Source organism: Aotus nancymaae, unplaced genomic scaffold, assembly GCF_030222135.1.
Source record: "Aotus nancymaae isolate 86718 unplaced genomic scaffold, 86718_ANA_hifiasm-v0.15.2.pri h1tg000003l, whole genome shotgun sequence".
NCBI classification, from domain to species: domain Eukaryota; kingdom Metazoa; phylum Chordata; class Mammalia; order Primates; family Aotidae; genus Aotus; species Aotus nancymaae.
The window spans coordinates 17,530,692-17,813,297 of record NW_026988414.1 but is presented as its reverse complement, the minus strand read 5'-3'; the positions used below and the strand labels follow the sequence as shown (position 1 = coordinate 17,813,297).

Here is a 282,606-nt window from a genome sequence, read left to right as displayed (position 1 = left end):
ACTTCTTCTCAATGTAACCCATTCTGTACCACCACAAATGACAGCCAGCTATCAAAGCCACCCTGCTGGAGAATGGGCTGTCTTGGATGGCAGTGAGCTTGAGCTCCCCAGGTGATGGAGATGTGTAAGAAAGAGCCACTTATAGGAGCCTCTGGCAGGGGCCACAGGAAAAGTTCTGTAGAACAAAGAACCACTGCCCCCAGCTCTGCCACTAAGTTGCCACAGAGCCTTGGCCTCTCTGAACTTGCCTCATTCCTGTAAAAAGGGATGAATGACCTCTCTCCTATTTGACATGGTTGTTCTGAGATTTCCATGAGAGTGTCATTGAAAGTGAAGGTTGTAAAGAATTGCCTAAAAACAAAAATAAAAATTCCCAGATGACCTCTAAGGTCCCTTTTAACTCTGAAGTTCCTTAACCTGTTATATTTTTTGAGTCCTTGAGGTGCATAAGACAAAAATTTCTGTCCCTGTTTTTCGGAGGAAAAAACAGAGCAAAACAGTGGTAGGCAGGAGAGGTTGTCTAAGGAGAAAGGCAACAAATGGCAGAACTGAGAGTTTAAACCCTGAACTATGAGCTGTACATCCTGTGCTGTTTGCTATGGCAAGTTGCTTTTGTCAGGTGTAAACCCAGTAAATGAACAAGGTGCTCCTTTAAAAGCCCCTGAAATTGTTAAAGACTATCAGTCACTTGCATCATCGTGTGCATTGGTTTAATCAGATTGCTGTCCCTCCTCAGACTAGACTGACATGAGCCACACTGAAGGGATTTTTTTTTTTTTTTTTTGAGATGGAGTTTCTCTCTCATCACCCAGGCTGGAATGCAGTGGCATGATCCCGACTCACTGTAACTTCTATCTTTGGGGTTCAAGTGATTCTCCTGCCTCAGCCTCCTGAGTAGCTAGGATTACAGGTGCTCACCACCATGCCCAGCTAATGTTTGTATTTTTCGTATAGATGGGGTTTCGCCATGTTGGCCAGGCTGGTCTCAAACTTGTGACCTCGGGTGATCCACCCACCTCAGCCTCCCAAAGTGCTGGGTTTACAGGTGTGAGCCACTGTGCTCAGCCTCGAAGGGATTTTGATTAAAGTGCAGAAGAGGATATGTTGCAAGCTGGTCAGTGGGGACTTGTGCACCAGGCTTCCCAACCTGGATCAGAATGTGTACATGATGTGATTTCCTCTGAATCACAAATGCAGGAGCAAAGTCCTGGTTCTGTTCTCTAACAGTGAGTGCAAATGTCTGCTACCCTTAAATTGAACAGTCATGAGCAAATTTTTATTTAGTCTTCTCTAGTTGTCAGGCAAGTTTCTAGGCACTCGAGATGCATACATTAGTGAACAAAACATAAAAATTCCTGCCCCTGTGGAGCTTACCCTCTAGTGAAGTGGAAAAGACAGATAATAAAAATAAACATATAAATAACTTAAAAGCTGAAAAGTGCTATGGAAATCATATCAGTTGGTGTTGGCGATGGGGAACAGGCTGTCGTTTACATAGTATAGTCCTGGAATACCTCATTGAGAAGGTGACTTTTGAGGAAAGACTTCAAGGAGGAACATGAGTTAGTCTTGCAGCTATTTGGGGGAAGATTATCCCAGGCAGAAGAAATGTCCAGTGCAAAGGTCCTGAGGTGGAGCATGACCAGTGTGTGTTCAAGGAATGGAAGAAGGCCAGGGTGCTTGGAACACAGTTAGCAAGGGAAGAATGGGAGACAAAAATTGTAAGGATAATAGGAGCTTGGTTATGTGCAACCTTGTAGGTCGCTTTAGGGATAAACATAAAGAAATATCTAGCACATCTTAAACTGCTGAAAACCAAAGACAAAGAAGAAACCATAAAAGCAGCCCTAGGGAAAAATACGTAACCTTCAAAGTAGCAATAAGAAGACTGACAATTACTTTTGAAGAGAAACTATGGATGCCAACAGACAATAGGCATCGCATCTTTAAAGTGCTGAGATTAGAAAACAAAAATCAACCTGGAATTATATGCCCAGCAAAAGTATCCTTCACAAATGTAGGTAAAAAAGATATTTTTGAACAAATAGAAACTGAGAAATTCAACTCCAGTGGATAATCACTACAAGAAATACTAAAGGAAACTTTTTAAATGTTCAATGAGATAGAACTAAAGGAAAAAATAAAGAGCACCAGAAAGAATAAATACTGGATGTATATAAAATCATTTTGACTGTTTAAAAGAAAGTAATGCTAATGTTTTGCTGCCATTATAATATATATAGAAGCAAACAGACATTAGTATAAAGGATAAGAGGAGTTAATGGAGTTAAACCATAGAATTGTAGCACTGGTTCTTCAATTGTTTGGGAAGTGATAAAAGTAGTAACTCAAGGTAGACTGTAGTAGGTCAGGGATGTATAGTGACATCTTTAAGGTAACTATTATCAAAATAAGAGTTAAAACCAAGAAGGTAATAGAGAAAAATGAATCAAAACTACTTGATTGATTCAAAAGAAGACAAAAAAAAAAATGAGATATAAAGTCACAAAGATGCTAGATGTGGTGGCTCACGCCTGTAATCCTAGCATTTTGGGAGGCTGAGGCAGCTAGATTGCTTGAGCCCAGGCGTTCAAACCAGCCTGGGAAACATGGCAAAATCTCATTTCTACAAAAAATACAAACATTAACTTAGCATGATGGCACATGCCTGTAGTCCCATCTACTTGGGAGGCTGAGGGAAGAGAATCGTCTGAGCCCAGGTCAAGGCTGCAGTGAGCCATGATCATCACACTGCACTCAAGCCTGAGTGACAGAGTAAGACTGCATCTCAAAAAAAAAAAAAAAAAAAAAAAAAAAAGTCACAAAGAACAAATGGAACAATAAGAAACAAATAACAAGATAGAATTAAACTCAATTGTATCAGCAAGTATATTAATTGTACATGGGCTAAACAGTTCAACTAAAAGACAGAGATTGTCAGACTGGATACAAAAAACAAAATGTTTCTATGTTGAAAAAATGAACGTGCACTCCAATTTTAAGAAAATAAATACATTGAAAATGAAAGAATAGAAAAAGTTATATCACACAAGCCCTAACCAAAAGAAAGCAATATAGCTGGCTGGGCGTGGTGGCTCACGCTTGTAATCCAAGCACTTTGGAGGCCAAGGCGGGCGGATCACCCGAGGTCGGGAGTTCAAGAAAGCAGTACAGCTGTATAAACGTCAGACAAAATGGACTCCAATGCAAGAAGTATCAATAGAGATCGTGAGAAGCATTTTATTATATTACGTGATTCAACAGGAAGATGCAGTAATCTTAAATTGTATTCATCTAATAACAGAACCACCAGAAGGAATAGACAAATTCACCACCATAGATGTGAATCTTAAGTCTCTCAGTAATTGAAGAACAACAGGTAAAAATTCAGTAAAAATATAAAAGATTTGAACAACACTGTTACCCAACTTGATGTAAATGACATATACAAAACACTATACCCAATAATTGCAGAATACACGTTATCTTCAAATGTACATGAAATATTTTCCAAAATAGATATTGGGCTGTAAAGTCAGCCTCAACAATTTCAAGTGATTGAAAATGTTAAGTATGTTCTCTGACCATAGAAGAATTAACCTAGAATTAGTAACGGAAAGATAAATAGAAAATCCACCCAACCCACTGCCAAATAATTGGAAACCCAACAAAAACACTTCTAAATGACCGCTGGATCAAATAATAAATCATGATGATGATTAGAAAATATTTTGAAATTAATAGAAAATATTTTGAAATTAACAATGAGGGAAGTAAACCACCTTGTAATCTTGTAGCGATTATCAACTGGAGGTGATTTACTTCCCTCATGTTAATTTCAAAATATTTTCTAATCATCATCATGATTTATTATTTGATCCAGAGGTGATTTATGGAGTTAAGTGACACTGAGAAGAAATGTATAAGCTCTGCTTATATTGAAAAAGAAAAAAAAATTGAAAACTCAGTCCTTGAAGTTCCATCTCAGGAAACCAGAAAAAGAATAGCACATTAAACCCAAACAAAAAGGGAAAGAAATTGTGCAGCTAATAGCAGAGACCAGTGAAACCCATAGCTGACATGCAATAGCCAAGACTTGTTTCCTTTTTTTTTTTTTTTTGAGACGGAGTTTCGCTCTTGTTACCCAGGCTGGAGTGCAATGGCGCGATCTCGGCTCACCGCAACCTCCGCCTCCTGGGTTCAGGCAATTCTCCTGCCTCAGCCTCCTGAGTAGCTGGGATTACAGGCACGCGCCACCATGCCCAGCTAATTTTTTGTATTTTTAGTAGAGACGGGGTTTCACCATGTTGACCAGGATGGTCTCAATCAATCTCTTGACCTCGTGATCCACCCGCCTCAGCCTCCCAAAGTGCTGGGGTTACAAGCGTGAGACACCGTGCCCGGCCCAAAACTTGTTTCTTTGATAAGATCAATAACTTGTATAAATGCTTAGCAAACTAATAAAGAAAATAAAAAGAGAAAATTCCAAGTACAAATATCAGAAATAAAAAGAGACTTTACTCCAGATCATATAGATATTTTAAAAAAAAATAAGAGGATATGATGAGTAACTTTATGTCAATAAATTTGAACTTGACCATGTTTGTGAATTCATGAACAAATCACTCAGAAATCTCAATTTCCTAAAATGGATAAGAGAAAAGGGTAGGATATCTGAATAGTTTTATATCTGTTAAACAAGTTGAATTTGTAATTAAAAACCTCCCCACAAAGGAAACTCTTAGCCTAGAAGATGGCTTCACTGGGGAATCTTCCAAACACTTCAGGAAGTAATGAAATGAATCTTAGACAAAATGTCAGCAAAAGAGCCAGAGGAAGAATTTCCAAATTCATTTTTCAAAAAATGAGGCCAGCCTAACCCTGATATCTGATCCTTACAATGACATAATAATAAGAAAAAAAAAAAAAAAACTGCAGGCCATTATCTCTCATGAGCACAATTGTTAAGATCCCAAATACTTATCGGCCAGTCAAACTCAGCAATGTAGAAAATGCATAATACATGTGGAGTTAGTCCAGTAACTCGAAAGTTGCTTGAACATTTGAAAGTCAATCAGTGTAATTCAACACATTGACAGAATAAAGGAGAAAATCAAATGATCATCTCAATAAATACAGAAAAGACATTTGGTGAAATTTAACACTTGCTCATGATAAAAATAAAAGCTTTCAACAAGCTAGAAATACAATGGAAATTTCTTAATTGAATAAAGGTTCTTTACCAAAAAAGAAGCCCACAGGTAACATCATATTTAATAATAAAAATAAATTCCTCTTCTCTTACCATCATCCTAGTATAGTAAGGCAGGAAAAAGAAACAATGGATATATGTAGCACTGGAAAAAAAGAATTAAGAAGACTGTCATTTTCACAGTATACATACATACACAAATATATGTGTGTATAGAAAATTCTTAAGAATCTCCAAAGTCTCTGATACAATGTCAGTATGCATATATTATATATTGCTTGTTAATTACATATATAATACACAACTGGAAACTACAATTTTAACATTTAGAGCAGCATCAAAAAACACAATGTCTTATATTTAATAAAAGGCATTTGAAATAAAATGTCAAAAATAGCAAAACATTGCTGATATTTAGGAAGACCTAAATAAAATGAGAGAATTACTATGTTTATGAATTAAAAGATACAGCATTGTGAAGATGTTACTCTTCTGCAAACTGACACATGTAGATTCAGTGCAATCCCAATCAATATCCGAGCAGGGATTTTTAAAAATGAAAATTGACAAGCTAATTCTAAAATTTATATGAACATGCAAAAGACTACAACAGCCAAGACAATAATGGCGAAGAGCAAAGTTGGAGGGCTTACTATCAGACCCCAAGACTTAATGTAAAACAATAATCAAGACAGCGTGGTGTTGGTGCCAAGACAGGCGAATGGAACCAAACGGCCTCCAGGAACACATCCACCCATATGCGTCACCTGATTTATGACAAAGGAAGCACCGCCCTCAGTTGGGAGAATGTTGTTCTTTTCAGTAAATTGAGCTGGATTAGTTGGATGTCCATGTAGGGAAAGAAAAAAAATCCTTGATCTCATACTTTACACCATTCACAATATTCATTTAAAATTAATAATGATAGATCTAAATTTAGAAGAAAATCTGGATAACATCTTCATGAGTTGGGAGCAGACAAAGATTTCCGAAACAAGTCACAAAAAAACACTAACCATAAAAATATTGATGTATTGGACCACATTGAAATGAAGAACTGTTCATCAGAAGATTGCACTTGAGGGAGTAAAAAAAGCAAACCACGGACCGGGAAGTTATTTGCAATACATATATCTGACAAAGGACTTCTATCCAGAATACATACAGAACTTCTACGAGCCAGTAAGAAAAAGACTAATAACTCAGTTTCAGACTGACCAAAAGATTTGAGCTGACATTTCACAAAAGATGATACCCAAGTGTCTAATAAACATAGGAAAATTGCTCAACGTAATTAGTCACCAGGGAAATGAAATTAAAACCATAATGAGATACAAGTACACACATACCAGAATAAATACAACTAAAAAGACAGGCAATACTGTTAGTGAACCATTTCCAGAAAACAATTTTGCAATATCTGCTAAAGCTAAACGTATCCCTATCCTTTGATCTAGCAATTGCACTTAGGTCTCTGCCTAAAAGAGTGCAGACATCCAACAAAAGACATATACGAGACTGGGTGGTACCTCTCACCTGTAATCCCGGCACTTTGGGAGGCTGAGGCAGGAGGATCCCTTAAGCCCAGGAGTTCAAGACTAGCCTGGGCAACATGGTGAAACGCCACCTCTACAAAAATTACAAAAGTTAGTTGGGCGAGGAGGCTGAGGTGGGAGGATCGCTTGAGCCCAGAAATCGAGGCTGCAGTGAGCCGAGATCGTGCCACTGCACTCCAGCCTAGGCAACAGAGTGAGACCCTGTCTAAAAAACAAACAAACAAAAGACGTATATGAGACTGTTCATAGTAGCTGTTTAGCCACCTCCATCACCGCCACCATTTCCACTTCCATCATTGTCATCATTACCAACACTATCACCATAACGCCATCACCACCATCACCAAAATTCAACCATCGCCACCAATACCTACTTAACCAGCAGGCACCATAGTCATTTAGTGACTGCAAACCCCGTCCGCGCCATCATTCATCAAATCTCTACCGTGACCACCACCATCCTCACTATTACCACGCTTCCATCCTTCGGAGTCTGGGCTTACTCACTCCTGGAAACTAAAGCTGCTAAGCTGGGCTCCCAGCAGCTGGTGGCACTCCCATTGACCGTGGTGCTCCGGGTTCCCACAGCTGGGGCTGAGTTCCTCTGTGTTCCCCCCTCCTCTTCACCCTGTTTTTTGTCTGCAGACTGCACCCCTTCCTCGGGAGCAGTGGGTCTCCGCTTCCCCTGCCGCGACTGAGGATAGGACAGATGGAAGGCCTCCGGGGACCTTCGGGGTGCCCTTAGCAGTCGGTTGAGCCCCGCAGGGCGTTTTCCCAGCCCTCGCTAGAGGGCGGCAGAGCACCACGACCCCGCGGCCCGGGGCTCCTCACAAAGGAAGCTTTGTGGAGTGCGGGCCTGCGCTTTGCAGCTCGCTCCTGAGCCAGTGCCCAGCTCTGGAGGGGCTGAGCAGCTGATGCGTGGTGAGAGACGAGCAGGCCCTCAAGATGCACTCTCCAAGGGAGTGAAGAAAGCAGCGCGAGCAATCAGGGGGCCGTCCCCGCAACCCCCTGCCCCCGGGTGCATCCCCTTCAATCCACTTTTCTCCAGTTAGCCCGGCCATCCTTTCCTGGGAAAACCCTGCCGTGGCTCCCTCGGGCCTCTGAAGCGTCTGAGCTCCCAGCCTGGGACTCGAGGCCATTCGGGCTCTGGCTCCTGCTGACGCCCCCGGCTGTCGCCTCCATCACCCTGCACCTCTGCCTCCCGCGCTCCCATCCCCAAAAGCTTTGCTTCCATCCTCTGCTTGTGCTGGTGGTTCCCTCTCTCTCAGGGCTGGTGTCCTCCGCGGTGGCCTCGCCCTGCAGGCTTTCCCTAGAACGCCTTCCCTGTCACCCGCTACCCGCCAGGTCAGGCCGGAGCCCGCCTCCGAGTCCCCACAGCCTGCCCGGCTCCTCCGTTGCAGCGCGGATGACACTGGGCTTCTCTTCCTGGCTGCTGGTTGGCAGGGACTGTGGCCGCTTCCTCCCTGAGGCCTGTGAGCCAGCACGGGACCCAGCACACACGCGGAGCTCAGCAAACACGGGTGGAAGGAAGGAAAGGAGCCCGGGAGGCTGGGAAGAGGCCTGCTGGGCGCATCCCTGTGTCCCTCCCAGGCCTCCCTCTCTCTTCCCTCCCTGCCTATGGGGGATAACAGAAAACACTCATCTCCATGATGTGAGGATTCATTTAGGGACTCCTTTATCATGGAGATCATCAGCTCCTGTCACAAAGCTGCTCTCAAATGTGCCCAGAAACGGTGACATTCTCCTCGCTTGGGCCAAGCTGGCCTCTCAGACCAAACCGTCCGATGCGAATCTAAAATCCCCAGAGGATGGAGGCCAGGCTCTCCCAGGCCCAGGTGAGTCCCCGGGTCACCGCCCTCTGCTCCTTCCAGCACTCCAGCAGCACGTTACACAGGAGGGCTTATAGCCATTTTTCAGCTACAGAGACTGAAGTCTTGGGGGAAGAGGCGGAGCCGGTCTGGGGCTCACCCTGCCAGGCAGCCAGGCACAGTGCTGGCGGAGCTGAGATGAGAAAGAAGGCTTTGAGGAAGGAGGTGCTCCTTGAATCGCATGACAATCGTCTGTCACTGCTCCACTTGTACCCCCTGCAGAGGAAAAGGCAGGGTCCAGGGCCTGTTATGAAATTTTTCCCAACAGAGCTTGCTGTCATCTTTAATTAAAACGCAAGTGGAGGCCATAGGACTCATTACATTTCCCCAAATTCTCGATGCAGAGATCGTTGAACTCACTTCTATCTGGCTTCCTACAGCACTTTACAGGTGGGAAAATGAAAGGAGGCCAGGACAGGCTGGAGTAGCAGTTGCACTGGCGGGAGAGCTGAGACTCTAGGGAGAGATGGAGAGAGCTGCAGTAGCCCACTGGTGCCCCTGGGCTGCCACTCGTTCCTCTAACTGCCTGGTCCCGCTCTACCCCAGAGGATACTAATATTAGGCTTTCCACTAGATGAGAAAGATTGTTTTTTTTTTTTTTTTTTTTTTTTTTTTTTTGAGACAGAGTCTCATTCTGTTGCCCAGGCTGGAGTGCAATGGCACAATCTTGGCTCACTGCTACCTCCCCCTCTCGGGTTCAAGCGATTCTCCTACCTTAGCCTCCCAAGTAGCTGGGATTACAGGCATGCACCATGAAGCCTGGCTAATTTTTGTATTTTTAGTAGAGACAGGTTTTCTCCATATTGGTAAGGCTAGTTTTGAACTCTTGACCTCAGGCGATCCACCTGCCTCAGCCTCTCAAAGTGCTAGGATTACAGGTGTGAGCCAATGAGGAGCTTTTTGAGCATGAGGATCACATCCCATTGCCCAGAACGGGGCCCGATGCAGAGGCCCGTCCTCTAAATGTCTGTTTGATGATGGGATGATGGTCCAACAAGAGGAAATGAAGTGTCCTAAAGCCAGGTTTTGTCTTATAGTAAAGACAAGCTTCTATGGGTGGTTGGGAAATCAAAGGCCTCCACAGCTGTTGAAACTCCCTGTCATTTCCAGGATCTAGCTCTTCTCCTAGGAGAACACATAGCTTTCTCCTGAGTCAATGCCTGCCTACCATTCACCCATGAATGACTTACCTATGAACTGGAAATTTTCCTCTAAAAATGAGAAGTCGCTATGTAAGAATGTTAAGAGGCATTAAAGTCCATCTCTTGCATAATGATGCCTCATGTATCTGGAACCTTCTGGGTCAGAGTGATGGGAATTAGTATTTATTGCACAGTGGGCACTTTTTTTTTACTTCATTTTAATGAACTGTCAAATTCTGGGACTGACACCATGATTGCCCTCATTTTACAGATAAGGAAATGGGCTCAGAGATGTTCAGTAATTTGTCCCAAGTCCTGCACCCACTTTGGGCAGATAGGCAAGTGGCAGAGTGGGGATCTTCTCTCACTGGTCCCTAGATTCCATCCTCTCCTTTCTGCACCCTGCTTCCTTGAGGAGTTTTGCAAAGCTGAACTTCTTAGATAACTGAAGTTGAACTTTTTTTTTTTTGAGATGGAGTTTCGCTCTTGTTGCCCAGGCTGGAGTGTAATGGTGAGATCTCTGCTCACCGCAACCTCCGCCTCCCGGGTTCAGGCAATTCTCCTACCTCAGCCTCCTGAGTGGCTGAGATTACAGGCATGCACCATCATGCCCAGTTAATTTTTTATTTTTAGTAGAGACAGGGTTTCATCATGTTGGCCAGGCTGGTCTCGAACTTCTGGCCTTAAGTGATCTACCTGTCTCGGCCTCCCGAAGTGCTGGGATTACAGGTGTGAGGCACTGAGCCCAGCCAAAGGCGAACTTTTAAACAGACAACTTGCCTTAGTTTAACTATCTCTGTTGAAACATGTGTCTATACCATCTTGCACACTGCCCTGCCTTCTTACCTGGGAGATCCTGAGTGATGCTTTAAGCCAGTGGGTCTCTACTCTGGCATCAGAATCACCTGGATACCCTAGACCCCAGCCACAGAGAGTCTCATTAATTGAGGTGGGGTCGGGGCATCTGTACTTTTTAAGCACCCCAGGTGATTCTAATTCACAGCCAGGGTTGACAACCTTGGCTTTTCGCTTTTCTTGATGTCCAAGTCATTAATCCAGCATATGTATCGGGATAGCTTCTGACAGAGTAATTTCCTGGGTCCTGTGGGTATTTTTCTTTTTTTTTGAGATAGGGTCTTGGTCTTTTGCCCAGGCTGAAGTGCAGTGGTGCAATCACGGCCTACTACAGCCTCAACCTCCTGGACTCAAGTGATTCTCCTACCTCAGCCTCCCCAAGTAGCTGGGACTATAGGTGTGTGCCACCATGCCCAGCTAATTTTTTTTTTTTTTTTTTAGAAACGGGGTTTTGCCATCTTGCCCAGGCTAGTCTGGAACTCCTGGGCTCAAGTGATCCGCCCACCTTAGCCTCCCAAAGTACTGAGATTACAGGCGCGAGCCACTGTGCCTGGCCCCTGTGGTTATTTTGAGGATTGTGTGTGTCTTTCTACTCTGTCCACCCTTCTCTTGGGACCAAACTTTCTGATGAGCCATTTCACTGAGGTTCCTGGAATCTCTCTATTCATTTCTAGCTTGGAATTCACTGAGAAATCATGAGCCAAATAGAGTAGAGCTGCCTACAAGCTCTGCCTGAGGGGCCCTTGGGATTCTTTTAGACCTTTTCTCCCTCCTAGGTTTTTCCACCCAGGTGCTGATGACCCACTGTGTTGTTTGATTGTGAACACAGATGTGTCCTCTTCCAAGAAGCCCTCCTGGATTGGGGCTAGGAACCTTCCTCTGAGGACCTGGAGCCTCCTGCACCAACCAGCCCCATTATCTTACCCATTTGGTGGTGGAGAGAAGGTATCAACATCTGTCTGCCTCATAGAACTCTAAGCTCTCTGAGGACAGGGGCAAGATAATCTGATAAACTGAATAGGTTTTCAGGTCATGTTCATTAAACTAAACAACAACAGCAGCAGCTGGAACTGAATGTCATGGGAGCCCAGGAGAGGACCAGAGAGCAAGGGATGGAGAGTCCAGGAGAGCTTCCTGGAAGAGGTGGCATTGAAAAGATATTGAAAAGATGGGCAGGAATGGGGGTGGGCAGAAAGAGAAGAAGGGAAGCATTTCAGGCAAAAGGGAACAGCAGAGGTGGGACAAGTAGAAGGGTGAAATGTTGTTTAGTGAGGTGGGAGGCTGGGAAGAATTGGGGGAGAGGTGGTCATATTCCAAGCCTTCAGAGGACAGAAGACTGGGGAACAGTCCTGGATAAAAACTGATTTCCTCTCCCTCTTCTGGATGAGCAGAATGTGGGGATGCTCCCTCCTTCAGGCTTTTCCTGGGAAGCCCCACCCGCTTTATCTGCAAGGAGGACACTGAGTTCCCAGGGCTGGATGGGTGCCAGCCCCGGCTGCTGACTTGCTCCCCTGGCAGCTGAGGAGCTGGAACGTGGAGCTGGGACTTCCACACAAGTCCGGCAGCCAAGTCCTCAAAGCTGGTCCCTCTGGAGCAGCGGAAAGCCCATCTCCAGAGCTGCAGTCACCATTCCCTGCTTTGTTTCCCAAGGGAACCCTGCAACATGCCCCCAGAGCCTCAGTGTCGCATGCATAGGTACATGGGGAGGAGTGTGGGCTAGAGGTGTCAAAGACCCTGCTTGCTCCACGGATCTGGGATTTCTGAGAGCAAATGCTGCCTCTGCCTCCCTGGGGGGAGACAGAGTCCCCCACAACCCCAGAGGAGACTCTCATCAATCCCAAGACAGAGTCCTAGCCTCTCATCTACCTAGACCCCTCTCTTTTCCAATTCTCATAAACTAGACCCTCTCTTTTCTCCCCAGAATTAAAGTGGGGCTGGATTCTCTTAGTCCTGCCTCCCTCCCTTGGCACATATGCCCACTTAGGTACTACTACCGTGACTTCTACTAGTATTGCTGCCACTGTCTCCCACTGGTCCTTCTAGTCCTTTGCTACGACTCTGCCAATGCTTCTACTATTACTGCTAGCACTTCTTGCTGTGACCACCACAGCCAGGACTTCTACGACTATTGCTTCTACTGCCTCTACTGTGTCCCCACCCACATCTCATCTTGAATTGTAATCCCCACGTGTCGCGGGAAGGACGTGGTGGGAGTTGATTGGATGATGGGGGCGGTTCCCTCATGCTGTTCTCGTGATAGTGAGCGAGTTCTCGTGAGATCTGATGGTTTTAAAGTGTGGCAGCTCCCCTTTGCTCGCTGTCTCTCTCTCCTGCTGTCTTGTGAAGATGGTACTTGCTTCCCTTTCGCCTTCCACATGATGGTAAGTTTCCCAAGTCCTCTCCAGCCACGCAGAACTGTGAGTCAATTAAACCTCTTTTGTTTATAAATTACCCAGTCGCAGGTAGTATCTTTGTAGCAGTATGAAAATGGACTAAAACATAGTACTTCTTTCTATGCTACCACCAGTATTCCTACTGTTGTACTGTTACTTCTCTTAGTATTTATACTACAACCACTTTACTACTACTCGAATGATGACTGCATACTATTTGTGGCTACTCCTAATAGCAGCAAACATTATGATACACGCAATGGATCAAAGACTGAGCTAAGCACCCTGTAGCAATTGATACAATTTAAATCATAGCAACAAACTTCTGTGGTATAATATTATTGACAAAAAGAATCAAACTCTGTAAAATATTTGAAGAGATTTATTCTGAGCCAAATAGGCGTGACCATGGCCCATGATACAGGCCCTCACTCAGGAGGCCCTGAGAACATGTGCCCAAGGTGGTTGGGTGCACCTTAGTTTGTTTTTGGTTTTGTTTTGAGATGGAGTCTCACTCTGTCCTGGCTGGAGTGCAGTGGCATGATCTCGGCTCACTGCAACCTCCGCCTCCCAGGTTCAAGCAATTCTACTGACTCAGCCTCCTGAGTAGGTGGGACTACAGGTGTCCACCACCACACCTGGCTAATTTTTGTATTTTCCAGTAGAGACAGGGTTTTACCATGTTGCCCAGCCTGGTCATGAACTGACTTCAGGTGATCCACCTGCCTCGGCCTCCCAAAGTGCCGGGATTACAAGCATGAGCCACTGTGCCCGGCCGTAGCTTAGTTTTATACATTTTAGGGAGACATGAGGCATCAATCAGATACATTTAAGACAGACTTTGTTCAGTCCAGAAAGGCGAGACAACTTTAAGCAGGGTGCAGGTGGGGGGCTCCCAGGTTATAGGTAGAGTAAAAAAATATCTGATTGGTAATTGGTTGAAAGAGTTATTAGCACTAGAAAGGAATGTCTGGGTTATGATAAAAGGTTGTGAAGACCAAAGTGTTATCATGCAGGTGAAGCCTCTGGGTAGCAGGCTTCAGAAAGAATAAATTGTAAGTGTTTCTGATCAGACTTTAGGTCTGTGTTGATGTTAAGTGGGAGTCGGCTTTTCCTGAAGCCCAAAAGGGAGGAGGGCATACTGAGGCATGTCTGACCTCTGTTTCCCATCGTGGCCTGAACCAGTCTTTCAAGTTAACTTTGGAGTGCCTTGACCAAGAGGAGGGAGTCCAGCTGGTTGGAGGGTGGGGGGCTTAGAATTGTATTTTTGGTTGACAATATAACCTCTCTCCTTTATTGATGGGGAAACTGAGGCTTGAAGAGGCTAAGTAACCTGCCCAAATTCATAGAGACAGCAAAAGACTGAACCAAGACCTCACCCATCAACCCAATGACAGGGACCAAGTCTGAAAACTAGAACCTTTCTGAACCTCCTTTGTCCTTTGTCTGCTTTCATGAGTATGTCCTTGTCTTATCTTCAGTCCTCTGGAAAGAATTCTTTGAAGTCAAAGAAGGAAAGGGGACCTGGCTGTACAGATGTCTAGAATACTGTGAACCATGTACGTAGTAGGTGTTCCATACGTGTTGTTTGAATAAATTGGATTCTAATGATAACCTTTTGAGGTAGGAACAACGATCTTGATATTGCAGTTGGGGACAATGAGATTTTCAGAAATGCTGTGATCTATCTAAGAGGTGAAGTTGGGACCAGATGCTAGAATTCAGTCTTTTCATGACCTCGAATGCAAGGTGAACTGTCCGACCCGACCACCAACTCTTCTGTGTGCATTGCATGTCACGGTTTGCAAAGCTCACATATCTGTCATTTAATTCTCACAACAGCCTCAGAGAGGGTGATCAGTTCTATTGTATTGATGAGGAAAACCAGATTCAGAATGCTAAGGCAGCTTTGGAAGGGCTCATGGAGAGGCAGCAGCAAATACAGGATTGAACCAATTCCTCCCTACTAACCCGAGGGTGGGAGCCTCCCAGTTAGAAGACTCCAAGAAGTCTCTCTTGGGACATCCCTCTTGCCATTCCCTGTCCAGCCACCTCAGCCCCCAGGGCGGGCGAGCCCAAGGCCCCAAGGGGCGGAGAGAACCGGTTATTTCCAGCCTGGTGCTTTACTTCAGGGCTGGCTAGGGAGGAGGGTTTGGGCTGGCTGGCAGGATCTGTGCTCCCAAGAGGGTCTGGCCTTTGGCTGCTGAGACCTGGGCAGGGGGTCAGGATCTCCTGTCCAAGCCACCCAGGGCAGCCAAAGCTGGGCAGGCATCCCAGGAGAGGGCAGGCTCCCTCCCCGAAAAGGCAGGAATACACAGCCAATATGCACACAGGCGGCTCATTCAGCCCCTGCAGCAACCTGGCCCTGCCCTGGGCCATGGCCCCCAGGCTGAGGCACTGCCCCTGCTGTTCTCGGGAGATGGAAACAGACAGCCGTTCTGATGAGGACCTGTGGGTCAGTGAAGAGCAAACACATCCTGCTCTGAGCACCTACTGGGTGCCATGCATCCTCTGCAGCTCTGTAAGGTGGAAATTCCTGCCTCCCATAGGTTCCTCTCCCACTTGTGTGAGGAATGTGATCACCACGCTGCCTCCCTTTCAAAGTGCCCGGTGTTTCCTAACTCAGGCCCTTCGCGCACGCTGTCCCTCTGCTGGGGATGCCTTTCCTTTGGCTTCTCACGTGATTGGCTCCTTTGCCTTCAGGTCTGAATGTAAAAGGTCACCTTTCAGTGACATCTTCCCTGGCTCCCCTTACTCATAGGTATTCCCCCACCTCCCATGCACACACCTTGTCTCTGTCACCCTCATCTACTTTCTCCCAAGCATTTATATTTATTTTTTATTGATTTTTGTTTGTCTCCCTCCCCCTAAAAATAAAGAGTCTAGTCCGAGTGTGGTGACTCACACCTGTAATCCCAGCACTTTGGGAGGCCGAGGATCACAAGGTCAGGAGATTGAGACCATCCTGGGCAACGTGGTGAAACCTCGTCTCTACTAAAAATACAAAAATTAGCTGGGCGTGGTGGCGCGTGCCTGTAATCCTAGATACTTGGGAGGCTGAGGTAGGAGAATAGCTTAAACTGGGAAGTTGGAGGTTGCAGCGAGCCGAGATCATGCCACTGCACTCCAGCCTGGCGACAGAGCAAGACTCCATCTCAAAAAATAAATAAATAAATAAAACGTTTATTTTATGAACTATCAGGCCCCCAATGTCCAGCAGAGGGCTTGACACGTAGACTCAACAGTTACGAATGAAGAGATGGAAGGGAAGTGAAAGCCCTTGCCCATGTCCTCATTGTTAAAGAAGGCATTGCCAACATTGAAACTTGGATCTGCCTGTTTCTAAAGGGGCCCCCATTTCACCCGTGGGTGTGGTCAGTAGGGACACCATATTCCCTGCAGTGATTTTTTTTCTCGGCTCCAAACGCACATTCTTTATACATGGGGCATGGTGTCTCCTCCAACTTCCCTTCACAGGTCCTCCCACTTCTGCTTACATAGCTCCAAAGGACAGGGAGCTCATCCCATCCATTGCAATATTAGAAAGTCCCTTCCAATGCTCCACCACCTTCAGAACAATGGAAAGGGCAGTTCGTCACAATGTTCTCAAATGCCGCAGAGGAAGAACTGCTGTCATTAGCACAAGGCTGCGGACTTGGACAATACACTTTTCTGTTTATTCATTGATATTCCAACCATGGGCGAGGACTGTGGTGTTGAACTAGAGAGCAAAACAGCCTTGGTGGCCTCCTTCTCGGTGAGGCGTCAGGTCCATTGTGGCCTTTGGACCCTACAACAGCCCTGGTGGTGGTGGCAGGGGGGTGATGGAGGAGGCACGTGGTGCGCATCAGATGCTTCTGAAAGTCGATGGTGCACACACGTCACCCAGGGATCTTACTAGGATGCAAATTCAGGAACAACACATCTGGGCAGAGGTTCTGTGTTTCTCCTAAGCTCTCAGGAGTTGCTGATACCACTGGTGCATGGACCAGACTTTGAGTAGCAAGGTAGAGACCCGACTGACATAAGAAGAAGTGAAGCCTAGAGCAAGTCAGGGACTTGCCTGGGGTCACTGGTCAGGCAGCAGGAGCTGAGAAGGGATGGTCTAGCTCCGCTGGCCAGGGCTCTGGAATTCACGGGGCAGGCTGGGCTGAGTGTGCCTTTGTGAGGCACGGATACCTGGACTCACCCGAGCTGCCCGCCCCTGCCCATGAATAGCGGGCCTCTTTCCTTCCTGCTTAAGGGCTGGCGGGCGTAAGCCCACGGCCGCCCCCTCCACTGCATACACACTTCCACACACTCACACACCCCTACCGGCTCGGCTGCACTCCCTGTTTGGGGAAAGTCAACAAGAGCATTTGAAAAGTCTTTCTGTGTGGAGAATCTGTTTGTATAGGGGGAGGAAACGGAGAGCTGGCCAATAGGTAGAAATATTAATGAAGCTTGTTATAAAGGGCCCATTCACGGCTCTCCAAGTAAATAGGGCTCTTGTCGGGCTGCCACGTTATCTGCCAAGTTCAAGAATGTGGTTTGAAAAAATAGAATTTAAAGGGGTGAGGTGGAGCCTTCAATGGCTGGCCTGCTGGAGCTGGAGCCAACTCCAGGAGGAGCCTCTGCTGTGGGGACTGTGGCTGGGGGCACTGGGGGTGCTGGGTCTTGGGGTGAAGGCTGCCTGGGAAGAGGGGCTGGGGAGGAGCTGGAGTTCCCACTCAGAGAGAATTCCCGTCCACCAGTGTGGAATGCCTCGTGCCATCCCTTCCACCCCTTGGTGCCTGGCACAGGGCTTACATCTCCCCTGTCAGCCCCTCAACCCAGAATATCTTAACTCTCCTGCCTGGGAATTTACCTCTTGGGGTGCTCTTGGAGGGAGTGTTTATATGGTAGGAGGAGGGCTTTGTAGTAATTTTTAGCCATAGTGCTGTGCTACTCCACCAACCTCAGCCATCTTCTTCCACCCCCTTACCAAGTCCTACTTTGTACATTTTTACCAGATGCTACATAAGAAAGAGCATAAAAGACTGAAGGAGAGTGACCAACTCAAGGTCACTCCGCAAATCTGCAGCAGAACTGGGACTTGTTTCAACCAGTTTCTTGTTGGGTCAACGTCCCGGGCACTGAGGGTAATGCCCGGCCCGAGGGACTGTCTTGTCATTTCACATGTACGGCATCTTCCTTTTAGCCTCGGACTTAGAGCAACTTATAGGCAAGGGCCGTGCCTTGTGCAGTTTGCCCCTGGCCAGCTGTGTGGTCTTAGAGAGGTGACTTTGCCTCTCTAAGCCTCAGCTTCTCCGTTTGTAAAATGGGGTCACTGAGACCAAGCTCTCCTTTCCAGAAGACTCAGTGAGAGGATGTTGGTGAAGTGCCCAGCGCCATGCCAGGGCCTCAGTGGGTGGTCCAGGAACAGTGGCTGAGGGCATTGCTTTTTCTGTCCCAGCCCACAGTGTAAGAGTAGAGACTCCAGGAAGACTGTCTCCTTGGCTTTGGGTTCTGGGGATTTCTGCTTGGGTCCTAGAAGGCTGGTTTGTGCTGAGGTTCATGAAAAGCTGGTAAATTGGGAGTCAGGGGTTTCTGCCATTCATGGCATTAGGCAGCAGAGACACATGTGTGTGAACTCTCACAAGGGTCTGTAAAACAGGCTGGGCAGGAAGCGCAGGCAAGCATGGGTGACCTTTCCTCCTCTCCCCCAGAGAGCTGCACAGAATCCGCCTCTGTCAGACAAGGGTTAACCTGGGTGCGAGGGAATATTTACATTGGTTTTTCTTTGTAAGTAAAGGTGGTGGTCGGTGGGGTGGAGGGGGGTGTTGTATGAAATAAAAAGGAAATAATCAGTGCAAAAACTAGATGGAAACACGTTTTCAAAGACTCTGCCAGGAGCTTGCCGCATGACCCTGAACGGTGGGGACATAGGGGAAAGTTGGCAGCATCTCCTTTGAGTGGTGTAGCCTAGGTAGGGTCATGAGCACAGGCTTTGGGGCTCGCAGACTGAGGCTCAGATGTGGGCTCTGCTCTTTTCTGGCTGTGTGACCTTGAGCAAATCGTCCACCTCTCTGGGCTTCCATTTCTTTGATTTGTACAAGAAAAGAGAAGAGAGGGTTAAAGTATGTGAAGGTCCCTGGCACATCATGGATGCTCATTAAATGTCAATTTCCTTTCCTTTCTGGGCCTCTTGGCAGGTCGAGGGGAAGTGTCTGACAGGTCTCACCAGCCAGACTGGGGAGAGACAGAGCTCTTCAGGTCTCAGTGCCTGCACACCAGCTCAGTAGCCTGATGCTGACGACGCCCATACGGCCCCTTGCAGTTTGTAAAGCATTAGCCTACTTGCCATTAAAGCCTCCCAAGAACCCCATGAGGTGGTCACGGCAGCATTTACTACCTTATAGCACTGTAACTGGGAAAGAGTAAGGGACAGAATCCAGGCTCTTGGATGGGGCCCAAGTCTGTCTTCATTCCTTCATTCCTTTAGTGAATATTGATTGAGGCACTATGCCAAGCATGGGAGATACATAGTGAATAAAAATAGACACAGATGGATGGATGATAGATGAGTGGAGGGATGGATGCTGGTCAGATGATGGCTGGCTAGATGGACAGATAGATGGATGATGGACGAATGGATGGGTAGATGGATAGATGAGTGGATGATAGGTAGATGGCTGGCTGGCTGGATAGATGATGGAGGGTGGGTTGATGGATGGATGGATGATGGATGGTAGATGGATACTGGATGGATGGATGAATAGGTGGGTGGATAGATAGATGGGTAGATGGTTAGATGATGGGTGGGCAAATGAATTAAAGGAATGGATGATGGACGGGTGGATGGATGGATAGATGGGTGAATGGATGGATGGATAGGTGGGTAAATGGATGGATGGATGGTGGATGGGTGGCTAGGTTGATGAATAAGTGAGTAAAGGAAGGATGACAAGTTCTTTGAGGACAGAGCTCTGGTCTATTCTTTCCACCAGTGGGTCCCCAGTACTGAGGATGGTGCCTGGAAGGATGAACACTTGCCACATGCGTGTCTTCTTTGGTTGAGTAGACTCAAGAACCAGGCTGCCTGGGGGTCTGAGACCCAACTCTGCAACTTCATAGCTGTGTGATCAAGAGGAAGTTACTTAATCTTAAGTTTCCTCATCTACAAAATGAGGTTGCCAATGCTTTCCAGGTTGTGAGGATTAAATGAGTGAATACATGGACATCCCACAGAACAGAGCTGTGCCTGGTGCACGCCAAGTACCATGTAAGCATTGGTTACAATGATCATTTTTATGGTTTCATGTCTATGCTCCCTCCTGGCTCCTGAAAAAGATAATAAATCCTCCTAAGGCAGGGCTCAGGGCTCTGGGCTCTGGGGGCCCTGCCTACTATGCCTCCTAGTAAAAAATATGTGTTGATTCTGTGGCTTCAGAGAAAGGAAGATCTTAAATCCAAATCGGGACAAAAAAACTCCAGGGTACACATTTCATTGGGGCCAAGGGCAGAGCTGGCCCTGACTAAGGGAGGCAGGATAGCAGGATGGTCAGAGCCTTGGGCTGGGAGGAGAAAGGTCGCGTTTCCATCGTGGACCTGGTATGGCCCTCCTCCTGGGGCCTGGGCTTCTCTGAGCTTGAGTCTCCACAGCTCCACATAGACAGAGATAGTCTGCCATAGACCATTCAAATTACAGACTGAGGAAACACGAATCAGGCTATCTTCGGCTTCTCATCCTCAATTTTCCCTTCTTTGAACGAATTTTTCCGTATCGGAAAAACTGAGCCTTTGCTAGCCTGGGAACACACATGCTCTCTCTCTCCAGGTCGAAATGCTGTGTCAGCGTCAGCTAGTGGTTGAGGATGGCACCAGATGGAGTGCTCATTAACGCCCCCGAGCAGCGGCCCAGGGTCCCCCCGGGTCACCTCCCCAGAGCACACAGGCTCAGCTTTCTCTCTGGGGCCGCCGACAGTCCCACCTTGTCCTACCCCTACGATTTCCAGGAGCCAGTGGTTGACACAAGTTCCCGCCCGGCGTGGGCTCGTGGGCCCGTGGGCTCAGCTGGATGCCAAGAGCCACAGAAACAGCTCTCACCCGCCTGCCCCTCACTCTGCAAGTGACTCACTGGGGTTTGGAGTGGGCCACCCTAGGGGTGGCTCCTTGTTGGAATAAGGCAGTCACCCTCTAACAGAGCAGGCAAAGATGGCATGCCAAACCCCTTGCTTGGCGAGGCTTCTGACCAGAAGGCACCAAGGCATCTCCTTCCAGCCCAGGAATGGCAGGCACTCGACTCGGCATGGCCCTCTCAGAGTCTGGAGCCCAGTTCCCCAAGTTCAGAGAGGGAGACAGAGACACAGCCAGAGAGGGGAGGTGATGAGGCCGCAGTCACACAGCAAGTCAATAGCCGAGCTAGAACCCAGGTTCATGGACATCACATGCTCCCCTAAGGCTCTGCTGCTGAAGAAACCCAGGCTGGTCTTCTAGGTGCCAGATGGGGTTCCTGGACATCCAGTCTTCAAGGCAGATTGCTGGGTCTTCCAGGCTTCCAGGCAAGCCAGTGAGGTTCCTGGTGTGTGACAGAAAGAGAAAGAGATGTGGGGTAGGAGAAAGGCTGGGCTTTATCGTTGGACACAACTGGGTCTGCCAGTTCCTAGCAGGATAAACACCGGTTTCTTTAATCTCCCCGAGCCTCAGCTTTCTCATCTGTACAATGGGGCAACTTATCACCTATATATGTGGGATTGTTGGGAGGATGTCATGATATCAAGTGTCCGAGGCAGAGTAGGCTCTTCATGATGGCAGCTGTGGTGATGGCAAGGACTTCTACTCTAACTGGCTGGGGCAGCCTGGGTGACGGGGGTGGCTGGGACAGGACGCAGGCCTTTTGGGAGCTGGAGCACCATCCTGTAGGCACAGGCAGAAGAGCCCTAGGGCTGGCAAATGGCTGGCCTGCGCAGGTCACCAACTTGCTGGGGAATAAGTGGGCAAGCCTTGCAGTTCTCCGGGACTCAGGTTCCCCATCTAGCCAATGGGGTGTCGGGACAGAGGAGTTTACCACTGCACATTTCAGGTTGGCCTAGCTGGCAGAACGAGGACAGCGCCCATGCTGGGGCTGCTCCCTGTCTAAATAGACATTGTTCGAGGAGGTGGAGACTCTAAGTGGGGCGTACAGGCAGGAGGAGGTGGGAGGAAAGGAGCTGGCCAGGCTGGGATGGGCCCCTGGGCTGACCATCCAGAAGTTAGTGAAGGCTCAGTACTTTCAGATAAGGCCCAGGTGCTCAGGACCAAGTGTCCTTTGTGGTAGCAAGGAGACCGCTTCGGTGTCTCCCTGTAACGCTGGGTGTACTGGGCTGCTGCCACCCTGGTTTGGGGCTCAGACTTGCTCCCTTGGGTTAGGGCCACGCAGCCCTGCCAGGTCTCCAGGAAGCAGGGAACACAGGGAGAGGCCCTGGCTCTGCAGGCCAGCCTGTCACAGTCTCTCTGCCCAACAATGAGGCCTGCATCTCTGCAGTCACCTTCCGAAATTGCAGCTCCGAGTCTGCCACCTCCTCGGCCCTGAAACCTCCAACGGCTCCCCAGGGCCTGGAACCGACTTCATATCCTGGGTGTCTGTGACTCATGGAGGAGTTTCAGAGGGTCCCAGAAGTCTTGACGTGGGTGCCAATCATTGGGCATATACTTTCGTCTGGGGTGAGTTCTGTAGTCTCATCAGATTCACGAGAAGAACCTCCACCCCATGGCCAAAGTCCATACTCCTGACTGGCATTCAAGGCCCTCCCCAAGCTGGCCCCAGCCTGGACTCCTGGTCCGCGCACCTGCCTCTCCTCACCCACCCCACTCACAGACGTGGGGTTCAGCCTAAATGATCCCCTTGTACCTGCTCACATTGATCCCCCTTCCCCTTCACCTTTCAGGAAGTTTTCCCCGACTGCTGCTCCTTCTTCCAAGCCCACAACATCAATGCCCTCCCACTTCGCAGTTTTTCTCCCAACCATCCTCTCTTCAGCACCCCACTGCTTTCACCAGCCACAGACCTTTCTACCTCTTGCCTGGATGTTTGCAGTAGCCTCATGTCCACTCACTCTGCTGCCTGCACCCCCACCCACCCCTACCCCGCCCCTGGCTACCTGGCCAACCTCCCAGTCCTGCTTGTGTCACTCTCTTACCTGGGGTCCCTTATCTCCTCCCAGGAAATGCAGTTGATAGGGCAGAGGGGAAAGAGGAGGAGGCAGAGGAGGGTGAGGAAGAAGAGGAAGGGAGAGGAAAAAAGACAAGAACCAGAAACGGAGGGAGAGACAGACCTCAGAAAGGAGAGAGAAAGAGTCAGAGCCACAGAGAAGCAGAAACAGAAAGAGGTGCATGGAAAGAGATGATGAGAGGAAGAGGGGAAACAGGGAGAAAGCATCTAGAGGCAAGGGGGGCTGGAGAGGGATGCAGGCAGAAAGAGACAGCGAGACACAGAGAAAGGCAGACAGGGAGAGGGCAGAGAAACACAGAGACCGCCAGAGGCCATCAGGATGCAAACATAGAGACCGACAGAGAGGGCCAGAGCAGGCTTCGGGCAGAGCGAGAAAAGGAGACTGAGGCTGGGATAGCCTCCACCTCCCCCAGGGAAATTTCTCTCCAGTGCCTCCCATCTTGGGAGTCCCAGGTCTCCTCTCCTCCTCTGAGCAATTGATCCTCCCCAGGGCCCAGATCGTGGGCAAGGAAGCAGGGCCTGGTACCTGATCCTGCTGCCTGGCGGCTCCCTGCCCTCCCCACTCTGGAGGCTCTGGCCTGGCTCCCTGTCCAAGACAAGGCTCCAGGAACCCCCATTACTGTCTCCCCATCCACTAAGATGTGATTTGGGCCAGATCAGTGGGGGGGAGTAGTCACAGAGGTTTAAAATTAAGGACCTCCAGGTTCAGAAAGTCCAAATTGCTGCCAGATAAGCTGTGTGATACTGGCCCGGGACCTTAACCTCTCTGAGTCTTCAGGAACGTGGAAGGGCAGATTCGGTGTTGTCTGGGAGGGACATTGAGAGAGCTTGTGTTACACCCTCAACCTGCCCGCTCCCACCTCCCAATACCTTCCCAATCCCAGCCATGCTTGAAACCGATCTCATTTCACCATATCAATGACCACTGCTCTGGAAAGCGGGAGAAGAAAGGGCCGGGGTGAAAGCTCTGGCCATTTAGCTAGGGCGCACACAGCCCAGGGCCTGTCTCGGGTTCCAGCTTCACCTCTGCATTGGCCTCCGCCTCTGCTTCTGGGAGATGGGAGTTGAGTTACCTGCCATCAGACGGAGCCTGGTTAACTGCTTTTTGCCTGGGAGGATGGCCTGGTCCTGCAAAGCCAGGGTCCTATTGAGAGCCTGGCTGGGGTACGGAAGGACAGCAGACATGACCATGTGATGGTAGCCGTGGCTGTGCCTGCCCCGCCGTACTCTCCCTAAGCACTCTTAGCATTGCACATCCTGATCTCAGTAACAGACTATGTGAGGTGGGACACGGAACCCCCTCCCCCCACCCACAGTTAGGGAAACTGAGGTTCAGGGCCAGTCAATGGTGGTGCCATTCAATTCCAGGCAGCCTGACTTCAGAGCACTCATATCCCACTAAAGGATATAACAAGAGTGACACTGGTGTTGGTGCCACACCCACCCAGCCCAGTCCTGGGCATGGGAGGCAGGAATCAGCAGCCCGACCCTAGAGGAGCTCACCACCCAATGTGGGAGAGAAGAGAGTCACCCAGTGGGCACAGGACCCACCCCTTAATGAGCTCCTTCTGCAGGCCAGGCTCTGGGGAGTGCATACCAGTGCAGGCTCAGGCACTGCACTGCCTGGGTTTGAATCCCAGTACGTGACTTTTCAACTGTGTAACCTTCAGCAAGTTACTTAACCTCTCTGGGCCTCCACTTCCTCATCTGTAAAATGCTTCCTAGTGATTCTTGGTGGTCTCAGAGCTCTGCCTGGCCCATGTCAAGGGCTTAGGCGAGTCACTCACAGCGTCTTTATCAGCACTTTTTGGAGATCTCTTGAATTGTCCTAGCAGTTCTCTAAGGATGGTATGATAATCCTCATTTCACAGATGAGGAAACTGAGGCTCAGAAAGGTAAAATGACTTGAGAGTCAGGTAAAAGGCAGAGCCAAGATTTGAACCCAATATCATAGAAACAAGATCCCGTATTCTTAATGATTTTTATTGTGCACAGGAGAAAAAACTTTTTCTTCCTTCCTTTTTTCTCTTCTCTTCTTTTCCTTCCTTCCTCCCTCCCTCCTTTCTTTCCTTTCTTTCTTTCCTTCCTTTTTCTTTTATTTCTCTCTCATTTCTTTCTCTCTCTTTCTATAAATATTTATTGAGCATCTTCTATACACCAGGCCCTGTGCTGGAATCCGTGACCTCCCTAGGAAGGACCTGACTTCTCTGTATTGACCCCGAGGACCAGAGCAAGGTTTTCTCCCACTCCATCCTGACTGGCTACACCTGGGGCTGTCTCCGCCCACTTCCCCAGCTGTAGCTGCAAAGGGAAGAGAGCTTTGATTGGGCCTCGAATGGTGAATGATGGGCAGCTGGACACGTCGCAGGTGTCCATTTCTGGAGACAGGAGCCCCTGTGAACACTGCCTCCCTGTTCCCCAGCTCCATTTATCTTAATGCGTAAGTGCACTGGTGGAGCCCTCAAGTAGTTAGGTAAGACTTCATCTAATGGAGCCGGTGAAAGGACATCTGTGAGGAAGCGCTGGTGATGGGGGTGCAGAAAGAGAGCCGACCCAATTCCCCGGAAGCAGAAGCCACTACCAAGGTCTGTGTGGGCCGTGGGCACCTGGCTGGGACACAGGCATTGGGGTCCAAGCCTGGGTGGGACCAGAGTGAGTAAAGCATCTGTGCACCAGTCCTCGGGTGGTGGGGTGGGGAGTGGAGAGGGGTCGCCAAGTCCTCTGGTGATCATCAGTCGCCAGCCCTCTACTCAGACCCGCTTCCTTCAGGAGCCCCCTCAGACTGTATTCTATGCCTTCAGCTGGGTTCCCATAGCCCCTAGAGCCTGAATCACTTGCCATATGGATTGGAAGAGCCTAGTATCTGCCTGCCTCCTCACCTCTGGGCTCTGCCCTTGCTGTTTTCTCTCCTTTGGACTCTCTGCTTGCTTTGGCCCCTCAGTTCCCCCAGGTGCTCTTCAAATGTTACTTCCTCAAAATCTTTCCTGACCGCCCTAGCTAGATTCGCCTCATGGTGACTTTTAAAACATGGCTCTGAATTCTCTGACCTTCCTCCTATCAAGACGTGGGGTCTCTGTCCCTTCCCTTTGGGTCTGGGTGGGCTGTGACTGTTCTGACGACTTCTGAGGCTGTGTCATAGAAGGCCATGGGGCATCTGCAGTTTTTGCTGGGACACTTGTTCTTGGAGCTCTGAACCACCATGGCAAGTCTGACCACTTGGAAGCTGCCATGTTGTGGGGAAGCCCAAGCCACACAGAGAGGTTGTGTGTAGGTGCTGTGATCACTGTGCTGGCTGGGCACATTTTTCAGTTATCCCAGCCAATAGACCAACATGCTGTATTAGCTTCCCAGGGCTACTATCAAAAATTCTCACAACCTTAGTGGCTTAAAACAACACAAACTTATTCTCAGACAGTTCTGAAGGCCAGAAGTCCAAAACGAGTCTCACTGGGCTAAAATCAAGGATCCAGCGGGGAGAATTTATTACCTTGCCTATTCTAGCTTCTGCAGGCCTTCTGCATTCCTTGGCTCACAGCCTCTTCCTCCAGCTTCAAAGCCAACAGAGTGGCGTCTCCTGATTTCTCTCTGTCTACGACCTCTGCTTCTGTCATCAACTCTTTCTCTGACTTCCATGACTGTTTCTTTCCCTTGTAAGGATTCTCATGATTATTTCAGCTCTACACAGAGGATCCAGGATCATCTCCCCACTTCAGAATCCTTAATTTAATCATATTGCAAATCCTTTTTGCCAAGTAAGGTAGCATATTTCATGGGTTCCAGGGATTCAATTGTGGACATCCGTAGGGTGGGAAGGGTTAGTTCTGCTTATTGCATGTGAATGAAGACACCTCCAGGTGATTCTAGCCCTAGCTGTCCCAGTCACGCACAGCCATTTGAATCTTTCCAGGTGAGGCCCCAGATATCATGGAGTTGAGACGAGCCCTTCCTCTGTGCCCTGCCCAAATTCCTGACCTATAGAATCCATGCTCATAGAACTGGCTGTTGTGTTGTGTTCCTAAATTTATAATTTTTTATATAGTAATTGACAATGTTAATAAGCCCCATCTTTCTCTTCATATTCAATACACTTAGCCTGCTTTGCTTTTCTTCATGGTACTTATAAAATTACATTATACATGTATGGGCTTCTTTTATTTTCTATCTCCAACTAGAATGTAAGGTCAGGGCAATCAATGCTTGTTGCTATATTCTAACTAGGTGTATTAGTCCATTCTTGCATTGCTATAAAGAACTACCTGAGACTGGGTAATTTATAAGGAAAAGCAGTTTCATTGGCTTCTGGTTCTACAGACTGTACAGGAAGCATGGCTGGGGAGGCCTCAGGAAACTTATAATCATGGCGGAAGGCAAAGAGGAAGGAGGCACATCTTACATGGCTGAAGCAAGAAAGAGAGCGAACAGGGAGGTACTACACACTTTTAAACAACAGATCCCATGAGAGCTCACTCACTATCACAAGAAACAGCAAGGGGGAATTCAGCCCCCATGATCCAATCACCTCCCTCCAGGACCCTTCTCCAACACTGGGATTACAATTTGCCATGAGATTTGAGCAGGGACACAAATCCAAACCCTATCATCCGGCCTGGGAGATATTTGTTCAATGAACAAATTCATGTTTCCTCTATCAGGTTGTAAGCTCCCCGAGGTTAAAAACAGGTCCGTCTTGACAATCCTGGGTCCCCAGAACACCGGCCAAGTCCCAACACTGAGCAGGGACTCAGTACATGTTAAGTGACTCTCTTATCTTCATCTAATCCTCACCTCCCTGAGAATCATGAAGTCAGGGGGAATTGGAAGGTACATCTGAGTTCATTTTTCCAGGAGTCACAGACTTAAATGCCTCGGGGCCAGCTAGGAGCGTATGTACAAACTAGGTCATAACCTTGTAAGGCATTTGAAGTGCTGAGGCCTGTGGCCAACTAGTGAACATGTTTGGATAATCAATTAAAACACATCTCTTCTGGTTATTCTTTTCTTCCTCTCCAGTCTCCCTGTATTAGTCAGAGTTCTCCAGAGAGACAGAGCCAAAAGGATATGTATATCCTCCATATATGTATCTCTCTCTCACACACACACACACAGACATTTATGCGGCATTGGCTCATGCAATTAGGAGACCCAGAGGAGCTGATAGTGTAAATCCCAGTTCAAAGGCAAGAAAAGATGAGCAGCTTAAGTAGTGAGGTAGGAAAAAGGTAGTGGGAGCACGGGTGGGGAATTCCTCCTCCCTACAACTTATGTTCTATTCAGATCCTCAACTGGTTGAATGATGCCTGCCTACATTGGGGAAGGTGATATACTTTACTGAATCCACTGATTCAATTGCTAATCTCATCCGGAAACACCCGACACACACACTCAGAAGCCAAGTTTAATCTGGGCACCCCATAGCCCAGTCAAGTGAACACATACATTGAAGCATCACACCCTCCATCCACTCACTGCCCTTCCTCCCCTTCTCTGTGCCCCAGAAGGCTGTCCTCTCCAGGTGGGACTGCCAGACTTGGCTTCTTTATCCCTGATTCCTGAACGGGTTTGGTTTATGGGAGACAATGGCCAATCAAAAGCTAGGGAAGCAGCGAGGTCAGGGTATTTGCTTCCTCTCTCTCTCCTGCCATGGCTTTGGTAATGGCTGCTCTCCTGAGGCCACAGCTCCTGTCGGGCACCCCCTTCCATGGCTCTTACTCTTGTCTGGCCCCAGCAGCACATTTCCTTCCCTTGTCCCTCCATGCTACAGTCGCTAGCTCCAGATGCTTTACCAGACCTGGTTGGTTCCCATAACCCCACTCATTGTAAATGCCTTGCTTTAAATATGTCTGCTGAAAAGTTCATTCCAATTCTTTTTTATTATTATCAATAGTAGTAGCATCTTTATTTATAAACTACTTGGTCATTTTTCCTGGAGCATTAAATGCTCTTTCAGCTGACCCCTTTGGAGTATGCTGTCTCCTGCCAGAATCCTGAGTGTGACAAACATTTGTAGACCTCATTTGGCCCTAGATTCTGGTCCAGTTCCCTAACCAGGCCAGAATTTTTCTGGTCTGTGCCAGGGACACTGATTTCTGCTTGCCCTCTTCCCTCTCCAGGACTGGTTGTTTACCACCTCCCATTTTCACTCTTTCGTTGTTTGGGCCTCTTTCTCAGCATGAGTGGAAATTTTCCTTGGGAGGTTCTTCTTAAGGCCCCCCCAGGCCCCATGGACTATCTTACACAGGGGTGATGGTTATCAGTCCCCCACTGAGAGGATGATTTCAGCTCAAATGCCCCTGGGACTTCACCTGGTCCTTAGACCTCCAGTCTGCCATCTCAACTTCCCATCTAGACTTAAAATAGTTTGTCCATATCCACTGATTTTTGTTCCTGGTCATTAGTATCCAAGGGTCCAGGCAGAGATCAAGAGGTGGATGATGGCCAGGTGCCATGGCTCACGCCTGTAATCCCAACGCTTTGGGAGGCTGAGGCGGGAGAATCGCTTGAGCCCTGGAGTTCCAGATAAGACTGACAACATTGACAGATCCTGTGTCTACAAAAAAAAAAAGAAAAAAAAATTTACTTAGCCAGGCACGCACGCCTGTAGTCCCAGCTACCCGTGTGGCTGAGCTGGGAGGATCATTTGAGCCCAGGAGGTAGAGGCTGCAGGTGCTGCGGTCCTCCCGCTGCACTCCAGCCTGGCTATAAGGTGAGACCCTGGCTTAAACAAACAACAACAACAAAAAAAAACAGTGGATGAGACAATTCTGCCTTGGTCTGGGCTGCAGCTTCTGGTACCAGTAACTGAGTCAGGTTTCCATTAGACAGGTTTCATGATCTTTGGCGACAACTTTCTCATGCACTTGACCTCAATCAGTGTAATCAATGAGTTCCCCATACTGGATCCTCCTCACATCTTCCCCCACTACCGGAATCCCATCACTGTCCGCATTGCTCTGCCACGGCGCAAAAGAAGTGGGTGCAGCTCTGGCTCTGGTCCCCTTTCTGGGTTCTGGAGAGTCACTGTCATACCTATGTTTCTTCTTTTGAAAACAATGAGACTTTTAGATTGGGTGGTTTTAAAAAAAAAAGGGCAATGACTTATATTCTCTACACCTGGGCCTTCTTTCCCATAGCACTTTATCAGCAGTTGTAAGTTTCTACTTATTTATTTCTTTATTTCAGATGGAGACTCACTCTGTCTCCAGGCTGGAGTGCAATGGCGCGATCTCAGCTCACTTCGTCCTCCACCTCTGGGTTCAAGCTATTCCCCTGCCTCAGTCTCCCAAGTAGCTGGGACTACAGGCATATGCCACTATACCCAGCTAATGTTTTGTATTTTAGTAGAGACGGGGTTTCACCACGTTGGCCAGGATGGTCTCGATCTCCTGACTTTGTGATCCGCCTGCCTCGGCCTCCCAAAGTGCTGGGATTACAGGTGTGAGCCACTGTGCCCGGCCCATAAGTTTCTACTTATCCGATAAAAGTCCCTCTCCCCACTAGGCCGTGAGGCTCCAGCAGGCCAGAAGCTTGGTATCCTCAGGTGTCGTACATCATCTGACGATGCTGGGTGCTCAGTAAGTTTTGGTTAAGTGAGTGACTGCCTGGAGGAATTAAACAACACCCTCCTCAGTCCAGCACCGAGTAGACAGCTCCCCAGATCGCCAGGGGACTCTGTTCTGGCCCCCTGCCCAAACTGAGACACTCGAGAGCTTCCTTTGGGGGGAAAAAAAGTGTTTTTTTCCTGGTGGCCTGCCTAGCTGCCAGGCCCCCTTAAATGCCCCAAGAATATTCCTTCGAGGCTGTGCTGGTAGAACAGCCCAGAATTCTTTGAGGAGCTACATTGGGTTGCCTTTTTTCCCCGGCTGCCTCCTAATATTAACCTGGCGCTGGGCCCCTGGCCCCCACGCAGTGATGGGAGGCCCTGGACGGAGCCAGCTAACGGATCCATCTGGAAATAGAAAAATAATCCCAACACTAGCGGTTTTGTCTGGCTCCCCAGTGGGGTGTGGAGCAGGCCCGTGAAAGGGGCTTTGAGGGCCGGCCGGGGAGGGCTGTGGATGCCTCTGCCCCCAGCACTGGCTGGGTACCTGTGCCCAGGCCCCCAGGACAAGGGGCAAGTCTGCGGGGAGAGGGGCCCTGTGTCAGCTGACTCTGTGAGAGGCCTGGACTCGCCAGTGTTCTAGCCCGGCCGTGAAGCTGCATGACCTTGAGTGAGTAGCTTAGCTTTTCTAGGCTACACTGCCCCTATGTTCACAATGGGGGTTATAAGGCCGGTGCCTTGGAATTGATGACAGTTAAATAACCTATCTAACTAATAGAGCACCTAACAATGGTGCCTGGGGCTAGAAAAAGGGCTAAACAAATATGCTCTGGCAGTGACTATTATTTCTGACTTTGGGAGGTGTGGTTGATAGGCCATAGGGTGACCTTGGGCAAGCCCACTGGGCCTCCATCTTCCCAGATGGGTGATGGGAAGTGGCCCAGGGCCCTCCAGTCCTGAAAGCCAGTGAGGCAGGGTCAGCAGCTGCTTGTCTGCCCCAAGGAGAGAAGGAGATGCCTTACCCTCTGGGGAGCGTGTGTGGGGCTAGTACCCAGACAGATCACTCACAAGTGTCTGGAAGCTAGCGGGGGCCTATTGCAAGCAGGCCTCAGAGGCAGAAGAGTCTATGAGCATCCTTGGGCCTCTCCTGGTGCTGCTCATTACTTCCATATTTCCGTATTTCCGGGGGGACTGAGTGGAGGAGGCGGGGCTGGGAGGAAGGAGTTCTTCCCAGAGACTCAAAGGGCCCAGGATGGAGGCAGACAGCCTCAGGCTGGCTCACCACAGCTCTGCTGCCTGCTCTATGCCCGGAAGCCTACGAGGGGAGGAGCCCTGGGTCTGAGGTCCGGGATCCACCATGCTTTGTGTGTCTTTAGGGAAGTGATGTCCTTCCTTGTTGACGTTTCCCATTCATCCATTCAGCAACTATGTCTTGAGTGTCACCTCTACTCCAGGCTCTGTCCTTGTCCTTACAAATGTAAACAAATGGCATAATGTTTATCCTCCTGGGGGGCAGGAAGATCACTGTGACTGGTAACTCTTCATGACAAAGGAGAACATCCAGGATAATTTCCTGATTTCTGTCTCATAAAGCGGTTACGCCAGGAGGTGGGAGGGGCACCCTGGAGAGGGAGCAAGTTTGGGCTATGAGGAGATGACAGTTTTAGTCTTGGACAGGTTGACTTTGATGTGTCCAGAAGACAGCTTTGGGGGACCAAGGGGAGTTGGATGAAGGGGCATGAAGCTCATGGGAGATGACTGTGCCAGAGATAGAGCATGGGACAGAAGAAGGGCCTGCCTGGGCTCAGCATCCCAACTTCCCTGAGCCCCTCTGTGGTGGTGATGATGATGATGGTAAGAATGATGATGAAGGCAATGGTGATGATGCTGGTGATGATAATAACAATGACGATGGTGATGATAGCTGACATGTATCGAGGGCTTTCTCGGTGCCAGACATGCCCTATATCAAGTGATTTGCATGCCGCTTTCCATGTAATGATCAAAACAGCCCTGAGGAGCCAGTTTTAGTACCCCTATTTCCAGAAAGAATTATAGCTGAACGGTGGTCATCTTTGGCTAGAAACAAAGCCTAAAAGAGAGAGAGAGAGAGATTCCGATGTGAGGGATTTAAGGTCTCACTCTGTCACCCAGGCTGGAGGGCAGTGTTGCAATCATGGCTTACTGCAGCCTCAACCTCCTGCCTTAGCCACCTGTGTCGCTGGGACTGCAAGTGTGCGCCACCACACCTGGCTATTTGTGTTTTTTGTAAAGATTGGTTTTCGCCATGTTGTCCAGGCTAATCTAGAGCTCCTGGGCTTAAACAATTCAAAGTGCTGGGATTACAGGTGTGACCCAGCATGTATGGGGTTTGTTGACAAAATCTGGGAGGGGTGAGGGCAGCAAAGGGAAGCAGGAGAGGGAAGGGGACAGGGGAGAGGTGAGTCTGCAGCACGAGCTGCACAGCAGGCACGGCCAGGCCTCTGATCCCCACCGCGGGCGCTGGCCTCTCGAGGCATCACTTGGAGACCAGCAGCTGCGCACGTGCTTTGGTGCAGGTGCACGCAGGTGTGGGGAGCAGCGTCCTAGTGAGAGAATCTGCCCAGGTTCCCAAAGCTGAACCTGGAGGGCTGAAGCCTAAAAGATAGAGCTTGGGGCAGCCTTGTTCAGGCTGATCCTAGCATGTGTTCAGGAGATGTTTGTTGAATGGAACCTGGAACTTTCTTTTTTTTCTTTTTTCTTTTTTTTTTTGAGACGGAGTTTCGCTCTTGTTACCCAGGCTGGAGTGCAATGGCGCGATCTCGGCTCACCGCAACCTCCACCTCCTGGGTTCAGGCAATTCTCCTGCCTCAGCCTCCTGAGTAGCTGGGACTACAGGCGTGTGCCACCGTGCCCAGCTAATTTTTGTATTTTTAGTAGAGACGGGGTTTCACCATGTTGACCAGGATGGTCTCGATCTCTTGACCTCGTGATCCACCCGCCTTGGCCTCCCAAAGTGCTGGGATTATAGGCGTGAGCCACTGTGCCCAGCCGAATGGAGCCTGGAACTTTCTAGGAGTCCTAACCTAAGGGGCCTCCTTGTCTTGCTCATCCCAGAGCTTGGGGCCTTCAAATCTCTGGCTGAGATGCACCCCAGATGAAACACTTCCAGCCTGCGGGGCCTCCAGCTGCTCTCCCTATGTTGCCTGTGCCACAGCGCAGTCCTCTGTCACGGGAGTCCTGAGTGGCTGCCTGAGGTGGGGCTGGGAGACTGTGCCTGAGGGGGAGGGGCTGTCAGGGCAAGAAGCCAGAGGCAGGGGCAGCAGGACAGCCTCTTCCAAGGCCTGGGACCACCCTCACCCCTAGCTGCTGAAGGGAAGGGGTCTCACCCACAGGTGTGATGTCCAGGTTCCTCTGGCTGGTGCGAGCGAACCCAGCTCTCAGCGTCTGAGGGCCTCAGGGGTGCTGGGGTCACTGCTGGTCTGGCTGAGTGTGAAGGGCACTCCAGGCTAGAGGAGGGTCTCCCACCTCCTCTCTGAGCCTGTGGTTGGAGTGTGTGCAAGTGTATGTGTGAGTGCATTAATGAGGGTGTGAATGTATGTGAGAATGTGTGTGAATGTGTGTGTATGTGGGTGAGAGTGTGTGTGAGTGTGGATGTGAGAGTGAGTGTAAGAATGCCTGTGTGAGAGTGCATATGTAGGTATGAGTGTGGGTGTGTGTAAGTATGTGTGTGTGTATAAGAATGTATGAGTGTGTTAGAATGTGAGTGTGAGAATGTGTATGCGAATGCATGTGTGCATGAGTATGTGTGTAAGAGTGTAACTGTGTGTGTGAGAATGTGTATGTATGAGAATGGGTGTGAGTGCATATGTGGGTGTGAGTGTGTGAATGAGTGTGTGTGAACGTGTGTGTGAATGTGTATGAGAATGCATGTGAGAATGTGTGTGAGTGTGTGAATATGTGTATGTGAGAATGGTGTATGTGAATGTATAAGTGAGTGTGTGTGAGAATGTGTGTGAATGAGTGTGTGAGAATGTGTGTATGCGAATGTAAGTGCATGCGTGTGTGTGTGTGAGAGAATGAGTGTGTATGAGAATGTGAGTATATGAGAATGTATGTGGGTGTGTGAGTGAATGTGTGAGTGTGTGAGAATGTGTGTATGAGAATGTATGTGTGTGAGTGCATATGTGGTGTGAGTGTGAGTGAATGAGTGTGTGTGAATGTGTGAGTGTGAGAGAATGTGTGTATGCAAAAGTTTGTGTGAGTGCATGCGTATGTGGGTGTAAGTGTAAGTGTGTGTGTGAGAATGTGTGTATGAGAATATGTGAGTGTGTATGAGAATGTATGAGAGTGAGTATGTGGATGTGAGTGTGTGTGAGTGAATGTGTGTGAATGTGTGTATGAGAATGTATGTGTGAGTGCGTATGTGGGTGTGTGTGAATGAATGTGTGTGAATGTGTGTGTGAGAGAATGTGTATGAGAATGTGTGTGTGAGAATGTGTGAGTGTGTGAGTGCGTGAATATGTGTGTATGTGAGAACGGTGTGAGTATGCGAAGGTATGTGAGAGTGTGTGTGAGTGTGTGTGAATGTGTGTGTGAGAGAATAGTGTATGAGAATGTATATGAGTGTGTGTGTGCACACATACGCATGTATTCTCTCTCTCCTTCGTCCATGCCTCTCTCCATTTCTCCTTCAGTCTCTTCTCCCTTTAAAAGCTGTCTTTCTCCCAGTGCCATTCCACATGACTCCTCTTTCTCTCTTTCTCCATCTTCCTCTTTTCTTCTCCATTATTCTATCTCCTTGCCTCTGTCTTCTCTCTCTCCTGGTTCCCTTTCTGCTTCCATCTCTGTCTCTTGAATTCTGTCTCTCTGTCTTTATCTCTCAGTCGCTCTGCCTTTTTCTCTCCTTTCTTTCCCACTACTGCCCATGGCGGGGCCTGATGCTGTGTGACTGGGCAAGGTGGGTTTCAGGCAGGGACTAGTGGCACTAGTCATAGGGCTATAAATATCTGATAGGGCTGGACCACAGGGGACTTCGTGGCTATGGGAGCACAGGAGGTCTTGAGAGCAGCCCTGGAGGCTCTGCGGCATTGGTTCCTTGCTGTCGCCTTGCCAGGCAATGCTGATTCGCCTCCAGAGGGCCAGGCTACGTTTGCATGTGTGTGTGCATGTCGGGGGTTTGTGTGTGTGAGGGGAGAGGCTGCCAAGCTGGCCCCTGCAGCTGGGAAAAAAAGAGCCAAGAGATGCAGCTGCTTCCAATGGATGTGTGCTCTGTCCACCCCCAGCCATCTTGGAGCTATGATTCTAGACCAAACGCCACTTAGACAAGAGCTCTTGGTCAACTCTATTAAAGATGGCAGGAGGGACTCAACAAAGACCAAAGTCAAGGATGGTGCCAGATGGCCAGCTGGAGATAGATATGCAGTTATGGCATCAGGCAATCAGGACCCAACCATACAGTAGGGGAAAGCCTGTGAACCATTCACACATGGAGAGCCAAGCCCAGAGAGGCAGCTTGTTCAAGGTCACATAGTGAGTTATGGCAAACCCAGGGCCAGAAGCCAGGCCTCCCGACTCTATTTTGCACAGCTGGCAGACCCTGTCTCCCACCCCTCCCCTCCCACTCCTTGGAAGGTCTGGCTTTCTCTCTACCTAGCAATTGTCAGGCCCCTTCCTAAGGCTGCAGGCAGAGCCCTGGGGATGGCTGAGCCAGTCAAGCCTCCCCAAATGCCATCTCCTTTCCAGACCCTGCCCTGCTAATATTGCTACATCCAGCTATTTATTTATTTTGGGGGGAGTCTCACTCTGTCACCCAGGTTGGAGTGTAGTGGTGCAATCATGGCTTACTGCAGCCTCGACTTCCCAGGATCAAGAAGTCTTCCTACCTCAGTCTCCCAAGCAGCTGGTACTATAGTTACATGCCCACCATGCATGACTAATTTCTATTTTATAGAGATGGGGGTCTCACTATGTTGCCCACGCTGGTCTCAAACTCCTGGGCTCAAGCAATCCACCCACCTCGGCCTCCCAAAGTTCTGGGAATACAGGCATGAGCCACTGCACCTGGCTTCACCCAGCTTTAATTTCCCCAAGGGCTCCAGTGCTCAGACCTTATTACCTCCTTGTTGACCCCACAACCTATCCCCCTGCTGATACAGTTTGGATGTCACCTCCAAATCTCATTATAAATCTCATGTAATCCCCAGCATTGGAGGTGGGGCCTTGTGGGAGGCGTTTGGGTCACAAGGGCAGATCTTTCATGGTTCAGTGTGCCCTCACGATAGTAAGTGAGTTCTCACAAGTTCTAGTTGTTTCTAAGTTTGTGGCACCTTGTCCCCCACTGTCTCTTTTGCTCTTGCTTTCACCGTGGGATGTGCCTGCTCCCACTTTGGCTTCTGCCAGAGTGAGAGCCTCCTGAGGTCTCCCCGAAAGCCGAGCAGATACCGACATCACACTTCCTGTACAGCCTGCAGAACCAGGAGCCAGTTAAACCTCTTTTCTTTATAGATGACCCAGTCTTTGGCATTTTTTCACAGCAACACAAGAACTGCATAACACAAATGCTATGTCCCATTCCTCCAGGGCCCAACTTGTGTCATTGCCAGCAGGGAGCCAGGCAGCTGTTCCAAGAACTCTCCCAGGATCATGTGCAAATCGCTGTGTATGGGGTGATGATTGTAGATGCTCATCTGTGTGGTTCTTTCTGCATCCCCAATGCCAGCAGGTAGTCAGCCCTTTAGATGTTCTGGTTGCTAGAGTTTGGAAAGAGCTGAAAGCCAGAGTTGTGTGATGTTAAGTCTCTTGTGAGCTCAGTGAGAAGATGAGGGTCCCAGAGGGGAAGAACAGAGGCAGAGCACCTCTGAAACAAGAAGAGGGAAGGTGACATGTCCTTAGACTCATGGGGAACAGGTAAAACCTCAGGGGAGGAGGGGATGCCCCATGGTGTTCCTAGGCAGGCTAGACCCAACATTTTAATGTTCCAGCTTTGGTAGAGCTTCCTATGTCCAAGGCGTGTCACTGGGTCACTGGACATAAAGGGACATCTGGCCCAGTGAGCACTTCAGGGGCCACAGATGGGAGTAGAAGGACAGAGAGACTTCTCAGAATGTGGTATTCTGCATAAGACCCCAGGACTTTGGATAACCAGGGTAGGGGGCTGTAAGGGCATCTCCATACTGACCAAGATGAATTTCCTGCCAGCATGGTGGTAAGGAAACTCAAAGTGGAATGTTTAGTTTATCCGAAGGAAGTAAAGGAAGGTCGTATTTCATGTACCCTGAGTTGTGGGCTGAGATTTAGCTCTTGTGCACACTGAATACGTGAATAAGACAATGAAAGAAGAATGGAGAGTCCCTGGCTCCCCTGTAGCACAGTAGAGTCTTTCCAGGGACCTTCACCTAAAGGAGCACCTCCTGCCGATGGGATTTCCAACAGAGGTAAACCATGGAATGACTATTTTGAGGCCAAAGATCACCCAGATATGGTTATTCTGGTGCTGCATTGGGTCGATCAGGATGAAAGTGGTTAGGACTGGGGCCAGGGACAAGCCCACCTTCTCTGCTTTCTTAGATTCTGAGTCCCCTCGGGGGACATACAGCCCAAGGAGACATGTTTACTGCCACCTTTCTCCTGGCCCATGGGAGTGGATGCTGATAGAGCGAGGCTGGGGCATTGGTGCCAGTTGCTGCAGCAACCTGGCCCACACCTGGTAATGCAGACTGGGTGGGGCTGCATGGGCTGGAGGAGGGCCAAGTGAGTATCTGGCCAAAAAAGGTCAGAGGCGAGCTGGGCTCTGGGAGCCTTGAGCCATGGAGTGCTGCCCATCATAGCTGGAGGAGCCGTCAGCTGGCCACATCGGGCTCCCCCACACGTAAATCCCTGCTGGGAATGAACGCCGGCTTGTGCAAGATCCTTGTCTGCCTTGAAATAGGTCACAGAGTTGAAGGATCACAGAAAGCCTAGCCTCAGAAGCGTGGAATCATAGAATCTGAAAATCAGCACCAGGCAGTATTCCAGGATTTCTGAGCTTCTGAGCTCTGGTATCAAAAGGCATTAGAAGTCTAGCACTTTTGGCATAAAATGTTGTGGCTCAAGTGATGACCTAGGAACCACAGACTCATAGAACCTTGTACTTGGATGACCCTTGGAGACTCTCAAGTCGGATCGACACCCCGATGCAACATTCCCTTTTAGAAATTTCCAGAAGGTAGAGCAAGGAGGTTACAGCAGGGAAGGAAGGACACAGGAGGTTTCGGTGTCTGACGATTTTAGGAGTTCTGGCTCGAGATTCCTGACCCCGAATGTCTTTGTCAGTGGCTATCACTGAAATTCCTCTGCTGGCTGTTCTTCCTTTGGACCTTGCAAATCCATTAATCTCCAAGGATCTGCTCTACCATAAACCACTCCCGGGTCAGCCGTGCTCTCAGGACCTCTTCTGCATGACCTTGATGAGCAAAGCAACTCAAGATCCAGACGGCAACCCCAGGCCTCTCCCAGCCCCCATCCCGGGGCCCTTTCCCTGCCCCCAGCACCATCTCCCACCTCCCGGGGCCATCTCGGAGTTCTCCCTTCCTTTGCCTTGACCACCCAGCTCTGGCAGGAAACCAGCCGCCTGGGAGAGGCTATTCCAACAGTCCTGAGGCCGGCCGTGGAGGTACAGTGTGGTCCCACCTCTAATCCCACCACCGCCTGGGGGCAGGCGGCATGGGCACCAGCCTATAATTTGGGGGTGAGAGATGGGACACCCAGGTCAGCTTTGACCACAGGGTCCCCAGAGGAAGGGAGGGGTCCAGGGTCTTGGAGAATCAAAGCCTTCCTCTCAGCTCCCTTGGTGACCATGAAGATGAAAATATTTATGGACAATTTTCCTCACTCTGGGGACAGGCTGAGCACAGAATGGGGCTTTTTTTTTTTTCTCCCTGGCTATGGCTGGCCTCTCAGGATGGCAGGAGCTGGGACAAACACAGGCTGTTTACCAGGTCTACAGAAGCCCCAGAGAGACACGGCCGCATACAGTTTCCCGTTTTTTTCAACAGAGACGTGAGTCTCTGGAAAGATTCCCAGAGGAACAAGGGCGAGTTTCTCTCCAATGTTAGCTTAATTCTTGATGGGATCGAAGGGATTTTTTTTTTTTTCTCCCTGAGAGATGGGGCGAGTGTGTTTTGGTGAATAACATGTTTCCCATAATTTGTCTTTTGAAAACACAAGGAAATTTGCGTATGTGGCTGAAACGGCCTGGACAGAACCTTCTGGAGAGGCCAGTCCTTCATTTCCCCACCGTGTCAAGCTGCTCGAACTCAATAAACACTTGTTGACTAAATGAATGGGTCATAGAAACGGTAAGCTGGAGCTGGAAGGAAGGCCCCATGGAGATTCTCCTTGCCAAACTACTCAGGTTTCGGGCAGGGAAACTGAGGCCCAAAGAGGGGAAAGGGATGGAGATTGCATACAAGTACAGATGTATACAATTATAGATTACAGCTCAGGATGAAGATAAGGATGATAATGATAATAATAAAAGTCTTTTTCTGGGTATTGGGTGTTTTCCAATTTACCAAAAGCTTTTTCACTGGCCAGACTTCCAGTAAGACTGTGGAGGAGGCAAGGGAAAGATTGGAATTCTCTGCCTTATGGACCAGGAGAGAGAAGCTCAAAGATGTCAAGCAATCTGTCTGCTCAGCCAGAAAGGGGTGAGGTGAGGTTCAGCAAACAAACCAGGCTGCTTTCCATCACTCGACAGACAGACACCCCTCCTGTGAAATTCACTCCCCACCCTGAAAGGAGGGAGCTGCCTAAGCCTGAGTTTAAATCCCAGCTCTAACACATACGGGCTGTTGAAAGAGCTCACTGCGCCCATTCAAGCCTCAGTTTTCCCAGCTGCCATGTGGGGCTTGCATTCCTCATCTATCCCCATGGCCTCATGAACTGGTATGAGAATAGCATTTGAGAATGGATATGAACCCTCCTTGGAAATCGTTAAGCAAGGGTCGGGGGTTCCTGATGCTAGAATGATGATGTGTTAGTGGATCCGTCTGTCCATCCAAGGGAGACAGTGTTTCAATTCCAGCTCTTGAGATAAAAATAGCTTTAAGGGAGGAGGGGGGCAGCTCCCTAGGATATCTGGGCAGGATAAAAATAATCCTCAAGAACAGCTGGCTCCTTTTCTCCACTTTGGTATTCACCGCAGTCTTCTGATCTCTTATTTGGTTTCCCAAGTCGACCCACCATCCCAGGCAAACAATCCTCCTTGTTCTGGGGCCAGGCGGTGGCAAATATATTCCAAGCTCTGGGAGTAGAGGCTTTGAAAGCAAGAAATATGGGTTCCATCCCAGTTCTGTTTACAACTCACTGCGTGGCTCTAGGCAGGTCATTCTGAGTCCTCTTCCCACAGCTCTCTTCTTCCTCAGTGCAGTGCTGGCCAATAGAACTTTCTGCAAGGATGGAAACATTCTCTATCTGTACGGTACAGCATGGTAACTACCAGGGCTATTGCGTACTTCTAGGGCGGCTAATGCAACTAGGAAACTTAATTTCTATTTTTTTTTAAATTTTAAGGAATTAAAATTTAAGTAGCTACATGTAGCTGGTGGCTACCATATTGAACAATGCAAGCCTTTCAAATAAGGATGAGAAAAACAACTGTCCCCTCGTCCTGGGGTGAGAAGGAGCCCTAATGCGCGCACAGAGCCTGGCAGATGAGATGCTCACTGCTTCCTCACCTCCTTCTCCTCTCCTGACCTCTTCAACTGAGAATTTACAAGTGTCTTTGAGCGGAGGAATTCCCCTTTGGGGACATTCAACTACCCTGTGGAGACTGGCTGGAGAAGTGGATGGGTGGTGGCGGGAGAGGGGCCCTAGGGGCTTCTGTGACGAATAGGCTCAGAGAGCAGGGAACAAGGCCAGCTCGGAGAGGACCAAAATCACTGCATCTGCCAACTCCCACCTCTATTTTTGGTGCTCACAGGCACCAGTGCTGGAAAGGGGCCCATCTTCGAAATTCCTTTTCTTCACATACAGTGGTTGAGATCATGGGCTGTAGAATCAGATGGTTCTAGGTTAGTGCTTCGGTTCCATCAGTTACCAGCTGTGAGACCTTGGGCAGGTTGCCAGCTTCTCTGTTTCTCATCTGTAAAAGGAGCAGAAGAATGTCTACATCTGAGGATTTTGTGAGCAATCAATGAGCTAATCTGTGCAAAGCTCTTTACAGGAGGCCCCACAGATATCAACTGCTTAAAAAACAGATGTCATGGCCAATCTTATATAAACAGAGCCTCTTAACATCCACACCCATGCAGACCAGAGTCCAGTCAGATGCCTGCAATGCCTTTGATGCCACATCTCCAGACAACCTCTTTTTTGGTGGTCTTCAGGGTGAGGAAGTGACCACACACAGGAACAAGTCCTGGCACCATCAGACGACAGATGACCCATCAAATTGTACACTTGGAAGCCATCCTGAAGTATCTAGTGCTTGGATCTCCTTTCCATATTCCCTGCCAAATGGAAATCTCCTGAGACCCATCCAGAGACAGGAGCCCTGTCACCTCCTGAGGCCTGGGAGCTCAGGGATGGCTGCCTCTCTGTGACTTCCCACCCATGGTCCTGGTGGAGTCTCCACTTCCCAGTCTCAGTTTCCTTTCATTGTTTCCCCAGGCTGGAGGCGTCTGCAGATCAGCCCTGGTCAAAATGCCTAGCACCGGACCTGGCTTCCATGGGTTAGGCGCAGAGTCATCTTTGTTTAACTGGAAGAGGTAAAACTCTTCCTTTTGCCTCAGGCTCCAGTATGGCTTGGCCTGGCACTGTATTGTGGGGGCTGTATGGGGGTGTGGCTGCTGTGAGACAGAAAAGAAATCTGATCCAGTCAGTGATGTGCTGAAATTGGCTCAGACCAGCTGGCATGCCTCTTCCCAACTTTACACTCGAGGACTGAATGTTGTTGGCTCGAAATTGGCCACGATGGGCATATTTACACCATGGAAATTGGCAGATGCTAAAAATCAGGACTTTTTCTCTCTCTTTTCAGAGAGTTGGCTGTTAAATATTTACCAACACACCGCTATATGCAGCCTGCAGTGGGGTGGGATGAGGCAGGTGTGGGGGATTGAAGAAAGGTTCCCCAGAGGAGATACTTTCTGACTTGCAGAATACACATCTAGAAAAGGAGAAAACACATCCCCCCTACCCTGGCCAAAGAAGGAACTTAATATGCAAAGTACCAGAGGAATGGAAAATCCTGTATTTTATTGAAGAAATTGCAAGAGCTGAGTGTAGCTGGAATGTGTGATGTTGTGGAAGAAGGAAGTTTTGAGAAGGTCACAGCATCAAATGATGCCCCCAAATTGAGCAAGATCTGGGTCTATGCTCAAGGGAGTGGATGGCAGATCCAGCGGAGGAGGAGGGAGGGAGCTGCTTCTGAAGTGTGCACAGTACTGGCCTAGGTAAGAGAGGGCAGTGGTGAGCTAATCCATGGTTCATACTAGGGTCTCGGGGGGAAAGAGCCCTAATTAATAGCATTTGCCAATTTCTGAGGTGTAAATGCTCCCACCATGGCCTGTTTGAAGTTACCTTGGTGATGTCACCAAACACCAAGTTTAGAAGAGGTGCTGATACTGAATTTCCAACCCCCACCCTTACAAAAGATGTAAATAACTTCAAGGGTATAGAAAATGTAAAACATAGTAAAATAACTAGAAAGAGATAAGTTTGGGGTATTTATCACTTTTACTTTTAATATAACTCACCTAATTGGAACTTTATACAGTTAAAATTTTAATAAGGGCTTAACAGCAGCTCACACAATTCTTGAAAATTCAGCCATCTGTTCTCATGAGCTTTTTCCGGGTTTCTCCCCCACCATGGGAGAAGGGATTTTGATCTATTTCTCTGGAAGTGGTGGGGGCTCCCAGATTTCCTGGGCTTCGTTTTCCTAACCTGAGGGACGAGAGCAGGTTTATCACAAAGTCCCAAGGATCTGACAGGTCCAAGACTCTGGGTGGCTTCCTGGCACAAGGCAGCAGTCCCCAGGACACCAAAGTTAAGAGCAAACGATTCTCAGAGAGATTTTCATCCAGGAAAAAGAACAGTCCGCTGCCAGCTTTGGCATATTTCATGTCCTTGTCAGCTGTTCGCTTCAAGAATGCTGTTTTATTCAGAAGCCACTGGCACCTAAACCATCTGAGAAAATAATAATTAACAATAGTAGTAATAAATAAGCCTCTATTTATTTTACTTTTTCCGGGCACTAGCCACTGTTCTACATGATTTATATACATTAACTTACTTAATACTCAAATCCTAGGCACAATGTAGATATTATTATTAAAATACTAATGTAAAATATTAGGATGCTATTATTATCACAATTCAAAAGGTGGAGAAACTTAGGTACAAAGAGTTAAATAGCACACCCAAAACCACAGAGCCAGAGCTCAAAACTGGGATTTGCACCTGGTAGTCTGCTATTAGCTACTATCAAAACGGACCATAAGGGTGGCAAGAGAGAGGGAACACGCCTTTGCAGTCCAAGGCAACTAGAAGAGACCCCATTAGCTTGAGGGGCATGTCACGCCAGGATCAGCTGCATTTGCCCTGAGAGCTCACCTCCCAGGGACTGGTGAAGTTGGGAGAAATGAATAATCACCACAGACGTGCATGTCAGTTCCCCCAATTTCGGAGGTGAGGAAAAGGCTCAGGAGGGGTAAAGGGAGAGGCTCAGAGAGGTAACGGGAGTCTGCTTCCCACAGTCCCGAGGCTAATATAAGGTGGTGCTGTGTGTCAATTTGGCCGCACCCTGCAACCAGCCTCAGGCATGGGTTTCATATGAAATCATAACCCTTCCTGGATATCTAGATAGGTGAGACCCCAAATAAGAATCTGGTTGAAAAAAATGCAGAAAATAGGGGGAAAATACCCCTCAATGAATACAATACCCACTCCAAGAGTGAGAGGAGTGGTATCGCCCATCTCTGATCACCTGATCACCTATTAGAGCATTTGTTGTCATCTCTTTTTTTTTTTTTTTTTTTTTTTTTGAGACAGTCTGTCGCCAGGCTGGAGTGCAGTGGTGTGATCTCAGCTCAATGCAACCTCTGCCTCCCAGGTTCAAGTGATTCTCATGGCGTGTGCCACCATGCCCAGCTAATTTTTGTATTTTCAGTAGAGACAGTATTTCACCATGTTGGCCAGGATGGTCTTGATCTCTTGACCTTGTGATCCACCCGCCTCAGCCTCCCAAAGTGCTGGAATTACAGGCATAAGCCACCGCGCCCAGCCCATTTCCCTTTTTAAAAATTTTTTAGAAAGATATTTTGAGATGGAGACTTGTGCTGTTACCCAAGCTGGAATGCAGTGGCATGATCTTGGCTCACGGCAACCTCTGCCTTCTGGGTTCAAGCAATTCTCCTGTCTCAGCCTCCTGAGTAGCTGGGACTATAGGCGTGCACCATCATGCCTGGCTAATTTTTGTATTTTTAGTAGAGACGGGGTTTCGTCATGTTGGCCAGGCTGGTCTTGAACTTCCGACCTTAAGTGATCCACCTGCCTCGGTCGCCCAAAGTGCTGGGATTATGGGCGTGAGCCACTGCACCTAGCCCGTCATCTCCCTTTTGCTTGTGCAAATGCCTGAGGCTGTGGTAGGATCCTGCCCTAAGAATAGCAATTAGGGCTCATAAACAAAGGAGAAACATATTCAATAAGCATTAATCCAGATAGGCTAAAAGGATATATGATACTTAATAGGGGCTCCACTCAGGGGGACAAAACTTTACTGCACCAGAGGAGGCACATGAGAAAATCTTAGGGGTTCCTCATGGTCATCAGATTAGTGTAAATGTTGTGGTGTGTTTGCCAAAAAGCTAACATGCCCTCAGGTTGCATTAACAGAAGCATAGATTATATATGGGAGGAGGTGATAGTCTTGCTCAACTCTGTGCTAGCCAGATGCCACCCAAACCCGTGAGCTTTATTGTGGTCACTTGGCTGTAGTTGGGTACTGACTGCAATGCCCTTGGAGGAGATAATGATGGAAGACATGAAAGGGGTACCAGATGGGGAGTGATTGGAGGAAATGAGAATGCTGGGCTTGGAAAAAGGATGGCTTGTGAGGAAGAAAAGGTTGTTACTTTCAGGGTGATTTCAGCCAGAGTCAGGCTTCAGCTGATTCCAGAACTGCAGTTCTCAATAGTAACTGTGAAAAGAGCTTTAGCATGTTGACACTTGGAGACACATCTGAAGGACTCTTTGCAGAAGTGGCTTCTTGGATGGGAGGCATAGTGGTGTGTGTGTGCGTGAGTGCGTGTGTGCATGTGTGTGTGGCTCCTCTGTCCTCATTTTGTGACAAGCGGAAGCATCTAACTTTTCCTGGAACTACCTGCAGGCAGTAATGTATCACATCGCATGGTCTGGGCATGGGGTAATGAGGTAGCCAAGACCTTGGAGAGCAGATTGCAGCTGGAGGAGGGAGAATGATGTCTCTCTAAAACAGCTGACTCTCCAGTGTGGCTGACAGCAGATTTGCCACATAGGAGTTGACTGACCACATCATGGAACCAACCAGACATTGGCCTGGATGAATTTTCAGCTCTGAAATTCACTTTGTGTTTCCATCACCACTGACTGGTTACTACTCCTTGCATTGTGAAGGGAACGCATACCCTGTGCACGTGCACGTGCACATAAACACACACACACACGAATGTTCGTATATTGTAATGAACACTGGACTTAGGGCCACAGTTTTGTCACCTTGCTGCTGGCTGAAGTTGGGCAAGACCCTTTGTTTTGGATTTGGTTTATAATCTCTAAATCAGAGATGCAGATATCTGTCATGTCAACCTGATGGGGTTGTTGCATGGAACTCCAAAATGCTAAATGTGACATTGTTTTGGCTATGAATGGAGGAGGGGACTGTTACTGTCACTGTGATTGCTATCCCCTGGTCTGTCTGGTACAGACCAAAGTTCTTGCTCCTTTGATACATAAGCTAGGGTGCTTTCAGCTGCCAGTGAAGGAAGACCCAACTAAAAGTGGTGTCAACAATGAGGGACACTGTTGTTTTGAGAAAGGTCAGTCCAGCGGTGCCTAAGTCAGCATCTCAATAATGTCTTTAAGAATCCCTCTTTCTCTCTTCCTCTCTTTCTTTCTTTCTCTTTTTGACAGAGTTTTGCTCTTGTTGCCCAGGCTGAAGTGCAATGGCACGATCTCGACTCACCACAACCTCTGCCTCTCTGGTTCAAGCGATTCTCCTGTCTCTCCTCCCGAGTAACTGGGATTACAGGCACATGTCACCATGCTCTGCTAATTTTGTATTTTTAGTAGAGGCGGGGTTTCTCCATATTGGTCAGGCTGGTCTCGAACTCCTGACCACAGGTGATCCACCTGCCTTGGCATCCCAAAGTGCTGGGATTGCAGGTGTAAGACACTGTACCGAGCTTTTTTTTTTATTTTTAAGATGGAGTCTCGCTCTGTTGCCTAGGCTGGAGTACAGTAGCGCGATCTCATTTCCTGAGTTCAAGAAATTCTCCTGCCTCAGCCTCTTGGGTAGCTGGGATTACAGGTGCCCACTACCACGCCCAGCTAATTTTTGTATTGTTAGTGGATACAGAGTTTCACCGTGTTGGCCAGGCTGGTCTCGAACTCCTGACCTCAAGTGATCCACCTGCCTTGGCCTCCCAAAGTGCTGGGAGGTGTGAGCCACCGTACCTGGTCAGGATCTCGTTCTTTCTGCCTTTCCTCTTGGCCACCCTCAGTTTGTTGGCTGTGGACCTACGGCTTGTCACCTCATAGTGGCAAGATGACTGCAGCATATCCACACAGCACAAACGCATCCCACAAAGTCCAACAGGGAGAAAGGGACAGGTCGCTGGTCTGTGTCCTCTTGTAAAGGTGGGGAAAACTTTCTCAGAAGTCCCCAGCCGATGCAATTCTTCTCATATCTCAGTGGCCCAAATGTATGTCCACGACCAAGCCACTCACTGGCCAGAGGAAGAACACCACAGTTAGGGGTTTGGGCAGGACACAGTCTCTACTGAAGGACAAAGAGGTTGGATGAAGATGGAACTCTGTTAGCAAGGACCCACCAACGGTGTCTGCCTCTGTGGATGTCCTTAGATGATGGTCAACCTGTCCCCAGCTCTGCCTCTCTTCCCCTCCTCTCTCCTTCCCTGATTCTTCCCTCCCTTCTTTCCTTTGTCCATCTAAGATTTACTGAGGGGGTCTATGGAGATAAGACACAGCCGGCTGGGCGCAGCGGCTCATGCCTGTAATCCCAGCACTTTTGGAGGCCAAGGCGGGCAGATCTGGAGGTCAGGAGATCGAGACTATCCAGGCCAACATGGTGAAACCCCGTCTCTACTAAAAAAAATACAAAAATTACCTGGGTGTGTTGGCGCATCCTGTAGTCCCAGCTACTTGGGAAGCTGAGGTAAGAGAATTGAACCTGGGAGGCGGAGGTTGTGGTAAGCGGGGATCACGCCCTTGTACTCCAGCCTGGCAACAGAAGGAGAATCCATCTCAAAAAAAAAAAAAAGACACAGCCAGAGCCTTGCGGGGCTCCTTGTGGTACAGGTGTGTGGTGAGGCAGGATGGGGGCTGGCGTGGCAGGGTTTAGGGAACACCGAGCCCAGACTCCAGTGAGAAAGAGCCGGAAGGCTATTCTAGGCAGAGGGGGCCACAGAAGCCAAGGCCTGAAACTATCAATGGCCTCCATCCCCACCCTGGGCTGCTGGGGGTGGCCCAGAACTCCTCACTAATGGTTTGTTTGGTATAGCCAATGGTTCTGGACACATTACTGGGGAGAGGCCGGAGACCTTAGCTTGCCACAGTGCTCGCATCTGGAAAATGGATCTAATGCTTCCAAGGATGACTGACTGCGTTAAGGCTGGAGAGACAGGTTTGACCCTCTGCGGTTAGCACAAAGAGGGGAGGCCCGGCTTCTCCACACCAGCCCCATTAACTTTGTGTGACTTTGAGAAAACCATGAACCCTGTTTCCGAGACTCAGTTTCTCCACCTGTAAAATGAGGAATTTTTTTTTTTTTAAGATGGAGCCTCACTCTGTTGCCTAGGCTGGAGTGCAGTGGCGCACTCTCATCCCCCGAGTTCGGGCGATTCTCCGTAGGCACTTGGCCTTTGGCACTTGGTCTAGCCCTTGGGAAATAAACCCAGAGAGGGGAAGAGGCAGAAGGTCCCAGAAGGTGGGAGCACGTGCCTAGCAGGTGCTGCTCTCCCAGTGCTAGCCTTGAACTTCCTTGACCTCTGCCTTATTCCTTCTGGTAGAGTGATTGTCTCTGGAATTTTGGCGGCCACCAGGCCACAGTGACATGGTCCTGTAGGCAGAGCCCAGGCCCTAGGAAACCATGGCCATGAGGACAGCCAGTGGCTCCAGCGCTGGGGCCTGCCCTGGGGGGAAAAATGGGCCGGCATTGCCTTGCGGGGGTGAGGGAGACTCCATGAGAATCTGCCTCCCTCTGCAGCCTGGAGTTCAGTTCAATTCATTTTACTAAAATGCTTTGTCCTGGCTGCTGGGAACACAGCCATGAGCAGGAGGGCAGAGCAGCCCCTGCCCTCAGGGAATGTATGGTCTACATTTAACCAAGGAATTATGGGAATTAAAAGTCAGTCGGGGGGCCGGGCACGGTGGCTCACGCCTGTAATCCCAGTATTTTGGGAGGCCAAGCTGGGCAGATCACCTGAGGTCAGGAGTTCAAGACCAGCCTAATCAACATAGAGAAACCCTGTCTCTACTAAAAATATAAAATTAGCCGGGTATGATGCCACATGCCTGTAATCCCAGCTACTCGGGAGGCTGAGGCAGGAGAATTGCTTGAATCCGGGAGGCAGAGGTTGCGGTGAGCTGAGATCACGCCATTGCACTCCAGCCTGGGCAACAAGAGCAAAACTTGGTCGCAAAAAAAAAAAAAAAGTTAGTGGGGACCCATTCCTGCCTTTCCCGGTTCTTCCACTGAACATGACTCACTTGCTCATTTCTTTCTTTCTTTCCTGCTTAACCATCACCTCCTCAGAGAGGGTGATTATTTAAATAAAATAGCCCCTCTCATCATTCTCCCACTCCCCGCTGCTTAGAGGTCTTCACAGCACTCATGACAACCTGACGTCATAGAACAGATTTGTGTATTTTCTGCTCCTCTGTTAAGATAGATGCTTTGTGTTATGTTGTTCAGTAAATCTGCAGCACCTAAAATTGGGTCTTCCATGTGCACTGGGTCTGCACATGCCCAACAAATATCTGTTGGTGGGTGAGGGTCATCATGGAGGAGAGGGAGGAGGTGGCAGGGGGAGTTATCCTGGTCTAATCTGCTGGATTTACTTTCATTCATGCGTTCAATCCATCATTCGCTCAGCACTTGTGGAGAACTTCCTGTGTGCCAGGCATTGTGCTTGGTGCTGTTGTCAGAAGATAAACATGGCAGCCCTGTCCAGCAGGGACCACAGCTTTTATTTGCCAGAGGCCAGCTCAGGGGCTGATGCGTGACAGCATCTCCCCACCAGGGAAAGAATGACTCCATGATTAGACGTGAATTGTGCAGGGAATTGGAAAGACTGGAGGACTCTAGATCTTCTCCTAGTGGGAGGACCCTGGTTCTCCTCCAGGTTCTGCAGTACTGCTTAAACAGGCTTGATTTGAGGCAGGACTTCCTGACCTGCATTTTTTCTCTGTCTTTCTCTTTGCTGGCCTCCTTCCTCAGACCATAGCATTTCTAGAGCAGAAAACCCAGCCTGGTGCACAGTGGGTCCTCAGAAGTAGCTTGGTGGGTAAATGGATGCGAATTGATACTTGGGGCAGTATGCAACCTCTGTCTTGCAGGTTAAGACTTCCTCTAAGGCCGGGTGTGCAGGCTTATGCCTGTAATCCCAGCACTTTGGGAGGCTGAGGCAGGAGGATCGCTGGATCCCAGGAGTTTAAGACCAGCATGGGCAACAAAGTGAGACTGTCTCGATCAAAATGAAAAAAAAAAAAAAAAAAAAAAGACTTCATCTAGTGGTTCATTCATAAACATTTTGTGAGCACCTACTGTGTGCCCACCATTGAAGCTATTGCAACCAACAGCTTCTCCTAAGACAGATGCACCACAGAGACCAATGCGTCCATGGCTGAGCTGCTTGAGCAGGGGGCAAACCATGTGTGTGGTCCCTGAAAGTCCCTCCCAGGCCAGGAATTCCCATCCTGAGGCATCTACAGAGGCCTGGCAGTCCCTGTCCACCTGGTTCCCAGGCTTACTGCCTTTTGCCTCATAGAAATGGGTCCCTTAGGGCTGTTTGGTGATTGCCCTGTCCCTTTTGCAAGGTGGGCAGTGGCTTAGTGTCTTCCACATTCAATGTCCATCAGAACTGTTCATTCCCAGTCACTGGCTCTGTGCCACGAACCTACAGGGCAGGAAGACCGGGTGTGAGGAGACAGCAGAGGCAGGATACAAGGTCCGTCCTTGGAATTCTTCCCAGCGTCCATGCCTCCTCTTCCCAGCTGACCATGAGCCCCTGGAAGGCCATGAGCCTCATTTCCCTCCCGACCTAGCAAAAATGCATTTAGCCCTCAGTATTCATTTCCAGAACTGGATTTCTTGTTGAATAACAGTCTCACGCCTCCAAGCTCAGAGGGCCCACACGGATCATCATGTCTCATGCACCTATCTTACAGACAAGCAAAGTGAGGCTCTGAGAGGGGTGCCCTCAATCCTTTTGGGTGCTCATGGGGTTCTCATGGATCTTTTGGAGTGCCCTCAGTGAAGCAGGGTTCCCTGGCACCAAGCCTTGCCTATTCAGATTTGTGAGTGACAACAAGGCCTTTGGAAAGGCCTTGGTGCTTAGCCACTGACCTGCTGCCTGACCCTTCAGGAAATGCAACCCCTTGCCCGGAAATGGCTTTGTGTACAGTGAGTTGTGTGGCATCACACACACACAAAACAGTGGAGAGAACTGGACAGTTTCTCCACGGGGTCTCACCTCCTCAATCCTCCTTTAAAATCTACCTGAAATCCACCTCTATCCTCTTGGCCTTTTTGTGATTCTTTCACCGGAGATGTCCTTCTCCCCCGTGGCTGCACATTTATCCAACACACCCTTTAGGATCCAAATGCCACCTCCTCCTGGGAGCCTTCCTTGTTTTTTTTCCATCCCTTAATCAGCTTTGCAATTCGATTGATCTACATCTCTTTGGCAGCATTTATCACATTCTCCTTATGTTACCTTTATGCAGTTGCAAGGGATTCTCCATGACGCAGTGATGTCTGGTGTCTCCCATCCAGAATCTCTTCCCTAACCCAAGTTGCTGTGCATGTCTGCCCACATTACAAATGCCTGCATGACCAGAAGGGAGGACGGTTTTTGTGCCTGTCTCCACAGTGGCAGACCCTTCCCCCCGCCACCCCCGCCCCAGAGTCTGGTACAGGGGTTTGCTTGAGCATATATTGTATCCCAGACTCCATGTGTTGGGCTGGGTGTGGGGAGACAGAGATGGATCTGCCAATGACAGCGCCATGTCACGTGTGCTGCAATCTGGGTGTAGGGCAGAGCAGCTAACCAGAGTCAGGTGAGCTCTGGGCTGCACCTAGAAGAACAATGAGGTTGTGAACAGGCAGAAATGGGGCAAGGGAAGAACGTGGGAGGAAGCAGTATGGACAAAGCATCGAAGCAGCCAAGCTTACCTGAGCCTGGGTGCAGGAATCGGAGAGGCTGGAGCTCAGGAGGCAGGATCTGAAGCTGGGGAGGCTGGGGAGGATCTGCACAGAACCCCTTAAAGGCTAAAATTTGGATCCTCATGACAAGATGCAGAAGTTTGGAGTTAGGCTACCTGAGTTCAAATCAAACCAGTTTATGTCAGCTTTCCCATCTGTAAATAGAGAGAAAGTAACAGACCTCCCTTAAACCCCAGCCCTGTGTGGGTCAGGGTCAGGGTCTGGACTAGGGTGTGGCACATGCAGAGATGCAGCATACCGGGAGACGCCAAGAAAACTCAACAATGCGGTCAATTGCCCAAAGCAGTGCCCCCGAACGCCTAAGTAATCAAGATAATTTTTTGATGCAATACTTTTCAAAGTATCAAAATTAATGCAAAACCCCACAACGAACAAAATATCTAAAATGTAAATAAAGACAGGGTCTGCATGGTACCAAGTATGCAACTAAAAAAACATTAGTTATGATTGGAGAGGGCGTTCTCAACCTTAGGGGGCCGTGGACTTCTGAAGACCGGAGGAAAGCCTGTGGCCCCTCTCCCCTGAAGAATGCACAAGCATGCTCAATTTGTGCACAGTTTGGGGGTCTTCCTGTACTCCCTGGGGTTCCTGCACATGGAAGTTAACAACTCTGGCTCAACACGGGGGTGCGAGGGTGGCAGAGGTGGTTTCACACGCCAGCCAGCAGCCTGCCGGTTCCCCAGTCCCACGACGGGCCTCCCTCCTGGCAGCCATGGGTGCTCTGCCCTCTGCAGGAAGCAGCGCACAGCTATGCAGCTCCCCCCACCCCGCTACCTCCCCTCTCTCGGCTTGGGACTTTTCCTAAAGTTTGTTGAAACCAGACACCTTGCTCGACCGAGCCCGCGTGCAGCCATGGTTTAAAAGGCCGCCTTCAGCGCCCCCTCCCCGCCCCCAGCGGAGACTTCAAAAGGCCCGGCGGGCGCCGCGGCCCCAGCACCTATGAGCCGCCCCCCGCTCTCGGAGCCCGCGCCGGAGTCCGTGGACGCAGAGCGGCCGAAGTTCGAGCGCAGGCGGACCGGGCCGGCGGCGCAGTCCCGCGCGCCCATGCCCCTCCCGGTGCCGCTGCGCTCCGCGCGCCCGCGCCGCGTTTAGGGAAGGGGACCTCGCCCCCCCCGCCCCCGCGCCCACGGCTGCGGGGACCCATGAATACAAATGCCGTTAGGCGTTGGAGGAAGGACCGACCGGCCAGCCTCGCACTTAGGGACCCAGTAAGTGCCTGGAGGCTCCTGGAGCGCTGCGGGTGTTGGTGTCCGTGTGTGTGTGCGTGCGTAAAGGTGTGCGCGTATGGGGAGGTGGGTACACGCGTGGGGAGTGAATGGGTGTGTGCACATGTGCGGTGGGAACTCTCGAAGAGCTGTGTGCAAGTGAGGGTGTGCGTCCGTGAGTGTGTGCACCTGGGGTGTGTACACGTGTGGAGGCTATATAGCCAGGATAGTGTGCATTTGCCCATGTGTGAGCATCCGTGTGCATGCGTCTTTGAGTGTGGAGTCTCAGCGTTCGCCTGAGCCCAGATCTGAGGATGCGTTATTGTGTGAACCCAGAAAGGGTGCGTGGCTGTCCCTGCATGTGACCCGGTGTGAGAGTGTGTCTGAGTTTGGGGAAAGCGTGGATACGTGCGGGAGTGTGCACCGGTGAATAAGTGTGACTGTGCCTGTGAACGAGTGGCAAGAGGTGGTAGAGGCGGCGGGAGCTGTGGTTCCAGGGCTGCACTGAGGTTGTGAGAATGTGCCTGGGGATCAAGGTGTGCCTCTATAGCTCCGGTGTGGGATCCGAGGGAGTTTTTGTCGATTCTGGGGAGGTGCGCGGATCCGGGGGCGGGGAGCGGGTAGGATCCAATCTCTGACAGAAGGGAGAGGGTGGCAAACTTTCAACAAGCCACCCTTTATGCTCTCCACGGCGCTCCGAGTATGGGAGCGCAACCTTTTGGTGGGCGGTGGGGGTCAGTATACTGGTTGTCGTGGGAGTCTGGACACCAAGTCCTGGTCCCAGTCCTGTCCCTGGAACTGCGGGTTTCTTCCAGGAGTGGAATCTGTCCCTCCTCTCTCTACCCTAACCCCCCATTGGAGGACCCCCAGCCTCACTAGTCAGAAGTTCCTAATCTCAGAACGCCGATCAAATCGTCGTGAAGCCCTGGGCAGCCCCTTCCTCTCTGTGAATCTGTTTCCCCATCTTTACAAGGAGGAGGGGGCGGGTGTCCCAGCGGGACTGTAGTGGGCCAGCTGAGGCTGTATCCTCGGCTGCGGCCGGCAGGGGGCAGCAGGGGGCAGCAGAGGGCGGCCCAGCGCGGGGAGGAGGGAAGGTGGAGAGCCACCGCGGGCCGAGACTTTAAATCGCCTTCATTTCCCCCAAATCCTTCCTTTTCCTCTCCTCCCCCAGGCCGGCGGGGAGGCAGCTTCCACCGCCCTCCGCGCGCCCTCACCCGGCCTTGCTCTGCCTCCGGGGACCGCCAGCAGCCCGCCTCCAAAAGTTTGATCATCTCTCTCTCTCTCTCTTTTTCTTGCTTCTTCGTCCTTTTTGGTGGAAGCAGAAAAGGAGCGAGGCAGGGGCGAGCGCGGCGCCCGGACTCTTGGGACCATGGGCCTGGCGCGGGCGTCCGCGGAGCCCCAGCCGCGCTGCCTGCCTGCTCGGGCGCCCCTGGGCGCGGGGCTGCGCTGGGGGCGCGGGGGCCGCGCGCTCTGAGCCGGCCTGGCGCGGCGGGGCGGGGGGCTGGCGGCCCCATGGGGCGCGCCCACACTTGCCCCCCGGGCTCGGGAGCATGAAGTAGGGGCCTGCCATGGGAGCGGGATCGGCGCGGGGGGCCCGAGGCACAGCGGCGGCGGCGGCGGCGCGCGGGGGGTGAGTACGAGCTCGGGGACGCCCCTTCCCCAGCTTCCTGCTGCTCCAGTCTCGGGGAGGGCTGGGGTTCCCCGCCACGCGGTCGCTTCCAGCGGAACGTCAGCTTCCTGTCCCTTCCTGCGCCACCGCAAGGCGGGACGCCAAGGGTTAATAGGGGCTGCGCCCCCGGCCGGGCAAGAGTTGGCGAGCGCTGCCTGCCCTGCCGCGCCTGGCCCGGCTGCCCGGCTGCCCGATCCGGTTGGGGCGGGGGCAGAGCTAGCCCGGGGGTCGGGGGTGGGGGTGGGTGGTGGCGCCTGGAGCGGCCGGCGGGGTGCAGAGGGGGGCTTTTTGGATGCTTGGGGGATGAGGGGGTTCTCCGTTTGGGACCGTCTCGGTGTGTTCCTGTCTCGGTATCTGCAGGTCCCAAGCCTGTACGTCTCGGTTTCTATCTGTTCTTGTGAAATTGTCTGCAAGTTTCTAGGTCACCAGGTCTCGGGTTCTGCTCCTGTCTCCGTGTCTGTGTGGCTCTGCACGTCCCCGCATTTCTGGAAATCTCCCCGTGTGTGTGAGTCGGCCTAGGTCTGTGTTTCCTGCTTCTCGGTTCCTGTCGCTTTCACGTGTGTAAGAGAGAGAAAGTGAGAGCCAGCATGTCAGAGCAGAAAGGGCCCTGGGCCATCACTGTGCAGAACCCCTCAGTGTACAGAAGGGGAGACAGGGCCAGAGAGGGGCAGGGACTCTCCCAGGAGCGGCTGCGCGGGGATGGGGCCCAGAGGCTGGGAAGCGTGTGGAGTAGGAGTTGTAAGAGAGAGTGAGCCTGTGCTGGAGCCGGCGCAGCGTGTGGGTGTGTGTGGGAGCCAGCAGCATGCAAACAGCCCCTTGGGGCACGGTGGACGGCGCTCCTCTCTTTCCATCCTGCCCGCAGAACCCTAGGACACTCCCCAGAGGCTGTCAGGGCTGTAGCTGGGCCCCGCCCCCTCTGAGCTGGAGTTGGGGGATGACACCCCCTCCTTTCTTCCCCGTGTCTTGGAAAAAGCTGGCTGGTTAAGATTCCCCGGCCCCCACCCCTCTCACCGCAAAACACACACACACACACACACACACACACACACACACGTGGGGCAGCAGTGAGCACACTGCTGACTCATTTTCTCCAGAAGACCCTGGGCCAGGGCAGATGCCAGCCAGCAGTTGGGCAGAAAAGTGGTGCCAGGCGAGCACCCCATGATGGGGCCCAAGCTTTGGGCAATGGGCAGTCACACTGCTTGGAGGCCCAGTCTCCACCTTCTCCTGCCTCCCTGTCTCCCTTGCCATCACCTCGCCCCATATCCTGTGTGCTCTGGCTCCAGCATGCCTTCCAGCTTTGCTCCTGGACCCCTCTGACCAGACCAGACTCCCTGCCATGTCTCTGGACACATCCCTGGCCTCTGCTTCCTTCTCTTTCCTCCCTGTACTCAGAACATTCTCCCTCTCCTGTGCCTCCACCTGCCCTGCCGACCCTCAGCAGCCAGCAGCCTCCCGGTGGTCTCTGTCCCTTCTGAGCACACTCCCCCTGTATTTTTGCTCCTCCATCTCTGTCCAGGGACCCTCTTGATACCCACATGCCTGGCTTGGCTGTGCAGAATTCCATACCCGCTGGTGGCAGGGGACAGCTGCGAGACACTTACGGAATCATGTCGGTGGGAGGCAGGTGGCAACACAGGAGGGGCACAAGACTTGCCACAGACAGGCTCGAGTTTGAATCCTAACTCGCTTGGGTGAGCTACTCTGCTGCCTGTTTTTCTCTTCCACGGAATGGGCACCTTCATTCCCAGCTGGCTGGGTTTTGTGAGGATGAACAGGACCATGCTTGTAAAAGCCTTAGAACAGGGCCTGGCATGTAGTAAGTGCTCAATAAACAGCAGCTGGTATTTGTATTATTCCCTTCATGTTGAATGGGTATGTGAGTCAATGGGAAAGTTCTGGGCTGCATCCGTCCAGACGATGACCTGTCTGTGTTCCCATGGAGGAGGTGGAAGCTGTGAAGAAAGTCCAGGCATAGCCGTCTGGGTGCAGGGGGTCTTGCCCGTCCATGGAGGCAGGTGGGACGGGTCTCCACCCCTCTTGCTGTGCTGTAGTTCCAGCTAGCTCCCCTTTGAGCTTTTACCCCACAGTGAACAGCCTAGTGTCCATAGGGCCGCTTTGCTTATGTGTTTTTGTGTCCTGGGTCTCAGCTCAGAGCCCTCAGTGACTGTTCAAGCTGGTGTGGGTTTCCGAGATCCTGTGTGTTTCCAGGTAATAAGGATGGAAGAAAAACTATTGAAACAGCCTGCCGGTTCTGGCAGTGTAGTTACTCAGGAGCAGCCCTGTTTGGTGCACTGGCGGAAGGCCTTTTGCAGGGCATAGGAACACCTGGGCTTCCTCCTTGGAGGGCTGTGTGGCCAGATGATGCTTCCAAGGCTCCCTCCCTCGCGGCTCCCGTTTCGGCTGCCTACTGGCCTCCCTGGCCGCTGTACTCTGGTCTTCCCGACATTCTGGAGCCCTGGGTTCGCAGAGCCAAGGCCTACAAGGCAAGTGGTGAAAACAGAAGTCTGGAAGAACAAAGCCCTGAGCCAGCACAGGCACTAAACATGATTAGCAGTAGCCTAAACAGGATTGGAACGGGAGCAAAAGAATCGGCAGGGCCTCCCTCTGAGAGCCAACTTTCCAGGCCTGGAGCTTACTTAGATGGCTCGTCGGCTCCCTGGGTTGCATCTCTGTTCCTGCTGGTGAAGGCTGGGGCTCCGGTCTCTGGCAAGTAGGAAGTCCCTGCAAGTCTGCAATTTCTGTTCCATGGAGACAAGTCAAATGAAAGGACTATCTGTTAAGTCATGACTCGAAGAACTGTGTGATTTTGGGCAAGTAGCTTTCCCTCTCTGGGCCTCAATTACCCAACTTTTCAAAGAAGGGAGAGAGAGGGCTAGAATCTGACCCCTAGATGATCTTAAATGACCTTCTCCCACTCTGACATGCTCTATACTTGGGAAGTTTATGGGTCAAGGGCACACAGAATCCGTTTCCAAGAGGGTCAGCTGCATTTGTCAAGGAGAATGAATGGAGGTTGAATACTTTTGTAACAGGCCTTCAGGGCTGAAATCCTCAAGTTGGAAGCCACGGTGTCAGGAAGATTAATTGAAGAGAAGCTTCTGATTCCAAGTCTCCCAGGAGTCTTCCTTCTCCTGACTTTCAGGGTTTACAAAGAGTTCCCCCTAATTTACCCTCTAATTCTCTGTGAGTCGTCACTTTGGTACAGCTGCAGCCAGGAAAATCGAATGAGAAGGACATGTGTGGTTCCAGTGCTTTCTCTTCCCCACCCCCCACCTCACCATTCTTGGCTTTTCTTTTTTTTTTTTTTTTGGATGGATTCTTGTTCTGTCGCCAGGCTGGTGGGCAGTGGTGCGATCTCGGCTCACTGCAGCCTCCGCCTCCCAGTTTCCAGCTATTTTCCTGCCTCAGCCTCCCAAGTAGCTGGGACTACAGGCGCACGCCACCACGCACAGCTAATTTTTTGTGTTTTAGTAGAGATGGGGTTTCACCATGTTGGCCAGGATAGTCTCAATCTCCTGACCTCGTGATCCACCCACCTCGGCCTCCCAAAGTGCTGGGATTACAGGCGTGAGCCACGGCGCCTGGCCCCCACCTCGCCTTTCTTTATCAGTTTGGGAAACTTCCTAGGAAGGGTGGATGAGACATAATCCAATGAAGGACTCAAGGAGTGAGCCAGGTGCCAGACGAGAGCCAGGAAGAGGGGATGGAGGGAGATGGAGAGAAACTGGTGGGGTCACAGGAATGCAGGAAGGAAAGGGGTAGTCTCTCTTGAGGAAGCATTCACAGGAAAAGTGAGTTCTAAGTTTGGGGACAGCTGAATGACAGAAAGTACAGTCAACCTCTTTATTGCAGGACTTCTCAGAGCCTTTCGTGTACAGTTGTGCTCTCGGGATTGTCAACACTAGGATGCAGGGGACAGCTCTTCCCTAATGTATCTGGCCAGTTTCCTAGAAAGCATGTCCCTGGTGGATGTGGAAAATAGTACTAGTTATGAACCCAGATGCTGCCCAGGACGGAAGTACCTGCCTTCTCTGAGCCTCGGAGTTCTCCATTTGTCTAATTAAACAAAGCTGCCTTTGATTTCTTTCCAGGGCTGATGCTATTACCATTTGCTTCCAGTGAGCAATCGTGCCAGAAGGGTCGGCCCTGCCCTTCTCCCCAGGCAACCCCAGGGCAGCTTGACATTTGAACTTTAGTCGTTGTCCATGGTGAGCAGGGGGCCTGGCCCCATGCAAAAGGCATTCTCACAACAGTGGCAGCAGATTGGAGAGGATGAAGAGGAAGGACCAAGGATTATCTAGGAGCAATTCTGGAAAAAGTCAGAGCAGGGGAATTAAGCCTTTGGGAAGACACTTTTTAAAGTCTGAGTCCTGTAATACCAGGTAATATTCATTCATCTTATAAGAATATACTGGACACTTTCTATGTGCCTGCCCGGGGCTGGAAATAGAAGCGTGAACATGGCTGGCATGGTGGCACATGCCGGTAATCTCAGCTACTCGGGAGGCTAAGGTGGGAGGATAGCATGAGCCTAGGAGTTCAAGTCTAGCCTGGGCAACACTGTGAGACTCTGTCTCAAAAACAAAACAAACGAGAAAGATCGAATAAGACAGGTGTCCTTGCCCTTTAGAGACTTAGTCTAGACAGGGAAATAGGAGAACAGACGATGACCACACAGGTGATGGCTAGTGAGGCGTGTGCAGTGAGCTACAGGAGGTGGTATGTCTCCACACCCAGGCTGGGATCTCATGCGTGCGTAGGAACTGGCCAGGCAAAGGAGTGGTGTCTACGTGATGGGAGCAGCATGTGCAAGGGCCCAGAGCTGGGGAAGGCGTTCAGGGAGCATCACTGGCACCTGAGTGCTGTTTCAGCTGGTTTACCTTATGCTGCAAGTAACTGAAGACCCAACTCAAAATAGTTTAAATGATAAGGGGGGTTATTCCCATATCAAGAGGCCTCAAGGAAGAGCAGTACTAGGGCTGGTTAATTCAGCATCTCAACACTGTCATCAGACACCCACTATTTTTCTCTTCTGCCATCTCATGTACTCATGGGACTTGTTACCTCATGTGCACAAAATGGATGCAGCAGCACCAAGCAGTATGTCCTTACTCAACAACATATAGAGGCTCGAAGAAGACCTTCTCTGTCCCTTTGAAATGCTTTCCCAAGGTCCCTAATAGGCATCCCTCACCTCTCATTGGCACAGTTGGGTCATATATGCATGCCTAAATCAGTCACTGGGATGGCAAGTGGAATTCTCAGGATCAGCTTAGATTTATCCAGATTCAGATAGGATCCTCTAAGTCCATGCCTATGTGAGCAAGCAGGAAGGAGGGATGTCTGTGGGTATGTAATCACCGGTGTCTTTCCCTGTGCCCACAGTGACAGAAGCTGTCATCTAAGGTGCCCAGGGAGTCTGGGAAGAACGTGGGGTTCCAGTTATCAACCCTGGCAGACAGGTTTCCTAGATTACGTGATTCCACAGAAGCGCACCATCCTAGCTTTCTTCTTGGAAATTTTGCCCCGGCCTTAGTCCTCACCACCCGCCTGGCACCGCTCTCTTCCTGCGTCCCGGCCATCTCTGGCTGCGTGCCGCCCTCCCCTCTGCCCGCCTGGGGATCAGATACCGCCGCTGGCTTCAGGTGTCACTGGTGGCTGCTCGCACAGGAAGGTGAAGTTGGATCATTGCCTTTGCCTATCTTGGCAAGAGCCACGGAGCAGAGCTTTAACCCTTCCTGGCCCCAGAGTGTAGGGACAGCGTGGACTGTCTAGGGGAGTATTTTTGTGGCTGGCACGAGACTGAGCCCTTAACATGCGTAAGCTCATTGAGTCCTCATGCCCAGCCTGCAAGATAGGGAATATCAGCCAATGTTGCAGAAGATGAGACAGGCTCAGAGAGGCTGAGAGACTCATTCAGGGTCACACAGCTGATAAATGACAGGGCCAGGTTTGCACCTGGGTCTAACTCCCCCTTGTCCCCTCTGTTTTCTTTCTCCCACTTCCCATCAGGATAAAGCCAAGTCGGGAGCTGCCTTCGCATAGCACTGGTCGTGGTGAAGGGGTCTTCTCTCTCCTGCCCTGTGTGGGGATTGGTCTTCCAAGCAGACCAGCCTGGTCTTCCTGCTGACTTCACCCCTGGCTCTGCTGCCCATTGGCTGGAGTCTGGGGAAGGGTCTCAAGATCATGAGGCTGTCGTACAGATTGGGAGACTGAGGCCCAGAGAAGGGAAGGGGCTGGCCCCTGGTTGCCCAGTGAGTCAGCGTCGGATTTTGAGCTGGACCCTGGATCTTCCAGTGCCCAGGGCAGGGCTTCCTGTGTGCTGCTTCCTACCCGCTGACCTTGGCGAATCCACCTATGAAAAGCGAGGTTGTGTTTGTCCATGTAAGCAGGTCCTCCCTGAGAGGCTGTGCCTGGAGGCTGGGAAGCGTGGGCCGCCGCTCCTAGAGCCTGCGCTTGGCTTCCTGCCTCCCGTGGGCAGGACTGGGGTGAGACTGGGACTGGTGTCCACTCCCAGCTCCCCCGGCCGGATCCGGGCGTGAGGGGTGGAAGCTGATGCCACCTCTGCTTGTGTCTCCTGGTCTCTAGGGGGTTTCTCTTCTCCTGGATCTTAGTCTCGTTTGCCTGTCACCTGGCCTCCACCCAAGGAGCTCCTGAAGGTAATTCTCTCTTCTCTTTGTCCAGGGGGAGACAAAGGAGAACGGAAGGGGCTTGAGAACTTAGGGGTAGGAGATGGCCATGCCCTTAATTGGAACTCAATGCCTCAGTTTTCCCATCAGTAGAATGGAGATGATCATTGGCAAATTCTCTTTAGGCTTGAAAGCAGCACTATTGAAGTTTCTGTAAAGGGAAGGAAGTTTTTGTCAAAGGAAGGACTCAGTGCAGAAATGTGGAAGGGTGATGCTTGTGTTCCTTTCTGGGGCAAATGTGAGTAAGTTACCCTGGTTCAATAAGGCTCAGTTGGTCCCTGTCCGTCCCATGAGTGCTCTAAGAGCTGCTAGAAAAAGCATGAAGCATGAACTGTCATGGCCCAAGCCTGCGATCCCATCCTCCCCTTCCTGTGAGATTCTGCTGTTCCCTCCTATCCTGGAGGAGCTGTCCAGAGGGCCGGGGTGGCGGTGGGCTGGCTCCACATCTGCCCAGGGAAACTGAAACCTCTCCCACATCTGTTTGTCAAGCAGCCACATGCCGCTGAAAATAGCCGCCCTTCCCCCTCCTTCACGCCCAGCCCGTGTGCTGGGGCAGACAGCCCCGTGCATGCCGACAGTCCCTGTGGCCTGACCTGGCCACTCGGCAGGGATTGGGCCCCTGGGAGGGCAGGGCTGTGCCCGGAAGAGACTTCTGCTGCCCAGCAACGTTTTGTGCAAATGTCATATTTTCCAAGCTTGCTGTTTCCCCCACGAAGTAGGTGAACAGCTGTCCAGAGTCCTGAGTCAGGCACTGGGGCGGGGGGTTGGGGAGAGGTTGGAGCTGCGTGGAGCCAGGTTTATGTAATAAAGGGATCTTGCGGGGGCCAGCTGGCAGGATCCTTCTATCTTGGCGTTGGACTGAATTTATTCTCCTGTCCCCCATCTCTTCACCCTTAATGGGATTCTGGATGTGTCTCCACCCTGCTTTCCAACGAGCCTGGGAGGCCTCAGCCAGTATAGCATCATGGCTGAGCGCAAAGACCCTGGGGTCAGGTGGCCTGGGTTCAAACCTTGGCTGTGCCTTTTTCAAGCTGCAAGTTATTCCCTCTGACTCTTCTGAGCCCCATCTATAAAATGAGAATAATAAAGAGTACACGCTCCATAGATGGTTGAGAGAATCAAGTGAGATCATGCCTGTAAAGTACTTGGTATATAGTAAGTGCTCCATAAATATTAGTTTTTCTTAGTGGTGTTAATTAGTTACCTGAAAAGTTTGGGCAGGAACAGCCCTTTCCTGTGCCCTGCAGGACCCACAGTGGTCAGAGACTTATGGCAGCTCTGCGCTGGTCACCTTTGCCAGGTGTCAGGGTTTGGGGGTTTGCCCTTTAGCTGCAGCTGGAGACTGGCTGGTTGTCAGTTTAGAAACCCACCCAGTGGATAGGGGAAACCTCACCCATGCTGCCTGGCCCAGCCAATTGTGAGTCTCCTTGGGTGAGTGAAGGTTGGCCCTAAATTCCATGTGTGGGGAGGGATGTGAGTGGACCTGAAGGGCCCTCCAGGGGTTGTTGAGACAGGACTAGAGGAAGGGCCAGGTGGCTTCCTGCCCTTACGTCTTCCCCAACCAAATGGCTCCTCCCATTCTAAGTCCCAGTTTATAGTCAATAACAGTGAATAGTATTTCATGATAATAAGAGGGTTTCAGTAGTTAAAACATATAAGACACACCACTAAGAGAATCATTAAGCAGTAGTTTACTTTAGCTTAGAACCTGAGGACAGGCAGATGGGAGAAAGGATGAGAAGGAGGAGTTTGAAATGAAATGAAAGCCCTTGGGTCCTAAGGAAGAATAAGGGTCTTAAACTCAAGCCAACCTGAATCAGCAACACAGAGCTATAGAATTCTTAGACATTGTTAACACCCGTGCTATCTCAAGATCTGTCCCTTTTGTCTCATAGGCAGGGAATTGAGGTCCAAGTGTCAGTAAGAGACTCAAGCAGAGTTAATGTGGGGCTTGGGTGAAGATGATGGGGAAGATGACCATTTCATCCTCTTAACAACCCTATGGTGTAGGCACTCTTTATAGCCGTGTTTTACATTGGAGGGAACTGAGGCTCAGAGTCCAGGCATACTGCTGGTCTTCTCAGGCTCTAAATTTTGGCCTTCTGACTCCAGACTCTGCTATGGAATCGTTATAACATGCTGCCAGCACTCATGTTCTCAGTTTCCCCCAGGGGACTGTCCTTCTATTCATTCATCTACTTATTCATGTACCCATGCATTTATCTATCCATCAATCCATCCATCATCCATCCATTTATCTACTCTTTCATCCACCCATCCATCCATTTATCTATCCATTCTTCTATCCATCCGTCTACCAATTCACCTACCTATTCATGCATCCATTCATCCACCCACCTATCTAGCTAGCCATTATCCATCCATCCCCATCCATCTATTCATTCATCTATCCATCCCTTCATCTACTCATCCATCCCTTCATCCATTTATCCATGCATCCATCTATCTACCTACCTATTCATCTACTATCCATTTATCCATCCATCCATCTACCCTTTTACCCACCCATCCACCCATTCATCCACGTATCCATCCATCCATCCATCCACCCACCAATTCATCTACCTGTGAATCCATCCATCCATTCATCCACCCACTCATCCAGTCATTATCCATCCATCCATCTATCCATCCATCCATTCATCCACCCACCCATCCAGCCAGCCAGCCAGTCATTATCCATCCATCCATCAATCTATCCATTCATCCCTTCCATCTATCATCCATCCATGCATCCATCCACCTATCCATTTATCATCTATTTAGCCATCTATCCATTTCTCCATTCATCCATTTATTCATCCATCTATACATCCATCCATCTACCTATTCATCTACCTATCTATCCATTCATCCATCCATCCACTCTATCCATCCATCCATCCATCCATCCATCCATCCATCCATCCATCTCCTGGTTGTCAGCTGAGGGCCAAATGCCAAGTGTTGCATTCAGCCCCCAGCACAACCTTTGCAGGGAGTGATAGGGAGAGTGCATTCAGTACTCTTGCTGAGCTCAGGGGAAGGGCCCTGAGGACCTGACCCAGACTCAGAGTCCAGACGCAGCTTTTCCTTCCCTGCTGAGTCAGAGCTCAGGAGCCTGCTTCTGCCGACAATGGCAGCTCAGCTAACTGAAGGGGTCTAATGACCTGAGAGAGGAAAGATCAGGAAGCCTTTCCATAAACACTCTGGAAGCCCTCCTTTTGCTTTTACTCTGGCAAGCCCTGCTGACATAATTATTGGGCGGATGTGACCTGGCCAGACCACAGTCAGATGTCCACACACTTTGCCAGAGGACAGAGGTTGCAGGGGTGCCTTGATTACTTTCACTCCTCTCCCTCGAGCCCTGTGGGGAGGAGGAGGAGTCAGCAGAAATGCCATCACCCTTCTGATAGCAGATAGCAGCGCCTTAGCCTGCTAGAGACACCTCAGGAGGGGGAAGCAGAAGGGGTGGGTCTCTGAGGAGATGGTAAAACCAGTCAAATCCCTGGGACATCCTTACGAAGCTCTGGTGACAGATCTATTCCTGTCATCCTGGCCCCTCATTTATGGGACTGCTTCCTAGAGGAGGTGGCTTCCCAGGTAGAGAAAAAGGCGCATAACATGTCATGGTTGGGCAGCCTCTAACACTCTCAGCAACAGCATTTGGTGATTATCGTTATTTTCATATTAGTTATTATTTGAAAGTGCTTCTTTTGTACCAGGCACTTAAAAAAAATGTATTCACTCATGGAATGATTGCATCCTTCTGAGGTTGTTGGGACTATTACTATCCCATTTAACAGATGGGAAAACTGAGGCACTAAAGCCACAAGATTAGTCAGTATTAGAGCTAGGATTTGAACTCAGGAAGTTTGACTCCAGAGTCTGTTTTTAGCCTCAATATGCAAGATTTGTAGCCAGATAAGGGGTCACAATCCATGCCAGATGGTTCCAGCACTGCCCTCAGCCACCACCATGGGGCAGCCTTATTTTTAGATGAATGAACGAATGACCAGGTAGCTGTGGGTGGACTGTCCACACTGTCTGTGCCCCTTGAGGGGGCGGGGGTGGGCTGGGGCTGGAGCAGGCCCTGACTTCGTCCTCTCCCCTTTTCCCTCCCTCTCAGATGTGGATGTCCTCCAGCGGCTGGGCCTCAGCTGGACGAAGGCCGGGAGCCCTGCACCCCCGGGAGTCATTCCTTTCCAGTCGGGCTTCATCTTTACACAGCAGGCCCGGCTCCAGGCTCCCACGAGTGCCATCATTCCTGCCACCCTGGGCACAGAGCTGGCGCTGGTGCTGAGCCTCTGTTCCCACCGGGTGAACCATGCCTTCCTCTTCGCCGTCCGCAGCCGGAAGCACAAGCTGCAGCTGGGCCTGCAGTTCCTCCCCGGCAAGACGGTCGTCCACCTGGGGTCCCGGCGCTCGGTGGCCTTCGACCTCGACATGCACGACGGGCGCTGGCACCACCTGGCCCTCGAGCTCCGGGGCCGCACAGTCACTCTGGTGACGGCCTGCGGGCAGCGCCGGGTGCCTATCCTGCTACCTTTCCACAGGGACCCTGCACTCGACCCCGGGGGCTCCTTCCTCTTCGGGAAGATGAGCCCGCACGCAGTCCAGTTTGAAGGTGCTCTGTGCCAATTCAGTATCTATCCTGTGACGCAGGTCGCTCACAATTACTGTACCCACCTGAGGAAGCAGTGTGGACAGGCTGGCACGTACCAGTCCCCGCTGGGACCTCTCTTCCCCCAAGACTCCGGCAGATCTTTCACCTTCCAGTCCGACCTCGCCCTGCTAGGCCTGGAGAACTTGACCACTGCCACACCAGCCCTGGGGTCACGGCCAGCAGGCAGGGGACCCGGGGTGACTGTGGCGCCCACCAAGCCCCGAAGGACTAGCCCCACAAACCCTCACCAGCAGATTGTGGTGGGAGGCCCAGCCCAAACCCCACTGCCACCTGCCAAGCTGTCAGCCGGTAAGGCCCTTGCTCCCGCGCTCCCAGCCTCTCTTGCCGGCTCTACCAGAATGCCTCACCCTGCGGCCGCTCAACCATCACAGAAGATCACAGCCACCAAAATCCCCAAAAGCCTCCCTATCAAGCCTTCAGCCCCTTCTCCTTCAAGTGTCTCTGCCAGAAACTCCCGTCCTACCCAGAAAACGGCTCCATCTTCACTTACAAAGTCAACCCCACCCACTCAGAAGCAAGTGCCACCTACTTCCCGTCCAGTTCCTGCCAAAGTCTCCCGTCCCACAGAGAAGCCCATCCAGAGGAACCCGGGAATGCCCAGGCCCCCACTGCCCAGCACCCGGCCCCTACCTCCTGCTACCAGCTCCTCTAAAAAACACACTCCCACAGTAGTTCAGACTGAGGCCAAGATGACCAGCCGTGCCAGTAAGCCGGCCTCTGCCCGCACCAGCACCCACAAAACTCCCCCATCTACTGCTCTAGCCTCATCTCCTGCCCCTACTCCTGGTTCCACCAGGACTCCTCGGCCACCAGCCACGATGGTGCCTCCAACCTCGGGCACCAGTGCTCCCAGAACAGCACCTGCCGTCCCCACTCCTGGCTCAGCTCCCACCAGAAGCAAGAAGCCCACTGGATCGGAAGCCTCAAAGAAAGCTGGACCCAAGAGCAGCCCCCGGAAGCCCGTCCCCCTCAGACCTGGGAAGGCAGCCAGGGATGTCCCCTTGAGCGATGTGACAACCAGGCCTAGCCTCAGACAGTCCCAGCCCAGTCAGCAGACCACCCCAGTCCTGGTACTGGCCCCGGCGCAATTCCTGCCCTCCAGCCCCCGGCCCACGAGCAGTGGCTATTCGTTCTTCCACCTGGTGGGATCTACACCTTTCCCTCTGCTGATGGGGCCTCCGGGGCCCAAGGGAGACTGTGGTTTGCCGGTAAGACTGTGTGGGGTCTGCATGCTGCTTGGAGCTCTAGTAGGGGACTGGGGCATTGGTCAAGTGGTTGCTCCTGGTAAAGACAGGGGAAAAGGAGCAGCTTAGAGCAGGGAGCCAGTTATGGGCACATCCCTGGCTCCACCCAGGCCCCTGGCTCCTCTGGCTCTGCTAAATGCATCACTGCCCACCCTGCTCCAGATTCATAATCCACTGGGACAGACTCAAGTCTGGTGACTACGCCCAGGTGAAGAGCACCCCTGGGCTTTGGTTGGCCCAGGCCCAAGCCCATTCTTTGCTGACCCAACTGCAAAGGTCGAACGGCTTAAGGAAAGCCCGTGGCTGACTGGCCCCGATCGTGCAGTGAGTAAGCAGCTCCCAAAGCCCCGCTCTCCCAACGCATGGAGCCGGGGTCCTTATGGCCCGTCAGCTTGTCTGAGAGTCGCAGACGGAGGTCACACATGGGGAGCTCTGGATATGTTTGGTTTGGCACTTGCAGTGTTCTTTTTAAAAAATCCAATAAGTTACTAACATTTTAAAAATGTGAGAGATTTCTTATAAAAAAACTCAGCGACCAGCTTCTCTTGGAAAGTGGCACCCTGTTAGGACAAGCCGGCTCCTATCCGTGCTGGTCCCCACTTCTCCCGACTGAGTCTTCTGACCAGTCCTTTCCCTGTGTATGTTACCTGCCTGGCTGGTGCCTGCAGGGGTTTGATTTGTCACCCTCGGTAACAGCTGGGGACGTGGAAGGTCGGCATGACCAGAGGGAAGAGGAAGGGAGAAGAAAGAACACGATGTGCAGGAGATGGTCTCAGGGTCGATGTCTCAGGCTTGCCTGGGACCATCTCCAGGGGCAACGACCTTCCCACAGCTGGAGGCCAATTTCTCTGGGTGGGAAATGATGGGATGGCATTTCCAGAAGGCTTAGGGCTCTGCTTTGTTCTCCCGCCTTGGAGGTGACCACCGTGTGGTGATCTGTCTCTCTCCTTCCCGAACCCGGTTTTCCACTGGGCTCCGTATTTGAGGTTAGGGCTCCCTACAATGCGGAGACAGTGGCACATGCTGGGAATTCCCAGGCCTTCCAAACACACTTAATGAATTTTAATAATCATTAGGAATAATATTTATCCAGCCTGTCTCCATGGGGACCGAGAGTCCGCCTTTATTATAACCATATTGTAGAACTTATGGAAACTGTATGCATTGCTTTGGAATTATGTCAACGTTCTGCTCAAATCCTGTGTTCTGAAATTGGCAGCATAGAGAGTTGGGAGCCACCACTTCCTCGTGGAAAGAACGAGGAACGCTTTTCACCTCTCCAGGCAACCCAGGCCAGCTCTGGCACCAGGTGCCTTGGGCCCCAACAGCTCTGCTTCCCACACGGTGTGTGTGCTGGGCTTAATGGTGGTGAGGTCAAAAGGGGAACTGTCCCCACCTAACAGGACATGGCGAGGTCCATGGTCTCAACTCTGGCTGCACAGCACAACCCAGACGTGAGGAGGAGGAGGTCAGCCCTCCCCCCGCAAGAATGTGTGTGGCGTGGAGAGAAGCAGAGCGGGCCCAGGGCAGATTCTGTAGAATCTTGGGTCTGCTGTATGTCTGAGTCAAATACTTTTTCCCGGGGCTTAGGGCTCTGGGTCAGCAGGAAGGGAGGCCTCCTGCCAAATCTCTTTGAAAAAGAGGAGGCACTGAAGTGAACCTGGTCAGTCCGTGGATGCTTGGGGATGACTTAGTTAACTGTCCTCATTGGGCAGGTGAGGAAATTGCGCTTAGTGAGGGCCAGGATCTGCCCAAGGCCGGGCAGCTCAGAGGAGGCGGAGTTGAAATTTACATTCCAGACTCTACACCCAAGACGCGCACATTCCACCTCACTGCCCTGAGTGTCCACTCTCAGGCTTCGGGACTCAGATCTGGGGGACTGGGGGCTTCAGACAGGAGTTAGGTACTGCCCCTGGCCTCAGAGGAAGGGCTCAACATCTAAAAAATCTTTTTCTTCTTTTCTGTTTTTTAGAGTCAGGGTCTCACTCTATCACCCAGGCTGCTGCAGTGGTGTGATGGTAGCTTACTGCATCCTTAATCTCCCAGGCTCAAGCCATTCTCCTGCCTCAGCCTCCCAAGTAGCTGAGACTACAGGCCCGTGCCACCATGTTCAGCTAATTTTTTCACTTTTTTTGTAGAGTCTGGGTCTCACTATGTTGCCCAGGCTGGTCTTAAACTCCTGGCCTCAAGTGATTCTCCTGCCTCAGCCTCCCAGAGCACTAGATTTATGGGCTTAAGCCACTGTGCCTGGCCTAAAGAGTCTTCTGATTTGTTAACCCATCAAGTTTTTGAGCTACTTCCATATCCACGGCGTCTCCTTTAGGACCTCGTGGAAACTGGTTGTGGAGGGCAGGCTGTCTGTGTTCATCCCTGCCCCACAGGTGAGCCAACAGGTGTTGGAAATAGATAAAGGACTTGGCCAAAGGCACCCAGCGAGTTCCTGAAGGGGCTGGGATGCCGCCTGTGTTCCCTGACTTCTGGCCAGGGCCGAGCCTCTTTCTGCTCCTCCGGCCCTGACTACTGAGGACAAGGGGAATATATGAACCTGCCCAGGTGACATCCCTGCCTCAGACCCCATGCTATCTATCCCCTGTCCCCACCCTCTCCCAGCGTGGAACATATACTCACTTCAGGAGGAACCAGGAAGCTGGTAGAATCTTTGTTCACTGTGTAGCAGATGGCAACCTGGTCGCTTCTTCACCAGTTACCAGAATAATATAATGGAAGAGACCTCTTTGAATGATGATGAAATGAACTCTCATTCTTTCTGTCTTCTGCTGTCTTCCCTCAACCCCCATATACACCCAGGATCTTAGCCCAGCAGAGCAGAAGCTCCAGCTGCCCAGGAGAAGAGTCTGTCTTCCATCTGGGGGCATGTAGACCTGGGTTCAAATCCTGGCTCCCCCACTTTTAGCTCTCTGATTGATCCACGCTGAGCCTGTTTTTGTAGAATGTAAGATGATAGTAGCTCCCACCTGTGGTGGGGAGGGTGGCCTGAAAATGTGTCTAAATTTTATCTGCATATAAAACTGTAGAAGAGGCTGGGTGCAGTGGCTTATGCCTGTAATCCCAGCACTTTGGGAGGCCAAGGCAGGCGGGATCACTCTTTTCAAAAATACAATTAGCCAGGCATGCCTGTAATCCCACTTACTTGGGAGGCTGAGGTAGGAGAATCCCTTGAACCCAGGAAGCGGAGGTTGCAGTGAGCCGATATCGCACCACTGCACTCCAGCCTGGGCAACGCAGCGAGACTCTGAAACACACAAACAAACAAACAAAAAACTGCAGTAGAAATGAAGTCAGTTGGGCCATCTTGTCTAGTTTTGCTGAGTGACTTTGGGGAAGTTCCTCTCCCCAGGGCTCAGTCTCCCACTGATCCAGGGTGTTGGGAGAACTCTTCCCTTAGAAATGACTGTGGGACCATTCAGTGTCTGAGAAAGGGGCAGTCAGTGGCTGTGCCTGCATGCGTAAACCTGCTCCTCGCGGTTCAGGGCACGAGAGCAGCTGGCAGAGGCTGAGATAGAGTTCTGGGCCCAGGCCTGCCAGGAGCTGTAGCTGCTGAGTGAGGGAGCTCTGTGGGAGCCCCAGGAGGGGGGAGCATGGAAAAACTGAGCTTGGCCTCGGGTGAGTTGGGGCGGGGAGGCTGTGGTTCACAGCGCTGCACAGAAGCTGCACAGAAGCCCTACGCCTGAGAGGAGGCGGGTCAAGGCCTTATTTATTCACGATCAGGCCACTGGCATTTGCCCGCGCTTGCACTTTTTGCAAGTGTCCCCTCGGGAAGACCCAGCTAAGGGACTGGCCCACAGCATTCACTTCTGTGACTATCTGTGAAATGAATGGAAGAATTTGATCCTTATGATGAAATGCAGGTCGTCCTGACTCCCAGGCGGGGCTCCTTGAGGTTACCCAGAACTCTCCTGCAGGGAGATGAGGAGGTCATGTGGACTGCAAAAGCACGTAGGCTTTGGATGTGGGACGACCTGGGTTTGAACCATTCCCTTATCCAGCCATCCATTCAGTCTTTGCACAGTTGTTAACTGAATGTCCTCTGGATGCCTGGTGCCGTATGACCTTTGGCAAATCACTTAACCTCTCTAAGCCCCAGTTTCTGCCTCTGTACAGTGGGGATATGGTGCCACCCACCTTTCCAAGGTTGTGACATGGATTCAGTGAGAGGCGGGAGGTAAAGCACATATGAAGCCTGGGTCCTGGCAGATTGTCGCGGCTGTGATTGTGGACTGATGGTGGGCGCTGAGGTGGGGACATTGTGCACTGAGAACCAGGAGGGTCTGAACAGTCTCACATTTGCTGGAGAATTGTGCTATGAAAATACTAACCTGGAGTCGGTGGAACGGGGACAGCTTGGGAGCCTGAATGGTTAAGAATGGCATGACCCTTGTCAGCTAGACAGGAGGGGTTTTAGGGGAGGACTGCCCCCGTTTTTTAACCTCTGCACCTATGGCTTCAGAAGCCTCAAAGAAAGCTTGACTTGTTTTCATTTGCATTTTCACCCCAATAGCCCCTGCCCCCGCCACCCAGGGCATAGCTGGAGGGACGTCTCTTGATGTTTCTAGGGCTGTCATAGTTTTGGCCTTTAAAAATTGGGGCTAGACCTTGAGAAATTCTCCTCTTACACCACATCATTTGGAACCCAGGAGAATGCAGGGGTGTTTTGCTCTGCCTCTAGCATACCATGTTTGAGCACCTACTGTGTGCCAGCCCTTTGCTAAGCACTTTGCATGCTGTCGATCAGCTCCATGCAGGGCCCAGACTCGCTGGGGAGAGTTTAAGGGAAAGACTATTTATGGAGGGGTGGACAGCATCAAAGGAGCCAGCAGGGGCAGGTGAAACACACGGGGCCTGGAAACGGCAGGAAATTGTTAGCACGCCCAGACCAGAAGGTCCCAGGGAAGGGAAAGGTGTTCCCAGAACCCAGTGGGAATTAAAACCTTGAGCAGGGGTCTCCTGACAGAAGCAGGGGCCATGGGAGAACACAGCTACAGCCAAATTGTAGCACAGCAGAGAGGGCACAGGGAGACAAATCCCCGTCCTCCCTACCATGCAGTCTCTTGCTGGAGTCTCCGATTGGCTAAACCCAGCTGGAAGCCAGAGGTCAAGGAAGGTCGGAGTACAGTCTGCAGAAGTCAGCTTCCCAGGGCATGGCATGGATCTGGGGAGTAAATGGAGAAGGACCAGCAGGTACATGGCATCTCAGAATGTGGGTATTACATTCCCAATTCACAGCTGGACAAACTGAGGCCCAGAGGCCCAGGGAGGTGAGGTAACCTGCACTCAAGGCCATAGAGAGCTGTATTGATGCGGAGAAGTTCTGTTCTAGCAGGTCCTCCTAGAACAGAGGCTGGGGAAGTCTGGGTGCCATGTGGGAATTCTTAGGAATAATCATGAGCTCAGATAGTCAGAGATGGGAGGGCCCTTTGAGACCCCCTATCTACCCCCCACAGGTTACAGACACAGAGTAGAGGCCTAGAGATCAAAAGGACATTGCTCAGGGTCACGTGGTAGGTAGCAGCACAGCTAGGACTGGACTCTGGCGTCCCAAACCCCGGGCCTGTGACACCTCTCAGTGCTGACTGCCAGGGGCCATGCCAGCCAGCAATTACTTCTTTCTGCAGGGCTTAGCAGGCAGGCTCTTGCAGCTGGACACAAGGGTGGACTTGTTCCGTAGGATGGGGATCCCCTAGATCTGGCTGGTCAGAGGCCAGGACCCTGGGGGGAAGCTCCCAGGGGTCTGCTTGGTTGTTTCCAAGGCTCTGTTTGCGTGCGCCTGGAGCCCGGGCCTCCTCCACCTCCCCCAGGCAGGCCTGAGCCCCTGCTCTGCTCCCCCTCAGCTCTGGGCCCTCTCAGAGGCCCCGTTGTTTGCAGTGTGGAGTGGAAAATCCCACCCCGGCCTCGTGAATCATCCTAGAGTCACCCGCTCAGGCTTCAGGCCCTGGAAAGAAACGGCAGCGTTTTTCCACTGCAGAGAGAACAAGCCGGGTCTCAGATCAGGGGAGAGGGGCCAGGGGAACCCACCCGTGCTCGCCACGAACAAAGTGGGCAGCGAGCGGGCCCGACCCAGGTTGGTGGAGTGAAGGGATTGGCCAGGCCCCAAGCTGGGGCCGCCCTGTCAAGGAGTTGGCCTGTGGGCTGACATCACCAGGCTGGACCCTGGGTCCTGAGTGGCACTCAGAGTCTGCTCTGCAGATGCGGTGGATGAGGTCAGACACTAGCCTGGATGCCCCTATTTCTGGGGCAGAAAAAAATGCCAAGAGGGAGTGTCCAGGCCTCTGCAGCTGCAGCCCCATCAGGGTCCATGAAGGAGCTGCACCCATGGAGCCCGTTCCTCCCCGGAGTCCTGGATAAGCCCTTCACCCCACAGGGCCTTGGCCTTCTCTTCTGTGAGATGGGAAGAATCTCGCTTTTCCTCTTCACCTGATAATGTAGCAGAGGAAATTACCCCCACCTTGGCCCTCCGCAACTCAGGAAATCCCAGTGCGAGGAAGATTCCAGTATCTTCATTTCCCAGATGGCCTTAGAACGCCATACACCTAGTCAGAGTCACACTTGACCAAGACTGTGTGGAGGCTGCCCAGGTTAGAACAGGTCCAGTGGTCCTGGGTTTGAATCCAGGCTCTGCCTCTTGTTAGCTGTGTGGCATTGGGCAAGTCACTTTGCCTCTCTGAACCTCTCTCTGGTTTCTTATCTGTTGAAACGGCATAGTATACCTACCGTATGCTTAGTCTCAGCCTCCCTACATTTTAAAACGATTCTGGGTCCACCTGGGAGAACTGGGTCAAGAAGGGCCTTCTAAGAAGGGACATCTTTTCCTGTCCCCTAAAAACAGATGTGAAGGAGGATGGCTTAACATTTTGAGTTGAGGACTTTCCAGGAGCTTGCATAACAGAAATAACACTAACACTTTTCTGAGCATTAGCTGGGTGCCAGACACCAGGATTAGCACTTGTTACAGATTATCTGTCGGCTCGGTGCTGTTATTAACCTCATTTTACAGCAATAGAAACAAAGTCTTGGAGACTGGAAATAGCTTTGCTCAAAGCCACCCAGCTAGTAGGTGGGGGGTGCCCGATGTGAATGCAGGCCCCCCATCTTACACCATACTCTACTGCCCAAAGCCAGCTGAAGACAAGAAGGGGGTAAGACTGGCGCCCAGAGTCCAGAACCTGCAAAACTGGACGACCCCTCTACCCAGCCCCCGAGCTCTGCCGCCAATTTGGCCCGAGGTCCCCAGATGCTCAGAGGTGGCTGGGACTTGCCGGAAGTCACAAAACAGCCCCTCCTCCTTCCACTGAGAGCTCTTGCCCAGTGACCTTGGTACCCATATCTGCCTGTCTGAATCTCTCCTCTGATTTTTATTTATGGACGAGCAAGCACGTGGTGTTCACAGGCCAGAACTGTGAGCCGAGGCTGCCCAGCGTGAGATCTGGATTAATTACCAGCCAAAACGGACTGGGTTTTCAACACCGATTTTAACTCTGGGCAGGAAACCTGGAATCTCGTTGATGGTTATTTGAAACAAATGAATTCCCCAGGCCTCACACATCCTCGAAAGCCTGGCTTCCTTCGAAGGCTTCAGGCACAGTTCTTCACATCAGGCGCTCAGTTAATCCTCACTCCTTCGAGGTAGACGCAACAGTAGCTATTGGACCCATCTTGATGGGGAGCATCTGAGACTCAGATAAGTGGGAGGAACTGCAGGAAACCTGCAGCTATTAAGTGGTAAAACCGGGATTTGAACAAAGGTCAGCTCATGGGTTAGTAAGTCTACTCGGCTGCCTCTCTTCCTGCTTAAAGAGAAGAGAGATGAGGATACACAGATGCTCCTTAAATGCTTTCAGGTTGGGGTCTTTCATTTGTGGGAATGAGGAGCTCTTAAATGTTGTTGAGCAGGGGAGGGCTTTTGGAAGGTGAATGAGGCTGTGTAGAGGAGGACGGCCATGGAGAGGGAGTGGAGGAGAGAGTAGAGGTAGGGAGACCACTGAGGGGGCTGTTGACTGGACCACACTGGGGCCACGGGAACAGATAGAACATTTGAGTGCCAGTTATGTACCAGGCACCATGTTAAACATGTATCATCTCTGATGCCATCCTTGGAACCCCATGGGGAGTGTATTATTGCCCCCATCTGTATGGGTGTAGGCTGGCTGAAGACTTGCACATTTTATCAGTGGCAGGCAGGGATTCGAACCCAGGCGCGTCTGATTCAAAAACACAGAGCGCTGTGCTGTGTGTGTTTTGCTGCCTCTTTGTGGGGCAGAGATACTTCGTATGACCTTGGCCAAGTCCTTTCTCTTTTGTGATTCTGCAGAGAATTTGGCTGAGCTCTGAGGCTTCTTGCTGTTTTATCAAATGTTGGGCTAAGCCCTGGGGCTAGAGAGATGACTCATATCCCCTTAATTCCTTTGAGGAGACCATCGTCTGGTGGGAGAGACAGGCTTCTAAGCAGATAATTCCCCAAGGAAGATAGTGGTCTTTAAAATAGAGGAAAAGAAGGGACTTTGTCCAATTTGGGGAAGGCTTCCTGGAGGAGGCGACACCCTAAGTTAGCTGGGTGATAAATGATGAGGGCGTTAGTGACTAACAGCAGCTACAAAAGCCTGAAAGCCCCAAAGACCATGCGTTGCTCAGGGCAGGGACCTCAGGAGTCTGAGTCTTCCTCTCAGCTGCGGACTATCCATGCCCACAGCTGCAGGCGAGATTGCTGGCCGACTGCTTGAGCCCCTTCTCTGCTGCCAATGGGCACTGTCTAATGCTGTCTTCTTGCTTTCTCCTCAGGGTCCCCCTGGGCTGCCTGGGCTACCTGGAATCCCTGGTGCGCGTGGGCCTCGGGTGAGTTATCCCACGCTGTCCTTTGGAACTCTTATTGGCTCTCCGGCCCACGTTTCACTGCCCCGAGGCCTCGGGTTTGCCGTGTGTCCTCAGATTCTTCCCTGCCCCTCTCCGGCATCCACATTCTGCTTTGTCCATTGGGAGTAGACTTAGGCTCTCAGGGGTGCTATATGGACAGATACGGCATTGGGACAGCAATGACCTCTTGTAGGTGTCAGTTGTCCATTGAGGGTATCACCCTTTGCAGCCTGGGATGGGGGAAGGGGCTCCTGAAGACCACATCTCCTCAGCTGATGGGCGTCAGTGTTTGTCCGGGAAAAACCTTGACTTGGGGAACACGTGGTCCTCGCATCCATCCCTCTTCCTGTTTTTGCAGGGCCATCCTAGGGTAGGGATGGGGACATGGGTACCGGGAGGGGCCGTGCCAGGGAGGAGTTGAGTTCCTCATGCTGGAGAGAGGCTAGGGGACAGCTTGGCAGGCTGCGGAGGCTGGCTGAGCTAGCCCAAGCCCCAGAGGGAAAGTTACTCCTCTGTGTTATGCTTGGCACCTTCTTTTATGCCGCCTTGTTTGACCTCTCATGCCCACCCCAAGCCCCCATGGGGCACTGTGATCATTGTCGTTTTAGAGATGAGGAAACTGAGTAGGAAACAGCAAAACCAGGACTGGAACCCAGGCTCTTACCCTTATGCTGGAACCTTTGGAGATCCCCTGAGAGGGAAACCTATCTCCTTCCCTAGAGGGCTGAGACCAACAGCACCCGGCATCTGTGCCTGGGCTGAATCAGCCTTTCCCACGCTGGGTGCCTGGTGAGGCCCTGGCAGAGACAGCTGCCTGGGGCATATTTTTAGCTCTGAGCCCAGCGAATGGTTCTGGTTATGCAATTACCCAAGCCCTAGTTCCCTCCAGACCTGGCCCTGTGCTCCGTGGGCCCAGGGCTCTGGAATCTGCTGTCTAAAGCGGCATTTCCTCCTGGCTTCAGAGCCTTCGTGAAGCGCATGCCCTGGGGACCACATAGATATTGCCGATGCTGCTATCGATGGGACCTTGCAGCCTGGGGCCAGGATGAGGCCGTTGACCTAGCATTTGAGGCCCGGGCAGTCCACCCTTTCACCTCCTAAGCCCCCAGCCTCTGCGGTTTTGCTCTGGCTGTCCTCTTTACCTGGCATGTCCTTCTTTGTAAACTCTTCCTTAATTCAGATCTAAGAGCAAATGCCACCTTTCTTTCTGATGACCAATCCCTTCTTGGAACTCCCGCAGTGGTTCCTCTGTCCCCGCTGGATGGCATGGGCCACTTTCTTAAAGCTCTCATTGACCACTGAACTCTGGTTGCTGAGCCACATATGCCGGATCTCATTCCACCTTCCTAGCCATCCTGAGAAACAGGTTTCAACCGATTCCCATTTTACAGATGAGGAAGCTGAGACTCAGAAAGGTTCAGTTACTTCAGATAAAGTCAAAGACTGTAAATGCCAGAGCCAGGATTGAACCCAGGCAGTCTACATCCAAGCCTACCATCTTTTTTTTTTTTTTTTGAGCCAGAGTCTCACTGTCTCCCAGGCTGGAGGAGCAATCTGGACTCACTGCAACCTCCACCTCCCAGGCTCAAGCGATTCTGCTGCCTCAGCCTCTCAAGTAGCTGGGATTACAGGCATGCACCACCACACTTGGCTAATTTTTTGTCTTTTTAGTAGAGATGAGGTTTCACCATATTGGCCAGACTAGTCTCCAACTCCTGACCTCAAGTGATCCACCCGCTTCAGCCTCCCAAAGTGCTGGGATTGCAAGTGTGAGCCACCACGCCCGGCACACAGCCCATCGTCTTAAGCATCTATTGTGGCTATTTTTCTGGGTACTCACCTGAGTCCCTCCAGAGATAGGCCTTGATTACCACTCTCTCCTACATGATGCCTAGCAGAGTGCCCTGCTTGCAGGAGGTGCTGGGCAAATGATTGGTGAAGAGTTCTAATTTAGGAGTCAAGAATATTTCCACCAAGAAGTTGTGGAATCTTAGGCAAGTTCATTGTAGCCTCAGTTTCCCCATCTATAAAACCTGGGGTCATGGTAAGGTGTTTCTAAGTTTCCACCTAGCTCTGGGGGAATGACTGTCCTGATGCGGTTCTAGACTCTTTGCCGGCTCGCCACCGCTCCCCTGCCCCATCATCATCCTGTTTCTAGACTGGAAATTCCATAGATTATAAAATTCCAAAGATAATAGAATGCTGGATTAAACAATCCCAGCTCCTCTCTGCACAGATGGTGGCTCTGGGGCTTAGGGAGGGGCATTCTTATCTGAGGTCACCCAAAGCTCTGTGTCTTGCCCTTTCCTACCTTCACATATTCCCCCGGCCCACGGAGGGATGTCAGGGAATCCCAGAGCCTCCCCCACCTGGCTTTCTGGGCTGCCACATTTATAGAATCGGTCTGCTTGGCTTTCAGTCAACTATGTGCCTCATTTCTCTGCAAGGCAGTGGCTGGAAAGGGGTGGGGATGGGGGGGCAGGGAAACAGGAAGCCCCCACCTTCATGAGCTGCAGATGGGGGAGCTGAGTGCTCTGGTCTACCATCTGTGGGGCAGCTGGGGGCACGACTGGGGAGAGGCAGCCACCCTTGACCTTGTACAGCCCACGCCTGACTCTGGCAGAACTGGGTGTCAGGAATCCCTCCTTGAACACCCCCTCCCAACCTCTGTCCAATTCCCACTGAACTTGTCATTAGACCCCACGAGCCTGGGCTGGGGTGAACATCGGGGGTGTTCCAGATCCTTAGAGACTTCTGGGTCCCAGTCATTTACAGAACAGAGGGAGATACCGAGACTGGGGATTGCCAGGTGGGGCTCAGAACTGGGACCCCGTCTCGATGCTTCTAGGTTCTGTCATGTGTTGGGAGACAGTCTTTGGTCGACTTTGGGGGAGGGCAGGAGGGCTGATTAGGAAGGAGGGTCACACGTGGCGCTGAGAAACTCCCAGGCTCAGTGTGCTCTGGACACTGTTCCTTCCCGGTGCATTCGGGGAAGGGGAGGGTCCCAGTTCAGGCATCGAGGAAGAGAGGAAGAGGGAGGTGCCTTGGTTGGAATGTGACAGGCTGCAGCTGGGAAGCTGGCCTCAGAAAGAGAAGCAGAAAGCAGTTCATACACAGTCAGCCCGATGAATCAAGAGGGGCAGGGATGAGGGCAGTGTGCCTAGAGCCTGGTAGGGTGGGGATAACCACAGGATCCCTTGGGGTGCCTCTCCTCACCTCCTATGCCCCAGATTATTCCTGTTAGACAAAACCCCTCAAGTATTACCCGACTCTTAGGGCTCTATTTATATTACTGGGCTGGAAGACTCTAGGCCAGGGCCCTTGCTGGAGAAAGTGGACATAACGGGACTCAGCTGTTATAGAGGAACTTGGATATGGCCTGGGAAAATCCAGAACTATGAATAAACTCTGGACTTGAAGCCACCAGGCCCTGGACCCTGATCTCACTTGGCCACAGCTCTGCTGTATGACCTTGACCAAGCCTCTTGGACTCTCTGGGTCCAGTTCCCAGATGCTCTGTGGTCTCTGGAAGATCTTGAAAGCTTGGAGCTCACAGGTGTCTAAGGAAGGACTCTGATCACGTGTTGTAGCCACAGGAGAGGTTCGCCTTTGTTCAAAAGAAGTCAAATGCATCCTTCTTGAGCTCTCAACTCCAAAGGCTCGTACAAAGGTCCATCTGGGGCCAATTGCCATGGCTCATGCCTGTAATCCCAGCACTTTGAGAGGCCAAGGCAGGAGGATTGCTTCAGGCCAGGAGTTCGAGACCAGCCTGGGCAACATAGCGAGACTCCATCTCTCCAAAAAAATAAAAATAAAAATTAGCCAAGTATGGTGGCCCATGCCTGGAGTCCCAACTACTCAGGAGGCTAAGGTGGGAGGATGGCTTGAGCCCAGGAGTTTGACGCTGCAGTGAGCTATGATCATACCACTACACTCTAGCCTGGATGACAGAGAAAGACCTGTCTCTAAAAAAAAGTCCACTTGAGGCTGGAAGAACCCTAGAGGTTTTCTTGGAGATGGCACTTTGAGTCAGACTTTGAAGGATGGATCAGGTTTTAAGCAGAGGAGATGGATGAGAAAAGATGATGCCAGATGAGGGAACAGCATGGGCAAAGGCACTGAGGAGAGAAAGTACCAGATACGTGGGGGGGAAGACGGTAGCTATGTGTGGTTTGAGCCTGAAGAAGCTGGGAAGGACTGACGGGCCCAGGCTGAGAGAGTGGAGAGGCAGTAAAATTTCGGGGTGAAGGACTTGTGCTCCGAGGTCAAGGTCCAGCTCTGCCTCTTAGCAGTTGGGTGATCTGAGGCAGTTACAAACCTCTGTGAACATCAGCCTCCTTATCTTCAGAATAGTAATAACACCACCACCTACCTTCCAGGTTAATAGGGCCAAAGGAGGTGGCATATGGAAAGCGCTTCCCACAGGGCTAGGCATGGAGGGGGTGCTCCCCAAAGTAGGCTGAGTGGCCACAACCGTCTTGCTGGGACTTGGCTTGGGGAGAAGATAATAGACCAGCGGGTGGAGGGAAGGCGCCAGGCACTGCAGTCAGAGGCAAGCTGGCTCCTGTTTTTTGTCACCTTCTTTGTTTTTGTTTCTCTTCGCTTTCAGGGTCCTCCTGGGCCTTATGGAAATCCAGGTCTCCCCGGCCCTCCTGGAGCCAAAGTGAGTATTTACTGGAGATGGGGCCGTGGAGCGGGTGCTGGGGTTGGAGCCGTGTTTGCAGTGCTTCCCAGGGGGTCCTTGGCGGGGGGCTTCAGGGGCACTGAGCGGGATTCCCACCCAAGCCAGGGGCACCCTCTGGGCTCCTTTCCAGGGCTGGGCTCTGTGCCTGGTCTGGAGACACAGTGTGGAGTCCTGAGTTTAGTTTCCGGCTGGGAGAGACGGTGGGGAGTCTGGAGTTGGAACCTAGAGCCTTCAGGGGATTGGGCAGAGAGATGATTTCTTGCTAAATAGGGAAGGCTGACCTTGAATGTCAGACTAAGGACATAAGGCCTACCGGGCTGTAAGATGCATCCTGGGGAGGGATGTGGAAAGATCGCGTTGTAGAAAGATCACTGGATGCCACGAGGAGGATGAATGGGGGTTGGGGACCAGAGCCAAGGCTGGGAGACCAGGGGCGATACAGGCGGGAGGGGAGGCTAGTCCAGGCCAGCTTAGGGGTGTGGGAGGAGGTAGGGTGGAGAGGATGGTGGTAGGTGCAAGGTGAGAGATGGTTGCAAACATCAGACAGTTTTTACCTCCCTGGCGTTAGCCTTGGGGACTGAGCTGGGTCCTGGGAAGAGGAGTAAGATGATGTTCCATTTAGGAACATGTAGCCCAGTCGAGTGGAGATCATTCGTGGACAGATATTCTGGAACTGAGGAGTGCTCTGAGCTCGAGTTAGAGCCAGGGGGAGGCTGGCGCAGAAATGCCACCTCCCCTAGGGCGCCTTCTTGGAATACTTGAGTTCACTTTTAATGAGACCTTAGTGGCTGAGGCTTTGATGATGTGGGGCTTGCTGAGCTCTTCGGTCTGTTCCTGGAGGTCTGGCAGAGGGCAGGGTTGTCGGGACATTGCATTGGAAGTGAGAAACTCAGAGCACCAGGAGGAGTGCCGGAGCCAGCAACATTTAGGTCACGGGGAAAGAAAGCTTGCGGAATGGCTGGAGAGTTAGGAGGAGAAGATGCTAAAGGCCTGAAGCTAAGCAAACAGCGCCTGTGCCAAAGGAGCTGTGGAGGGCAGACCGGCTCCTGGCTCTGGGCCCTCCCAGCCCAGCCTGTGTCATCTATGGGGTAACCAGGTGAAGAGCACCCCTGGGCTTTGGTTGGCCCAGGTCCCGGGTCATTCTTTGATAACCCAGCTGCAAAGGTTGAATGGCTTAAGGAAAGCCCTTAACTGATTGGCTCCAGGCCATGCACAGTGAGCTGCTGAGCAGCCTCTAAAGCCCAGCTCTCCTGAGTCATGGAGTAGAGCTCCTTCTGGCCCATCAGCTTGTCTGGGAGCTTTGGACAGAGGTCTCACATGGCAGCCATGAGTATATGGATCTGTGGTGCCAGAGTCTTGGGGCAGAGCAGAGTGCAGGAGCACTGGCCTCAGCCCCTCTAGATCTGTGACTCTATGTCCAGGGCTGGGCTTGCCTTTTTGGAAGGCAGGCAGTGGAGGCCTCAGGTGTCCAGTGCTTAGCAGCTGCCTGGAGGTGCCCTGGGCTTTAACGAAACATACACTAAAAATAATAACCGCCATATACGGAACCCCTCCTGTGTGTCAGGCGCTTGCATGCATTTGATGTGGCTTGTCTCATTGGATTCCCCACAAAGACCTAAAGACCTGGGTGGGAGGATACTGTACCTACTTACAGATGGGGAAACTGAGGCACAGGTCAATTTAAGACATTGTTTAGGAAATGGCAGTGAAACCTGCCCCCATGGGAGAGGCAGAGAGGCAGGAACTCCTTTGGAGACTTCTGCTTTGCAGAGGCTGTGGGTGCATGAAGATGCTGAGCGTCCGCAGCTGTTTTGAATTGCCACGCTTGCCCCTTCCTGGGCTGCTCTGGGACCAGTGGAGCCTGTCTCCTCCGACCCCAGACTCACTCCCTGCTCTGGTGGCAGCAGATGCTCCCTCAGCTCCTCCTGCTGGCCCTGCTCAGAGCACTGTGGAACCTCAGTGCCACCCCAATCTTGCTGACAGATGTGCCGTGGTAGGAGAAGGGCCTGCCAGCTGCTTCTCCTAGCATTTTGAGGAACAGCTCTGAGTGTGGCCACTGAGGCTCCTCCCTAGCAAGTGAGTCCTCCTGCCACCACAGGGGGCTGGGAACCATGGACTCAGGGTCTCACGGACAGGACTCTAGTTTGCATCTGTGTATGAGTGTGGGGTCTGTAAAATACGCTGGAGTCAGAGTCTGCTGCTCTCATTGGGACTTGCATAAAATGCCGAGGGGAAGTGTCATGCCCTTTGCCTGGACACTTGGCCCTGAGCCCAAGGGTGAACAGAGGTAGCCCCAGGGCAGGCTGGTTAGGTGGGAGGCTCAGGTAGCTGGGCCGGGGTCCTAGGCTGATCTGTGCCATGGGAAGGACAGGGTTAAAGCAGAGGCCCTCCCTGGATGGAAGTAATGGCTTGGCTGGGATTGGATGAGAAAGTTGTATGTCTGTATGAATGGGTGGGACCCTGGGAAGAGGGTCCTCACTGTTCACCAGATCCCCTTTGGGCTGGGAGGCGACCTCAGGGGACTGTAGGACTGGCCTCCCCCAGGCCCTGTGCTGGCCCCTCCTCTTCCAGCAGGGTGTCTGGGGCCGCCCATCCATTCATCCTCCTTCGGTCAACAAACGTGCATTGAGCACCCACTCTGGGCTGTTGACAGATAAATCAGCCACACTGGCAGGGCCTGCCCTGGGGGCACAGAACCCAATCAGCCCCATGCAGTCATCCCCTCAGCTCATCTCCACCTTCAGGTGCTTATGGTCTTGTGGGAAGACGATCCCTCTGCTAGGCTCAAGGGTGGGAGAGATGGGTGGTTCGAGGAAGACCAAGACAGAGAGAAAGCAAAGGTGAGGGCCCTCATCCCTCCTGAGCGTGCAGAAGAGTGAAAGTTCAAAGGGCCAAGGGGCCTCACCTGGATCACGGCTGGGCAGTGGGAGGACTGTATTTCAGATCCTTGGGTTTGCCTGCCAGAAGGAGCTTTGCCAGGGCACCACAGCTGATACAGGCCAGAGCCAGGCTACACCTCATCTCCCTCCTCCAGAGCCCAAGGCTCTGCCCGTCTATCATCTACCCACATATGCCGTGTTCCAGTCCAGCAGGGGAGGGGCTCATCAGCTCTAATGCAGAGTTGGACCCAAGACTTTGAGAACGAGGCAGAGAAGCTAGGACCCTGAGAGGATGGTATTGGCCGACCTTGGAGGCCCAGGGTTAATCATTTATCCAATCGACCCTTAGTTGTTGCTTCAGGAAAGCACAGTGGTGCAGCATACAGACATGGAGCCTGACAGTGGCTCTGTCACCTCCCAGTTCTGGGACTATGAGCAGATTATTTCAATTTCCCATGCCTCATGAGTTTCCTTATCTGGAAAACGGGTGTATTAGCCACTTCTCACACTGCTATAAAGGTACGACCTGAGACTGGGCAATTTATAAACAAAAGAGGTTGAATTGGCTCACAGTTCTGTGTGGCTGAGGAGGCCTCAGGAAACTTACAATCATGGCAGAAGGGGAAGCAAGGCATGTCTTACATGGCGGCAGGAGACAGAGCGCAAGCGCAGGGGAACTGCCACTTTTAAACCATTAGATCACAAAAGAACTCCCTCACTATCATGAGAACATGGGGAGAGTATGGGGAAAACTGCCCCCTGAGCCAATCACCTCCCACCAGGTCCTCCCCTCAGCACATGGGGATTACAATTCAAGATGAGATTTGGGTGGTGGCAGAGCCCAATCATATCAATGGGGTAAGAAGAGCAGCTGCTTCCTTGGGTCGTCGTGAGGAGTAACTGTTCACTGTTTCCGCTTAGAGCGGTGCTGACCAGCAGCTGTCAGCATGTGTGAGGCACTGGGGCTACCAGGGACACAGACAGCCATAGCCCTGCCCTTGGGGAGTGTAGAGGTGAGCAATAAAGAAAAACAAACCACCCATACTGACAAATGCAGACTTACACCATGATTAGATCTCTAGGGCTCCATGTGAGAGGCCCGGGGTGCTCAGAGACCCCATGATATGAGGATTGATCTGGTCCGGGAGGTGAGGGACACCTTCTCAGAGGGCAGCAAGGTTGAACCGAGGTCTGAAGTATAGTGGACAACTGGGCAAAGGGGCTGGAGAAGGCTGGCAAGGGCAATAGGCCTGGCAATTGGTGGTATGATTTTTGGACTTTGTCCAACGAGCAGCTGGAAGACCTGAAAAGGATTTCAGCAGAAGTGGCATGACCAGGTGAGGTTTACAAACATCATTTAGGCCACTTGAGATGCAGAGCTTGGCTGGTGGCCAGTTGGAGGGCTGGAGCTGCCCTGGGGCAGGGTGTTGATGCTGGACCATGGTGGAGTCGGGTGGGATGCAGGCCCTTGGTGCAAATGAGGAGCTCTGCGGCAGAGGTGGGGGACTCCTTCTGGATAGGGAAGCTAGTGCTCCCTGCCAGTGCTCCCTGCACTGGTCCATGAGACTCCTAATTCTACTCATGGACAGCCAGCCATCTTGCCTCTGGTCTGGACCCCTTGGTCGGCAGTGAACTAGCCAGAATGACTATGGCCCTTGGACACCAGGAAGGGAGAGGGGGTCAGGAGAGGGTAGGCTCCATGGCCCAAGTGGCTGCTGGCAGAGCTGGTGTAAGCTTTTCCTTTCCTCTTCCTCTAATGATGCTTCCTTTGGGCCAGGCTCTGTGCAGGGCACTTGAGATCAGAGATGGAGTATACAGGGGGCTTCCAGTCCAGAATACCCTAATCCTTTGTGATTTAGTCCTCATTTGTCTCAGCCCCTCTCTGAGCCTCAGCCACCCAAGGAAAATGTGGAGAAGTCCAGAAGATGTCAAGAAGAAAGTGAGCTACCTGTAGCGGTCCTGCCCAGTAATAACCTGAGAGCATTTTGAGCAACCTGTGGGCCAGGCCCTGGCCAAGAGCTTTATGTACTTTTCAGGGCAGATATTAGTACCCCCATTTTACGGATGAGGAAACAGGTCCAAGGTGGCTAAGTGACTTGCCCAGGGTCACATTTCTAGTAAGTGGCAGAGCAAGCATTCAAACCCTCAATTCTCTGACCTCAAGACAGCGATCTAGCCCTGAGCTCTGTGGCTCTCTGATCTTCCCTGTGTGTGTCACATATGTCAGTGTGGATCCACTTTGTAGTGACTGGGTGTCTGGCCTTCCTCACTTAACAACTATTGTGAACATTCTCCTGTGTTAGCAACTTGGCATCTATCACATATGATTTAATGGTTTCAGGGCATTCTATCAACACTAATATCTAATGCTTTGTATAACTGATTCCATTTGTAAAAAGAAAAAAGTTCTATTTTAAATTAATATACGTTATTATTTTGATTAACATTACTGTATACAAATGTTAGAATATCTCCAATTATGTCATTAGGATAAGTTCATCAAAAATAGAATTGCTAATGTGGACTTAGGAGTCAGTGTGGCTGAGTTTGAATCCTGGCTCTACTTATGCAGGGCAGACAAGCCCCAAATTGGGGATTAGCCTGGGAGGGTTCTTGGCTTTACTCAGGAAAGAATTCAGGAGTGAGCTGGTGGTAGAAGAAAACAGCTTTGTTGATGTGGCAGTAGAGCTCTGTGACTGCTCAGGCAGAGCAGGGCTACACCATAGGCAGTGTGCTGACAGTAACGGTTCAGAGGGAATTCTATGTCATATTTATGCCCACCTTTAATTATATGCAGATTAAAAGGTGGAGTATGCAGAAAGTTCTACAAAAGGGGTGGTAACTTCCAGGTCATCAGGCCATTGCCATGGAAAGGGGCAGTAACTTTCAGGTTATAACAATGGTAAACTAACATGGCATACTAGTGGGCATGTCTTATGGAAAGGTGATTCTGCCTCATGCCTGTTTTAGCTAGTCCTCAATTTGGTCCAATGTCCAAACCCTGTCTCCAGAGTCAAGTCCTGTCTTCTGCTTCACTACCATTTGCTGGTCATATGACTTGGGGCAAGTTACTCAAAACTTGGAGGGCCTCAGTTTCCACTTCTGTAAAATGGGGATGATCATAGTTCATACCTCATAGGATTGTTCTGAGGATTAAACTACATGTGTGTGTATCTGCTTGCACATGTGTGTGTGTTTATATTTGTATATGTGGATATGTATCAAGTTATAGACCAAGATATATTTGTATATACATATACATGCATATATACACATATACAAATGATTTATAGTATGTCTTACACATAAGAGACATATAAATGTTTAGCTGTTATTTAATTAGCAATTGCCTTCTAGAAAGGCTAAACTGATGTCTGCTGCTGCCAGCATTAGAGGAAGATATTTTAAAAAGAAGATAACTTATTATCATTTTCACTTCATTGATCATCTATGAGATGAATGTTTTTCTTAAATCTCTTTTCCATTTGTACTTCACCACTTATGAATTGGTTTATTTTGGGAGGTTGGGATGTTGCCATTTGTTATTGGTTTGTAAATATTATTTTGAGGTTATTAAGGCTTTGTCCACCTTACAAATATTTTCTGGCTTATTGTTTGCATCTTAAGAGTATTCATGATTTTCACAAATAGAAATGTTATCTTTTAAAAAAATAATATGTCAGATAATCTTGGGAGGGGTCTACTGATTGTAAAATCTGTGGTTCTTTATTTTGCTTTTATACATAGAAATTTTTTTTTCCCATTTTAAGATCAGATAGGTATTCAATTGTATTCCTTGTCGTTTCCTAATATCATTTGTACACTTAAAAATTTTAAACCTTCTGGAATTCGTCTTAATGGGGGTGGTGGAAATGAAGTTGGGCTCCAACATTATTTTTCCTCTAATAGCCATTTGTTAAACAATCTTTCCTCCACTGGTTACTCTATGATAGGCGAGAGTCTAATACAAGCCATTGTATTATGTTTCCTTGTTTATGTATTTTTATGCTAGTAAAATACCAATAATATTTATACTATGTATTCTCCTTCTCTTCGTTTGAAACATTTCTGGCTATTTATTCTGTCAGGTGAACCTATGCCTATCTTAATAATTTCCTTAAAAAACACTTGGGATTTTTACTGGAATTGCAATTAAATACATATATTAATTTGTGAAGAATTAACATATTTAAAATATTACATTTTTCTATCTAAAAACATGGCATGTCTTCCCATTTGGTTGAATTTTAGTAAACTTTAATGGTTTTTATTACATAAGCCCTGAACATTTCTTACTAGGTTTATACTTAGAAATTTTATATTTTTGTTGCTGTCATGAATGGAATATTCTCCCCATTACATTTTCTAGATAGCCCTCATCTGTTGAAAGTAACTACTGCTTTTTGTATTTAATTTATAATCATCCCCATTCTGAATCATCTTATTAATTCTATTAGTATTTCAGTTGGTTCTCCTAGATTTTATAGATAGGCATTCATATTATCTGCAGAGAAGAACATGCTGTTGTCTCATTTTCCTCAAAGGTTAGTGGTTCTTACTTATTTGTCTTGCATTATTGCATTGGCCAGAACTTCTAGACCCATGAAAATAGTAGTAGTGATAGTGGGAGGCCCGTGAAAATTCAGAGAAAGTTCTGGGGCTGGAGCCAGATTTAACCCATTCCTAGCCCTACCATTGTCTCTTGAGACTCTGTTCACTCATTTACTCATATGTGAAATACTTTGTGATGACTCCTCTGTGCCAGGCCCTGGACTGGATACTGAGACCAAGATGACTTATACAGGGGGCTTCCAGCCCAGAATTTCTCAATATTTATTTATTTATTTGTTTGTTTGAGACAGAGTCTTTCTCTGTCATCCAGGCTGGAGTGCAGTGGCACTATCATAGCTCACTGCAGCCTCAACCTCCTGGACTCCAGCAATCCTCCCACCCAGCCTCCCAAGTAGCTGGGACCATAGGTGTGCCCCACCACACCCAGCTAAATATTTTTTGATTTTGTAGAGACAGGGTCTCACTTTGTTGCCCAGGCTGGTCTAGAACTCCAGGGCTCAAGTGGTCCTCCTGCCTTGGCTTCTTAAAGTATTGGGATTACAGGCACGAGCCACCATTCCTGGCCAGAATTTCCAAATCTTTTGTGATGTATTCCTCCTTTGTTTCAGCCCCTCTCTGGGCCTCAGCCACCTGAGCCTTCTGATCTATTTCCCAGCCCTACGTACAGGAAAGGAATTCACCATAGCTCCCATTCCTGCTGTGTTCTTGGCACTTTAAGGCTCCCACCTGTCTTCTAGTAACACCTGGCTCTGTTAACTAATCCAGGCAGAGTCTGCCATTTCACATACAGAGAGGGAAAGTGGCTTGCTTACGGTCACACAGGCTCTGTCAAGGTCACACAGGCTCATTGGCTGGAGAGCTGGTCTGGAAGACTTTTGTTTCTATGAAGGTGTAAATGGTTAGTTAGACTTTGTATATTACTTATATTTCTTATTGGAAGATTGGCAGGAGTCTGGCTGGGAAGACATGCTGTTGTTTCATTTTCCTCAAAGGTTAGTGGTTCCGTGTGCTCCATCCCAGAGGTCATACCTTCACCTGCCTAGGGGTACCTCGAGCATCCCTTGAGCTACAACTTCATCTGGCTCCTCCTTGTCCTCCAGCCTCAACTTAGCTGTAACTCCCTTCAGGGATTTACCCTCAGTCTCTCCAACCTCTCCCCAACTTCTTCCCGTCCTCCACTTATCACTGGATTGTAGTTTTTCATCTGTAGTATATCAAAATGTAAAGAGTTCACGCTCTGGAACCAGACTGCAAGAATCTAAATCTCACTTTCTTTTTTTTTTTTATTTTAAGTTCTGGGGTATTTGTGCAGGTTTATTACATAGGTATATGTGTGCCATGGTGGTTTGCTGCACCCATCAACCCGTCACTTAGTTATTAAACATGGCGTGCATTAGCTATTTTTCCTAATGCTCTCCCTCCCTTGACTTCCCCACTGCTGACAGGCCCCAGTATGTGTTTTTCCCTCCGAATGCTTCCATGTGTTCTCATTGTTCAGCTCCCACTTATGAGTTAGAACGTGCCGTGTTTGATTATCTGTTCTTGTGTTAGTTTGACGAGGATAATGGCTTCTAGCTTCATCCATGTCCCTGCAAAAGACATGATCTCATTCCTTTCTATGGCTGCATAGTATTCCATGGTGTATATTACCACATTTTCTTTATCTGGTTTATCATTGATTGGCATTTAGGTTGATTCCATGACTTTGCTATTGTGAATAGTGCCGCAGTGAATATGCACGTGCATGTATCTTTGTCATAGAATGACTAAATCCCACTTTCTAATTGTATGACCTTGGATGAGTGAGTTATTCCTGCTATGCCTTAGCTTCCTCTTCTGTAAAGGGAGATAGTGATCGTTGCCACCTTATGAATTTGATGGATTAAATGAGTGAATATGTGTCCAGGGCTTAGAAGAGCACTCAGTAAATACTAATGCTCATTATCATCACCAGTCTCTCTGGTTTGTCCCTCATGGACATGAGTGTGTCTGTTCCCCACCATGGCATTCCCTGACTTCTTCTTTTTTTTTTTCTTTTGAGACGGAATCTTGCTCTGTCGCCCAGGCTGGATGTAGTACAGTGGTGTGATCTCGGCTCACTGTAACCTCCACCTCCCGGGTTCAGGCAATTCTCCTGTCTCAGCCTCCTGAGTAGCTGGGACCACAGGCACGCACCATCACACACAACTAATTTTTTGTATTTTTAGTAGAGACAGGGTTTCACTGTGTTAGCCAGGATGGTCTCGATCTCCTGACGTTGTGATCTGCTTGCCTCGGCCTCCCAAAGTGCTGGGATTATAGGCGTGAGCCACCGTGCCTGGCCCAACATTCCCTGTCTTCTGTTCATCTTGAGACTTGGCTTATAGTATCTGTAATTGTGGGTATCACACGCGGCAGGGATTGCATCCCAAGCGCTGTGCTGGCTGCCAAGAATGCAGAGAGAAATCCATAAATAAAATTAACTAAAATGCCCTAGGTAAGGACCTTGAACAAGGAAACAGGTCTGTCCCATGTCATCATTTTGGGTCTCAGTTTCCTTTTTTTGTAAGATGACAGAATAGGATACATGAAGACCCACCCCTGAAAGCTGTTTAATCCCAGCTCCTCTATCAGCTGCAGATCGAGGTGGGCACAGGGTGGCTGAGGAGGAGCTGCTGTCCTTTTTTGGCCATTGGAATCCTCGGTAGCCTGGGCCTGGCCTTGTACCATGGACATAAAAGGCATTGAGCTGGGCTTCTGAACAGCCCAGGGTGGGAGGGTGTCCGGGAGGAGCAGCTGCAGTGCAAGGTGAATCCCAGAGGTGAGGTTCTGCAGAAGATATGACCTGGAGGGGCCCAGGTGGACAGAGTTGGGGTTCTGGGGACCTTCAGCCTGGGGTAGCTGGGGAAGGGGGAGTGTGGGAGAAGCATCCAGGCCTCCCATTTGCAAGTGGGGCTTTGAAGTCAGACCTAGCCTGGGGACAGACTCGGCCTTTGTCTCTTCCCTGCCAGGGAGGGCCAGCCCAGGGTGGGACTTGGCTTCTCTGAACCTTTGTTCTTCCCTGGAACAAATGGGTGCTATGAGGACTACGGGAGTTGGTGCACACAGTGGGCTTAGCTCAGTGTCTGCACATAGTAGGTGAGCAGCAAAAGCCCATTCCTTTCCCTCTTGGAGGCACTTTTTACTTCAGAATGCAGTGATTTCTGGTGGAGGGTGACCGAGTCAGGATTTGGAACATCTGAGTTCTGATGAAGAAAAGAACTGAGTGGGAGTTAATTAAAGCTGCCCAAACCACCTTTCACATATGTCATGGCTATTATCCCCCTGGCTCCTCGCCTGGAGACCTGGAAAGCTGGCGTGTGTTTGTGTGTGTGCGAGCATGTGTGTGGGCGTGTGTGTGGGCATGTGTGTGTGTGAGCATGTGTGTGGTCCCCACTTTAAAGGTGAGGAAGCTGGGCTTGGGAAGGTGCAGTGACTGGCCCGAGGTCCTGCTGTGAGTCTGGCAGTCCAGGACTTCTGACTCTGGGCCCAGCTGAGGCAGGGAGGGGAGAGGGCCCAAGATGGGATGGGGATGGGGACAAGAATTAGAAGCTCTTAGAAGGTGACACAGGGTGGACCAACTTTCTGTTTCCTGAGTCATATGATCAGGTTTGGACAAAGGAGAGGAGCGTAACCAGGAGCACCCCGTGAGAGACGCAGCTGGTGAACCTGTGAGCCCTTTTCCTGAGCCCCGTGCTCTTAGCAGCCAGGATCTGTGCGACAGGGACTGTCCCCTATGCTAGGCACAAAGAGTGCTTGCCTCTGACTGGGGACTCACTGCTTGTCAGTTTCTTCTCAAGTTGCTGCCTATTCTAACTCAGCAGGAGCCAGGGCACCCCAGAACACAGATGTAGGGGTCACCAGTCAGGGCTCTAATCTCAGCTCTGCCAATGCTTCATCTTGAGATCTTAGTCCCTTTCCTTCTCCTGGCCTCAGTTTCCCCAAATATATTATGGGAGTAATAATGCTTCCCTTGCCCCACTAGATTGTGGTTATCTAGTGAGATGAGGGATGGTGCCAGCTATAAAGTGGCTGTTCGTGCACTGAACCTCAGGTAGTTAGAGACCAATGAGATGGAGATCGACGTTCTGGAAAATCAAAAAGTATTGGCATGCCTCTCGGACATATCTCTCAGAAACTCCTGAGAGCCCAGAGGAACAAGCCAGGAGACAGTCCTGGCCACCTGCACGGGCAGGGACTGGTCCCCTGGAGGATGGGCCCAGAGCTCTACAAGTAGGATGTGGAGGATGCGTTCCAGCTGTGAACCAAAGAATGTTTGTGGTGTGACTAATGATGTTTGGAGAATGGGTTTCTAGGTGAGGGTGACTGCCTGAGTAAGAGCCTGGTGGCAGGACAGTGCGGGACGTGGCTGGGGAGTGGGCTGTGGTTTGAGGGTAGAGCAGAGGGACCCTGTCTGTGGGTTTGCCTGTTGTAAAGAAAGCATAGTGTAGACAGGGTGCCTGGGACATGTTGGATTACAGAAGACTTGGGATAGCAGAAGGAGGAATGTGGACTTTGTCACCATGCAGTCAGCGGGGAGCTATGGAAGGTGTTAGAGGAGGGGAGTGGTGAAATTGGAGAAGACCCTCTGGAGGGGTATGAGTGGAAGGATGGATGGGAAGGCATTTAAGCAAGGGAGCAGGGCTTTGAGCAGAGTTTGTGGGGAGACAGGCATCCTCTCTAGATGACTTGGTGGCCAAAGTGGAATTGTTTTTGTTTCAGGGACAGAAAGGGGACCCAGGGCTCTCACCAGGAAAGGCCCATGATGGGGCAAAGGTAGGTTTCCAGGGACCCCAGTCCCCAGGGAAGAGGGAGTGGACAATAGTGAAATCGCCACACTATGCAGCGAGCTGTCCTGGCTGGGGCCATGCATGGCAGAGGCGAGGGGTGGGGGGGGGGGCGGGTGGGAACATCTGGAAGGGTCAGGGTGTGGTTTGATTTTGTTCCTTGAAGTCCTTCAGCCTCTCCCAGCAGCAAAGCTACCCAAGGTTATTTCCAGCACCTCCTCTCCAGGGTACAGCCAACAAAACTGACAGAAGATTTTGCCTATGGACACACCCTTGGTGAATGTTCTTTTGCCTAACGTCCTGCGTGGCCTTCTGCAGGGCCTGCTAGGTGACTCTGGGCATCCAGAAGTTTCTTGGTAGCACATGGCCAGGAAGCTTCCACAGACACTGAAAGCCTCCCCTGAGGTTAACTGTAGGAGACAGGTCTGTGGATTTCTAGGAGGCTAGAGAGTCAGGGCTCCGTAACTCTGAAGGGCTGTGAAAGCAGGTTTGCCTGCAGAAGGGAAAACACTTTGGCCATAGGCCTTCGTCCATCTCTGAAGGATCCACCCCATAAACTGAGCAAGGGACTTGGAGAGCGTGCCAGACAGATGGGAAGAGGGGAGCCCAGAACTCCAAGTGAGATTGTCCAGTGTGTCAATCTTCCAGGCATACACACCCTGGAAGCAAAGCCCAGGCCTGCCTGGCTTCCTCTGGACACAGCCCCAGAGCCATCCTGCTGGACTGAACGCTGCTTCTCAGCCCGGCCTCCTGTGCTTAGGCACCGAGAACTGGCTGCTTTCTTTGATTTCCCCAAGACACGGGTGGCTTATTGCTTCACATCCTCACTGCTAGGTGTTTTCACTTAGCACATATTTACTGGTGACTCCGGGTCCCAGGAGAGTGTTCCCATACACAACCGTTTGATCCTCATCATAACCTCATGAGCCAGGACAGATGGGCCCAGCCTGTAGATGGGAAAACGGAGGCTCCAGGCAGGGGTGGCTTGCTGGCGGTCAGGCAGCTGGTAAGTGGCAAAATGGGATCGGCACCCAGGAGCCCAGGCTTCTCTCCTGCTGCTGTGTGGCCTGCTCTCAGGTCCTGGGGTGGTGGCAGAAATGCCCCCTGCTTGGCCAGTGGCAGGGCCAGCAATGGGAAGGTGTCTCAGGACTGCAGGGAGAGCCAGCTGATTGGTATGGGACTGATAAGCCACATGTCTTCTGGAGCAGAGTTTTTAAACACGGCTTTAGTATCAGAACCCATTCTTCAAGTGGTGTCTTCTGCTGAAGACCAATATATAAAATAGATCAGATGGAGCTGCTGAGTTGAGTGGGGAGGGGTTCCGGGTACAGCACCCAGTCTTCTGCTCTCACTTTGCTGAGAAGCCCCCGAGTCTCCTCTGAGCCTCTAGTTCTCCGTGAATCTCATTTGGAAACAAGCAGCCATTGGCAGTTATAATTCCAGTTTGTAGAATGTAGCCGAGCGTCTCTGCTCGTGTTTTCCTGCCTCACCTCCCTTGTCCATGTCTTACAGGGCGACATGGGCTTGCCTGGGCTCTCCGGGAATCCAGGACCTCCGGGACGAAAGGTACTGTTTGGTTTGGATGCTATGCCTTGCGCTGTGGGCCTCCTAGCGAGCCAGGTCTTCAGGCAGGAGACCAGTGGGCCCACCTGCCTCTCCCCAGCCCCAGTCCAGCTCCGCCGGGGACAGGGCGCATGGGTGGGAGGTGAGAGAGCTTTCCAAGGGCTGTGCCTGTTGGGGATGGGGAATACCCTGGCTTGCAGTGGGTGCCTCTCGGCACAGTTAATGAGGTAGCTTGTCAAGAAGTGTCGTTGGTTTGCTGTACTTCCTTTTGGGGACCCAGCTGCTCCCAGGGAGGCCACCTTTAAGAAAACTTGTGGTGGTGGTGGTGTACCCCATGCCAGTCCCTGCTCCACCGCCCACTGGCTGAGTGGCCTTGGGCCTGTGAGTCCCCTCTCTGCCCCTTGGCCTCCTCCTACATGAGACGGAGACAGTGATCCCCGTCTCTGACCCTGCACAGTCTGGGGCTGTGTGACCAGGAGCAAGGCCTGGAGCAGAGAAATGGAGGGAGTGGACCCTGGAGTCAGTTGGACCTGGGTCCTACTCCCGCTTCTGCCATTTCCTGGTTGGGTGACCTGGAGCAAATCAGTGAGCACTGAGTTTAATATTCAACCCTCGTTAGTGCCCTGCAGGGGAAGGGGAATGCTCTGGAGAGGCCGTGGGTTCTCTGTTGTGTCTCCCCCATCCCATCCTCGCTTCAGCCATGCTCTGGGAGTTACTTGTCCGAGCACCTGTGCGGGGAGAAGGCTGCCATTCCCTAGTAGTGGGTCTCTAGCTTCCACCCCGGATTTCTCTGACTCCTCCAACCTGTGTCTCCCATCCTTCAAGACTCTATTCTAGTTGTGCCTACTCCAAGGAGCACTCCTGAAACACCCAGCTTCGGGCCATGAGGCTCCTCTCTGCTCAAGGACACTTAAACCGTCCTGGCTTAATTATTCTGAGCCACCAGTCATGCCTCACCACCCAGGGTGTGCAAATCTGGTCTGCTGCTCTCCCTACTGAGCCTCACATGAAGCCCTTGCATTGCAGGTATTCAGGAAATAGGGGGCAGGCAATGCAGGCTAAGGGTCAACTGCCTTTTCCAAGAAAATCCCCCACTGCTGATGGGTTGTCTGGTAGATCCATCAGCCTACCACTGTGTCTTAAGCTTCTTCCTTGGCTCCCAGCTGTGGCCACAGCTGTCCTCTCTCTAGGCCATCTGGCTCTCATCTGGACAGCTGGGGTGTCTCTCAGCTCCATCCTGTTCTTGCCTTGAGAGCCCCATGACACAGGGGGACCTGGAAGGACCTTGTTCCCCAATTCCCTTCTCCCGCACCTTCCATGGGCACAGCAGGTCATACCTTCAGTCTGAGGGGCCCACCCCGGAGGCAGTGGCTGTGAGCCAACAGACATGGTCTTTTCCAGCTCAGAGAACACAGAGGGACTGGCTCTCCCCACTTGCTTCCCCTCTGGGCTCTAGCGCTTTCCGATGGATGAGGTGCTAGTGGAAAAGGCTCCGTCCGGCCCCGGCTCGTAAAGCAGCCTGTGGCGGTCTTGTCATGCATCGGGGTGGTGGCCCACAGAGGTGGCAGGAGGTGGGGAAACCAGACTGGAACCAGCTCCTGCCTGGGATTCCAAGGCTCCTCGCATTAAGCAGATGTCCAGAAGAACTCCCAATCAAGAGGAGCCAGCTCACCTGAGCAGGGAGAGGCAGCTTCTCTAAGTTAAGCAGGAGCCTCTGTGCAGCTGGAAGACTATTTGGCAAAGCCGTTTGCTCCGAGTTCCCCTCTGGCCCTGGCCTAGACATGCACGGAAGAGTTTGGTCTGCGGCAGGCTGGCGTCACCCACTCACAGAGGGTGCTGGGCGAAGCGTCGGGGAGCTCAGGTCCCGAGGCAGAGACCCCTGACCAGTGGTGGGGAGCAGAGAAGAGAAGCACTGCACTGCCATGGGCAATGTGCCTGAGGCCACCACGGTAGGCAGTCTCTCCTGTCACACACAATCTTTGGTGACAACAGCAGCCACTTGGCTCTGATCCTGTAGCATGGCTTTTCTGCATTATTTTTTGTGAGAAGCCTTGTGGGAGAAGGGAGGTGAGTGGATAAGAGGTAAGGTCAGGCCAGGCATGGTGGCTCACGCCTATAATCCCAGCACTTTGGGAGCCAAGGTGGGTGGATCACGAGGTCAGGAGATTGAGGCCATCCTGGCTAACACAGTGAAACCCCATCTCTACTAAATACACAAAAAATTAGCCAGGCGTGGTGGCATGCGCCTGTAGTCCCAGCTACTTGGGAGGCTGAGGCAGGAAAATCACTTGAACCCGAGAGGCAGAGGTTGCAGTGAGCTGAGATCACGCCACTGATCTCTAGCCTGGACAACAGAGCGAGACTCCATCTCACAAAAAAAAAAAAAAAGAAAAAAAAGAAAAGAAAAAAAAGGAGGTAAAGTCCGTTTCCTCTTCGTGCTCACCAGCACACTGAATTTTTGTGTCATTCTGAGGCAACACTGATAATCCTATTTATTCATTTGTTTAACAAGAATTAGTGAATGCCTAGAATATGCCAGCCACTGAGTTGAATGGACAAAAATCCCTGCCCTGGATCCTTATGGGGGTGGGGGTGGGGAGACAGATGACAAAAACAGTAAAAATAAAAGGTATGCTGTAAGACAGAGCGGGCTGTGGAGAAAAATCAGCAAGAGAAAGGGAGTTTTGGTTGGAGGGTGCAGTCTAGGCAGTGGCTTCCAGCTGGGGATCTGGGGCCCCGTCGTGGTGATTCTGGCTCAGTTGGTCTGAGTGGGACTCAGGCCTCGGTAGCTCTAAAAGGCCTCCAGGTGATTCCCACGTGCAGCCAAGAGTGAGAGGCAGCAACGCAATGGAAATACCTCCATGGGTCTCCAAGCTGCAGGGCTGGGATTTGAACCCAGGTCTTCTGACCCTCAGGCCCTTTCTGGGTCACCACAAGGCTGATTCAGTTTCTCAAACAAGACAGTTTCCATCCAGTAAAAAAGAGGCTGCCTGCCTCAGGTTTGTTTCTCTGCCACTGCCTGAGATGCATGTGGCAGGACTTTGCTGGGCTAGTTCCAAGACACGCAAACCAGGTCACATAGACCTGGATAGAATCCGTGCTCTGCCCCTCTCCTGCTGTGTGAGTGTGGGCAAGTCAACTTACCTTGCTGGGCCTCAGCTGAGTCATGAGGCGGTTGGGAGGATTAAATGAGATGTAATATCCCCAGCACGCAGCACAGGGCTGGTGCATGGCAGGCACTTTGCATGTATTTATGGAATGAATGAATGAATGATCATGAGGAGAAGCATCTGAAGAAGGTCTTGTGCTTCCATCTGCTAGCACCAGTCACTTTGCTAGTTTCCAGTTAACCGCCCTCCAGTAGCCAAGAAGGCTGCCAGAACCCCATCTGCACCTCCCATGCTCCCTCTCATCTAACCCTCCTGCCTTCTTTCCTGTAGACCAGTAGTTCTCAACTCGGGGTGGTTTTGCTCCCCAGGGAAGAGTTGGCAATGTCTGGAGATATTTTTGGCCATTACAACTGGGAGGGAGGTGCTACTAACTTCTAATGAGTAGAAGCCAGAGATACTGCTAAAGCTCCTGCAATGCATGAGATAGCCCCTCACTCCCATACACATACACAAGATGTGTCCAGCCCACCGTGCCAAGGCTGAGAAACCCTGGCCCCATCCAATCCCATGTGCCCTGGGCCTTCCTGCCTCTTTGCCCCCTGCTGTGTAGAAACCCTGGCCCCATCCAATCCCGTGTGCCCTGGGCCTTCCTGCCTCCCTGCCCCCTGCTGTGTAGAAACCCTGGCCCCATCCAATCCCATGTGCCCTAGGCCTTCCTGCCTCTTCACCCTCTGCTGTATAGAAACCCTGGCCCCATCCAATCCCGTGTGCCCTAGGCCTTCCTGCCTCTTCACCCTCTGCTGTATAGAAACCCTGGCCCCATCCAATCCCGTGTGCCCTAGGCCTTCCTGCCTCTTCACCCTCTGCTGTATAGAAACCCTGGCCCCATCCAATCCCGTGTGCCCTGGGCCTTCCTGCCTCCCTGCCCCCTGCTGTGTAGAAACCCTGGCCCCATCCAATCCCATGTGCCCTAGGCCTTCCTGCCTCTTCACCCTCTGCTGTATAGAAACCCTGGCCCCATCCAATCCCGTGTGCCCTGGGCCTTCCTGCTTTCCTGTGTTTGCTTCTGCTGTGCCCTCACCAGGCCTCTCCTCCACACTCATCCTCATATGCCTGCCTCTTGGCTCTGTTCTCAGAGAAGAATAACATCTTCTCCAAGAGTACTCCCCAGCACCTCCAGGCAGAGGTCATGCCTCCCTTCTCTGATCATCTGGCCTCCCTTCTCAGTCTCCTTGGGCTAGTGGGCAACCCACTAGTGTCGACACATTGCTTAGATTGGACAGAGCGCAGAACTCAACCCATCTTTCTTTCCCCACGTGGGCTTAACACAGTGCTGGCCACATTCAACTCCCTCCCTTCTCACCTCTGGCAAGCGTCACAGATGGATCTTTCCAGCCACGCCCTGACACAGCCCCTGAATCTCTCTAACTGTACTGCCCCAGGTAGACATGACTCACGGGACCAAACTGGCACTCAGACTGAAACCTGACTTGCTTCTCTCCAGCCTGACTTCCCCCAAGCTCCCTCCTGTCGCCCCCACCCTTCCCCCAGCAGAAATGCTGCCCGCGTTGGCCATTATCTGTGGGAAGCTGTCATAAAATGGGAAAGCACAGGGGTCATCTGGAAGCGTTTCTGGGGAAATGTGATTGAGGCTGCCTCAGACGATCCCCTGCCCTTCTGCAGAACTCCCAGTTCTGCCTGAGTGTGGCACCCCAATTCCGTAGAAGTCCTCCTGAGAAACGTCTCCAGGCCCCCCTGCTTCTGCAGCCCATTCCCACTACCCCGTCCCGTGTCTCCTGTCCAAGCCCCACCCCTCCCCCAGGCCTCAGTTTACAATGCCGCCTCCTCTGGCTGGGTGCATCTACATTCTTCCAGCACTTGCTGCCTCTCCTTCATTCCACTTAATATGCATTTAATGCCCTCTTCTAGAAGGTAGAGAATTTTTCTGTTCATCGGTGTACATCTAGTGCCTAACACAGGGTCTTGGTCATTGCTGGGGCTCAGCAAACATTTGCTGGATGAATGAATAACTGGATGAATGAATGATCCATACAGAAAATATACCTTTCTGCCCAGAGCGGTCTCACGTATCCACGGAACAGTTTGGTGTCAGATACCTGGCCTGTGCCATGATGGACTGTGCTTTTAGACAAGCCACAGATTTCAGACTCCTACCATTTCTGAGCCCACAGGACACTTGGAGAGGCCAGCTGGGGAAACTGAGGCCCAGAGAGGCGCCTTGTCCAGAATCCCATAATAAGACCCTCTACTCCAGGCATGTGTTTCTCACTCTTTGATTCTTTCTGTCCCGCCGATGGCTCAGTCTGCGGTGTGGGCTGCCCAGGGTAAGGAAGTCCAGCAGAGAGATTCATGGAGAGCTAAGCAAGGTTGGTGAGTTTCATCTCAACAACTGCAAGGCGAGCTGAGGCCTTGCACAGGCCGAGGTGGAGCCTGGGTGGACAGCCGATGTCTGAGTACATAGTGGTCCCTAGGACCCCCGGTCAAGGACAGGACCCCTCCCCTCCCTGCCCAAAGCCCAAAAAGCAGCCCAGCCAGACGGGGAGACAGTCTGTAGCAACAGTGAGGTGATGTCTGGTTTCTCCTTGCGCATTGTAAGCAATGATTAATCTGGCTCCCAAACCAAAATATAGACCGAGTTCTATTATAAACACAGGTCCTGTGGAGACCCGCCTGCTGGGCAGCCAGAGGCCCCTTGCAGACAGCATGGTCCCTGGAGCTCCCCGAAACATTCCCTCTCCCTTAGTGCCAGTCAGGCACCGATCACAAACTGGGAAATCACTGCCCATGGGTCCACCTTGCGGTCGGCATCCGCCTCGTAATTGCCAGGGCACTGCAGAAGATAATGGTTTAGATTCCTGCAGGTCTGGGGCCCTGTCATTTGGAGCTATTTGCTGGCCCCAGCTTGGTAAACATTGTTAAGATGCTTCCAGGGAGTGTAAGCACCTCCCGCCTCCTACCTCCCACCTGGGCTATGCTCTCTGCTGCTCCTGGCCTTCCAGGAGAAACTGGGGTGTTCATGGCAATGTTCAAGGCCCTTCAGGGTCCCTTGATCAAGAGAGACCTAGAAATTGTATACCCCAGTGGGTCTGGAGGCCCAGGGAAAAGTGCTGGCTTGGCCATAACTTGCTGGGTAACTTTAGACAAGTCCCTTCCCCTCTCTACGCTTGTTTCTCAGTCGTCCAATGAGAAAGGAGGTTGTCAGACTAATGGTTTAGGTCCCTTTCAACGCAGACACTCCAGGGTTTCATGACTGACCTCCGCCTGAATAACGCTGCAATGATGTGAGAGCTTTCGTCCCAGCAAAGTGCATCTATAAGGGGATCTCTCCTTGAGTGGCTTTGTGGCTCTTCTAGGGAGGCCTTGGGCCTCAATGAACATGTCTCATCCCATGCTTTTTGATGGCTAAGGATGTGGGATTGGAGTCACAGGCCTGGTGCTGCCCCTAGAAGGCTGTGTGGCCTCAGCAAAGTCTCTTTACCTCTCTGAACATCAGTTTCTTCAACTGGCAAATGTGTATGGTAATTCCTGCCTCCTGGGGGTGATTGCAAGGAGTCCATGAACTGTTATATGAAGGCTTCGGTGCTGAGCCAGGCAGAGGGCTGTCCACTGTGCATGCCCGTGATGATCACTCACTTCCTTTTAGCTGCATCCTGAGTAAAAGGGTTTACTTGAAATCTCCTTGGATTTCACTGGAGAAATGCCTCTCTGCTTCCTTTGTAGGAAGGTGCGGGAGCTGAAGAATTGGTTTTCAGCAGGGTTCTTGTGGCTGCAGATGAGAAGCCACAGGAGCTGGTGATGGCCAAGGGCCCCCTGGACCCTACACTGTAGTTCTCTTGGGGGGTCCTTGCCCTGTTACTCCATTGGATCTTTGCAGGCAGGCAGAAGATGGCAGAGTGAGCTTCAGAGAGGATAATTACCCATACAGAGTCACACAGCCCAGAGTGCAAGGCTCCGTTCAGCTCTTCACTAGGAAAAGGCTTCGCTTGTTCTTCCTCATCTGCAAGCTCCAGGTGGAAAAATGATGATCATGGCTGTTAGTTCCTTCATGTCACGCTACCTCCCTACTCAAAGCACTTCTGTGGTTTTGCATCATATCACCTCCAGCGTGTTCTGACCTCCTGCTTCTCCTCCGATCACCCTCATCCTTCACCCTCTTGCTTGTTCTATTCCAGTCATGCAGGCCTTGCTGTGTTCCCTCCAAGCCAATCAATTGCGTTCTTGCCTCAGGGCCTTTGCACTTGCTGTCTCCTTCACCTGCAGTGCCCTCCTCGGGGGAGCCGGCCCTGCATTAATCCCATTCCTCTCCTCAGAGCAGCCCTCCTGGATCCCACCCCCTATTCTCCACCCCTCCGCAGTGCGACCATTCTCTGTCTATAACTTTTATACCTTTTCTTCACAGCACTGCTCACTACTAGACATTATCTCTCTGTTTTTGAAAAGATGTTATTTTATTTGTGGTTAAAAAGCATATAACATAAAATTACCATCTTAACCATTTTTAAGTTTACAGTTCAATAGCGTTAGGTACATTCACATTGTTGTACCAATCTCCAGAAGCATTTCATCTTGCAAAACTGAAACTGCACCCATCAAACAACATCCCTCTCTCCTTTCAGCCCAGATGTTATTTTTATGTTTACTCTGTTTTTAGACCTCCTTAATTAGAATGTAAACTCCTTTAGGGCAAAGGATGTTGTCTGTCTCATTCTTCCTGTGCCTAGAAGGGCGCTGGAGCATGAAAACTCAGTAAATGTTTATCAAATGAATGAATGAAAAATGAAGATTATGATAACAGCAGCTAACGTTTACAGGGCCCTCGAATCCAATGCCAAATACAGTGCTAAGCGCTTTACACACTTTTCTATCCTGCAATCCCTGCTCCAACTTTGTATATCCATTTTATAATTGAGGAAAATGAGATTCTCAGAGGTGAAGTCATTGGCTCTGGGTCACCCAACCAACCAGTTAGTAGAACAGCACTGGAATCCAGATGGGTCTGAAACAAGAGGTTGTATCACTCTGCCAGCAAGCTGCTGGCTGCGGCCTATGCCCCGTTTGCCCTCTGGGGAAAAGAGCACACGCCCCAGCTAGAAGAACCTCACCCAACCTTCTTGCATCCATCTCCATAGGCCCCTGGATCTGAGATAGAATCATGTCACTGAGGGTCTTGAGATGTGAATAGGTGCAAAAGGAATGCTCGTAAACTCTCCAGACCTCTTAGATCACACTGACTCTGCTGTTTATAATTAAGAGTCCCCACTTCCTGGGGGCTGATGGGGGGTGCTGAGTGTGTATGCCTGTGTGCGTTTGGGTATGTGCATGGAGCTGTACATGCCTGGGGATGTTTGCAGAGTTCCCAGTGTGGCCTCAGATGCCAGAAGGATCTGGTAGCGAGCGCGTGCCTGTGGCTTGTTAGCAATGGGACTCAGGGCAAGCATCTTCAGTTGGGTGAGACTCAGTGCTCTCCTCTGTGACATGGAGATGATAGTCGCCCCCCTCTAGCTCGTCTGACTGTTGTAAGGTGTAGATAAAGTCATCTATTACCCATGTAGTCCTGGGTAAACGGCAGCACACAGAGAGGGTCTACAGGTATGAGCGGGCTCGCGCACGTGTGTGTGTGCTAAAGTCTTATAATGTATCTCGAGTCTTGTGTGTATATGTTAGACTCTGGAGAAGTCTTCAAACTCCAAGGTTCTAACTCAGAGTTTAGAAGGGACTCAGAGTTCTAACTCTGTTATCTGAAGTTCAGAGAAGGGTAGTAACTCACCCAAAGATGCACAGTAAGTTAGGGACAGCATCTAAACCAATCCCTAAACTAATCCCTAAACCAGCACCTAAACTAATCCCTGTGTACAATGGAAGCCCCCCAGCTGATGGAAGCTTGAAGTCTAGGGTTTCCTTTGGAGACCTCCTTACTCTTATGAAATGGCTCAGGTGACCGTACCTGGTGCTGCCTGAAAGCACACACTGAGCTTGGTTCTTTCAACCTAGAGGCCTGGCCTGGCCATGCCTTACACCATGGTCTCTGGCCATCAGGACACAGGGTCAAGGTTGGTACTAGGGCTTTGCCAGAGTCTTTCTCATCAGTATCTGGGTGGCCTATTCTTCCCTGGAATAGGAGCTGGGGGCAGTGGAAGAAGGGAAATAGGTCTTTGGGTTAATACATATGGTCAAGGCGTATGATGGGGGTTTTATGAGAAGGGGCAGGTCCTGACAGGGGAGGGAATCCCAGCATCACGTGGTGGCTCAGCACATTCCAGACCTCAAGTCCGATTGAGTCCAATCCTCCATTGACAAAGCCTATCCCCGAGAGACGGTCTCGCCTTCTCTCTGGATTCAGAAGGAATGGTTGCGATACGCCATTTCTTGGTCACAGTTGTTCTGTCCCAGTTCCGTTCACCAGCTCTGCCAAGGCAGTGAATGACCCCCATGATGTCCTCTGGCCTAAGAACCACCGGAAGCAGAGAGAAAACCTTAGGAATCTGCGAAGACTCACATGGTGTCTGCATCTATCTGGGGAACGTTTGCTGAGCGCACACTCCATCCCTGACGCAGTACTAGGGTGCTGAGCAGGGCAGGCTGGGCAGCTGGACCCTTGTGATTTCCAGGCCCAGAGGTGTCCTCCCTGCCTGATGCAGCTTCTTCCCCCCACAGGGACACAAGGGCTATCCTGGACCGGCAGGGCACCCTGGAGAACAGGTGAGGGCCTCAGCCTCAGCCCTGCCCTGCCCGCTGTCCCTCCCAGCCCTACCTGTCTTTGGCCCCTTCCCTAGATCCTGCGCTGTGTGCCAGCCCCAGAGCCAGGCTGTTCTGCCTCTCACCCTGCTGGGGCCCCCATCCCACTCCAGCCCACCCCACCCCACCTCTCTCACCCAGCCACATTTGCCTGAAAGAGCCAGAGTCCATGCCGGCCTGATGTTGGCATGAGCCGTGCAACTCTGGTTGGAGCCGTGAATGGCTGGCCTGTTCCGGGCAATGTTAGGGGATATTGTACACGCCGCCATGGGGTTTGCAGGAATTTGGGCTGGTCTGGCCCAAGTCAAACAGCAGCCCTGCCAGCATGGGAGAACCAGCCAGGCCTCCTCAGTGATTTCTTATTCCTGGGCTGCAAGCAGAGGGGGTTTTGTCCCTCAGAGCTGGTCGGACCGGTTTCACAGAGGGGTGGGCTTGGGGGCCCTCCCCTTCCTCACGTTCTGTCTCACATTCCTGCCCCTCTCTTTGTTCATTGTCAGCCCCAGGCCCCCACCATCCCCCAGACCTAGAGCTGGGCAGGGTCTTTCCTTTCCTTATGTTTCTCTCTGTTATTTTGCAGGGGCAGCCAGGACCTGAGGGCAGCCCAGGGGCCAAAGGTTACCCTGGCAGGCAGGTGCAGTATATGGCTTCTGGAAGCTTCTGTGGCCATGGTGATATGGAGATGGCCACAGGTGCCCCGAGGCAGAGGGAGGCAATGGGCTAGGGGCCAAGGAGCTGCATCTGCTGGGTGGACCCTAAGAAGGGGGCTGTCCAGGGCACTGGACCAAGGAAGCCTCTCTTTGCAGGCACAGGACAAGGCTGCATAGTAAGAGGAGGTCTGGTTCTATGGCGCAGGGGCTCCAGAGACTCCTCCCATGTAGTTTCCCTCCTACCCACCAGCCACCTCCCTGGGATCCTGGGGCTGCAGGGTTCAGGCCAAAGACTGTTGATCTAACCCCACCCCATTCTACAAAGAGAGCAGCAAAGGCCCCAAAGAGGCAGGACTCGCCCCAAGATTGGCAGCAGGTAGAGCGTCTCCATATGTCCTTGCCCCTCTGTGTTTTGTGTTTCAGGGATTACCTGGACCGGTAGGAGATCCCGGCCCCAAAGGCAGCAGGGTAAGTGGTTCCTGGCCAGTGCCACGCGGGTGGGGTTCTAGGTGAGCATCACCTGTCTCCAGTGGACTTGGTGGGAGGTCAGAGCTATAAGGAGAGCCAAGATCCTCCCACCTGAGTGCTCCTGGAGAACAGAGGGGCAGCAGGAGGGCTGGGTGATGGGAGACCCTTGAGCCAGGTAAGCCAGCTTGGTCCCCATGGCCTAGAAGTCTGGGCAGCAAAGGCTCTGCTGGGGGTTTGGCCACAGTCCAGCTGCAAACGAGGCATTTGCTTGCTGTGTCTCCTGGCTCATCCCAAGTTACAAGGGAGCCAGTCGGGGCCACTTGAATTGCTTGTCATTGAATCTTCAGAGGCCTCCCTCCTGCTCCCAGCTGAGGGCTGGCTGGGGGGAACCCCTGTTTTTGGAGGGTGCCTGCTGTGTGAATGCTGCCCAAGCCCGCAGCCTGGTAGAGCTTCCAGATCTCCCCTTCCTTCAAAACCCCCCTGGAGCAAAGCCTGAGTAGCTATCAGCCTCAGTTTGCCTACTTTTATAATGGGCATGATGTCCATTTGTACCTCTAGCCTGGGTATGGGGACACCAGGGACTTGACAGCTCAGGAGGGGGCCACCAGGTAGGACCTTCCATGGTGGTTGTGGGAAGATGGAGAAGGTTCTCGGTGGACGAATGGGGGTCAATGGAGTTGGAAAGACGAAGAGCTGATGTGGTGGAATCCTCTCTTCTACGTACAAAGAACCTGGGTTCAAGGCGAGGCCTGGATGGCCCCGGCTTACACTGCATGCCTAAGGTGGGTCTGGGATGAGGACCCAGGTGTTCTGAGGCCTGGACCTGCTGCCTCTCAAAGAATGCTCAGCAAGAAGGTCACACAGTCCTCAGTCAGGACAGGTCATGTAGCCTTTGCTCCTGAGCCAAAGCTATTTCTATTTTGGCAAGAGGGAGAGGACAGAATGGTTGCAGTCTCAGCCTTAATCCCTGCAGCAGACTGGTGGCTGTTGGGAGAGCGTGGGCAGGCGGGAGTGGGGGCGGGTAGGTGCATTCCCCAGGAGGTGACTGTGACAGGCAGGGCCTGCGGAGGCTCCTCCCTGGATGCCGGGTCTCTCTTCATTCTGCTGCTCCCATGGGCTGTGGCCCCAGAGAGACCCCCTAAGCCCAGGGAGAAAGGTCTTCTCAGCCCAGCTCCTGTCCTGATCGCCTGACCTGCCAGGACAGGGCATGTTAATGACATCTGCGGTTGCTCAACTTGCCTGCCAGGCTGGTGGCATCTCAGAGCCACAGAGGAGAGGATGGGTCTGGCCCTAGCACTCCTGTTTCTTAAAGACCACACAGCCCTGGGCACCCTGGATAAGCAGTGGGTCACTTAAGCTGGCCTTCCAACCCTGCCACTGCCAGGCTCATATTTATGAAGTAGGCAGAGGGAAGGCTTTGGAATCCGGATGACCGGCTTTGAGACCTGCCCTGCCGCTAGCTGGCTGTGGGACCTTGGGCAAGTCACTGGGCCTCTCTGAGCCAATTATTTTCTCACCTGTAAATGTGGGAGATAAACCCTATTTGGAAGGGTCAGTAAATGGCACTCTTTCAGATTATGGATATTAATCACGCTGGATGCCAGCAAGGAGGCTCAGTGGCCTCTTGGCCTTCCAGGGAAGGAGAGATGTTGTGAGCCTCCGATGGTTGCTTGTTTGAGGGGAGGCAGTATGCAGAGTGGTTACAAGCCCAAGCCAGGAATCAGACTTGAATTTGAATACTAGCTCTACCACATTCCAGCTGTGTGGCCCTAGGCTAGTCACTTCACCTCTCTGGGCCTAAATGGTCTTACTCGGCTGGGTAATAATACTTCCTCGGGCCAGGCACGGTGGCTCAGGTCTGTAATTCCAGCACTTTGGGAGGCCTAGGCAGGCGGATCACCTGAGGCCGGGAGTTCGGGACCAGCCTGATCAACATGGCGAAACTCTGTCTCTACTAAAGTAAATACAAAAATTAGCTGGGCATGGTGGCGCATGCCTGTAATCAGCTATTCGGGAGGCTGAGGCAGGAGAATTGCTTGAACCTGGGAGGCGGAGGTTGAAGTGGGCTGAGATCGTACCACTGCACTCCAGCCAGGATGACAAAGCAAGACTCTTTCTAAAAAATATATTTAAAAAATTAAAAAATACTTCCTTGGGGTATGGTAAGGATGGAATGAATGCTGTAATGTATGCAAAGCACTGATAGCAGGCCTGGCATATCGCTGACGCTCAATAAACATCAGCTTTTGTTAGAGTTCTTATGACATCAGTCCACGGAGTGGCATGGGGTTAGTGGTAGAAGCCCCGGGCTAGGTCACTGCCCTTAAGAAGTTTCTAGGCTAATGAGAACATGAAGCGTGAACACAAATAATGAAGATACAAGGGAGAAAGTGGAGAAGGTTGCTACTGAGGTGCAAAAATGGCATTCCGGCTTGGGGTGTCAGGGATGCTTGCCCAAGGAGAGCTCCTGAGAGCTGGGCTTTGAGGGACTTAGCTCAGAAGTCATGAGGGGTGGGAAGGGCATGCCTGCTGAAGGGGGCAGAGTGAGGAAAGGCTGGAGGGAGGAAATGAGACGCATCCTAGGGAAGAACCCCAGAATGGTGACGAGCCTGGAGGCAGCTGGACCTCAGTAACCCTTGAACTGATTAGAAATTCCCAAAGAAAATTCACAGTTCCATCACTGACTAGGTGTGTTGCTTTATCTACAGAGCCTCAGTTTCCTTATCTGTCCAGTGAGGGTGATGACAATCTGGAGGTCCTTGTGAGAGTCTAATGCCGTAGCATGCCTGCGCCTGGCACAATGTTGGCGCTCTGCGTTTGCAGCTGCTGTTAGTTAATGCCAGCACTCAGGCGGCCAGGGGTGGATGTAAGCCCTACAAGGTCCAGGACCTTGAAGGCCTAGGAGGAGCCATGGCAGGAGCCACGGGCACCTGCAGGCATCCCTGGGGGTGGGCAGGGCTTGGTGCCATGCTAGCATCTAACCCAGCCACGAGCTTCCTTCTGCAGGTCCTGGAGCCCTGGCGTGGGGCGGGCCTCCTGCCGGCGAGCACCCGCGCCCTTCCCTGGCGTGAGGGTATGTGCCTTTGGACTACATCGTGGAAGCCAGCACCATGCAGTCCATGGGCATATACACTTGCCTCAAGGCCTATGTCATCGAGGAGCCACTGGAGCTGCCACTGCCACCAGGGAGGAAGAGGAGGAGCCGGGACGTGGGATGGCAGTGCTGGGTGGGCTGCGGCAGGTCGGGCCAGCCACCCCTCACCACTTGACCTCTCTGACCCCCCTTCTTCTCTTTCCTAGGGCTACATTGGACTCCCAGGACTCTTCGGCCTGCCAGGATCTGATGGAGAGCGAGTAAGTTTGCTCGTTTCATTATTCACCACCCACCACCCACTCCCGCCCAAGCAGAGCAGAGCCTGCCACACACCAGCCTGGGGAAGTCAAGGAATTCCTCCTGGAGGAGGTGCACTTGAGTCGAGTAGGAGTCTGATAAGGGGACACGACAAGACAGATGCATTCCAGGCACAGAGAGCAGCATGTGCAAAGTCAGGGATTTACGGTCACTTGGCCAGTTTCACAATCAGCGCCGCCAGAGTGCTGTGCGAGAGGGCGGCAGTGGTGGGAGCTGAGGCTGGAGAGGACCCTGGGGCAATGTCCTAGGCACCCAGGACTAAGGCCGGGAAAGGGACCTTGAGGACTTAAAACCAATGAAAACCAGGCCCACTTTAGAGTATAGATCAGGGGTAGCAAACTGTGGCTCACCGGCCAAACCAGCCAGCTGTGTGTTTCTGCAAACAGTTTGATCACGCTCAGCCTTGCTCATTTGGTTACGTATTGTCCATGCTGCTTTCTCACTACAGTGGCAGCGCTGAGTAGGTGTGACTGGGACCGTGGGGCCCGCAGAGCCAAAAATATTCACTATCTGCCCCTTTCCAGAAACCATCTGCTGATTTCTCTTTCAGACAGATGAGTTCATTTACTTGAGTAAAATGTGTGGGTGGAGGGAGGGGACAGCAAGGCCAGGTGACAGGAGTTCCAGCGGTCTGAGGACGAGATGGTGTGGCTGTACTTGGCTGGAGGCAGCAGACCGGGGTGGGCGTGAGGGACAGTGGGGACGGGAGGCTGGGCTGGAAGCCTGATCTCTGCTTGGTGCCGAAGAGATGGAGGGCCAGGGGGAGCAGCTGTCTGGGGAAGGTGGTGGGGCTGGTTTGGTGGGGGCAGTGGGTGCTAAGATTTCCTAAGATACCCTGTCCTTCCAGAGCAAGTATCTAAGTCAGGGGAGTCCAAAAGATGGTGTGGGAGATTCTCACTGACCCCTGGCCCAGCCTGGAGGTCCACTAGAAGCCCCTGGGCTGGCAGCCTTGGGCCCTTCCTCCCCGCCCCCTCTCAACCTGAGCCTGTATCTAAGGGAACTCACTTGTAACCACCATAAACTGGATATAGAGAACCTCAGGACAGCTGGAGCCTGAGCACTTATGAAGCATCTGCTGAATATAGCAACATTGCTATCTCCCCAGCTTAGGTCACCACAGACCCCGACCCTGCCATCCTTCCAATGTGCATGTCACTGGGGCCGCCACACAAGTGACTCTGTGACTTCCTGCCATGGGTGGCTCTGGACTGGTTTGGGGCAAGCCTGGCAGTCCCTGCTGGCATCCTGACCTGACCTCTCCCCTGTCTCTCTCCTGCAGGGCCTGCCTGGCATTCCTGGCAAGAGGGGCAAGATGGGTATGCCGGTAAAGATTTTCCGTGTCTATTATGCAGACTCTAGCGGGGAACCCCACCTCCCACGGTCACGCTGCCCTGGCCACCTGCTGCCTGGCTTCTTCTGCTTCTCTCCCTGCTTTGAGTGTGGGGGCCCGCGTAGGGGGTTGTCTGGGCCACAGGACCTGCTTGGCACCCTGCGTGGCTGGGGCCTGGCTGGGGCTGGGGCTTCCGTGGGCTTTGGGCCCCTCTGGGGTAGCTCCTCTCTCCCTGTGAGCAGCAAGGTTCTCCAGTGCAGTTCTGTGTCTGGGGGTGCTTCTGTCTAGGGTATTTGTGTCTGTGGGTCTGCTGTGACCAGGGCACCTTGGCCAGACCAGGTGACCCTGCTCCCATCTCAGGGAACACTCAGTCTCCACGTTGTCTTGGTGTCATCTGGCTCTGTCCAGTTTGCTCACGCACACACAAGGCCAGGGGACAATGGGGCGTACGGGCAGGCCCACAGCAGGCATGACCCAAAGAGGGGCTCAGTGGTGACCCCTAGTCCACCACCTTTGTCTGTGACTCCCCAGCACGGGAGGAAATTGTTTCACCTCTTCTTTGTACGTGTGCAGCACATGGAGAAAAAGCCAAGGCACAGAGAGATTAGGTCACTTGCCCAGGGTTTCACGATGAGTGAACGATGCACATAGAGTCCCAACTCGGTTGGTTTGTCCCTGGGGTCTTTGATCTCAGTGGCCGCTTGAGGCAGCCTCTCAGGATCCTTAGTTGGCAGTCATAGTATAAAAATAGGTTCCCTAGAATCTTCGCCTGGAAGGAAGGTCATTCATTCCAATTATTCAGAAGGGGCAAACTGAGGCTCTCTCTGAGAGGCAGAGTGAGATATCCGGGGTCCCTCTGCCACTGCCCTGCAGGTTGACCCTTTGACCTGGCACCATGGTCAGCCCGAGTCTGGACTTCCCATCACTGGTGGCTGGTGAAGAAGGGAGTGTGAAGAGGGGGCCTGGAGCATTCCAGAGTGCTCAGAGAGGCCTCTCTGTGGTTCTGCCACTGAGGGGCGTGTTAGCTCTTGGAGCCTTTTTGTTTTGTTTTGTTTTGTTTTTTGAGACAGAGTCTCACTCTGTTGCCCAGGCTGGAGTGCAGTGGCAAGATCTCAGCTCACTGCAACCTCTGCCTCCTGGGTTCAAGCAATTTTCCTGCCCCAGCCTCCTGAGTAACTGGGATTACAGGCACGCGCCACCCCGCATGGCTGATTTTTTGTATTTTTAGTAGAGACAGGGTTTCATCATGTTAGCCAGGATGGTCTCAATCTCCTGACCTTGTGATCCACCCACCCCGACCTCCCAAAGTGCTGGGATTACAGGCGTGAGCCACCGCGCCTGGCAGCTGTTGGAGCTTTTAACCTGGGCCCTCTGGGGGCCAAAGAGGAAAAACAAAGAAGAGAAAGACCCAGGTCCTAGCCTCAAAGAGCTGACAGAGGAGGTCCCTCCGCCCCCAACCTAGACCCCTCTGTGGTCCGGACAGGCAGTCTTCTCTCAGGTCCAACACCTGATAACTGGACCTGGGCAAGGAGCAGCACCTGATGCTCCCAGCTTCAGGGAAAGGGCCTGGAGTCTAAGAGGGCTGGGCTGGCACCTGGGATTGTCCCTCGAGCCAGCGTGACCGTAGGCAAGGAGATTCATTCATCCAGTGAATACCTGTTCATCCAGTGAATATCTGTTGAATGACTATTCTGGGCTAAGCATTTTGCTTCGGGCAGAGAGTGAATGAGACAAAGTTCCCACTCTCTTGGGGCAGACAGACAGATATACAATCACTGAAAGGGGAAACGGAAGAATGAACAATGAAATGAAGGTTAGGTAGTGCTGAATGCTAAGACGAGTGGGATAGGGAGACAGGGAGAGCCTGGAGGTTGGGCTCTTGGATAAGTTAGTCCAGAAACTCCCCCCGACTGTATGAAGAATCTTAATGAGTTGCGTGTGGGAGCTGTGTGGCTTTCCAGGTGAAGGCCCTGGGGAAGGAGCAGGCTTGGTTCAAATTTTCTGAACTACAGTTTTCTCATCTGCGAAGTCGGGACAGTAGTATGCCTTATAAGATCGTTATCCCTCTCACATAGTAAGTACTCAATAAACAGTAGCAGCCCTTGTTCCTGTGTGGTTTCCTGGATGGCTGCGGGGCTCTCTGTATTGTGTGACACTGAGCCAGTGACTGCACCTTTGCTGGGTCTGGTTTCCCACGGTTTAAGTTGCAGAGTGGGAGGATTTGACTTGCTTAGATGGTCTCAGCTGGGCCCTGCCCCAACGCTCAGGCCAGCCCCAAGGGCCACCTTTGGGGGATTTGTTCAGATGCATCCTGGGAGCCTTACCGAGGGCCAGGCATTGCTGCTTTACAGATGAGATAGCCTCTCTGAGAGGTAAAGGATTAGGTCAAGATCACATGGCTGCTCAACGTCAGAGCTGGATTAGAACACAGCCAGAGCTTTCAGTGCCAAAGTGTTCCTGTTTAGAGCTTGGGGTCCGGCTTCTCCTGAGCATGGAAGAGGCAAGACCCACAAAAACCTGGGCATGTCATGGCCTCTTCTCCAGCCAGATACAACAAGGACTCTTAGCAGGGCCATGCCTCAGTTTCCCCCTTCCACCCTATCCTGTGCATCCTCTCCATCTCTCCTCCAAGCAGCCTCTTTATCCACCTTCTCCCTGCCGTGTACGTGCGTTCTTCTTGGAGCTGAAAGTCACACTGTTCATGGCCTGGCTGAGAAGGCAGTCCCAGGTTTGAGGTGCCATCATCCTGCCTGTGTGAGATAAGGCCACACATTTATTCTTCATTCAACCAAAGATTATTGGTTGAATATATCACCGTATGCCAGGCGCTGTAGCCAAAACAGACAAAAATCTCTGTTGCCATGGAGCTCAAATTTTAAGGGTAGAGACAATCAATAAACAGGACAAATAGCCAGAAGAGGGCATGGTTGCCACCCTAAGTACCCCGCAAGTGAAAGGAATGTATTGAGGCCATTGGTGTGCACAGTATTTGGGCTACATGTAATTCTCCCAGTGAACCTTTGAGGTGAGATTGATTATCCTCGTTTTCCGGATGAGAAAACTGAGGCTCAGACTGTCGATTAAAGCCATTTGTCCATAGACCCTCTGAGTCCTTGCCAGACTGAGAACTTCTGTCTGCTTCCTTGCTTCTTGCCTTTAACTTTCCAAGACTAGGCCCTGACCTCTATGACAGGGGCGTCCCCTTGCACTGGGGTGTCAGATGTGGGTGGAGAGAAACAACCTTCTCAGCCCTAGGCCCATGCAATACCCTTCAGAGCCATGAAAATACCCTCGACTCTATCCCAGCCACCATGGCCAGCACGTCGGCCAGGCTTGCGTCAGATGTGATTTACTGTGTATGTAATAGGACTTCATGTCGGCTGAGTCCCTACAGATGTCTCTGTCTCCGCTGGGCCTCTGAGTCTGCCATACCCCTCAGCCTAAAGACCCCGGGCAGTCTTTAGGGTCATCCCTCTTGCTGGTGCTCCCAAGCCCTTCATCTGCCTGGCGGGGTTGGGTGCTCCTGTCTTGAATGGTTTTTCCTCCTTATCCAAGCTTTGGGCCGGGCAGTTTCTAGGCACTTATTAAGAAGAGAAAGTGTCAGGGAAATGAGCTGAAGTCCTTCATGCCAGATCGCAGCTGGCGTCATTTCTGGCAGGGCTGGTGATGATTTTGCAGGCAAAACCTCGGGCCCATGTGTGCGGTCTCCTCGCTATCCAATTTGGAAGGGCGATGTGTGAGTCTTTTACTAATGAGAGCTGAGGAAGACAGTGCAGGTCGAAGCACATCAGACCCGTAGGAACCTGAGTGACAGCCTGGCCCAAACTCTTTTTCAGACAGATAGGCAGACATAGCCCAGGGAGGGCAAGACACTTGCCCGAGGTCTCACAGCAAGTCACTGGCACAGTCGAGACTTGAACCCAGAACACGTGCTCTCCAGTGCAGGGTAGTCTCCACATGGCTCCCTCTTCTCTCTGCTCCCACCTTCAACCTCCAGAGGAAAGCTTGGTCCATAGCTCTCATCCCTCATACTGCCTCCTAAGAGAATGCGCTGTGGTTTTCTGAGAAGGAGTCCAGATAGAAAATGTTCCCAACTTGGCTGGAGCTGAATGGGCTTCTCCTGGCCTCCCCTGGCTTGTTGGGCATGGCTCAGTGTCACTCACAGTGAGAGACGGAGCCGTGTTTCCCAGCCAAGGGTCTCCACGCTGGGCTAGGAAGATGCTGCAGTGAGTCTTCCTGCCTGTCGTCTCCAAATGTTCTTTCAAACCCACTGGGATAGTCCTGCAAGGCAGGCCACCACACACAGCTTTTCTCACAGCCTCTGGCCTGGCCTGCCAAGGCTGGCCCTGTGAGTGAGTCTGGAGGGAAGACCCTAAAGTTTAGAGCTGGAAGGGCCTGGCCCTGGCACCAGCCCATGGGGTGTGCCTCAGGGATGATTGGGACTTGCCCAAGGCGACAGTCCTCTGGGAAGAGGCAGGGCTTCTAACACGGTGCATTTGGGCTTCAAGTTATGGCTCTTTCCAGTTCTCAGATGATGGGGAGCAGGCAGCCAAGTGACAGAGAGTTCCTATTTCCAAGTGGGGAAACTGAGGCCAATGCAGATTAAGGTTCTTAGCTGAGGTGATGCTGTGAGCTGGGATGTGGCCTCCAGTGTCCCAGATGTGAGCCAGAGCTGACCCGGGCTGTTAGTGCCGCTGGAATCCTGGAGAGGACTCTACCTATCTTCTTGTTCCCCGAGGTGACTTTTCTTGAGTAGATTTCCTTGTGGATTTCAGAAGCGCAGGGTAAAAACATGTTCAAACCACGAGAGAAGGGTGCTGGGAGACCTCAGGGAGTCTTTCCATGCCAGCAGGCTTGGAGCCTGTACACCTAGAAAAGAATGTGGCTGCTTCAAGTACAGTAGGAAGGATGCAGGTTAGACTTATGCAGGAACTTCCAGATTTTGGAGAATGTCCACCTGGTAAGAAGTTCTCCGAGATCCTTTTGTGGGCTTCTCCTAGAGGTTATGAAATATTTCCACTCTTGATATAAACCCTAACTAGTGTAGTGATGGCACATCAGAGTTGACCAGGGGCTGGATTAGGAGCGTCTCACGGTTTCTGCAGCCCAGCCCTGCCAGGTGAGTGGGACAGTGCTGACTGTTTTGCAGGCCAGGGACCTGAGCCTTAGAAGCATTAGTGGGACTTTGGTTCTAGACGTTCCTTGCTTCCCTGCCCCTGTATCCCACCATCTGGAGCAGACAGTTGGGATGGACACTTCCTGGAGGCAGAAGAGTGGAGGAGATAGCCTTGTGAGTTCTCCTTGGCGTCCTGCTTGGATGTGGTGGCAAGGACCATCCCTGTCCTCAGCTCTCCTCCTCTGAGTTGTTGTGGCCAAGAGAGAATGCGGAGTCTCACTCCCGAGCCTTGTTCTGTCTCCTCCTGGGCCTTCTGCTCCAAGTACGAAGTGTTTAGTTCTCCAGAGGGGCCCAACCTGGGGAAGTAGAGAAACCACGTGGCTGGGGCCCTGGCAGGGAGCCGAGTTCATTCCTTGGGCCTGGGGCCAACCCGCTGCAGCCAGGCATGTGGAGGAAGGTCCCTGCTGCTGGCCGGGCTGGGGGTGCATGCCATGTGGTCGCCTTACACATGCAAGCATGGCCGGACAGAGGAAAGCAGATGGGACTGAAGTGGGGGCTATATATCCAGCTCAGCAGCTGCCTCTCTAAGACCCAGGGAGCTTTGGGGTGACTGCTGGAAATGAGGCAAGGTGGTGGGTGAGAGGTTTTGGGTGTGTTCTGGGCTGCAGGCTCCCCATTGGTGTAATAAGGTGTGAACGTCAAGAATATCTCAGGTTCCTTCATCCTTAGACCATTCGTTCCAGCGCCTTTAAAACTCTTTTTTCCAAACACTGTGCTCTTAATTACAAACCCCAGATTCCTAGAGGTCATCTGTTTGACCCCTCCATGGGAAGGGAGATTGAAGCTGGAGATGGGAGTGGCTACCAGAGGCCCTCAGCGTGTCCAAGCAGAAGCAGTCCTGAGCATCAATAGTGCCATTCCTTTCTGCACATCAGCTCAGGGCTCTAATGAGCACTTTGAGAGCCCGTAGGCTGGTTCTAGTCTATCTAGTTCATTCAGTGTCCAGTTGTAGCTAAGAGAACAGGTTCTGGAGTCACACTGCCTGGGTTCGAATCTCATCTCAGCTATTCCAGGGCTGTGTGACTTTGGAAATATTTCCTAACCTCTCAGAATCACAGTTTCCTCATCTTGAAAATGCAGCCAATAATAGGATCTGCTGGTGGTCGCGCTGTTGGAGTTTGCTGTGGCTGTCACTGTTTCATCCCACCATCCCTCTGGCTAGACACAGGCTGCATTTTGTCTGCAGAAGTTACTCCCCTCCAGAAATTGACTCAAAATTCTGATGACCGTCTCTCCCTTGCTTATACCTCAGAGACATTCCCTCATGTGGCTGTGAGGTATCACCCTCCATGCGGCTTCTCAGCTAAGAAAACTGAGGCCCCAAGAGGCCCGTGGGTGGTGCAGCCAGGACTGTCACAGGGCAGGCTGGCCCAGCAGCTGGGCCTGAGGAGGCCTTGAGCCACCCCAGAACGGCCTCTGAATGCAGACCTATGGATCTGAGACCTGCCTGGTGGCTGCTCTATGTGAATTATTGGGCATCACAGGGTCCTAAAGGGACCTTAGGGATCACACCCCCCCCAGCCTGAGCAGGACAGAGGGTCAAATGTGGGGGCCTGCCCAAGGTCAGCCAGCTAGCCTGGAGGAGAGCCAGGGCTAACCTGCAGCCCATCTCCACATGTGGGACTTGGAGAACAGAGCAGGGGCTACTCAAGTCCTGTCCCTGGTAGGCCACGTGGAGTCAGCCAGGTGCCCGGCCAGACAACAGCCCCCTTGTCTTGAGGAGCTGCCCTCCTCTCCTGCCAGGTCTTTCTACCCCAAAGTCTAGAGGCCAGAGGTGGGAACTCTGTGCCTTCAGGAGGTGCCCCTGGCTGGGCGCCATGGCTTATACCTGTAATCCCAACACTTTGGGAGGCCAAGGCAGGCAGATCGCTTGAGCCCAGGCGTTCAAGACCAGCTTGGGCAACATGGAGAAACTCCATCTCTACCAAAAATACAAAGATTAGCCAGGCGTGGTAGCTATGCCTGTAGTTCCAGCCACTTGAGAGGCTGAGGCGGCAGGATTACTCGAGCCTAGGAGGCAGAGGTTGCAGTGAGCAGTGATCATGCCACTGCAGTCCAGCCTGAGTGACAGAGTGAGACTCTGTTTCATGAAAAAAAAAAAAGAAAAAAGAAAGAAAGAAAAAGAAGGCTCCCCTGGCCACAGCCCAGCTGGCTGATTCTGGTCTCAGGAGGTAACATGGATTTACCTTCAGCATGACCAAGAAGGGCTGGTTTGGGTGAGACTGGAATTTGCCAGAGGAGACCCTAAGGATGTCAGGGGAGGAAGCTTGGGTAAGGTCAGATGTGCCCCCACAAAGACATGATCTGGACACACACACAACCTCCCCTGCCACACTCCTCTGCCACCCTCTACAACCACTGGGACACCCGTTTGAGCAGCTTCTGCAGACGAGGCTCGTGCGTAGCCCATATGAACATGTTAGACTCCAGAGGTGGACCTGGGCTCTGCCGCAAACTTTATGACCTTGACCAAGTGATGTTGCCTAGCTGAGCCTCGATTTCCCCGTCTGTGAAATGGGACCGATAACTTTTTCCTTAAAGGTAGATATCAAACGCAAGTGAGGTGCTGCATGCAAAGTGACCATCTTGGTGTGAATTTCATGTTTGTCTTCTTGTTTCCTCCTTTTGATGTCTGAATGAAGCCACACCTTCTGTGGGGTGAATGTCAACCCAAGAGAGCTTCCTGGCAGAGGAGAGATTTGAAGGGAGTAGGACTGTGGGGCAGGGCCAGGCTAAACACCTGGATACACACACACATTTCAAGATGTCTTTGCTTAACCGGTAGAGACTTCGGTTTGGGTTTTGTTTCTAGGTTTGGTGTTTTGGGTTTAGTGTACTCCCTGGACTCCTCCAGTGGTATTAGAAACCAAAACCGGGATGATCCTCCGTGAGGAATGTTTACCATTTGAATCATAGCTCCAGCATTCACTTGGTCAGGAAAACATGTGCTTTGTTTTTTTTTAATTATATTTCCCTGGAAAAACAATGATTTGAATTCAAGGAGGGGAGGAGGACAGTTTCCCCACCTCCAAGCTTGAGGACTTTCTTTTCCTTTTGAAGTAGGAATGGAGTTCTATCCCTGGCCCCCAAAGGCGTCCCCACAGCTGATATTTTTCCAGCTGCCCGTCTCCCCAGAGCGTGGAGTGGCCTCCAGAGTGGGGTCAGGGAGCGGGTGAGAGGGCCAGACCTGCCTGGGCTGGGAAACACCTGTGGAGGCTGGGCTGATGTTCACTGGTGATGTGACTTTGTGTGACCTTGCCACTTAACTCTTTCACAGTCTCATTTCCTTTATCTATAAAATGGAAATCATGATACTGGAAATAGAAGCTCAACGCCACAAAGGAAAATCAGCGCTGAGACAAAGGATCTTTCAGCAATGCAATTTTTACTTCCTGGACTGCAGGAAGGGTACTCTCGCTAGCCATCTTGCCACAAGAGTACAATGAATGAAGGAAAACACACAAATTTATCCCTTCCGCATTTGGGGTCGTCCTTACTGCTGTGTCTGATCTCCGCTGGCTGGAGTCGGACCTCACAATCTAAACTAAAACCCGTTGGCTAATAACTTAAAACTCTTCTAAACAGGTAAAAGCAATGGAGAGCTGGGATATGTCTGCGAGCATGTCCAGCACAGATATCTTGCTTGAAGTACAAGGACATAGAATGTACCACGTGCCTGTAAGCATGGCATGTCTAACAGCTACATGGGATAGGGCTTACCAAAGTTATTAGCATACTTATTCTTTAATGAGAAAGGAAACTTTAAAAAGGAACTTTTCTACTTCCCACAGTGATTTCACTGGGTGACTTTTGAAGAACGTGCCACAGTCAGAGAAGGTCTGATCTGAAATGCAACAGAGGCCTTCTGGGGAAACAGAGGCTCTTCAAACTGGCCTACGCCCAGCTATGTGCCCCTAGTCTGTGTCCTTCCCGTTTCATCAGGACCAGGTCCCAGATTAGGAGATTGGCATTTTCATGCTGGGGAGCTGGATACCGTTTTCTTTTCAGAGACTGAGTAGAAAAGGAAAGGACCCCTGAGAAATTCTTTGTGTGAAGCTGCTTGTTGATGGTAGGGGTGGCCTCAGCACCCTGCTGTCTGCCCATGACCAAGGAGTGAGACGGCCTTGACATTGTCCTTGTGTACCCCCCGGGGGGATCTGGTTCAAAGCCCACCCTGCAGGTGAAAGCACTAACCTACCGTGTCTGTTCTCTCTCATGCCCTCCAGGGGTTTCCTGGAGTCTTTGGGGAAAGAGGCCCTCCCGGACTGGATGGAAACCCTGTAAGTATTTAAAGTCTTTGGGAACAGGAGAGAGATTCCGAGCGAACACACAGCAGATTTTAGGAGCCCACACTTTAGGGTCAGACAGACCTGGGTCAAATTCCAGCCCTGTGAACTACTAGCTGGTCACCCTTGGATGAATTACACGATGTCTCTAAACGCTAGGCTTCTGACTACTGTGGCTGCCCTGTTCCCCGCTGTAAGAGTCCCCAGCCCACTGAGTCCCTGGGCCCAAAGCTCCAGGCTGCACCCCATTTCCAGGACTTCGGGTCACTCCCACTGGAGAGGCCCCGGCTGCTGCCATCTTACAAAGCATCAGAAATGTTTATGGGCCGGCAGAGGCCTGGGGAAGCACACGGTTTGCAGGCCCTGTTTGGAGGAAAGGAAGAGCTGAGTTCCAAAGGAATCTCCGCTACAGGCATGTTTATAGAGTTTGTAAATAATTAGAGGCCCAGGCTCTGTTCCACGAGGAGCCGGGTCAGCCTGTCCTGGGGAGCTGAGTCTGTCTTTCCCTTCCCAGCTCCAGGGCCTGGGCCGGTGGCAGAAGGTGTTTGAGGTCCCCCGTCTCCCCTTGGGGCTTCCTGCCTGAGTAGCCATGCCAGCTGTGCCCTCTGCAGAGGTGGCTGCTGCATTCATAACCAGCACCTGATTAGATGCTAATTCAGTTCCACAAATGCTCCCTGAGCCTGACCCAGCCAGGCTCCCTTGGGGATTATAGCCTTGACCTCAGAGCCATATACAGACCTGGGTTTGAGTTTTGTTGCACTGCTTGTCAGGTGTGTGAGCTTGAACAGATCAATTCACCTCCCTGAATCTCAGTTTCCTTGTCTGTCAAGCGGGGAGATCAGAATTCCAGCCTGAGGCTGGGTGCGGTGGTTCACGTCTGTAATCCCAGCACTTTGGGAGGCTGAGGTGGGTGGATCACTTGAGGTCAAGAGTTCAAGACCAGCCTGACCAACATGGCAAAACCCTTTGTATACTAAAAATACAAAAAATTAGCCAAGCATGATGTTGCATGCCTGTAATCCCAGCTACCTGGGAGGCTGAAGGGGGAGAATTGCTTGAACCCAGAAGGCGGAGGTTGCAGTGAGCCAATATCGTGCCACTGCACTCCAGCCTGGGCGACAGAGTGAGACTCCATCTCAAAAAAATAAATAAATAAAAGAGAGAGGGCTGTCGTGAGAATGAAAGGTGGCAGGCAAGGTGTTCCACATGGGTTTGGTGGGTGAGGCTGTGTGAAATACTGGGTAATCCAGGGCACAGTCCCTGCCATGGAGGAGTTCTAGGACCATTGCTGCCATCTGTTATACAACAGGCAGTGGGATGGGTGGGATCAGAGAGGTCCCAAGTGCCTCTTTGGAGAAGGGAACAGGAAAGGCTTCTGGGGACAGTGATATTTGCATCGGGATGAGGAGATACGTGGGGAGACATTCCAGGTGGAGGAAGAGGCACCAGCAAAGGCATGGGGTGGGGGAAATCCGAGCCTCTCTCTCCCTACATCCTTTGTTAGATTGACTGTTAAAGATATGCGGTATCATTTGCAAGTTTCCCTGGGGAGGGGCAGGGATGTCTTTATGCTCCTGGCATAGAGAAACAGAAGACTCGATGTCTGTCACTTCCCCTCACTGTCGCCCAGTCTGGAGTGCAGTGGTGCGATCTCTGCTCACTGCAACCTCTGCCTGTGGGTTCAAGCGATTCTCCTGCCTCAGCCTCCCGAGTAGCTGGGATTATAGGCACACACCACCATGCCCAGCTAATTTTTTGTATTTTTAGTAGAGACCGGGTTTTGCCTTGTTAGCCAGGATGGTCTCAAACTCCTGACCTTGTGATCCGCCTGCCTAGGCCTCCCAAAGTGCTGGGATTACAGGTGTGAGCCACCGCGCCCGGCTGAACCCTGGAGTTTTATTCTCACCTTTCCATTTTGAACTTGACTCAAACCCCTCCACTTATCATTTCTCATGTGGGTAATGGAAGATTCATGTTTAGGATGGAGAAACGGAGGTGTAGGGGATAAGTCACACAAAGTCTCGTCTCCTGACTCCAAGGCTAGAACTCTTGCCAGGCTCCGAGGGCCCTGGGAGAAGGATATGTGAGAGTGTGGGTGCTGGGGAGGATTCCCCCTTTCTCCCAGCTGGGAAGGGGAAGGAGGCTGGCTTGGAGGCTCTCAGCCTGGGGCCTCGTGGCTTTGTCATTTCCTTGCACCTGGCCTTGGGTGAATCAACCCCTGGAGCTTCAGTTTTCCTGTCTACAAAGTGAGTGTGAAATGTCAAGCACCATGCACATCTGTATGACCATGATCGAGATTCCGCTCATTCTGTTAATGCTTACAATGGGAAGATGCTGGATTTGAAGTCTGACCTCCCCATTTGACAGATGTGGAAAGCTGATGGCAGAGAGGGGATGGGTGTGGTCCAAACTTCAGGCCAGACTCAGGAAAGTCCCTGGAGCCTGCGGTCAGTAATAAGGAGTGTTCAGCTCTGAAAGACCCCACCAGGTGCCTGTGCGGAGGATGACATGGAGGGAGGGGCCCTGGAGGGAGACGCAACAAGTAACCACCTTGGTCTCTCTATCTGCAGGGAGAACTGGGCCTGCCAGGCCCCCCTGGAGTCCCCGGCCTCATTGTGAGTACATCAGTACCTTCGGGCAGCGGGTGGGTGTTGGGGTGAAGCTGGCGTGTAGGGAGCCAGGAGCAGGCCCCATAGGGGAGGTTGAAAGGCCCTTTTCTCATCCAACCCCCAGAGGGGCTGGGGTCCCGGAGAGAACAACCTGGGCAGGGAAGGCAGGTGGGGAAGGGCGGGCAGGCTCGGGGAGGAGAGCCCTGCTGTGTGGTTTCAGGTGCATCACCTGCCTTCTCTGAGCTTGTTTCCTCATTAGTTAAATGAGATGGGCGCTTGGAACACAAGATTGCCAAAGTACTTTCATACCCGCAAGGGGGTGTGGACAGGTGATGGCATGCTCATTTGATAGGTGAGGCTCATTTCCAGGTCCAGAGGGAGGAGGTAGCACCATGGTGGTCTTTTTCACTCTTCCTCCAAGCAGACTTGGAGGCAGACCACCTAGGTTCAAGTCACAGGCCTGCGACATCCTGGCTGTGTGACCTGGGCCAAGCCACTTACCCTCTCTCGGCCTAGTTTCCTCATCTGTGAAATAGAGATGACAGCAGAATCATCCTGGAGTGGTTGTGAGGATTAAACAAGGCATCATATGTGTAATCCTTGGCACAGGATCTGGCACCCAGTAAGTGCTGGTGGGAAATATTGTTATAATAATTCTTGTCATTACCTCCTGAAATGCCCAGGGCTGAGAGAGAGGCCGGAGGAGGTGGGAGGCAAGCTGACCTGACTCCATCCAGGTGGAGCAGGCCCTGAGGAATGGTTCTAGCCAAAGCCAGGGGCCCTGCTGGGCTTTCAGTGGAGTGAGTCTTAACCTTGGGCCCAGCCCCAGGGGCCAGTGAGAGGTCAGAGCCTGGGAAATGACACTCGAAGTGTCCCCATAGTCTGATGCTCCCTCTGCCCTGTCTACTGGGTCATTCCTCAAGGGGTTTGAGTCTGGGGACCCATGGAGGGACAAAAGTAAACTCTTTGCCACTCCAGCACCTGTGCTGAGGAATTCTGCTCAGAGAGAGGCTGGAGGAGGCCCCTGGGGGAGGCAAGGGACCCTATTGCTCAGGGGAGGCTAGTCCTGGGAAGAGGGTCCAGATGTCCCCATGGCCATCTGTGCCTGCTCAGGTGAGTGGAAGCAGAACCTGGGTGGGATGGGCAGAAGGTGAGAGCCCTCTGGCTCTCAATCCTCACTTTGCTGCCTCCTGACTCTGAACTTCACCTTGGTCTCATTTCCCTGAGTCTCAGGGATCCCCTCTGTGAAATGGGATTATTGTACCCACTTTTATTAGGACCACAGAAAAACAGTCAATTCCAGTCCAGTGGCTAAGAGGACAGTTTCTGGAACCAGACCGCCAGGGTTCAAATCCTAGCTCTGCCACTCATATAATCGCAATCCTGAGCAAAATATTTACCCACCCAATGCCTCGGTTTCTTCATCCGTAAAATGGGAACAATTTTGGTGCCTAACTTGGAGGATTGTTGTGAGTGAGGATGTAGATAAATTAATATGTGAAGTGCCTAGTATATAGTAAGCCCTCAAGAAGTACTAGTTATGATAATAACAGCTATTGTTGGTGTTATTATATTACACATACATGTGATATTTCACACCTGGTAGCAGCTATCTGGGTTGCTGAATTGAGAAAAATTTCACAGTCACATTGGAACTTGGTGGGAGAGGGTGCTGCCATTGATTAGTGATGTCTGCTTTGGCTGGGGTTGAGGAAGTGTCAACACATGAGTCATAAATTTGTCATCCCTGATGTCCATTCAGTAGGACTTTGCTGAGCACCTTCTTTGGCACAAGGCATTGACCTAAATGCTTTGGAAAAAGAAACATCTGCCATGGGAGTTAGAAAACTCTCTGGAAGTCTTCTAAACTGACCCTCTCTAAGCCCAGCAGGAATCCCTTCTGGAGCATCTTGGTCATGTGGTGATTAAGCTCCAAAATGAACACCTCCAGTGTTAAAAGTCCCTCCCTCTCTGAGAGCCTGGGTCGTTCTACAGAGCTCTCATTGTTCGGTGTTTTCCCGTGGATTGAGCCCAACTCGTCCTCAGTGTCCCCGAGAGAGGCTGTTTGAGGTGTAAAAATGGTCTTTGTTTGTGCTTCCCAGGGCTCCTTCTTCAAGGCTAAACAATCCCAGTCTCCAAAGCCTTTCTGAGGGGATGTTTACATATCCTGGCTGTCATCCTTGGCACCTGGTCCTGTTTGTCATTGTCCCAGTGTCTGCTAGGTTGGGTCCTGAGAGGAGCAAGCATATTGCTTGGTGGGATAAACGCAGATTCTGGGGTCGTGGACCGTAGCATCGTAGCCCTCCTGGTTCTTTTTTTTTTGAGACAAGGTCTTGCTGTGTCTCCCAGGCTGGAGCTCAGTGGTGCGGTCTTGGCTCACTGCAAACTCTGCCTCTAGGGTTCAAGTGATCCTCCCACCTCAGCCTCCCAAGTAGCTGGGACAACAGGTGTGTACCATGACACTGAACTAATTTTAGTACTTTCTTCTTGTAGAGACAGGATTTTGCCACGTTGCCCAGGCTGGTCTCCAACTCTTGGGCTCAAGCAGTCTGCCCGCCTCGACCTCCCAAAGTGCTGGGACCTCCTGGTTCTTTACAAAGCTCATGCCTACCTGTGCTCTCTGCTGCGGTCCACTGTTAGGGTTGCCAGAGAAAATATGACACCTAGTTAAATTTGAATGCCAGATGCAATATTTAGAACACGTTTATACTAAAATGTCATTCATTGTTTATGTGACATTCAAATTTAACTGGGCATCCTGTCTTTTTAATTGTCCAGTCTGGCAATGCTATTTGCGGTGTCAGAAGAAACCCTTTCGACAAATGCGAAAACTGAGGCTGTTGGTCAAGGTCACACCCCAGGCAGGAGAGGGTGGAGGCCATGACTCTCAAGTCCTAGTCTGGGGCACTCCTCTCTTTGCTTCGGAGCAGACTGCGCTGGGGTCAGAGCCCTGGGTTTTTCTGCATTTCATGGTACGCCTTTTCCAGAACTGATTTGTTCTGCCTTGGATTGTGGTTCCTTCATGCCCTGCGTCTTTTTTCGGCCACTTTCAGCCTCCTTCCTCAGTGTTTAGATTCTTTTCACTGCCAAGATGAAGTGTTCTCACTCCTGTGCCTGTGAGGTCACAGGGCTGGACCTGAACCCATCAAATCACCTCTGATCCCCGAGAAAATGCTTCCTTCCACCCTGGATTTTTGGAAACAGCAGCTTCTGTGCCTGGGGGAAAAAGATTGTCTCCCCAAAGAGCTGGAAAGGAAAGGAATTTTCTAACCAGGAGTTAAAGAGGAAGAGGGATTGTGAGTCACCTATGGTTTTCCAGAGGATGTGGGTTTTTAGCTGAGCAAATGGGAATTCCACGTATTGATAATCATTTTAGTGGAAATTCAAATGTATTCAATGCCTCTGTCTAGTCAGTTGAAGCAATTTGCATGCAGACTGAGGCCAAACCTTCCTTCCGTCCCCCGGGTCCTTGCAGCCGGGAGGAAGGGCGTGAGAGGACAAACTAACATTTATTGAGCGTCTGTCTGCTGTGTGTGCATCACATGCACTGGGCTGGGCAAGCCTCGCAAAGCCGAGGTCACTGGTTAGAGAGGGGAAGTGTCGGGCTTGTCACCTGGATCTGAATGCCTCAATTCCAATAAGCCACCGGTGGCTCCCTGCAGCCTCAGAGGTGAGAGGGCCTCCAAACAGCCCTCTTTGAGTAACTGAAACCCTTTGGCAGGCCCTCAAGAAAACTATGCCTGATTCCAGAATCTGCTCAACAAAGACAATTTTTGTCCTTTCTATTCAGAGTGACACACAGGAAATTTTGGCTCCTCCACAATTTAATGGAACCCAGAGAACATGTGATCTGGCCACACACCCAGCATGTGAGGTGCAATGGGTTAGTCCACCTTGTTCTGCCACTGAATCATCACCTGGCTTTGTTTCCTTGTCTATAAAGCAAAGTCAGATACCTCCCCACCTGGCATGCACCAAACCCTCTTGTGCCCAACCATGTGTCAAGTTTGTAATTGTCACCACAGCCCTCTCAGGGTAGGAAGTGGGGCCACCAATTTACAGTTAAGGAAACTGAGGCTTGATCTCCTGACCTCGTGATCCACCCGCCTCAGCCTCCCAAAGTGCTGGGATTACAGGCGTGAGCCACTGCGCCTGGCCTAGTTTTCCTTTTCACCATCACCAAGCCACTTTTACCAAGCACCTCCTTGGAGCTCTGCCCTGTGCTCGGCACTGGGATCACAGAGGTGAGGTCCTCAGAGCAGGCACCTGTCCTTGGTCTGGCAGCACAAGTGGTGGCCCCATAAGCACACACAGAAAGGATGGCCAGTGTCAGAAGGGTCCTGAGCGAGAGGCATGGGGGCTCAGAGGCCTGACAGCAGGGGCACAACCTTCTCTTGGGGTCAGGGAAGTGATGTTAGCACTGGAGGCCGAAGGACAAATGGGCATTAACAATGCCTATTGGGGGCACAGCACTCTGGGCATGGGAAACAGCTTGAGCCAGGGTCGGGAAGCTATGTCAGCAGCTAAGTGTGTCGCAGCTAAGGAGGAAGAACAGGGCAGGAAGGTGAGATGCGTGTGCAGACATCGTGAAGGATGGGCACTGGGCGCTGACTCCCATGTTTGCCTCCGGGGCCCACTGCTGCCATTCAGGGGACTACAACTCAGTCCTTCTGGGTCTCCAGCCTGACCTCATGCCCTGTCTCACGTGAGACATGGCAACAGGACAGACAACCTTGAGTGCTTTTTTGGTCAACAGCCAACTCAGGCCTTGTGAGCATGGACTGTGGGGTCAGACAAACAGACAGACAGACAGACTGACTGACTTGAGTTCTGGTCCTGTCTGCCTCCTGCTTATTGCTCGATCTCAGGCATGTTACATCACCTGTCCCTAAGCCTCAGTTTTCCCATCTGTAAAATGGAGTGGGACCGACAATGGTGCTTACCTCCTGGGGTTACTGTGAGCAGTTGGTGAGCATCCAAGCTGCCAGCATTGTCCCTGGCATGTTGAAGGTGTGCAGAGTGACATTTAGCAATTGCTAAGGAGGCTTCAAGGTGGGTATTGTGCATCTGGCACACAGTGGGCGCTCTTTAAACGGTGACAGATGAGGCTGATTGTGTTCTTGGTGGAAGTCAGTGAGATGAAGGGCGCAGTGTGGAGTGTGGTGTCTGGGAGCTTAGAGAAAAGTGAGAACAGACTCCAAATTAAGGGCCTTACTCATTCTTTCTCGTGGGGACGTGACATTCTGAGTGGCTGCGGCCAAGCTGCCCTCGAGGGCGTCTGGTACACAGTAGATGGCGGCTCTGCAGACCACCCTCCAGGGATACTGGCCTGGAGCTTTCTGTGTTCCTCCCCAAAATGCTTTTATAGCCCAACATGAGGGTCCCACCAACACAGGGGACCTACCCTGTGCAAGCTGGCACCTTCTACCCTGCCAGCCAGGGGTCTCTCTGCCACAGATGCCTTCTGCCCTGGAGTTGGATGCCCAGGCCAGGTCTCTGCCCCCACCACACACAGACCCCTTTGGAGAGGTCTGCCAAGGCAGAGTGGGACCTGGGGAGTGGGGTGCTGTGCCGTGACTGCCTGAGGCCCCACACAGGTGACCGTCTGGTCTGTGCTGAATTCATTTTCACACAAGCTGCTTCAGGCATGGAAGGAGGAAGAATGAGCCTGTGTTCCTGAGCTGCTGGTGGCCCCCTGCCTGCCGCCCGCCCTGCCCGGCCCCTGGCGGAGCAGGACTCCTCCAGCAGAGCCGGCTCTGTTTATTTGTGTATCACGGAGAACTCTGGGCAGGCCACCCTGGCTGCCTTCATCCAGGAAAGGAGAGAGACAGCAGCCAGAGGGACCTGTGGACATGCAGCTCTCTGCAGACAGAGCTGGCCTCCCTTCTAATCTGGCCTCTCTCCCTCCTCTCAAGAGACCACCTCGGAATGACCTAGAAGCTCTGGAGACAGGCTGCCTACTGTGAATCCCAGCGGTGCCCCGGCTCTGTGACTTCACTCAAGCCCTAATCTCTCAGAGCCTCAGTTTCCTCATCTATAAAATGGGGACAGTAGTAGACTGATCTTGAAGAGCTGTGGTGAGGAATTACTGGGTTGAGGCAAGTCAAGTGCCTGGCAACTGGCATTTGCTTGTTATTATCACCCTTTTAACTGAGCCCTCACTTTCTCCTTGAGATTACTTGATGGGACCTGACAGCAGAATTTCTTTCTTTTTAAAGATAGAGTCTCTCTCTCTGTCCCCTAGGCTGGAGTTGAGTGACGCTACCATAGCTCACTGTAGCCTTGAACTCGTGGGCTCAAGGAATCCACCTGCTTCAGCCTCCTGAGTAGCTGGTACCGCAGGCATGCACCACCTTGCCCAGCTAATTTTTACATGTTTTCCATAGAGATTGAGTCTCCCTATGTTGCCCAGGCTGGTCTTGAACTCCTGGCCTCAAGCAATCCTCCTACCTAGGCCTCCCAAAGTGCTGGGATTATAGGCATGAACCACCATGCTGTGCTTGGCCTGAAAGCAGAATTTCTTAGCAAAGGCTCAGCTAGGAGGTTTTGTTTCATCCAATCAAATGGGAATCCTAAAGTCCAGGAAGGGGAAGCATTTGCTGAAGATCACACAGCCCAGGCAGGGCCAAGGCCAGACTCCAGTTGTTCTGGGGGTGAAAGAGTGAGAATCGGCATCATCCCAGCCAGGCTGAGCTGCTGTCTGCAAACTCCACACTGTCTGTCTCTCTCCTCGGGAGCATTCCATCTCACAGTCCCCTCGGCTCTTCCTGCAGGAGCCAGGCAGGAATGTGATTTTTCATTCTCTGCCTGGCCTCCCTCCGAGACGTCTCCAGGCAGCTCCGACAGGAACGCCACTTCCCATTCTTGAGCCTGGCTACCTGGGGCAGCCTTTGTTCCTCCGACACTTCAGACCTGTGCCCCAACCTCAGAGCACTTGCCAGGGGCCTCCCTAGAGCCTGATCGGATTGCGGGAAACAGAGGCCCAGAGAGGTCAGGCACATTGAAATCACACAGCAGCCAGCCACTTAGATCAGTCAGGGAGGATGGACAAGGGGGAGAAGAGGGCATTTTCAGGGTCTCCCTTTCTCTGAGTGCAGACTTAATGTCACGGCTGTGGCCGAGGGAGTGATGGAGTGTGCAGAAGTGAGATTTGAGGGGAAAAGCGTGGGCTGGTTAAGAGGAAAGTCAGTTGCTTCTTTGCTCTGTACCAGGGTTCCTGGACCTTGCACTACTGACGTTTGGGCTGGATGGTTATTCATGGCGGGGGCTGTTCTGTGCACAGCAGGATGCCTAGCTGCATCCCTGGCCTCTGCCCACCAGATGCCAATAGTACCTCTTAAGTTTGACAACCAAAAATGCCAAGTATTTACACGTTCAATCAGTTACTCCTGGAAACAAGGCTGGCAGGCACACAGTATTGTTCATCCCCACTTGTCACATGAGGAAACTGAGGCACGGAGACATCAAGATCCCCCAGTTCACACAATGAGTGAGTCCCAGAGAAGAGTGAGACCCAGTGGTCTGCTGTCCACCGGGTGGACAGAGAATGAAAAATCACATTCTTGCCTGGCTCCTGCGGAAGGGCAAGGGGCCTGTGCCGTGGAATGCCCCTGGGGAGAGAGACAGAGGGATGGGGTGGAGTTTGCAGATGTCAGCTCAGCCTGGCTGAGTGCCTTCTAGAGCCTTCTTTGAAGAGGAAGGAAGGCTCTGGAAAGGCCAGGAGGGGCATCATGGGGACAGCACTCAGCCAGGCTGAGCTGTCATCTGCAGACTTCACACCTGTGAAGGGAACTTAGCTTTCTAGGTCTGAGGACTCCATTGTTCTCACCTCAGACTGGCTGATCTGATCTGAAGCTGGGTCTCCAACCTGGGGTCTGGGATCTGCCAGCTGATCATAGTGTCCCATAGGGCCCATCACCAACTGTGGGATTTCTGGGATCCACAGCCTCACTCCTTACCTGCTCCCCTCCCCAGAGGCAGCCAAGCCTCTGGGAAGCAGGAGGTACCTCCCCTCATGTAGCTGGAGGAGTCACAACTCTGATTTATGCCTTATTTAACTCTTGCAAGCAGCTCTGGAGGGACAGATCATTGTCCCCATTTTATAGAGAGAAAGCCTGAGGGTCCAAAATAGTCAAATGAAAAGCCCTTCGTCCCTGGTACGGGGCCAAAGAACCAGATATAGGAGAGAAATATTGACTATAGAAAGAAATGGGATAGGGGAGGGGCAGCAATCTAGAAGTGAACTTGAGCAAGGATCTTTGTGAAGTTGATTCCAGCACTTTAGTGGAGGTCTCTGGATGAAGAACATTCCACATTCCAAGATCAATCCTACAGAGTGACATCTTCGGAAGCCCAGCCTCAGGGACCTCGGGGATCGTCCCCACCACCCAGGCCAGCCCCCTGTCGGCCACTGCTCACAGCATCCTCTTCTCTTTGTCCCCAGGGTGACTTGGGAGTGTTGGGTCCGATTGGCTACCCAGGACCCAAGGGCATGAAGGTAAGCAAGGGATGTCCCCCGCTTCAGGCCTCGTCCCAGCTGGGCACCCCCAACCCATTTCAGCCCAGAAAGAAGGGCGACCTTAATGATGCTGGGGGAAGGGAGGATGGCAGGCTGCTCAGAGAGCTGCTGGGAGGAAGCTGGGCAGGTCAGGAGCTCAGCCAGCTCCGGCCTCAGAGCCAGGCTTCATCTGTATGTCATTTAGGCCAGACATCTTCCTCTAGCTGAGCACGAGTCTGATGTGGTTCCGGGCCTCGGGGCACTGCAAGTCCAGTAGGGGACATCACCAGGGCTATAGAAACTACCATGGCAAACCAGTGAACTCAGCCCACCCCGGAGTGGGAAGGGTGTGCAGCAGGAAGGCAGCCCAAGACTGTAGGACCACATCCCAGGGACGACCCAATTTAACCAACATGCGTGGGACATGGCTCGTTCAGCCCTTCCCTCCCATCAGTGCCTTCTTCCCCTGGGTTTGTCTGCAGTGCTGTGATTCACTGCCTCTTCTCATAGCTCCTTCAGGCCACACCCTTGCCCTGTGACATGGGAGTCATTTGCCCCTTTTACAGATGCGAACACTGAAGTTGAGGGATCTTTAGCACAGGGTTTGTGGCAAGTCACATGTAAGCCAGGGCTCCTGACTTCTGTGGCCTGGAGTCCCATCACAGCCAGCCTTGGGCCTTTGTCTTGCAGGGACTGATGGGCAGCGTGGGGGAGCCCGGACTGAAAGGTGATAAGGTGATCTGAATACTCCCTTATTGCACTGTGGTTTCTCTGCATGCCACCCCCCTCTCCGCCTGGAGGCTGCTGCTGATTTCTCGCCAGGTCCACTCCCCTGCACTCTTCCTGCCTCCCCTCTGGTCTCCCCTAAATCTGTGCTCCCCAGCTTCTTCCTGGTCACTCTGGGTGGGGCTCAGGCAGGTGGTTCTGGGAGCCCGAAGACCTCAGCAGATAGGGCATCAGCAGCTGTTGCAGCGGGCTGGGCGGCGGGGCAGGTATGTCGAGGCAGGGCTCTGAATCCAGAGTAGAGCTGAGGCCAGCATCTGGGCTTCGAAGGCAAAGCCACGGAACAAGGAGGCTTGTGGGCACAGGAGGAAGCAAATCCACATAGACCACCCTGGCATGGAATTGGGGACCCAACCTCAGAGAGCATACTGGCTGGAAATGCGACTCTGAGCCCCTGACCCACTTCTCCTCCCGCTGCCATGGGGGTGGCCACCCTTGCCATGTGTCCTCTGTGCAGCCCTGCTGCTGTGCTCTCCGTATCTTACCTGGTGCCAAACCAGAGTTGGAGGTGGGAAGATAGGCCCTGGGGGCCCAGAGCGAAGCAGCATCTGAATAGCAGAGACACAGGGCCCAGCACTCCTTGCATCCTGCTCTGTGGCCATCTTCCTGCCTGTCCTCTTCAGACCCTTGGCAAACCAGGATCCCCAAAGGGTGTGCAGGAGGGGTTCAGGGCAACCTTCCAAGTATCCACAAGACATCTGAAGGGCTGACTGCTGCGCAGGCCCTCCCGTGGTCAGATGACACCGCACCTGTCTCCAGGTGTCTCTGCTTCCCCCTACACCTGAGTCATAGGGCCAGGTGTCATGCTGCACACAATCTGAGTGCACCACATGGATCCACCCATTAATCCTCCAACCCACTATGAAATACGAAGCTTGCCTGAGGCCACACAGCTGGTAAGTAGAGAGTCACCTGGCTCCAGAGACCTCACCAGTAGAGCAGAACTGAAGTCAGAAGGTCAGAGCTGGTGAGGCTCTGGGGAGGTGGGGGAGGTCACATTTTCACAGTGCCTGCATCTCATAGCTGGAGAAACCAAGAACCAGAGAGAGAAAGAGATTTGCAGGCCAGTGGCCTCTTAGAACATTAGAATTGCTGGGTGAAAATGGACGTAGCCAGATTGGGTAGCCAGCTGGATGCAGTGCCAGTCCCAGTCCCTTCTCTGCCTGTTTCTACCTTTTCCATCTCCTCCTGTCATGCCCAAGCCTCTAGCCACCACCCACCTCTGCCTCCTTGCCCTGCTGTCTGCTACACCCCTCTGCCAGAGCCCTCCCTCTTTGAACGGGCTTTCTGATGGAGACGGGGTGGGGGCGGGGGTTCCCCTCGCTTACCTGTTTATCCCAAGGTTTGAAACATCAGTGCTCTGGAAACGTTGAAGTCATGGACAAGGGAGAAAGGAAGCCGGGGAAGTGAGAGTGTAGGCAGTGAGCTTTTTATAGGTCCCTTTGCAGAGCTGCAGGAACATGGAAATAAATGTGTTACATAGAACGCGGCTGGCTTGCTGCTGGGAGTTGCCTGGGACATTTAGAGATGTGAAAACTCTGAAAAAAAAAAAGGAGGAGGAAATTATTTTCATGCCCGTAGTTTTTAGGAAAATCAAATGTCTTTAGGGGAAAAAAGAGAGAGAGAAGGAGAAAGGAACCCCTTTTCCTTTGGTGGGGAGGAGTCTTACAGCTGTGTTCCGATCGGCCACGCACACATCCGTGTCCCCTGGCCCTACCCTGGACTGACAGAGCCATCCCTTCATGTTCCGAGGTTGCTCCTGCCTCAGATCCCGGATTTTCCATGACCCAGCCTGGCCTCATTCCCACTTACAACCGCTGGCTCCCTCTCGCAGCCTGGAGAAGCATTCTGGAAGCAGATCTCCTGCTCCGAGCCCAGCTCTTTTCAAATTCATTGTCCTGATATCCGAGGTGCCTTTTAAACTTTCCTTGTTTTTCTATTGTAACTCTTTTTTTTTTTTTTTTTAACCCCTTCACTCCTCTCTTGGACATTAAAAAAAAAATGTCCTGTGGTTCTCCAAACACCAGGATGTTGTACAGGATTTTCCAAATTGGAAAAACCAAAATAAGTTCAAAAGAAGTTGTTTTTTTTTTAAATTCTGACTTTTGTTCTACTGAGGAAGTTCTTTTGCTGGGTCGTGGCCCTAGCCGTGTGTGGGTTTTCTAAGGTGCTCCATTCTTCCTGGGTTTTTCTCCCCATTCTTCCTCCTGCTCCCAGGGACGTAAATGTTTTGTGAATCCTGGGGCCAACAGAGTGTCAGTCATGTCCAACGTGGAGGGCTGGATAGGGTGAGGTGAGGCCTGTCAGGTGGTTCTGGCCCTAAGGGGAAGCAGCTCCCAATCTGGACTGCACCCGTTCAGAACATGGCTAAAAACGGGGAGGGAGCAGAAGAGACCTCCAGCAGCCGGAACCAGTGCAGTACATTGTGTTAGAAGAGAAACACCCAGACCTAAGTCAAGACCAGTTTACTCACTGTTTACACGTAGTCTTAACAAGCCAGGACATCTGATTTCCCATGCTATAGCTGATTAAAAGCAGTTAATTAGAAATAGACTAGCTGCCCGTAATCCCAGCACTTTGGGAGGCTGAAGCGGGCAGATCATCTGAGTGCAGGAGTTCAAGATCCACTTGGGCAATATGACGAAACCCCGTCTTTACTAAAAATACAAAAAAAAAAAAAAAAAAAAAAGCCGGGCGTGGTGGCATGTGACTGTAGTCCTAGCTACAGGGGAGGCTGAGGTGGGAGAATCACCTGAGCTCAGGAGGTCAAAGCTTCAGCGAGCCGAGATCATGCCACTGCTTTCCAACCTGGGCAACCAGAGTGAGACGCCATCTCAAAAAAAAAAAAAAAAAAAAATAGACCAAAGCTGATTGCTGGCACAGAAACCCCCACAGGAGGAGAAAGTCACAGCTCAGCCTGATTGTGAAAGCTATCAAACAGCAGACACAAACACTCCGAAACCACAGTGGCGCGGGGCCCTTATCCACACGCCGTCGCCCCTGTGTCACAGTACTAGTTGATGATGAGGAGGTTGAAGGCTCAGACACTTCATTTGCCCTGCGTCAGTTCCCCGTGCAAGGCCGGGTGACACTGGGCACTGGGCAGTTTAGCTTCTGTTAGGGGCGCTTTCAGCCATCCCAGGCAGCTCCAGGCAAGTCTGCACATCGACCGGCTCATCCCCCGCCATGGCCTGCTTTCCTCACCGGGGGCCCGTCCTTTCCTCTCACAAGGCCGCTGCCGGCCAGATCCGACTTGGGGAACAGCCTCGGCACAGCTGTACCTCGACAGGGGGTCTGTGGGGGAGGCTTCCAGAGCCCGTGTGGTCTCCATTGTAACCTTCTTTGCTGATGTGTACTTAGGGTGAACAAGGGGTTCCAGGTGTGTCAGGAGACCCCGGATTCCAAGGAGACAAGGTAATTGCATTGGATTTTCCCCTCCCCCTGCCCCGCCCCCGCCCTGCTGTTCCCCTGGTCCTGGCTTCCTTCCTAGGGCCCGTCATGGGCCAGGACCCACCTGTGAGACGGCTGCCTTTGAAATTGATCCAGGCTTCTCCATCTTTGATCCACTCATCATCTCTTCTTTGGACTTTACTGGGGCCTCCTAACTTATTTCTGGGCCACAGCCTCTTGCTTTCTCTCTGTCTTCCTTACTGCCTCCGGACTGTTCTTCTGAGGGTAAAGCTCTGCTCTTTGCTCACACACCACACACCATCCAGGGCTCCCTATTGCTCTCAGAATGACTCTGGCTCCCTAACCATGCATCAGGACCCCAGTGAGTGCTCTCTCTAATACCCCCCCGCTCTCCCCCTTCCAGCCCCGTACTCCAGCCCCACTGAACTGCCCACCGTGTGCCTCTGCACACACACACAGACTGCTCCCACCCAGGACCGCCTCCCCCCAGCCTCTCCACACCACCCTGCTCAGAGGCTGTTTTTCCCACCTACTCAGAAAGTGGCCATTTCACTCTCTCAGTGCCCTGAGGGGCATGTTCTTCCCTCACTGGTGGCACCGCCTTATTTCTCCTCTGATTTAGGGGTGCCTGTGATGAGTCCCCTGCTGGACAGTGAGTTCCCTGAAACCAAGGCTCCAGACGGCCCTGATGGAGCTTGGCTCAGGGTCCTGCCCTTGATCGCGAATGTTTAGGATAAGGTCGAGGGAGTGAGTAACTGGCCTTGCTCACTGACAGATCGACTACGGGGTCAAACTGAGGTGACCTTGACTTCGAAAGCCCAGCTGTGGGTCTGCTGAGACTGGCTCCCCTTTGCCTGTGTCTGGCATCATGTGGCCACATCTGGACTCTCCCGGCCAGTCAACGAGGCCCAGATGTTGGCCAGCTCTCCCTCTTCCTTTCCCCTCCCTCCTTGCTGGCCTGTCCTGACCCAGCCTCCATGGCTCCACGTTGTGAACTGTAGCAGGCCTGGCTTTTTCCCTGCTGGACCTAGTCTCCAGGGTTCCCCAGGCGTCAAGGGCACCACAGAGCCTGCGCTCAGCCCCAGCGTCCCTGATTCTTCCTGGTGAGGACAGGCGCTGCTGTTTCATGTTAGCATTTCCTCGGGGCCAGCCATTTCCTCGGGGCCAGCCTATAGGGGTGCCAGGCAGGTGTGATCGAAGCCAGAGCTCGCAGCAAGGAAAGGAAGGAAAGAGCTCATCCTCCTCCAAGGCGGGCGTTCTCTGGGCCTGGGGCCAGCAGGAGGAGTGGGCGGCTGTTCACCTGGCCATTTCTCTTCCTCACTAACCCGAGCCTGCTCTGGGTCTCTTCCAGGGGAGCCAGGGGTTGCCAGGGTTCCCCGGTGCACGGGGGAAGCCAGGGCCTCTGGTAAGTACGTGCTCCTCCAGCACCCCCAAACTTCACACTCTCCAACTGATCATGGAACGTGGGCGAGGACACCCTGACCTCCAGGACTTCATTCCGTCCTGCAGCAGAACTCCTGGGGACATGCTGGGCAGGGAAGGAGTGGGATCTGCTCATTTCACAGATGAGGACTGTGAGAGGCTCAGAAACTCACCCAGCCTCAGAGGCAGGCCTTATTCACTGACAAAGCTCTGATGAGGTTCTGGGGTTCCTGATGCCTTGTAAACAGTAGCGATGTTATCAATAACCACAGTGGCTGTCACTTATTGAGTGTCACTGTGCATCAAACCCTTTCTGTACTGTTTCTTTGAAGGCTACCAACTACCCCAGGAGTTAGGGAATTAATGTGGCTCCCATTTTACAGCCGGGCAAACTGAGATTCCCAAAGGTGAAGTGACTTGCCGAGGGTCCCATGGCTAGGAAGTGCAGGAGGCAGAGTTTGAATGGTCACTCCTTCTAGTTGTCCAGGCAGATTTTATGCACATGTTCCTGAACTTTCCAACCACCTACAGCCAGGGAGTAACACGGGAAGTTCATGGAAGGTGGGGCCCTCACCCCTGCCTCCCTGCAATCTCTTCTCTTCCACAGGGCAAAGTTGGAGACAAAGGATCTATTGGGTTTCCCGGGCCCCCTGGACCCGAGGTATGTGATGCCCCATTTCTCTGTCTTTCTGCAGCTAGGACTTGGTCTCATACTTGGGAAACTAAGGCCCAGAGATGGGAAAAGACTTGCTTTAGATCATGCAGGATATGAGAGATGAGGCTGAGGGAGAGATTCCTAGATCAGCAATCGTTTACATTCCCCCTCTGCTCTTCTGCTCTTATCGAGAGGCTCTCAAAAGTCAGCAGGGAAAAAGAGCTGTCCTCAGAGGCCTCTGCCAACTTTGTGGCCACCGCAGCTTTGTGATTCATGAAAGCCCTCTGTGCGCCACTGGGCCCCTCACAGGACATTCTCCACTCAGAGTTCCCGCTCCAAGCCCTGGAACGTTCCTAACCACCCACAGGCACTCTGGAACTTTCTAACCACCCACAGCCACTCTGGAATGGTTCAGGCCTCAGAGCTTCTGGGTACGGGGAGCAAGAGGTAAATGCAAAATTTGGGCTTTTGAATGAAGAATGAGAAATAAGGATAGATTTAGCAATTCATATAATAACTTTAGTTAAGTAAGGAGAGACCCTGAGGGTTTCTGATGCGTGTGATCATTGGCATAGGTAGCTACACCTGAATGATCAACTTGGAGTTCACACGTAGTGGAGCGAAGCAAGCTGGCTGGGTTCTCTTTGACCCTGCTCTCTTTAACATGGGTCTCGTGTCTTGAGAACTGGGCTGAGCAGGAGCCAGGGCTGCTGTCCATCTCAGGATCATCAGCACCCAGGGCCAACCCCAGCTGGAGCCCCCCTCCCACAACGCCCTGGCTTCTGGGTCTTGCTCACCCATGAGGTCTCTGCATCCAGGACGAAAGTGTGGCTCCGTGGATCGGCCAGACCCTTCCAAGGATCGCTCCTGCTATCACTCAGATGGATGAGGAAATGTTTCCTAAAAGCTACAAGTTCTCACTTTCCACTGTGTTGACTTTGGCCGTAACACAGTCCTATCTTTAGACAAATGGACTTGGCCTCTCCTGCATGGCCCCAGTTCCCTCCTCTGGTCACTGGAAAAAGGCTTTTCTGGGAGTCCGGCTTTCCCAGCATTCTGGCCCGTGAGGGTGGAAAGCATGCTCCCTCACATTTATGAGGCACCTCCTGGTGCCAGGAGGCCTTGTAGCGTCTTGGAGATGAGAACTTGCTGAATCGCCACGGCAGCCACATGAGGGAGATGTTACTATCACCAGTTTACAGTTGAAGGAACTGAGTCACAGAGCAGGCAAGTGGCCTTCCCAGGGTTGCTCCACCGTGTGGGAGCAAATAAGGTCTGTTTGGGCTCTCTCCTGGGTCCCTGGACAATTTAGCCATCAGCCCCTCCCATCTTTGTGTGTGTTTTGATTGGCCGACTCTGTAGCCGAGAGATAGCTCTGCTCCATTGAAGGCGGAAGCTGATAAGCACGGGAGCTGATAAGTGTGTCAGCACCCTGCCTGCTTCTTTGCCTGCTTGCCCAGAGACCATGGGAGGGAGCTCCAGCTCTCCAGCACGAGGGTGAATTCTCTCTTACTCATCAATGGGTCAGATGCGAGTTAACATCAGCATCCTGACTGCCAAGTTCTCACGTAGAGATGGGCCCACCCCAGGCAGACTTCTTTTCCCAGGGTACAGGACCCAAAATCATTTGGGATGCAGATTTTTACTGAGCACTTGCAACTTTGCTTGTTCCATTTAAACTAAGAACAGCCCTGTAAGAGAGATGCTAGGGGCACCATTTTACAGATGAGGAAGCTGAGGCCCGGAGAGGCTAAGGAACTTGCCCAGGGTCACACAGGAGAAGGACAGGTCTCTGGGAACTGGGGAACTGGCTTCCAAATTGTGCAAAGACCACGGTGGGGAGAGGGAGCCCCTGTACTCTGTGGGGCCCTGAGGAGGAGCACAAGGATACTGAGGGGAAGGGAGGTGATTCCACTGCATGCAGAAAGAACCTTCTATTGCACAGTCTTCCCATGGGAATGGCCCTCATCAGGAAGCAGGGAGCCCCCACGGGTAGAGTGGGGCAGAGAGGGAACCCCCACGGGTGGAGTGGGGCAGAGTCTAACACATGTGGCCAGGATGTAGGAAGGACTTCAGCTTAATTAAGTCAGCACTTCTCAGTGCTTTCAAAGTCACAGCAAACCCAGAAAATAATCCTCTCCGCAGGATTACTGCAGTCAAAAGACAAGACTTCTCAGGGCAGGGTGTGGCTGGCTCTGGGGAGCAATGTCCCTGGACACCTATGACTGACCCGGTAGCGACACCAGATTTGAAAATAACGACCTTGAATGTGACCTTGCATGTTACGACCTTCATGCTTTCCTGCATTCGTCCCATTTATTGTCTCAGCAACTCTCTGAGGTGTCAGGGCTGGAGCCACACCTCCTGTTTTAGATCTCAGGATTGTGGGATCAAAGTGGTTAGCTGACCAGCCTGGGGGCCCATCCCAGCAGGATGAGATGGAAACCCAGGTCAGTCCCCCTGTAAGACACAGACCCATAGCACTCCCTTCACGGCCCCCCTGGGTGACCCTGCTCTCTGCTTCCCTGCAGGGATTCCCAGGAGACATCGGCCCCCCTGGGGACAACGGCCCAGAAGGCATGAAGGTGAGTCCCTGCCCAGGGTAGTTCCAGTTGGAGAAGCAGACAGCTCTGCAGAAACCACAGGCCTCAAGGGCTGGCTGCCTGGCTTGGAAGCAGGGGGTGCCTTGCCAGCCTGTGATGGTGATGGAGGTACTGCCTCTGAGACTCCCTTTTTGTTCCCTTCTCCCCAGGGTAAGCCTGGAGCCCGAGGCCTGCCGGGACCCCGTGGGCAGCTGGGGCCCGAGGTGAGACTGTCTGGCTCTGCTCCACTGCCCATCCTGGCCTGACTGCAGCCCCCAGCCTGCCCTGTCCTGGGTAATGAAGGCCTTAGCTGGAGGCTGGAGTCCCCTCAGCCAGGACACCACCCAGGGCTGCCCCAGACTCACCCAGCAGCCCTGCCCCGTGCTCCCTCCAGGGACCTTCTCTGCCCTGCTGTCACGTGGCAGGGTGGCTTCCCCCCGCCCTCCCTCCGCTGCACCCTCGTCACCCTGGATTTTTCTTTCCCAGAACTGCTGCCACTGCCATGCTTATAGTAGCAGTTTATCAGGGCATTGATGGGGAGTGGGAATTGTCAGCCCCATTTTACAGGTGAGGCCACCGAGGCCCAGAGAGGGAAAGAGAGTTGGGTCTCATGGTTAGTAGCAGGCACCACAGTGGGAACCCAGGTCTGCTTGAGCTCAAAGCTCATGACATACATCCTATGCTGTCAACTCTGGGCTTCCTGGGAGTGGCCTGGGGGCACCTCCAGAATATTACAATGACTTGCACAAATAGTGGCAAAGCATCGATTTGCTTATTTACGTGCACTTGGTGAAGTGCATGGGGAAGGGTCTCTATGGGCCTGCTGGAGCATCAGGTGGGCACTAGATGGGTGGACCTCTGATTTTGCCTTGTGCACGAGGCCATGCTTAGCTTTCCCATGCCCCACCTACCTTACCTCAGATGCCAGGCCCCCGTGACACACAGCCCTGGGCTGAGGGTGCAGGAAGCCCAGATTCACCGCCAACGCAGGCGGGCATCCAGCTGACATGGATCCCTTCTTGGGCTGGCTCTGGGTCTGGCGGGGTCCCAGTGTTGGCTCTGCTTTCTTGGAAGCTGGGGGAGAGGAGCTGGGGGGTGGTTCTGGAGGGAGCCCCTTGGTCAGGCCTGGCATGCCAGAAGGAGCCTGTTCAGAGGCCGTCTGAGCCTGTGAGGGTTGCGGGGACCTGGAGAGTCTCATGGACCAGAAATGGGAAAGAAAGGGAGAGCAGGGAACGGCACCAGCCACGTGCTTCTGTCTACACTCACATTACCACTCAAAAACCCTATGTATGTCTGGCACTTGTTCACAGCTTCATTCATTCATTCATTCACCAAACACCCACTAAACACTGCACCGTCCTCAGTGATATTTGGGGGTGGCTGCAAGAATGAATAAGGCATCATTGCTGTCCTCCAGGAACTCAGTGAAGCCAGTTATTATACTTGAGGATGATCTTCTCCACTCTGGGAAACTGAGGCACAGCGAGGCTGAGATCTACTAGTGAGCAAACGGCAGAACTCAGAGCTTACATCTTTGAGCTGCAGCTTGAGGCTCTGTTCCTGACAGCACACAATGGGGTTTAACTCTCATGCCCAGGACCGTGAAGCCCAGAGTCTCCATTCACTGGAAGTCACTGTGTAACCTGGGCTCTAGGCCATGACCAGTGGAGCCTCTGCCCTGGGGGAGGTCCAGGCAGGTGGGCCAGCCATGCCATTGCTCTCTGTCCAGGAGGGCTCTCCTCTGTCCATCCCTTTCCCTCATACAGGACAAGATCTCTGCAAGTCCAACTGGATTAATTTTCTCCTTTTTTCCTCTCTCGTGTCTCCCAATTCTAGGGAGATGAGGGACCCATGGGGCCACCAGGGGCCCCTGGCTTGGAGGTGAGTATCACTGGCCTGGGGGAGGTGGGATTCGTGGGAGCTGAGCCAGCTGTGCACCGGCAGGGTAACGTCTGGCCAGTGCTCCAGAGAAGTCATCAGTGAGGGCCTTGGACTAAGCCAGAGAGAGGACTAGGACAGACCCCAAAGGAGAAGGAGAAGAGCCAGGAAACTGTCACTGCCCACCTCCTATATGCCGGGTGCTTTGTGTCAGTATCCTCCTAGGTTCTCCCATGTCACAGGACTGCTTTCCTTGGTTTCATTAGAGAAGAGGCAAACGAGAGTGAAGGCTTCAGCTCAACATCTCACAGCCAGGCAGTGGGGATGCCCGCCTGGGACCTCAGCCCAAGCTCTCTGCACTGTTGCAAGCTGTCTTCCCCAAGTCCCTTGTCCCACACCCCCTCTTCATCGCAGCCACTGCATAAACCGGCAGTTCATGAAATTTGTGGTATCCGGACCTCTTACGCTCTTAAAAATGATGGAGGACCCAAAGAGCTTTGTTTGTGTGGGTTACATCTACTGATATTAGTAATTAAAAGCAAGAGACTTTAGATGTATTTATTCATTCATTCATTGAAGATTAATCATAAACTCATTTCCTGTTAATGAAAATAATAGTTTTAGGAGAATTCACTCTATTTTCCATGGCAAAAATAATTGAGTGGGAAGAGTGGCATTGTGTCACTATGTTTGCAGATCTTTTTAGTGTCTAGCCTAATAGAAGTCAGCTGGCTTCTCCACTCTGCTTCTGCTTTCAATCCACGGACAGTATCGCAGGTCATGCAGCCCCACAAGAGTGAGAATGACAAAGGCAAATGACATCTTAGTGTGATTATGAAAATCATTTCAACCTCGTGAACCTTCTGAAAGGATCTTAGGGACCCCTGGAGTCCTCAGGCCACGCTTTGGGGACCACTGGCATAAACTCTCCCCTTCCCAGTGCCCCTGATCATCGGCCAAGTCCCTTCCTTTCCCTCGCTCCCTGAAGGCAGGTGTCATCATCCTCATTTGCAACAAGAAGACCAACCCAGGGATGGGGGAGGCTTCCCTGAGTTCACGCAGCTGGAGACCCTGCCTGTATTTTAGGACAGCTGGCCACCTAGTGACTCAGGGTTCTATGTTCCTGTCTTCCCAGGGCACTGGCCCTCTATAGCCATGGGTACCCTGTGCCAGGTCCTTGGAGCTCCTGGACCCCAGCAATGTTGCCCCTGCCCAGCTTACCTCTCTCTCTGTTGCAGGGTCAGCCTGGCAGGAAGGGGTTTCCTGGGAGGCCTGGCTTGGATGGCGTGAAGGTGAGGGGACCTGGAGATGCCTGGGGCCAAGAGGAAGGAGGGGGTCCTACATATTAGGGCCCCAAGTCAAGCCCCAAATCCCATGGCCAGTTGTGAAAAGGGAGAAAAAATTGGTCCCCATTTGGAATAAAGCATTGGTAAAAGAGAAAAAAAAATGGACATAACCTAAGGGTCCAACTGGGGAGGATCATTCAAGTAGTAGGGTATAGCACAGCCACCCTGGATGGTAAGTCAGGCTATTTTACAGGACCGGAAGATGCCTGTGTATGGGGTAGTGGTGGTGAGGAAACAGGTTATAAAAGGGGATGCTCAAGTGTGAGCCAGTGGCAGGGGCTAGGTTGCACTTCCCTCCCTCTCTCCCTCCCTCCTTCCTCCCTCCCTCCCTCCCTCCCTCCTTCCTTCCTTCCTCCCTCCCTCCCTCCCTCCCTGCCTCCTTCCTTCCTTCCTTCCTCCCTCCCTCCCTCCCTCTCTCCTTTCTTCCTTCCTTCCTTCCTCTCTTCCTCTCTTTCTTTCTTTCAAGATGGAGTTTCACTCTTGTTGCCCAGGCTGGAGTGCAACGGCACGATCTTGGCTCACTGCAACCTCTGCCTCCCAGGTTCAAATGATTCTCCTGCCTCAGCCTCCCAAGTAGCTGGGATTACAGGCATGTTGCACCCCCATGCCCAGCTAATTTTGTATTTTTAGTAGAGATGGGGTTTCTCCATGTTGATCAGGCTGGTCTTGAACTCTCGACCTCAGGTGATCCCTCGTCTTGTCCTCCCAAAGTGCTGGGATTACAGGTGTGTACCACCACGCCTGGCTGCACCCTGTTTCTTTATGCACAGGGCAGAGGCTAGGAAGTGGACAGGGGTCATCTCTGGGTGGTGGAATAACAGGAGATTTTCATTTTCTTCTGTGGGCCTCTATATTTTCCCTATTATACACAAATAAATAGGCAGTACATATATTAATAGGGTTTTTTAAAAAATGTTATTAAAAAAGACCTGGCAGTACATATATTAATAGGGCTTTTTAAAAATGTTATCAAAAAAAGGTAGGAGAGAAATGACCCTCACCCCATGGGCAGCCTCACTTCATGGTTTTCCAAGGACTCTGCTTGAGTTGGAGTTTCCCAGCCATTCTGAGCAAAAGATCATCTGGTCAAGTTTACAGATGGGTAGACCCACAGGAAATTAGGGCAGAGCCAGGGGGAGCCCAGGTCATCCATATCTCCCTCCCTTCTGGGGAAATGGCCCACTTATCTATCCTGGTTTTCACGAGGTCCAGGAAGGAGCTGAAGGAGGAAAAGTCTCCACCTGGACTTGCAGTAAGCCACATCCATGTATGTGCCAAGCTCCTGGCTAGCCCGAGCCCATGTCCTGCTGTCTGAGGTTTCGGCCTCTCTCCCTCAGATACCAGTTGGGTTTCTGTGGTGGGAGCGGTGACATTGTCTGTGTGGATTTATCCCATGGGTCTACTGTGGGGAGACCTGGGCAGCTGTGGCCGCCTGAGGAGCAGAAGCCACCTCAGCATGGGATAAAACAGGCAGACAAGGCCGAGATAGGCCACCCAATGTGAAAGTGGGATGGAGCCTTGAAGACAAATGCATCTGATTTCCCTTCTTTATAGCTGGGGAGGCTGAGCCCAGAGCAGGGATACTCACCCCGGCCACCTGTGAGCTGGTGGCAGAGCTCTGGTGGGTTGAGGTCTACGATCCTCGTACCCTGATGCCCCGTTTCCCTGCCCTTTCTGTGATAGGGCAGCCTGTTGCAGTGGGAATGTGTGTGTGTGTGCGCGTGTGTGTGTGTGTGTGTGTGTGTGTGTTTGAGACAGAGTCTTACTCTTGTCACCCAGGCTGGAGTACAGTGGCACCATCTCAGCTCACTGCAACCTCCGCCTCTGGGGTTCAAGCAATTCTGCTGCCTCAGCCTCCCAAGTAGCTGTGATTACAGGCATGTACCACCATACCCGGCTAATTTTTGTATTTTTAGTCGAGGCGGGGTTTCTCCATGTTGGCCAGGCTGATCTCGAACTCTTGACCTCAGGTGATCCACCTGCCTCGGCCTCCCAAAGTGCTGGGGTTACAGGCATGAGCGATGGCACCTGGCCAGGAATATGTATTTTAACCAGGCAGATCAAGGTTTCAGTTCTAGCCCTACCTCTGACTGACTGTGTGACCTCAGGCAGGTCGCTTCACCTCTCTGGGCTTCATTTTCCACCTCCACAAAACGCAGTGGACTTCTGAAGGACCTAGATGAGACATACACATCTGGGTGCTGAGTAAGCCAAGGCCCCCTCAGAGGGAATGGGTGACTAGAGTCATGTCTGCCCGCGGCTCTGTCCAAGTACCCCTTTGTCTCTGCCATTTGTTGGGGGGGGCGGTTCTCCAAGGCCACACACTGGAAATAAGATCCCTGGTTCATCCCCACCAGTGGCAACGAAGGCCAGCAGGCCTGGGGAAGTCCCAGGAGGTCTAGACGTCTGTCTCCCATCCTGATCCATCCTCCTCTTTGTCTCTTCGCAGGGGGAACCAGGGGATCCTGGCCGGCCGGGGCCTGTGGGAGAGCAGGTTAGTTAGCCACGGTCTCTGTTTGAATGAATGGCCCCATTTATTGGGCCCTTACTCTGCCAAGCCCTTTGCCAAGCGCCCTACATGCACCACCTTGTGTAATTCTCAGAACAATTCCAGAGGCAGTTCAGTCCTCTACCCTTTTCATGGATGTGGACAGTGACCCTCACATCCATGCGAGGCAGTGTCTGAATGAGAAAGCCACGTGGATTGCAGTCAGAACAGCTTCTCCCCACAGCCTGACTCTACACGCAGGTTTTTGGTGCATTTGCCCAAAGAGGTTACATGCCTGCTGTCCCAGGACATTAAAACTGCAAGAGCCCTTGGCAATCCTTGCTTGTGTTCCCCTCAGCTTATAGATCAGGAAGCCGAAGGCCACTGAAGGGTTATCACTTGCCAAGGGCCCTTGGTCTAAGCATCCCTAAATTACATAGAAAATGAAATTCAAACCAGTGGCTCTGGCTGGTTGAGAAGCTGGGTCAAGGTCTGAAGAAGAGAAGAGATTGCAACTAGTCATTAAAATAGAGGTTTGAGGATCACGACCTTCAATTAAAGTCCAGAGAAACAGCTCTGAGTGATGGGCGGACAGACAGCTTCAGTCCTTCCTGCCCAGCCCTGGGGCCTCCTGAAAGCTTAACCTTTGGACTCTGAGAGGGAGAGGTGTGGACCTCCTTCACTCCTTCAAATTAGAGCTCATTCCTGGATGGGGCTTCCTCGAGCCGGAACGGGCTTCCTCGAGCCGGAAGGACTGGTGCTGTATGGATGGCCGTAGAGGAATCTGGCTGCACCACGAAGCCCCATCAGTGGCGTGAGACTCACACACGATGGGATTCCTCACTAGGCTGCAACATCTGTTGGGGAAGAAAGGAATTAAAGCAGGGGGAGGCCTAGATTTTTGAAATCTTTCCAGTGTCATTCGAGCGCATTCTGTGGGAAGCCCGGGAGTTTGGAAAGGCTGCTGCGGCCTGGATCTATTTCCTCATTGGAAAAAAAAAAAAAAAAAGGCAATGTGATCAGCAAATTCAATTTCATAGTTATGCTAATGGTAGGGCCCTCGGGAAATAGATATACAGGGTCTTGGAATTCAGAACACAAAACATCCTTGGAAATCTAAGAGCCATCACTGTTTTTTGTGCCTTGGATTTCTTCGCCAGATTGGGAAAGCCCAAGGATCCCCTTCTCAGAGTAGAGTTTGTAAATGCATCAAATTAAAAACAAAGGAAACTGATTATGTGGAAATGCAATCATGAACATATGTTAAAATGTAATATATTCCTGTATGTGCTTCTTTAGCAAAGCATTAGATGATGAGATCGAGCAGCAGATATAACAGCGGCCTCAATTTTGAAGTAACGCCAAGCCTTAGTGATGTATTTTGAGATCTCTGCAGCAATGATTGTAATGCGACATGTCACTTTCTGGGACAGTCCCAGGTCCTGGTAATCCTACTGTGGTTTGTTGCCTACACTCATATTTGAGGCAAATGCTAAATTTCAATTCAAGGTTCATGAATAGTTAAAGAGTTAGAATTTTTTTCCATTCAAGTTGATAGACCCTCTGAATTCCATTCATAGACCCTGACAGAGACCCCAGATTTAGAACCCCCAGATTCTAGTCTGTGTTGGCAATCTGGGATTTATGGAGGAGAAGCAGGTTTGACCAAGATCACCACCAAGTGGGACGGTGGCAGAGCTAGGAGGGGTGGGAACCTTGCTGGGAGCAGCCCAGGCTCATTTGGTGAGCAGAGCACCCAGCTTGCTGCCCAGGCAGCTTGGACAGTAACCGGAAGGAGGCAGAGCTGGACCCCTGTGGCTGCTATAAGGCACCTGGAGGTACCATGCCAGTCATTCCCTTGGCCCCCACCCCGTATGGTCACAGTGAAAAGGCGGGTATTCACTGCAGAAGCAGAGGATCCCTGGGAAAGTTCTGAAGCTCACACCACAGGACATCCTTGTAATCATAGTGTTGGGTCGGTGCCATTATAATGGCAAAAACTGCAGTTACTTTTGCAACAACCCAATAGCAGCTACATTTATTAGTCACCCGTTAGGTACCAGACTCTGTGCCAACTACTATCTACACAATCGTCTCTGGCAGTAGGTATTATCCTCATTTTGCAAAGGAGAAACTGAGGCTCTGGGAAGTTAAGTAACTTATCCAAGATCTCACAGGCAGTAACGTGACTGTCAGAGACAAGATTGACACTGAGGTCTGCTGAGTTCCCAACGCCTGCCCCGAGGGGCTGAAAAACTCTCTGATCTCCTGAGCCCTGGCATGTATCTAACAGAGCACAGGCTGCTTGCCAGGCCCTGGCGAAAGTGCTGGGATAGGGCATGGGTCTTGCCTTCAAGACGCGCTGTCCAGAGGCAGCCATGTATGTAAACACGCCACGCCGAGCTGTCTAGTCCAGCTCGGGGTCTATAGCCTTTTCCTTCTCAGCTGCATCCCCAATGCCTAGCATATGAGAAGAGGCAGAAAAGCTCCCATAGCAGACAATGGCCCTTTTTCTGGAGGCCATGTGAGGACCAGGCCAACTTCCTCCCCAAAACTGGGGACTTGGTCCTGCCTGTGTGGCGTTCACTGTGAGTAACAATGCTGCCTCCTCCTGTGCCCACCTTGCCCGCATGAGAGGAGCCAGCTGTGCCCGCAGCTTTCAGATCTGCTTCTCCATCGACCTGCCTGGATTTCTGGGGCTGGCTTCCCTGGGCCGGCCTCAAGAATGGGCCTGCCAGGATGTTCTGGGGACCATACCCCAGAGGGAATCCCAGGGGTGGGGGTCAGGATGGGGCACTTGCTGTGTGGCTCTTATTCATTAGGATCCTGTTTGGCTTCTTGTTTGAGGTTTATGACCCGCTTGCGTTCCCGGACTCAGCATCTCATAAATTTAAAGTAGCTATGAAATTTCTGTTTCTCTGGGCCAGTCAAGCAGGGGTCTTTTAACAGAGCAGTTTTTATTCCCTTCATTCGGTATCCTCTAAATGTCTGACCGCTCCCTTGTGGGAAGCTCAGGCCTCTGTCTTACCCCTGTGCCCTTGTAAAATAAATTAAGAGAGGATGGGACAGAGCAAACATGCATGGAGCGCCAATTCGCATTGCGTGTTAGCTCCCGTATTCAGAACAACGCCAGGAGCGAGGCGGGTACTTTGATTATCTCCCATTCTGCAGATGAGGCTCTGGGAGACTGATTTGCCCAGAACCCACACACCTGAAGACTGAATGACAGTGACATAAACTGCCAGGTACAGGGCTTGGCACACAGGAAGTACTCAATACGTTGAAGCTGTTGCTACAATATTGCTATCACTTGGAAAATGCTCTAATTAATTTTTAAAATTAAGTTATTGCAAAAATCAAATACTAATTATTTGCTGTGACATGTTAGCTGTGACCTCATACCTGGTACCTCATCCCTTCTACCTTATACTTGAGAAAAGTCTCTGAGCCCAGGGAACCAGGGGCAGGCCCAGGACCCACCACGTGTAGTGCCAGGGTGGTGCCGTGCCTGGCCCTGTTCACAGCCACATGCTTTGGGGGCCTTGGGCTGGAGGGGAAGGTGCCGTGGTCTTTGGAGCCACACAAACCAGAGTGGACATCCCAGGCTGCAGCAGTGAGAAAACACGTGTGGCTCTCGCTGAAGTGACCACCTTAAAACTGTCTTTAGATAAGAAGGTGTGGATCGCAGAGATAACCCTCTCACTATAGTTGACAGACAGCTAGGCTGGGTTTATTGCCTGAGCATATAACCTCTGGCCAATTCCTGGCCCAAGGTCTCATTTTACCCTGGCCAGGGTTTGGGGGACAGTCTGGGGGACAGCGAGCAGATTTTATGGAACAAATCCACTCATCCCTTTATCTTTCCTAATTCATCCAGAACCTCTTGGCTGCCAATCTGGGTTCTTCCAAAGCCACTTCTGCACTCCTGAAACACACAAGGCCCTCCCCGCTCAGTTTGCATTTTCCCTAGCAGAAAAGAGGGTGGGGCCTGAACAAGAAATTGATCGGCCTTCCCAGGTGACCCCTCTAGGCTGTCCACCCTCACTGTGCGTGTGCGTGTTTGCCTGCTCAGGGAGACAGCAAGGGCTGGGGCCACCTAGAAGAACCCCCTGGAACCCACAGGCAAGTTGTCACCCAGCAGAGTTCAGCGGAGCAGCAGGAGACGCACGTGTGTGTCTGCGTGTTCACCCTTTCAGAAAAAGGCAAGGAGGCCTTTCAGAAGACAGTCAGGAGGCCTCCACCTCCCTGATGCCAATCAGGTCTCTTGGCGGAGGCTGTTACGGTATTTCTATCCCAGCCAGCGGGTTTGTTTCACTCTTTGAAACAGCCCCAGAGCCCCGAAAGATGGGGACAGATGGCCTCTTCCCAGTACAGCTTAAGGGCCACCCCCCGCCACAGCTCTCCAAACGTGGCAGCCTCCCAGCCTGCTTCTGGCGCGGGAAGAATGTGTGGCGCTCCCAGGGATGTTGGCAGTGGCCCCACTGCTTGGCTTCAAAATCAGAACCATCTGGTGGAGTGAGGGAAGTCAGGATGGTGCCCAGAGAGAGGCAGCGCTCTCCCAGGCACAGCCCCACGCAGCCGGATGACCAGGCAGGGGCCGGAGACACCTGGGAGATGAGCTTCAGGGGAGGGGAAGGAGCACGCAGGCCAGGTCCCCGGATTCACATTATTTCTCTTGCTTTCGTGAATGTGTCTCACAGGGACTCATGGGATTCATTGGTCTGGTCGGGGATCCGGGAATCGTGGGAGAAAAGGTAAGTGGTGTTGAGGGGAAAAGGTACACACAATTAGAGCTTGTGTTTTGAAATGTTTAAAAGGAGAAGAGGCCCTTCGACCTGGGGATTGCAGACTACCCTCCCCTCCCCTCTCTCCTGACCTGGCATTCTGAGCTTGCCAAGAGCCATTGTTTCCTTTCCTGGCATTCCTCGGAGGTCTGTCCCTGCCCTCCTGTCATCAGCCTCAAACACAGTTAGACTTCTATGTGACAATCAGCGGATGCATGTGATCTGGGCTCCTCACGGCTGCCCATGGCGCTGCCCAGGTGTGGGCAAGAGCAAGGAGGAAAAGATTCATCTTTACAAAGAGAAAGCATGAGTATGTCCTTAGCTTGCCTCGCTAAGCCTCTGTTTTAGATGAGATAGCACAGGCTCAAATAGGAGAGGTGACTTACTCAAGGTCACCGAGATAGTAAGTGGCAGTGCTGAGATTTGAACCAGGTTCACTGCCAAAGGTTAGTTACACTTGGCTCACTAAGACGCTCTGCCTCTTATTGGCTCCCAGCTCCCAGCAAGGGCCTTGGAGGCACTTGTCTTCCTTTATATGGGTTTATCCAGTCCCCAGAGCAGGCCCTCTGGGAGAACCAGTGTTATTCCCATTGAATAGATGGAAGAACTGAGGTCCAGAGGGAGGAAGGATCCCCCAAGCCTGGCCCCACCTGACTCTCCAGGCTCCTCTTGTGTGTCACTCTATCACTCTATGTGGCCCAGACCCTCGGGCCTCTGCCTTCTTCCTCCTCGTCCTCCCTCTCTTCCCCCTCCTCCTCCCTCTCTTCCCCCTCCTCCTTTTAAATTCAACTTTTTATCTTGAAATTTTACATTTCACTTTTTATTTATTTTGAAATAATGACAGACTCACAAGAAGTTGCAAAAAATAGTACCCTTCACCCTGTTTCTTCCCATGGTAGCATCTTACATCATGACAGCGTAACATCAAAGCCAACTCTGGCGTCCTGCTGTTGCTCAAATGACCCCTGTCCCTCCTCACCTACAGACCATTGCCCGTGCCCTTCCCTTGGCCAAATCCACTCTTCCCATTCCCCTCTGCCCCCACCCTTCTTGTCCAGATACTCTTAATTATCCTTCAGCTTCTGGGTCAAGAGAGACTTCCTGGGGAAGCTTTCCCTGACCAGCTCTGCCCCCAAGTGGGTCAAGTCCCCCAATGATAACACCTTACACCATGGCCCCCACCCTCACTACCCTGTGTCTCCTATAACGCTCTGAGTGCCTTGCTACATGGGAGCAGGTCTACTCACCATTGTATATTCAGAGGCTGGCAGGCAGATAGCGTTGGGTGCATAGTAGGCGCTCAGAAGATCAAATATTTGCTGGCTGGGTGGATATAAGAAACAGGGTCTCACAAAAACAGAGTCAAGATTCGAACCCAGAGCACCTACCTTCTGGCTAGAGCATCTGCTACACTGCCGGCTCTGCGCTATCTATCTAGGTCAGTTGAGAGGGAATGAGTTATGTCTCTGATTCTCTAGCATCTCATCTAGGTTTGGACAGGGGGTGAGGACAGTGAAAGAAATGCCTTCTCTTGCTGTTTCCACCTCAGCAAGTCTAGATGCCAGGCTTAATAAGGACCACATGTGGGCCAGGATCAAAGGGGACAATGTAATTAGCGCTTCCTTAATCAGGATCATCCTCGGAGGGAAATTCACTGTATGGCCCGCTGCAGGGGGTGCTGGGGCCTTCCGGGGCTTGCCAGATCTTGGCTTCTGAGTGAAATCCCAGGTCCCTGCCTGGGTGATGTGGCCATGACCCTCTAGAGGCCTTGAGTGAGCCCCTGCTTCTCTTTGAGCTTCTGGATGGCCCTCTGCACCTGCCTCCCACAGAGCCACCCCACAGCCATAGCCGTGACCTGCCTGCATTGCTGTCTCCATCACAGGGTGATCGTGGCATGATGGGACCCCCAGGCGCACCTGGACCCAAGGGGTCGATGGTAAGGAGTAAGTCTGCATCCTCTTGCCCCCTCCTGTTGCAGCCTTGAGTGACAGCTCTGCTCTCCTCCATGAACCGCACACCCCAGACATGCAGAATGACCGGCTCCCTCTTTGTCCGCGGGGCCTAGCTGCTGTCCTCTTGGCTTTGCGTTGGGACTGAGCCGACCGAGGCGGGACTGAAGGAGGAAGGGGCACCTTCTGCAGCTGATTCCTCCTTTGTCTGCTCTCTCGGCAGGGTCATCCTGGAATGCCAGGTGGCATGGGGAGCCCTGGAGAGCCTGGACCCCAGGTAACCAACGCTCTCGTGTTCCCTAAGCTCAAACCACTGTCAGATAAGGGTTAGGCGGCCAGGTATGGTGGCTCACACCTGTAATCTCAGCACTTTGGGAAGCCAAGGCGGGCAGATGACTTGGGGACAGGAGTTCAAGACCAGCCTGACCAACATGGTGAAACCTCGTCTCTACTAAAAACACAAAAATTAGCTGAGCATGGTGGCACACTCCTAGAATCCCAGATACTCCGTAGGCTGAGGCACGAGAATCACTTGAACCCAGGAGGCAGAGGTTGCAGTGAGCTGAGATCACACCACTGCACTCTAGCCTGGGTGACAGAGCTAGACCCTGTCTCAAAAAAAAAAGGGAAAGAAGGAAAGCAAGAAAGAGAAAGAGTGAAAGGAAAGAAAGGAAAGAAGGAAAGAAAGAAAGAAGGAGAGAGAAAGAAGAAAAGGGAAGGAAGGGAGTGGGGAGAAAGAAAGAAAAAAGAGAAAGGAAGAAAGAGAAAAAAGAAAAAAGAGAGAAAGGGAGGGAGGGAAGGAAGGAAGGAGAGACAAAAGAAAAGAGAAAAAGAATAAGGGTTAGGAGTGCCAGCCTCAGAATCAGACAGACCTGAGTAGAATCCCGGCTACACAGTCTCTGTATTCCTCGGGAAGATCATGTAACTTTTCTGAGCCTGAATTTTGCTCATTTGAAAAACAGAACAAAATAATCATGGTCATGACAGTGTGACCGTGTGGTTAGATGGCAGTGTGAGCTGATGCTCATTGTTGAGTGGTGTTTGTTCACGGTCGTGACAGTGTGACCGTGTGGTTAGATGGCAGCATGGGCCGATGCTCATTGCTGAGTGGTGTTTGTTCCTTGGGCGCATCTTGGTTATCAGCAGCATTATCACTGTTGTCCATTCACTGATTCACTCTGTAATGACTGAGTGATAAGTGCCTGGACAGTTTCGGGAGCTGCGGGGAGGGGCCCAATCTCAGCTCACTGCAACCTCCACCTCCCGGGTTCGAGAGATTCTTGTGTAGCTGGGATCACAGGCGTGTACTACCACAACCAGCTAATTTTTGTGGTTTTAGTAGACATGGGGTTTTGGCAGTTCTAGGAGCTGGGGATATGGCAGCAAGAAAGGCAGAAAATGGGCCCTTCCTTTGGAATGTGTAGTCCAGTGTGGGGAGTGGGTAGATAGAATCCAGTAAGTGACGTCTGCTATGGAAGAAGCAGGCACGAAGATGGGAAATGCTGGACAAACCGGGCTAAAGGTCCTCAGAGGCCTGGGTTTCTCATGATGACTGAGGAAGCAGGCATATTCCTGAGGCTCCCAAGGCAGAGAGTGGTGGGAGAGGCTGGGAGAGCTGGGGGAAGGGTGTAGCCAGGAGCACTCAAGTTCAGGAGCCCCTTCTCCTCCTCAAGGGTGATTGGGGGGCGGGGCGCTGCTCTCACTTGGAGCAGGTAGAGCTTCCTCATGTCCCTCAGTTTCTGCCGATGGAGGATGGAAACTGGGGAAGGGCACTTGCTTCAGCCAAGGCCAGGGCTCAGGGCTGGGAGCCCAGTCCAGGGTGGGCTTCGGGAAGGTGGGGAGAGTGGGATACCATAGCCCCTGCTGTGATATGGGGCTGGTCCCTTGGATCTCTTGGGGTTTCTTATAGCCAGCCAGCTGCCCCCAGTGACACTGGGGAAGCCAGCTAGCATGGAGGCCTAGAAAAGCACCTTCAGAACCAGACATATGGGGGTGAAATTCCGACTTCCCAGCTTGCCAGCTGCAGGATTGTTGGCAACATTCATAGCCTCCCTGAGCCTCAGTTTCCTCATCTGTAAGTCAGTATAATGCCACCTTCAGTGTGAGACCGTCGTGAGAGATGCTACTGTGCATTGAAGGAGTGCTTTGCAACCCTCCTGCAGAACTATGCGCTTCATGAATGGTAATAACTATTTGTTAGAGATGATAATTAATAATTGCCACAATTATTAGTAAGGCTACTACTATGAAAAGTGACATTTCTGGTGATGCTGTTCACGCCTGATTGGCATTTTCCCACTTTACCAATCACTTTCACCTCCATATTGTCCTACAGCACATTGAGACCCGTCAAGATTATCATCCCCATTATTGGGGTGGGGGTGAGGCTCTGGGACCTGCCCAGGGTCGCCCAGTGACCAGAGTTGGGTCTAGCATTCAGTTCTGACTGCCTCCTGCCTTGCAAGAGCAGGCAGGTAGCTACCTTTTCCTGAGGACTTTGTCACTTCATCTTCTAGAAACTCTAGGAGGTAAGACTCTTGTATCCCCATTGTATAGATGACAAAACTGAGGCCCAATGAGTCGAAGTAACTTGCCTAAGATGGCACAATTAGTAAGCGGCACAGCTGGCACTTGAGCCCGGGTTCTCCTGCGCTACAGCCTGCTCTTCGGAGCACGCTATGCCTTGATGGAAAGACTTGGCTCCCGAAACTTCCCAGTGGAGCATTGCATGCCTTCTGAGCTCTGAGATCACTCTATAAAATGGCCCATTCTCACCCAGTCTTTGTGTTCTCCACCATCCGGGAGTCAGATCTGCCTTTTATGGGGCCAAGCCCTGGTCCACACCCTGCCTGCTCTGCTGATGAAGGGTCAGCCTGAGGCCCAGCCCCTCACATCCACCCCTCCGCAGCAGCTGTCAGAGGGTCTGCTGGGTGATAGCTGCAGGGTTCACACCCCTCAAAGCCATGGGGAGAGGGAAACGGGAATGTCAAGAGTTCATCCTGAGGCCCCTAATGGGTCTGGGCCTCTCCCTGGTATTCAGAGGAGGAACGAGGCTGGCTCTGCCTTGCAAAAGGAGCACGCCCAGCCCGAGAATCGCTGCGAGAAGCTGGGAGGCTCCTGCAGCTGGCAGAGGGTCTTGGCTGGCCGGTGGAGGAAGTTGCTGCTTGAGGTCTATCAAGCCGGGTCTGGAATCGGGGTGGAGGTGGGGGAGACGGGGCAGAGGGGTGGCCTGCTTCCCATCTTCTCCTGCGTTTCCTCCCTCCCCCCACCAACCCTCTTCAGTTCGTGTGCTCCTTATTCATTCAAAAGATTCCTCAGTGCCTGTCACACATCAGTGCCAGGCCAGGTGCTGAGGATTCAGGAACTAAACGGGACCTGGTTCCTCGCCCTCTGGCCCTGCCTCTCTTTCTCCTCTTGAGATGGCTATGCATCTGCCTGGGGCCAGGCCTTGCTCCCCTCTCATGCCACCCCACCCCCTTCTCTGCCCCTGCCTCCTGTCTCCTTCTCTCCTTCTCGATCCTCTCCCACTCTGCTCCCTCTGCCTCCCAAGCCCACCCCAGGCCTGTGTTCTAGGTTCTTCCTCTTCTTCTGCCCTGGGGGAAAATATTCAGGAAATTATTGGGTGTCAAGGTGGAGGCAAGGGACAGAACTTGGAGAGAATCACCAGATTCTCCTTTCTGATGGGGAAGAAAAGAGACGAGGATTTGAGGAGACCTTTTGTCGTACTTGTCATTGTAGGCTGGAGGCAGTGGCTTGCACCTGTAATCCCAGCACTTTGGGAAGCTGAAGCAGGAGGTTCACTTGAGCCTAGGAGTTTGAGATCAGCCTGGGCAACATAGTGAGACCCTGTCTCCACAAAAATAAGAAAATTCTTTGGGCATAATGGTGCATGCCAGCGATACTAACTACTTAGCAAGGCTGAGGCAGGGGATCGCTTGAGCCCCAGACTCAAGGCTGTGCTGCACTCCAGCCTGGGCCACAGAGCCAGATCCTGTCTCAATGAAGAATGAATGAATGAATGAATGCATGGCATCATATCTTCTCATTGCTGATTTTGAGGAAAAGGAGAAGAAAATGTCACGTAGGGAGCCTTCTCCCCATTTCCCAGGAAATGTGGCTTGCCAGCTGCCTTCCCCAATGAGCCAGGTGCCCTGTCCTCCCATGTGGAGGCTGCCAGGCCCAGGCAGCTTCTGAACATGCCCATCTGAGGGCAGCAGGCCTTTAAGCTTTGCCCCACACTTCTGGCCCCCCGTGTTGCTCTCACTTCCTAAAAAGGGCTCTCTCCAAACTCTTTCTCCTCTTCCCAGGGTCCTCCAGGATCTCGAGGCCCACCAGGCATGAGGGGAGCAAAGGGACGTTGGGTAAGTTGGGCCCAGCTCCTGGGGGCTGATGCTGGTGGGAGGGAGCACATTTGGAACAGGGCCACCTGCCAGAGACTGCCCAGTCTCTGTCCCCGCCCAGCTCTGGGATCTGTGACTTTCGCAGCACGAGGCAAGGTTCCAGGCTCACCTTGGGCCTGGCTCTGGGGGTGGGACCCCACCCTTCCTTCCAATTCATTTCTGAGCCTTGCCGTCCATCCACCAGGCACAGTCGGGCTCTGGTACCAGTTCTTTTTCATTCATTTATTTAACCAGCACTTATTTAGCACCTCCTGTATGCCAGCCACTGTGGGAGGCTCTGCAGATATTATGGTGAACAGAACAGACATGACCCCTGCCTGCCCCGGTGAGCCAGTCAACAAGTGAATCAAACCAGTTGGCAGACACAGGTGATACAGTGCAGGGTCATCAGCACACAGACCGAGGGGGCACTGGCAGCCTGGAAGCCCAGAGGAGGACCCTCGCTGTGCAGGCTACTAAGGAAGGACTTTAGGAGAGGGCAGTGCCTGAGCTGATACCAGCTTCCCAGCAGGGGACGAGCAGGGGAAAGCCTGACGGTGAGACAGGAGGTGGGTGCTTAGGGATCCCCAGGATCAACGGAGGGGTGAGGGAGAGGGATGGGGCCAGGACTTAGCAGGCACCAAGCGAGACATGGCCTCAAAAACCGCAGCTATACTCTAGGGGCAGTGGGAGGCTGCAGAGGGTGTTAAACAAGGGCTGTCCTGAGTCGCAGGGAGTAATCGCCAGCACATACGCTCTGCCAGACACTGTCTGTCACACACATTAACTCATTTAATCCTCAACCCTGCCACGTAGGTGCTATTCTCATTCCCATTTTATTTTTATTATATTTTTATTGTTTTATTATTAGATTACTTAACCTTTCTCCTAGAAAGCCTTTGATTCCTGGGTTAAACAAGCTGCTCTGTGATTCAGGCCAAGCCCTCAACACCTCTGAGCCTCCACTCCACTCCCAGAGAGGCATAGAGAAGTTAAGTCATTTGCCTCAAGTTGCACAGCTAAAAAGTGGCAGAACTGGGATTTGAACCCAGGGAATCTGGCTTGTTTGCGTACCTAATTCAACCTTATTTTTAATCACACAGGGAGGGCTGACAGAATGGTCTGCCATAAATAGGTATATAGGCGTGGGGCGTGCAGCCTGATTGTAAAGAGGAAGTGAGATGGACCAGGTAGTATCAGCCCAGGCCTGATATCCAAGCTCCATACAGGGGATCCGTGATTATTACTCTCCTCTTGGCTGGATTTCAAATGGTTTTAAAGTTTCCCCCAAACCAGATGGCCTGAGCAGCCGGCCTGGAAGAGGGAAGATTAAGAGGCATTCCTCTGACCCGGCAGGGTCCCTCCGGTGCCCATGTCCTCTGGGTCTCTACAAGCGGGCCTCGGCTTCAGGGCAGCTAGGCTCCATCCAGATCCTCTGTATGTCCCCTTCGGCTCCAGGAAGCTGGATTCCCTAGAGGGTGAGCTGCGTGGGCCCAGGCCCCCCTGCCCTGCCTCAGATGCGAGGCTTAGGCCCCTCAACTCACTGGGCTCCCCTCAGACATCCCCACCACCCCTTCTCAGCAGTGGCTTGAAGAATGCGTCCCCTGCTTAAGGAAACCCAGGCTTCCAACCACATCAAAGTCTCCTGGACTGAGAGGGGAGCATCAGGAACATGAGCTCCTCTCCCTACTGGGTTTGTGAGGAATGCACAACCTATGAGATCGGCCCCCTGGGTCGGTCTCCTGCTGAACTGCTGCGCTTGGCCACCTCCAGATGCAGTGACCGAGGATGGGGAACCTAGAGAGGCACTGTGCCTGCGAAAGAGCTTGATTCTGGGCAAGTCCTGATCAGCTCCTGGTTTGCCCTGTGCCCTTAGCAAGGCCTTGTGGCTCTGTGCCTCAGTTTATCCATATGTGCCATGAGGAATGGGCCTGGAGGTCTGCAGGGCCTTGCCTGCTTCCCTGCCTGTGTGTAGGACAGGCCCTGCTGCCCACCCCACTGCCCACCCGAGGAAGAATGAGCGCTGAGTGTTCGTGGCCAGGGGCAAGGGAGGCACTCGTCCTCTGTTGGTGAGGATACCGATTAGAACCTGGGCCCACAGGCCTCAGTGAAAAGAACAAGGACTCTGCCATCAGATGGGCCTAGCGGCAAGTCTCAGCACCCCCAGTTCCCAGGTGTGGAACCCCAGGCCGGTCTCCTAGCCTCTTAGAGCCTTTCTCCCACCTGCTCAGGTGGGAGACGTTAGTTCCTCCTTCCAAGGGGGTTGTAAGGACTCCTGCAGTGCCTCGGGCCCACTCTGCCCCTGCTGGTGGGTGTCAGAGCTTAGCAGACTTTGCCTGAATCCACGCTCCTCCTCTTGGATCTTGGATCTTGGACGACTGATTTCCCCTCCTGAGCCTTTACTTCTCCCTCGGTAAAGTGGGTCAGCCACAGAACCAAGCTGGTGGGCTGGCCGTGGGGATTCAGTCCCTTCATGAGCACCTCGAACCTGCTGCAGGGTGACAGCACAGCACATGATGGTGTGTGTCCATTCCTGCTGGTTCCTCTGCCTTTTTTCACAAGAGCTATGATTGGCCAGATCTTCTCTCCCAGGCTGTAGCTCCTCCCCGCCAAGCCTGACCCCAGGCCTGGCTGGAGGGCAGCCCCCACTGTGCCTGCAAACATCTTCCTCTGGGAGCGGATGCAGGAGAGCAGACATGTGGCTCTGATAGAACCCAGGCTTCCCTCCAGCAGGCGTGGGGGCCGTGGGCCTTCCCGGGTTCATTTAGGGAGGGAGGCGGCAGGACAGTGGGGACCTGCAGGATGAACTGTTGAGTGGCCCAAGCAAGGGTGAGGGTGTCCGGCTGCCCTCGCCCCTCTCCCTGCCCTGTGGAGCTGGGGAGACGGGGTGGCTGGTGGCCCCACTACTGCCTCCTCCTCTCTCTTAAGCCAGGCCAGCTTCTCCCGGTGCTATCCCTGGTGCTCTGCTGGGATAGTGAGTTCTCCCAGATAAGAGGGATTTTAGACCTTGTCTTCTCCACCACCACGCCCCAGTGTGTGGGCTTCCTGACAGGTTCCTCTGGGCCCTGACCTGTATACCCCCGCTGACGGGGAGCTCACTCCCTTTCTGATAAACAGTGACAGGTAGTGGTGAAGAAAACGGATGTCTAGCTGACTTGGTCTCAAATTCTGGCTCCTCCACTTCCTAGCTGTGTGACCACAGGCAAGTTCACCTCCATCCTGATCCTGTTTCTTTCCTTGTAAAAGGAGGGTAATAGCTTTCACTGCTACTGCGGTGGCTGCTGCTGCTCTACTATTATTATTAGATTACTTAACCTTTCTCCCAGAAAGCCTTTGATTCCTGGGATAAACAAGTGCTGTGGGATTCAGGCCAAGCAACACCTCTGGGCCTCCCCTCCCCTCCCAGAGCTATCCCTGTCCAGGGAGGTGCGTGTCTCAGTGAGAGACAGAGCCCAGAGGCCAGAGGTCATCTTTCAGGAGGACTCAGTGATTTGCCATCAGTTCAGCTCCTGTTGCAGCTCCCATGACCTAGGACGCCCCCTCCTCATGTGGCTCCAGCTGTGCCAGGCCTGTGCCCATGAATCGTGGGTGTTAAGTCTAACGACGTGGTGTGACAGTGTCCATAAGAGCCTAAGGCTGAGGCCCAAAGAAGAGACAGGGCTTTTCTGGGTCACACAGCAAACCAGCAACAGAACTAGGGCTGGCACCCGAGCCCCATAATGCGTGCTAGAGACAGCTTGTTTAGGAGTTCATCAGACCTCAGCTTGAATCTCTGAAAACTCTCAACGGGTTTTGTACAGCATAATATAAACTTACCGAGGAAGGGACTGAGTCCAGATTCACCAAGCCACTCCTGTGTCCCTGCTTCTGGGGAGCCTGCCACCTCCTCTGGCAGATCCTGGTGGGGATGGAACTAGCCATTATTAAGCACTTTCTGCATGCCAGGCACTCAGCCACCTGTGGGTATGGCCTCCTGTCTTGAGGGAGATATTTCTTGTGCCCATTTCAGAAAAAAGAAACAGTCTCAGTGAGGAGCTGTCACTTGTCCCCAGACACATTCCTGAGCAGTCCTGTGCTAGGGCTGGACCCCACCATGGGACCCAGACTGAGCTTGGAGATGTTGAGAACAGTGTCTCCCAGCTGAGCCCCGGTCTTGTCGGTGGCCCCTGTTCCAGGATTATTTGATCAGTGGGGTGCTTTTTAAGGCTGCGGTGTGGGGAAGCCTTGGGAGCTCCAGGCAGTTGAGAAGTGGAATTTTCACTTTGTTGGCCTATTATCCACTGAAAATTTCCTTGTTCGATTTTTAAATGATTTTTCTTCGTTTAGTTTTCTCATTCCCCATCCTCCCGCACCCAGACACTTCCCCAGTTCCTTTTATCTGGGGGAATATTGCAGGCTCGTCCCCTGGGCTCCCGGGCTGGGATGGGCCGGCCTCCTCCACAGGACACTCCTGTCCCCTCAATACAGACCTCTTGAGACCTCCTAGAGAACACAGCCCGCTCTTTCCCATGGCTCTTTTCCAGGAGACCCCAGACCATGTGTGTCTCTGTGGGAGTGCCCCTGGAGGGGACACAGGTGGGGCAGTGGGTGGAGCCCACATGGGGGATGACAGCAGCTAATGTGTTAGGGTCCTTGGCTAAGTCACCTTCCTTGGCCATGCCTCGGTGTTCCCATTTGTGCAGTGGGGATAGGGGGTGGACTCCATCTGCCCCTGGGGTCTCCCAGCAATCAGGGGACGAGCCTCCTGTTCCAGGGGTCAGGCCTGAGCCCAGGGATCCGGTGAACAGCAGCCGGACTCTGACCGCCTCGTACACACTCCTGCCCTGTTCCTGCTCCCGCCTCGCAGCGGGTCTTCGTCTGTGAGCTGGGCTGCATTCATAGTTCATCTCGCTAGAGACAGGGCTGCTTTGCACATCTGGGAAGGACATGAAGGTTCTTCCCAGGTCCTGCTCTGTCAGTTTCCCCCAAGGGCTGTGTCCCACACACCTGTTTCTGCCCTGTGTGTGCTCTGGGAAGGGCACGTAGCAGCAGAATCTCAAGAGTTGGCTGTGGGGACATGGCCACGTGTATCTCAATTGCGGCCCTCAGTCTCCACGTCTGTGAAATGGATTGGCTGGGTGACCCCCAAGGTCTCTCTGAACAGGGCCATTTGTGCCCCAGCCCCTTTCTGGAAGTTTCGGACTCTAGCTGAGTCTACTCATGCTTCCGCCTCTGCAGAGCTGTCTCGCAGGCGCTGCCAGAGGGCGACCACCTCGCGGGGAGTGTGTGGGAAGTGGGAGGAGGAGGGGGCGGGACTTGTTCAGGGGAAGGCCCCAGGCTCTGGGCAGCCCCGCCCTCCTGGTTCTTGGCCCGAGGGAGACCCCTGCTGTCCAGTGTGCTAGTCCCTTGTTCCTGTTCCAGGGCCCCCGAGGACCAGACGGACCAGCTGGGGAGCAAGGGTCCCGGGGCCTGAAGGTACCGCCCCCTAGGGCCCGCCCTCCTCACTCCTCCCACACTGGGTCAGGATTCAGGCACAAGGCTCAGACCTCCTCAGAACCACGCCCCTTAGGAACAACGAAGGGAGCCCCATGGAGGCTGCAGGACTCTTAATGAGAGCTCTGCCCTTCCATTCCTCCCGACCCCCCACTGCCAGCCCAGTAAAGAGAAAGCCAGAAAGGAGGAGGGAGATCACACACGTCCTCTGACCCTTTCCCAGACGCCGAGCCCCACCAGGCCGCTGACAGCCCCATCCCTAGGAAGGGGTCCTTGGTTCTCCACCTGGAGCAGCTGGTGACAATGGCGAGCCACTCCCCTTGCCAGGCCTTAGTTTTCCCATCTGCTCAGTGGAGAGGGGGCGACCTCTGTGGCCTCACGGGTTCCCTTTGTCTCCCATGTGGAGGGGTCCCTTTTTGGGGGAGGGTCCTCCCAAGCACCTGCTCCCACCTTCATGTGCTCTGCTTCCTACAGGGCTCTCCAGGACCCCAGGGCAGACCGGGCCGGCCTGGACAGCAGGTATGTCAGGCCAAGGCCAAGCAGGCCAGCCGCAGGCCCCCTCCCTGCTCCCTGCTTTGTGATCTGAGCCTCTAATGACCCCCACATGTGCTTCCAGGGTGTGGCTGGTGAGCGAGGCCACTTGGGCTCACGAGGCTTTCCTGTAAGTAGCACCAGTTCTTTACATCCTCTACGTGGGGCTTTTGGTCACGGGGGCAGGGGGATAATAACCACTTTAACCAAGTTCCTGTCCTTCTGTGGAAACCCTGAAGGCTCTGGTTGCCCACCCGCCCTGCACTGAAGCCCCTTCAGCACGCTCCCACTTCTCTGGGTCTCAGCCTTCCCATCTGTCACCCGGTGTGGTGGGGGGACCCAGTACACTAGGACGGCTTGCTTGAGGTCAAGGCCAGGCAGAGAAGACCATGGAGGGCCTAAGGTCACCTTTGCCTTGTCTCTGCAGGGCATCCCGGGTCCCTCAGGCCCCCCAGGCACCAAGGGCCTCCCAGGAGAACCGGTAAGAGCCCTTCCTTCCCTCTTTTGCCTCTTTGCCGCTTACAGCTGGGGGTGTGGGCCAGGTGGTCAGTTAAGGAGAAGGGTTGAGAGGGACCATGCCTGGCCTCTAACCCCCGATGCACCAGGGCTTGGGGTTGGTGGCGAGCACTAAGCCAGGGAGCTCTGGGTTGGAGGCTCAGCTCCCTTGGCCTCCAACCTGTTTTCTTGCCAGGAAAATGGGGGGATTGTCTCTATCTTGCCATTATGTTGTGAAGATGAAATGCGAAAATGTATAGGGAGGGCTTGGCTCAGTGAAAGGCAGAAGGAAGCGGGGAGGGAGGGGAGATAAAAGTAAACAAGGCTGGGCGCGGTGGCTCACGCCTGTGATCCCAGCACTTTGGGAGGCTGAGGTGGGCAGATCACGAGGTCAGGAGATTGATCGAGACCATCCTGGTCAACATGGTGAAACCTCGTCTCTACTAAAAATACACAAAAGTAAATTAGCTGAGTGTGGTGCCGTGTGCCTGTAGTCCCAGCTACTTGGTAGGCTTAGGCACAGGAATTGCTCAAACCCAGGAGGTGGAGGTTGCAGTGAGCCAAGATTGCGCCACTGCACTGCAGCCTGGGCAACAGAGCAGGATTCCTTCTCAAAAAAAAAAAAAGAACAAGCTGAGCGGGAACTGCAGAGTCCAGCATGGCTAGAGTGGAAAGTGGGACCTCAGGAAGGGCGGGAGGGGTCAGCAGGCACCAGTCACCCAAGACCACAGGGGGAGTGTGCTTTTTGTCCCAAGGGCAACAGGAGACATGGAAAGGCTTGAGGCAGAAAAGGCGATCGACTTGCCCTCCAGAAGTTGTCTCCGGAAGGACAGGTGTATGGGGACAATCGGGGAGCCCCATGAGGAGGCTGAGAGTGGTGTTACTAGAGATGGCAGGGAGAGGACAGAATCTCCAGGGGCTTGGGAGGATGACTGCCACACAGGGCAGGGGAGGACAGGCCACTCCCATCCCCAAGGCCGCTGCTGCACTCCCACATCTTGAGGCCCGAGGAGTCACCCTTTAGAGCAGTGGATTGGCTGGGGGTGGGGGTTTCTAGATATGGCTCCGAGGTGGAAGACCATTCCAGGCAGTGGCAACAGATGAGCAAGATTCCAGAGCTAGGAGGTTTCTGAGCAGGGAGGGCCCCCTGGGCTTTAGGTGGGTGAGTAGGAGAGTTTGCCGTTGTGTTGGAGGGAGTACAACAGATACCGGTGGTGAAGACGGGGCTGCAGACACCAGGACCCTCGGTTTGGCTGGGGCAGACTGGAGGTGTGCTTCAGAGTCCCTGTATTTGGGGATCAGCTCCCTCACTCACCCCTCCAGATCCCAAAGAGGGCTCAGGCTGGCTTCTCCCAACTGTCTGTGTGTCTGTCTCTTCCAGGGCCCTCAGGGACCCCAGGGGCCAATTGGGCCTCCAGGAGAGATGGGACCCAAGGTGAGTGTGAGAGACCCTTATTTGTCCCATGATGCCACTGGGGATGTATCAGCCCTTCCCTGCCCTCCTCCCCAGGGATCTCTTTCTGCCATTTCCCTGTCCTGGCCCAGGGAGATGGCCGTGTACTGTATACTGCAGAGAAGGGTGGATGCCCTGGCAGAGAGGGTAGATCCATCCTGGTGGCATAGGTTAAGGAGTTGGGTTCCTAGTCCAGGGGCATTGGGTGGCACGCAGCGGTGCCAGGACCCTTGTGGGGGTTGGCATCACTGGAAGCAGTGATGCTTCCCAACCTTGACCTTGCTGGGAGACTTGGTCCAGCAAGGAGGTTTGTCTGTCGATCCAGCCCCCAAGGGTCATGTGGCAAGGAATTTGGAAGGAGCCTCAGACACCCCTGCCTTATCTGGAGGGAAAAACCAGCCCCAGAGTTTATGCGAGGGCTGCAGCCATGCTCATGGTGATAACTGAGGGCTGCTTCCCGCCTGCTTCATGCTGGCTCGGCTGCAGAGAGAAGGGTTAGAATCACTTGGCCCTAAACACAGCATCTGTTGGCTTCCTCCCCTGTCTTTATGTGAATCATGAAATTTTCCTCCCTGTGCTTGCCAAGGGGCTTCTAGTGTGGTAAACCACACTCCTGGAGCAGGAGAAGGCTCTAGAAGCCTCTGGGTAGTCCCAAAGCTCAGCCAGCCCAGGCCCAGCTCCCACCCCCTAGTTCTAGCTCCAAGCTCCAAGAAGCTGCAGGCTGCTCCCACCTCTGCATCTCTTGTGCTGTGTGACCTTGGATGCATCTCTTGCCCTCTCTAGGCCTGTTACCCTTTTGCTTACAACCAGGGGGCAGCTCTTGCTCTAGGAAGGACCAATGGCATTTTCTTGCAGGGGCCGCCGGGCGCAGTGGGAGAACCAGGCCTTCCTGGGGAAGCCGGGATGAAGGTGAGGCGGGATGAAAGAAGAGAAAAGTGACTGTTCAAACCAGCTCCCAGCTGGCGGCCACGTCCTCTCCACAGAAGAGAAATGGGCCTTTCTTGTGGCTGGGATAATGGGTTCTCTGTGCTCCTGGCTGGGGAGCGGGGCCTAGTCGTGGCCACAGTGGAGTGTGGAGCCCCTCCCGTGCCCCCTGCCAGGCAATGGGTTTTTCGGGACACCTGCCCCTGCCTCCATCTGGGGTGGCTGTACCTCCTGGCCCCATGCGATACCATCTGCATCTCAGCGCCAGTGCCGCTCATTACCTGCTAAGAAACAGGTGCCTGTTGATACCTGGGCTCTGGGGAGAGCCCCTCCTTATTCTGCTGTTGGAAGAAGACCCTGTTCCCCTTGGAGGCCCCAGTGCTGATGAGTGATGCTGGCTGGCCCATGGACATTGCTGAGGCAGGGCCCAGGGGAGCCCCAGCGAGGCTGTGAGACTTCAGGCCAATCACCCCCTTCTGTGCCTAAGTCTCCCTGTCATTCAGAGAGAGAGTTGGACCAGGCCTAGGGCTGTCAGACTTGGCCTAGTTCCAAAATCCTTTGTTCAAACACCAATGAAGAAACCCCACATAGAAAACTGATAGAAGTGGGATTGTTTCCATTGGAGCAGGGCTGGGGGCTCAGAGCTCTGCCCTCCTCTGTGCCCCCAGAAAGCAGGGATGCCTACAATGCATAGCTTGAAAATTCTCCAGTGAGAAAGACACTTTCAGGGCTTTAAGCGGGGGACAGGTGACATTTATTCTGGCTCATTTAGGGCTTCTTCCTCATGTGGGTTTCTCTTCAAGTCTCTTAAGGAAGAGAAAAGTCACATAGTTGCCATTGCTGTATCCAAGGCTCCTGGAGCCAGGCTGTCCGGGGTTCGGGTCCTGAATCGGTCACTGCCTCGTCTCGTGAGAGCTTGGGCTCCTTCTTGAACTCCCCCAGTGCCTCCGATTCTTCACCTCTCAAAGAATACCTTTCCTTGCAGGGTTGTCTTGAAAGTCAAATATGTTCATATAAAAACTGATGTCCTCAGCCTGGACAACATAGCAAAACCCCCTCTCCACAAAAAATTTACAAATCTGCCTGGTATGGGGGCATCACTTGAGCCTGGGAGATCCAGGCTGCAGTGAGCTGAGATTGCCCCACTGCACTCTAGCCAGGGCGACAGAATGAGACCCTATTTCTAAAAAAAAAAAAAAAAAAACTCCTTAGCACAGTTAGTTATGAATAAGATGATGGTGGTGGTGGTGGTAATGGTCCTTCTGTCCCGGCATGGGAGAAGAAGCCCGTGACCGAGGCTTACTTGGAACAGGAGCTCTGGTTTGTGTTTCAGGATTTCTCTGTGGTCCCTGGGAAGAAGGGCCTTCCCCAGCGCCTCCTCCCCGACCCTAAGTCAGAGCTGGTGGAAACAGGAAGGGGTGGTGTGGGCTGGGGCTGGCCCTACCCGCCCCCATGGACTTTTGTTTGGCTTCTCCTAGGGTGACCTTGGACCCCTGGGCACCCCTGGGGAGCAGGGCCTCATTGGGCAACGGGTAAGTTGAAGGCCCTGGGGGTGTGGGTGCAGGGGGGAAGAAAAGGGCTTTTCGCAGTCTCCCCGAGCCTCAGTTTCCTCAGTTACAGAGATAGACCATGAGCCTTTGCAGCCTCGCCCGTCTCTCTTGGTAGGCCAGCGTTTCCACAGTGTAGAGAAAGGCATTTTGTGGTCAAAATATCTGAGACCCACTGCCTGTTCAGTGTTCCCTCTTACACATTAACAGCAGCATTTTCAAGGCTCTGAGAAGGCCTGCAGTCAAGAAATTGGTTTCTTTGGGATTAATTCAGGGTCTTCAAACTTATTTGACCCCCAAGCACTTTCATGGAAAAACACACCATGGTATCCCCAAAAACTGCTCCACAGAGAGCAGTCTTCCCTTTTCCAAAAGAAACTCACCAAGCTTGTCTCGCCCTGAGAACCCGACTAGCCTGAATGTAGACCCGGGGGCACTGTGAGGATACAGAGCAGGTGTCCTGTTGGACTTTGCAGCGGGGGCAGGTGGGGCGCAAAGGGAGAGGAAGTTAGTGTGGGTCTCAGGTCACAGGGCCTCCAAGACCCCAGCCCAAATCTTTCTGTTTCTCAACTTTTCTTTTTCCCAATGCCTCGTATTACCCATGGCCCAAAGGTTACAACAACGGCACGAAATTTAAGACTTAGAAAGCAAGGGGGTGGCCACAGCGGGAGAGAGGATGAGTGTGGAGCTTAGAGGCCTGAGCTGGCAAGTCTTGTGTGTCCATAAAGACTGATCAGTAGAGTCTCCCTGGGGGGCTGTGTTAAGAAGGATCCTGAGCTTGGGCACGGTGGCTCATGACTGTAATCCCAGCACTTTTGGAAGCCAAGGCAGGTAGATCTGTTGAGGTCAGGAGTTGGAGACCAGCCTGGCTGACATGACGAAACCCCGTCTCTACTAAAAATAAAAAAAAATTAGCTGGACATGGTGGTGTGTGGCTATAAACCCAGCTACTTGGGACGCTGAGGCAGGAGAATAGCTTGAACCTGGCAATTGGAGGTTGCAGTGAGCTGAGATCGTGCCACTACACTCCAGCCTGGGTGACGGAGCGAGACTCCCTCTCAAGGAAAAAAAAAAGAAGGATCCTGAGGTTGGGTCAAGGCTCGGTGGGAAAGAGAATGATGAGCATGCATCCTGTGCCCACTGTGTCAGGCCCTTTTCTTGAGGCAGAAGGAACACAGCAGCGAGGTAACAGAGGCCTGTCTCTGGCGCTTGCATTTCAGCAGGTTGATAAGTGATACCACCGTAGCTGCCAGAGGAGCACAGACTACCCAGTTGGCACATCGTTGCCATCCTGCATCTGATGGTCCCTGAGGCCCTTTCCAGCTCGGACTCTGAACAGGGATGAATTCTAAAAGCAGAGAGATACACAAATTTAATTGGATGGCCATTTAGAGAACTCAGTTTCCGGGGCATCTCTGGAGCTGGAAGGGCAAGCCTGGTTGCGGGTAGGCCAGGGATTCAGTGTTCTTGCTGTCATTCCCAAGCTTGCTAGCAAGAAAGTCTAAAGATTGGCCTCCCTTTCCTCTTCGGAGTAATGGGATTCCACTGAGGAGTTCCATGAAGGCTTACTCCAGTTCCAGTGGTAATATCCCACACGGCTGCCATGTGTGGGGCACTTACACTGCGCCTTACAGCAGCCCTTGAAGGAAGTGGTGTCAGCCCCATTTTTCAGATGAAAAAACAGATGCCCATGAGAGCTGAGTAGTTTGCTTGTGATCAAACAGCCAGTGAATGGGAAACTGAGAAATGAATGACACTGATGTCTGGCTGATGTCAAAGCCTGTCTTTAACTACTAGGCCACACCACCTCCTCAGCCCAGCCATCCAGCCTAGACATGATGTCCAGGACCAATCCATGACAAGCACCTTCTAAATTCATGACCTCGTGTAGCCCCCACCCCACACCACCCTGCAGAGGGAGCTGTCGGTAGCCTGGGGGTCCGCTCCCCCTTTCTGGAGAGCCGACGGTGGGCACCTCAACCCTCCTGCTCATTTGCTAATTCAGCTCCTGGCTACTGTAGACCCACTGTGTGTCTGGGCCTCCAGAGTCCCACTGCCTGGAGATCCGTGGGTCAGGGTCCTGCCCCACTGAGGGGGTGATGAGAAAGGAAAACCACACCGGGGCCTCCTCCCAATAACCTCTCCTCCTCTTTCTCCATTACCCTTTCCAGGGAGAGCCAGGCCTTGAGGGTGACAGTGGCCCCATGGGGCCTGATGGGCTGAAGGTAAGTGCCCTTTTAGGGCAGGGCCTGGGGACCCCGGCAGGGAATTGCGTTCCCATCTAAGGCCTAAGTCCTCCCAGAAGCACTGTGTTCCCATAGAGATCTGAGATGAGACCTCCAGCTCCCATTAAGAGCAGGGTGGGGAAGGGTCAGCAGTGTCCAGTGGCCACCTCCCACCCTGCCCACTGCACTGCCGGTTAAAACATCAGCTTCTGTTGGCTAAGGGTGATTCCTGAGCACCGGCACTATGCCAGGCCCAGAGCCAGGGCCTTTGATCTCTGTTATCTTGCAAATATCCTAGAAGATCAGGAAAATAGTAATCACCACCATTGCCTTATGAGCCACAACTTAGGAAGGACTAGTCACATGCATACCAGGTACAACGCTAAGTGCTTTATCAGCTTGATCCAGACAACAATGGAAGTTCTGTCTTTAGATGAGGAAACTGAGACTCAGAGCAGTCAAGCAACTTGCCCAAGGACACACAGCAAGCAATTGGCACATCTAAGACCCGGATCTGGGCCTGTTTGGCTCCAAAGCCTCTGCTCGCTCTGCTGTACCACGCACCTATTCTAAAGGCGAAAAGGCTGAGGCTCAGAGGGAGGCAGAGATATGTTCAGGACCTATGGCTGTGAGTGAGGACCCAAAATTCAAACCCACAGTGCACAGGGGCCAAAGCCTGCTGGCCCAAATTGACTGTGCTGCTCCCTGAGAGCCACCAATGTCAGGACCCTGAAGAGGCACCTGAGCTCACCTGAACTGTGGGTGGGCAGGCGGGTACCGCCCTCTGTCTCTCTAGACCCAGCTCCAGCCGGGCCGGTCCCTGGCCCCACTCTGACTCCACAGGTGGCTTTCCCCGGGGCTGGCCGGTCACCCCGTGCAAGTCAGCTTCCCGGCCCAGGGTCCCAAGGGCCATGTCGGGGGACCCCCTCTAACCCACCTACTCTCCAGGTGACCTCAGAGAAGCAACCCCCTGAAACTCAATTTCCCCATCCCCAGGCCTCCACCCACCCTCAGCGGCCCCTCCGCACAGCCTCCCAGGGTGCCTTGGTGACCGGCCCCTGCTGACTCCTCATGTTTTCTTGCAAGAGCGAGAGCGCCCCCTATCATCTGCCTGCCTCCTCACCCCCAACCCTGAAGCATCCCAGGGTGTAGCCAGGTCCCAAGACCGGGAGCATTTGACAGCCCCGCCACATCCTTTGCCAGTGCCCACTACACTGGGTGGTAATGCTGATGAAGGTCATGGCTAAAGTGCTTTGGGCACTTGCCCCGTGCCCAGTGCCACCCACCCAAAGCGCTGTGTGTGAATTAACCCATTTAATAATTACTCTTCCCAGCAACTCTCCCAAGCTTGATATGTTACCATCCCCACTAGACAGATGAGGAAACTGAGGCACAAAGCAGCAGCCTTCTCACTCCACTCTGGGCAGCCACCTTTCTTCTTGGAATGCCCACCAAGGGGGGCGAGAGGGGGTCTTCCAGGCTGGGTGCCTCCCAGTCTTCTCCCTCCACCTTTCACGGCTTCTTGACCCTGGCTTCATCCTCTTTCCCTCCCTTCAAAGCCAGTTCTCCTGAGTGCATGTGCTCAGATGAATAGCATCGTCCCCGGTCTTTACATGAATCCCAGGAGATACCCGTTTTCTTAAGGTATTTGTCCAGGAATCACCTCATGGTGAAAACTGCATCTTGAATGTGCACAGCACTTTATAGAGTGCTTTTGTGCCTGTTATCTCTTTGCTGATGTCTAGCTGATGCTGGCGATGGTGGCAATGACCAATAATAGTTAGCTTTTATCCAGCTCTCACGTGCCAGACACGCCGCTAAGCTATTTACATGGTTTATCTCTTTCAGTCCTTGCAATAATTCTTTGATCCTTATTTTACAAATGAGAAAATTTGTCCAGGATCACACAGCTATTTAGGAACGGTAGCAAGATGTGAACTTAGGCAGCATAACCCCAGGGGTAAGGGAGGCATCGTCCCCTGAGCAGAGAACCTTGGAATCAGAAGGAGCCAGAACCCCAGGTTCACACAGCACTGACTTACTCTGTGGTATTAGGGAGTTCTCGCCTCTCTCTGCACCTCAGTTTTCCCATCTGTAAATGGAGAGGGTTACGCTGAGCACTGGCAGATGGCTGAGGATTTAGGGCATCTCCAAGAACCCCCAGAGCCTGTTCTGTATGGAATTCCCAAGGACGTGCACCCCAGGGGTCCGGTTAGTCCCTGGAGGGTGGTCTTATGCAGAGCCCAGGTGAGAGCCCTTTGCTGAAAACCCGACCAGCCACCTGGTGCAGGCTGCCTGCCTCTGAGAGTTAAGAGAACAGGTGGCCAGGACGACAAGCCAGAAATGGAATCCCAGAGCCAGGGGAGTCTGCAGGAGAGTCATCGGGGCCAGCCCCTGTCTTCATGCCAGGCTGTGCTTAGAAGCTGAGACTCTCAGCGGGAAGGGACCTGAGAGAACAGCCTTCTGCCCAGATCTGCTCTGCACTGGCCTACACCTCAGCTCGGAGTCTCCTGCCTTTATCTGTGCCATCTCTGGACCGCTCCCTTGGAAAATCTGCCCGACCGAGCTAGAAACTGCCCGAGCAACTCCCTCACACCCATCTCCTGCCCCGGCACCCAGGCCCCCGCAGGCCCAGGTTGCAGCAATGAGCAAGAATGAGTCACTCTCTCAAGCCTCTCTCCTGCGCCAGGCCAAGCCCCAGGCTCCAGCTTCATGCCCTCCGCTTCCTGTACTCTCTCTCCTCTGGATGCACACCAGTTTATGAGTCCCTCGTAAAGCCTGGCACTGGAGGACAAAACTGGTAGACACATGATGTTTTCCAAGCCTGCTCCCCCAGCCCATCCCTTCATCGTACCTGTGACTTCATGTCCTGTCCCATGGATCTCCCTGAACAGTCACAGCTAAGCCAGTGCAGACTGACCACGGGCCCTAGGCCTGGTAGCCCCGATGGAGACGACCTTCTGAGGGGCAGCGTCCATGCCCATTCGGCACTCCTCACACCAGCTCTGCTCACGGTGATGAGGGTGACAGCCCATGCCCCATCCTGGAATCCTGCCCACCCCATCCTGGAACCCCACCTGCCCCCAATCTCCCTAGGAGTACACAAAGATTACTGCAATGAGATAAGGCAGGTTTAGAGTGACGCTGGTTGCTTCAAAACCATGAAAAGCCCACGCCAGCTGGGCACCGTGGCTCATGCCTGTAATCTCATTAGTTTGGGAAGCCGACGTGGGTGGATAATCTGAGGTCAGGAGTTTGAGACCAGCCTAGCCAATGTGGTGAAGCCCTGTCTCTACTAAAAGTACAAAAATAAGCCAGGCATTGTGGTGTGTACCTGTAATCCCAGCTAGCAGGGAGGCCAAAGCCGGAGAATCGCTTGAACATGGGAGGTAGAGATTGCAGTGATCTGAGATCATGCCACTGCACTCCAGCAAGGGTGACAGAATGAAATCTGTCTCAAAAAAAAAAAAAAAAAAAATCCCATGCCAAGGGCTGCCTTTCCAAGGAAATAACCTCAGGTGCCCCAAAGGCCCAAAGTCCTGAGAAGACCTTGGTTACAGCCCTATAACTGTAAAGAGGGCATCCTCAGGCTCCTGCTTTAAAGTCCAGCTCCACTGCTAGCAAGCTGTGGGCCTTTGAGCCAGATGACTTGATTTAGCTCTGCCTCAGTTTCCTCATCTGTAAAATGGGACTAAAAGAGGACCAGCCTTGGAAGGCTTTTGTGGGGATTAAGTCAGTGAATAGATGTTAAAGAACCCAGAATATGGTCCCGACATGGTTAGTGTATTTAAATGCTAGCTCCATCTACTCCCCAGAGAAAAGTATTCTGCAGCCAGTAAGAATGATTGCCGTGCAGAGCGCAGAGCAGTGGGAGGCCCCGTTCACCATAGAGCAAAGCAGTAACCATTACAAAGATAGAGACCGGCGGTCCAGTGGGATTATGCCTTTAGAGCTTAGTTTACTGCTCACTAAGGGTACCCTGAACACTCAGGCCTGATTCATTGCCTGGGGACAGTGGCTTCATGGCCCTGAGCCTGGTACATACCATCCAAACTGTTACCTACCATTTATTATTATTATTATTATTCACTGTTTTTGTGTCATCAAGGATTGAAAATGCAACTCAGAAAAATGGAAAGAGTGGCTCTGAGAGGGAGAATTGGGTGAATTTTCTTTCTTGATGAAAATTTCTTTCCACTAGGTGCAGTGGCTCACACCTGTAATCCCAGCACTTTGGGAAGCTAAGGTGGGAGGATTGCTTGAGCCCAGCAGTTGGATATCAGCCTGGGCAATGGTCTCCACCTCCTGGGCTCAAGCTCTTTTGGAGTAAGACCCCATTTCTAAAAAAAAAAAAAAAAAAAAAATTTAATTAGCTGGGCATGGTGGCACATGCTTGTAGTCCCAGCTACTTGGGAGGCTGAGGCTGGAGGATTGCTTGAGCCCAGGAGGTCAAGGCTGCAGTGGGCTATGATTGCACCACTGCACTCCAGCCTGGGAGAGAGACTGAGACTGTCCCCCCCCCCCAAAAAAAAAGAAAGAAAAGAAAAAATCAACTTCATAAGACTCTTGTTCTCCTGATGTGTCTAAATTGGGAAGAAACTGACCCCTTCCTGTGAACTCCGTGGGGTGGGTGCAGTGAGGACCCTGGCTTATCTGTGAGTCACTCTGTCCTTCCTCGCCCAGGCCCAGGCAGTGACATGTAGGAACCTCCACGTTTGAGATGCATCCTGTGCAAGCTTAGAGCTACCCTGGGCTGGGCAGCTGAGCCTCGGCAGCCTGCCTTTTTGGCAGCAGAGGGAACTGTCAGGGGAATCTAGGGGCCAGTGGCTGTGGACGCCTGAATGGAGCCCTGAGGTCTGGGGCCTCTGATGGACTTGGTAACTAACTTATTCTCTCTCTTTCTCCCCTCCTCATGCCTTGCCACCCAGGGGGACAGGGGAGACCCAGGGCCTGATGGAGAACATGGCGAGAAAGGCCAGGAAGGGCTGATGGGTGAGGATGGGCCCCCCGGCCCCCCTGGCGTCACTGGTGTCCGGGTGAGTGTGCTGGTTGCTTGCAGCGCCTGGGGCTCTGGGGTACCCTGAACACTCATGCCTGTGCAGGCACCTGGGTGGGAGGCCTTCCGGTAGAGCCACTGAAGGATCTTCTGCTGTGGTCCTTTCTCCACCTAGTAGTTTGCCAGAGAACCAGTCTGACCATGTCCCCTCCCTGCTTTATGCTCCATGGCTCTGCATAACAATGTCTATTCATTATCCTCCCTCACCCTGCCCTTATAAACCTGGCCCCTACCGACCTCATCTCGACCATCCCCCATATCCAGCCACACTGAACTTTTTTAAGTTCCTTGGACAAGCTGTGGGCCTTACCCCTGGGCCTTTGCACGTGCTCTACCTAGGACACGCTCCCTTCCTCGCTCCCCTGTCACCTTCTTAAGTTCTATTTGACCTTCAGGTATTACCATAGACATCACCTGCTCCAAAAAGCCATCCCTGACCCCCAGGCTGGGCCCTGAGCCCCCAAGGGGCATGTGTAACCTTCAGTGTATGTCTTGACCCCATGAAGGCCAGGACCTTTTCTGGTTTTCATTTACATCTTTAACAGTGCCTCAGCCAGGTGCCGTGGCTCACATCTGTAATCCCAGCACTTTGGGAGACCAAGGCAAGCGGATCACTTGAGGTCATGAGTTCGAGACCAGCCTGGCCAACATGGTGAAACCCCGTCTCTACTAAAAATATAAAAATTAGTCAGGCATGGTGGCGCATGCCTATAGTCTCAGTTACTCAGGAGGCTGAGGCAGAAGAATCATTTGAACCCGGGAGGCGGGGGTTGCAATGAGCCAAGATTGCACCACTCTACTCCAGCCTGGGTGACAGAACAAGACTCTGTCTCAAAAAAAAAAAAAAGAACAAAAAGCAGTGGCTGACACATAAGAGGTGACCAAAGTCTGTTGATTGAGAAGACAGAGCAGCTCTGCTCTCCCACCCTAACAGAAATGCACTTAGTCCACAAACCCTCACAAGCATCTTCCGTGGGCCAGGTCCCCTGAGATGGAAGAGGTAAACCATCTCTAACGTGGGGGATGTAGAAGCCAGTAAGGAAGGGAGCAGAATTCTCCTGTTTGAATGTGTGTAGATAGACAAGTTGCCCAGTGCTTTCCCGAAGCTTCCCTCTTTGATACTGACAGCAACCCCTGAGGACTGGGAAAATCGGAGCAGTGAAGGAAATGTCCCAGGCTCAGGCAGTGAGAAATGGCAAAACTAGAATTGGAACTTAGGCCTGCGTGACTCTCCACACACTGCCCCTCTGCTATGGCAGGCTTGGAATCTGAGGCTTGGCTGTGGGGCTGTGAGGATGAGGCTGGAGGTAGGTGAAAGGTTGATTTTTGAGTGACTCAAATACTGGACTGATGACTCGGAACTTGACTTGGTAGTGGGGGGCAGTGGTAGTCTTGTACAGGTGAGCAGGGTTTGTGTGACCCAGCAGTGCTGGGTCAGTTCAGTGGAACTGCTTGGGACCCCTGGATTAGGTGGCCTGGCAGGCAAGGTGCCCAAATGCACAAGCCTGCTGGCATCTACCTTGAGCCAACCGGAGAACTCGTGCCTCTGCTGCCAGCCCAGGCTCCCTGGGCTGTCCATTTCGCTCTTCATCCCTCAAGCTGAGAGGTCGATGTCGTTACCTAGGCAAAGCAACCCAGTTGGATTCAGTTTGAATCAGGCCTGCTCTCAATGCTGTTTTTTCCCCATGAAGTGTTTATATGACTCACCTAGGACAGATCCAAATGAGACTGCAACAAACTATGGTGGTGGGAAAATATTTGTTTCCTAAAAATAGCACTGAAGTGCCAATCCCCCGAACAGCTGCAACAGAATGAACTCACCAAACCAGGGAAGAATAAATACAAGGGCGCTGAGTCAGCCAGGAGGCTTCCCCCGGGCTTGACTCAGCAGCGGGGAAGTGGGCCAAGGGGAATTTAGCAGGAGGGGCCCAGCCCTGATTCTGCATCAGGAACCTGGTCTGTGACTTTTCACTCGTCCCTTGCCCTCTCTGGTCTTGCCCTTGGAGGATTTGGAAGGAATGTGTGCTAAGATCACTTTGAGTTCCAGCATTCTAGGGACCCTTTTTTAGTGAGTGTTGAGTATCATGGCTGTGGAATGGGCAGCAACACGTGGCAGAAATAGCCTTGGCGCCAGAGTCCTGAGGTTGAACTTGAGCTTCTGGCTCAAGCAGCCCACTCTTCGTGTGACTTTGGGCAAATCACTGCCCCTCTCTGAGCCTTGGTTGTCTTATCTATGAAGAATAAGTTAAACTTAGGATAGGAAAGCACTTTATAAAATGCACCAGAAATATAAAATATTGTCTTTATAAATTTCGAGGAGAAAGTGACTAGAGGCTGGTGATGATGGTGAGTGGATGGAGCGGGTGGGGGCAGCAGCAATGGTAGTGGTGGTGACGATGATGATAATGATGGTGATGGTGGTGATGGTGATGATGATGATGAAGATGGTGGGGGCGATGATGGTGGTAGAGGGAGCAGTAGTGGTGGTTGTGATGAGGTGATGATGGTGGTGCTGGGTGCTGGTGGTGATGGTAATAGTGGGGGTGGGAGTGGAGTGGAGGTTCGGGTGATGGTGGTGGTTGGTAGTGGTGTTGGTGGTGGTGTTGGTGATGATGATGGGGCAGTGATGGTGGTGGTGGTACTAATGATAGTGGCAGTGGTGGTGATGATGGCAGGGGTAGTGTTGTTGGTGGTAGTGATGGTGATAATGGTGGTGATGATGATGATGGGGCAGTGGTGGTGGTAGTGGTGAGACTAAGGATGGTGGCAGTGGTGGTGATGATGGGCAGTGGTGATGGTGGTGATGGCGGGGAAGTGATGGTGGTGGTCACGGCAGTGGTATGGGAGGGATGAAATGTGGTGATAGTGGTATGGGTGGTGGTGATGATGATGGTGATTACAATGGTAATAGTGGTGTGATGGTGGTAGCTGCGTTAATGTCAATATTTTGCCATCACTCTCATTATCCCATATGCTGGGATTGCAAAGAGAGTCTCCGGGGCCAGACCGAGTGTGTGCCAAGTGATAAGGCAGTGAGGGGCCTTACTTGAGTCTCTTTGGCATCAGGATAAATACCTCCCACTCTGTGGCCTGGAAACAGTTGAGTATTTAAAAATAGAATTTTATGAGCAATGGGGGCCTTTCCAGAAATGCATCTATATGGATGGGGCCCAGCAGCAATCTTCGTTCCGGGCCCACGGCCTCACCCACTGGAGGCTCTCAGCTGGAGAGGGCCTGTCCCAGCAAGTGGCGCCCTGTCCTGGGGGAGACGCAGCCTTCCGTCTCCCTGCCCCTGTACTGGATTCTTCAGCACTGATTCATCTTGACTTCTGCAAGGGATCAGCAGCTGTTGCAGTCACCTCAGTGCACTGGCAAATCTCACCAGTCACTGTAACGTGGCTTTGCCATTGCCCGACCAAGATCAGCCTGAAAGAGAGGTGCCCCAGAAATGGAGGAGCTGCATCTCACTTCTGACCTGGCTGGGAGACCCACAGCGGGCTTCCTGTCACTGAACCTCAGTTCCTTTCGCTCCAAAATGGGATAAATAATCCCTTCCTCCAAACACTGGTGAGAATTGAATGAACATTTATGTAGCATGAGAGCTGTAGGGATTGTTGATGTTTTATCACTGGAGGAGCTGGAGATTTTGCTGTTCAGTAGAAACGAGATACAAGCTACATACAAGCCACTTCTTTTAAATTTTCTAGTAGCCACCTTTAAAAAAGGCGAAAAGAGGCCGGGCGTGGTGGCTCACGCCTATAATCCCAGCACTTTGGGAGGCTGAGGCGGGTGGATCACGAGGTCAAGAGATCGAGACCATACTGGTCAACACGATGAAACCCCATCTCTACTAAAAATACAAAAAAATTAGCTGGGCATGGTGGCGCGTGCCTGTAGTCCCAGCTACTCAGGAGGCTGAGGCAGGAGAATTGCCTGAACCCAGGAGGAGGAGGTTGCGGTGAGCCGAGATCGCGCCATTGCACTCCAGCCTGGGTAACAAGAGCGAAACTCCATCTCAAAAAAAAAAGAAAAAAAAAGGCGAAAAGAAACAGGTACAATTAATTTTAAAGGCCAGTGTGGTGGCCAATGCCTGCAGTTCCAGCACTTTAGGCGGCTGAGGTGGAAGGGTTGTTTGACCCTAAAAGTGTCAGACCAGCCTGGGCAAGGCCTTGTTTCTATAAAAATTAAGTTAAATTAAAGAGTTAGCTGGGCATGGTGGCGCACGCCTGTAGTCTTGGCTACTTGGAAGGCTGAGGTGGGAGGATCACTGGAGCCCCAGAGGTTGAAGCTGCAGTGAGCTGAGATCGAGCCACTGTTTCCCAATCTAGGAAACAGAGCAAGACCTTGTTTCAAATTTAAAAAAAAGGATTTAATTTTAACAATATAGTTTATTTAGTCCAATAGAGCCAAAATATCATTTCAAAGTATAAGCAATATAAAAACCATTAATAAGATATTTAGCATTCTTTTTGTAGTAAGTCTTTGAAATATAGTGTATAGTATATATTCATAGCACATCTCAAATGTGAATTTTCACTGGCAATACTTGATCTGTATTTAGATTTCATAAAATTTACAGTTGAAAATGTAGGTTTATATACCCAAGTTACTCCAAACAAATTTTGTAGCAACATAATTGGGTGTCGACGTTTAATGTTTTTGTTTGTTTGTTTGAAACGGAGTCTCGCTCTGTCGCCCAGGCTGAAGTGCATTGGTGTGATCTCAGCTCACTGTAACCTCCACCTCCCGGGTTCAAGAAATTCTCATCCCTTGGCATTCCTGAGTAGCTGGGATTACAGGCATGCACCACCACATCTGGCTGATTTTTGTATTTTTAGTAGAGACAGGGTTTCACCATGCTGGCCAGGCTGGTCTTGAACTCCTGGCCTCAAGTGATCCACCCACCTCGGCCTCCCAAAGTGCTGGGTTTACAGGTGTAAGTCAACTGTAATTAAATTAATTAAAGTTAAATAATATTAAGAATTCAGTTACTCAGTCATAGTAGCCACATTTCACGTGTTCAGTAGCCGTATGTGGCTAGTTCAATAGCCGTATGTGGAGGCCACAGGGCTAGTCCCATATTAGAGGTGGGGAAACTGAGGTTCAGGGAAAGAGCAGGACTTGTCCAGGGACACATGTAGACTCAGACATCGGGGTGCAGGCAGTCTGTGCCAGGGTCCTTCCCGAGCCAGTGTTCCTGGCCTTCTGAGGGCCACAGGATGGTCTGCCTGGTGTTTTCCTTTGGGACAGCGTCATCTTCTCTGGCATCATAACTGATGCCGCATTATGTCTTTAGAGCAGATATCTCTCCCTTGTGCTGAATCAAAGCCAACCGCCCGTAATTTTCATGTGCTGGCTACCCTAGAGAACATGGCTGGCCCTGCCCAAGAACAGCTGCAGAAATCTGTAGACAGGAACCAAGTCCTCTGGGTTGGTCCAGATGTTTCCTTGTTCCTCTAGGACCTCCTCTTCCAGTCCCTCTTCTATCGCAATTAGTCAATGCCTCTTCTTAAAGTACAATACCTATTCCCAAATGGGACATCACCTCCTTCATTCTACATCTGGTGCCTCTGTTAACACAACCAGAGGGATTACATCAAAGCAGCTCTGTAGTGCTTACCAAGAGCATAGACATTCTTTCTAGCTCCCTTGAGGCTTGCAGTTAAGAAGTCCTTTCCAGGCCAGAAACGCTGCCAGCCCCACTCCCTCCCTCTTGACCGAGTACGGCCCAGGATTTATTCTCTCTCTTCTCTTTCTGTCTGTGTCTGTTACTGTCACATGCACACTTGCACACACTCACTCACCCTTGCTGTGCAGTTTCTCTGACAACTGTGGACACAAAGCTGGATTTGCCCCCCAGGGCAGGGCAGGGCAGGGCAGGTCAGGGCAGGTCAGGGCAGGTTAGGGCAGGCCAGGCCAGGCCAGGCCAGACCAGAGCATCTCTTTGGGAAGCCCCGTGGGTTAGGGGCACAGTGGTCTGTCAGAGGGAATGGCCTGGGGACCCCAAGGTAAGTGGGAGAAGGCAGGTGACCTTCCCAGCACAATTCCCTACTATGAGGAGGCTTCTTCAGCCCATTCCCTGAGAGGCAGGCCCTGTTCGAGGGACATGGCCACAGGAATTGTACCCAAGTGACACAAAACAGCTCAGAGATAGGGAAGAACTTATAAATCCTCTCCTGCCACCTCGTGTCATCAATAGGCACCATGAGCCAGGGAGTGGGAAGGGCCGCGGGCATGGAGCCAGACACAGCTGGGATTGAATCAGGGCCTGCACAGTGCAGCTGGGACCCTGGGCAGAAGTCACCGTCTTTGGGAACTTGGCTGCTTCAGCTGGAAGTGGGTCTTATTGGGGCCTCACATTCAGGGTCGTTGGGAGGGTGGATTGTACTTGGCACTGGAGGGAGCTCCGTGCAGAACGCTGCTCCCCGTAGGACACCCCTGGATGCCTAACGGTAACCATGACAGCAGCGAAGCCAGCAACTGCCAAAGCCACACCAAGCATCCACGCCTGCACTGACCACAGGCCAGGCCTCGCTGTGAGCACGTTCTCGCATCGCCAAGTCGAATCCTTAAGTTCTGTGACACTGTCCCCACTACACAGCAGAGGATGCTGAGCCCAGGAAGTTAGGTCATGCTCAAGGTCACACGGGTACTGAGTGGCAGAATTGGTTTGGAACCGGCCGTCTGCCTCCAGAGTCGACAGTCTGGCCGCCTTGCGGATCTGCCTCGATTTCCTCTCTTCTCTCATCTTTCTCTTGCTGATTCCCCCGTCTCCCCTCAGGGTCCTGAAGGAAAATCAGGGAAGCAAGGCGAGAAGGGCCGCACTGGAGCCAAGGTAGGTGCCCCCTCCTGCCTTGATGGGCCCACGTCTTTCCCCCACATCCCTCCCCTCCCCAGCCCCTCCGTCCTGCTGGGTCCCAGTGACAGCTTGTCTCTCCTGTTGCAGGGCACCAAGGGCTACCAAGGACAGCTGGGTGAGATGGGCGTCCCTGGAGACCCCGGACCCCCTGGCACCCCAGGCCCTAAAGGGTCCCGGGGCAGCCTGGGACCAACGGTGAGGACTCTCTGGCTGGAGTGGGGCAGTCATGCATGGAATAGAGGGGACCAAGGGCAGGAAAGGGGAACACCAGGCTTCCCTGTGCTGGTATCACCTACCCCCACTATTAATGGAACACCTGGTGCTCACTGTCCCAGCCACCTCTCTGAATCATGAATCCCTTTGGTAACCTGCAGAAAGCTGCAGCTGTGCCTCTGGAACTGTATACACCACACTGAATATTCCTGCTATTTGAAAGGGTGTGTGAGTCCCCTACAGCCATCTCTGGACCCAAATTAATAAGCCTGTTATTAGCATTAGAAGAGAAAGAACCAGATTCTTAGGACTGTTTTTATCAAACGAGGAGATTTCCCACTGGAAAGAGATTCAGAAGGAACAGGGCAATGCTGCTGCAGGTCCTTGGATGACTCCGAGGGTGTCCCAGGGCATTGCTGGGCTGCCCTGAAAGAAGGGGCCCAGAGGGGTTTGATACCTGCAGGAGAGGAAGACCCCAAGGGGAAGCCAGGGAGGGAGGCGGGAGAGGGTGGCAGAGCAGCTCTGAGCTGGCTGAGTGTAAGGATAAGCAACCAGGCTGGTTTGTGGCATTTGCCCATTTCCGCGGTGTAAGGGCTTCCTCCATGGCTGATTTCAAGCCACCGACATTGAATGCAGAGTGGGAGGAGTTACACAGCAGCCCTCCCTTAGGCAGTGTTTCCACCAATGCGCACAGATGCAATAGACCAGAATAACCTCGTTAGCATAGGTAGGAGGAAAATGTAGTAAAATGGCTAGGAGATGAGTTTTGAATATCCTCTATCTTTGTTTTAATAAAATTAACTTAATTGAAGTCCATAAAATTTGTTAATAATGGCTCTGTTTCACTGGCTTGTAAAAGTCCTGAAAATTTAGCAATCGGCTGTCTTGAATCCCTGGAGCCGGGAGAAGGAGGGCTGGGGCGGTATGGGGAGCTCCAGGGAGGAGCGGTGATGTCACTGGCTTTCCGCCTTGTTCACACACCTTGGTTATGGGCAGCGTGGATGTGCCAGGCTGCTGGGCAGAGCGGGGCTGGAGCCTGTCGGGGAGACTGCCTGTGTCCCCGCTATGAGAGCCACACTCCATACCAACGAGGGTTTCCTCCTCTTGTAGGGTGTTCCGGGACGCATGGGGGCCCAAGGAGAACCGGGACTGGCTGGTTATGATGTAAGCAGATATCACCTCCCCTCAGCCCCCAACTCTTCCCTGCAGGCGGGGACACAGGCCCATGCCAGCCTCTGCCCAACACCTCCCAGCTGAAGGCTGGTCCCTGGGTCACTGAAGATGTGGGGTCTCACCTGCCCCGGGGAGTCCTGGGCCCAGAGCTTTGGTGGGGGTAGAAGATCATGGATGGGACAGGTGTGGTTGGGACGAACCACCCCAAGCCCTCCTGAGAATTTCCTGCCCGGGGTGGGCACTCTGCATGCCTTAGCTGCTGTCTGGGGAAGGGACCATTTTTGCATCCAGGCTGGCACCTTCTTAGACATGGCTGAGCCAAACCCAGGTTACGCATCTGGGGAGATCAGGGCTCGGAGGGGTACGGTGCCTACTGAGAAGGGGAAACCATGGCTCGGGAGGATAAAGAGTATGCACGAGGAGCGACAGCGTCAGTGCAGAGGTGGGATCCTCACCCTGCTCTCTGCAGCTCTAGATCTGGTATCTGGAAGAGATACAGCAGGGAGTGGAGGAGAGGGAGAGGAAAACGGGCGAGACAGGGGAGACCTGGAGGGGTGCTGCGAGGAGCCCCAGGGGTGTCTGCACCTGCAGGCCTAGCCAAGGCCTGGGAAGGTCTGTTGAGGCCAGCATTTTGTCCCTGTCCCTGGTCCTGGCTCGGAGGACAAAGCTGGCTCTCCCGAGATAACCCTCCCAGGTCTGCTCCAGGGTGGGGTGGGCAGGGCCCCCAACCATGCAAACTGGAACACCCCTTTGGGGCATGTCTGGGACCAGCATGGCATATCTGGAAGGCCAGGACCCAGAGAAGCACAGACTTAGAACCACACAGCCCACTGGGGCAGAGCTGGGACCCAGTTTCGCAGCCAAGTGTCCCCATCTCAGAGTCTGAGTCCTTTGTCCTCCCTGAGTTCTCATTCTCACTTCCCTCCTTCTTGTTTTCCTGTAGGGACACAAAGGCATCTTGGGACCCCTCGGACCTCCTGGGCCAAAAGGCGAAAAGGTGGGTGTTTGCTCTGGGGGAAACAGCTGCACCCGTGTCTGAGGCTGAGGTCAGCTTCGGGGCCAGCAGGAGAAAGCTCCTGGGGTACCTATGGCTGGAGAAGCCTGTGAGGGCTCACCCCCTGCAGCACCCGAGGCTGGTGTCACTGCCACCGCACCCGGCAGGCAGGAGCCATCAGATCCACGCTCAGCACTGTGTGCTGGGTGTCATCTTTGCGTACAGCACTGGAACGAAAACATGCACTCCCTGCTCTCACGGGGCTTACAGTCGAGAAGCAGAAATGGACGTCAATCTTGTAATGACTAAAGCTGTGACTCCATCATCTGTGTGGACATGAGAATTGAAGCCTTGCCCATGAATGAGATCACCCAGCGAGAGTGGGGAGAGGCTGCCGAGCAGGAGAGGGCTTAGGACGGAGAGCGAGGAACCCCAGTGGTTAGTGGTCAAGGAAGGAGCCACGAGGCAGAGGGCAAGGCGTGTTCATTCCCCACTCCTTGGCTCCATATTCGGTAGGGGAGACGAATTGCTGGAATGGTCCTCGCTGATCCCTGGCCCCTCCACCGCCATGCCAGTGGGGATTGTGGAGGGCTGGGAGTGCCAGAAGCTCCAAGGTACTGGTGCTGTGTCACGTCCAGGGCAAAACAGAGCTGGCCCCAGAAGCCACGTGTCTGAGTCCCACCTTCATCGCCTGAGTCCCTCCAGTCTTTCCTCCTCCTCCCCTCCCCTGCTGGCTCAGCTGGAACACTCCCCTCAGCCCCTGCCTCCCCGGCACTCCTTTCTTTTGCCGAGTCAGCTCCCCACTAACTAAATCCCGCTGTCGGTGACTCAAGCTGGCCCAGCGTGCTGCCCGGCCGACCCCTTCCTCCTGCCGGAGGAGGACAGCTCAGCCATCAGAGTGGGCATCCACCCCAGCAGATTCCACAGGAAGCCACAGAAGGTGCCACTCAGTACCCCAGGTCCCTCCTGGGCCCTCGCAGCCTGCCAGGGCTGGCACAGAAGGGGTTAAAACAGACTTGGAAACAAGGAAGCCATGGTGTCCCAAGGCCTGCACTCAGGCCATCTGCAGCTCTAGAAGCAGTCCGTGTGGCTGCTGAGGATGGGATCTAATACCAAATCTGCCCTAAGGCTGCAGGGGCCTTGTGTGGAGGCGGGGCGGGGGGGTCCCCAGGATTCCCTGAGCCTTGATTGCCTCATCAAGTGGTGGGATCCTTGGGAACGAGAGGCCAAGGTGGAGGACATCACATGTATGACAGCTAGATGTCTTTTCTGACTTAGGAGGCATTATTAGATCAGTCCATTCCTCCAGCTCTACAGCAGTGTTTATGGAGGACTTAGCATGTTCCAGGCCTTGAGCTAGAGGGCAGCAACAATACGCTTAGTGGTCTCTATATAGAGCTGGTCTCAGGAAGGAACAGCCACCCGCAAGCTGGACGGTGCTGGGAAGGCGAGAGCAGCGTCCTGGGGAGACCCACCGAATACACGCCCACATGCAGACCTCTTTCCCTGCCACTCCTCCCGTCATCCTCATCACAGCCTCAGTGCAAAGCTATCATTTCTACAAGACAGGTGGAGAAACTGAGTCCCCACGAGGCTCAGAGACTAGCCCAGGAGCTGTAGTAAGAGGGTGGCAGGGCCAGGATTTAGACCCCATCTTTCCGATGCCAGACCCTGCTCCCCCAACCAAAAGCAGACCCAAGGGAGGCCGAGGTGGGTGGATCACGAGGTCAAGAGATCGAGACCATCCTGGTCAACATGGTGAAACCCCGTCTCTACTAAAAATACAAAAAATTAGCTGGGCATGATGGTGCGTGCCTGTAATCCCAGCTACTCAGGAGGCTGAGGCAGGAAGAATTGCCCTGAACCCAGGAGGCGGAGGTTGCGGTGAGCCAAGATCGCGCCATTGCACTCCAGCCTGGGTAACGAGCAAAACTCTGTCTCAAAAAAAAAAAAAAAAAAAAAAAGCAGACCCAAGACAAGGAACCCAGATGCTCTTGAACTTGAACCTCCCAGCCCCACTCACTGTGGGGGTAAGTTCACGACAAAGCTGGTGGCCAGAGTGAGGGGATGAGATTCCGGGACTTGGACAGTGCAGGGACAGTGTCCTACCAGATTTCTGGCACTAAAAAACACATCCCCAACTACATCTGCCTTGCGGGGGATCAGTACAGCTGGCTTTGGGCGCAGATCGCCCCCTGATGCCTGAGTGGCCTTGGCTAAGACCTTCCTTCCTCTCAGTTTCCCATCTTTAAGTGTGGACAGTAGTCCCAGCGGCACAGGTTGCCACACAGATCGGATGAAACCTCATGAAGTGCCTGGCACATGGAACTCGCTAGGTCGACACAGGCAGGCCCCTTCCCCAAAGCCCCGAAGTCCAACTGCCTCCGCCCACAGTGGGACCTGAGCACTGGGTCAAAGACCCATAGAGAGCAGGCAGGCAGGAGAAGGAATCCCCACTCACTGGGCCACCCCTCTGGGTACAGCTGGTTCTAGGCCTCGGGCCAGTTCCCTGCCAGCCTTCAGCCTCCACCCACAGGAATCACAGAGGCCCCAGGCTGGTGGCTGATCACCGCCAGCCTTCAGAACTGACTCCAGCCAGGGATGTGCCCCGCCCCAGGGACGGTTTGCCTGTGCCCGGCCTCTTCTGGCTCCTTTCGGTCCCTTTGAACAAAGGGGCTCAGGGGTGCCTGGCTTGGGCCCTGTGCCCAGGAGAGTGACACCAGCTTTTTGGGGCTGGAGTCTTCTGAGCCCTGGGATTTTGCCATTTGCTGTTTCACTTACACCTTCCTTATAGTTGAAAGGTGGCATCTACACCTGTCCTGTGAGTGGACCAGGGCCTGGGGTGGCCATGGCATGAGGACCTCAGCTCTAAGTTCTGCCCCGCCTCCCTGCCCCCGGCTCTGGCCATGTCCATGTGACACAGTCTCACTGCCACTATTGTTACCGGCTACGGCAATTTTAACACCATCTGCTGAGCGCCTGCTCCACGGGCAGCTGCCTGCTGAGTGCTTCCTTGCCTTTCCTCACTGAGTCCTCTGAATAGCACTGGGAGGTGCCCCCGTCCTGCTCTGCACACAGGAACCTGTCTCATGGACACAGCCCCTGTGCTGACCAGCTGCCAAGTGCCACCTGGAGGGTAGGAGGTTCATCCTAAAGCTGCTTCCTCCCAGCAAGGATCAGAGACAGGGACTCTCGGATTGAGGGTGAAGAACTCTGAGCAGGTCCCATCGTCTCATCAAGCCTCAGTGTCCTCATCTGCAAATTGGGATAATAACCGCATCTGCTTCATGGCGCTGCGGGGCAGATTTTCACGAGTGCCTGTGTCTGGCCTGGAGCAGTGCCCATGCATGCCAGCTGCTGGAGTTGGTGTTACTCCATGGCAGGCTTCAAACCTCATGCCATGGAGTCCTCACCACTTCTTGATGGGCGTCACACACTGTCCCCTTCACCCCACCCTACTCTGCTTCCCTATTCCCCAGCCGAGGAGAGGAGCTCAGAGACGGGAATGGGCATGTTGCAGGACCATGTGGCTGGTCCTTTGCAAGCCAGGATGTGAACCCAGCTGTCTGAGCTCCCTGACTTCCTGCAGAATCCTACAGCTCAAGGGCATCGGGATGGGCCGTGCCCAGCAGCATGGAGGGCACAAAGCACTGTTCTGTGTTCCACAGTCCTGCTTCCACACCACCCTAGGCCTAGCTCAGACACCCCTGCCCTTCCCTCTCTAGTTTGTGTCCCGATCTGTAACCCTAAGCAGGCTGGACTTCTCTGACGAAGCCCTTTCTGTCTGAAATTCCCCACATTCCCCAGGAGCAGGCGGTTTGTCCTAAAGCTGGTTCTGTGTCCACAGGGGGAGCAGGGCGAGGACGGCAAGGCTGAGGGGCCCCCTGGGCCGCCTGGAGATCCGGTAAGCCCCCGCTCGCCTGGGCCATGTGCCGTCCTAGGTGGAACCTGAGCCTCCCGATGCATGGAGAGGGGTGGGCTGATCAGGGGCCAGGGCTGGCATCCTCTGCACCTGGTGGGCCAAATTTTGCTGCTGTCTTTGTCATTCAGGGCCCTGTGGGTGATCGAGGAGACCGTGGGGAACCTGGGGACCCTGGATACCCAGTAAGTATCGGAGCTCCTACCTGCTGGCAAGATCAGGCATGACGGGGAGAGGGGCGATGACATGATTCTAGAAAGAAAGAGAACTTCCCAGGCTTCTGTGCTGCCCTCAGTGCCCTGAGGATGGGCCCCCTCACCTGTCTCTCTCTGGCTTCCAGGGACAGGAGGGTGTGCAGGGCCTCCGTGGAAAGCCAGGCCAGCAGGGCCAACCCGTGAGTGCTGCTTCCTGTCCCATCCCTGCCTCCTGCCCTGAGTGGGGTGGAGCAGTGGGAAAGAACTGGGCCCCTTAAAGCTTAAAGGGACCCTCCCTGCAGGAGGGTCTGGAGCAGCCATTTCTGTTTCTCCTGCCCTGACCCTGGGGATACCCCCTAGAACCTGCACCCCCAAACCCCTCCCCACCCCTCCCCCTCCAGGCGGAGACTGGCCACCCTCCCCGGGAGAGAATCCTGGGGCTGCCTTGCGTCATCTCACCTTGGTTTGCAGGGGCATCCGGGACCCCGGGGGCGGCCGGGACCCAAAGGATCGAAAGGCGCAGAGGTAAGAGGCCGGGGGCTTCAGCAGGGGAGACTGAGTCCCGGGCGGGGGGGAAGCCTGACCCAGGGTCACACAGCAACCCGAACGCAGGCTGCAGAGGCTGCGAGGCAGGGCAGGGAGGGGCGGCCCGCCAGGAGCTGAGGGAGCAGGCTGCTTTTGGCCATGACCCCATCTCCCTTCAAACAGCCTGAGCCAGGAGGGACGATCAGCCCCATTTCACAGGGCTCCAGGAGGGAAGCCACCTGCCTGAGGCCAACCAGAGTGACTTGAACCCAGGGCAGTCTGGAGCCGAGGCTGGCCTCTCTCTCCCCGACATCACACTATAGAGAGAAAACTGGGAGGAGTCAGTGAAGGGGGTCTGGAGGAAGAAGAGGCGGAGACAGGGTGTTCAAGGAGGAGCCATTCTTGTCTCTGGCCCAGGACCCCTGCATTCCCCCAGCCCCCAGGCTGGGCCAGTGCTCTCTTAATGCCCTTCCCTCCCGCAGGTGCACCCCCTCACCCACACTCCTCAGGGATATGTGGTCCCTAAATGATCAGATGGACCCATGGCCTCTGGCTCCTCCCAGGAAATTGCCAATGCCCGTGAGGTGACACCAGGGCCCAGAGCAGGCTCAGTGACAACCCTGAACATTCCAAGGCTGGCCCTGGACCCAGGCTTCCAGGCCAGTGTGCTTGGGCACATCTGTGGCCTCACATGCTCACTCAGGGGCCCACAATCCTCTCAGTCCCTCCTTCCAGAGCTCCTAGGGTCCTGCACCTCCACCAGGCAGCCTTCATCATGTGGCCCTTGATTTTTCAGGGGCCAAAGGGAAAGCAAGGCAAGGCAGGGGCCCCGGGCCGGAGGGGTGTCCAGGTGAGTGCCTGTAGCTGCTGTTTCCACCAGCCTCCCTGCCCGTCCACACACACCCCCACCGCCCTCCACCCTGCCCCCAACACCGAACGCCCTCACCAGCTTTTTATGTACCCCCAGGGCCTGCAGGGGCTGCCGGGGCCCCGGGGCGTGGTGGGAAGACAGGGCCCCGAGGGCATCGCTGGACCAGATGGGCTTCCTGGCAGGGACGGGCAAGCGGGACAGCAGGTGAGGGGCTTGAGTTAACAGATGGTGGATCCATTTGGGACCAGGTGTAGGGGAACTTCCCCAGGCCATGGGCCAGGGGAGCCGGTTTAGAAACTTGGATGGGTAGAACCAACACATCCAGAAGTTTTCTTGGGGTGGGCAACCATCTGATCCCCTGGCACCTGGAAGTGTGGACCTTTCGCTGTCTCTTCTGGATGCCAGCACCCAGAAAGTCCTTCCATTCCTCCCCTAACTGGTGGATAGAGTTCCTATCCCGCCCCTTCCCCGCTCTCAATCCCGCCCTTTCCCCTCCCCCGCCCCAGCCCACAGTCCTCAGCTCCCCCTGTCCTCCTGGTCCAGTCTCGTCACACACGTCCGTCTGACCTTCATCCTGGAGTGTGGCCCCTTCCTCCCGCTACACCCAGGGTTCACCCAGGCGTTAAGCCATCTGCTTTCTTGGCTATTTCCTGAAACACAAGAGACCCACCTTTGCCTGTTTTCTTGACAGGGGGAGCAGGGAGACGATGGGGACCCTGGTCCCATGGGCCCTGCTGGGAAGAGAGGAAATCCAGGTGTGGCTGGCTTGCCTGGAGCACAGGGGCCCCCAGGATTCAAGGTCAGATACTTCTTAAGCAACTTACACCCCCAGCCCTTCCTACTTGATGCAGACTAGTAGTTCCGACTCTTCAGGCACCCATGTCCCAAAGCCTAAGTGAAAATAGAGTCCACATTGTTGACCCTTCTCGAGGGTCCTGCCCCAAGCTTGAACCAGACTTAAAAGGATAATTCATCCAGGGAGCTGGTAAATACCACCCCTACCAGGCCCTTGAAACCTTCAACTGGTTTTTGAGCTGTCCACGGGCGCCCTCTCATGGACATTTATGGAACAACAGCTGTTGCTTGCAGCCGGGATCCCCAAGGTATCCTTAGAAAGCTTCCCAGAGCAGCGTGGGAGGAGGGGCCACCATGAATCCGTCAGAACCAAGGGCTGGACACTGAAGGGGAGATGTAGACGAATGATTCAGATGTGGTTCTTGCCCTCCCTGAGCTGAAGGTTTAATTGGGGAAAGGTTGGAACCCTCTGAGACACAGGAGGCAGAGGGAGAGATGGCCTTGACCCAGGGAAGATTTGAATGAGAATAGAAGGCGAAAAGGTGGCCATGCGGTGGCTCAGGGCTGTACTCCCAGCACTTCGGGAGGCCGAGGCGGGCGGATCACTTGAGGTCAGGAGTTCAAGACCATCCTGGCCAATATGGGGAAACCCTGTCTCTACTAAAAATACAAAAATTAGCCGGGCATGGTGGTGGGCACCTGTAGTCCCAGCTACTCGGGGGGGCTGAGGCAGGAGAATCACTTGAAACAGGGAGGCGGAGGTTGCAGTGAGTCGAGATTACACCACTGCGCTCCAGCCTGGGTGACAGAGTGAGACTCCGTCTAAAAATAAATAAATAGTAAGGGGAGGAGGCATTCTAGGGGTGTGAGCTGAGGTTTGGAGGAGGAGCTGCATGCTGTGGCTACAAACACTGGAGGAAGGCAGGGCCGGGAATGCTGGGGGAGGGAAAGAGACCTTCCTCTCTGGGAGGTGAAAGTCTTGCCACCACCCCCCACCAGGCCTCCATTTGTTGTCCCAGCCTCCTGCAATCTCAGGTACCCTGTGGCATCACTGTTCTGACTCTCCTAGGCCCCCCTCCCTCCCCCTCCCCTAGACCCCCTTCCCCGCTTTGACTGGTAATTTTGATGTGTTTCTTTAAGGGTGAGAGTGGGTTACCTGGACAGCTGGGTCCCCATGGCAAGCGAGGGACCGAGGGCAGAACGGGGCTCCCTGGAAACCAGGGGGAGCCTGGGTCCAAAGGCCAGCCGGTGAGTGAGGTCCAGAGAATGCATGTGCCCATGCACTTACACATGCACGCACTCACACCTACACATACAAACACATGCACACTCATACACACACACAAACACACTGACCCAGAAGCCACCTCCTTGCTCTGTGACAAGGGCTAAAATCTGGGTACCGGATACCATTCTGCCACCCCTGAGCCAGGTAATAGGGGAGGCTGAGGAAAGAGACCCGAGTGGTCCCTTCAGAATGAAGAGAGGGTGCTCCTAATCAGAAGGTGGGCTCTGCTGACTCCCAGTCCAGTGCTCATTCTGTGCCTCACTGCCTTTGCCCCTCTGTCCCAGAGGCTACATTCAGCTTACCCCAGCCTAGAAAAAGAAGGAAGAATGAACGGAGAATAAACAGGGCATATAGGAAACACATACCAAACAGTTTTAATACCTCAATTAAAAACTGAGATTGTCAGAGTGGGTGAAAAAGAAAGACCCAACTACATCCACTGCTACAAGAAATCCACTTTAAATATAAAGATATAAGTGGGTTAAAGACAGACGTAGAAAAAGGCGTACTGTGCTAACATGCATCCCAAACAGCTGGAGTAGCTATTTTAATACCAGACAAAATGGATTTCAGAGCAGACTACTAACAGTAATAAAAGTCATTTCATAATGACAAGGAAGTCAACTTATCAAAATTGCATGAGAATCATAAATGTTTGTGCACCTAATAATAGATCTTCAAAATAATCAGGCAATGACTGATAAAACTACAAGGAGAAATAGACAAATTCACAATTATAGTCAAGGATTTTAATATATTTCTCTCCTAATGGGTAGAACAGAAGTAGATAGAAGATCAGTAAGGATATCTTGAACTGCATTATCAACCAACGTGATCTAATTGACATTTATAGAACACTGCACCCAACATCAGCAAGATACACATTCGTTACAAGTACATTCAGAACATTTACCAAGACAGACAATATTTTGAACCTTAAGACCAATACATAAATTTTATTAATAAAATATTATAGTAATATAAATAATATAAGTATTAAATAAGGTATTTAATAGTATAAATAATATTTTATCAATTCATTCTTTAAGAAATTTAAAAGGATTCAAATCACACAAAGAATGTTCTCTTACCATAATGAAATTAAATTATAAATCAATAACAGAGAGATCTGAAAAATCTGCAAACATTTGGAAACTAAGTAACAAATGTCTAAATGACTTACGGGTCAAAGAAGAAATCAAAAGGGAAGTTAGCATTTTGAATTGAATGAAAGTAAAAAGCAGCTTATAAAAATCGGTGAAATGCTGTTGATGTAATATTTAGGGAGATCTTTATAGTAATACCTTCTGTATTAGAAAAGAAGAAAGGTCTCAAATAAATGGTCTCGGATTCCATCTTAAGAAATTGGGGTTTAGGACTGGAGAAGGCAAATTTAAAACAAAGTAAGCAGAAGGAAGGAAATAATGAAGATAAAAATAAACCAAAAAAAATTGAAAATCAAAAGTTTTTTGAGATCTGTAAAACTGATAAACCTCTTGCCAGACTAATCAGGAAACAAAAAAAAAAAGAGAGAAAGAATCCACAAGTTCCTAGTATCAGGGATAGGGGAGCAATGTTGCTACAGATATGACAGAAATTAAAAGGATAATAAGAGAATGATAACTTTATGCCAATAAATTTAAAGACCTAGATGAAATGGACAAATTCCTTGAAAGACAAAATGATCAAAGGTCACTCAAGAAGAGACTGATAACCTAAATAGCCTTGTATCTATTAAAGGGATTGAATCGGCAGTTAAAGAGCTTCCACAAAGCAAACTCTGGGCCTAGATGGCTTCACTGGTCAGTGCTACTAAACATTACAAAAGAAATAATACCAATTCTACATAGACTCCTCCAGAACACTGAAGAGAAGAATGATTACCACAACTCTTTCCTTGAGCTGCTATTACCCTGATGTCAAAGCCAGATAGACATTACAAGAAAAGGAAATTACAGACTAATATGCCTTTTTTTTTTTGACATAGATACTTATTTATTTGCATAAAGTTTCCACACATGCCATTTAAAAACTCCAGTGGTTTTTAAAAAAATAAGCCCTTAAGAGCTCTAAGACACATGCCTCATAAATATAGCTACCACAATTCTCAATAAAATTTTAGTTAGCTGAACCTAAGAATATATAAGAAGGATAATACATCAAGACCAAGTGGGGTTTATCTTAGGAATGCGAGGATGGTATAACATTTGGAAATAAATCAGTATAATTCACTGTATTAACAAACTCAAAAAGAAAACCTATTTGTGATCAAATGGGTTTTCTTTTTGAGTTTGTTAATACAGTGAATTATATTGATTTGATCACCTCAGTGATCAAATGCAGGAAAAGCATTTAACAAAAATCTAACTCTGCTTCTGATAAAAACTCAACAAACTAGGTATAGAAGTTCCTCAACTTGATAAAGTACATCCATGGAAATCCTAGTCAACATCATACTTAATAGTGATTGACTGAATACTTTTTTTCAAGGAGCAGATCAGAAACAAGTCAAGGATATCTGTTCTCACCACTTCTATTCAACATTGTACTGGCAATTCTAGCCAGTGCAATAAGGCAAGAAAAATAAAAAGAGACATTCATATCAAAAAGGAAGAATTAAACTTTTCATTTGTAGAAGAAATGATTGTCTATGTAGAAGATCCATTGGCATCTACAATAAAGCTACTAGAATAAGTGAGTTTAACAAGATCACAGGACACCAGATCAATATGCACAAATGTGATTGTATATACTAGTCAGTATGCATAAATGAATTGCATTTCTATACACTAACCAATGTACACAAATGAATTGCATTTCTATACACTAGCAACAAGCAATTAGAAATGGAAATCTAAAAAGCAACACTATTTATAATAGCATAAAATAAGAGATACATTGACATTAGGTGTGTAACATATATGCACTGAAAACTATAGAACACTGGTAAGAGAAATTGAAGAAGACTTAAATAAATGGAGATATATACTGTGTGTATGTGTTAAAAGACTCAATATTAATATGTCAGATTTCTTCAAAATAGTCTATAGATTCAGCACAATTCCAACTAAATCTTAGCAGGTTTTCATGTAGAAAATGACAAGCTGTTCCTAATGTACATGTGAAATATAAAGGACCTAGAATAACTGAAACAACATTGAAAGAGAAGAGCAAAGTTGGTGGACTAATGGCACCTGATTTCAAGACTTACTACAAATCTGCAGTCATCAAGAAATTGTGGTAGTACCATAAATGCACTAACAGATCAAAGGAACAGAATAAAAGGTCCAGAAATATACCACACATATATGGACAACTGCTTTTTAACAAAAGTGTGAAGACAATTCAGCAAATACAAAATAGTCTTACCTAACAAGTGGTGCCAGACACGTGATGCCTCATAACATGTACAAAAATTAACTCAACCTGGATCATACACCTACATGTAAAACCGAAAATGAAAACACTTCTACAACAGAGAAGGACATCTTCAAGAACTTGGATAAAACAAAGATTCTTAGATATGATACCAAAAGCATGATTCATAAAAGAAAATGTGATAAATCAGACTTCATCAACATTTAAAACTTTTACTCTTCAAAGGACACTATTAAGAGAATGAAAAGACAAGCCACATACTGGGGTAAAATATTTCTAAATTATATATTTGATTAAGGATTTCTATCCAGAACCTATAAAGAGCTCTCAAAACTCAATAATAAAAATAAACAGCCCAGTTTTTTAAAATGGGCAGGAGATTTGAATAGACACTTCAAAGAAAATATACTGATAGCAAATAAGCACATGAGAAAAAGATTAAGATCATTAGTCGTTAGACAAATGCTCATTAAAACCACAATAAGATGCTACTGCACATCTATTAGACTAGCGAAGAGCTTTAAAAGACTAACCACACCAAGTTTTGGTGAAGACATGGAGCAACTGAAACTTTCACACTCTGATAATGGAAATTTAAAGTGGTACGATCACTGTGGAATCAGTTGGGCAGCGTCTTTAAAAGTTAAGCATATCCCTACTGTATAATCCAATCATTCCATTCATAGATATTTACCCTACATAAATAAGGACGTTCGACCATACAAAGACTATACCAGAAGGTGCCTAGCAGCTTTTTATGATAACCCAAATTGAAAAAAAAGAAAAAATCAACTATATATCAGCAGGTGAATAAAGTGTAGTATGTTTATACAATGAAATACTATTTATCAGTAAATGGATTGAACTATTGACATATACAACAACATGGATGATTCTCAAGATAATTAGGCTGAGTGAAAGAACTCAGATAAAAAATAGTGTATACTGTGTGGTTTCATTTTTATAAAATTTTGGAAAACGCAAACTGTTCTGCATTGAAAGAAAATAGATCAGTGTTTCCTGGAGATGGGAGGGTAGGTGGGAAAGAAAGATTACAAAAGGGTGTGAGGAAACTTTGTCTTGGTTGTCATGACAGTTACATGGGTATACATAGATATGTCAAAATGAATCAGATTATACAATTTAAATAGTACAGTTGTTTATCTTCAGTTTTACTTTAGTAAGACTGTTTTTTAAATTACCCCTTCTTTGCACCTGTTGGGTACATAGGAGACAGCCATCAGAGTGCAAAAATGAACAGGTAGGATATCTCACAACTGGCTCTGTGAAGCCAGTGTTATCCTGATACCCTAACCAGAAAAAGACACCACAAGAAAGAAACCAACAGACAAATAAGCCTTGTGAATACAGACACAAAAATCCTTAATAAAATATTAGAAAACCAAATTCAGCAATATGCCTAAAGGATTCTTCTACACCATGATGAACTAAGATTTATCCTAGAAATGCAAAGCTGCTTCAACGTTTGGAAATCAATCAGTGGAATAAACCATATTAATAAAATAAAGGACAAACATTATACAGTCATCTTAATAGAGGCAGAAAAAGCATTTGACAAAATTCAACACCCTTTGATGATAAAAACAGCAACAATAACACAACCTAGGAACAGAAGGGACCATCCTCAACCTGATAAAAAATATCTGTGAAAATCCCACAGGTATCATCATAGTTAACGGTAGAAGACTGAACACTTCCTCAAGATCAGGAACAAGCCAAGGATGTCCATTGTTACCACTTCTATTCAATATTGTACTGAAATAGATTTGAAAGGAAGAAGTAACACTATGTCTGTTCACAAATGACATGATCTTGTATATGGAAAATAGTAAAAGATCCACAAAACAAAATTATTAGAACTAATAAACCAAAGTTGCAGGATACAAGATCAATATACAAAAATACCATTTGTATAGGTAACATAAAAACATCAATTATATTTCTATTTACTAACAATGAACAATTCAAAAATGAAATTAAAAAACATTTCCATTTATAATAGCATCAAAGAGAATAAAATAGGAATAAATCTAACAAAAGAAGGGCAAGAAGCTGGGCATGGTGCTATGTGCCTATAGCGCCAGCTACTGAGGAGGCTAAAATGGGAGAATCTCTTGAGCCCAGGAGTTCAAGTCCAGCCTGGGCAACATCTCAAGACCTTATTTAAAAAAAAAAAAAAAAAAAAGTGCAAGACATGTTCACTGAAAAATTCAAAATGTTGATGAAATTAAAATAAATAAATAAATAAATGGAAAGACATCCCATATTCATCGATCAGAAGACTTAGCATGGTTAAGATACTGTACTTACTACAAACGAAGCTACAGATGAAATATAATCCCTATCAAAATCCAAGCTGAGTTTTTAACAAAATCTGACAAATTGATCCTAAAATTCATATGGAAATGCAAATGGCCCAGAATAACCAAAATTTTGATCTTTAAACAAGATCAGAGTTGGACAATTCACACTTCCCAATTACAAAACTTATTGCAAAACTATACTAATGAAAACAGAAATAAACCCTTACATTTATGTCCATTGATTTTTATACATTTTTTTGTTTTTTTTTTTTGAGACAGAGTCTTGCTCTGTTGCCAGGCTGGAGCACAGTGGCGCAGTCTTGGCTCACTGCAACCTCCGCCTCCCAGGTTCAAGCGATTCTTCCGCCTCAGCCTCCCACAAGTAGCTGGGACCACAGGCACATGCCAAAAGCTCAGCTAATTTTTTTTTACTTTTAGTAGAGACGGGGTTTCACCATGTTGGCCAGGATGGTCTCGATCTCTTGACCTCGTGATCCACCTGCCTCGGCCTCCCAAAGTGCTGGGATTACAGGTGTGAGCCACCACGCCCAGCCCTATGTCCATTGATTTTTAACAAGAGTGCTAGGACAATTGAATGGGAGAAGAATTTTTTTCAAATAAACAGTGCCAAGACAATCACACAATCACATATCCACATACCAAAGAAGTAAGTTGGACCCCTGCTTCATACCACAGGCAAAAATTAACTACAAATGAATTATAGACCAAAATGTAAAGGCTAAAACTGTACAAATCCTAGGAGAAAACAAAAAACAAATCTTTATAACCTTGTATTAGGCAATAGTTCCTTAAATATGACGCCAAAAGCACAAGCAAAAAAAGAAAAGTAGATAGATTGGACTTCCTCAAAATCAAAAACTTCTGTGCTTCAGAAGATACCATCAAGAAAGTGAAAAAACCCACAGTATGGAAGAAAATATTCACAAGTCATATACAGGGAATGTGTATTTCTAATATGTAAAGAACACCTACGACTCAAGAATAAAAAGGCAATTCAAATTTAAAATGGACCAAGTATTCAAGTAGACATTTTTTCCAAAGGAGATACACAAATATCCAACAAGCATTTATAAGACAAATCAGAACCACCGAATCACCCGTAGCTCAATAAGGCTATTATCTTTTAACACTGAACAGAATTTAGATTACATGGAACCCTTCTGAAGGCTGACCCTTCAGCCTACCTGCATCAGCACCGGGTCTTGAATTGCATCCTTCCAGCCCTTTTGGGAGGGAGATGACATATTATCCTATTTTACAGATGAGGAAACTGAGGCTCAGTAGAGGGAATTGGCTTGCTACTGGTCTTACAATATTAGGCTAGGAGATTCTAACTACTTACGGGTTTCTGCTCATGAGCTTGAAGGCCAGTCCCCAAGAATGTGCAATAATGGCATGCTCCTCTGTCCCCAGGGGCCCCCAGCTCTCCCTTCTTGGCACAGGCCCCAGCATTCCCCGCTTGCCGTTTACTCTCTTAACCTCTTGCAAGATTGGGAGCAGGAGTCAGGAGAGGAGGCCGAAGGTCCCTGGAATTGTTCACCCTGGGTCTGAATCTAGCACAGTCCACGACATGGTGTCTGTGTGACTTTCAGCAAGTTCCTGCCCTCTCTGAGCCTCAGTTTCCTCATCTGTGAACAGGGGACATGGTGTGTCCCTGGGAGCATGCAGGTGTGGTGGTACCGGCAAAACATCTGGCACGTAGCAGGCCTTCAGTGAATGGGGTTATTTTTAGGGGATCATTCCTTAACAGAGCATTTCCGACCTGTGGGAGGCGGCTGCTGGCCCTTTTATTCTGTCCCTCCAAGACTTGGGACAGGAGCTCCCGGTGTTGCAGAGCCTCCCCTGTAGAATCCTGAGCCGGTCTCTGCTCTCTCATCTCATGGGGAGCACAGGCTCCCCTTGGAGCCCAGGAGGACTGGCATCTAGTTTGTGACCTGTCCACACTCACTTGATCACCCTGGACAGGCCGGGAGGGAAAAGGCAGGCCCTGAGGACCTGGGTGACCGGCGGGACACGCTGGCTATGACCTCGCTCGCTCCATCACTTCCTGTTCTCCCCGCAGGGTGACTCTGGCGAGATGGGCTTCCCAGGAATGGCAGGTCTCTTCGGACCCAAGGTATGGACTCCCACTGCTCACCATTCCTCTGGGGTCCCATCCATCCACCTCATTCATTCATTTATTCATTCAGCAAATAGTTATGGGGCACTTAAAACATTGACTGGAATACCCAATCTGGAACACCCAGAATCAGGCATGAACACCCTCATCCCCTGGCACCTACTCCAGCAGACCTAGGTTCCAAGCTCAGCTACACAATTACCTACCCTGTGCCTTGGGCAAGTCATTTAGTCTCTTTAAGCCTTGGTTTCCTCATCTGTAAAATGGGAGCAATGATAGTAGAAGACTGTTGCAAAAATAAAGACCAGAGGCAGACGCTACACAGCACTGAGCCAGCCTGCTGCTGGCACCTGCTGAATAATTACTGTGGGTGTTTCTTACTTCTGGGGCCTCTCAGATAAGGCCTCTCTTGATAGGGAGGGTGAAGGTTGGCAGACCTCAGGGGTGAGGGAGGTGCAGGGGCCCTTTACCCAGCAGCTGCCAAGTACAGGTAGCCTTTTCTCGGCCTCCCACAGGGTCCCCCTGGAGACATCGGCTTCAAAGGCATCCAGGGCCCTCGGGGGCCGCCTGGCTTGATGGTGAGTCCCCTGCCTGCTATCGCAGCAGGGATGGTCGTTCTAGGCTCAAGGTTGGCCGGCCATCAGCTGGCTGGGCACCTGTCTTCATCCTCCTCTTGCTCCTTGACTCTTGAGCCCTCTCTGCCCACAGCTTGGTTCCCACCTTCACACCACTCCTGCCGTTCCCGCCAGCTCAGCTGCCATCCTTCCCTCCTTCCACGCTTCCTCTGAAGCCCACCCCTAGGCACACAGGAGAGGCTCAGGAGATGCATGGCCTGGGCCTACCTCAGACGATCTCCCTCCTACTCCCTTGGACGCTCAGGCTGCCCTCCACCCTTGCCTCCGTGCCTCCGTTCCCCAGGCCCTGGGACAAGGACACATGAGCCTTTCTCTCTCCTTTAGGGAAAGGAAGGCATCATCGGGCCCCTCGGAATCCTGGGACCTTCGGGACTCCCGGTATGTGTGGGGGCTGGGCAGGAAGGATCCTGGGTCCCCTTGACTTCCTGGCTCCAGATTGTCTCTGTGACTCAGTGCCAGTCTAAGCCTCAGTTTCCCCATCTGGAAATGGGGATTCCCCTCTGGGCCCTGTCTCACTGGGCCGTGATTTGTTGCAGGGTCCGAAGGGTGACAAAGGCAGCCGTGGGGACTGGGTAAGTGGATGGGCTGGGGCTGAGGGGCGCAACGCTGCAGGGGTGGGGGAGGGGTGGGCTCACAGGGTGGGGCCAGGGCTCAGCCAGATTCCCTAACACTCTCCCCTGCTTCTGTCTCCCTCCAGGGATTGCAAGGTCCGAGGGTGAGTGGGCTGGGCATGAGGGCTGTGGGACAGGGTGTGGGGTGAGCACCCTGGGTTCGTCCAGTGGCACATGGTCTCCCTCTGGACCTCCGTCATCCATCTGTGCCAGAGGAACTATTGTCCCTGAGTCTCAGGTGTGCTTGGGGAGGGACTGGGATGGGGAGAGATGAAGACACTGTGGACCAGAGCTCACTCTCCTTCTCCTGTTCCCCCAGGGTCCTCCTGGCCCCAGAGGGCAGCCCGGCCCCCCGGTAGGTAACTGAGTGCTGGGTGCATCTTGGACTCCTGGGGGCAGGAGGGGGGTTCCTTTGAAGGGGACTCAAGGCTTTGCCAGCAGACTAAGCCTTGACCCTGAACCTCACAGGGCTCACATGCTTCTTGTAGCCCACAGACTCCTAGGACAGTATAGGACAGCCCTGAACATTCACCCTTGCCAACACGGGGTAATACCTAGCGGCCAGGCCTCCAGAAAAGTATAGACCAGCCCAGTGGGGCCCGCCAGGCCTCCAGGAGAGCAGACGGTAGCTTGGTGGGTCCTCCATGCTTTGATGGCCTCCCCGGTCTCCTGACACCCTCCCAGACTCCAGCACACTGTCCCCATCATTTAACTGACCTGCTGTCTTCTTTTACAGGGTCCTCCAGGGCATTCTCTCCAATTTGTAAGTTGGAAACATTCTCTTCTGCCTACCTGGGGTAAGGCCTAAAAGGTTCAGGGGAAGAGGCTGCTGGCCCTCTCTGGCCCCGGTGCCTGGAGCCTTAAGCTGGGCCTAGGGAGGCCCATGTCCTTTTGTCACTTCGTACTGGAAACTTGGACCTGGAAGCAACAGGAAGAGCCCCGGCCCAGGAGGCAGGAAACCTAAGCTTTTGATGTGCCCCTGACTGTGAATTCAGGAAGATGCTCCGGTCACTGGGGTCATGGTCCTATCTGTGTACTCTACACACATGGGCTGATTGCAAGAGTCCTTACATCTCAGATTCTGAATCCAAAGAGAGTTGGGGCCGGGTGTGGTAGCTCGTGCCTGTAATCCCAGCACTTTGGGAGGCCAAGGTGGGCAGATCACCTGAGGTCAGTAATTTGAGACCAGCCTGGCCAACATGGCAAAACCCCATCTCTACTAAAAATACGAAATTAGCCAGGCGTGGTAGGTGGCACCTGTAATCCTAGCTACAGGGAAGGCTTAGGCAGGAGAATCACTTGAACCCGGGAGGTGGAGGCTGCAGTGAGCCGAGATCACGCCACTGCACACCAGCCTGGGCAACAGATCAAGATTGTCTCAAAAAGAAACAAAAAGCAAAGAAAGTCAGGCCAGGGGGCGGATTGGGGCCCCTGCGTTCCTCCCTGGTGGCCACTGTGGCCCTGTCCGAGAGCATGACTCCTCCCAAGCCCTCCTCCATCCCCATTTTACTATTGCACGGCGGCTGGATGACTATTGCCATCAGGCCCCCACAGCGTCCCAGGGCATAGCCTCGAGGAGAGACTGAATGCAGCAGGAGCCCTCGGGCCAGGCGTCACTCAGAACCTCTGCTCTCCTCCTGTCTGCTCTCACTGCCCCTCCCTCCGCACCGTCCTCAAAGACAGAGTGACAGCCCTGGCCTCTCCTCTGCAGCCTTCCCTTGTCCTTCTCATCAGTAAGAAAGAAAGGTAAAGGAAAGTGAAAAGATCCAGGAAACACAGAAAATTAGAGGATTCTGGATTTTTGGAGTAATCACTAATACTGATTGAGTACTTGTTCAGTGCTAAGGTGCTGCTTTCCTTTTCTTTTTTTTTTTTTTTTTGAGATGCAGTCTTGCTCTGTCGCCCAGGCTGGAGTGCAGTGGTACAATCTTATCTCACTGCAACCTCGTCCTCCCAGGTTCAAGCGATTCTCCTGCCTCAGCCTCCCCAGTAGTTGCTATTATAGCTGCACACCGCACCCAGATAATTTTTGTATTTTAGTAGAGAAGGGCTTTCACCATGATGGCCAGGCTGGTCTTGAACTGCTGACCTCAAGTGATCCTCCCGCCTCAGCCTCCCAAAGTGCTGGGATTATAGGTGTGAGCCACTGCACCTGGGCTACAGGTGCTTTTCATGAGTTCCTTTCAGCAGTTCTTGTGAGACAGTTGTATTATCAGGTCTATTTTCAAGATGAAAAAACTGAAGAAAGGAGTTAAGCAGCTTTCCCCAGATGATGCAGTTAGCCAGTGGCAGGTCTGGGGCTCGAACCTGAGGAGCAGCCCTAGAGTCCGGGTTCCAGACCCCAGGCCTGGGCTGTTGCTGTTTCATGGCAAGACCACAGCCATGCCTCCGCCAAGCCCGGTGCTAGGGTTGGAAAGTTATATTAGGAAGTTATATTAGACCATTATAGTGCAAGCCAAAGGAGAAACAAGGAGACTGAGGGCATAGAGAAAGGGGGCCTCCCTCTTCTTAGTCTGGAGTCGGAAGCCTCCAGAGAGGCTTCCCATCGCAACTGACATCTATAGGATGAGTCTAGGGCAGGTTTTCTGAGACACAGTGCAGCTGACATTTGCATAATTCTTTGTGGTGAGTGACAGTCCCAGAGGATGTTTAGCAGAATTCCTGGCCTCTAACCATGAGATGCAAGTCGTACCCCCTCCCCGAGCTTGAACAACCAATCTGTCTCCAGATATTGCCAAATATCCCCTGGGGGTCGTCACCACTGCTTGAGAACCACTGGTGTAGAAGATAGCCAGATGTTGCATTGGAGGGAGGGACAAGTCCCCCAGGCAATGAGAACAGCGTGCACAAAGGCCCCATGGCCAGACAGCGTGGCATTTAGGAACTTAGAAGTACTATAGTGTGGCTGGAGCCAGAGCGCACATGGGGTAGAGGAAAGAGACAGGACTCAAGATCACAGGGTTCAGACTGGGTCTTATAACCATGTTGAGGAGTTTGAACTCAATCCTGAGGGCAATGGGGAGCTGTCAGAGTACCTGGGGAAAGGGAAAGGCAGGGTCAGCTGTGACTGTCTGCAAAGGGAGGAAGGACAGAGAGTTCCGCAGACGGCATATGACTTGGCCAAGATCCTGCCAGGGAATGTCGCCCTGGGGCTCCCACTTGATGGGTGTAGAGAACCCTGGGGGCAGGATACATACCCCGTCTTTTCCTTGCACAGCAACAAGATGACCTTGGGGTGGCTTTCCAGACGTGGATGGACACCAACGGAGCACTCAGACCAGAGGTAGGAGCTCTCCCCACGTGGGGTCCCTTCCTGGGAGAAACACAAATAAATAATGGCCCACGTGTGGTCACTGCCCTCTGTGTGGCCTGCATGGAGCATTTCAGAGTCCTGGTCTTGGTGGCATCTTGCATCCACAAGTGGGGGTTGGTACGGAGGCTCAGAATGGGCAGTGAGTCCAAAGTCCCATGGCCGGAAACAGGCCCTGAGCCCTTGAGCTTTCTCCGGAGGCGTCTCAGCGTCTCTGAGCTCTTGCTGGCTGGAGTCAGGGCGAGAAGCTTGCCTGGGCCCAGCGCCCACAGCAGCTTCCCAGAAATCACCCCCACGTTTCTCCAGGAGCAAGAAGCTCATGGTTAGCCCACGGGGCTCTGCTAAGACCCTGGCCTGTGGTCGACTCAGCTCCAAGACTCTAGGCTGAGAAGGGACCCCCGTGTCCTCTAGTCTAGCCTCTGTCGGGAGCCCTCTTTGCAGCCTGGCCTCCTTGGCATGACGGGGAACTCACTGCCCCCAGCTCAGATCTCCTACGAACATTTCTGTTTGTTCCCTGTGCTGGATGCTGAGACATAGTGCACAGTCACAGCCTTGACTTTCTCAGGACTCACAGTCTAGGGTGGAGGAGAGCATGGATGAGCCTCTTACCGTCTGCCTGGGGAGGTCAGTGGAAAGAGAGAGGGACGCCCAGGATGCAGTGTGGCTGGAGAAGGGAAGCGTTTCCTTCTGCCTCTGGAGGCCAGTGATGCTGCATCCTAGGGGAGCGCTGACCGGCAACATCCTTAACATTATTAAGGAAAGTGGCTCCATGTATCAAGCACCTCCTCCCCACTCTGCACTGGCAGTGGAGTCGAGGTTTATTTCTCGTGCACATGAAAGTTAATTGGCTTGTTGATGAGAGACCTTGGCTACCTGCCAGGGGCTCTGCCCTCTTCCTCTCCCACACATGACCCCCAAAGTCACTCCACACCAGGGGGAGGCACCACGGGAGGAAGAGAGTGTAGAGAATTGTGCAGGAGGGTCTCTGGGCCAGTCCTCTATGGGGCTGGCAACGCTCCACTTCCATCCCATTGGCTAAAGCACAAAAGAGGCTGGGAATGTAGTCTGTCCAGGCAGAAGAAATGGATCGGGTGAGCGGCTGCCGGTCTCTGACACATGTACATGCACGCACACACATGCACATATTCACATACGCATGCATGCACACACACGCATGCATGCACGCGCATGCATGCACACACGTGACCTCTTCCACCCCCAGAGGAAGGAGGGTTTCTTTAGCTCTGATTTGTAACTCTGGAAGCTGAGGCTTAAGGGGCGTGCAGGGGGAGTCTGGCCAGGGTGACCCTGAATGTCCCGCTCTTTAGTACTCTGTGGTCCCCTCCTGCCCCCTAGTGGAGATCTGCTCCTTCTCTGAACTCAAGTCCTCCTCCCGGCACTGGTGCCTGCTAGCCCCAGTTCCGTCTCCTGGTGCCTCACAGAGGCCCGTGGGAGCCCGGTGGGGGCTGGGCGCCCCCCCAAGTCATCTCCTCCCTGCACCTCCCCTTCCTCCAGACTCTTTGCAGATAGAGATAGGGGGCCGCTGCCGAGTGTCCCAGGCACCCTCACCTGCCTTATTCACAGGATTCTGCCTGTCCCGTATCAGAGATCATGGTCTGATCCTGAGCTCTTTTCAAGCCTCTGGGCCATCGTGACAGCCCTTCCTCCTGCACCTTGTCCCTGGCTCCAGTTTTCTCATCTGCAAAATAGAGAGAAACCCAACCCCTGCTCCAGCCATGACCCGTGGATCCAAGATATCTCCCAGGTTGTGAGAACCTGGCGCTGTGGAGGCTTGGACCCCAGGCTGGACCAGGACCCTCAGGTCCCAATGGCCACCCTCTCCTCGTGACAGGGTTATAGCTATCCGGACCGGCTGGTGCTGGACCAGGGAGGAGAGATCTTTAAAACCTTACACTACCTCAGCAACCTCATCCAGAGCATTAAGATGCCCCTGGGCACCAAAGAGAACCCCGCCCGGGTCTGCAGGGACCTCATGGACTGTGAGCAGAAGATGGTGGACGGTGAGAAGGCTTCCTGCCTGGGGTGGGGGTGCTGGGCATCAGTGAGCTGGGGCAGGGGGAATATTGATTTTTGGCTCGTTTTGGCTGAGTTTTTGTCCTAAGCAAGACAGATACATGGGCAGTCATTTATTCACTCAACAATCACTGAGCCTCACAGTATACCAGACTTTGTGCTTCCTGGGGTATGGGGAATGCAGAAGAGAGGTCCAACCCTTCCAGAGCCCCTAGATCGACATGCTGGGGGTGACCATTTCTGTGCAAAGAGGCAAGGGCTTTGGCAGAAAAAAGCCCCTGAGGCTGTAGGAGTCCCTGCCCCCAGGGGTCCATCATGTCACAGGTTCCTGGGTGAGCCAGGATTTTCCCCCTTTCTGAGAGTGACTCTACTCTCACATCTGTGAGCTGATGTGGTGATGTGAAGGATGAGCTGTGGAGGCAGACAGACCTGAGTTCCAATGTCAGCCCTGCCTCAAAGTTGCTCTGTGAGCTGGGGCAAGCCATGGCCCTATCCCAAGCCGCCCTTACCTCCTCTGCACAGGCAGCTGGGACCAGATGGCTGGTTGTCCCCTTTTTTTTTTAGACAGAGTCTCGCTCTGTCGCCAGGCTGGAGTGCAGTGCCACAATCTCAGCTCACTGCAACCTCTGCCTCCTGGCTTCAAGCAATTCTCCTGCCTCAGCCTCCAGAGTAGCTGGGATTACAGATGGAGGCCAACATGCCCAGCTAATTTCTGTATATTTAGTAGAGAAGGGGCTTCATATTGGCCAGGATGGTCTTGATCTCTTGACCTTGTGATCTGCCTGCCTCAGCCTCCCAAAGTGCTGGGATTACAGGTGTGCGCCACCGTGCCTGGCCAGTTGTCCCACTCTTGAGCTGCAAAGGCTTTGGCTTCCTGAGAATCCCAGTGGGGAAGCCAGATGTGAGCAGCAGTGCTGGCTGATGGGGTGGGAGCCCTGACTCCTGCCCTCCCCTGGCAGACCCTAGGAGGAGTCCTAGGCCTCGAAGAATCCATTCAACTAGATGATCCCCCAATCCCATGTGCAAGTGGCCCAGCCTCTCTCAACATCAATTGTCTCCTCTGTGAAATGGACACATCCCAGTAGCAACACGGAGAAGTACATAGCCATGTGGCCCCTGCTCTGGGGGCTCTGCCAGCTGTGAGCTCTGCCCAGAAGGTGTCCTTCCATCTCTTGGCTCATAGAATCCCTCTTCTGCCCACCTACCCTGACTTCATGTTCACCTGGGGCTTGGCAGGTCATGAGATACAGGGTCCATCTGCAGAACCGAAGTCTGGGCTCTTCCCCAGATATATACATCACCTCCTCCCATGCTGCCTGCAGGTACCTACTGGGTGGATCCAAACCTTGGCTGCTCGTCCGACACCATCGAAGTCTCCTGCAACTTCACGCACGGTGGACAGACGTGTCTCAAGCCCATCACGGCCTCCAAGGTACCCATCAGCTCCCACACTGCCCCCAAGCTGACCCTCTTTATCCCCAGCTTGCCCTGGCCCACAACAAACCCAGCTTCTGTTCTGAGCTGTGCCTGACTGCATGGCCTTGAGAAAGTCACCTCCTCCTTCCAAGACTGTTTCCTTATCTATAAATTGGGAGTGAGTTGAACTAATGTGTGGTTTCCAGACCCTTTTGAGTTGTATTATGCTGATGATTCTTCCTTCACATAGAATCTTCTGCCTAATGTCTAAAGCAGAGCAGTTGGCCAAGCTGGCTTGGCTTGGGGAACCATGACTCAAAAGGGAAAACGAGTGTGATGCTCATCTGAAGCACGTTGCATGAATTGTGTATGCAGATACTTAAGTCAGGTTCAATGCCTGAGTACCGCGTGCCTGTTTCTGGGCTGAGCATTTTAGATGGAACAGGGCCACTCAACAACGAACCAAGGCAGGTGGCAGCAGTGGAACGTGGCAGGGATCCTCAGTGGATCGTGGGTCTGTAGTTCCACTAAGCCTTCTGAATTTGGGGGCAGTTTATGCCACAGCAAGAAGCTGTGGCATCCCCACACCCACTGGGGAGGCTCTGGGAGATGCCCTGTGCTGACCGGGTCAGACTGGCAGTTTGAGGATCTCTAGGTGAGGCAGCCAGCCAGTCGCCAGGTCTTTGGTGGGTCCCTATCATGTGCCAGACCCTGAACCAGGACAGGGAGGTCAGAATCGCCACTGCCCCTGCAGCCAGAGGTCACAATCCAACGGGGACTTGGTGACATCCACAGGCTCTCTTCCCTGGTGACTCAAACGTTTGTGGGTCACGCAGCAAATCTGCCTGGCAGATGGGTGAGGCTGGAGTTGGTGCCTGGAACGGTGGCATGAGTGCCCAACTGGGTCACCTTCCCTGTCAGAAACAATGACAGGGCGAGGCTGTGCTCTGTGTGGGAAAGCACTGGAGCCACCAATCCTGTCCCGTTGTTTGTTCTCGGGTCTGCCGTTTCCAGCAGCAGCCCACCCCACCTCCCAGGGATCTTGGACTTAGGAAGGGTCTAGAAAGCACCTCTCATTTCCTCTACACTCCATGAGCCTCTCAATCTTAGACAAAACCCTCTTCCTCGCTGGGCCCCTGGATCCTAGCTCAGCCCCAAAGACCACCCATACAGTGGGGGAATGGCTTGGATGACATCGGGACCCTCGAAGCTCTGGCTCTGAGTCAGGCAGGACTTCTCTGCTTACAAAGCCAAGAACCTGTGAGACCAGCTCACACAGACCTCAATTTCCCTGTCTATCAAGTGGGCACATGTCTGGGAGCATTGCCAGGAAAGGGCCCATCCCTGTTCCCTCCATAGAGAGGCAGGGAATTCTCAGGCGAGGGTGCCGCCCAGCCTGAGCTGACTCACTGCTGTGGCTTCCCCACAGGTCGAGTTTGCCATCAGCCGGGTCCAGATGAATTTCCTGCACCTGCTAAGCTCCGAGGTGACCCAGCACATCACCATCCACTGCCTTAATATGACCGTGTGGCAGGAGGGCACTGGGCAGACCCCAGCCAAGCAGGCTGTGCGCTTCCGGGCCTGGAATGGACAGATTTTTGAGGCTGGGGGTCAGTTCCGGCCCGAGGTATCTGTGGATGGCTGCAAGGTAACTCTCAGAGCCCCTCCTAGGAGGGGCAACTGGAAAAAAATTGTTTGGAAAAATGTGTTTCTCTTATAAGATTATATCTAACATTTTAATACCATAATATATTAATGTGACAGATATAATTTTATCTTTGTGTAGTATTATTTAGAACAGTTTTCTAAAATTGTTTTTACTCACTTTCCTTTCTGGGAAGCCCCGAGGAGAGGTCTGGGCTGGTAAAAATTCTCCAGGCTAGTAGATGCTGTACTTACTTGTAAGGCTCTTTCAAAGAAGAGATATTTCCTCTTCCTGCTCCCACCCTAGTCAGGCTAGTTTCTTCCCATTACATTTTTTGGTCATTTTCAAATGTCCTGAATGGGATAGGTTGTCAGGGGAGGGGAAGACAGAAAGTTGAGAAAAGGCAACAGTCAGTTTCGTAAGATGAAACAAAAGTGGTCATACTACCCAGTGTTCGTGAGGGTGTGGGGAAACCGACAGTCTTGCATGAAGCTATTGGAAAAAATAAGTTGGTAGAGGTTTTCTGGATAGCAGCTCTCATATGTAGCCAAAACCTTAGAAATGTACTGATTTTTGTGAGGAGCTAAGCTATGAGGACGCAAAGGCGTAAGAATGGTACGACGGACTCTGGGGACTTGGGGAGAGGGTGGGAGAGGGGTGAGGGATAGAAGACTATACATTGGGTTCAGCGTACACTGCTCAGGTGATGGGTGCGTCAGAATCTCAGAAATCACCACTAAAGAACTTATTCATGTAACCAAACACCACCTTTCCCCAAAAACTTACTGAAAAAATAAATAATATATATAATATGTATAGATATATATGATATATGTGTGTGTGTGTGTGTATATATATACACACACACACACACACATAAGAGATGTACTTGTTTTTTGATCTAGCAATTCTAGAACAATACTTCTAGAATTCGTTCTAGGGAAATAAGAATGTGAACAAAGGTTTAGTTACAGTGATGTTCATGACAGCATTACTTATAAGAATAAAAAAAGTGGAAGCAATCTAAATGTGCCATATAGGTCATTGCTACAGTGAAATATAGTATGGCTATTAAAAATGGTGAGGAAAGATGGAAGGGAAAATGATCACGATGTGTGATAAGAACCACGATGGATGTACACGTGCACTTCTCCTTCCGCCCTCAGGTCCAAGATGGCCGCTGGCATCAGACGCTCTTCACCTTCCGGACCCAAGACCCCCAACAGCTGCCCATCGTCAGTGTGGACAACCTCCCTCCTGCCTCATCAGGGAAGCAGTACCGCCTGGAAGTTGGACCTGCTTGCTTCCTCTGACCTCTGACCTCTTGGCCCCTCTAGGCCTCGTGGAGGGGGAAGAGGAAGAGGCAAGGGGAGGGTGCCGAGGGGCAGATGGCTCCAGGAGAGGCAGCTCCCCTGCCCAAGTGTCCTTGGGCAGACCCCAGCTGTTGTCTGCCCGGTAGAAGTGGGTGGGTGTAGGAGGGGATAGTGTGTCCTTGGGAACAGTGGATCCCAGCTTAGCCCCAAAGACCAACCAAAGAGCCAGCCAGAGCAAGCTGGACCTGCAACCCGCCTGAGCCCCATGGCTTGTCTCTCAGCTCTACGGCCACCCCCTTCCCTCCCCAGCTTCCTGCCCAAAGAGCCCCACATTCAAGCCAACTTGAGGGAAGGGGGCATCTCGTCAGCTGGTCCCTGCTAGGGAGCTATTGATGTGCAATATTAGAAAGGAGACATGAAAAAAGGAGAAAAGGAAAGACAGAAGTATATATATATATTATTTAAACAAACACAAAGAAGGTGCGTGACTATTTTGTTTCCCCCCGGGAACTTGTTGAGAGGATGGGAAGGAGCGGCCAGGCGTGGGAAGCGGCGAGATCCTCGGGCTGGGGGTACCCACGTTTGCTACCTCCCACTGTGAAATCGCTGGTGCTCGCAATCGTCTCTCGTAGTGTATGTGATTTTTTTAAGGAAAAAGAAAAACCCTATTTAAGATTCTGAAGGTGCTACCGTTATTTTGCCACAGACTTTGAAGAAACTTTTGGATGTGGGGTATCATCCACATCTCTCTCTCTCTCCTCCAAATGACAAAGTTTGGGGAATTTTTGAATTTTCCTAGCATCACCCTTGTGCTCATCAGGTAATCTGCTAAGGAGGGGAAAAAAAAAAAAAGAAAAGAATAAAGTAAAAAAAAAAAAAAAGCAAAAGCAAAAAAATACAACCTACCAGAAACCAGAAGTAGAGAGATTTACCTTCTAACTTATGGACCTTGAAATGTCTGTCCTTTTAAGGCAGCAGGGAGGCCTGGGTGCGAAGCATGTTGGCTTGGCCCTTCACGGTCCTGGAGGGAGGTGAGGCTTGCCTTGGAAGGCGTGCCCTGGAGAGGTCTTCGGTGAAGCCTTGACCTTGAAGAAACCAATCACAAAAGTGGGCGTTGGGTCAGGGTTAGCCTTGGAGGTGAAGCGTCAACATGGAACCATCTCAGGAAGCTGCATCACCTCTTTCAAGGCTCTCACTTCCAGGAGTCTGTCCTTGCAAGAGGCAATCATCGTTCCTGCTTTTTTGTTGTCATTAAATTCTGTAGAAACCCATTATCATTAGCTCCAACTGTAAATTTGTGCCGAGGAGACAGAATAATGGTGGTGATCTCGGAGTTCGGCACCATCGTGACATTCAGCGTCCTCTGAATTGTGCTATATCAGCAAGCAAGTCGACACTTGAATTGGATTTTAAGGTTATTTTAAGTATGGAGTTATTTTTATAGAAGGGGAGAATGTATGTGAAAGTCTCTATTTGTATATTTCTCTCCTAAAGTTGTGTCTCCTTGGGAATTGGGTTTGATTTTTATTATTTAATACCTCACTCTGGCCCATCCCCCATCCCCACACTTCTGTATCCTCGCCCCGCTGCCTGTGCCTGGGACGCTCCGCATGGAAGTGCATATCTGTAGCAGCTCGGGCCTCATCTCAGCGCTCAGATCCCTCCTGCCACCAGAATCCACTGGCCTCTGTCTCATTCTTGGGTGTTCCTGCTGTCCTCGTTTACGTCTCTGTCCACATGTCAGTGTATTAAAACCCCAGTGGGTTCCGTTTCTCCTTTTTCCCTTCTGGATTTTAAATAAATATTTAAAACTGAGGCAATGGAATGACGTGCCTGTGGTCCTGTGCTGCTTCTCAAAGCTCGGGGGTCGGGGACAGTTTCTGGCTGGGCTGGGACAGGGAGTGGGAGGAGATGCTCAGAGGATGCCCTCCTTACGCTGTGACAAATACCACAAACTTGGTGGGTTCAAGCTTGTCTCTTAGAGACAAACTTTACTCAACTGCAGCGCTTCGGTCTGTGCCTCTGTGGTCACACGTGTTCTCCTGAGGTGTCTCTGTGCCCCATCTTCTCTTTATGAGGACCCCATCATATTGGATTAGGGCCCACCCTCATGACCCCACCTTAACTTGCTTTCATCTGCAAAGACCTTACCTCCAAATGAGGTCACATTCACTGGTGCCGGGGGTTAGGACTTCGTATCTTTTGGGGGGACACAATTCAACTCTTAACACATAGGGAAGGGGGTACAGAGAGGTTAACATGAGCAATTTGTGGTTAACTACACGTAACATAAAATTTGCCACTCATGACAGTACGTTCGCAATGGGATGCAACATCACCACGATCTATTTGCATGTTATTTTCATCACCCCTAAAGGAAAGCCATACCCATTTTAGCAGTCACACCCTCCTCCAACCCCTGGAGAATCACCAGCCTGCTTTCTGTGTCCACGGCTCTGCCTGCTCCAGACGTATTGTATTACATTGGTGCCAAAGTAATTGCGGTTTTTGTCTTTGCTTCTAAATGGCAAAAACCGCAATTACTTGGGCACCAGCCTCATACAAGTGGAGTCACATGATACGTGGTCTTTTGTGACTTGGCTTCTTGCACTCGGCATGATGTTTTCAAGATTCATCTGTGTCGTAACGTGTATCAGTACTTCATTCTTTTTATGGTTGAATACGCTCCGTTGGATGGATAAACCACATTTCGTTTACCTACTCATAAGTGGATGAACATTTGAGCCAAATTGGTGGACATTTGGGCTGCTTCTACCTTTGACTATGGTGAATAATGCTTCAAAAGGAGGAATCCCTACCTGTCAGATTCTTGAGAGAAGTCGCAATAGCATCTGCTGTGGAAGAAGCGAGTGGGTGTAAATCTGGGAGATGGGGTTGCAATTTAGAAAACAAAAATATAGGATGCCCAGATGAATTTGAATTTCAGATAAACAATACCTACTTTTTTTTTTTTTGAGATGGAGTTTTGCTCTTGTCGCCCAAGCTGGAGTGCGATCTCGGCTCACTGCAACCTCTGCGTCCCAGGTTTCAGCAATTCACCTGTCTCAGCCTCCTAAGCAGCTGGGATTACAGGCACATGCCACTACGCCCAGCTAATTTTTTTGTATTTTTAGTAGAAATGGGTTTCACCATGTTAGCCAGGCTGGTCTTGAACTCCTGACCTCAGGTGATTCGCCCGTCTCAGTCTCCCAAAGTGCTGGGATTACACACCCGGCCACCACACCCGGCCAACAATAGCTACTTTATAGTACAAGTATGCTCCATGCAATTTTGAGGATATGCTTATGCTAAAAATCATTTTACTTTTTGTTTATCTGAAATTTACACGTATCTGAGTACCCTGGCCTGGAGCCCACATTTCCTGACCCTTGTTTCAGATCTCTTTCTTCCTCAGCTTGTTCCTCCTTCTCTAGGACTAAGAATGAATCAGAACTTTTCTGTCCTTCTTATTGAGGAGAAAGAACAAATCACTAACAGTTGAGTTTATACCCAGGATTTTATATTTTAAAAATTCGCACTGAGCTTCAAGGTTATCAGTCCACATACAGCTCCATTTTCTGCCCCCAACCCCAATCCCTGCACCTGTTGCAGACAGCGAGCCCCAGAGCCACCCTGCCATGGTTCCACAGAGCCTAGGAGGCAAGGTCTAGAAAGGCATGGTGATCTCCACATCCAATGCACACCCTTCCATTTTACAGAGAGGGCAGCTGACACCTAAGGAAGGGCCTGTGATCACAGGTGAGGCCAAGGCAGAGCTGTGATTCAAGCCAGGCATAGTGGCTCACGCCTGTAATCCCAGCACTTTGGGAGGTGGAGGCGGGTGGATCATCTGAGGTCAGGAACTCGAGACCAGCCTAGCCAACATGGTGAAACCCCATCTCTACGAAATAAAATACAAAAATTAGCCAGGTGTGGTGGCATGCACCTGTAATCTCAGCTACCTGGGAGGCTGAAGCAGGAGAATTGCTTGAACCTGGGAGGCAGAGATTGCAATGAGCCCAGATCGCACACTGCACTCCAGCCTGGGGGAGGGAGCAAGATTCCATCTCAAAAAAAAAAAAAAAAAAAAACCAGGAGAAAGGCAAAACTGTAATTTAAACCCATGACTGCTAACAGCACTGTTATGTGCATCGGACCCAGGAGCTAGCAGAGGCAGTACCTGAGAGCTCCTTGAAAATGCAAATTCTGAGCCTCACTCCAAACCTACTGAATCGCAGCCTCCAAGGATGGGATTAGCAATCTGTGTTTGTTTGTTTGGTTTGTTTGTTTTGTTTGAAACAGAGTCTTGCTCTATCACCCAGGCTGGAGTGGAGTGCAGTGGCATGATCTTGGCTTACTGCAACCTCTGCCTCCCAGGTTCAAGTGATTCTCCTGCCTCAGCCTCCTAAGTAGCTGGGATTACAGGCGTCTGCCACCGTACCCGGCTAATTTTTTGTATTTTTAGTAGAGATGGGGTTTCATCATGTTGGCCAGGCTGGTCTCGGACTCCTGACCTCATGATCCACCCACCTCAGCCTCCCAAAGTGCTGGGATTACAGGCATGAACCACCATGCCCAGCCAGCAGTCTGTGTTTTTAACAAGCCCCCTGGAGATCCATTGCACTCCAGCCTGGGCGACAGAGTGAGACTCCGTCTTAAAAGAAATACATACACACATACATATATACATACATTCACAGAAAGCTCTGTGAGAGCTGGGAGTGAGTGGTAAGTGGTCCCATGTGGCGCTACAGGAAAGGATATGAGGAGGCCTGGGGTATGGAGCTGGGAACATGACGAGTCACAGGTTTGCACAGATGAGCAGAGGTCTGGGTTGGCATTGGATTTGACTGCCATGGGTCCTGGAGCAGAGCCATCCAGGAGGCAGCCGCCTGCACTTCGAGGACAGGAGAGGAGTCTGTTTCACACTCAGAGCTCTGAAGGCATCAGCAGCATCTGCTAGGCCTGGAAGACATGGTAGAGGTTGGAAAAGCCACCCAGAAGGGCCAGACGGGGAAAGCAAGAGGAGCCATGTTAGAACTCTAACACTCCTGACCCTCGGCCCGGTCTCTAAACCCAGGTGGGCCAGTGAGGATGCTGGAGCTGGGCCAGCTCATTCCCAGAAGGGACAGGTAGGGAGTTGTTGGGGGACAGAAGGAAACGCTCCCAAACCTGGCAGTACCCGTAGTTCCCAATCTCCTGTTGCACAATGGAGTGTCAGGAAACAGCCAGGGGGACTTCCCAGGCCGGGCCAATTCCAGGGGAAAGCCCGGGCCAGCCTGTGTTTGCTCTGTTCACAGTGAATCAAACCCTGGCTACGGTCGCACCCCATCATGGCCAGCAGCCCAGGATTGGGAAAGTGAGGAAAAGAAGAACAAGAGAAGGAGAGCCTGGCAGGCAGACTCCAGCTCCCGACTGGGACATGGCCCTGGGTAGGCCATTCTTTCTCCCTAAGCCTCAGTTTCTCTCTCTGCAAAATGGGGCCAATATGCGCTGCCTTTCTTGCCAGGCACAGAGAGGACTATTGTTCAATAATAGTAGAGTGATGGAGGCTGAGGCAGGAGAATCGTTTGAACCCGGGAGGTGGAGGTTGCAGTGAGTCGAGATCACGCCATTGCACTCCAGCCTAGGCGACAGAGTAAGACTTCGTCTCAAAAAAAAAAAAAAAAAAAAAAATAGAGTGAAGTGTATGAAATAGAATGGTAGCCAATTGCTTTTGGACCTGTAGAACCCAGTTTCATATGGTTGAACCCCGAATAGTGCCATTCAGAATAACAATGGCTACAATTTCCTGTGCACAGACCACACACCAGGTGCCATGCTAGGTGCAATCCCCGCGTTTTCATCTCATGTACGATCTTGTGGGACACATGTTGTAACCCTGGTTTTTCAAACCCTGGAAGTGGTTACTTAAGTTGCCCAAGATTACAAAACAGGATTTGAACTTGAGAAAATCTTTTTGGGTCTTTCCTCTGCCCACACACAAAGTTCTCGATGCGGACAATTTGCTTGGCCTATGTCTTCTCATGTGGAAGCAGGTCACAAGTCGGTCTCACACAGACCTTGGCTCTGGCTTGGATGAAGAAAGGTGGAGAGTGGCTTTTTTCAGGAAATGATGTGTTTGGAACAGGTGCGTTTCCCTGATTACCTCCAGCTCACCTGCTGTGTGACCTTTCCCATGCTGCCTCACCTCTCTGAGCCACTTTTTCCTCATCTATATAATGGGGGAAATGTCCTATTTTCTTGAGCCTAGGATAGACATGTTTTTGCGTTTTGATGTCTTTGAAAGTGGGATGTAGCTTGCAGTCACTGAAGTACATTTGCAACGCAGTAGTCTTTCTTTCTTCCCCATCCCAGCTTGTCTGGAGGATGGTCAAACTGAGGGCAATAGTTATTATCATCAGCAGACCCTTAGGAACAAATTTATTTTATTTAAAAAGCATTTTATGGTTGTAGTAGATCATGCCTGTGAACCCAGCACTTTGGGAGGCTGAAGTGGGAGGATCACTTGAGCCCAGGAGTTCGAGACCAGCCTGGGCAATGCAGCGAGACCCCCCCATTTGGTTTAACGTTTTTAAAACCAAACTTTACAACTATGAACCAATTTAATCCTCATAACAACCTAATGAAGTAGGTACAATTATCCCCATTTTACAGGTGGAGATACTGAGGCACAGAGAAGTTAAGTAACTTGCACTTCACCACCAGCCTGTACTGGCCTGAGGCCTTCTCTGTTTCTTTCGTCCCTGCCTAACTTCTCTTGACATCCTGCCAGGGCCGGATGGAGGACAGGGCCAGACAAGCTAGGGAGGACTACCCAGTGCCTCAGTCTTTAGAAGCACTCAAGCACACCTGAAATGTTAGGAGATGGAGAAGATCATACTGTGGCAGGGTGGGTGCCGGATGAGCTTGGAGGAATTACTCGGATAGTCTCGGGTGGAGAGTGAGACCCCTGTGGGGCAGCCTGAGGGACAGTGAGGACGCTGAAGACCACTTCCTCCTGCTGAGGAGAGGCACTTGGAAGTGTGCCTCAGCCTCCCTAACAGCTGCGATTACAGGCACCCACCACCACACACTCGGAAGTGCCTCTGCGCTGCATTCACAGGGCTCAGTTCTGCTCTGGAAGGCAATGGCTCTCCTTCTTCACCCTTCCCCTACGCAGGCCACGCTGGGGATTTCTACACTCGAACAGATAAAGACCATTGGCCTAAGTACCTGAACGTTATAAATCAAAAGTATTTTAAATGAAGCTGACATTTTTACACTTAAGTTTTAGAAATTTAATTAATCAATTAAATCATGTCCAGAAGATTTGTACAACTAAAAATTATTCACGAGGCTAGCATGCAACTTCTAGATGCCCATGTAGAGAACCAGATTCAATTGGCTGGGTGCAGTGGCTCATGCCTGTAATCCCAGCACTTTGGGAGATCAGGGCAGGCATATCATTTGAGGTCAGGGGTTCGAGACAAGCCTGGCCAACATGATGAAACCCCGTCTCTACTAAAAATACAAAAATTAGCCGTACATGGTGGCGGATGCCTGTAATCCCAGTTATTCGGGAGGCTGAGGCAGGAGAATTGCTTGAACCTGAGACACGGAGGTTGCAGTGAGCCAAGATGATGCCACTGCACTCCAACCTCAGTGACAGAGCCAGACTCCATTCAAAAAAAAAAAAAAAAGAACTAGATACAGGCTGTACGTTGGCACCATCTGCACACAACAGACACATACATTTAGGAGTAATAATGATGCAATATTGCCAAACGTTTCTCAGCAACCATGTGCAACTGTTGTAAGTACTGCTTGTTTCTAACTCAGGAGGATCTCGCTAACCACACATTGCAAGAAAATAGACTTTCAGTGTTTCTGGCAAAACGAGTTTTTCATTGGCATTCATGCTGAAAGGAAAGAGTTAAAATGTTAATGTGTCTTTTTTCTTACCTGTAAGTTCAAGTTCACTCAAATCCTCTCTTGAAGCAGTGTCTGTCTCCTGTGTCTGTGGTGGCATCATCTGTGACTTATCAGGACACTTGGAACAGAGGGCAAGGCCAGGCACGCTGGCTCACGCCTGTAATCCCAGCACTTTGGGAGGCCAAGGCGGGTGGATCTTGAGGTCAGGAGTTTGAGATCAGTCTGACCAACATAGTGAAACCCCGTCTCTACTAAAAATACAAAAAATGGCCAGGTGTGGTGGTGTGCACCTGCAATCCCAGCTACCCAGGAGGCTGAGGCAGGAGAATCATGTGAACTCAGGAGGGGGAGGTTGCAGTGACTGAGATGGTGCCATTGGACACCAGCCCAGGCAACAATTCAAGACTCCATCTCATAAAAAAAAAACAGTGGTGTGCCAGATGTAGAGATCGTTTCCGGAGAGAGATCCAAGATGGCTGATCACTAGCAGCTCGGGATTGTAGCTCCCAGTGAAAGTGCAGAGAACGAGAGGACACCACACTTTCAGACGAATTTTTGTTGCTCACTGACCAGGAGATTCCCAGCCGAGGAGCCCCACGGGTCGCCAGCACGACTCTTGTGGCCGGCGCGGCAGTTCTTGGTGCAGAGTGAGAGGGACTGGGTCCCCTTTTGGCTGACGTTGTTTGGAGCTCCAGGAAGACAGAGTTGCCTATTCAGCTGATTGAAGGACGGATGCAAGAAGGGAGCTAGACCGGAGATTCCCGGGCAGAAAAGCACCATCAATCTTAACACCGCTGTTTTGGCCGGTGCAGTGGATTGCTCAGATTTCGGCGCTGGGAATCAACAAGTTGGACGTCCACTCCAAGACCTAATTTGAAAGTTGGTAATCACAAAGACGACAGGTGGATAAATTTACAATGATGGGAAGAAACCAGCGTAAAAAGGCTCAGAATACCCAAAATCAGAATGCCTCTCCCACTACAGGGGATTACAGTTCCTCATCAGCAACAGAACAAGGCCTGATGGAGAACAAGTGTGTTCCATTAACAGAAGTAGGCTTCAGAAGGTGGATGATAAGAAACTTCTGTGAATTAAAAGAACTTGTTCTAACCCAATGCAAAGAAACTAAGAACTTTGAAAAAAGGTTTGACGAAATGCTAACAAGAATAGACAATTTAGAGAGGAATATAAGTGAATTAATGGAGCTGAAAAACACAACACGAGAACTTCACAAAGTATGCACAAGTTTTAACAGTCGAATTGATCAAGCAGAAGAAAGGATATCAGAGGTAGAAGACCAGTTTAATGAAATAAAACGAGAAGTCAAGATTAGAGAAAAAGGGATAAAAAGGAATGAGCAAAGTCTCCAAGAAATATAGGACTATGTGAAAAGACCTAATCTACGTTTGATAGGTGTACCTGAATGTGATGAAGAGAATGAATCCAAGTTGGAAAATATTCTTCAGGATATTATTCAGGAAAACTTTCCCAACCTAGTAAGGCAAGACAATATTCAACTCCAGGTAATACAGAGAATGCCACAATGATATTCCTCAAGAAGACCAACCCCAAGGCACATAATCGCCAGATTTATTAGGATTGACATGAAGGAGAAAATACTAAGAGCAGCCAGAGAGAAAGGTCAGGTTACCCACAAAGGGAAGCCTATCAGACTTACAGCAGATCTCTCAGCAGAAACCCTACAAGCCAGAAGAGTGGGGGCCAATATTCAACATCCTTAAAGAAAGAACTTTCAACCCAGAATTTCTTATCCAGCCAAACTAAGCTTCACAAGCGAAGGAAAAGTAAAATCTTTTGCAAACAAGCAAGTACTTAGAGATTTCACCATCACCAGGCCTGCTTTACAAGAGCTTCTGAAAGAAGCACTATACATATAAAGGAACAACCAGTATCAGCCTTTCCAAAAATATATCAAAAAGTAAAGAGCATTAACATAATGAAGAACTTACATCAACTAATGGGCAGAACAGCCAGCTAGCATCAAATGGCAGTATTAAACTCATATATATTATTAACTGGATAAAAAGCCAAAACCCATCGGTATGCTGTATCCAGATCCATCTCACATGCAATGATACACAAAGACTCAAAACAAAGGGACAGAGGAAGATTTACCAACCAAACAGAGAAAATAAATAAATAAATAAATAAAAAGCAGGAGTTGCAATTCTCACCTCTGATAAAATATTTTCGACTTTAAAGCAACAAAGATCAAAAGAGGCAAAGAAGGACATTACATAATGGTAAAAGGATCAATGCAACAAGAAGAGCTAACGATTGTTAATATATATGCACCTAATACAGGAGCACCCAGATACATAAGGCAAGTTCTTAATGACTTATAAGGAGACTTAGCCTCCCACACAATAATATTGGGAGACTGTAACATCACATTGTCAATATTAGACTGATCAACGAGATAGAAAATTAACAAGGATATCCAGGACTTGAACTCAGACCTGGAACAAGTAAACTTAATAAACATTTATAGAACTCTCCACTTCAAATACACAAAACATACATTCTTATCAGTACCATATCACACCTATTCCAAAAGTGACTACGTAATTGGAAGTAAATCGCTCCTCAGTAATCGCATAGCATTTCATAGGTTTAAATGAAATATTGGTTGGCTGCTTGTTTGTTATTTTCTTCCCTTATTCCTTCCTGTCTCCATTGTTAAGCACAATTATTGGCATAAAAGAGGTTTTCGATTCCCATTTTTAGACTGCATTCTAGCCTGGGCAATAAAGCAAAACTCCCATTCTCTCTCCCTCTTTCTCTTCCTTTTTCTTCCTTTTCTTCATTCTTTTTTTACTTTCTCTCTTTCTTCCTTTTTTTTTTCTTCTAAAAAAAAAAGACATTGTTTCCTGGGCCTGCACGGTGTTGGTTGTGAAAGAAGAGAATGATTAGTGATGTGGGTCCCACTGTGCCAGTACCAGACACCAGATCCCAAAGGACAGAGGTGCTGATCTGTTTAATAAACTGTTGTGTGTGTGTGGATGTGTGTGTGTGTGGTGTGGGTGGATGGGTGGGTGTGATATGTGGGGCCCTTTAAATCCCTGGGCCCCAATAGTCTATCATGTGGTGCTGTCCCCACAGAATGCTCAGTTTCTCCTCAAAATACATGGTATCTGGGCTGGGTGCGGTGGCTTATGCCTGTAATCCCAGCACTTTGGAAGGCCAAGGCGAGTGGATCACCTGAGGTCAGGAGTTCGAGACCAGCCTGGCCAACATGGCAAAACCCCGTCTCTACCAAAAATACAAAAAAAATTAGCCTGGTGTGGTGGTGACGCCTGTAATCCCAGCTAATCCCAGCTACTCGAGAGGCTGGAATAGGAGAATTGCTGGAACCCAGGAAGCAGAGGCTGCAGTGAACTGAGATCATGCCACTGCACTCCAGTCTGGGTGACAAAGTGAGACCCCGACTCAAATCAATCAATCAATCAATCAATCAATCAATTGATAAATGGTATCTGGAGTCTGTCCCCGTCAACTCACCCCTGGACCACTGCATCAGCTCCCACTGGTCTCCCAGGTTTCGTCTCCTGCCCTTTCCCTCCCCATTCTTCCCACGCAGACAGAGCGATCTTTCTAAGGAAGCAGTCTGATTGTGCCTTCCAACCCCTTTTGAAATCTTTCCATTTCTCTCCATCACCTCCGGAGTCTAGCAAACCCCTCCGCCTGGCTTCCATGCCCTACAGGCTCCGTCTCCTGCCAACCTCTTCAACATGAAGTCTGGGCACTCTGGTCCCATCACATGCTCCAGCCGCACAGACCTTCCAGCTCCCTGGTACATCCACTCTCTCACCTGCTCTCTTCCCTCCTAATAACCCCAATCGTTGTTTCAAGCCTCAAATGAGAGCAATACAAATTCAAAAAACAAACCGGGTGGCAAAAACACATAAAAGGGAGGAAGAAAGGGACATTTCTGTTGTGACAAGGTTGTGGGTAAGGAGACTCACCTGTGCGTTGCCAAACTGGCATTTGAAATCCCTAGTGCTTCTGGATTTGTCATGTTTGGGAGGAGGGTTTTTAAAACATCGGCTTTCTTGAGGTTGGATAAATAAAAGAAAATGCACACATTTTAGGAGTAATAATGATGCAATATTGCCAAACGTTTATCAGCAACCCTGTGCTGTTTAATTAGTATGTACAACCATGTACAGTTCAATTAGTTTTTACAACTATACCTGTGTGTATAACGGCCACCACAATGACAACCCGGATATTGTCATCCACTCCAGTGTTCTCTCACGCCCTTTTCAGTCAGATTGCCTTCTTTTGCCCTTGGCAACACTGATCTGATTTCCAAAATCATAGATTTGTTTGGGCTGTTCCAGAACTTCATATAAACGGAACCGTACCGTGTATCAGCTCCTTTATATCTGGCTTCTTTCGTTCAGCATCATGTTTTTGAGATTCATCCATGGTGTTATATGTGTCCGTAGTTCAACTATTTTTATTGCTAAGTCATATTCCTTAGTAAGAAAATGCCACATTTTTATTTTCCATTTTTCTGCTGATAGGCATTTGGATTATTTCTAGTGTTGGCTATTTTGAACAATGCTGTTATGAACGTTAATATATAAGACTTTGTGCATGGGAGGTGCTTTTCTTTCTCTTGCACGGTACGGTAATTTTAGAAGGGAAGTCGGTCACTCTCTGACACCTATCATCAGAGGAAATATCACAATACGAAATGCTGTTAGATAGGCTGGGAGTGGTGGCTCGCGCCTATAATTTAGCACTTTGGGAGGCTGAGGCGGGAGGCTCGCTTGAGGCCAGAAGTTCAAGACCAGTCTGGGCAACATGGTGAGACTCTGTCTCTACAATTTTTTGTTTAATTAGCTTGGTGTTGTGGTGCATGCCTGCAGTCCTAGCTACTTCAGAGGCTGAGGTGGGAGGATCGCTTGAAGCCAGAAGGTGGAGGTTGCAGTGAGCCAAGATCCTGCCACTGTACTCCAGCCTGGGTGACAGAGTGAGACCCCATCTCAAAAAAAAAAACATAATAGAGTAAGTGAATGAAAAGTTATGCATCCCTTACACTTTTAATTATTTATTTATTTTATTTTGGCTCCATCACACAGGCTGGAGTGTACTGGCAAAATCACCGCTCACTGCAGCTATGAACTCCTGGGCACCTGCAATCCTCCAGTCTCAGACTCCAGAGTAGCTAGGATTGCAGGCACACGGCACCAGACCTGGCTAATTTTTAAATATTTTTGCGTAGAGATAGGGTCTCGCGGTGTTGCCCAGGCTATTCTTGAACTCTGGTGCTCAAGTGATTCTCCCACCTTGGCCTCATTAAACTTTTAACTACAAACTACATGGAAACATGAAAAAGTATTCAGAATGAAATGAATAAGAATGCAAAATTGCAACAGTGCCATAAGAAATGGCTATATACTTTCTGAAAGCATTTATTCATACAAATAAAGCCTTGACCGATGGGGTAGAAAGGGAAATGGGGTGGAAGAGCAATGACCAGCACTTCAAGGGCACTGGGTACATACTGTGGAACGAGTGATGCTGGCACTGCTCCAGGATCGGAGTATGTTGGTGAAAGAGAAGCAAGATGCCTGCTCAGATGGGGGAAAACAGGGAGATCACTTCCTGTTTTAGATGTTGGGAGATGTTTCACGTAATAAATAGACTGGAAACAGACGTTTGACTTGGATGCCCCTTTTTGGAAACGTGCCCGCGTCCAGGGCTGGGTTGGGGCCCCACTGAACCTTGGCTCTGACACAGCTGTTGCCATACTCCGTGTAACTGAATCCATGTTTGCCTTCACCCAGCACCCCTCACCCCAACTCTCCCCACCACAACACACCCTATGCCAGCCTGGTGACTCTGGAAGGTGGCTTCATCATTTGGCTTGCGGCTGGGTCCCACTGAAGTCTTGGCACTCAGTGGGATGGGAATTGAATGAAGACGTAAGATTGCTGAGCGGGAGGCCTCTCTATTGAAATCTACAGACTCACATGTTTACTAACGTGGCTGCAGCCCTGAACCCACCTTGGCCTTGGGCCACCAGACTCTAGAGCTTTTGTAACCTCTCCATGTCAGGAACTCAAATGAGACCTGGGGTTGCAGGCTGTACCCTCAGCTGGCCTTTGGGAAAAGGTTTTGTGCAAGGCATTTCCCAAGTGCTGACAGGATTGTGTCACAGACACAAAGCAAACTTTTGCTGGGCTCCAGGTGACCGCCCACAGGTTATTATAAAGGTGACTGCACCCTCTGGCCACCAGCACTGCCTGGCTCCATGTGCCCCTGGTCTCAACATGGCGCTGCCCTGGGTTCTTACAGTCCTGAGCCTCCTACCTCTGCTAGAAGCCCAGATCCCAGTGTGTGCCAACCTAAGACCGGTGCCCATCACCAACGCCACCCTAGACCGGGTGAGTGCCTGCGCTAACCCTGCCCTGCGCACATGGGCAGCTGCCTCCCTTCTTTGGGCTTCCCTTTCCCTGCTGGCTGTGGTCGGCTGCCTGCTCCTGGCTCTGCCCTTTTCTCTGTTGTGTCCTTGGGGTAAAATTCTTACCACCCCAGGGACTCTGGAGGCGCCCCCTGCCTCCAAACTCAGAAACCTCACTGCAGAGTCCTTCACAGAGGACAATTCTTTGCTGGGCCTGGAGGGGCTGCCCGGGGGAGTGACTGATCCTCAGGGTGAGCTCCTGCATGCCTGATCCCCACCAGGGGCCTCATCTCCCCATTTGCAAAATCAGGGAGATATCTGCCTGAGTCTCTTCCTGGCTGACAGTCAAAGACTCAGCATCAAGCCCCCATCACCACTCCCACCTTCTCCCTAGATCTCCGGCAAGTGGTTTTATATCGCATCGGCTTTTAAAAATGAGGAGTTCAAGAAGTTGGCTCAGGAGATTCAAGCAACTTTCTTTTACTTAACCCCCAACAAGACAGAGGACACGATCTTTCTCAGAGAGTACCAGACCAAGTGAGATCCCCCATTCCAGCCCACCCCATCTCAGCTCCTGACCTGAGCAAGCCCCTCCTTCTTCTGGCCTTGGCCTTCCCATGGGTGGACCCGGGAGGGCTAGCTTTAATCTCCACCGGACTCTTGCCACTGGACTGTGATGGGCAATTGTCCACTTCTCCTTGTTAATCGTACTGTTTTCCTTCCGTTTTCTGTTTGGCTTTAGCCGGAACGCATGCCTCTATAACTCTAGCTACCTGAATGTCCAGCGGGAGGATGGGACCATCTCCAAATTCGGTGAGGGCCAGCCCTCAGGCAGGAGCATTCACCGTGGGAACAGGGCAGGCCAGTATAAGGTCGAGGGTGGGTCTAGGATCCTGGAGACTTTGGGCACAGAGAAATAACCACTAACATTTTTGAGCCCTTACAATGTGCTCAGAAACAACTTTAAGAGGACATTGGGAGAATCAGATGAGGAAACAGAACAGAGACCTCAAATAGCTTCCCTGAGGCCACACAGCTTATAATCAGAACTGGAATTGGAACTCCAGACCGGCTTCAGACCTGCCTCTCTCTCCCTCTTTAAGATGCTTTGGAAACCCAGGGTGGAAGCCTGTATATTGGACAGGTGGGGCCTTCAACTCTGTCCCCCCATCACCACAGAGGTGGCACATAGCAGGGAGCTGATGGAGCTGAACTGACACCATTTAGCAGCCTGAGCCTCCTCTCTGGGCCTCATTTTCCTCATCTGTAAAATGGTGAGAAAGGCCCCCACTGCCACAGTCTGCGTGAGGCTCCTGTGATCCTATGTACAGAAAGTGCTTGGTGTGGAGCCTGGCACACAGCAGGGGCTGGGCACATGGTGGCCAAAGGGAGCCCCAGGGCTTCACGGATGGGCTGTGTGGGCCTGGACACACCTAGGCTTCCTCACCTGTAAGATGGGCACCATTGTGCCATCCCATGTTCTCACCCAAAGGTTCTTTTTTCTCTTCCAGAGGAAGGACGAGAACATGTCGCTTACCTGCTGTTCCTCAGGGACACTAGGACCTTCATGCTCGCTTTTGACCTGGACGATGAGAAGAAGTCAGGGCTGTCTGTCTATGGTAAGCACGCTTGGCAGCCCCAAGCTCCTGCCCCATCTAGGCCTCGCCTCCCATTCACCCACCCCTGGGGCTGGGCCCCCAGAACCCCAGCCCTCCCTGGCCTCTCACCCGGGCCCCACTGCATCCCCACTCAGTCTCCTTGTTCCTCCTGCAGCTGACAAGCCAGAGGCGACCAAGGAGCAACTGGGAGAGTTCTACGAAGCTCTCGACTGCTTGCGCATTCCCAGGTCAGAAGTCCTGTACACCGATTCAAAAAAGGTAAATGCAAGGGATTGGGCAGTGCCCACCTTGTCCATGGCCCACCTTGGGCAGCCTCAGGGCCCCAGAGTGGGAGAGCTGCCAGCCAAGGCTGCACAACTGGGCAGATCTTCTGCTTTTAGGCACCTGCCTCACTGGAGGGACAGCTGAGCTCTACAGACGCCCGGGGTGGTGGATGAGAGCCCAGGAGGGAGAAGTCCCTGGGAAACCAGGGAGGATCTCAAAGCTAACAGGAGGGAACAGTGTGAGCCAAGGTGGCAGGGGTGGGGGGGACTGGCAACTGGAGGAGATGCAATATGGGGAGTTACCACCTACAGACGCTTCCCAAACCCCAGGCTTTCACCCCACCTCCACTCCCTGCTCAATTCTTTTTTTTTTTTTTTGAGATGGAGTCTCACTCTGTTGCCAGGCTGGAGTACAGTGGCACAATCTCAGCTCTGCCTCCCAGGTTCAAGCGATTCCCTGACTCAGCCTCCCAAGTAGCTGGGATTACAGGCGTGCGCCACCATGCCCAGCTAATTTTTATATTTTTAGTAGAGACGGAGTTTCACCATGTTGGCCAGGCTGGTCTCGAACTCCTGACCTCAGGTGATCCACTCACCTCAGCCTCCCAGAGTGCTGAGATTACAGACATGAACCACCACGCCCAGCCCCCTGCTTATTTTTAATACCCGTGCAATGGGGAATTTACACCGTGGTTTTCAGCGTCACCCACACTGCAGCATGGCCAGAATCACCATCCCAATTTTTGCTACAAATGAGAATTACTGTGTAATGAGCTCCTTAACACTTTTCTTTAAATCTGTGTTTGAAGTCTTGCCTTGGTGTGGCCCCGTGCCCTAATATCTGTGAAATCACAGTGCCGATGAGCTGGTTCCAGTTTTTAAAATATGCACATGCAGTACTTCCATGACTATTCAAAGAAAAACAAATTCCATCCATTTGCCACCTGGGAGCACCACCAGTGGTGTGACCGCCCCCCCCCCCCCCCCCCCCCAGCTCCAGGATCCTGAGACAGGGCTTAGGAACGCAACCACTGGAGTCAGCTCACCTGATCCACAGCCTGGCACCTGCGCTGTCTGGCTAGGGAGCCTCGAATGGGCTCCATGGCCACCCTGAGCCTCAGTTACATCATCTGCATAGTAGTGGCGGTGGTGAGGAATTCAGGAGATGCAGCGGAGGGTTCCTGCAAGTCCTAAGTGCTCAGTAAATGCCCGTGGCTCTTAAGGGTCTGAGCCCCCATTTTAGAGGCAAATAAGCTGAGGCTCAGAGACAGAAAATGACTTGCCCAAGATCACCCAGCTGGGAAGTGACAGTGCCGGGGTTGGAACGTTGGTTGAGCTGGTTCCACAGGCCAGAGCTCATTCTGCTCCCCGTCCCCAGAAGACCTCCCACCCTTTCCCCATCCCTCTGCTTCCCCCTCATCCCACCTCCCCTCTGCCTTCCAGGATTTGTGTGAGCCGCTGGAGAAGCAGCATGAGAAGGAGAGGAAACAGGAGGAGGAGAAGGAATCCTAGCAGGACACAGCCTTGGATCAGGACAGAGACTTGGGGGCCATCCTCCCCCTCCAACCCAGCACATGTACCTCCGTTCTTTCCCTCACTTGCATCAATAAAGCTTCTGTGTTTGTAACAGCTGGGTTGTTAGTCATTTGTTCATTCATTCATTCTGAAGCCTGCCCTGAATTGGACCCTAGCTGGGCACTGGATAAGACGCTGTCCCTGGTGGAAAGAGCCTCACATGTGCCAGGATAGATGATGACAGGCACCGAGTGCTGTGGGAGGCCAGCACTGTGGGAAGATAATTTCTTCTGCAGGGTGGAAATCTGAAAAGGCTTCCTGGAAGGGGCATCTGAACCAATCTAGAAAGATGAGGAGCATAATACAACCTGCTGTTCCTGTGTACAATGTGTGAAGATCAAATCAGGGTCATGAACATTTTCACCTCATTTGCCATTTCTTTGTGTTGGGAACATTCAATATCACACAGTACTTATAAATATGTACATTATGTGTCCATTTAAAATAATACAAGCAAAGAAATGTAGCTTTTTTTTTTTTTGAGACAGAGTCTTGCTCTGTGGCCTAGGCTGGAGTGCAGTGATGTGATCCCAGTTCACTGCAACCTCTGCTGCAAGCAATTCTGCCTCAGCCTCCCGAATAGCTGGGACTGCAGGCGTGTGCCACTACGCCCCACTAATTTTTGTATTTTTAGTAGAGATGGTGTTTCACCATATTGGCCAGGCTGGTCTAACTCCTGACCTTGAGATCCACCCGCCTCGGCCTCCCAGAGTGCTGGGATTCCGGGCGTGAGCCGCTGCGCTCGGCCCACACATATGAATTTCTAAACTGAGACTACTGTAAGGCCTTTCTCCTAATAGCAAGATTGTAATAAAACTTCAGTCATGAAAAAAACAAAAAACAAAAAACCTTTCTGTTCCTCCTGCAAGCAAGGAAATGAGAGGATGCGTCTGAGAAATCTCGGGGCGGAAGACCCTAAACAGGAGTGGAGGTGTGATATGGTTTGCCTGTGTCCCCAGCCAAATCTCACGTGGAATTGTCACCCCCATGTGTTGGAGGTGGGTTCTGGCGGAGGTGATGGGGTCATGGGGGTGGTTTCTAATGGTTTGGCACCATCCCCCAGTGCTGTTTCTCATGAGACCTGGTTGTTTGAAAGTGTGGAGCACCTCCCTCTTCGCTGGCTGTCTCCTGCTGCCTTGCGAAGAAGGGACTTGCTTCCTCCTTGCCTTCCACCATGATTGTAAGTTTCCAGAGTCCTCCCAGCTGTGCTTCCTGTTAAGCCTGCGGAACTGTGAGTCAATTAAACCTCTTTTTTTTTTTTTCATAAACTACCCAGTCTCAGGTAGTTCTTTATAGCAATGTGAGAACAGACTAATGCAAGGTGGATGGGGTGGGGAGAGTTCCTGGCATGTGGTGCCAATCATAAGGACCTTATTTCAGTATTACCATGACCACTAGGAGGCGCATCAGGGGACCAGGCTGGAGGCAGGAAGGCCTAAATGAAGGCTGCTGTGGGCATCCAGGCCAGAGGCGGTTGACTGGGCCAGGGCAGGGCAGGGAAGGGTTGGAGTGATGGAGAGGACTTGGGGCTCAGGCCAGACGGGCTGGGTGTCTCCAGGGAGGTGTCCTCAGGATGTCCACCTGGGAGGCCCAGAAGATGGAGGCAACACTTAAGCGTGAGGCTAGTCCCTGGAAATCAGCTGACATCTTGCAAATGTGGAGCCCTGAGGTGGAGCCAAGCCCGAGGCACGACCCACTCAGTGACACAAGCCACGAAGGGCTGGCCTCACCCAGACCTCGGGGCTCACGATTGACAGCCTCTTGTTACATGAGGGAAGCAGCACCCTTCCAGTGGCAGAAAAGTTGGGTTGAGTTGTTGGAGCAATTCTGCATGTGCAGCTGCCTATGCCACCCAGGGTGACAGGACCATGAGCCCAAAGCCCTGACACCCAGGGGTCCAGTCCCGTGTCCTCAGGCACCACTCCCCCTTTGTACCTCCTGTCCCAACAGCCAAGCTCCACAGGTCCAAGACTCCAGCACCCTTTGCTCAGCACCGGAACCACTGCTGTGTCCACAACACGGAGGCTAGGGACGCCGTGCTGATGTCCTCAGAAGGCAAGTGGATAAAACAGCCTCTGGAGCCCCAGAATGGCCTGGAACTGAAGGCTTAGAACCTACAAGAACATGGGGGTGGTTTCTAATGGTTTAGCATCATCCCGAGTGCTGTTTCTCATGAGATCTGGTTGCTTAAAAGTGTGTAGCACCTCCCACTTCAGGCCCCCTCTCTCTCAATCCCTCTCTCCTGCTGCCTGGTGAAGAAGGGACTTGCTTCCACCATGATTGTAAGTTTCCTGAGGTCTCCCAGCCATGCTTCCTGTGAAGCCTGTGGAACTGTGAGTCAATTAAACCTCTTTTTAAAAAATAAACTACCCAGTCTTTTCCATTTCAGTGTTACCTTCAGTGAGACACCATTTTCAACTCTACTGAGAAGGATCTGCTGAAAAAAGAAACAGAAATGAGTGGTGGTGGGCAGGACAGGGAGAAGCTAGTGGAGAAGGTGGAAGGAAAAGCCACGTAAAGAAGAAGCAGGAGGTGAGGAGAAAAAGAATCATGGGGGTACAGGAAGCAAAAAACACACATTACAAAGAATGTGGACTTTGGAGTCAGACCAATGTGAGTTCAAACCCAGGCTCTCTCCCGAGCCAGTCTGGGCAGATGGCCCAGTGGAACCTCACTCTCCTCATCAGTAAAAGGGGGGGCATAGGAGGGGTCTTGAGGGCTAGCATGTGGGCTGTGTGAAGCAGGACAGGCCCAGCGCTTAGCACAGGGATCAGGGGCTAGCAGGTGCTCCCTAAATGGCAGCTGCTGTTCGCTACTGAAAGGAGCACTGGAGAGAGTCAAGGTCCACGCTCTTGTAGACACCAACCTGACGTGAGCCTCATCAACATCTCTGGCCTCAGTCAAAAGGGACTTGGCTAGGCAGCCCTACCTCAAAGCCCTCTGCACTTGAAAGGTTTATGATTCTTAGATACGCAGATGGGAAAAACTGGAGAAACAGAAGCCACCAGAGGGAGGCAGGCAGACACCCAACAGGTCTCCCAGGAAAGAGGGGCTGGGCATCAAATCTTCCACCACATCAACTTGACTTTAGAAGGCAAAAGTTTTTTTTGTTGTTGTTGTTGTTTTTTTGAGATGGAGTCTCACTCTGTCACCCAGGCTGGAGTGCAGTGGCCTGATCTCAGCTCACTGCAACCTCTGCTTCTGGGTTCAAATGATTCTCCTGCTTCAGCCTCCCGAGTAGCTGGGACCATAGGCGCACGCCACCATGCCAGGCTAATTTTTGTATTTTTAGTAGAGACAGGGTTTCACCATGTTGGTCAGGCTGGTCTCAAACTCTTGACCTTGTGATCTTCCCACCCCAGCCTCCCAAAGTGCTGGGATTACAGGCGTGAGCCACCACACCCAGCCTAGAAGGCAAAGTTAATGACACACACCACAGACACACATGGCTCTGGGTATTTTTTTGTCTTCTTTTCTTTTTTTTTAAGATCAATATTCATTCTTCATTTGCCCTTGTAACGAAAATAGATTTTTAAATGCCTCAAATATACAAACATCATTGATGCACACACATTCCAGAAATGCAGAGGTATGCACTGCCACGGGGTGGGGGTGCGGGAGGTGGCCTGACCTTATGGCCACAGACCGTGCTCCAGCCCGGGCCCGGCAGGTAGCTGGCCACTGATAAATGACACGGGGATCCTAGGAGAAGCTGGGGACCTTGCATGAGGTACTGAGAGGGACCACAGTGGACGGTGTCCTGGGTGCTTTGTAGCTTGCCTCCATCCCAGCAGGCCTGCGGGAAAGGCCTCTGCTGCCATGAAGAAGCTGGACGCATGTCAGCCTGGGGCTCTGACATCCTAAAATGCCCCGCTGACTGCCAGTCACTAGGAGAAAGGTCTCCAGCTGTGCCCTTCCCAGAGGTGCTTGCCCCAGAGTGACTGGTCACATGGGGGACAGGTGTGCTCCAGAAACCATACGCCTTTCCTTTCTTGTCTGGCCTCCTAAGGAGGACCCAAGATCAGGAAAACTCCCCAGTTTAAAAAAATATCTGTCCATCTGTATATAAAATGCCTATTATTAGCTGGAGGTGGACACGTGCAGGACCAGGAGAGACTGCCAGAGGCTCTGCCTGGACGTAAGTGGGCCTCGCTCACAGCACCTCTGTGAGGGACAGGCGCTCCTGGAAAGTCACTTCTCTTGGTGATCGAGCTGACACCCCCTCCACTCAGAAAGCACAGGGACTGAGCAGGCGGGGTCTGTGCTGGAGGGATACTCTCCTGGTGAGAAATTATGCGGGCCTTCCGGGCCTCAGCAGCTCCAGCCCACTCCTGGCCTGGCGGCCACCTGCCCACCCACCCACTCATCTGTCTCTGGGCCCCCAGTGAAGTCAGAAGAGGCAGGAGCCCCGCAGGCTGTGAACCTGGCGCAGGTCGGCCGACAGCGAGCGGCTCATCTGCCTGGTGGTGGAGCGGACGCTCTCGGCAGCCTGCACGGCCCGCCTCAGGGCCTTGTTGAGCTCCTCCAGGTCACCCAGGTCGAGCTGGATGGAGTGCCGGTGCCCCCGGGCTGGTGGGGAAGAGGCTGTGGGGGGCCACTCGGCGGCTGGTTGGGCTGAGGTAGGTCCTGCGGGCGCATAGTACCTGTGGGGAGAAGCGAGTGGGCTCATTACACACGGGGAGGCTAGGGACAAGCCGAGGAGCACTGCGTGTGGGGTCAACCCCCTTCTGTATCCCAGCTGGGCTGCTGGGCCCTACTCTCTGGGTCTCAACTTCTCTACCTCTAAAATGGGAATAATGGGCACACATTGAGGGATTTCTTGGAAAGATGAAGGAAGATAACAACACAGTGCCTGACCCAGAACAAGTGTTCAAGGACAGGAAGTTCAATCTACCTGTTCATCTCACAGTGACTGACTGCCCATCTAGTACCTGCCAGCCAGTGTGCCAGGCTCTGGGGTTACAGTGGGACAGGAAAACATGGACTCCTGCAACCTTCTTGGAGCCGGATCTTGGGAAGCCCAGGATCACCCCAGGCTTGACAGCAAAGCCCCCTCATTGGAGAATATCTGCGGGTTCCATTTGCCAAGCATGGGGTGCTGGAGAAAGGCAGTAACAGTAACAATAGGAATTCTGCAGGAGCGGGAGGGTCTGGCCCCAGGTATCCTGGGAAGTGGGGGGAAGGGCATCCTTCCCAGCCCAGTCCTACAGGAATGTGGGGTGCTGTTTTTTTTTGAGACGGAGTTTCGCTCTTGTTACCCAGGCTGGAGTGCAATGGTGCGATCTCGGCTCACCGCAACCTCCGCCTCCTGGGTTCAGGCAATTCTCCTGCCTCAGCCTCCCGAGTAGCTGGGATTACAGGCACGCGCCACCATGCCCAGCAAATTTTTCGTATTTTTAGTAGAGATGGGGTTTCACCATGTTGACCAGGATGGTCTCGATCTCTTGACCTCATGATCCACCCGCCTCGGCCTCCCAAAGTGCTGGGATTACAGGCATGAGCCACCGCACCCGGCCGGGTGCTGTTTTAAAGTGCTGCAGGAATGGGCTGACAAGCCTATTGAGATGAAGCACGGATTTCCCTAAGAAGTGACAATGGTATCTATCAGGGTCACTAAGTTTAGGGTTCCAGGAAACCGGCAGTGGGAAGAGGGGGTGTGGCCTCCGCATTGTTGAATAAAGTGTGTGCGGTGGGGGAAGGAGATAAAGAAGCATAAGTTTAGGAGGCCTTCGCGGAGTCACTCATTGGCATCTCACTTGGCACACTGTGAAGTCTGGCTTTACTCCTGAGCGCCCACTTTCTAACTTACACTACTGTACAGTGTGTAACAACAGATGATCCAGACATTCCTCCAAAGGAGACATTCAAACGAACGATACATACGTGAAAAGATGCGCATCATCAGCCAGCAGGAAATGCAAAGTGAAACCACTCCACACCCCCTAAGTTGGCTAAAATCAAAAAGGACAGATAGCGACCAGTGTTGACAAGGGCATGGAGAAACTGGAACCCTCAGCACTGCTGGTCGGAATGTAAATGGTGCAGCCGCTGTGGAGAAGTCTGGCAGTTCCTCCAACAGTTAAACCCAGAGCCTAGTCCAGGTACCCATGTACCAGCTGGTGCCTTTATCTTTATTTTACAGATGAGCAAAGTGGAGCTCAGGGATGCTAAGTGAGTCAGGAGGCAGAAGAACATGCCAGCCTTAGCAGCTCAGGCCCTGGCGGCCCGCCCCAAATCCCAGTCATTCTGCTAGGCTAGCCACGTGACTCTGGACAAGCTAAGTCACTTTGCAAGGCCTCTGTTTTCCCACCTAAAACAACCACTGTTAGCAACCTCTCAGCTCAGAGCCCGTGGAAAATTCAGGTAAAAAGCCTGGCACTTCCTGGCCATGGTAAGTGCTCTATTAATTTGATGACCAGCTTGGCCTGAAAGTTACCCAAAACTCTCCCTAGGGCAGACATTGAAAAAGTCCCTCTGGGCTGGAAAGCCTTGTCTGCAGTGGCTATGCGGTGGCTGCCCAGCAGGGGGCAGCACAGGCCCACTCCACTTTCCAAACTGCACTGGCCTCAGCCACGGAGCCCGCTCAGTCTTGCTGACCAGCAGCTGGAGAAACTTCAGGATGCTACCAGCCCACATTCTAGCAGCATAAGAAGCACCATTGTCATTGGCCAACTTCTATGTACTATGGGCTTTCCATGCATTAATTCATTCAATCCTCAACACAACCCATTTTGCAGAGGAGGAAACTGAGGCATAGGTATAACCCACCCATTCTAACTTGGAAACAGCAACCTGGTTAGTTCTGCCTACAGGCCAGAGCCTGGAAGAATGTGAAACGGGGCCTCGGGAGAAGTAAAGACTCCATGGTGAATTCCAGGCAAAACCTTTCCCGCCCAATGAGTCGGAACGTGGGCAGGCGTTCTCCCCCATGTCTGCTGGAGGTCTGAGCATGTGGTACGGGTTCTCAACATTGCTGGACAGAAGATCCCTTAAGTACTCGCTCAGACTCAGCTGAGAGGGCAGCAGGAAAGCACATTTACAGACTGGGCGCGATGGCTCACGCCTTGTAATCCCAGCTCTTTGGGAGACCGAGGCAGGCAGATCACCTGAGGCCAGGCGGTCAAGATCAGCCTGGCCAACATGGCAAAACCCCTTCTCTACCAACAATACCAAAAAAATTAGCTGAGTGTGGTGGTGCATTCCTGTAGTCCCAGCTACTCAAGAGGCTGAGGCATGAGAATAGCTTGAATCCAGGAGGCAGAGGTTGCAGTGAGCCGAGATGGCACCACTGCACTCCAGCCTGGGCGACAAATCAAGACCCTATCTCAGAAATTATACATAAATAAAAAAATTTTTAAAGCACATTTATAGGCCTGGTCCCCGAATAGAGGACAGGGCTGGATGGCACCTGGGGCCCCTGCTCCACCCAGCACCAGCCCTCTCCCACCCAGCACCAGCCCTCCCCGTGACTCAGGCCCTCACTGCCTACATGCACAGGCTTCTGGCAACACAGGCACTGAAGGCGTCAGTCCCAATCGACCCATTTCACAGCAGGGGAAGCAGGCAGAGAAGCAGCTACTGACAGCTGAGACAAGAAGACAGGTTTCCTACTCCCGGGGTCTGGGCTTTGGTCCCCTGCACAATCCTATCATGTTGAACCCAATTTTATTCCTTTTTCTTCCTATTAGTGACCAGGCTGAGCGATAGCAATATTCTCTGGGATGGCAAAGCTACTGTATGCTCAGCAGTGAGCACATGCTCACCCGGCACCACAAACTCCACATACATCTCATCTGGTTCATGCCCTGTGCCACATTCAATCCTCACACACAGAATTAAATACACGGTTCAGATTCTTCCCCCATTTAACAGATGGGGAAGTTGAGGCTTGGAGAGGAAGTAATTTTGCCAGGGCCACAGTGCTACTGGGGGGCAGATGGGACTCCAAAGTCGCTCTGGCCAGCTCCAAACTCAGGCCACTTCCGTCTTGGCTTCCCTGCCTCTCCTGGCTTGACTGACGTTACGTCCAGAATCTATGCAAAAAGTCCTACAATATACCCGACCAGAACTCCTCAAAGCTGTCCAGGTCATCAAAAATAAGGAACGTGTGATAAACTGTCATGGCCGAGAGAAGCCTAACGAGGCATGACAATCACACACCACATGGGATCGTGGGTGGGATCCTGGAATAGAGAAAGGACTTTGGAGGAAAACGGAGGAGGCCTGAATAAACCATGGACTTCAGTTTCCAATAATGTATGAATATTGCTTCACTAATGTAGCCAATGTGCCGGAGGTAAGATGTTAACAACAGAGGAAACTGCGCAGGAGTGAGGAGGTGTGTGGGAATCTCTCTAGACTATCTGCTCAATTTCCTTATAAATCAAAGCTGTTCTTAAAAATAAAGTCTATTTAAAAAACAACAGTGGTCATCACTTACTTGCTGAGAAAACCCACAAGGAAAAGGGAAGATGGTTAGGATTCTCAGTCTCCACAAAGTTAGCAGCTCCCAGAAGGCAGAGCCCTCCCTCTTCCTAGTTCCCTTCACTGCTGGGTTCCAAGGCTAAGCACTCTCCTTGGTACTTGGGTTTGTTGAGTGACCATGCAAGTGGTGGGCTCCTGCTGCATATTATCCACGCAGGAATAAAACACAGGAGGAGTGCACTGCATCTCAGCCGCCCCACACAGGTCTGAATGCTAACATATTCAGTGAGCTATACAAAGAGGCTGGGAAGGTCAGAATGAAAGGCTCTTACACAGCGGCTGGTGGATAAGGCATGACGGGAACCGAGGAGATGTAGGCAAAGGCCGGAGGGGCCGGTGCTGGGGGCGCAGCCGCCAGATACCATAGTCCAGGGGGCGGGCGTGGCGACGACCCCGCCTGCTTGCTCCTCTGCTTGGGGCTGGGAGTTGACGGTGCTTTCCTCCTCGTGGTGGCCTTCTCTGCCCCTACCAGGGAGGGAAGAACAGAGAGAGACAGAGTCTGACCACTTGGCCAGATGCGGCCAAAGATGGAGGGTCCACCCAGCCCTTCCCACGTGAGAGTCGGACAGGCCCTCCCCTGTGAGACTCCATGCTAGGGAGGCCTCTCTTTGGGGAACAAATCCTCCGCCCCGATTGTTCTGTCCCAGACGGGGAGAGCAGCCACCCCAGCTAAACTCACCCAGGTCCCCAAACCCTGGTCAAGGAGAGCTGAGGGTCTGGCTAAGAGAAGAAATGAAGCGTTTGTCCCTACCAGAGGTGGCTGAGCCTGGACCATCTCCCTCTGGGGGAGACCCAACTCGACCACACAGGGGACACTGAAGGGTATCAGCAGAAGGTGGTCCCAGTGGGTCCCCTGTGGCAGCACCGCCTGGAAGAGGAGGAAGAGATGTCAGGAGAGGATTACGTCTAAATCATCAGATCGGCCTTCTGCAGCACTGCGCTCTCCCCAGGTCCACTGCGGAGGGGACAGGCTGCCTCCATCTGGGCGATATTGACAACAACCATGACAGTGAAAGCAAGCATTTGAAGAGCCAGGCCCTCTCATTATTTTATCAAATCCTACAAGACACTGGGCTAGCTACTGTCTTCATCCTCCCCGCCAACTTTACAGATGGGGAAACTGAGGCTCTAAGACATCAAGTAATTTGCCAAGGTCTCAGAGCTGGGAAGCAGTGGTCCTTAGATCCTAAGCCTGGGCTCTCCCAAATGCAGCCCACCTCCATTTCCCCCTACCCACAGGTAGACAGACCCATTCTCCACATGGCAGTGACCCAGAACAGTCCCCAGGGGAACCGGGGATGTTGATAGAGGCCTAAGGGAGCAGAGGAGAGTGGGCACCATTGTTCTCTTCCCACACAAATCCCCAATGCCACACCTGGGTGAGTTTCAGGGCTGCTCTGTTTCTCTTTCATGCCTCAGCTCAACCATCACTCCCTCTGGGAAGGCCTCCCACCCCGCCAGGCAGAGTCAGGCACCCCGCAGCCCTGCTCGTGCTCCCCTATCCCAGCTCTGGCCACTCTGCCTTGTGTTCCTGGGGGACAGGGCCCAGGGCTCCATCGGGGTGGGTACTGAAGGAATGAATAAATGAATGCAGAACTCTAATGCTAGCACAGGTAGGGCATAGTGGTGAAGAGGTGGGGCTCTGGAGACCCAAAGACCTGGGTTCAAATCTTGTTTCCACCACCACTTGTAAGCTGTGTGCTGTTGGGCAAGTTACTTAATCTCTCTGAGCCTTGGTGTCCTTGCCTATAACATGGATATAATAGTACTGCAGTACTTACTTCACAGAACTGTGAGGATTAATGTATGCAAAACCCTTAACATGATACCCTCTATACAGAGGGACTTAATAAACAGCAGCTCGTTATCATCAGTCATTATCATCACCATTGCTTGCAAAGGCCTAGAAACCATTTCTTCCAATCCTTTCATTAGAGATGTGGTGGCCAAGGCACAGAGAAGTCAAGGAACTGGCCTAAGGTCACACAGCAAGTCAGTGGCAGAACTGGGACTAGAAGCCATTGCCTGAATTCTCTGATCGCTTGGGCATATCCAGCCACTCCTCCCTGTGGGCTTGGGGGAAAGTATGAGGGGTGAAGGGAGGATGGAGGGGAGAATAAGACATAATCACTGCTGCCAGGTCCCCTGCTGCCTGGAGCCCATCTATCAGGACCCTTCAGGAACTCGTTAAATCAAGGAGGTGGCTTCAGGCAGCAGCACCTGGAGAAGCAGATGAGATGACAGGACACCCAGAAAAATTCTGTTCCCTGGTCTGTCCCTATAACCCACCGCTGAGTTCAGGGCACGCCAGGTCTGGTCCCGTACGCACTCCCCTGAGGGCAAGAAGCTGCAGTCGCGGCTGCCCGGGACAGCTTTCCAGGTACCATTCCTTACCTGCATTCTGAGTCCTGATGGGCCGGCAGTGGGGACAGGAGACTGTGCCATTGCCTTTTGGGACCGCCTTAGGGGACAGAACGTGGTATTCCTGGCCTGGGGAAGGGAACCAGAACTGTCAGTATCAGCCCTCTGGATGGACGCAAAATCGAGGAGGATTCTGGAATAATGATCTTTCTCCTCTTCCTCCAAATGCTTTTAATAGTCTCTGCGTCTGTCTCATGTGTGCACATGTGAGCGTGCATACACACATGTGTAAAATGTGTACATATATAAGTATGACTGACATACATATACACATATACGTCACTGCACATTTTTGTGTTTGTTTATTGTAAACTTTTTCCAGACGCCTATTCTGTTTCATCTCAGATCCTAGAACCAGCTGACATCCAGCAGCAACCAACACACCCAGGCTAAGTCAGGATTGGAAGGCAGGCCAGGAAGAAATGATAAGCAAAGCAACACTAAGAAATTAACAAGTGATGCTGTTCCCCACAACCCAACTTGCTGGTTTGGATCTAATGGCTCGGGCATGGGGTCAGTGGCGTTTTCGCCCCCGTGCTCTGAGTGGCCGTAACGTGTGGATAAACGTAGCGCCCATTTCACAGGCTTGTAGGGAGGACTGAATGGGGCCGTATCCACGTCGTGCTCCGCCCAGTGCCTGGCAGATGTAAAGCACTTGATGTGAGAAAGCTGGATGGACTGTGGCCTCCTCACCCAGCCCCACCATCTCCTGCCTATCCATCCCTGAGTTTTAAATAAGGCCTTCTATGTGACACCTGACGCCACAGTGGAGAGGTCTCATCATCTCGTTTCCCTCCTGTGCTGTTCTGGCTTTCTGTATGTGGCACCGAAGGTCATTGCTATTATTTTCCCCACGCAACAGATGTGGAAACTGAGGGTCAGAGAGGCTCAGAGCCACTGTCTGTGAGACTGACTTCAGAGTCGTTGGTTTTGACTTGCATACTGTCTTCCTCTCATTGTGTTAGAAGCACTTCTCCAGGTTGAGCTCACCTTTAAGGGTTGAGATCACCTTTAAAGACTGCGCAAAACCTCATCCAATGACATCATCTCTCTTTCCTTTTGCTAGTAAATCCACAGAGAGATTGTCCGGTGAGCTTGGAGGCGCTCCTGTAACTCTTGCTTCTAACTCCTTGGCCTCTGTTGACTCCCTCACTATGCTCCATGGAGCTGAGATGTGCCTCTGCCCTCCTGCCTTGTCCCCAGAATCTGAGGTCAGCAGCCCTCCCTCCTCCGCAAGGTGTCGGTGAGAGACGTTGCCTTTACTATAATTACCTATTGGCTATCATCTTCTCTGCTACACAGTCAGATTCATGAAGGTGAGAACCATATATATATATATATATATATATATATATTTTTGAAATGGAGTTCCACTGTCACCCAGGTTGGAGTGCAGTGGTGCGATCGCAGCTCACTGCAACCTCTGCCTCACAGGTTCAAGTAATTCTTGTTCCTAAGCCTCCCAAGTAGCTGGGATTACAGGCACCTGCCACCACACCCAGCTAATTATTTTGTATTTTCAGTAGAGATGAGGTTTCACCACATTGGCTAGGCTGGTCTTGAACTACTGATCTCAGGTGATCCTCCCGCCTCGGCCTCCCAAAGTGCTGGGATTACAGGCATGAGCCACCACACCCGGCCCATATATATATATATATATATATATATATATATATATATATATTTATATATATATTTTTATATATATATATATTTATATATATATTTTTTATATATATATATTTATATATATTTTTATATATATATATATTTATATATATATATTTAATGTTAAGCACTTGAAATGCTACCATGTGTCATCTCAAGTCTTTACTCTGCGCCAGGTGCCTACTTCCTGACATACAGGGGCCCTCTGGAAATGAGAACCTGAAGGAAGCCAGGTGTACCCAATGGTATATGCAAATGGTATACCCAAGTCAGTGTCCACCCCTATGCTCTGAGCTGGGAAAGAGCGGGTGATCAGAAACTAATTCAGGATCGACCAGCTGAACAGGCTTCCCAGAACCAAGCGCGGGCCCTGGTGAAGGGGAGGCATCAGAAAGCGTTTGCTGAATGAGTGAATGAGTGAATGAATGAACAAATGCACAGAGATTCATGAACACAATGCTCCCTGCTGCTTTTTATATCATGGAACAGAAAGAAAATATTTGAATGACCCACTGGGCATATGGAAAAAGCTTCTCATAACAGAGGAGACCTCCGCTCCCGCCTGGGGCTGCACCCATCCCGACCCTCCCTCCTGACCTACCTGTGTATTGGCCTCGGAAGGTGACCCTGTCTGACCATCCAGCACTGCCACCTCCTCTCTTGCTGTCCCGAGCTGTCCATGGACTGTCCTCAGTTGTCCTGCTCTTCTCAGAGAACAGTGGCGGGGGGCGCAACTCAGAGTCTGAACCTGGGGTGGAAAAAGTAGGGCATCAGAGGGTGCAAGGGGTGGGGGTCATATATCTCAAGGAGTGGGTGTATCATGACTTCAGGCTCTGGGGCGGATGCCTGAGTTTTAATCCCCAATCTGCCCCTTAGGAGTAACAGCTGACATTTCCAGAACCCTGCCCCCATGCCAAGTGCTAGTCTAGACGCTCTGTGTGTGCTGTGTCGGGCGCCTTCACAGCAATCCCATGAGGTGGACACTTTATAACTACATGGTGAGCTGTCCCTTTAACTGCTCAGAGCAAGTAAACAACTCGGCCAAGGACAAGTGGAGGGAGCTCGGCTGATCCTGGCTGTTGACTCCAGGGCCCAGATCCCTCAGCACGTCCCCTGCGCTCCCTGGGCTTCAGCATCCTTATCTGTGAAATGTGGATAATATGACCATCTTGCAGTGGAGGTTAGGCAAGATGGCAGCTACAAACCCTTTCAGACACCCTGCACACAGTAGGTGTGCCGTACATTAGAAGTGCACTGTGCTGGTGGGGCGCGGTGGCTCACACCTGTAATCCCAGCACTTTGGGAGGCCAAGGCAGGCGGATCACCTGAGATCAGGAGTTCGAGACCAGCCTGGCCAACATGGAGAAACCCCGTCTCTACTAAAAATGCAAAAATTAGCCAGGTGTGGTGGCACATGCCTGTAATCCCAGCTACTTGGGAGACTAAGGCAGGAGAATCGCTTGAACCCAGGAGGCGGAGGTTGCAGTGAGCCGAGATCGTGCCATTGCACTCCAGCCTGGATGACAAGAGCGAAACACTGTCTAAGAAAAATTGAAGTGCATTGCGCTTCACAGTACTATGATATCCTAAACAGATGCACAAAAAGCCTTCTCTAAGTTTCCTTGAATGCTGTTGCTGTGGTCCCTGACCACTGACGGTCACTTACTCAGGGACAGTCGGGGCACCTCCCGAGGCACTGAGGAAGACCTGGCTCGCCGCCTTCCTGCGGAGACTGTCTGCTCTTCACCTCTAGGCTCACCGGACAATCTCTCTGTGGATTTACTAGCAAAAGGAAAGAGAGATGTCATTGGAAGAGGTTTTGTGTGGCCTTTAAAGGGATTTGTGAGAAGCTCAGCCTGGAGAAATTATTCTAACACAATGGAAGGAAGAGTATAAAAGTCAAAACCAAAGACTCTGAAGTCAGTCTCACAGAATATGGCTTTGAGCCTCTCTGATCCTCAGTCTCCCCATCTGTCAAATGGGGATAATAAGAGCAATTACCTCAGAGGGGTATGAAAAGATTAATGAGAAAATGTTCATAAAACTCTTCATCGAGTGCCCTCTCATAGAAACACTCAAAAGAAGCCAGCTGATTTTATGTTATTGTCATAAATGAACCAACACCAAATTAGTGGACGAGAGGGTAGGCATCCTGGCAACATTCTAACTCCTTGGCTGGGTGGTGGGCCCAGGGATATTCATTGCATTGTTCTATATTGTTAACACAGAGGTTTATATATTCTTCTGTGCATCAAATACTCCACAGTGAACAAATGGAACAGTGAATGAATGAATGAGTGAATGAGTGAGAGAGGGATGTGACAGTGCCTGAGTCCATATGTCTCAGGAGAGCCAGAGGCCAGCCAAGACCACGTTCCATGGCTGCCACCAGGACACAGAGGTGGGAGTTTTGGGGTCACCCACCTGCCATAATGGGAGCCCCAGGTGGCTGGGGAGTCTGCTGGCCGGCCGCGGGTCCGGGCGGGGCGGTCAAAGGCAAACGCTGGGCGAGTTGGGCTGCCCTGGGGTGGCCGATGCAGGCTGTCCTCCAGCCGCAGGCGGAGCCGGGACACCTCCTCTTGCAGCTCACGGATGGCCTGGCTGGGGTAGGAGTGGAGACAGAAACAAAGAACAGAGGCATGAGGAACCGAGCTGCAGCCACCCCAGAGGGTACCAGGATGCAGCAGCCTCTGTCCCGTCCCAGCAGGCACAGGGTCTAGCTCTGCTGCCAAATGATTCTAGAACTTTCCTGTGTAACACTTTTCTTGCTATACAATTTGACACCGTTTCTGAGTTCATGTCCCTGTGCATTCAGTGAACGGAACAGAACCTTTGCTTGAAGTTTCCCCTTCATGACACACAGGGTCTAAATAGCTGTCCAGAAACACCAGTGACAAATTCCTGAGCTGGAGATGAGGACGCAGGAGAGAGAGGGCCCTAGCTACAGTTCGCTGTGAAACACCAACCTTCACTCTCTGTCCAGGCGCAGCTGCTCTCCCTACCACCGTGCAAGCCCGTCCCTCCAGACCTAGCAGAAGACGCTTGTCTACTGTCTCCCCGCTCAGTGAGCCGCCAGAAGGCAAGAAGGCAATGGCTTCCTGTCTTATAACCCCTGAGCCCCTGCACCTTGTGGGCACTCAGGAAACAGTACTGCAGAGGATCTGGGCTTTGAGAGGGAGCAGAGTAAAGCGCTGTGCATGGAGAGCGGACAAGGAGGCACCTCGATGCTTCCTAGCACCACCTGTACCAGAAGGGCTGACTGAGAGCAGGCTGGAAGCTGTCTGCAAGGCTGTAGTAAATCCTGGTGAAACTCCCAAAGTGGTCCTACCTCCAGCCGCCAGCATTTAGGGGATAAATCCTGTTTGCGTTTCTCTCCAGTCAGTCCCTGCATCTCCAGGGTCTCGTTTTGTGGGCATTGCTAGGACTGCAGCAGACAATCCTACCCAGACACCCTCCCCACAAGACTCCTTCCCCTCAACATGGAGCAGCATTAGAGCTTCAACTCAGCAAGACCACCCTCCAGGCTGATGCAGGTTCCACATCTATCCCTTGGTCTGGCTTCTGGGGTGGGAATTCCCATTGGGGCCGTTCTTGCCTGGTGGCCCCTGGACTTGTGGGTGAGTGTCTCCTGGTGCTGCCTCCAGCAGACATGAGTGCTCAGATGAGTGTGTCAGAAGGAGTGGAGGCCTCTTCCTGGCTGTGCCCCAGCACTGAGTGTGTGTGTGTTCAAGGGCAGTGGGTTCCCTTGGCAATCCCCAGGGAGATGCCTGTTGGTGTTTCTGAGACAAAGCCCTGAGGGCAAGGGTGGGCGGTGGCTACTAGAGAGTGACATCTCCCCGCCCCCAGTTAACCCCTGCAAGGGAGAGATCCGGCTCCCAGTCAGAAGGCACTAAAAAAAGGCTCAGTGCGGTGGCTCACACCTGTAATCCCAGCACTTTGGGAGGCTGAGGTGGGCAGATCATTTGAGATCAGGAGTTCAAGATCAGCCTGGCCAACATGGTGAAACCCCATCTCTACTAAAAATACAAAAATTAGCCGGGTGTGGTGGCATGTACCTGTAATCACAGCTACTTGGGAGGCTGAGGCAGGAGAATCGCTTGAGCCTGGGAGGCAGAGGTTGCACTGAGCAGAGATCGTGCCACTGCACTCCAGCCTCAGTGACAGAGCAAGACTCTGTCTCAAAAAAGAAAAAAAAAAGGCTTACCAGGCTGGAGCATGAGGTCACTTGGGTATCTTAGTCTCCCTGATTTAACTCTTTAGTTTCTTACTGAGTGCCAGCTGGCACTTAAAATTCATCTTTCTCGGTAAACTTACTCCCCGCTCTCTGCACATGGCATCAGCATCCAGCTGACGGGCCAGACAGAAATCTGAGTCCCTCTGGACCCGCTCCTTCCCTGAACACCCCTGAAGTTAATCAGCTACCAAGTCTCATGGGCCCAACTTCCAAAATATCTCTTCCCAAATGAATCCCTTCTTCCCTCTGCAGGGGCCTCCCTAGAGAACCCAGGCCCTGTCATCTCTCTCTTGGATGAGGTAGCCTTCTCAGCAGATTCTCGGCCTGTTCTCACCCTGCTGGTGGCCAGAGAACTCTAAAACATCAACCTGCTCACACTACTGCCCTGCTTAAAATCCCTTTCCCTGTCCTCATAGCCTTTGTGCCCTCACGGAATATGCAGTGAACGTCTCCTCTTACCCATGGCCTTCAGGCAGGATCTCCCACAGGTCTCTCCTACCTACCCCTCTCTTCCTTTACTGCTCAGCACCCCCCCACCCCACACTAGAGGATCTGGCTGACCATTTAGCTCCTCACAGGTGATGGGCACTCTCTCACCTCTAGGCCTCTGGACATGCCATTCCCTCTGCTGGAGATACTCTTCTACCTCTCTTCCTTCTGATGTCCGCTGAGATACCACTTCCTCCAGGAAGCCCTCCCTGAAGCCTCTAACTGGACTAGATGCTCCTTCTCTGTGTTCCCACAGTCCTTTAGTCCTCTGCCATCATGGTACTTATCACAGTGGGGGTGCCACTGACTGTTTCTTCGTGTGTTCATCCTATAAGATGGTAAGGCTTATGAGGCCTAGGACAGAGTCTTGTCTACTATTGTATTCCCAAGGCCTGGCATACCATAGAGAAACAAGCCTCTAATTCCTCCACTGATGTCAGGGGAGGCTGCAGGGGCAGACAAGGAAGCCAGACGCCAGCAGCTGGACACAACTTGGCACGTGGGCAACATGACAGTCTCATGACTGTTCGGGCCAAAGCAGTCTTGGCTGGGTCACCACCAAGCAGTCTCCCCAGGGCATCCCGAGACAGACACCCCCTCCTGCAAGGACATGTGAGTGATCATTGACCAAAAGCAACTAAGAGGAGGTGTGAGAGAGCCGACCAAGCCATTTTACCATTTCTGTTCAACCAAGGAAATGGAACTTTCTCAGTAGAAAAAATGCACATGGACCAAAAAAGAAAAGAAAAACTCAGAAGGCAGTAACTTCTTGGTTCATACAATCAATGAGCAAGTGGCAGAAAAGACACCCCTGGAAAGGATAGGCTTATCTTGGAAGGGAGATGACAGGGAGAGAGGGGAGATGATTCAGCACCAGAAAGGTGACTCTTTAGGTCAGTTTCCACTGGCTGGAGAAGTGTCCTTGATGCCTAGATCAATGAGGTCCCACAGAAACCACCGGGAGCTGGGAGGCAGGACACCTGGGTCCGCATGGTCGCACCACCAGCAGCTGTGTGAGCTGGGCAGGTCTCTATCTCCACCTCTAACACATCACATCACACTCCCAACTGTATGATGGGCTGGAACCCCCAGGATCCAAGGGTCTAACTTACTCTCGCTCTGCCCTGGTGAGCGGGAAGTTGGGGATGGTCTCTGTTGGTCCACGGGGCAGAGGGACAGCGGCTGGGGCAGGGGTTGAGGGTGGGCTGATTGTCTTGCTGGGAAGGAGCTGTTCAGAAATCCGTTTGTGCCCCTCAAACTCCGAGCCAGGAACCACTAGGAAGGCAGAGAGAGAACCCAAAGTGAGTTTAAGCAGAGAGAACTTCCAAGCTCACACTCGTGCAGGTGGAGTGATGGGGGAAGCGAAGAGGCAGTTCAAGGTCACAAAGGAAGCTCCTGATGAGGCCAATGACCCACACTGACCTCCAAACCAGAAGATCTAAATTTTGCTGGGAGTGTGGGGTGCTGAGTTGGGCCTGCTCTGCTGTTTCTAATCAGAAGCCCTCCTCCCACCCACCATGACACCATCCAAGTCTTCAGGAACTCCCCCTGCAAAGAATTAATTGTTCCTTCACTTGGGTCCCCAAGATTTGATCACCTTACCATGTTGTTCTGGGGCTGGCTTCAGAACCTCCTCTGAAATTATAGTCACCTTTTTCCATGCATGCATGTTTCTGGGGAGAGCATTAATAACTTTTAACCAATCTCCCAGAGGGATGGGTGACTGAAGGTTAAAAACCACTCATCTGGCCCATGCATTAAAAGCAATGAACTGGCCAGATACGGTGGCTCACGCCTGTAATTCCAGCACCCTGAGAGGCTGAGACGGGAGGATTGCTTGAGCCCAGGAGTTCGAGACTAGCCTAGGTAATATAGAAAGACCCCATCTTTGCTGCAAAAAAAATTATACAAAAAAAAAAAAAAAAAATTAGCTGGATGTGGAGGTACTCCCCTTTGGTCCCAGCTACTTGAGAGACTGAAAAGGGAGGATCACTTGTCCTGGGGAGGTCAAGGCTGCGGTGAGCCATCATGGCGCCACTGCACTGCAGCCTAGGTGACAGAGTGAGACCCCATCTTAAAAACAATAAATAAATTAAAAATAAAAGCAATGAAATCCTTGGAATACTACTCACCAATATATAAAGGAGCTAACTATTGATACATGGAATAATCTAGGTAAATCTCCAGAGAATTACGCTGAGTGAAAAGCCAATCCCTGGGATACTATGTAATCCCAGGTTACATAGCGTATGATTCTATTTATAAAACATTCTTGACATGATGACATTATAGAAATGGAGGACAGATTAGTGGTTACCAGGGGTTAAGGACAGGCTGCAAGCAGGAGGGAAGTGGGTGCTGTGAAAGGGCAGCATGACGCTCCTTGTGGTGATGGGATATTCTGGATCTTCACTGCGTCAATGTCAACATCTGGCTATGACATTGTACTACAGTTTTACAAGATATTATCATTGGGGGAAACTGAGTAAAGGCACATGGGATCTCTGTGTATTATTTCTTATAACTGCATGTGAATCTACAATTATCTCCAAATAAAAAATTTAATTAAAGGCCGGGCTGCTCTGCGGGTCATTTATAAAAGTACAATGCAGGCCGGGCGCAGTGGCTCATGTCTGTAATCCCAGCGCTTTGAGAGGGTGAGGCTGGTGGATCACCTGAGGTCAGGAGTTCAAGACCATCCTGGCCAACATAGTGAAACCCAGTCTCTACTAAAAATACAAAAATTAGCTGGATGTGGTGGTGCATGCCTGTAGTCCCAGCTACTCGGGAGGCTGTCGCACATGCTGTCTGTTGTTGAACAAAACGTTGCCACGCAGTGCATAACAGTGTGTAAATAAACACACATTTACATCGGCACAGAAAACAGCTAGCTCACAGGTTCTACACCAAAACGTCAGCAGTATTTTTTTTCTTTTGTTCCCTTTTCCCCACCTTATCTGTAATTTCAAATTTCCGTACAATGGACCTGGCTGATATGTTATATCCTAAAGGGTTCTGCAAGTTGTTCTGTTTGATGTTTCAATCCACACAGTTCTGGCCAAGCCAGACTCCTGCACTCACCCATCTCTGTGGCCAATGCCCGCTCCAGGCTGCAGTTGGGTGCCCTCTGCCGGAGAGGCCCACTTGGACAGGAGAGGTGCCTCTGCGCTTGGCTCCGGGGTGTGCTGGGCTCTGTGGCTCTTCTGGGGACCAGAGAACCCCTGGCCTTGGGGTAGGAGGCTCCATCCCTGGGCGCAGATGCGGTGAAGGGCTGGGCTAATGTCCCTGCTGTTCTGGGGGACCGTGGAGGAAGGGACACACGGAGGTCACACAGAGCGAGATCCTCAGGTGGCATCTGAGCCCCTCCACTCGCTAACCCAATGCGCTCCCACCCTTTGCGCCTTCACATCCCTAGTGGTACCTTATTTCCAAGGACACACACACATATTAGATGCCCACTTCTTTATAAACTGTACACCGGCCAACCCAATATGCAAAATAACAAAGCTCAATTTATGTTTAGGATACATAGAGAGAGGCCGGGTGCAGTGGCTCATGCCTGTAATCCCAGCACTTTGGGAGGCTGAAGCGGGCAGATCACGAGGTCAGGAGATTGAGACCATCCTGACCAATATGGTGAAACCTTGTCTCTACTAAAAATACAAAAATTAGCTGGGCGTGGTGGTGCATGCCTGTAGTCCCAGCTACTTGTGAGGCTGAGGCAGGAGAATCACTTGAACCAGGAGGAGGAGGTTGCAGAGGTTGCAGTGATCTGAGATTGCACCACTGCACTCCAGCCTGGCGACAGAATAAGACTCCATCTCAAAGAGAAAAAAATAGGACTTCTAATCCTTCCTTTTCAAGTACGCTTGGGTTGCCATGTGGGCCTCCTGAAGGGCCTGCACCCAGCTTTGGAGGCTCCATCCCTCCGCCCTTCACCCCTGTCCCCTCTGCCTTCTCCCTTCCCTTTGGGTTCCACGTAGCCACCCTGAGTACCCTTTGTCCTCATCTTCTGTTTACCTCACAGTGCCCTCCCTGTAGTTTTTATTCATTCATCCATTCAATTGCTCAACAAAAATTAATTTCCCAGTCTGTCGCTAACTGGCTGTGTGAGGCTGGACTAGTCACTCCCCTCCCTGAAGCTCTGTCAATAACATGGTAACAAGAAATCATGGTCGGGGGAATGAATGAGGCCCTATGAATGGCCAGACCATCCCCTCTTATTCGAGGCCATCACAGGCACTGTGATTCCCAGGCTGTCCCTGGTATGTGGCACTGACGGGACAATGGCAGGATCCCAGGATACCTGATGTGGGAGAGCCGGTGCTCTGGAGTCTGTGTGAGGGGTGAGACTCTGCTTGTTTCTGAGCCCACAAAGCCACTGTCTGTCTCCGGGGATGCCATCCAGGGCTCCTGAAAGAGGCAGTATCCCTTTATGTCTGCAGAAGGTACCCAAGGCTGCCTGGGAAGCCCTTCCCAAATCCTGGCCTGGGCCTCACCTCCCAGAGGCTCACACACCAAGGAGGCTGGCCCACCTCCCAGCAGCCAGGCCCAGGGGTGAGGGCCCTCAGGCTCCCAGGCCCCAGCACAAGAATCTGGCTACCAGCAGGGCCTCCACACCCCAGGAGGACCCTGAGCGAGTCTTGCCTCCCTGAGGAGTGGCAGCCACAGCCCTTGGGAGAGACATGGCTGTGGACAAGGACTAGCAAGGGGAGAGGGAGGAAGCCTTATTTCCAGTGCCTCCTGACTTAGGCCTGGAATGCTGTTGTCTTCTCTGACTGTGAAAATGCTCAGGCTCAAGGCATTGGAAAAACAAAACCATCAAATATGTACAGGTCCTACCCACTGGGTTTCACGAACAGCAACACAGGTGCCTGCCCTCAGTGAGTTCACATCTAGTGCAGAAATTCCTGACCATGGGCTCATTAGGACTACAGAAGCGTGTGTGTGTGTATTTGTGCATGCGTGCACATGTATGTACATATATGCATTATTCTATGACAGTCACATTTCCATCGTGGTCTGTGACCTTGCAGCAGTGATCTCTGCTCTAAAGGGCATAGAACTAGCCTCCTCAGCTGTGATGAGCAGGCTCAGGGAAGTACAAGCAATAGGCTCCAAGCTCTCAGAGGAGGAACAAGAGCTCTGGAACAGCCACAGGATGGGGGTGGCATTGGCCATAAGTCCTGCATGTCAGGTGGGGTTGCCCTGGCAGGGAGGGACAGGAGCAGCAGGTATTCCAAGAAGGAAGAGCACAAGGAAAGACCCAGAGGCAGAAAGTTGAGGCTCTGGGCCCATTCCCCCACGGGGAGACTTACCTCCAGGTGGGGCCCACTGGCTTGGTGCAAAGGCTTCTGTGGAAGGCGCTCAGAAATGCCACTTCCCTCCAGGCTGGTCATACTACTTTGGTGGGATGCTGCAGACTTGGTGCCCGGAGGGTGGGGTGGCATGCTAGGGCCTGGAGGGGCTGCTTCAGCCTTGTCCAGGCCTGATATGTGCCCGTGTCTGGCCAGGGATGTCTGGAAACCTGGTGGCTTCACAGATTCCATCTGCTCTGTGGCCTCCCTGGCATGGGAAGAGAAGAGCATCATCCCTGAGTTCTGCCGCAGGCCAGGCAGTCCTGACGTGGGGGTTGGCCTGTCTTGGGAGCCGAGCAGTCCAGGGCACAAGCTCCAGAGTCAGACACCCCTGGCTGCCCAGCCTGGTTCTGCCACCCTTCTAGCTGTGTGTCCTAGGGCAAGGCACTTCCCCTCTCTCAACCTCACTTTTCTCAACTGTAAAATGTGGATGCCAACAAAACCCACCCAATACACCACAGAGGGAATGCTAAAGCAGCATTTCCCAGACTTGAGGAGTTCACATACCATCTTCCCTATTTCAGCCATTTCTATATACTTCCAGTCACTCAAAAGATTTTAGATCACTATTAAAAACAGAAGATCAGAGCTGGGTGCAGTGGCTCATGTGTAAGCACTCTGAGATGCCGAGGCAGGTGGATGATCTGAGGTAAGGAGTTCAAGACCAGCCTGACCAACATGGAGAAATCCCATCTCTACTAAAAATACAAAAATTAGCCGGGCATGGTGGCAGGCACCTATAATCCCAGTGACTCGCGAAGCTGAGGATGGAGAATTGCTTGAACCCAGGAGGTGGAGGTTGCAGTGAGCCGAGATCACGCCACTGTACTCCAGCCTGGGTGACAGAGCGAGATTCCATCCCAAAAAAAAAAAAACAACAAAAAACCCAAAACAGAAGATCAGTGTGTCATGTGACAAATAGAAACTAACTCTGAGGATAAATACAAGAAACCTGAATATCATCATATACTCCACAGATTCATTTGCCTGCTACAGGTTCTAGGCATGAGGGCGGCTTGCATGCTTTCACTCTTGTCTCTCTCTTTTTCCACAGAAGATCGAGAGAGGCATTAAAGACACCACAGCACTAACTGAGACTTTCTCCTTGGTATCATTAGAAGGTCAGAGATGGAAAAGGAGAATAATATTCTTTTTTATTCTTTTTGAGATGAGGTCTCACACTGTCACCCAGGCTGGAGCGCAGTGGCCCGATCTCAGTTCACTGCAATCTCCACCTCCTGGGCTGAAGAGATCCACCTACTTCAGCCTCCCAAAGAGCTGGGACTATAGGGGTGTACCACCATGCCTGGCTACTTTTTGTATTTTTTGTAGAGATGAGGTTTTGCCATTTTGCTCAGGCTAGTCTTGAACTCCTGGGCTGAAGTGATGCACCTGCCTTGGCTTCCCACAGTGCTGGGATTACAGGCATGAGCCACTGCACCCAGCTGAGAATACTGTTCTTTAAAGCTGCATCTGTCTTACTGAAAATCATGTCCCACACTACCCAAAATCACTTTAAGGGCTATCAGTGGTAAACATTTCACACCACAAAGAGGCAGGATGGGCAAGCCATGTGTAAACTGTGAAGTGCTGCCTTACTCACGCTGACAGTGATCACCCCTGTGGTTTTAGCGTGGAACTGGACATTCTGCAGGAAAGGCTCAGCGACTTACTCCAGGGGAGCCCCATGACTTTTCTCAGCCTGCACCAGGCACTGCCTTGGGAGGACCCCGGTGGCCTCTGCCTTCCCTGAAGCTGCAGCCACCCCATCAACTTCCAAGGAGTCGCCTCCCTCCTCCTCTTCCTCTTCCTCCCCTTCTTCCTCCTCCTCCATCCTCATGGCTTCCGGGAGAGACTTCACACTGAGGTACCTGCAGAAGAACACACAGAGGGGCATGACCTCTGCCCAGTGGGGGACCGCCAAGATCCAGCTGCTGGCCGGACACCACAGTCGGGTCCAGGTGGCACTCACCGCTCCAAAAGGCCATGGAGAACTTGCTCCGTCTGCAGCTCCTCGTCCCTGAGCGGGGCCGGGGGGTCCTGCGGCCTGTCCTCCACCTCACTGTTGCCAGAGCTCACCTCCACATTTACATGCAATGGGTAGGGGCCAGTGCTGGCGGCAGCAGTGGTGGTGGCAGGCTGGGGTCAGAGAGACGGAGGGACAGAGATTCAGCAGATACTTCAACACCACTTTTAAGCACCTACCTCCTGCCAGGCTCACGCTGGGGGCTGAAGAGTAAGAAGCACATTAGACTCACTACGCCCACCACCCTTTCATGTGTGTGTAAACTATGGAGACTGGGCTGTGTGGTCTTCCATACTGGCTGCCATGAATTGAGCACCTACTATGTGACAAGCACCATACAGATATCACATCACAACAGCACCACCAGTACCTACAATTATTACAACCCATTTTACAGACAGGTAACTCGCGCTCAAATGATTTGCCCAGAGTCAACAGAAACAAGGAGCAGAGTTGAGATTTGAACCTAGATTTCCTGCCAGAGTCAACGCTCCTGACCCCCATCCATTCCCGCGTAGCCACCGCAGCCCCCTGCAATACCTTCACTGCAGAGCACAAGGGTCCCTCAAGATAAGGTACTAGGTTTTCTCCCCATTCATGCATGTAGTGATGCCTGGTAGAGTCTTCCTACCCTCTAGGGCAGAGCACCGCATAAGATTTTCCCCAAACCACGCGGCCAGTAAGACCTCAGCTGTCGGGGATGCCCTACCAGAGTCCCACCCTACCCAGCATGCTGGGCTCTCTTTCCTGCTTCCATCCCCAACAGACAAGTCTTTGCAGCACAGGCAACAGGAGCTGAGAGGCATAGAGACCCCACCACTGTCATCTGTGTGAACGCAATACATTCAGTTTGCTTGTCTGCAAAACAGAGATAGTGCTTGTCTCTCAAAGGGTCGTGGTGTGGGCCAGAGAGCCTCCTACAAAGTCCCTTTCATGTCAGGCTCTTGTCTAGGCTTCACCCCATCATCTGTGCAGTACTACAAGCTACAAGTGGGAGCCATCCGTGTCTCCCTTCCCTCTCACGGCCGCTCCAAGTCCACTCAAACATACCTTCCCAACCTCTCTCAAATCCACATGCGCTTCTCCATTTGCCCTGCCACCTCCCCAGCCTCAGACTGGCCTACCCACAAGTCATCTTATGTCATCCCCTGCCAGAAAACCAAGCGGAGTTTAAGACCACGCTCTCTATGTGACCCACCAGACCTTACGTCATGGGGCCCCCTCCTGCCTCTCCAGCCACATCGCAGACTATTTTTCCCTTCTCTTCCCATACTCTAGCCACAGGGCCTTTGCACAGGCTGTTTTCCCTGTTGGATGGCTTTTCTCTTTCTGTCTCTGGTAATTCCTACTTAGCCTTAGGTCTCCTTTAAACATGACTTCTTCAGGGAAAGTATCTCTGACCTTCTTCTTAAACTCAGTCATGTTACTCCTGCTAACTACTCTCACAGAACCCCGTAATTCTCCTTCAGCGAAGTAATAATTATAACTAAATCACTGTCACTGGTTCAACTCTGCAAGAAACTCTGAAGGTAGAGGCCACCTTCCCCGCCACCTCCATCCCACTGAGTCCCCACCATGTGTCATGGGTCCTGGCATATGGTACACATTTCATAAATATGCAATATGTACTGAAGAAATGAATTAATGAAGAAATGAATGCACAAGGGAACAGCCCAATATGGTTGAGCAAAGAGGTACCTCACAGTGGGAGGTCTTGATGGCTGGCTTAGGGGCTTGTCCAGAAGAAGCTGGCAGGTGTGTTGGCTGGTGGGGGCAGTGCAGGGCTGGGGAGCTGTCCAGAGCTGAGTCTGACCGGGGCAGCTCAGGCTCTTGCTGGGTCTGGTCTATATGTTCCTTCAGCTCTTCCAGGCAACTTCCCAGACGGTAAATCTCTGCCTCCAGCTCCCTGGAATGCAGAAACATCAGCGCCAGGAGCCCAAGATGGCAGCCCCATCAGGCAGGTCTGGGAGAGAGTGTCAGAGCAGGAACTCCAGGGGTTGGCCCTTTGGGGTCCATTTAGTATCAGCCTTTAGATGATGGTGAGAACTCAAAATAAATAAGATGAAAGAAGGTTCCACTGGGAATCAGGAGGCCTCAGTCCAAGTCCCCTCTGCCATCCATGGGCTGTGGGATCTTAGATAAACCCCACACCCCTCTAGCCTCAGTTTCCCCATGGTCCAACAAGGGTTTCAGCTCTTATTGCCAAGGGGTATTCTCAGCACATGAGTCCAAAGGACTCAAATCTCAGCTTCTGAGTGTGCCACCATTTGGATGTGTTGCTAATTAGGATAGGATTTCTCTCTGTTCCCTTGTGTATAAATCGTAAGGACAAAGTGTCTCCCTCCTGGAGACTGAGGGACTCCAAGGACCCCTCCCATCTGTCCTTTCAGGCCTTCCTCCCCAGCAGGTACCTGCCAGGATCGAATCTCCCAGGCGTCCCCATGGAGCTGGCAAGCGGCTGGTCAGCGAGTTGCTCCCGGCAGGCCTTCAGGTACTCCTCCTCCAGGGCTGCGTGGGCAGCCTTCAGCCGCAGGAAGCCCTGAAACCAGACCAGGCCAGGAAGACTTGAGTGCTCAGCACCCCCAGGGCCTGTCCCTGCAGACACAGTGGATGAGACAGCTTGCGGGAGGCCATGGGAGGCACCTGGGCCCCTGAGTTCATGCGAGATACAGTCTGGGGTTGAGATCTCTGGAGGCTGCTTGCTCTGAAGAGCTGCTCCGGTCAAGCTCTCTGCCATGAGACTGGCACAACAGAGACACCATTTAGAATCTTGGCACAAGCTTCAGAGGGCACCAGCGCTTCCTGGGTAGACTTACAAGGACCCCACAGTACCACAAACTGTCATAGCTGTCACAGTGTCAAATACACTCTCACTATATCTCCGTAAGGACCTATTACTTGAGAGGCTCTGGATCCTCATTCTTGATTTACAGAACTGTGGGCTTCAGAAAATTAGCCACTCTTTCCCCAAATTCTTACAGATTATCAACACAGATAATGTTATCATCACCATCGCATGATAGAGAACGCTTACTGAGCACTGAGGCTCTGTGCTAAAGCACTTTGCATTTATTTCATCTTCAATATAATCATAATGAGAAGGGTAATTTATCATCTTCATTTAAAAAGAATGAAACTGAGGTACAGAGAGGTCATTTAAGTTGGTGAAGGTCATGGAGTGAGTGAGCTATAGAGACAAGATGTGGGCCCAGGCCCTCTGGCCCCAGAGCTCATGGTCCTAGCAATTCTGCTAGCCTCGCGTGGTAAACGTGATCATAGGTGATACACAGCTAAAGCTGCAGGAATTGAGACTGGTATCACTGTCTTTTTCTATTTTTATATTTTGAGACAGAGTCTTGCTCTGTCATCCAGGCCGGAGTGAAGTGGCGCAATCTCAGCTCACTACAACCTCCCCCTCCAGGGTTCAAGTGGTTCTCCTGCCTCAGTATCCTGAGTAGCTGGGATTACAGGTGCCTACCATCACGCCCAGCTAATTTTTGTATTTTTAGTAGAAACGGGGTTTCACCATGTTGGTCAGGCTGGTCTCGAACTCCTGACCTCGTGATCCACCTGCCTCAGCCTCCCAAAGTGCGGGGATATGGCGTGAGCCACCGTGCCCGGCCGGTATCACTGTCTTACTAGCATCCACATCCCACTCAACTCTGAGGACAGACCGAGGCCAAGGACAACCTAGAATGCACTCCCTGGTCACATCTAGTCTTCCAACAGCTCTCAACTTCCCTGTATATGGAGGAATTAGAACAGAGTTTTAGTTTATAAGGTCCTTGGTCATCCACTGGATGATACTACATGATACACGTCACACACCTTGTGATTGGAAAATGTATGTATATACACATATATAACCACACAGGAAAATGCTCCTGCCATAACAATTTTTTAGAAACTAAGTGTGTTGCATTTACCTCTCCAGACCTCCTCTCAGCTACTCTCCCACCCTGCTCTGTGCTTTGAGCACCAGGGCTTTCTACTTGCTGGCTTCCGGTTGGGTCTGTTTAGTGGGAGGAACCTATCAGAGACTTCAGGGTGGGAAGAGAGAGACTTGAGAGCCGGAACCGCTAATGCTACTCCCTGGGGATCCCCCAGCCTTTGCTGGGTCCCCTGATGCTGCCCACACCTATGCTGACAGTTCCTTCCTTTGACCTCCACACTCCCAGATTTGAAAGCTCCCCCTGTTCCTTACTGGGACTCTGGCTGATGCAGCAGGAATCTAAATGGTATTTATGACCACAGTTATCTAAAACTCCAAATTCCAAAAGGAAATACACCAATACGGATTCTAGAAAGGGTCTCCCCACTCTGCTTTTTTTAAACCTCGTTTTCAAACTTTGGGCAACTACTTTTGTAATTTTTTTTAAAGGTGATAAAAAAGAAAAGGCCTTTTTCTGCCTGCTGAGAGGCAGGATAATTTGTGGAAAGTAGTGCGAGGTAGTGATTATGACCCTGGATCTGGGAGGCAGACAGACCTGGCTCCAGGCTCTGCTACCTACTAGTTGAATGGCCTTGAGTCACCTCTCTGAGCTTTAGTTCCATCCTGGCTAAATGAGGGTGATGACTGTAACTGCTTCGCTGGGTTTTGATGATGATAAAATAAAATAACATACACTAGGGTTTACCACAGTCCCTGGCACACAACCATCCTTGCTTAGTAAGTGGTAACTATTGTGATATTATAATCGTTGTCATGGGAAGCTAAGCAGGAGCTGTTTGCTCTAAAGAAACAGTGTCTGGGATTCTCTTTCCCATTTTGCAGCGAAAGAGGCATCAGAGACAGAGCCACAGGAGACAGTAGCTGTCCGGCAGTTCCATGGACAGCTCCTGAATTGGGCAGTACCTTGAGTTGGTCCTGGGGCATGAGTCGTCCTGCCTGTATCAGTCTTTCAAAGGACTCCACCTGGACATTGGGAGGGGAAAGAAATATGCTCCATTAATCCAGTCCTGCAGACTCCCACACCCAGCCACATCCATGCTTTGGTAAGAGGAGCTGGGTCTGTCCTCAGGATGTGGGGTTTCTGCCAAGCATGGAGAGGTGGGTGCTGGGAACAGCCTCTACCACCAGCCCTAGGCATGGCAGCCTTGAGAAAAATCAGAGTGAAACCTGCAGGAATTTACTGATGACAAAGAAACTCACTCATGTGCATGAAGACTAATGAGCCAGAATATTTAGTGCAGCATGAACAGCAGGGAAGGGACAAGAAACAGCCTAAATGCCTGTCTGTGGAATAGTATGCAGCCATCAACAAGAGGAAGGCACACACATATGTTCTGAGCTATTAATACCTCCAAGACCTGTTTTTCAGTGTCAAATCAAGGTATAGGGCAATGCTTATGGTATGCTACCATCTGTATAAAATATGTAGAGAATAAAAAGGAAAACTGTAAATACGTTTGCTTATATGTAACATACCATCTCTAGAGGGCTTCGAGAAACTAAAATTTGTTTCTTAACAATTAATTTAATTATTACTTAATAACTAATTTATTAACAATTAAACATTAATTGTTCAGGAGAACTGGGTGGCTGGAAGACAGGGAAGAGAAGTAGATTTTTCTACTACATGTCCTCTGCTTCCTTTGAACTTTGAACAATGTGAATTCATTGCCTGCCCAAAAATAAATATTCAAATTTAGGACTTCAAAAAGCCAAGGTACAGTAGCTTATGCAACCATTTCTATAAATGCGAGTGTGTGCAGTGAACGTTTTTGCATGGGTTGAGAAAAGATTTATTTTTTGCTCAATATGCACTCTGTACTGTGCAAGCGTCCTTATCATGGGGTTCTATTACCTGCTCCAAAGAAAAAAACAAAAAACATTTAATTAGAAAAAAGGCAAGCGAGGCCGTACGCGGTGGCTCGCGCCTGTAATCCCAGCACTTTGGGAGGCTGAGGCGGGCAGATCACAAGGTTAAGAGATGGAGACTGTTCTGGCCAACATGGTGAAATCTCGTCTCTATTAAGAATACAAAAAAATTAGCCGGGTGTGGTGGTGTGCACCTGTAGTCCTAGCTACTTGGGAGGCTAAGGCAGGAGAATTGCTTGAAACCAGAAAACGGAAGTTATAGTGAGCCGAGATTGCGCCACTGCACTCCAGCCTGGCGATAGAGCGAGGCAAGGGATGATTTGAGATTCAGTTTTAAGAATGCTCTAGATCAGTGTGAAATGTAATATAGAAATGTATATAATAAAATCATATTTTATATAACGCATATAAAATAGAAATACATATATAAAACAGAAATACAGTGTGAGCTACACATGTCATTTACAATCTTCTCAGCACCACACTGAGAAATGTCAAAAGAAACAGGTAAAATTAATTTATTAAATTAATAATTATAAATTTATAATTATAATTTTATATAAATTTATATATAAATTTATAATTATAATTATAATTTATAATTATCATTTTAATGATATTATTTCAACATGTAATCATTTCAACACGTAATCAATATTAAAAATAGAGAGATATTTTATATACTTTTTTCTAAGTCTCTGAAATCTGGTATGTGTTTTATACCCACAGCGTGTCACAATTCAGAGCAGATGATGTCAAGTACTCAACAGCCACGTGTGGCCAGTGGCTTCTGAATTGGACCGTGTAGCCCTAGATCATGAGGGGTCAGCTAAGGCCCCAGCTCCTGGTCAGTGTGATGATTTGACATCACTTTATTTTCTGGACAACAGGTAGGACAAAGGAGAAATGTGTCTCCAGCTATGGAACCAAGTATGGTGGTGGTAAAAGGAAATGAAGTCTATAATCCCAGTAGTTTGGGATGCCGAGGTGAGTGGATCACCTGAGGACAGGAGTTTGAGACCAGCCTGGCCAACATGGTAAAACCCCTGTCTCTACTAAAAATACAAAAATAAGCTGGGTGTGGTGACTGGCACCTGTAATCTCAGCTCCTAGGGAGCCTAAGGCAGGAGAAACGCTTGAACCTGGGAGTTGGGGGTTACAGTGACCCGAGATGGCACCACTACACTCCAGCCTGGGCAACAGAGAGAGTCTCTGTCTCAAAAAAAAAAAAAAAACAGAAATGAAGTACTTGCATATATGTGCTACTCCAACATGGATGAACTTTGAAAACACGGCAAGTGACAGACGTCAGACACAGGACAAATATTGCATGTATCTATTGCTATGAAGTGTCCATAGTAGGTAAGCCCATAAACACAGGAAGCAGATGAGCAGCTGCCAGAGGCTGGGGGAAAAGGGAATGGGGAGTGGCTGCCTAATAGAGATGGGGTTTCTTAGTGGGTGATGAAAATTGATTGTGGTGATGGTGGCAGAACTGTGAAGATACTAAAAACCACTGAAGCAAGCATACGCTTTAAGTGAATCAATTGCATGGTATGTGAATTGTATTTCAATAAAGCAAAGGAGGGGAGGGGAAAGGGGAGGGGAGGGGAAGAAAAGGGAGGGGAGGGGAGGGAAGGTGGGGAGGGGAAGGGAGAGGAGGGGAGGGAAGGGAAGGGAAGGGAAGAAGAATACCATGGTAGGGCTTCTCTAATTTTTTTTATGGACATGGTGGTGTGTTTAACTATGGCATTTCTCTTTTTGCATTGGCAGCTTGGAAGCTCAAAGCTAAATGTGTGACTCTAATGTGCTTAGGGTCCAACAGAACATTGTATTTACTCACTTCATGTACTTTATTTTTTTCTACCCTTACTTCCTCTCTGCCCCAGTTTCCTTGCTTCTGTTTTCAGAATGGGGTTAAAACATGTATTTTCATAAGGTACTTCAAAGAACTTCTAGAATAAAGCCAATGTACACTTATAAACAGACCTGTAAACAATCCACAGTTACTTGGACTGTTGGATGGAGATACAAAGACCCTTGAGGAGTAACTGAGAATTGATTTATTTAATAAAACGAACTAAGAAAGTGAGGCAACTTATCCTGAAGAGGAAAAGGCAGAGTGGAGATTCTGTTACCCTTCCGGAATGCTGCAAGAGCTTAGAGTCTCCAGGGAATCAGCCTAGAGACACTTTTAAGCACAACTGGAGGGACTTTGATGGATGCATTGCCAAAAGGGGGGTTAAACCTAGCACTGGTGAGAAGGAGGAGACTGGAGCTGTGTGGCCTCTAAAACCAGGGAGGGGTTCATGTTTTGGGGACAGCTGAGTTAACTCGGTGCAGAGGCAGGGGAATGACGAGGGAGGCTCCCAGAGCGCCTCTCACCCAAGCAGGCAGAGGTTCTGTGTTCTCCAGGTGAGTTAGGTCTCTCGGGGGCAAAGCTGGGAGTCCACTCACCTTGGCCAGGAACTGTCTGGCCTGAGAAGCCAGTGCCTGGGTCTGCTCTGCTGAGGACTGGTCCTTGGAGGTGCCCTGGTTCTCTGGAAGCCACCCTAGGGTGGGCTTGCTGGTGGGCGAGGAGGGGCTCAGGTCTCCTCGAGTTGATGGCCACCCTGGAATACACAATCGCTGAAAGCAGGGGCCAAGAATAGTGCCTCCAGGGGCGAAGGGACTGAGGCTGAACCTCAAAGCCACCACCTCCGTCGTCAAGTTCCAGCTCAGTCATCATGTGCTATCTTCACATCAGCCCCAGGAAGTGGGCTGGGCAGAGCGTCGTCCCCCATTTACAGGGGAGAACAAGGTCCAGACCTGCCCCAGGTCACATGGCCGGCAACGGCAGAGCTATGCCAGGCCTCTGGGTTCCCAGTCAAGTGTGGGCTCTCACACAGGGGTACATGGGTTCAAGTCCAGACACTTCCCCTCCATAGCTGTGTGAGCTTCAGTGTGTCCTCACCTCTTCAAGCCTTGGTCCCCGTGACTGCCATGGGTGTGACAACAAAGTACAACTCAACGGGCTGTTGTGGGGATTAACTGAGATCACAGGTGTCAAGGCTTAGCGCAGGGCCTGGCTGAGATATGGGCTCCCTAGGGACAATGCTCCATGTTTTCAACTCACCCAGGATCACCAAGATGCCAAGTGGCAGGGCCAGGGCTGCCCCCAGGCTGCTGTGGCTCAAAACACGACACTTTCCACATCTCTGACCCCGTTGAGTCAAAGTGTCCAGAGTGGGGCCTTGCCTCCCTCCTTCCCCTGGCCTGAGGCCAGTGCCATTCCCAGGGTGAAGCAAGTGGGCCCCACAGAGCAGAATCCCAGGCAGAAGGAGCTTCCAGCGCAGCTGTTCTCTGGGACTCACCTGAGGCCACAGAGGCCTGGGGGTCCTTGGCCGGGCCTGGCCACCACTCTGCTGAGCGGGGCTGTGGGATGGTGAAGGACAGGACTTTGGTCCCCTGCGGTACCATTCCTGTGTGGATGCTGCGGCTGGGCTGGGGTGGGTCAGAGAACAGGTTCACCTGTGGAAGTGGGGAGGCATGGCAGAGCCAAGTCAGGGCAGGGACAAACCCACCCAAACGCCTCATCTTCATTCAGGAGCTCAACACACATGCCCTGTAGTAATAAATACCATCTTTCAGTGCAGCCCTTGGCTGGGTCAAACACAGGTGAAGAATTCCATGCCCTTTCACTTACCCTTAATGGCAGTCCTGAAAGGAAGACAAGGTGGGGACCCCAACACCCCATTATATAGAAGAAAAAACGGAGATGCAGAGAGGTTATTAAGTCACTTACTCAAAATCTCCAGCTGACAAGTCCTTGGGTGAGGATTACAACACTGCTCTATCTGACCCCAACACCTATGGTTCTACTATATATTTTTTTGAGATGGCGTTTCACTCTTGATGCTCAGGCTGGAGTGCAGCAGCACAATCTCAGCTCACTGCAACCTCCGCCTCCTGGGTTCAAGGGATTCTCCTGCCTCAGCCTCCTGAGTAGCTGGGATTACAGGCATGCGCAATCATGCCTGGCTACTTTTGTATTTTTAGTAGAGACAGGGTTTCTCCATGTTGGTCAGGCTGGTCTTGAACTCCTGACCTCAGGTGATCCACCCACCTCGGCCTCCCAAAGCACTGGGATTATAGGCGTGAGCCACTGTGCCCGGCTGGTTCTACTATTAACAGTAACTCTTAATTAATAATGTGGGTTATAATTATATCACACTATACAATAAAACATGTAATTATTTCTTAACGCATATAAACATTTCCAACAATTGTTACATTGATAATAATAGCAACTAATAGCTGTTCGAATGAATGAGTGAAACAGGAAGTGAACAAACTAATCTGCCATTGGTAGCAGCTCCCTCTCACTTGAGGGCGGATTTAACATGGCCGTTGGTGAGGGAGAAGTCTGGAGTCAGGCAGATGACTAAGGAAGACCTTTTGAAGCTTGAAAGCAGGGGAAACCACATGCTGTTCAACTGCTTTGAGCAGAGTTTGGAGAACTATGCTCTGCTTTTGTAAATAAGGTTTTATTGAACGCAGCCATGCCTGTTTGTTTACGTGTTGTCTATGGCTGCTTTCACACTCTGATGGCAGAGTTGAGTAGTTGTGACAGAGACTGTATGCTCCGCAAAGCTAAAAATTTTCACAATCTGGCCCTTTACAGAGTTTGCCAACTGTGGCTTAGCATGTGGGCTTGCAGTCAGAGCCCAGCTTCCTGTCTAGGTTCTACCACGGCACACCTCCGAGTCCTAGTTGGCTTAATAACCTCTCTGTGCATGAAATAAGTGCTCAGTAAATAGCAGCCACCACCCTGACATTCATCACCATCATCATCAGCACTACCATCATCACCATCACCACCACCAGTTATCACCACCACCATCAGCAACAGCTGCATTATTACCATCACCATCAGTATCCTCATTATCACCAACACCATCACAATCACCACCACCACCACCATCACCATTTTTACCATTACCATCATCATCATCACCATCACTATTATCATCATCACCATCATTATCTGCACAGCCACCATGGAGATGGGTCCATGGAAAAGCTACACCCTTAGAGGCACCTGCTCATCGTGATGTCAGGGGGGTTATCTTAACTGCCCCCTGCTGCACAAGGTCAGAAACTGGCAGTTTAGGGTGGGTTTGGTGGAAGGGGCTCCCTGGCCCCCAGTCAAGCAGCCTCTCTTGCTTAAGCTGTGTAGGTCCTGGCTGTGGCTGAAAAATCAACTCCAAGTGTGGCGTGGTCCCCGCTGCCTCCCCCTCTTTCGGGCCCAGCCTCCCCAGATGAGAACAAAGCTGGATTTTAATAATCCTGTCAGCCATCTGCTCAGACCCCCCTGTGGGGCCTTTCCTATCAGCACCCCTCTCCTGAGGTGACCCAAATCCCAGGGCAGGCCCAGCCCTCTGACATGTTTCCCTCCCCTGACCCCTCTCTCAGCCTCAGGCCCCACCTGGGGAGTAACAGGGAACAGGGATGGGCCAGGGAAGCCAGTGGGATCCTTTGTTTCAGGGACCATAAAGGAGTTTGAAGCAGAGAAGCCTAAAACCTGAGCAGATGCCCAGGCAGAGCAACGAAGTGGGGTGTGGGGGTGGGGGTGGCAGCTGCAGCTGCTCAGGCCTGGCCCTCCCAGGGTCCGTCTACCTGGACACAGCCAGGGTGTCCTGGGTACTCCCCAAGGCTGGATTTGCTCACTCGGGGGACTCTGTGCAAGGTGAATCAGGATCCTGTGAAGGGAGGACCAGTGAATTTGGGAAACATTGGGTTAAACAAATGAATATTCTCTGCACAGATGGATTTCTCTCAGCCTTTAAAATGCTAATGGGCTTTATGAATGGGGCGGGCAGGCGGGGAGCAGGAAGAGAGAGGAAGACAGAGGAAGACATTTCCCCAACTCATCTGCACACAGAAATCTCCCCATCCCCCATCCCATCCGGTGGCTTCTGGGCCAATTTGTGGCCATCAGAACACACTGAAAAAAGGTGGTTTGGCATCATCTCTGTAATTCCTTCTGGGGCAGTTTCTGGTCACCTCAGCTCTTCTAGATCCCTCTGCAGCTGAGATGGAGGAACAGGGGCTAGGAGGAGGTGGCAACATGGTAGCTAACGCAGTGAGATCACCATAAACCCTGGCCTTAGAGAACAGAGCCCACCAGTGACTCCTGACCAGTCGTGGCTCCCCGCCCCACAGCTGGGCTCCCTGGTCCTGCCCCAACCCCGAGGCTCCAGACCCCGTGGAGATCCTGGGCCAGCCTTCCTCAGCTGCAGATCCCGCCTCTAACCGAGTCCAGTTCTGCTAGAGCTTGGTGTCACTCGTGGGCTTCAGAGCCAGGCTGCTGAGTTCCAACTCCTGCTCTGGCACCTACTTGTTGAGTGATCTTGGTCAAGTTACTTAACCTCTCTGTGCCTCAGCTTCCCCATCTGCAAATTACATAGGACAGTGGTCTATAAACATCACCTATGACCATTCTTATTACTATAACTGTCATCAATCTGCCTCGTCCCTATTCTTCTCTCCAGAGCCAGTGCCAGGGCCTGAGTGCCAGGGCTTACCTAGGCATAAGGAAAAGAACACCTGCTCTAGAATCAGGCAGATGTAGGTTTCGGTCCCAGCTTTGTCTCTTGCACCAGCTGTGGGATGTTGAGCAAATCATTCCACCTGGCTGAGCCGCAGTGTCTGTGTGTGGAGGGGCTCAAATAAGATGACCCCGAACCTGGGTAGGATACCTGTTGCTGCCTAGTGAACATCAATCTCCTTCCTATGGGTCCGCATCCACTGCTGTCCACCTACCTGCCATGCCTAGCCTGGGTGTCTAGTGCAACATCTACAGTTCGACTCCCTCCCCCGTGGGCTCTGAGCAGAGTGAAGTTGCTCAGCGGGTCCTGGGGAGGTCTAAGGAGCAGGACTGCCTCTGTGAACTCGTGGGCTCTGAGCAGAAGGCTGTCCTGGGGTCTCTCCAGCCTTCAGGGTAGAGTGCATAGAGGTCCAGTGAGGAAGCCTGGCCAGCTGGAATCTCAGCTCCCCTCAAGCCCCAGGGACCTGGAGTGATTCCCCTCCAGCTCTGGGGCTCTGGGAGGCTCTGGGCAGCGAGGTGATAGTATCATCCTGCTTCCGGCAGAGCCCTGAACCGAGCTCACACTTCTTGAGGCTGAGAGAAGGTTGGGGGAAGGAGGAGAGCCCTTGGGCCAAGCAACTGTTTTTCCAGAAAGTGGGAGTGAGTGAGCTGGCACAGAACCATTCCTGGCTTTCTCCTCCTGTGACACCCTCGCACACAGGAGCCAGGAGTCTGGGTGCCAGCCAGGGCGGGGTGACTACACAAGGGGGGACCCTGAGTCCTACTGGGTCAAGAGAGCACCCACGAGCGGAGGCACCCTGGCTGCACTCCCCCATGTCCACCCCTGCCTGTGTCACCGTGGTTGGCACACAGGGGCTTGCAGTAAACACCTTTATAACAATAATATTCCCTAACTCTTACAAAGGGCTTGCCAAGCGCCAGGTAATTGCTTTCTGTATACTGATTTATGCCTTTAAACGAGTGCAGGAGGGAGGGCTGAGATGCTCCAAGCCTCCAGCCCCAGCCATTCCTCAACCTTCAGGGGCCCCTACCCCAAACAGGGGCCACAGTTTCCCAATCTGTCAAATGGGGAAGCCCAGGCGTTTGGGTCTCATGACCAGTTCCTTTCTCCTTGGACCTACTTGGATTCTGCAGCCAAGAGAATGTGGATTCCCCAGAGAGGACGACCTAGCAAACTCCCCTCCACTCCCCTTCTCGATGCCCCTGTCTCTTCCAACCCTGGATCTGGCCCAGAGGTTCAGAAAGCTGGAAGGAGCCTACTTGGCTCCTAGGAGGAAGTTGATTAGCCAGCCCTCTTTTACAGATGTGCCCCATGAGGCCAAGGGGGAAAGGGCCTGCCTGTTCCAGGCAGCAGGTGTGGTGATGCAGAGGGGCTCCCGGTCCTGGAACAGCCCCCTACTCTGCTTCCTCTCCACAGTGGCTTCCGCCCACTTGCCCCGGAAGTGCCTCTAGACACTGAGAGCAGCAGCTGTGGGGGCGGGAGGCGCGGTCCTGGAGCATGACAGGAGGTGGGGAGGTGGGGAGGTGGGGGGGGCGGGAGGTGGACGGGGGGTGGGGGGGGCGGGAGGTGGACGGGGGGTGGGGACGGGTCTACATCTCTGCACCTCAGCTCCACCCTCTCCTCCACTGCTGCCTGATGAGGCAAGAGGAGGGCACAGCAAAAGCAGGAAGCCACGAGGGGCCCCACAGGTCCCACTTCCTGCCTCACTCAGAAAAGAGGAAGGTGCAGAATTCACAGCCTCCTCCCAAGATGGGGTGGGGGCTGGGGTGGTGGGTTTCCCCTCCACTCTACCCCTGCCCAACGCTGCTGTTCAGGGGAAGGGAGAGGCTATAGTGAGGTGGTGGGGAGGGAGAAAGGCAAAGGTGTGATCCAGGAAGGTTCAGGCCTGGAAAACAAGCACCAGTGGCTGAGCAGAAATTCTGTGTTACTCTCTTAGGCTCAGAGAGCCCAAGTAACTTCCCTAAGTTCACATAGCTCGTTAGCAATGGAGCCAGGAGTCGAACCCAGGTGACCTTACTCCAGAACCCATCTAGATGGAGAGAGATTTTAATGAAATTCCTGGGCTGATGGTGGCTCATGCCTGTAATCCCAGCAGCACTTTGGGAGGCTGAGGCAGGAGGATCACTTGAGCCCAGGAGTTCAAGACCAGCTTGGGCAACAAAGTAAGACCCTGTCTCTATAAAACATAAAAAAATTAAAAAAATTAGCAGGGCACAGCGACACATGCCTGTAGTCCCAGCTACTAGGAGGCTGAAGCGGGAGGATCCCTTGAGTCCAGGAGGTCGAGATTGCAGTGAGTTATGACCGTGCCACTGCACTCCAGCCTGGGTGAAAGAGCAAGATCCTGATTCAAAAAATAAAAAATAAAAAAAGAGCCCAGGGAGGGCAAGGTCACTGCCCAAGGTCACAGAGGGACCTTGGGGTAGAACAAAAACTGGTGCTCCACTATCTCCAGGGCCTCAATAGATGGAGGAGGCAGTGGCCTTTCTCTAGGACTGCGGAAAAGTGTTACCTTCGCGGGGACTCGGGCCCACGCCTCCTCCCCACCCCAGCCTGGTACCTTGGCCCCGAGGCGTAGCTGGTCGATGGTGTTCTCAGCCTCAGCATACTTCGTGAGGAGCTTGTGGTAGTCTTCCTGAAAAAAAGGGAGCAGCATCGTCACATGCCCAGGCACACAACGTACCCCTGCTTGGGGGGGGACCCTGGCAGCAAACCCTCCTCCAAGAGGGCTTCTGGGTTCCTGAGCGGACAGCATTCCATGGTGGGACCAGAGCTGAGCAATCCTCAGGCCTGTGTGCAACACAGACCCACCACGTTCAAGTTCTGAGCACGAGAGGGCAGCGGGATGATGCTCCTACCCCCTGACAATGAGTCTAGACCGAGGGCGTCTGGCTGGTTTACCATGATACATAACCCGTATTGCAGAGGGCTGCCACTATTTCATCTATCCAAATTCTCTGCCCACCTGTCGCCTCTGTGGGGTGAGGCCCATATCTGTCTTCCCCACGGCTGCACTGCTGGTGCTCAAGCAGTATGTGCTTAAATACTTTTTTCAATGGCTAATTGAATGAATCACCCGAGTCCCATGGCAGAGAAACAGAAGACTTGAAAATCACTGTTCCACCCACTCAGAGTCACCTGCCTTAAACAAATCCAAAGAGCTTTAGGAAGACAGGTCATTGCAGGAAAAAATGAAAAACATGTCACCTTTGGAGGATGTGAGGAACTGACTCCTTCTGAAGACGGGTCAGTAACTAAGTACCATTATGGGTCAGTCACGGTAACAATAAAAGGACAGAGCGCAGCCTCTCGCTGGCCTTTCCCATACAAACAAGAACTTGGTAACCAAGTAGTTGATGAGGGACATTTTTATCTTTCGGCGTATTTCCAGCAATGAATGCAGGAGTGAGAGCATTAGCATACTACCGCTTTGTCACCCCCAAATGAAAGACCGGACTGAGACGGTGACCATCAGAGGCTGTCAAAATCACAGACAAGAGGCCAGCAGGCATCCTGTGCCTGCTGAAGGAGGCACACAAGCCACCTGGGATGTGCTCTTGCCAAAACTCCCTACGCCCACAAAGCTCACGGTCTGGAGGTGAAATACTCATGTAAACAGGTAATTACAGCCCCCCAAAACCTCTAGCTCGAAACCTACCAATATTCAAGAGAAAGAGGACAATGGGACGCATGAAGAGACACCACAGCACATCAGCAAAGCCCAGAATGCGGACAACTCTGCTGGACTGACCGATTTCCTCAACAAATGAACTACACGGCAGAAGTAAGAAGGAGGGCAGACTAAGAGAGTAAGAGAGATTTGAAAAAATAAATGCAAGAAAGAAAGAAAGGAAAAGAAAAAAGGAGAGGAGAGACTTGAAAGGTACCAAATGCAATATACAAGCCATGTTTGGATGCTGAGGCCCACAAATAGACCCAATAAGCCATTGATGAGGCATGGAGAGGTGTGGCTGCGGGTTTGGTATTTGTTAATATTTAAGGATCTGGCGTTAACATTTAGGTGATAATGGTATGTGGTTGTGTTTAAAATAAGGTCTTTATCTTTAGACATATACACACTAACATATTTTTAGGTAAAAGAATTGGATGCCCGAGATTTTGCTTCAAAATAACCTAGTGGGGGTGAATAGGGGAGAGGGAAGGCCACAGACGAGAGAGGTTTTCGGGAGCTGCTGATTGTGGATGCCAGGGGGTAGGTAATGGGAGTGCATTCCACGGTTTTCTCTCTTGTATATATTTTAATTTTTTCAAAGGAGAAGTTGAAAATAAACAAACAGATCATTCTTGAAACATAAGTACATCCCTGCTCTTTTTGAGCAAAGGGCTTGGGTCTATCTCAGGGATCCAGGCACACCCTCCCTCTACCAGCAGGGAGTTCCTGGCCCAGACCCCAGGCCTCCCCACCCTAGCCAGCCTCCACCCCAGGCCTCCTCAGCCAGCCTCGACCCCAGGCCTCCTAGCCAGCCTCCACCCCAGGGCTTCTCACCCCAGCCAGCCTCTACCCAGGCCTCCTCACCCCCACTGGCCTCTATCCCAGGGCTCCCCACCCCAGCCAGCCTCCACCCCAGGCCTCCTCAGCCAGCCTCCACCCCAGGGCTTCTCATCCCAGCCAGCCTCTACCCAGGCCTCCTCACCCCCACTGGCCTCTACCCAAGGCCTCCCCACCCCAGCCAGCCTCTACCCCAGGCCTCCCTACCACAGCCAGCCTCTACTCCAGGCCTCCCTACCCCAGCCAGCCTCCACCCAGGCCTCCCCAGCTCAACTAGCCTCCATCCCAGCCTCCCCATCCCAGTCAGCCTCTATCCCAGGCCTCCCCACCCCAATTAGCCTCCACCCCAAGTCAACAGGGGCCTTCATGACACACCCACAGCCATGAGTCTCACTAACCTGGAGCTGATGAACCAGCTCAGTGGCTTGCTCCGGCGTCTGAAATTCTTGTGGTACCCTGGTGATGGGATGGGTAGGAGGCATGTCCTTCGCCGGGGCTGCTTCTCCACTGCTCAGCAGCACCTCCTGCACAATCTCGGCTGGTGACTTGAAGATGAGGGGCCCGGCAGGGGCCTGAGGCTGCTTGTTGTGGCTTCTAGACTTGGGGGGACGGTAGCTCTCATCTTTGGGGAATCTCACCCGGGGCCCTACCTTGGAGAAATCAGGGAGTGGGTAGTTCAACGGCCCCCGGCCATACTTGGGGGCATTAGAAGAGGATCGGCCAGCCAGAATGGCTCCCTGTCTGGGCAGCGGCCTGCCCTGCCGGATTGGCCTGGGCTGAGGATTCAGGGGGCTGATGGAGCCAATGAATCGGGAAGGGAGTGGCTTAGGTGATGTCTTTGTCGGCTTCCAGATGTGTTCCTCGGGCTGAGGGCAGGCGAATCTGGTCGTTTCTCTCCTCCATCTATCTGCGGCATGCTGTGGACTCTGGGCTGGGGGAGCCGAGGAGTCCTGGAATTCCATGGGGGTTGCCTGAACAACACTGCCTCCAGTTCTGTCATCTGGGTTTAGGAGGTGGTGGCTGGGGCTCTCTGGCAAGGTTTCTGCCAGGGCAGTGGGAGGGGAGCCATCAATCTCTCCTTCCCAAGTGGAATCAAGGCTGTCACTAGGGTGGTCGAGGCTCACAGTCCCACTGCTCCAGGACCTTGCCAGGCTCAGCTCAATGGATGGGTTGACCTCGGAACGTTCAGAAAGTTTGTCTCCAACGGCTTGTTCGCCAGAAGCCACCCAGCCCCTGACCTGACCCTGCCCAAGAGCCATGGGGCTGGTGTTTCCATGGCCCTCCAAGCTGAGACCAGCCTCATACCCCAACCTCGGGCAGCTCTCTCCAGCATCCTCCACCTCCGGACTTCCGAGGGTCCCATCTGGCTCCTCCTGAGTCATGTCCAGCTGATGGCCCTGCTGGGGGATCCAGGCAAGTGGCTCGTGGGAACTTGCTGGGCTGTCCGCATCCTCTACTTCAGCCTCTGGAAAGACAGGCCATTCACTTCTTAGCACATACCAGGTCTGCACCCACCATGTAACTTACCCTAAGTCACTTCGACTCTCTGGCTTCCGTTTCCTCATCACATGGGGATGGAAGGAATCCCAAGGAGCCCCACACATAGCCGAGTGCTTGTCTGATACTCCCTCTGGTTGCTCAGAGGTCCTTCCAACTCAAACGCAAACCCAAACCCGGTGGGTGATGCCTCCAGTGTCTCCCATCTCAGTAGACGACACCACCATCCCCTCCAGGCGTACAAGCCAGAAGCCTGAGATGCATCTTTGCCATCTCTCTCCCTCTAAGCCCCTGGATCCAATCTGTCACCTGGTCCTGCCCCATTACCTCCTGTAAAAATCGCAAACTCATCTACTGCTCTGAGGTCCACCACTGCTGCCTTGGCTGGCGCCCCATTCTTTCTTGTCTGGCCAGCTGCACTCAGTAGCCACCTAATCATCTCCTCCATCCTCACCTGCATCCCCATCTGAAAACTCATCCATGTCTGTCTGTGGAAGAAAAACAGAACCTTCCCTATGGTCCTAAGGTCCTGCCACTCCAGCCGCATTAGCTCTCCTGATCCCTCTCCGTAGCCCCCTCAAGATCCCCCTACTCCTGCTCCGTGCACACCATGCTCCTCCCACCACGGGGGCTATGCATGTGCGCCTCCCTCTGCAGGGGATTCTCTCCCCTCCTTGGTCTAGTTAACTCCTATCTGTCCTGCAGGCATTCGCTCAACCTCGGCCTCCTCCAGGAAGTCTTAGATCTCCCTGACTAGGTCAAGTTCTGCCTTTTACAGGTCCTCATAGGACTGGCTACCTCTACTTTAACCACTTATCATAGCAACAGTTTTCCATTTATGTTTCACTGACATTCGTGTCCCCCACTACACTGCAAGCTCTAGGAAGGCAAGGATGCTCTCTGTTTTTGTTCACAATTGCATTTGCAGTGCTGGTACCCAACACTATTTGTTGACCGAACAGAAGGAAGGAGAAAACGGGGGTGAGCGAGGAAGGAAGGGAAGGAAGGAGGGAGGGAGGGAGGAAGATAAGGTATGTAAAACTCCCAGGAAGTAGATAGTTATTGTAATTATTACGGAGTGCGTACTCAAGAACCATTTATCCATCCACCCACCCATCTATCCCACCATCCTTCCTTCCAACATCCATCCACCATCTACCCACCCATTCACCTATCTACCACCCACCCATCTATCCCACCATCCTTCCTTCCAACATCCATCCACCATCTACCCACCCATTCACCTATCTACCACCCACCCATCTATCCCACCATCCTTCCTTCCAACATCCATCCACCATCTACCTACCCATTCACCTATCTACCACCCACCCATCTATCCCACCATCCTTCCTTCCAACATCTATCCAATATCTACCCACCCATTCACCCATCTACCACCCACCCATCTATCCCACCATCCTTCCAACATCCATCCATCATCTACCCACCCATTCACCCACCCATCACCCACCACCCACCTCCCACCTCACCCACCTGTCCATTCATCCATGCATCTAACCACCATCCATGCAGTCATGGTTTCTGGAGCAACCACTCTGCTCTAGACCTCAGGGTTAACCCCTGGGATAGGTCCAAAGTTTCATGAGACACAGTTTGGGTACCACCAGGCATAGACTCTCTGTTCAGGCAGATGCACCATTGTCTCACTCCCTTTCCTTACCTTGATGCCTCTGTGTCCCTTAACCACTTAACAGCTCCTCCAGCAAGTTACTCTTGCTTACAGCAGCACACCTTAACATTACATAAGTTGCCAATGATCACCCGGTGGTTCCCTGGACCTAGGACCCAGGCCCCAGCCATGCAGGTGAGTTTGCTTCCACCACTAGGGGTCATACACTAGGGGTGAAGGGTCTGGGCTTTGGAGCCAGGGAGCCCTGGATTCAGTCCTGGCTCCTAGGACCCCTCACTGGGGCCATAGGCAAATTGTTGAACTCTCTGGCAATCCATAGTCAAACTTGAGGCTAGTTCCTCCTACCTGACAGAGGGTGGTGAGGAGGGAACAAGAGAGGGCTTGACGCTGCCCAGCCCTGTGCCTGGCACATAGTAAAGGCACAGGATAGGGTAGCAGCTGTTACATCATAGCAGGGGTTACCATGTGACCCCAGGAAGAGATGCCTCTGCCCTGTCGGCCCAGTGCATTTCACTCACCATCCCCTGCTGGAGAGAGAGTTCAGAAATGGCTCCTGAGTGGGCAGCAGTGGGCAGTACCCACTTTGAGCAGATCAGGTGTGTAAAACTTTGAGTAATGACACAATCCACACCAGCCTGCAGGAGTCACAGGACCCTAAAACAGCGGCATCTCGCTCATAATCTAAGTGCAATAGCCACCTTGTATCAAGCTCTTACTATTCTCCACGATATTATTCCTCATTTTATAGAAGGAAAAAGCAAGATTCAGACAGAAGGAACTTGCTAAGCAACACTAGGGATTTAGTTTAAGTTGGTCTGGATGCAACCAGAACACAGTTATTGTAGAAAACAAGAAATCTCAACATTCTCACTGCTGATTGGGATTTTTAAAAATCTTAAAAATGGCCAAACATGATGGATGGCTCACATTTGTAATCCCAACATTTTGGGAGGCCAAGGTGAGAGGATCGCTTCAGGCCAAGAGTTGGAGACCAGCCTGGGTAACACTGTGAGACCCTGTCTCTACAAAAAATACAAAAATTAGCCAGGTGTGGTGGCAACTCGGGAGGCGGAGTTCTGAGGATTGATAGAGTCCGAAAGGTCGAGGCTGCAGTGAGCCCTGATCCTGCCGCTGCACTCCAGCCTGGGCAACAGCGCAAGACTCTGCCTAAAAAAAAAAAAATCCAAACTGGACATAACCCTGGGACTAAGTAATTCAAATTACCAAAGATATGATCAAATCAAGTGTGCAAAGATATATTAGTGACATTCATCTCTGCATTATTTATAATAGCAAAAGCTAGAAACTGCTACAATGTCCAGCGATAGGAGACGGGCCGATTAACCACGGAATATCCACACCATGGAAGTCTAGGAATGACTTGCGGGAGAGGATGTGATGAGCTAGAAAAATGTTCACATCTATTAAGTTAACAAAAAACCAGGTTACAATGAAGTATGTAGAATACTGTTGCATATTTATGTTACATTTGCATATCTATACATATGGAAAACAGTGGTGATCTGGGGATGGATAATTTTAAATTTGAAATTTTACCTAATTTTAATTTTAAATTTTACCTAATTTTTGGCTTATATTTTCTGATTATCCTGCAATCAATGGTATTATTTATACAATTTAAATCTTAAAAAATTTTAAATGATAGACTTTGTAGAATTTAATTTAAAATGTTGAAGGAGCCTCCACTCCGTTCCCCTCTGCTAGAACGTGCGATGTCTCAGGGGCAGGACACCACTGTTGGAGGCGGGGGGTCAGTCTCACCTGCTCCGGAAGTCTCTCCTGACTTGGAGTCCTGATGCCCATCAGGCTGCGGGTGTGGGTTCCACTCCAGGGGCGGCCGGTGCTGCTGGGCCAGGTGGAAGTCCTCCAGGAGCTGGGGGCTGGTGGCATTGGGAAAGAGTCCCTCTTCTCCCCAGCTTTGTGAGCCACTTCTATCCACATCCCTCTTGTCCTCAGCCCAGGCCCAGCGCCGCCGCTGGGGGCCCTTCCCCAAGCCAGGCTCAGCCCAGTGGATCTCAGTCCCCGAGCTGGCCATCAGGACTGGCCTGGGCTTCACCTGGGCCACTTCATCTTCAGGAGAAAGAGCTGCTGCCAGGGGGCCCCAGAGTCACCGCTGGCTCCTATCAGCATTGGCCATCCTGCCTGTGCCCTGTCAGGGACACATTCAAGGGATAACATTAATCAATCCTGATCCCCTCTTTCATTCGGAACAAGAAGTTTCCAGCAGGAACTCTGGAATTAGACAGCTCTGGTTCAACTCCTGGCTGCGTCCTCTCAAAGCTACGTGACCTTGGGCAAGTCACTCTACCTTCATTTTCTTCATCAATAAAGCTGGAATAATAATTCCTCTCTCCTTCCAGGGTTTTATAAACCAGATAAGACACAGGATGAGGAATCCAGCGGCCGGTGCACTGACCAATTTTCTATTCAGTGCCTGGCCAATTTTCTATTGCATCTTTTTAGAAAATCATTTTTTTAAATATTCTTTCTAATACATGTAATATATTAGCATGACATGTTCAAGCAACTATATTTTGACTGATGGGTTGTGTGATTAAAAAAAATATTGGGGGACCACTAGGCCAATGCATGCTAGCTAGTGTTACTGAGTACTGGCTCTGCATGTGGGCATGGGGCACAGGCCTTGCTCACAGGAGAACTGACGCCCCAGGAGGAAGCAGACGCATCACCAGGCAACTAGAAATCCAGGTGAGACGTGCTGGAGGCGGCACGGGGGCTGCCCGACACAGGCCACGGAAGTCAGGTGATGCCATTTAGAAGCCAGTTCCTCTGGGAATCTCTGCCCTCACCCGGGGAAGAATTCAGATTGAGAGGTGGGTGGCGGGAGACAGAGAAAAGGGCATTCCAGACCAGGTATGGTGGCTCACGCCTATAATCCCAGCATCACTTTAGGAGGCTGAGGCGGGCAGATCACTTGAGTCTAGGAGTTCGAGACCAGCCTGGGCAACATGGCAAAACCTCGTCTCTACAAAAAATTAGCCAGGTGTGATTGTGCACACCTGTAGTCCCAGCTACTCTAGAGCTGAGGTGGGAGGATCACTGGAGCCCAGGAGGTTGAGGCTGCAGTGAGCCATGACTGCATGCCTGCACTCTAGCCTGGGCGACAAAGTGAGATCCTGTCTCAAAAGAAAAAAAAAAAAAAGGTAGCATTCCAGTACCCAACATAATTGAAAACAGGCACTCAAACAAAAAGGAATGAAGCCTCAACACACAGTACAGTCTAGATGAACCTCAAAAACGATGCTCAGTGAACGATGCCAGACACCAAGGCCACCGATGGTGTGATTCTACGGATAGGAAACGTCCAGACAAGGTAACTCCTTGGAGAGTGAAAGCAGATTGGTATTTGCAGGGGGCTGGGGGAGAGGAGAGTGACACTAACTGCTTGCTGGGTGTGGGATTTCCTTTCGAAGTGATGGAAATGTTTTGCAACTCGATAGAGGTGGCAGTTACACAACACTGAATGTACTCAATGTCGCTGAATTGTTCACCTAAAAATGGTTAGTTCTATGTTATGTGAATTTCACCTCAGTTCAAAGAAAAAGCCTTCCAAGTGAGGGGACCTGGGGGTGGGGAGCGAGCCTGCCAGGGGCTTTCCTGGACCTGGCAGTGGTTTCCCTGATGATGGCGGGGGTATTGAACACAGGGAGAGCCCATCAGAGGTGTGGTTTAAAAGTTCCCCATTCCCCTCGGGCAGCTCTGGGAGAATGAGCAGGGGAACCTGGCCACACAGGGACCTGCCAGGCAGCTGCTGCAAGAACAGGGTGGCCAGAGAAGGGCTCCTCCACTGCCTTCCCTCAATCCTCTCCTTCTTTCCCTCACTCCTTCTCCCTCTCATCTCCTTTTGCCTCTTCTTTCCCACTCTCTTGCTATTTCCCCAAGCACTTCCTCTCTGCCAAGCACTGAGCCAGGCCCAGGAAGTGCAAAGCTGACCCAGCCTGGGCACGGTCTCCCAGGGAGCTCCTGGCCATGGAACATCAGCACAGCGGGCCCCCAGAGCAGCTCATTACAAAGGCCTTCTTCCACAGATGGGGAAACTGACGTCCAGAGAGGGGAGAGGCCTTGCACAAGGCAAGGGCAAAAGTCAGCCTCCTGGCCCACAGTCTGAGCTTTCTCCCCTGCATGCTGTGTCGAAGGGAGTATGACTCCAGGCCTCCCAGAACAGAAAGTCTGTGTTTGTCCCTTTATCCTCGTGAGCATTTGGATCCTGCTTGATTTGTGTGGCTGAGAAAAGTCAGCAGGCAACTATTTTTGGACACAAAGTTCCCCAGGGAACAGAGCAGCCCGGGAAAGGCTGACTTCTCAAGGGCTGGAGGAAGGAGGGACAGGGAACACCCTTCTTCCATCCTCGGCTGCAACTCCTGCTCCGTGGATGGGTGTTTGGGCTTCTATCCTCTGTCAGTCTCCCTCTCTACCCCCAAATGTAGAGCCCCAGAATTTCCTCCAGATCGCCCTGTATATTATCCTCTAGCCCCATAGTCCCCAGCACAAGTGATGAGCCCACTCGACCCTAGCCTGGCTAGAAGCTTTACCTGTAAGTTCAGAATCTGCCCTCCCTACAAACATGAGGGTAGAACTTGGCTAAGATCACTCGGCTACTTCCTGCCAGAGCAAGACTTGCTACTGTCAATTTTGGCCTAGTGGCCCCCCAATATTTTTTTTAATCACACAACCCATCAGTAAAAACGTATTTGCTTGAATATATCATGCTAATATGGTACATATATTAGAAAGAATAATTTCAAAAGAGATTTTCTAAAAAGACACAATAGAAAATTGGCCAGGCACAGGGGCTCACAGCTGCAATCCCAGCACTTTGGGAGACCAAGGTGGGCAGAAAGCTTGAGCTCGGGAGTTCAAGACCAGCCTGGGCCACATGGCAAAAGCCTGTCTCTACTAAAAATAAAAAGGAAAAAGGACATAAATACAGGTGACCCTTAACAACACGTTTTCAACTGCACAGGTCTACTTATATGTGGATTTTCTTCTGCCTCTGCCACCCCTAAGACAGTAGATCAATCCCTCCTCTTACGTCCTCCTCCTCAACATGAAGATGACAAGGATGAAGACCTTTATGATAATCCACTTCCATTTAACGAAAGTAAGTAGATTTTCTCTTCCTTATGATTTTCTTAATGATATTTTCTTTTCTCTGGCTTACTTTAAGAAAACATGACATAATACATATAGCACACAAAATATGCATTAATCAACTGTATATGTTATCAGCAAGGCTTCCAGTCAATAGCAGGTAATTGATAAAGTTTTGGGGGAGTTAAAAGTTCTAAGCAGGCCGGGCGCGATGGCTCACACCTATAATCCTAGCACTTTGGGAGGCCGAGGGGGGCGGATTACAAGGTCAGGAGTTGGAGACCAGCCTGACCAACATGGTGAAACGCTGTCTCTACTATATTAGCTGGGTGTGGTGGTGCACACCTGTAATCCCAGCTACTCAGGAGGCTAAGGCAGAAGAATCATTTGAACCCAGGAGGCGGAGGTTGCAGTGAGCCGAGACTGTGCCTCTGCACTCTAGCCTGGGCTACAGAGCAAGATTATGTCTCAAAAAAAAAAGTTATAAGCAGATTTTTGACTGTATGAGGGTTGGCACCCCTAACCCCTGTGTTGTTCAAGGGTCAACTGTATTTTATATTTTATTTTATTTTATTGAGACAGGGTCTCACTGTTACCCAGGCCGGAGTACAGTAGCAATCAGAGCTCACTGTGGCCTTGACCTCCTGGGCTCAAGCCATTCTCAGCCTCCTGAGTAGCTAAGACAAAAGGTACGCACCACCATGCCTGGCTAATTCTTAAAAATTTTTTGTAGAGATGGGGTTTTGCCATTTTGCCCAGGCTGGTTTTGAACTCCTGGACTCAAGTGATCCTCCTGCCTCAGCCTCCCGATGTGCTGGGATTACAGGCGTGAGCCACCCACCCAGCTGGTCAACTATATTTAAATAGAAGCTCTAATCCTTGCTCCTCATACCCTCTGCAGGGCCTGTACCCCTCTTGGAAATCCCTGCCAGGGATCTTAAGCTTCAGTGTGCTTAAGAATCCTCTAAGCATGTAGTTTCCTGAAACAACCTGCAGAGAGCCTGACTCAGTGGCCCTGGGATAGGGCCCAGGAATCTGCATTTTAAACCAGGGCCTCAAGCAGGGCCTGCCCTTTGAAGTCCGCTAGGCCTCCTCGCTCCTGCAGTTACCAGTTACAGCAGGTGGAGGAGGGGCTACGGTTTAGCTGCTGCTTTTCTAGTTCTGAAGCCTCTGCTGGGAAGGGGCCGGGGAAGGTATGTGGTTTTTGACTTTTTAAAGGGCTTTTTTTCTAGCTCTGCCACAGAGCAGCCTGCCCAATCACAGAGGCCTCTGGGTGCACAAAGAGGAACATCCTGTCTTCTGGGATGACTCAGTCGTGGCAGAAATCTCACTGTAACCAGGGGAAGGTGCACGTCACAGGCAGCTGCGGTGACTGGCTAGAGTTTTGCACTTGCCCCCAGGCGCCAACACCAGTGAGCCTTTCCCATGCAAGGCCTCCATCTTCCATGCGAGCCACAGCCCTCAGCACCACAGGAGCCCCAGAACTGGCCAGTCAGCTAGTTAGTCAACAAATACACACTAGTGCCAACTCCCTGCCAACCTCCGACAGGGATGATGCTGTGATAGAGAAGCAGGCTGGGCATCTGGGGACAGGTGCTAGTCCTGGCTGCTGTCACTCACCGTGTATGGCTGGGCTTGCATTTCCCTCACTGCAAAATAGAGAAAGTACCACCTGCTCACCCTGCTAGGGTGGGTTGGGAGGCAGGGGATGGGACTCAAAGAATGCTGAAGTCCCTGGTTGACTCAGCTCCTAAGGGCAACAGCCTCAGAGCTGTTAGCCTCTCTCCTCCTCCCTGAGGTCACATTTCAAAGAAAAAGATAACATACCGAGCACTTGGCAGGTGCAAATTAACTTTTTAAAAAAGCCTTATGACTTCCTACTACATACCAGGCACTACATAAGATGCAAAGAATGTAGAAAAGAGTAAAAGCGTTCCAAAATTTTGAATGGTGCAGGTTAGTGCAATACAGAAGGTTACTACAGGAAGCTTTAAGGTGGGCTTCAGAAACGATGAGGGTTTTAGGGGAGAAGATTGGGGAGGGCATTCCAGGCAGAGGGAACAGCATAGGCAAAGGCACGGAGGTCTGAAAGCATGACCTGACCTTGAAGAAGAGCTATGAGCAGGGGTCTCTGAATGCCACAAAAGGCAGAGTTGTTTCAGCCAGCCTTCCTTAGGGCAGCAAGGCTGCTCCTTAAAGGCAGTGAGTGGGGTTTGGTGAAGACTCCAGCCATGTGAGCTGGGGGCTGACCACAGGAGGGTCAGCTCCTTTAGGATGAAGTCCCCACTGGGAGGGCTGTGGAGCTCAGGGCCCCTGCCATCCCTGGAGAAACTGGCCCCCCAGGAAGTAGCAGCCACTCCACCCTCCTTCTGTACCTCTCACCCCCATGCCGCCCCTGCCCCTGCTCTCTCAAGGGTCTAACACACCCCCAAAGTGTCTATCTTCAGTTCCTGGGTGGGATGGACTCCTCTTCCCCGCCACCCGCACAGGGCTCCTCTGTCCCCTCAGCCACGCCACAGCCAGTGACCCTTCCCTGTATAGCTGGATCCCTCAGAACGGTCCGGACTCCCGGGTCCTCCTTTGCCAGCACAGCCACGCAGCCCACACTGCCTCCCTGTGCCCTCTGCAACCCCTTCCCTCCAGCCAGGGCTGCCCAGGATGCACCGCTGCTTCTAACCCACACCTCCATCCCGATACCTCCCAGATGAGGAAACTGAGGCACAGAGACGTGGCAAGCTCTCAGAAGACCTCACAGCCAGGAAGTGCAGCTGGAGGATTCAAAGCCCAGGTGTCGCAACTCTGAAACCAAGACTATCAGACATGTAGGAGGCAGGGAGATGGGGAAAGAAGACCCCCTATATCAGTAACCAGGCCTTCCAAAAAGGCTGTGTTGGCCTCAGCCATCCCACACCCCCAGCTGGCACAGACCTGCTTTTCTCAAGGGGTTCCACCAGCTGTGTGGACACTAGTCCCGCAAGGAAGCACCAGCCACTCCCCCTCTGTGTGTCCCCTCCCTGCCCCTAGCCTGCTCCAGCAGCAGAGGCCAAGGAGAAAGAGAAACAGTGTCCTGTCTCTGGTCTTGCCATCCTCAAGAGCTGAGCTGGGTCTGCTGGTCCTCAGACTGTCCTTGGCTCCTCTCCTTGCCCTTACACAGGGGACATAAGGGGCTACTGCTTTGATGGGGAATCCCCCACCCAGTCTGCCACTGCCTCCTGGCCTGCTCCCCATCCCTGCATTGTCTCTGAGACCCCTTAGCAACCAAGGACACTAACTCTCCAGGTGCAGATGAGGACACCCCAGGCACAGAGGTGGACCCGCCTGTCCGAGTTCACAAGAGATCAGCATCAGAGCTGGAACTGGAATCTAGCATCCTGAGGCTTGACGAAATCCTCCTTAAATCCACACTTGCCCTGAGGAGGCGGGCTCCCCTGAGTCAAGAGAAAAGCGATGCAGCTCCAGCAGCTGCAACTTCCTGGCTGGGCTGGTCCGGCTGCCTGGGCTGTCCCAGAGAGTCGGTGACTGGCCCGTCCAGAAGGAAGGCGGCCTCCCGGGCCCTCCTCTGTTCCGATCCCTTACCTCTCTTGGGCTCCACCACGGTCATCCCGGCCCAGTTTCAGGGGACCTGCCTTTGAAGTCTTTGTTCCAAACCCAGGGAGCCCCCTGCCTCCATTGCGCCCTGGCCCGCCTCCAGGCCGTTCTGCCAGCCCAGGCTGCTGCTCACACACCAGCATCGCTCCCCACCACTCCCCGCCCCTGCCGCGGCTGAGGCCGCCTCGCCTCGCCTCAGCAGGAAGCGCCCAGCCTGATTTCCTACAAGTGTTTGTCAGAAGGAGGGGGTTTGTCTGCGTGCAGAGCAGAGCTGGAGGAGCTTAACCCCTTACAAGCCCTCCGAAGGTCTGCGCTGCCCAGGAAAGGACTCAGGGAACAAACTCCTGATGTCCTGGGCTTGGGATCATCTCAGCCCAGGCCCCGCAGGTACAGATGCGGAGACTAAAGCACAGAGAAAGTCAGAGGCTTGGCCGAGGTCACACGGGATGCTGTAGCTCCTGCCCTCTAGGTCCTCTTCAACCAGGGCCTGACTGGGGCTGAGGTTCCTTCCCTCACTAGGCCTCAGGGCTCATCTGCATGGCGAGAGCTCCGACTCGACCCCACTCCTGCCCTTCTGGCTCTGACTCTGCCAATGTGCAGACTGAATCTCAGGGAGACCACGGTGATTCCTGCCATCTCAAGCCACTGTCCTCGCCCCGAGGTGGTCCTGCAGTCAGAGTGGGACGTTCCGGACAGCATGGAGGCGTGACACTGACAGATGAGGTAAACTTT

General features: G+C 51.5%; 4 protein-coding genes across 5 annotated transcripts; 2 read left to right on the top strand and 2 right to left on the bottom strand.

Annotated features, from left to right (window-relative positions):
- The first annotated feature begins 57,027 nt into the window (after positions 1–57,027).
- On the top strand, positions 57,028–212,410 carry COL27A1 (collagen type XXVII alpha 1 chain). The gene is made up of 62 exons (XM_064376659.1): positions 57,028–57,115; positions 57,508–57,782; positions 61,883–61,958; positions 66,118–67,883; positions 76,713–76,766; positions 81,394–81,447; positions 93,660–93,713; positions 95,237–95,290; positions 105,073–105,117; positions 105,731–105,784; positions 106,224–106,268; positions 109,569–109,622; positions 110,960–111,004; positions 120,413–120,466; positions 123,043–123,087; positions 131,525–131,578; positions 132,269–132,313; positions 135,722–135,775; positions 137,124–137,177; positions 137,802–137,855; positions 140,381–140,434; positions 140,602–140,655; positions 142,268–142,312; positions 143,548–143,601; positions 146,105–146,149; positions 150,844–150,897; positions 152,810–152,863; positions 153,100–153,153; positions 157,184–157,237; positions 162,656–162,709; positions 163,202–163,246; positions 163,344–163,388; positions 163,686–163,739; positions 165,135–165,188; positions 166,062–166,115; positions 167,609–167,662; positions 169,849–169,902; positions 174,831–174,938; positions 181,740–181,793; positions 181,905–182,012; positions 183,141–183,194; positions 184,147–184,200; positions 188,045–188,101; positions 188,248–188,301; positions 188,457–188,510; positions 188,782–188,835; positions 189,632–189,685; positions 189,803–189,910; positions 190,398–190,505; positions 191,642–191,749; positions 199,575–199,628; positions 200,147–200,209; positions 200,591–200,644; positions 200,803–200,838; positions 200,964–200,981; positions 201,197–201,232; positions 201,614–201,640; positions 204,095–204,160; positions 206,040–206,208; positions 207,544–207,653; positions 209,067–209,285; positions 210,449–212,410. Exons 1-62 carry the CDS (start codon positions 57,028–57,030, stop codon positions 210,593–210,595), a joined length of 5,880 nt encoding a protein of 1,959 aa, XP_064232729.1. The 3' UTR covers positions 210,596–212,410.
- Positions 212,411–224,767: 12,357 nt separating this feature from the next.
- On the top strand, positions 224,768–228,456 carry ORM1 (orosomucoid 1). The gene is made up of 6 exons (XM_012461902.2): positions 224,768–224,928; positions 225,340–225,482; positions 225,688–225,758; positions 226,457–226,564; positions 226,719–226,822; positions 228,271–228,456. The coding sequence occupies exons 1-6, from the start codon at positions 224,815–224,817 to the stop codon at positions 228,337–228,339; spliced, it is 609 nt and encodes a 202-aa protein (XP_012317325.2). The 5' UTR covers positions 224,768–224,814; the 3' UTR covers positions 228,340–228,456.
- Positions 228,457–231,852: 3,396 nt separating this feature from the next.
- Positions 231,853–238,227, bottom strand: LOC135275188 (microtubule organization protein AKNA-like). The gene is made up of 4 exons (XM_064376658.1): positions 238,124–238,227; positions 237,638–237,792; positions 237,159–237,351; positions 231,853–233,045 (listed from the first exon to the last, which is right to left on the bottom strand). Exons 1-4 carry the CDS (start codon positions 238,225–238,227, stop codon positions 232,793–232,795), a joined length of 705 nt encoding a protein of 234 aa, XP_064232728.1. The 3' UTR covers positions 231,853–232,792.
- On the bottom strand, positions 237,701–280,666 carry AKNA (AT-hook transcription factor). 2 transcript variants are annotated; one of them, XM_064378638.1, is made up of 18 exons: positions 274,936–280,666; positions 270,401–271,467; positions 268,053–268,127; positions 262,256–262,412; positions 261,360–261,514; positions 257,937–257,996; positions 255,493–255,620; positions 254,780–254,987; positions 253,028–253,194; positions 252,729–252,926; positions 251,017–251,263; positions 250,005–250,111; positions 248,780–248,991; positions 246,811–246,973; positions 243,400–243,576; positions 242,642–242,757; positions 241,577–241,723; positions 237,701–239,376 (listed from the first exon to the last, which is right to left on the bottom strand). In XM_064378638.1, the coding sequence occupies exons 1-18, from the start codon at positions 275,207–275,209 to the stop codon at positions 239,165–239,167; spliced, it is 3,870 nt and encodes a 1,289-aa protein (XP_064234708.1). In that variant the 5' UTR covers positions 275,210–280,666; the 3' UTR covers positions 237,701–239,164. The 2 variants fall into 2 exon arrangements, with proteins under 2 accessions (XP_064234708.1, XP_064234710.1); XM_064378640.1 differs by lacking the exons at positions 237,701–239,376; positions 241,577–241,723; positions 242,642–242,757 and adding an exon at positions 245,807–246,026 and having other exon boundaries at positions 243,490–243,576.
- Between the last annotated feature and the right edge of the window lie 1,940 nt (positions 280,667–282,606).

What these genes read in the sequence shown, in the direction of transcription:
- LOC135275188 (XM_064376658.1), bottom strand. Translation starts at nt 238,227, where the DNA reads ATGGTGCCCACTCTCCTCTGCTCCCTTAGGCCTCTATCAACATCCCCG. An exon ending in TCCAGGCTCAGCCACCTCTG is followed by an intron (nt 237,352 to 237,637) that starts GTAGGGACAAAC and finishes CCTCCCTGGTAG; the next exon opens with GGGCAGAGAAGGCCACCACG. An exon ending in CCTTATCCACCAGCCGCTGT is followed by an intron (nt 233,046 to 237,158) that starts GTAAGAGCCTTT and finishes TTCTCCCCACAG; the next exon opens with GTACTATGCGCCCGCAGGAC.
- AKNA (XM_064378638.1), bottom strand. Translation starts at nt 275,209, where the DNA reads ATGGCCAGCTCGGGGACTGAGATCCACTGGGCTGAGCCTGGCTTGGGG. An exon ending in GGGAGATTCGATCCTGGCAG is followed by an intron (nt 254,988 to 255,492) that starts GTACCTGCTGGG and finishes TCTGCATTCCAG; the next exon opens with GGAGCTGGAGGCAGAGATTT. An exon ending in GGTGCCCCGACTGTCCCTGA is followed by an intron (nt 241,724 to 242,641) that starts GTAAGTGACCGT and finishes TTTCCACCCCAG; the next exon opens with GTTCAGACTCTGAGTTGCGC.
- COL27A1 (XM_064376659.1), top strand. Translation starts at nt 57,028, where the DNA reads ATGGGCACCTTCATTCCCAGCTGGCTGGGTTTTGTGAGGATGAACAGG. An exon ending in CCGGACTGAAAGGTGATAAG is followed by an intron (nt 132,314 to 135,721) that starts GTGATCTGAATA and finishes ATGTGTACTTAG; the next exon opens with GGTGAACAAGGGGTTCCAGG. An exon ending in CTGGGGACCCTGGATACCCA is followed by an intron (nt 188,302 to 188,456) that starts GTAAGTATCGGA and finishes TCTGGCTTCCAG; the next exon opens with GGACAGGAGGGTGTGCAGGG.
- ORM1 (XM_012461902.2), top strand. Translation starts at nt 224,815, where the DNA reads ATGGCGCTGCCCTGGGTTCTTACAGTCCTGAGCCTCCTACCTCTGCTA. An exon ending in TGGGACCATCTCCAAATTCG is followed by an intron (nt 225,759 to 226,456) that starts GTGAGGGCCAGC and finishes TTTCTCTTCCAG; the next exon opens with AGGAAGGACGAGAACATGTC. An exon ending in TGTACACCGATTCAAAAAAG is followed by an intron (nt 226,823 to 228,270) that starts GTAAATGCAAGG and finishes TCTGCCTTCCAG; the next exon opens with GATTTGTGTGAGCCGCTGGA.